The 207610-nt window shown below is 50.5% G+C and overlaps 11 protein-coding genes across 19 annotated transcripts; 5 read left to right on the top strand and 6 right to left on the bottom strand.

Annotated features, from left to right (window-relative positions):
* Window positions 1-2298: 2298 nt before the first annotated feature.
* Window positions 2299-21917, bottom strand: UBE3B (ubiquitin protein ligase E3B). 3 transcript variants are annotated; one of them, XM_066331555.1, is made up of 26 exons: window positions 21717-21917; window positions 21228-21348; window positions 20417-20476; window positions 19967-20071; window positions 19787-19883; window positions 19065-19150; window positions 18332-18414; window positions 17687-17792; window positions 16922-17042; window positions 16137-16314; window positions 15691-15860; window positions 14719-14886; window positions 13794-13965; window positions 13103-13221; window positions 12381-12495; window positions 11929-12028; window positions 11370-11489; window positions 10873-11049; window positions 10682-10792; window positions 9769-9906; window positions 9564-9629; window positions 8153-8211; window positions 6462-6644; window positions 5891-6002; window positions 5512-5604; window positions 2299-4884 (listed from the first exon to the last, which is right to left on the bottom strand). In XM_066331555.1, the coding sequence occupies exons 1-26, from the start codon at window positions 21875-21877 to the stop codon at window positions 4693-4695; spliced, it is 3213 nt and encodes a 1070-aa protein (XP_066187652.1). In that variant the 5' UTR covers window positions 21878-21917; the 3' UTR covers window positions 2299-4692. The 3 variants fall into 3 exon arrangements, 2 of the variants coding, with proteins under 2 accessions (XP_066187652.1, XP_066187653.1); XR_010744935.1 differs by lacking the exons at window positions 2299-4884; window positions 8153-8211; XM_066331556.1 differs by lacking the exons at window positions 2299-4884; window positions 5512-5604; window positions 5891-6002; window positions 6462-6644 and adding an exon at window positions 7521-7944.
* A 1351-nt stretch (window positions 21918-23268) lies between these two features.
* On the top strand, window positions 23269-36090 carry KCTD10 (potassium channel tetramerization domain containing 10). Its single transcript, XM_066331557.1, has 7 exons — window positions 23269-23350; window positions 24915-25128; window positions 29828-29997; window positions 30488-30574; window positions 31161-31213; window positions 31978-32173; window positions 32798-36090. Exons 1-7 carry the CDS (start codon window positions 23348-23350, stop codon window positions 33014-33016), a joined length of 942 nt encoding a protein of 313 aa, XP_066187654.1. The 5' UTR covers window positions 23269-23347; the 3' UTR covers window positions 33017-36090.
* MYO1H (myosin IH) lies at window positions 36080-54162 on the bottom strand. Its single transcript, XM_066331558.1, has 31 exons — window positions 54007-54162; window positions 53300-53415; window positions 52744-52942; window positions 52238-52318; window positions 51652-51831; window positions 51208-51306; window positions 50501-50614; window positions 50129-50200; window positions 49318-49437; window positions 48953-49020; window positions 48478-48583; window positions 47884-47964; window positions 47489-47580; window positions 46067-46161; window positions 45818-45864; window positions 45541-45621; window positions 44801-44906; window positions 44439-44556; window positions 44068-44181; window positions 43698-43774; window positions 43158-43226; window positions 42541-42625; window positions 41876-42035; window positions 41419-41502; window positions 40822-40915; window positions 40237-40292; window positions 39662-39797; window positions 38814-38881; window positions 38238-38335; window positions 37246-37345; window positions 36080-36687 (listed from the first exon to the last, which is right to left on the bottom strand). Exons 1-31 carry the CDS (start codon window positions 54130-54132, stop codon window positions 36664-36666), a joined length of 3066 nt encoding a protein of 1021 aa, XP_066187655.1. The 5' UTR covers window positions 54133-54162; the 3' UTR covers window positions 36080-36663.
* Window positions 54163-81366: 27204 nt separating this feature from the next.
* On the top strand, window positions 81367-95959 carry FOXN4 (forkhead box N4). Its single transcript, XM_066331565.1, has 9 exons — window positions 81367-81449; window positions 90977-91140; window positions 91963-92072; window positions 92161-92310; window positions 92459-92586; window positions 93310-93406; window positions 93748-93955; window positions 94688-95047; window positions 95653-95959. The coding sequence occupies exons 1-9, from the start codon at window positions 81367-81369 to the stop codon at window positions 95901-95903; spliced, it is 1551 nt and encodes a 516-aa protein (XP_066187662.1). The 3' UTR covers window positions 95904-95959.
* Window positions 95960-98772: 2813 nt separating this feature from the next.
* On the bottom strand, window positions 98773-119179 carry ACACB (acetyl-CoA carboxylase beta). 2 transcript variants are annotated; one of them, XM_066331561.1, is made up of 52 exons: window positions 118795-119179; window positions 117991-118117; window positions 117462-117600; window positions 117116-117225; window positions 116875-116956; window positions 116359-116457; window positions 115997-116106; window positions 115636-115746; window positions 115269-115478; window positions 114789-114959; window positions 114378-114539; window positions 114037-114200; window positions 113376-113526; window positions 113193-113296; window positions 112532-112613; window positions 111815-111960; window positions 111582-111732; window positions 111319-111453; window positions 110752-110898; window positions 110486-110674; window positions 110066-110166; window positions 109898-109986; window positions 109695-109819; window positions 109270-109383; window positions 109074-109187; window positions 108618-108707; window positions 108406-108524; window positions 108044-108181; window positions 107507-107606; window positions 107307-107414; window positions 107071-107127; window positions 106464-106505; window positions 106180-106395; window positions 105941-106096; window positions 105448-105651; window positions 104874-105029; window positions 104491-104613; window positions 103897-104166; window positions 103510-103607; window positions 103245-103365; window positions 102952-103062; window positions 102585-102728; window positions 102385-102505; window positions 102143-102239; window positions 101880-101976; window positions 101545-101680; window positions 101067-101244; window positions 100753-100865; window positions 100108-100262; window positions 99797-99967; window positions 99166-99302; window positions 98773-99044 (listed from the first exon to the last, which is right to left on the bottom strand). In XM_066331561.1, the coding sequence occupies exons 1-52, from the start codon at window positions 119175-119177 to the stop codon at window positions 98918-98920; spliced, it is 7101 nt and encodes a 2366-aa protein (XP_066187658.1). In that variant the 5' UTR covers window positions 119178-119179; the 3' UTR covers window positions 98773-98917. The 2 variants fall into 2 exon arrangements, with proteins under 2 accessions (XP_066187658.1, XP_066187657.1); XM_066331560.1 differs by having other exon boundaries at window positions 109695-109986.
* Window positions 119180-120327: 1148 nt separating this feature from the next.
* Window positions 120328-125012, bottom strand: UNG (uracil DNA glycosylase). Of its 2 annotated transcripts, XM_066331567.1 has the most exons (7): window positions 124870-125012; window positions 124082-124276; window positions 123899-123994; window positions 123052-123149; window positions 122612-122700; window positions 122103-122281; window positions 120328-121601 (listed from the first exon to the last, which is right to left on the bottom strand). In XM_066331567.1, exons 1-7 carry the CDS (start codon window positions 124957-124959, stop codon window positions 121461-121463), a joined length of 888 nt encoding a protein of 295 aa, XP_066187664.1. In that variant the 5' UTR covers window positions 124960-125012; the 3' UTR covers window positions 120328-121460. The 2 variants fall into 2 exon arrangements, with proteins under 2 accessions (XP_066187664.1, XP_066187663.1); XM_066331566.1 differs by lacking the exon at window positions 124870-125012 and having other exon boundaries at window positions 124082-124381.
* A 106-nt stretch (window positions 125013-125118) lies between these two features.
* On the top strand, window positions 125119-127546 carry ALKBH2 (alkB homolog 2, alpha-ketoglutarate dependent dioxygenase). The gene is made up of 3 exons (XM_066331568.1): window positions 125119-125424; window positions 126050-126248; window positions 126787-127546. Exons 1-3 carry the CDS (start codon window positions 125211-125213, stop codon window positions 127133-127135), a joined length of 762 nt encoding a protein of 253 aa, XP_066187665.1. The 5' UTR covers window positions 125119-125210; the 3' UTR covers window positions 127136-127546.
* Window positions 127547-128378: 832 nt separating this feature from the next.
* On the bottom strand, window positions 128379-140871 carry USP30 (ubiquitin specific peptidase 30). Of its 2 annotated transcripts, none has more exons than XM_066331563.1 (13): window positions 140735-140871; window positions 140175-140284; window positions 139475-139660; window positions 138820-138923; window positions 137641-137739; window positions 136911-136953; window positions 136562-136656; window positions 135444-135503; window positions 134339-134425; window positions 133774-133854; window positions 133099-133318; window positions 132396-132513; window positions 128379-131333 (listed from the first exon to the last, which is right to left on the bottom strand). In XM_066331563.1, exons 1-13 carry the CDS (start codon window positions 140785-140787, stop codon window positions 131096-131098), a joined length of 1494 nt encoding a protein of 497 aa, XP_066187660.1. In that variant the 5' UTR covers window positions 140788-140871; the 3' UTR covers window positions 128379-131095. The 2 variants fall into 2 exon arrangements, with proteins under 2 accessions (XP_066187660.1, XP_066187661.1); XM_066331564.1 differs by having other exon boundaries at window positions 140770-140868.
* Window positions 140872-140972: 101 nt separating this feature from the next.
* SVOP (SV2 related protein) lies at window positions 140973-160298 on the top strand. 2 transcript variants are annotated; one of them, XR_010744936.1, is made up of 17 exons: window positions 140973-141953; window positions 144190-144350; window positions 146175-146260; window positions 147202-147300; window positions 147843-147914; window positions 148259-148383; window positions 150111-150174; window positions 150718-150843; window positions 151816-151944; window positions 152287-152360; window positions 152652-152728; window positions 153942-154049; window positions 155336-155447; window positions 155675-155756; window positions 155987-156076; window positions 156512-156935; window positions 159274-160298. XR_010744936.1 is itself a non-coding variant. In XM_066331562.1 (16 exons), exons 1-16 carry the CDS (start codon window positions 141919-141921, stop codon window positions 156698-156700), a joined length of 1629 nt encoding a protein of 542 aa, XP_066187659.1. In that variant the 5' UTR covers window positions 140973-141918; the 3' UTR covers window positions 156701-160298. The 2 variants fall into 2 exon arrangements, 1 of the variants encoding a protein (XP_066187659.1); XM_066331562.1 differs by having other exon boundaries at window positions 156512-160298.
* A 1475-nt stretch (window positions 160299-161773) lies between these two features.
* Window positions 161774-170622, bottom strand: DAO (D-amino acid oxidase). The gene is made up of 11 exons (XM_066331569.1): window positions 170615-170622; window positions 168800-169004; window positions 168549-168663; window positions 168159-168235; window positions 167693-167758; window positions 167295-167349; window positions 166749-166853; window positions 166194-166276; window positions 164612-164729; window positions 163966-164064; window positions 161774-163655 (listed from the first exon to the last, which is right to left on the bottom strand). The coding sequence occupies exons 2-11, from the start codon at window positions 168991-168993 to the stop codon at window positions 163521-163523; spliced, it is 1047 nt and encodes a 348-aa protein (XP_066187666.1). The 5' UTR covers window positions 168994-169004; window positions 170615-170622; the 3' UTR covers window positions 161774-163520.
* Window positions 170623-171576: 954 nt separating this feature from the next.
* Window positions 171577-202189, top strand: SSH1 (slingshot protein phosphatase 1). Of its 3 annotated transcripts, XM_066331570.1 has the most exons (15): window positions 171577-171696; window positions 176100-176140; window positions 188754-188857; window positions 190578-190642; window positions 191366-191487; window positions 192811-192879; window positions 193269-193334; window positions 194387-194581; window positions 194880-194973; window positions 196023-196151; window positions 196783-196829; window positions 198017-198163; window positions 198743-198943; window positions 199682-200285; window positions 200717-202189. In XM_066331570.1, exons 1-15 carry the CDS (start codon window positions 171631-171633, stop codon window positions 201986-201988), a joined length of 3222 nt encoding a protein of 1073 aa, XP_066187667.1. In that variant the 5' UTR covers window positions 171577-171630; the 3' UTR covers window positions 201989-202189. The 3 variants fall into 3 exon arrangements, with proteins under 3 accessions (XP_066187667.1, XP_066187668.1, XP_066187669.1); XM_066331571.1 differs by lacking the exons at window positions 171577-171696; window positions 176100-176140 and adding an exon at window positions 185816-186317; XM_066331572.1 differs by lacking the exons at window positions 171577-171696; window positions 176100-176140 and adding an exon at window positions 185817-186212.
* The last annotated feature ends 5421 nt before the right edge of the window (window positions 202190-207610 follow it).

Here is a 207610-nt window from a genome sequence, read left to right on the forward strand (position 1 = left end):
GTATGGCTGCTCCCAGCTCCCACACTGTCAAAACGAGAAGAACTGGCCCCAAAATCTCTTGCTGCATGATTGGATCAGACGCCCGTACATCTGTTAACGCTGTAGGAGCTGTAAAATGGAATAAGTTGGGCTATAACTCAAGTACCTCGATTACCACCACGATGTGGGAGCAGCTGAGCGGCTGCTGCTCCGCCAGCAATGACACAAACATCCATTGTGCCAAGTCAGATGTAAATTTAGACAAGGCAGCATTTCCTGGGCCAGGGCTCAGAAGGGAGGAGAGCCCCCACCTTGACAGGATGTGCTGGAGCCCCGGCCCGGTGAGTTTTGGGGTGCACAGCCCTGGCAGTGAGGAGCAAACAGCTTCACTGGAGCTGCAGGAGCAGAGAGGGCCCCAGGTCCTGCAGCAGGGCAAGTGCTGTGGTCTCACAAGCTCCTGAAATCCTCATTTAGCCTGGGAATGGGCAAGGAAAACCCTCCCCATCCTGGAGCAGCCCAGGGCAGGAGCCATCAGCGCTGTGCCTGACAGGAGCAGGTTGAGCCTGTCTGTGGAGAAAGGGGCTGTCTGGACCCTCAGCCCAAAGTGCCCACTCCAGTGACCCGTCCCAGCCTTGGCAGGGCAGGCACAGAGAGGCAGAGTGACACAGCAGGGCTCAAACCACCCCAGGGAAACTGCAGAGGGTCAGAATTGAAGAACTTGACCTCAGAAGCAGCCACAAAAGCAGATTGCGAGCACCAGTTCAGTGTCACTTACCCAGGTGGTGACGGTGTCAAGTGCCACCACTCCAGCTGCAGGAGCTGCTGCACCTCTTGGTAAAGGTGAGCAAACACAAAAGTGAGCTGCAGAGACATCAGACCTCGCTCTGCTCAGGGATGTGGAGACTGGAGCACAGCACAGCCTCCTCTTCATCCTAAGCTGGAATCTAGCACGGGGCACAGGTGAAGAACAGAGGGATCAGAGGGAATACCAGCCTGGGTGTGAGACAGCCTGCAGGAGCAGGAGAGGGGCAGCAGGAGCTGCTGTTTGTTCCTGAACATCCCTCACCTGCAGCAGGATGGGACACCCAGCTCTGCTCTGTGCCAGCACTGAGTGAGCACCAGGCTCCAGGGAACTCTCCCAGCTCCTCACCTCTGCAGTGCCCAGTTTTATGGTCCCAAGGCCTTGGACAGCCACGGCCATCCCTCACCTCAGTGGCCCCGAGCGGTGCCGTGCCCAGATCCCAGCTGATCTGCCAGGGAAGCAGAGGCTGTGCAGGCCTGGCTGCTGCCAGCTCTGCCTTGGCAGCAGCTGCTCTGGGCTTGCTTTTTGCTGTTCCTGACAGTGCCAGATGCCTCCGTGTCAAAACAATGGCACTTGCACACTGACTGGGAGCCTCTCCCTCGCTCCCACCGTGCTCCCGCTCCCGCAGAGCCAGACAACGCTGGGAATGGCCAGGGGGGGCAGGAGGGATCCAGGCAGGGATGGAGGGGCAGTGAAGGGCTCCACACCCGGACTAGGAGTGAAGCTGGAGCAGCAGGCACAGCTCTGACTCCTCCAAGGAGCTTCCAGCATCAGGCCCAAGCAGAAACACACAATATTATAATATTGTTATTAATATCAAACTCCACGTCAGCTCCTCAGGGCTGCCCCCACTCCTGCACTGGGGGATCCCGCTTGGATTTCCAGCCCATTTCCCTCTCCACCAGTGGTTCCAGTCACCATTCCCAGAAGTGCACTGAGCATTGCAGATCCCAGAACCTGCCCCCGCATCTGAGGAGAACCAACACCCTCAGGAAGGACCAAAGCCACTCTGCAGGACCAGGCAGAGATTCCAACATGAGCAAATCCTGCTTCAAACAATGCTGCCAGGCCCCTTTGGGTTCAGCAGGCCTCATATCCCCCCCCCATCTGGAGCACCCCACAGATCCCAGTTCTCAGGGGCACCAGGAACCAACCTGGCAACAGGAATTCCCATGGGAGCAGCAGGTTTCATGACCAGCCTGGCAGACTCACAGAATCTCAGACTGGTTTAGCTTGGAAGGAACCTCAAAGGTCATCCCCTTCTACCCACTGCCACAGGCAGGGACATCTTCCACTATCCCAGGTTGCTCCAAGTCTTGCCCAGCCTGGCCTTGGACACTTCCAGGGACCCAGGGGCAGCCACAGCTCCTCTGGGCACCCCGAGCCAGGGTCTCCTCACCCTTGGAATAAAGGCAGGTCTCTCTGAGAGGTGCCAGGGCCCCAGTGCCCTGCTTTGCTCTGCCAAGAGCATCCCACCAGCACATTCCTTGCCATAGGAAAGGACCAGGAGACACCCAACCACCTGAACTCATCCCAGCTTTATTTTCTCTGCAGGTCAGATCCACAGGGATGGAACCAAAGTCTCCACACCAGAGTCTTGGATAGAACAGATCCTCGTGAATCTCCCGTAGCAAAGCCATCCCTGGGCAGGATCCATGGAGCAGGCAGGAACTGACACAGCCTCCCTGGGACACAGGAATCAGCCCCTCCACAGGAACCCTTGCCTGCATCCACTGGGAATTTCCCAGACATTTATCACATTTTCCACACTAGCTCCAGCACAGGAGCAGTGTCTGTAGTGCAACATCTCCAGGTTTGGAGGGACCAAGCTAAGTCTGCAGTAAGATTTTTTTTCTAGGAATTGTACTCCTGAGGAACAAAGGGAAAAGGGGAGCAAGGATTTTATCTCAGTGTTCAACAACTCATTTCACTAAATGCTCATTGTGCTCTAGTCAGACACACTGCGCTTCCTAGAAGGATGAAGATGATTTTGGGTGATATTTAAACTCTGAGAGGTTCAAGACAGTGCCTAAACCTTCCAACTATGCAGTCACCAACTGGTTAATGCCAAAACATTCTATGTATAAAAAGAAAATAAATAAATTTACTATCATCTATAATTTCTCTGACTCACAGCACAGTGTCCTGAACCCTCTGGATGCAGACATTCCTGTCCGCACCAACACTTCCCATCACTCCTGTTTAATCTCACTGATTTGACAGAGAAAAAAGATCCTGACATTGCTTTCCAGATGCATTTCCAGGCATTGGTTCTAAAAAAAGGATTATTTCTCTGAAATCCATCTGAAGCATGACAGGAGGAGGATGAAGCCAAGGCCATCTCACTGCTCAGTGCTGAGACTTTTCAGACTCCTTGGACATGTGAAATATTGTGGTTAAGGGGACTCCTCCAGAGCCCAGGGTGTGGACACCTGTGCTCTGCTGAGCTCACCTGGGCACAAGAGTCCCATGGGATGGACCAGGCAAGGCAGCAGGAGAGGTGGGATATGGCCAGGGAGAGGAATGAGGATCCCCAGTGCCACAGGGAACGAAAGAGAGAAAGAAAACCCTGGGCAGAGCTTGTTTTACCAGTGGGATGAAGGGGAGGAGGTGACTGGCTTTTAATTTTAACCCTGTCCCCAAGAGGGCAATGCCATGGCTCTCCTCTGTGCCAGAATCCCAGCAGGGCCAGGACAGCCCAGAAGCAGCCCAAGCTCTCCTCTCTCCAGCCTGGCCCAGGGCAGGACTCGCAGCAGCTCAAGGAACCAAAGATGGGAAGCTGCAGAGACACTTTATGAGTGTCTCAGAACTGGAAGGATGGATCCACACCTTCCCAAGTCACCCCCTGCAAAAGCTGCCTGCTCCAGGCAAACACCAGCTCACAGAAATAAGGCCAGAAAGAGACAAAGCGACTGAAATAAAGAGTTTGGCAAAAAAGCAAATGTGGCTCTTACACAGAGACCCTGCCCTGGGTCCAAACAACTCCCTAAGAAAGTGCCTGCAAGCAAAGGGAAACTTCCACCCCAGAGGGATTTTACCAATGGGGGTTTCCAGAGGATTTGATACATTCCTCTGGTTCCAGAGAGGAACCTGCCCCACCTGAGCACTGTGCTGGGGAGCCTGAGTACGTGCCAGCTCCTGTCCTCTGGAAACCAAAGAAAATGAAACCTTTCCTGCTCCTGAGAAATTGAGACATGACCCTTTCTGTCCCAAGGCCGGGGTCTGGCAGGAGCCTGGCAGAGACACAGCTGGCTGAGCCCACTCCTGCTGCTCCAGCCCTTAACCTCCGGCATTCCAAAGCCTTCCCAAGAGAGCCACAGAGTCCATCTGCTCCTGTTTAAGTCGCTGCTTCCCTGTGATTCCTTCTCCAAGACACACCCGGGACCCTGCAGGGGCAGGGACACCTGGAATCCCCCGTCCTGAGTGAGCAGTGCCCGTCCAGGCACTTCCAACGCCGACATCTCCTCGAGGGCTCTGCCATCCCTCTGCCTTTGTGCAGCTTCCCAGACTCACTTCCAGCCAGCCCAGCTCCTGGGAAAGGAAAAAGCAGCACTCCCATGGCAGCAGCTGCCCAGGCTGCTGGGGGTGGTCTCACTGTCACTAATCTGAGTGGCACTTGGAACGTTTCTTCCGCGCTCCCCCGGGGTTTGCTTTTAAGGATGATTTCCGTGGGTGTCAAGCGAAGGGCTTTGGGTCAGGCCCATCCCCTCCTCCAGCCTGGAGCCGTGCCTAAGAAAATCCAGCCCTGAGCCCAGCAGCTCTTCCCTGGATCCCTGTGAACCTCCACTACCAGCTGCCTCTCCAGGCCTCCAGCGAGCAGTCGGCTCCCGCGGAGCTGCTCCGGGCTCCACGTTGGGAAGGGCTCCCCTTCCAGCAGCAGCTCCAAGCCCCATCCCGAGTCCAGGCCGTGCCTAGGACAGCTCGAAGCCGGTGTTCATGCTGATGGCGTAGCGCAGCTTCTCCCGCAGGATGCTCTTCTTGCTGTAGTTGGGGAGCTTGAGGAGGTTGAAACACGTGGAGGAGGTCGGCAGGCGCCCGCCCGGCTCCTTCTTGCGGATGGTGAAGAAGCCACGCAAAACACTGCCCAGGGTGTCCCCCGTGTCCTGCAAGGGCACAGAGCTGTCACCTCCCCTCTGCACTCCTGGCACAGAGGTGTCAACGACACAAAACCTGGCACTGGGAACAGGGAGAGCCAAAGCCCAAAGCTCAGTTTCCCACCCCTGTCCAAGGAGCTCCGCTTGTAACTCAATGCCTGACGTGGGCAGGGTGTGCCAGGAGACAGGTGGGACACAGGGAGATCCCAAGGAGAAAACACAACCCTGGAGGAACCCAGGAAATCCAGGCAGGAAGAGTCTGGAGCTGCTGTGTGTGTGTGTGCAGCCATGTGCATGGGGTAGGGCTGTTTTCAGGTACAGAATCCCAGAAGGGTTTGGGTTGGAAGGGACCTTAAAGCTCATCCCATTCCATCCTCTTGGCACGGGCAGGAAACACCTTCCACTATCCCAGGTTGCTCCAAGTCCCATCCAGTCTGGCTTGAGACCCTTCCAGGGATGGGGCAGCCACAGCTTCTCTGGGCACCATGTACCAGGGCCTCAGCAGCCTCACAGGGAAGAATTTCTCCCTGGTATCTAATCCTAAGATCTCATCTTCCCACATTAAGGGTTTCCAGGTCAGATGGAGAGGAAGAAGCTGGGCAGGGAATTTCCAAGCACTGAGAGTAGGATGCCTACCTGGTCATCAGACACTTCCACACAGCGGATGGAGAAAGGAGGCTTGAGGTAGGCAAAGCCCAGAAGTGGAGGCCTGGAGCAGCTGGTGACAAACTGGAAAGGGCCACATGGTGATGATAGGAGCAGCAAAGGCAGAACAGCCACACAGTGACAGCCCCAGCACTGCTAGGACTGGCACTGAGCACCCCTCAGTGTGTGTCTGACAGCCTTTGGGAAGTGCCACCTCTGCAGGGCCATCCATGGTGACACCAGAGCATCCACAGAGCTCTGCTGGGCACTTCCAGGTGTCAGGAACTCTGGTGCCCCTTCAGAGAGCACCCAGGTAACTGGAGAACAGCCACCCCCAATCCCAGCTGGGCAGAGATGGCTCCTCACTCACCTTGAGGAACATGGCTCTCTCCTCAGGGCTGAAGTCGTTGGCCAGGATGTCCCAGAGCCAGATGATGACACGGTGACTACCATGGAAGCCCCCGTAGTACACTGTGTGTTTCCTGGGGAGGGAAAGTCTCTGACAGGCCTGGCACTGCAGCAGGATGGGCACAAGTGCTGGAAGGATCACTTGGATGGGATGGTTTGGGTTGGAAGGGACCTTAAAGCTCATCTCTGTCCCAAGGACAGGGACAAATTCAAGTAGATCAGGGTGCCCCAAGCCCTGTCCAACACCTGCCACGGTGTCAGGGTTCACTTCTGACACTGAGCCCCCAGCAATTCCTTGGGCACTTGATCAGAGGAAAAAGAAAAGCAGGGAGGAATTCTGCTCCCAGGAACCAATGGAAGACAGGACCCATCCCAAATCAGCCTTAAGGAACACATCCCAAAGCTCTGCTCCTCACGTTCCAAGTAGGAGCAATAAAAGTTGCCAACAAATCATTGTCCTGTCACCTCCCAGGAGCTCTGCAGAGGCAGAGCTCAGCTCCCAGGCCGGATGAGGGACCCCAGCAGTCACTTACTTCAGGTCCTCGAGGTCGATCTCGGCGTTGTCTCCGGAGATGAGGCGCTGCAGCTCCGGTGCGGAGAACATCCGGATCCACTCGGGCTTGATGATGGACCTGAAGCCGCTGATGAGAGCAGCAGTCTGACTCTTGATCTGGGTGTGCATCCGGAAATGCGCCATCAGGTGGATGTAGCTGATCCTGTGGGACAGCCAGGGGGACATGGAGCTGCCAGGGGTACTCACCACCCACCCCTGAGTTGTCCCTGATGTGTTTTCCTAGTCCCAAAAGGACTGGGACAGCCTGGACAGGGTTATACTTCCCCCTCTAGGCCCTGCTTTTTATTTAAGTAGATGAAAATGTTTTTCTGCCCAGATTTTGTCCCTTTCCCCCCTCTGGGACTCTCTCAGAGCTCCTGCCCAGCTCAGGGACTAATTTGCTTCGATAACCCCTTGATCAACCTTGGCTGGACACAGTTCCAAATCCTTTTAACAGCTCAGCTCTCCAGGCAGACTGCTCCAGGTCTGACCAACAGCACACTGGGCTCTGCTGCCCCATGCCTGGAGAAACACCACACCAAAACCAGGAAGCAGATTCCCACCTTCCTGCAGGATGTGGGAAAGGTGAACTGTTTATTAGAGGGAGGCTCGTCCTCTTCTAATCTCCAGGCAAAACACCTCAACTTGCTGATTCTTGTTCAGCAGCTCCCACAAAGACCCCCACCACAATTCCACTGCCTGGGTATTTGGCAAGGTCACCCCAGAGCTGCTTCCAGGTTGCTGCCATTCTCAACACTTCTGCTCCCTCCCAACTCCCAGTTTCCCTGCAAAAGCTTCAAATTTCTGCTTTAAATTACTAGAGCAGCGTCCTGGACTTTCAGCTTTTTTCTCTGAGCTGACTTATGACAAGCCAGAGGAAGATCCTTTCAAATGCAAACTCCCTGGTCAGAGCTGGAGAAGGGGAAAGCCTGGAAACATCAGACTGCAGAGCACAGATCCAGGTGGGATCCAGCTTCCATTTGTCAGGAAAAAGATAACAACCCCCAGATCACCAGTTCAAACACACATTTGCTTAATAGATATTTCATTCTGCTTTTATGAGCACTGAAGGGGATAGGGAAAGGAGAAAAAAAAAGAAAAAGGAACAAAAGGTGGGGTTGGTTTGCAGGCTCCGGAGTTGACATTTCTGATAACGATCTAAAAGCCGGTTATCTGTGAAAACAGCCCCGGGGCTCGGTGTCTCCTCTGATTTCCTGGCTCTAAAGAACGACTGTCGAGTACATTTGAATTCAGCACTGTCTGCTCAGAACACGGTGCTTTATACAACTGCCACATGTTATCATTCTGAGGAGATCTGTCTGCTCCAAGGTGTCTTTGAGCATCTGTGCCCTCTGTGTTCACGACTGTGTGCCTGAATTGCTTTGAATCCATCTGTCTGTATCCATCACCATCATTAAATCCTGCAGAATCTCCCTGACTGGGTGCCTTTGACCTCAGAAGTGCTGTTTCAAGAAGTAAATTGTCAATTTTTATTTTGCAAATCAAATTTAATACAATTTCTGCCAATGAACTGTAACCAGCAAATTCTATTAAGATATTTATGTGCTCCTTCTCCTCCAATCTATCTCAATTCATTCCAGATGCAAGCCCAAGGAACCAGAATAAAGTATTGTGCAGTGGTGACCTTAAAAATCTAATTGCTATACTTACTTATTTTCATTGGTAACGGGAATGGTCTTCCCTCCAGGAACAAGTTCATGGCAAACCAGCTGAGGGAAGAAATGATTGGATTGCTAATTACTGCCTGGAACCACAATGGAAGGAAATGCCATGCTAAGCTGTTACCTCTCCATAAAACATTTATTTTTACAATAAAACAGCAGGATTTAAAATTTAAGTAATAATCCTGCTTTCTGCCTTGAACCAGCTTCACTTAACTATTAACAGAGTAATTGAACAGTAGGAACTCCAGCTCTCCCACCAGTGGAGCCAGCCCTTCTCCAAGGAAGCCTCCTCTGCAGTCTGATCCATCACTGCTGAACCACACACAAATCAATTCCAAGAGCCCCGGGGGACTGTCACAATCCCAGAATCCAGAGGCTGAGCAAGCTCAGAGAGCTCAGTCTGCACAACCCAAAGCTGGCTGAGCCACAGGTCTCATGCAGGAGCTGCTGGAGCTCTGTCCCTCCAGCTGGGCACTCCAGGCAGGAAGGCCAGGAGGGATCTACCAGTGCCTGGTGATCTCTTCCAGCTCAGGGTCAGTGCAGGACTCTCCAGGTGCTGCCTGCAGAGTCATCTTTGCCCAAGCTGAGGCAGCACATCCTCGTTCCCACTTTACAGAGGCCTCTGTGCCTCAGCTCCAGGTGAATTCCAAGGTCAGATTGAAGCCCAGACAGGGAATGAGCTCAGCTGTGACATGGCTGTGACATGGCTGTGGTTACAGGGACACAGAGTTCATTCAGGGTGACCCCACCTGGCTCCTTCAGCACGACCAAAGCACTGGGGAAACAGGAGTGCCTGGGTTATTTTTAACCTCAGTGAACCACAGCCTTCGTTGCTGGGCTCCACATCCTGCTCCTACCTTCATTTTTCACATGGAAGAACCCTCCAAGCTGAAACATCAGCAATTCTGAGGCAGCAGCAGGTGTCCTCCATGGCTCCCCATGGAATTTACAGCACAACACTGCCAGTAAAAGGCATTTTTATCTTATCTCTTCAGATTTTCCACCTCTGCAAACAAAACTTCACAGGGCTCAAGTGCAACCAAGTACCTCCAAGCTTTCCTAAGGGACTGCCAAACAGCTTTTCCTTCTCTAGGCCAAGACACTTGGAGTTTCCCTGACAGCAACAACTATGTGGGAAGAAAAGGAATTTCTCCCTATTCTTCTTTTAAGAGGGAACACCAGTTATGCAGGGGAAGCATTAAATACTTTTTCAAGCCTGGCAGCAGAAAAATTAAGGGTCAGAGAGGAACCTTTTCTTGTGGAAAAAGCTGTTCTCTGCCCACAGGTAAATATTAAATCCCATGGCTGAGTTCAGAGAGGCTGAGCCAACCTTCCATGGCAACATGAAGAGGACAAAGCAGAGGTAAGGTCCAACAAATCACTGAATAAAAACCTACCTGACCCATCACATCTTCATCATAGGACAGTGTCAAGCCCAGGTCACTGATATCACCATCATAACGCTGGAGAACAACAGGGAGAAGAGGAAAAAAAAAAGAGAAAAAAATGTCAGGGTTCAGCAGCAGAACCACCAGTTACTCCCAGTTTCTAACAACAGGCAGCAATCAGGGAGGTGAATGACAAGAAAATTATTGCTCCAACCTTAATTGAAGTGAGATTTTTATAGAACTCTGAGTCCAGGGAGGGCAGTTCATCCACGGAGCTGTAGAAGACACTGTGGTGGTGCCCAAGGAGCTGACTCAAAAAGAAGGAAGCAAATGGTACATCTACAACAATTCCCTGTGGACAAGAAGAACGCACAGGTAAGATCCTGCCACACACCTGTGGTTGTGGCATCTTTGGTTACCTGCAAGGCAGATCTTGTGATGTGGAACAAGTGCAGACTTTGCAAGGCACCAAAATCAGCTACAAACCCCAAATCTTCTTAAAATCCATTAGCAAGGGAGGTGCAAAAAGGCACCTAGGCAATTTCATGTGTTCTTTAAAAGAACTGCCTTACATAGTTTGAACTGAAAGAGGGGAAATTTAGTGAAATACATGGAAAAATCCTTCCCTGTGAGGGAGATGAGGCCCTGGCAGAGGCTGCCCAGAGAAGCTGTGGCTGCCCCTGGATCTCTGGGAAGTGTCCAAGGCCAGGTTGGACAGAGCTTGGAGCAACGTGGGATAGTGGAAGGTGTCCCTGCCCATGGGAAGGGGATTGGACTAGAAAGTTCCATTTTAACCCAAATCATTCTATCAGATCATTCTGTCATTTCACCCTCCTTTTTGCCTCATGTCCCTCTGAAGTATCCACAAATGGATGTTTGTAAGGTGTAACACCAAAAAAACAGGCTGGTGTCCCAGCACCATGAGGAACAATCAAGGCATGACCCAGATTTTACCTCTAAGACTATTTTTAATTCATGCCTGAAGAAATTCCAGCCTGTTCCACTATGAGGATCTTTAGTCAAGCCATTTTTCCAAACTCCTCTCTTCAATAACACCCCCCCAAGCAGGAGAGATGCCCTCAAAAGCACCATCACTGACAAGATCCCAAGCTGGAGTTCTGGCTCACCTCATACACAGCCTTCCCAAGCATTTTCCCCACAAACTCGAAGAGCTGCAGGTAGTTCTCATGGATGTAGGATGTTGGGGATGGATACAGCCTCTCATCACCACTGGTGGTCTGCACAAAGAGGTAAGAGCCCAGTGAGCCAGAATGGCTCTGCCTGCACCAGGTCACCTCAGGTGGCACCTATGTCCTACCTTGAACAGGTTCAGTGCAGGGTCAAACACCTTTTTAATGATCTCTTCCAGGAACTCTTTGAAGACTCCATCTTGATCAATACCAGCCTCATCGACCCCCAGGTCATTCACAAACTTCACCCTGATCACTCCCTTCATGGCGTTCTGGGAAAGCTGCCGGAGCTGCTCGTATCCATCCTGCACAGAGCAGAAAATCCAGAGGACAATCCCAGACAGAGACACGTGAAACACCCACCCAGAGATGCAGCAGAGACAGGACACGGGCCCACCACAGAAACCTGCATTTGTCATTGAGTCTTAAGCTCAAAACCCCAGCATTTTCCAAGTCAAAATTCCAGGTTTGCAGCAGCCTGAGCTGAATGAGGGCCCAGAATTCTCCTGTAATATCAGTTCTGGGAGTGGGTCTCTCAGCAGCCACAGAGAAGGTAAAACACCCCCTCCAGGCCCATTTTTGTCAGGCCAGGTGGCTGCCCTGGGGGCTGGCTGGTGCCCCTCACCTCGAGCATGCGGGAGCGGCGGATGGTGATGTGGGTGACGTGAGGGGACGCCGAGCTCGTCTCCACCAGCCCCAGCTTCTCCTTCTCCTTCGTGACCATGTTCCGGAAAAGCAGCACCCTCTGCAAAAGAGAAAACAAATGAAAGTCTCCATCCATGGGGATCCTGCAGTGCAGCAGGGATTTGGGAGGTTCCTGACACACAGAACTGCTGCTGGTTGTTCTCATCCCAGCTATTCCCAGTGGTGCCACTGTCATCCCCTGACTCCGTGCAGGTGCACAACACACAGATCAGTTCTGTCTCAACACAGAGATCAAGACATTTGAAGGAAATGCACAAGGAAGGGGTAAGGACACAGATCAGTCCTCTCTCAGTGACAGAAATTAAGACATTTGGAGGAAATCTATTGGGGAAGGTGAGGATGAAGAAGACTTTTATTCAGCTGACATTCTGGAAGAAGCTCCATGTCACAAAACGCTCCAGACACGTGTCCCTCCCACCTCAATGGCCACCCACGACACTGATTCCCAACCTCCACCATCTGCCCCCCATCCCACTCACGTTCTTGTGGGGAATGACATGTGGGATGTACTGCAGGAGCAGCTGGGCTCGTTTCTTGTCCTTGTCCAGCTCCTGGAAGAGCACACTGGGTTTGAGGTCCCTTGACAAAAAAAGGCAGAGATTCAGAGATCCCTGAGAAACACCCAGGTGTAGGAGAGAGGGAACTGGTACTGATTCCAGAAATGACTGAAGTGCTCAGAGTACACACTAAGAAGGTAAAAAGGACCAGGGACACCCCAGCTCTTGGGTGCTGAGTTAGTTCCCAAAACACCACCTAAACCTCCCACCACAGAGAAACGAGGGGCATCCTTAACTGAAAACACAGGCAGCAGTTCCCACCTCAATCCCACAGGCAGAATGTCAATAAGGAATCCCAAACCAAGCTCCACAGAGGATGTGGAGCAGTGAGACAAGCCTGGAGCTGCCCAGGATCCCTGCCCTGGGCCACTCACTTGCGCAGCCAGTGATCCTCGGGAGCGAAGCGCCGGCGACAATCCCGCTCATACAGCACCATCAGCCAGCCATGGACAGAATGAAACAGCTCCAGGGTCTCCCCTCGGGCATTCTCTGCACAAAAGGAAAAAGGCAGCACAGTCCAGGCACCCCTGGCACCAGCAAGAGCCACACCTTGATAATCCTCCCCACAGGAACAGCACTGGGGTGTTTTCCTGACCCACACGGCCTCTGGAGGGAAGGATTTTGCACCTCTGGGAAGAGAGATGGTCTCTTCTTTAAACAGAGCTAATCAAAGCCATCTCATCTCACACCAGAACTGGACTATCTCAGCTAATTACGAGGGAGTTGAGCTGTACCCAAATTATACCAGCAGAGAGATCCATAGCAGATTCTACAGAGACTCAAGCAAGCTGCTCTGCCTGGTCACAGCACTGCCCTGCTCTTGTCCAACACATGGCCCAGCCTTGCTAAACCTCATCTCTGCCAAAAATCAACATGCCCATCATGTCTGTTACACAAATCCTTACTGGAAATAGGGAAGTGCTCTGGATTTGGCACAAAGCATGATTGTGGCATCTGGACATCAAAAGGCTGGGACATGTTCCCACATTGAAGTGCTTTTTGTGCCAAGGAATGATTAACAGAAGCTTCAAATTCCAAAATTAATGCCATTTGTGTTCTAACAGGAACATCAACTCAAGCTACTAAAAGCACTCACCTACAATTCCATCCCAGATCATCTTAAACACAAAGGAATTCAGGAAAGAGGAGATGGTCACCAGCTCTTCCAGTTTGAATGAAATCTGCTCTTCGTAAACCTCGATGTCATCCAGAATCCTGTCAGAGCAAACAAATGCAAATGCACAAGTGTAAATTTAATTCCCTGTTGAAATTTTCATAAAGGCACATTATCCTTTAGCAGCAGCTCTTATTTCTATGACAACTGACACCCATGAGGATCTAAAGTCATAAACAACCAAACCTTATTTATGGATTTTGATTGATAGCAGATCCTAACAGAAGATGCTATGAGAGGCTGAGATAAAAGCCAAGTCAGTGTTTCAGGCTTAAAAGGACCTTTTCCATTCCCAAGAAAATTTTTGCCTCATTCAAGAGGAGAGATTTGTGTCTAGTGACCAACAAGGGCAATTTTCCACCCCCTTTCCCATTTTTTGTGTTGTTTCTTTCCCCCTCCCTGCCCGTTTTTGTTACCAGCTGGAAGCAGCTGAGGGGGAAAAGACCTTTTGAAGCCCTTTATTCCTCAGGACTCAATCCCAAAAGCTTGCTGCTTTTACCCTGCCTACTCATCTTCATGAAAAGACATAAAACCTCAGATGTTTCTCTTGAACCTGAAGTGACACAACAATCCATGTCACAAATCCAGGGATCCCCATGCATGTGCTACCTACGTGATGAGGTGACGGGAGCAGTCACAGAAGAGCATCAACATGGCCAGCAGCCTCTTGGATTCCTCTGTGTCGTTGTTCAAACACTCCAGAAAGAGTTTTAACCCCCCCTGTGGTCCCAGCTCACAAATGAAAGCCCATAATTTGGGCAGCAGATCATCCAGGTAAGTGAGACCTATGGAAATATAAAGTGCACCCAGTAAAGCTCATTCTGCTGCTTGTGAAAGCTCAGAGAGGTGAGACTTGAAGCTGAAAGAGCCTTTTGCAAAGCAGAAGAGGAATATGAGCATCCCATTTGCCTCCCAGGCCTGTCTGCATTAACAGGAGATGGACAATCACTAGGAAAACACACACAAAAAAGCTTTTAATGAGGCATTGTTTGCACATTTGAACCTTTTCCCCCTAAATCATCTGCAACTTCAGAAAATAATGAATTCCTGTGATTCCACGTCCACCTTAGGGATGAGAACACGACAAGGCTGCACCCATGGTCACCACAAAGCACCAAAGCCCTGAATTCACTCCCTGCTCTACCCACCAGACCAAAACAGTGCTGATCTCCTCCTCCACCCCTTCCCCAAGACAGGCAATTTGTTCTCAAGATGTATGAAAGCCTTCAATGTTCCCACCAAAGATTAATATTGCCAGGCTCCTCAAAAACCCTGACTCAGGCAGAAGGTTGAGAGGGAGTAAGCAAGGTTTCATGAGAGGAAAACTTGCTTTAATTTGTATTCTTGAGACTTTGTGCTTGATCAAGTGGTGCTGAATGTTATTGATCCCACAGATGATTGAGGATGGAACAAGCCTTCCCCAGCCAGTCAATAACCTGTTGGCAGTGATAAAACTCCCAACGAATCAACAGAAATAAGAAAATCTCCTTTTTCTCTCTCCACTGGAAAGGATTTGAGCAGCAGGGAGGTGGCCTGACCTGTGAGGATCTGCAGGCGGATCTGGGTGAGGGTGGTCAGGGTGGTTTGGTACAGGACACAGATGCTGCAAACCTTCTGCACCTCAGCAGAGTCCACGCGCTTCCCTCCCACCGGCTTCAGGATGTTCCGGACCGAGGCCGACTTCTGGAAAGCTCTCTTGAACAGATCTGGGGGCAGAAACACAGGAGGAGGGCCAGAGGGCAGGATTAGATGGGATTTTGGGAAGGAATCCTTGCCTGTGAGGGTGGGGAAGCCCTGGCACAGGTTTCCCAGAGAAGCTGTGGCTGCCCCTGGATCCCTCTAAGTGTCCAAGGCCAGGTTGGACAGAGCTCAGAGTAACCTGAGATAGTGCAAGCTGACCCTGCCTCTGTCCTCAAACCTCTACTAATTCAAACTGTTCCACACATAGTTCCATCCATGCTCTACAGGACAAGGTGAAAACAGAATGAGCTGTAAGTGCCCTTCCAACCCAAACCACTTGTGATCCACGGTCCTGGCTGCAGCAAATAACAACCACAGGATCCAGTGTTACAGGCAACATCTAGAAAATATCCGATTTACAGTTATCTTATCCCAAAGCCTTTTCTGCAGGACCACTACAGCTCACAGGTGCAGAATCCAGAATCCAGCTTCAACCTTGCTTTCCACATGGGAAGCTGAGCTTCCATCTTCCCTTGGAAATCTTAAGTTTTGCCAAAAGCACTTCAGCTACTTGAGAAAATGATGAAAGAAACTGCTAAAATAAGCAAATATTTTCCCAGCACCAAAGAAACAGAGTTGCCCCAGGTCACAGAAGCATTCCAAGGAGGAATCACAAATAAGAGGGATCACATTCCCACCTAAGCAGCAGCAGCTGCTGCAAGTAATTATTCAAAGCTTTTGGCGTAAGTGGAAAAGTCAAAGCCTTGCGAGTTTGGGAGAGAGATCCACACATACAGAGACAAAAAACCCCAAACCCCTCCAAAACTGACTTTTCATAGGAAGGCTGTTCTGAGGGGAGATTGGCTGTGCTGGCAGCTGAGCTATCTCCTGATTTTCCAGCAGCTTCTTGCTGAGCACATCACTGAAGAGGATCCGGATCATGTGGACTCCCCAGAGGTGCTGCAGCTGCTTGGTCAGCAGGGGCATGGACTCGTTCAGCCTGGAAGACAGAGCAGGGGGACAGGTTAGAAGGCAGCTTGGAATAAAACATCAGTCAGTGATACTGATCCATTTAGCTCCTAACCCAAACTGGAATACGCACCCACCCACAGAACAGTCTGTGCAGGAATGCTGCAGTTTATTGTGAACCTGCAATAGCTGAGAAATTCTTCTCACTGTTCATCTCAAAACATAAAAACACTTTGCAACATATACAAAAATTCAAAATAAATGGAGAGGCTTCATCATCTCTCCCTGTGAGGTCCTTCCCACTCACCCATAATCCACAGTCTGTGAGAACCAGCCCAGCACGGGGTGCCAGTGGGTGAGGTTGGATTTCTTCTGGGACACGTACTTCTGGCAGTAGGAGAGCATGTGGATGAGCACCCCCACAAAATGAGCTGTCTCCTCCTCCAGCACCTGGTCATTCAGGGAGCCCAGGAACACCAGATTGCCTGGAGGAAGGACCAGTACAGCAAGGCTTAAAGAGGAACAGATGCTGTGGGACAGGGGTTACAGGTGAAGTGAATCCTTTCCCAATCCCAGGAGAGGATTTGTGTCAGTAATGATCTCAGAAGCCACCTTGCAGGAAGCCATTTCCAGCACACATCAACCCCTGAGATGACACATCCCTTCGGCCACCTTCCCACCAACACCTTCTACAAACTACTAGAAACTACAATCCATGGTTTTCCCAGAGTCCAAACTGGTACTCTTGTGGCTTTTGCAGAAATGTGAATTTAAATATGCAGCAGCATTTAGGGCCATTTAGGGGAAGGGGATCCAATTCTGCCACACTCCAAGACTTGCTCAGAGTCCAAGTGAAAAGCTGACAGAGACGATGCCTGACATGGATACAAGAGCAAATCACTGGCCCTTCTTCCCTTTGGAAGGTCTTTAAACCTTGTTTGTAACATCCCAAAATACACCTCAGTTACTATTTAGAGAAAGTTATCAAAATAACAATTAAAAATGATGAGCTGGAGGCAGCTCTGCCATGCAAAGAGAAGATTTGAATCAAGACTCTTTTTCAGGCCCAATAAAAGTGTTGGAGGTGCTCACCCAGCAAGCAGAGAGTGTGACTGCCCTCCAGGCACACACAGACATCCCGGCACTGCGATTCCCGGCTCAGGAACAGGATGAACTTCCGGAAGAGATCGTGGGATTCAATCACTGCCAGGCGCTGCAAGACAGCATGGAAGTGTCACTGAGGCTGGGAAGCAGCACATTCCCACACCTGATCTGCCAGCAGCACTTGGCACTGGCTTTTCTTCCCAAATAAAGCAGCAAGTCGGGGCTTTTGCCCCACAGAGTGTTTGACACAGAGATGGGCTGGGAAATAAAACCCCTGGCAGGTGAATAGGTGATGTTGGAGTTGGAGCCAGACCTTTGTAATGATCTGTCTGCAAGAACACAGGAATTGCTCATCTGGCACAAAACCTGCCTGTCTGCACCAAGCAGATTGAATTGGATTAGTGGGCAGCCCACTGGTCACCCCCACAGAGCCTCTGCCACCCAACAGGGTGATTTAGGCTTTGGCTCTGTCTGTGGTTATGGAAAAGGAAGAGCAAGGATGTGAAAAATTCAAGCTGTGGCTCATATGTGCCTTTATTATTTATTTATGTAGGTATTTTAGGGCAGTTCAGCCCATCATCCCACTGGTGTTAATAGTCTCTGCATTAGAAATCCAGAGTACTTGCAAGGCTTTCACAAGAGAGAACTGAAATTGGAAAAGAGAGAAATGCCAAAGCTCTGTTCCAAGGGTTGATAAAATGGAATAGCAAGTGGCCTGGTGTGATAATCAGTCCTCTGAGATCACCCACTTACCTCAGGGGTGAGAGTAGCAAGGTGAGTCATTATAGCAGGCACAGACATGACATGGATCAGGAAGGACCTCAGCAGATTGTCTGAGAACTGTGCAGCAACCACAGGGCTATGGAGAGAGAGAGAGAGAGAGATATTCCAGAGCTCAACCCCACCTGAGAAAGCAACACAGCCTCCAACTGAGCCATCCAGAACTGGATCCTGGGAATTCCCTCAGCAAGAATCCCAGACACAGAGAATGGGTTGGGTTTGAAGGGAATTTAAAGCTCAGCCCATCCCACACCCCTGCCATGGGCAGAGGCACCTTCCACTATCCCAGGCTGCTGCAAGCCCTTTCCAACCTGGCTTTGAGGCATCCCAGGGAAAAGATCATTCACCCACACTTCTGTTCTCAGAGCAGGCTCACCCTGAAGTGAACTGCACCCTCAAGTTTAGGCTCACACTAACTCCTGACCTAAAGCCACTCCAATCTGAAAAATGATGACAGCAAAGTAAGCCATTTGCCTAAAGCAACTCCTTTCCTCAGGGTGATATTCTCAATGGCACAAAAACACTGAAGGAATGAGAAGCCTTAAAAAAAAAAACCCAAAACCACAAAAAAGGACAAGTTTGGCTGCAAATCCCCCCAGGCAGCTCCAGCTGACTCACCGCAAGGCAAGGGAGAAGATGGCAGTTAAAGAACCTTTGGACAGGGAAGGTCTGGATCTTGCCAAGCCATTAGTTAGCAAAATCTGGAATGAAAAAAGAAATCAAAATATAAAAACCTTGTAATAATCAGGAAAAAAATACTATTACTCCTGAGAGATATTAAGTTTATTTAATGCAGAGAAAAAGAACATCAGAGCAGCCTAAAATCCAGTTCTTACAAGTTACTTGGCAGAACTAGAAGGGCTTCAGGTTAATAACGGAAGAAGAAAGAAACTGCAATGAAATCAGACACTCTGCAGGACTTATTTCCCTAGAACCTGCACTCACAGGCTTTAAAAATTAACAGGCAAGGCTCAGAGTTTGGTAATGTAATTCTTACTTAAAAGATTCATTGCATCGGTTCCTTTGCCCAGCAGAGCAGCAAACAAACCCAACCAATACAATGTGGCAGCTCCAAAGTTTGGCAAAATTATGTCCCTGTCCATCTCATGATGAAGTGATTAAGCAGGATTTGGGCTCAGCAGCAGTGACAGAAGGGCAAGGGTAGATTTGGTTTCAAATGGAGACACTCTGCTTTACTTGAGAGACTTTTGAAAAAATATAATCATGCACAAATCACCACCAGCTCCTCCCTGAGACCCCAGCACAGAGCCGAAGAGCTCCTCAGGAGAGGGGCACAGGCAGGGCTGGGGCTGGTTTGGGTACAGCTGGGACTGTGGCAGCTCACACTGACCTGCAGCACGGAGTAGAAGCCCTTCTGGTTCAGGTGGCCCATGATGTTGGCACAGATGTGGTTCATGGCAGGTCTCAGGGTCTCACCTTCGGGTTAAAGCACTGACATCACTCCAACAGCACCACAGCCCCACTCTGAGGCCCCCACACAGAAGTTTGTCACTGCCCAAGCCCTCCTGGCACAAAGTCCTTGTCCTTCTACACAAACCCATCATTCTGGCAGCATTTCACACTGCATTGTTTATGTTGTAAGAGCTTCATTTCCTCCCACTACTTGTCTGCCTTTTCTACGTTTATTTCCTACAAAACTCCAGAGCTAAGGGCACATTCCCTTATCCTCTGAACACTTCTTGTGTGTGTGGGGGGGTTGGAATATTATAAAAATGCTGTAACAACTGTTGGTGTCCTAATGGAAACAGCCTAATCCCAAGGGAATCCTTGTTTTCTGCAAACACAGAATGAATCTTTGTGGCAACCAAGGTGCAGAAACAGGATCCCAGAATGGTTTGGGTTGGAAGGAATATTAAGGATCATCCCATTCCACCCCTGCCAGGGGCAGGGACACTTCCCACTATCCCAGGTTGCTCCAAACCCTCTCCAACCCAGCCTTGGACACTTCCAGGGATGGGGCAGCCACAGCTCCTCTGGAAGTTGTGCCAGAGCATTCAGTAGATTTGAACACCAAGTCCCAAACCAGTGGCTTAAAGACTGAGATGCACCAACCTTTTCCCCGCAGGATTTTCCAGGTGGAAGTGTCTGTGAAGGTGACCAGCATTGTGAGGTGCAAGTTCACCAGTCTGGAGTCCTGCAGGATGTCAGGCTGGGATAACAAACAGCAGAGTTAACAAATCCACTGAGCCACCTGCCAAATGCAGGGAGAGAAAACATAAGAACAGTCGTTACCTTGAGCTGCTTGAGGAATTCACAGCAAAACCAGAGGATGTCTTTGATCTGTTTGATCCAGAGCAGTGTGAGGTCCTTGGAGAGTGCCAGTGACACATACCACACCTGAGCAAGGGGGGATGCACGGAGGGATCAGGGTTTGTGCTTCTGCAGGGCAGAGTTTGGGGACTGAACCCAGCAGTGGGACCAAGATGTTCCTCTCCCCAAATTCCCTGGCCAAAGCACATCACCCACCCCAGAAAACAAGTGTCCTTTAACTCCCGTGGCTGCACAGAGTAAAAACATCCCAGGAATACTAAAGGACTTGTCCAGGCTTTCCCTGTGCACTCTCCACAGTGCTCAAGGGCTTCTGAGAGCTAAAAATTACATATTACTCATGTAAATCCACACACAGAGAGTTAAAAACACCAACCAACCCCTCCCCACTCCAAACCAACCCCCCCTGCTGACCTTGGGCTCGTTCTCCACATCCATGCTGTTCAGGATACAACGGCACAGCTTTTCAAACCTCTGGGAAAATCCAAAGGTGGGATTAGCTCTAACTACAGGAAGGGCTATTCTGGAAAAGCACAAGGAACAGCTCAGCAGAGGGAGGAAGATCTCTCTGTCTCAAATCAGCAAATGTTCCCAGCATATTCTCTACAGGAATCCTGATGGCTCCTTCCTTGGGAGCACACACATCATGTTGCTGTTATGCAGAATTCCCTCCTCTTTATTTGGATGCTGTCCCTACAGAAAACTGCATTTGAGCACAGATTTCCATGGGACAGAGATTAAAAAAATCCCTCACTGCTGCTGCCATTGGAACACAGCTTTCCATTTTCCAACTGGTTTCCTTCCAGTCAGCCCTCACAGCTTCCTGGGGCAAAGATGATCATTTCAGGGCTTCACCCTGAGTTCATAAGTTCAGGGCATGGTAAGAAAAGCTGCTGGGACACAAACAGCCTTCCTGTGCTAGCACAGATCTCTGGGAACTGGCCCAATGTACCTGCCTGGGGAACTGGGCTGTGCCAAAACACACCTCCTGCAGCTGGCACAGTCACCAGGAAAAACATCCACTGGATGCCCTGAACATAGAACCACTGCTGAAAAATTCAAGGCTTCTGTTTCAATCCTACAGGCAGATCCCTTCAGGAAGAGCCAAGAGAACATTGCTGAAGGCAAAATATATTGCAAGGAACTCCAAGATCACTGGGTAAGGAATTAAACATATTTTAGCTGTCCCCAAAAGTACAGCAGGATGTCAGGGCAGTATCCTCACCTCCTTGTCCTCCTTGGGATTGAACACAAACAGCAGCTTCCTGGCAATCCTGAACACAGACAGGGCACTTCTTTTACTTGAGCCACATTCATTTGTCCCAAAAAAATCCTCCACCTCTTTCCTACCACAGGGAGAAAAACGAGGAGTTAAAAAGCAATCACAGAGCAAAGAATTCCTTCCCTGAAGGGGTCCACAAGGAAGATGGAGAGAGATTTTGCACAAAGGTCTGGAATGACAAGAAAAAGGGGAATGGACTCAAAATGACATGGAATGGGGTTAGATGGGATATTGGGAAGAAATCCTTCCCTGTGAGGTTGGAAGAAGCTGTAAGAAGCTGTGGCTGCCTCATCCCTGGAAGCGTCCAAGGCCAGGTTGGAGCAGCCTGGGCTAGTGGAAAGCGTCCCTGCCCATGGCAGGGGTTTGGAATGAGATGAGCTTTAAGACCCCTTCCAAGCCAACCAATTCCATGACCCCCCGAATCCCACACACCTGATCTCCCTCTGCAGGCGGCAGCGACACAGAAACCTCCTGACCAGAGCCTGGAGCTGCACTGCAGCTCTCTCCCTTTCCTTCAGCTCCCGCCGCTCCTCCCGCGCCTGCCGGGCCTTGTCCAGGAACTGGGCCCTGGAGGACTGGCTGGCACTGAACATGGCTGGAACCTCTCAGGGAGCAAAGGATCCTCACAGCAAACACCTGGAAAACCAGAGCAGCGTGGAAAAAAACAGCCACAGAAGGGCAGTGCTCGGCTCCCTGCAGGGGAGGGGAGAATCTGACAGCAGAGGGAAAAGTGGGAATAAAAAAAAAAACAAACCCAGTGACTGTCACAGGGCTGCAGCAGGGACACAAAAACACTGGCAGAGAATCTTTCCAGCACAGCCCACAGCCTGCTGCAGGCTGGGAGATTTTAAGTGGAAAAATAAACAAATCAGTGTTTTTGACACTGTGCTCTACTCCCTGAGCTCCGCCTCCCCTCTCCAGCCTCTGTTCTTTCCTTGTCAATCAATGCAAAACCAGCACAGTAACAGATAAGAGCAACTCCCAGGCCAGGGACAGGGGGAAAAGGGCACAAGGAACACTGATTTATTGCCATTCACCAGATAAAACATCCAGAGTCAACCAGAGCTTTATAAACAGCACCAAGGAGCTCACCTGAGGGGGTCACTTCTTCAAGGGAATTGTGCGATGCTTATTTACACACGCACATGATTCCCATCCAGAGCCTTCGGGCAGCTCCTGCATGGACAAGCACATTCCCTGCGGCTGATTTGGGGATTCGGACTTTTTCTCTGCAGCTCCGAGTGCTTTAGACCCGATTTACCTCTCGCTGCACCCGCAAGGAAAACGGTGAGTGGGAGGAGAAGCAGCCCCGCGGCTCGGCGGCGGTCACCAGCACAGGCAGCTGGGGAGGAGGGACAACTCCATGTGCGACAGAAAGGACAAAGCGACCCGGGCCGCCGGGGACCGGAGCAGGTGCCATCCCCGAGCAGGACCCGAAAGCCACCCACAACCCTCGAGCTGGGCTGCAGCTCCCAGGGCCGGCCCAAGGCACGAACGGAGCAGCCGCTGAGCCCCCTCAGCCCCTCTCCCAGCCCCCGCAGCCCTCCCGCACACCCCCGGCCCCTCAGGGCCCAGGCTCGCACCGCACTGCTCACCCCGCCGGGCCCCGGCAGCCTCCCCACAGCCCCCCGGCGCTCACCCTCGTCCCGGCGGACACCGGGCCGGGCGGGCCGGGCCCAGCGGCCCCGGAACCCCCCGGTCCCTCCCGGTTCCCCCGCCCAGGCCGCGGCCGCAGCCCCCTTCTCACACCCGTGTCCGCGCTCCCCGTCCGGCCGCCAACCCGCCCCGTCGCTGCCGTTCCGCCAGCCCGCTCACCGGCTCTGCGCAGGGAGAACAGCCGGCCTGGTGTCCCGCTGATACCGGGAAGGTCGGGCCGAGCCGGGCCGGGCCAAACCGGGCCGGGCCAAGGCGGTGAGGCGGCAGCGGCCGGGGCGAGCAGCCGCCGGGGCGGGCCATCGGACGGCTTTGGGAGCGCACCCGGGCGGGGCCGGAAGGAGGCGAGGGGCGGAAGTTCCCCGCCCGGCGCTCCCGCTCGCTCGGTCCGAGGGGCTGCGGCGCTGTTCATGGTGAGGGGGGAAAGGGCGGCTTAGGGCCGCGGGGGATGAGCCCTGCAGGGCGGGGATGGGCTCCGGCCTTGGGGGGGAGGAGGAGCGGGAGGCTGAGGGGGGACGAGGGAACGGGGAGGGGACTGAGAGGGGCTTGGGGGCTCCGGGCCTCAGCGAGGCTGAGGGGGTTTAGATGGGGCTCCGGCCCTCGGGGGGAGCTGAGAGACTCTGGGTTGGGGTCTCAGTGGGCCTTTGGGCCGTGGGAGGGGGCTGAGGGAGGCGGAGGGGCCGGGGCCTGCGGGTAGCGGTCCTGCCCGGGGTTGCGGCCGGGGGAGGGGTTGGGCTGAGAATTTGGGGGTCCGGCCCCCGAGAGCGGTGTGAGTGTCGAGCAGTGGCCGTCCCCAGGGCTGGGCTGGGGACGTGGTCCAGCCCCAAGGTTAGATAGAGGGGTCCAGGGGGTTGTCTGAGCCCCGGGAGTCGCGGGGTCACGGGCCGGTTTGCCTGGGGCCGGTGCCCAGCGGGCCCCTTGGCCTGGGGCCGGTGGTTTGGGGAGGGCAGGGCTGAGGTTTGGGGAGCAGAGTCGTGGTGCACGGTTGGATCGATCCCCTCGGGAACCCCGGGCCCATCCCTGCCTAAGCTGGGGTGTTCCAGTGCCGGAGGGAGCTGGAATATGAGCTGAGGCTGCATCCCAGAGATGCTGGGATCATCTTTAGGCCATCCCTGCTCCTGCTGATCCCTCTCCTGTGCCACACAGCTCGGGCTCCGTTGGGAGTTTCATGGCAGTGAAGCAAAAATCCTTCAGTTCAGCTCATCCCGGAGCCGTGGGAGCTGGAGGAGCAGGGATAGAAGGGATTAATTATCCCACCGTCCCATCCTGAGGGAAAACAGAACCACGGAGGCTCCATTTAGCAGCTCTGGGGGAATTTGTGGTGCTGAGCCGCCGTGTGCTTGTGTGACCTCGGTGACAGGAATGTGGCTGGAGGCTGCTCTGTCCGCCTCTGAGCAGTGTGGGAGGGCAGGGAAAAGCGAGGAAAAAGCCCGTGTGTGCTCTCCCTGTTTGCTCCAAGAGAAAAAGCCTAGAAAACCTGTGGGTAGTCTGCATTTTGGTACTTGGGGATCTGTTGATTTCTGCATTTGGACTCACAGGAATCATCTGCTCCACTTGTGTGTGTTGGGAATTGCCCAATTCCATCCCAGATTATTGATGGAGTAAGAGCTTTAAGGGAGTTGTGTAAGAAATGAAAGCAGCTGTTGTGGGAAGGCATTGGCTTTGCAGTGCAAAACCCGGCTCAGCATTCCCAGGCGTTTTTTCCCCAGGGAAAAAAAAAATGGGGGCTGTGTCCACGAACATCCTTCACTTCCTGACAGTGAAACATTTAAAACACTTGAGAATTTCACACAAACAGCAGCGGGAGCAGCCGAGGTGTGAAACACCCAGTGGGAACAGGAGTGTCACTGCCAGGCTGGGAACTCCTTCTCTGGGCTGGGAACTGCTCTTTTGGGCTGGGAATTCCTTCCTTGAGCTGGGAGCTGCTCTCCTGAGCTGGCAGCTCCTTCCTAGAGCTGGGAACCCCTGTCCTTGCAGGAAGAGATGTCGGGAGAGAGCGTGGTGAGCTCAGCGGTGCCGGCGGCCACGACGCGCACGACGTCCTTCAAGGGGAGCAGCCCCAGCTCCAAGTACGTGAAGCTGAACGTGGGGGGAGCCCTGTACTACACCACCATGCAGACCCTGACCAAGCAGGACACCATGCTCAAGGCCATGTTCAGCGGGCGCATGGAAGTGCTGACGGACAGCGAAGGTAAGGATCGGGATCATCCCAGTGCTCTCCACATCCTTCCTGGGCAGGGAAAGTCACAGGGGTGGTGGAAAGGTCAGAGGAAATTCTGTTTGTAAGGTTGGAGGGATGGAGGATCTCTCCTACAAGGGAAGGTTGGGAGAGTTGGGGTTGTTCAGCCTGGACAAAAGGCAGGTTTGGGGTGACGTAATTGTGGCCTTCCAATGCCCGAAGGAGCCACAAAAAAAACGGAGAGAATATTTATAAGGCTCTGGAATGGCAGAACAAGAGAATAGGTTTGGATTAGATACTGAGAAGAAATCTTGCTGTGTGAGGGTGCTGAGGCCTTGGCACAGCCCAGAGAAACTGTGGCTGCCTCATCCCTGGAAGTGTCCAAGGCCAGGCTGGACAGAGCTTGGAGCAGCCTGGGATAGTGGAAGATGTCCCTGCGTGTGGCAAGGAGTGGACTAAATAATCTTCACGATCCCTCCCAACCCAAACCATGCTGTTGCTCCATGATTCCATGATTATACAGCTGAGGAAAATGTGGAACAAAAGACAAGGATGACTTGAAAGGACACAGAAGTCCTGTCAGGCCCAGGTGGCACCTGGAGCACCTTTTCAGAATACTGACACTAAAGCTCTGAAGCCCATGGAAAAAGGTGGGGATAGAGATTAGGAATCCTTGAGTTGGGACTTGTGTGTTCTCTTTGAAGCTCAGAATGCCATTCTTTCTTCTTGTTTCCTTGTTTATAAATAAAGTATAAAACATGCTCTGAGCATAGGTATTAATGAGTTAAAAAGCTGATTTTTTTTTTAAATGAAGCAATTTTCTTGTGGGAGTATTGACAGCTGATTTCCCTAAAACAGAGCCAGCTGCAGAATTTTCAAAAAATTTGGAATTTTATCTCCACATTCCTGTGTTGTGGGTGTGCCAGAATTTAATTAGAAGCTCAGCCTTATTTTCTGATGTTTTACCCATAACAATATTAAAGGACCTTTTCCTTCAACAAGAGCCTCTGCAAAGCTGAGCCTGGAGGTTCAAACACCTCTCTTGGGATTAGTTAATTATTATTTGGAAATTTTGTTTGAATTTGCTAAAAATAGAGAAAATATAGTGCAGGATGAGGTTGATTGGACTAAGTTGTGAGTGCTTTAAAATAGGCTGTTTAGAGGTTTATGATAAGCTTTCCTGAGGTAAGAGGAAGTGGATTTGAAGGAAAAAAAGTAAAAATACAGCCTGATTAGCTGAATATTCCTGTTGTAGCCAGAAGTCTTTATATTTAAGCTGGGGAAAACAAAGCTGTGTTGTTCCAGGTGTAATCCCAGGCCACAATAAAGCAGGAATGTGGATGCTGGGATTTGGGGCTCTGGGTCAAGGGGTCTCTGGGATATTTTTCCTGGATACAGACGATGGAGGTTGCATTAAAAAAAGTCAATCTGTGGGTCAAATTTGGAAAAAAATTGTCAAATGGGAATCAATACTGGGTCGAATTTGGGAAAAAAGCCTGTCAAATGGGAATCAACACCTTGATTTGGAACACTGGAGGAGTGGAAATGTTGTGGAGCCCCTCCCTTTGCTAAACTTGAGGTGGATCTTCCTGTCCCTCCGTGAGGCTGCTTCGCTGAATTTGGTAATTCCAGACTTCCCATGGCTGGAAATGGATTGGAAAGTCCAAATCCATTTTAGAAACTCACCTTGGCATGATCCCAGTGTCCTGGGCAGATGCAGAAGGGCTGGGACATCCCAGGGCTCAGAGGCTCTGGAAGTGCAGGTGCTGTTTGAACCCCAAATTTGAGGATAACTGGAGTTTCTCCCTCTAAAAATATGTTTGGGACATAAAATCCCAAATTTGTTTTGCTGTGACTCCCACAGTGTCTGTGTGGGATTGTTCCATGGAACCAGTTTGTGTTTGAAGAGGAATTTGATACTTCCTGTATGTTGTAACACAAACACTCCCATTGCAGCAGTTCTTGCTTTATCTCCTCTTGCCTGGAAACTGGGACAATAGCACTGGGGCTGCTAAAGGAAACACTTTTTATCTGGAATTCTTCAAAATCCTCCTAATTGGTCACACCCAAAACCTGGCAGCAAATGAAACTGTTTCTTAGGAAAAGAAGCCAGGCTTGGGGAGCAACTGGAAGGAGTTGGGTTTAACCAGTCTGGAATGTGGCACACGGTGTCCTGCTCTGTGTCTGGGATTCAGATCCCAGCATCTCCTCCCAGCTGAACAATTCCAACCTGCTGCTCCTCAGCTGGAGGAGAAAAACCTGGGTTTCTCTGGCTGTGGGTGGTGGCAGATGATTGTTTTCAGCTTAGAAATTATTGATGAACTGTAGCAAATCAGCACATTTGGATCATTTTTTTGGATGGTCATGAGCAGGGAGAGGGATGTGAGTTTTCCAGGTGCATCCACCTGTTTCCAATTCTCTTTTTTTTCCCCTGACTCCCTGCTGTTGTTGATGGGGAAGCTGTTCCTGATCCAGCTGCTGATAAGAGAGTGCAGTGTCCAGTGTCAGGCTCCTGTTTCACGTGCCAGGGCTGGGTTGGAAAAATGTCTGGTTGTAGCTGGAGCGTTTGGATCCTGTCCCTGAGAATTCCTGTGAGACAAAGATGAATTTCCTAAAGGTGTTATGTGTCCATGGACAAAGGCAGTGAGGGGAGGGGGAGCTCTGCCCCTCTGCCCAGATGAAATCTCACCTGCAGAGCTGCCCCAGCCCTGGAGCTGCTGGAGAGAGATGATCAGAGGGATGGAGCAGCTCTGCTGGGAGGAAAGACTGGGAGAACTGGGATTGTTCAACCTTAGGAATGACCCAAGTGTGGCTTCCAGGGTCTGAAAGAGCTGGCAAAAAGATGGGAAAGGATTATTTGCAAGGGTCTGGTATGACAGGATGAGTGGGGATGGCTTCAAATTGCCAGAGGGCAGAGTTAGATGGGATATTGGGAAGAAATGCACCCTGTGAGGGTGAGGAGGGGCTGGGATGGAATTCCCAGAGAAGCTGCCCCATCCCTGGAACTGTCCAAGGCCAGGCTGAACACGGCTTGGACCAACCTGGGACAGTGGAAGGTGGCCCTGCCCATGGCAGGGGGTTGGAACTGGATAAACTTCAAGTTCCCTTCCACACCTAACCATTCCATGATTCTATGTTCCCATGGATTCCGTGTCCCTTCCTAAATGGATCACAGGATGTTTTTGGGACACTACAATTAAAAAATAACTCGAAAATACTTCAGCCCACTTGTTGGCTCTGCTGTGGTCGAGTGGCAGCAGGGTCACTTCCCTGTGACTCATCTCCTTTGGGCTGTTTGGGGGGAAACAGAAGAGTTTTTAAAGCTCTTTTAGTGGTCACTCAGATTTTGCAATGCTACTAGAAGTGTTTTCTCATCCCCACATGAAAATGAGCAATTCTGCTTCAGTTTCACCATCTGTAAACACAAAATTGCAGCAGATTTTTGCAGCCTGCGAGGAATCACAGAGGAGTTTTGGGATGGTAATTCTGCTTTCAGCTGGACTTTTACTTTTCTGTGTGCTCCAGTGAGCTTGGCAAGCAGCTGCATTTGTGGAATATGGAAGTCCTAGTTTACTATCATGGCTTGTGCTTCCTCTTTATCACAGAATCCCGGAATGGTTTGGATCAGAAAGGAGTTTAAAGCTCACCTTGTTCCACCCCTGCCATGGGCAGAGACACCTTCCACTGAATCTCCCACTAAGATGGGATTTCTCTGGACTGCCCAATGGGCTTTTTTCTGCTCATGTGGGATGAGCCATTAGCCTGGATCAGTCCTTTGTTCCGTGATTTCTGTCTCTAGTTTGTTGTTCCAGCCTGTAAAATGACACTTGGAGCACTCTTTGTGCTGTCTGTGGACAGCAGGAATGAGGGAGCTGGGAAGCCTGGAGTGAGCTGCTGCAGAGTGTCTCCTCTGCCCTCAGAAAGGGCCGTGTTCCCTTTCCAGATTGAACCAAATGTTCAGACTTTTCCTTGTAATTCCATTCATGCAGAACACACAGGGGCTGCTTTAACCTACTTTCCTTATTTGTCCAAAAAATGACTCCTTCCCCACAAGCGTTTCCTCGCTGCATTCCTGAGCCTCAGCCTGTGAGAGTGGCCATCTGTTCACCCAGGGAAACTCCAGCCTCGGCACTGCCTGACTTTTCCAGGGTCCAGCCTGATCCCAGCAGGGAGAGGTGAAATGTGGATCCTGCACCCACAGCTTTGGTTGTAGCTCTTTTCTTCCCTGGTGAAGGCTCCAGGAAGACCTTGGAGCGCTTTGCAGTGCCTAGAGGGACTCCAGGAGAGCTGGAAGAGGGACTTTGGACAAGGGCAGGGAGGGACAAGACAAGAGAGAATGGCTTCCCACTGCCAGAGTCAGGGTTAGATGGGATATGGAGAAGAAATTCTTCCCTGTGAGGGTGGGGAGGCCCTGGGTGCCTTGGAAGTGTCCAAGGCCAGGTTTGATGGGGCTTGGAGCAACCTGGGATAGTGGAAGGTGTCCCTGCCCATTGGAGGGGAGTGGGACTTTATGATCTTTTAAATTCCCTTCCAACCCAAACCATTCCATAATTTTCTTCCCACCATGGCCCTAAGCTCCACTCTTTGCTCACATTCCCCGTTCCATCCTCACACTCCCAGTTCCATCATGTCCTTCACCAGTTTGCTCCGTCAAGGCCTTTTGCCACATTCCTCTCAGCTTATCCTTACTGTGGCCTTCCTGTGTCCCCAGGCTGGATCCTGATCGACCGCTGTGGGAAGCACTTTGGGACAATCCTGAACTACCTGCGGGACGGGGCCGTGCCGCTCCCGGAGAGCCGCCGGGAGATCGAGGAGCTGCTGGCTGAGGCCAAGTACTACCTGGTGCAGGGGCTGGTGGATGAATGCCAGGCAGCCCTGCAGGTGGGCACGGGGCTCAGGGGACACCAGGGGCAGCTGGGGGTGGGCAGCAGCATCTGGGCAGAGCAGGGTTTTCTCCTGGTCTTTGTGTGGTGGTTTTGGAGGTTGGGATGGAAATTGGAATAGTTCATGTTGCCATCTGCTGGAGTCTGGGCACATATAGGAAAACCAGCTTCTTCTCAGAGCTGCTGGGAGTCCTCTTGTGTTCTTTGTTGTGAGGTTCCCATCTTGAGTTAGATGCCACTGTCACTGATGTGCTGTCTGAGAGAAGCCACATTCCAGATCCTGCTGTTTAGCTGGGCACAGGACATTCAGTGGTGGAGAGCAGGAATGGACACCTCAGGTGCTCCCAGAAGAATGGTGCCTGGCCAGCCACAGCCCAGAAACCACCACAGGGACAGACTGACCCCTCAGCAGAGATCGTTCCCAGGAAATGTGGGTGTTTTCTGGGATCTGCTGTCACTCAGCTGCTGTTTGGTTCTTGTTCCCACAGAACAAAGATGCGTATGAGCCCTTCTGCAAGGTCCCAGTGATCACCTCCTCCAAGGAAGAGCAGAAGCTGATTGCAACCTCCAACAAGGTGAGAGGGAATGGGATGTGCCATGGGGAGAGCTGGGGGTGTCCAGCCTGGAGAGGAGAAGGCTTTGGGGAGAACTCAGAGCACCTTCTAGTACCCAAAGGGGCTGCAAGAGAACTGGAGAGCTGGACAGGGAGGGAGTGACAGGATGATGGGTGGTGCCTTTAAGCTGAAGGAGGGCAGGGTTAAATGGAATATAAGGAAAAAATTCTTCTCTGTCAGGCCCTGGCACAGGTTGCCCAGAGAAGCTGTGGCTGCCCCAGGATCCCTGGAAGTGTCCAAGGCCAGGTTGGACAGGGCTTGGAGCAGCCTGGGATAGTGGAAGGTGTCCCTGCCCATGGCAGGGGGTGCTGATAAGACAGAGGGAAGATAAGAATACACGAGGATCCAGTCCCAGAAGGGGTCAGGAGGGATTGCAGCCCCATTGCCAACCTGTGTGTTACAGGTTTGCAGCAACAGCAGTAACACCACCGAAATCCCATTGGGAATTTGCCATTGCAGCTTCTCTTTGGGGTCTTGGGCTGGCTGAGCTGAGGTTTCCAGCTCTGGCTGTGCTCCCTGGAACTCATCTGTGCTTTGTTTCTTACAGCCAGCAGTGAAGCTGCTCTATAACAGAAGCAACAACAAATATTCCTACACCAGGTAAGTGACTTCAACTGGAATTGTTGAAAGTTTTCACAGACTGAAATCCACTATAAAGGTTTCCTTTCTCTTCCCTCAGACCCGATGACAGATTGGTGTTGGCAGGCACTCCATTTTTTCCCAATTAATTTCAAACTGGAGTCAGAAGGGAGTCTGCTGCCATCCATGGAAGGCTGAGCCTGTGCTATTTCTGTGCCAGAGGAGTTCCTCTAATCCTTAGGTGCAGCTGGCAGAGGCTCCTGGCCAAGTGCTGTCTGCATTCCCATGGATTGCAGTGTGGTAGTTGAACACAGAGAGCTCAGTGAGTGGGGAAATCATCAAACTGGGGGCCTTGTCCTCTTTCCCTTATACATTTCATGACATAACAGTGCCTATCCAGGCTGCTGAGCTCGGGAATGGTTTGATTTGGCTGATAGGATCGTGCACCTGGGTGAAATGGCCTTGGATGGTTGTTCATGGGGCTGTTGCTGTTGTATTGCTGCTGCTTAACGTTTTCCTGCCTTTAGTAGTGAAATAATAAGAATTGATTTCTTGGGGTTGTCCTATCCCTGGAAGCATCCAAGGCCAGGTTGGATGGGGCTTGGAGCAACCTGTGCTGGTGAAAGGCATCCCTGCCCATGGCACAGGGGTGGCGCTGGATGGGCTTTAAGGTCCCTCCAACCCAAACCATCCCAGGAATCTGGGATCTCAGGGCTGTCAGTGCTCGCTGTTCCCACTCTTTCCTTGTGCTCTGTAAATTCCTGCTGCTGCCTCCATTCCCACAGCAACTCTGATGACAACATGCTGAAGAACATTGAGCTCTTTGACAAGCTGTCCCTGAGGTTCAACGGGAGGGTGCTGTTCATCAAGGATGTCATTGGGGATGAGATCTGCTGCTGGTCCTTCTACGGGCAGGGCCGCAAGATCGCCGAGGTCTGCTGCACCTCCATCGTTTATGCCACTGAGAAAAAGCAGACAAAGGTACAGGAAAACTGGGAATGCTCCAGCCTGGCACCCTGACAGCTCAACAGGCTGGCACTTTGTCTTTGTTCAGATTATCTGGAGGATAATCAATGCATTGAGAGTGGGGCAGCACCTGGAGCTCATCCTGGGGGTACAGCAGGAGCTGCCTGCTCAGGGCATATTGGTATATTCCATAAAGCCCTGTGGTATTCCATAATGCATGGTGATATTCCATAATGTTCAGTCTAGCTCTGTCTTCAGACAAAATTGTGCATTTAACCACGTTTGGGTTTGGGGGTTGCAAGTAGATGATCTAGGGTTGGAACTAAATGATCTTTAAGGTCCCTCCCAACCCAAACCATTCCATGGTTCTACACCCCCGTGTAAGGAGGGATCCAGCAATGGCACACCTTCCCTGTATTCTTCCCTTTCCCAGGAGAAATCTATCTGCTTCTGGTAAAAACTCAACTGGTTGTTGGTCTCAAAAACTGGAAGCAAATAATGAAATAGAAAGGATTTCTGTGCCTGGAAGGATTTCTGTGGCTGGGGTGCAATTCAGGAATTGCAACACCAGGTGTGAGGAATCCAAACCGAGGTAACCTGCTGCCTGCAGCGAGTGACCTTCTCTTCCCTGCCTGCCAGGTGGAGTTCCCAGAAGCCCGAATTTATGAGGAGACCCTGAACATCCTGCTGTACGAGTCCCAGGATGGGAGGGGGCCGGACAATGCCCTCCTGGAAGCCACGGGAGGGGCTGCAGGGCGCTCCCACCACCTGGAGGAGGACGAGGAGCGGGATCGCATCGAGCGCGTGCGGAGGATCCACATCAAGCGCCCCGATGACAGGGCCCACCTGCACCAGTGAGCCTGGGGGACCCCCACAGCTCTGGGCAAGGGGCTGCCCTGCAGCAGGACTAGGCAGAGCAACTCCTGTCCAGCACAGTCTGTAAATTGTGATTTGTAACAAAGTCTAGGTTATATTTGGGGTATTTAAATGCGGTAGTTGTAGGGCGAGGATCGAGGAGGTTACTGGGCAGCCTGGAAGGGCCTGTTGAGCAGCTGGAGAAATGCCCAGAATTTTTAGCACTCTTGTCGTTGCTGTTTCGTGCTGGAGAGGAGGAGGACTGGCTTCCTGTGGCTTTGGTAATGATCCTGCACTTTAAAAACCAAAACAACAAACAAAAGGTCAGCCAGCCAACCCTCCTTCCCTCCAGGCACTCCCTGACCCTCCTGGGCTGGGGGACAGGCAGGGACCTGGACCCAGGGCTGCTGCACAGCTCCTTGGCTCTTGGGGGAGAGTTTGGGAGTGCCTTGAGTGACTCCCCAGAGAACAAATGGCACAGGCTGATGAGATTCCTGCAGTGCTGGGGAGAGAGGGACCCCTCAGAGCAGTGGGAGGGAGCAGGGGCTGCTCCCTCAGGTTCCCCACAGCTCTCAGGATCTGCTCCTCCAAGGGTTCAGTGGAGCTCCTGCAGCGCTGAGCTGGGGACACCCATCCCTGTTTTATCCCAATGGTTCAAGGTTAAAGTTCCTCCCAAAGGAGGAGAATCACGAGCAAATTGTCCACGGTTGCTTTCCCTAGGAGTGGTGTTGGTACTGGTCAGTGCTTAGAGCTTCTGCCTGAGCCTGGATCTCAGCTGGGGTCACAGCAGGTTCAATCCTCTCATGCTGGGGGGTGTTGGTGGGGGGCAGCAGTCCTGGTTCCCTTCTGGAACTGATCCAGGAGCGTTGCCTTGCTCTGAGCGAGGGGAAATAGAAGCAGGCAGTGACCCAGAGGCAGATATTCCCTGTTTGACTTTGTCCTGAGGGTATTCCAAGTCTTCCCAGCCATAGCAGCTGTGTGTGGAAGGGCAGAGTGTGAAGGCCACTGCACTGTGGTTTTCTATGAGTGCTTTTCTCTTGTCAATGAATATTTTATCTACCTCCTTGTCTCCTGTTGCCTGTTGTGGAGTCAAGTGACAGCGATGGTGGGAGGTGGGGTGTCATTCCATAGGGCTGGCAGCAGAGCCACAGCTGTGACAGTTCAGGTCACCAGCCCTGGGAGGGAGAGAAACCTGAGGTAGGAAGTGTTAAACTTGCACTGCAACAGCACCCATGAGTGACACCAGAGCACTCTGCCCTGGGCTAGAGTTTCTTTTGACCCTTTCTGTGGAATATTTAGCACTGGCTTTAACAGCCACACTCCTCTGGAGCAGCAGCTCTGTGTTCCTGCTCCAAGGATCCCTGCTCCTGGCTCAGGGCTGCTGAGGACATGGGAACAGGGTAAAAACCAAAGGTGCTGCAGCAGCACCAGCCACGTTCTTCTGTTCCACAGAGCTCCTTGGTAGAGGCTGAAACACACCTTGAAGTGGCTGCACAGTTTTGGATCATCAAGTAAAGCTCAAAGATTTCAAATTTAATCTAAGGCCATCTTTCTAGTAACCAAAGACTTCTCCACATTGCAGGCAGCTGCTGGCTGTGGCAGGTTTTGTACCTGTCTCCTCTCCTCTTTCTTCTGCAGCTGCTGCTTGTTCACTGAGAGCTCCACAGTCTCCTTGGGGTTCAGCAGCCTCAGCTCTGTCCTGACACCTCAGGGCTTCCAGTTTGAGTTGTACTTAAACCTGTTTGCAACACCCTCTGGGTGCAGAGGGGGAAGGAGCCAGTGCCTCTCCCCTCAGGGCTGGCACAAGCTGAGGGCAAGGCAGGGAAGTCCTGGATTGCTGTTTCTCCAGCACTGTGTACTTTGACACTTACTGGTGATTACTGGGCTGCTGCTGGGCATCATCAGGAACAGCCCTGCTGCCCTTGGTGGGGAGGCTGTGTCTCAACAGAGGGTGAACAGGGACCAGCACCAGTCCTGCAGCAAACCCTGCTCACTCCAGCTGGGAGCTCCTCTCCAGCAGGCTCAGGGCAGCTCATCCCTGGCTGTGCTGACCTGCAGAGCCCAGACCAAATCCAGTCCTGGGGGGCAGAGCAGCTTCATCCCCAGGAGGTGACACCAGTACTAAGCACCTGACAGGTCACAGCTACGTGATTAACTTCTCTGTAAATAGATCCTTAACTGGCTTCAGGCTTTCCCCTTTCGTTCTTAAAAACCAGGGGAAGGCTGTTTTTAATCTTTGTACAGTGCTTTGTAGAGTTGTTGGTTTAGCAAAGTCACTCCAGGAGAGTTAAAGCTGCAATTTCAGTTTTGTTACTGCATTTGTGGGCAGACTCTGCCTTAACTCACTCCTGAGCTCACCCTTGGGGTGCTGGAGTAGTGCAGCCAAGCTGTGCTGTCCTGGGGACTGTCCTTTACCTGCTGCCCCTGTCCTTGCTCTGGGCACACCCTGCTCATGCCCTTGCACAAATGCTCTCAGTCCTGAGCCTCGTTACTCTAAGTGGTTTTACTCTGAGCTCTCAGGTGCAGCTGGGGATCAGGGCAGGTGTCCTGGGCACAAGCAGCTCTTCAGATTATCCTCCCCTGCCTCCCAGTGCCAGGGAGAGCAGAGCTGGCTGCTCCCATTCTCCAGCACCAGCAGTGACAGCCCAGGGGAGCTGAGCAAAGTCCCCCTGGGGAAGGGATTTTGTCCCCTCCCAGCTCCTGACACGGGTGGGGCTGCAGGAGGAGGGGACAGGGACCAGCCCTGGTGCCCCCTTCCCACCTCTCTCCCTGTAGCACCAAAGCAGCTGCTCCTGCACTTCCCCAAGGCAGGTTTGGATCCCCTGAGCCACAGCACCTGGGCAAGGCTCCAAGCTCCCATCCTACCTTAGAGCAAAGCGTAGGTAGAACCTTTTAGTCTTAATGGAATTGTTTCATGGACAACAGCAAATTCCTGTTCTGTACAATCATTCCCACCCGTCCAGACTTCTGCACAGAACAAGCTTCAGCTGGATTTCAGTGTATGGTTGATGTTTGCAATATGTATTTTTTGTTTTTTTTTAATATAACACAATAAATTAGAAGATATTTCATATTTACATGCGAGTCACTTTATTGCTTGCTTGGAGCTCGATGTCCTCATGGGCTGTGTGGCTGGAGGAGCTTTTGGGATGAAATATCAGATCTCCATCTTAATTAATGTCAGTTTGACCTCCCAGCCCTCCCTATGGGAGAGGCTCCAGCTGTTGGGATTCTCTCAGGTCTTTCCTTTTTGAGAAAAGTTGTTTTTAGACCAGGGTTAACACTGCTCTGCACTTCTTGCAATGCCCCTGAGTAGTGACTCCAAGTACAGCTAGAGAAGCCTTTTGGCTTCTGTCCTAATCCTTCTTGACCTCTCAGAGATGGAGATTGTACCTTGGAACTTTGGGGATAAATGTCCCTGTGACCATGTAACGAGCGTCTCCTTCTGGGAACGTTACAGCAACATCAGGGATTTTATTTATCTATAGTTGAGTAGTTTTAAGCTATAAAAAAAGAGCCTAAAACATGCAAACAAACTTTCAAATCACAGCAGCCCTGTGGCATCAAAGATTCCAGGGGAGATGTGAAGGCTGGTCCCATCCTGCAGGCTCCTTTCTGTTCCCAGCCAAGGGAACAGGAACTAGTTCTCATCAAGACTTTTTTGGGGTTGACACCTGGGAGGAGAAGAGGAAGGAGCCATTAAATCAGGAATCCTCACGGTGCCTGGGAAGGGAGGTGGTGGTGGAGTTCCTATTTGCCCATTGGTACGTAGAGACAATTCCCTCCATCTCATCTGCAGGATGGAGAACTCCACCTGGAATTCTTCCTTGGAGCTGTCAGCTCCTCAGAAGACCTGCCTGAGTGACAAGAAGTGCCTTTCCTCCATCCCCCAACCCATTGCAGGCACAACTTGGTTGAGGGAGTAGAAAACATCCCCTGAGGCCTCATTTACTGGTGCACATTGACTTTGGGTCAGACTAAATTCTCTAAATGCCCACACCAGGAACCAGCCTTGCTCCCCAATCCCTGGGCCACTTCCTGCACAATCCCTGGAGCTGCAGCTCCCAGCACTGGATCACCTCATGCAGGTGACAGTGACAGGGTGGTCACTTCCTGCTTTGGGACTTTGGGAGGGGACTCAGTCCCTCCTGGACTCCCAGGAAGGGAGGGCTGTGCTCTCTTCAGGTGGAGATCCAAAGGAGGAAGCACCAGGTGCTCAGCTGGGGCCTTACCACTGTGAGCTGTCCAGTTTTGTCCTTGAAGACCTGAGGCTCTGGCCCCACAGTGAACACCATGGTCCCCTCCTTCCCGGAGCCGACACGGAACCGGAGGCTGGAAGCACAGAATGCCCCTGGAGAGCTCTCCCCACAAGAGGCTTTACTCTAAACCCCCTTGATTTCTGTTCCCTGGGCAAATCTCGTTAGAGGAGCAGATCAGAGCCTCCAGCTTAGGTGAATTTCCTAAACAATTGCATTATCCCAGCGAGCCCAAGGGGTTGATGAATGGAACAAGGCTGCCCAGCCCAGGCTTTTGAGTGTTCCTGGTGCAATTAAGCACTGGAAGCTAAGCAGATCTGACCTGGAGGAAAGCACTGAGCACACCAAATCTAATTAGAGCTGAAACGCAAAGGCCAGGCTGAAAAGCTGGAGCAGAAGTGCAGGTTTCACCTGCCAGCTCCAATTCCCAGGGAGGTTGGAGACATGGACTGCATCCACCTGCCAGGAGCTCGGGGCTGCCACTGGGAGGAATCACATTTTGGGCCTCCTCAATCCTTCTGGGAGAGAAGCATTTGTCCTGAGGTGACCCACAGCTTCCCAGCTGGCTTTCCTGAGGCTAATGGGATCCCCTGTGGAACCACTAGAGCCACGACCTTATGCCCAGGTCACAGCAGAGAGCTGAAAGAAAAAGTGGGTTTAAAGTACAATAAGTTGGGTTTAGGCAGGTGGGGCATGGGCAGCTGTCAGAGCAGAGCAGGATTCGTTAGCCTGGGAAAAGCCTGGGAAAAAGGTTGGAAAGATTTTTTTATACATTTCCTCTCAGTGCATCCCATCCCATCTCATCTCCCTGTGCCTCTGGAAGTCAGGAAAACAGAGATGCTGCTGCACCAGACCTGTCCAGCTTTGGGCACTGTTTGCTGGGCTGATGTCAACAGTCTTGACCTAAAAGGTTTTCCAATAAAACTGAGCCTGCCCAGTGCTACCCATCCACCTCCTGCCTTCCTTACCTTCCCTTCACCACTTTAACGACGCTTTGCTTGTTGGCCAATATGCAGAGCTTGGTCACTGTCTCAAAGATGTGCTCACACTGCAGTATCACATCTCCCTGGAAACAAAAAAAAGGGGATAAAGTCACTTGGCATCACCCCAGCACGTGATAGTGCCGAGGAACACCTTTGGAATGCCAGAGCAGTGACTACCAGGCAGAAGTGACCAATTTAAACACCCTCTCCAGGGATTATTTAGGATTTATTTGGTCTAAAAAAAAGGCAGGAGTGGGTCCAGAGAAGGGGATGGAGCTAGGAAAGGCGTGGAGAATCAGGCACAGCAGGAGGGGCTGAGAGAGCTGGGGGAGCTCAGCCTGGAGAAAAGGAGGCTCAGGGGGGATCTTCTCATTTTCCACCACTCCCTGAAAGGTTGGGATTCCAAGTGAAAGTTTTCATGTTGAAACAGCAAGAACGTAAAGGCCTGGCTGATTACACACAGAATAAACATCGGGAATTGTGTCATTCCAGGAGTTTAGAGGATGATATCAGAAGCATCAGCTCCATGACCTCATTTTAACCACCATCCCAATTTCCCACCTTCTGCTTGTTGTCCTCAGGAACATGAATGACCACGATCCCATCGCTCAGGTTACTGGTGGAGATCCCTTCAAAAAGAACCCCAGAATTAGAGGGAAACCTACCAAACCCAGCTCCACACCACCCTCAGCTCCTTCCCCCAGGAGCCCCACATGGTTACAGGGGAAGTCACATTCCTGAAGGAGGGTTCTGTCCTTTCTAAGAGTAAAGAATATTCCCATCCTCAGAGCAAAACACACAAAGCTCCTACTTTGATTAATTAATCTGAATTTTCAAAATACTTTCTGAAGGGCCCTTTATGTCACCTGTTGTCCATATCAGAATTCCAACAGTGCTGATTTCAACCCCTGCATGAGCTGTTTGTCCCCAAACCTTTCCCTGATGCCTTGGGTTTTGGTAACATAAAAGGGAGAAGAATCCATTCTACCCCTGAACTGTAGTTCCAGCAGTGCCAGGATTAAAAAATACCCACAAACCAGGGTAGGAAAGGTTTGAGTTATTTTTTCTCCTCTCTATCTCAGTAGAAAGTGATGTCCTCCTGCATTTAAACATTTCAAGGAGCTCTTACTCATAAAATCATCCTTCAAGGCTTTGTCCAGCTGCCAGGAAAAGAGGGACAGATCATTCCAATATCTTTGCAAGACAAAGTGTCATAATTTCATCCTTCCTAAAGGATGTCTGGCAGGACAGGACGCCCCACAACAACTCGTGGAATCATCATGGAACGGTTTGGGTTGGAAGGAATGTTAAGGACCATCTCATTCCACCTATCCCATGGGCAGGGACATCCTACTAGTCCAGCTTGCTCCTAGTGCCACCCAGCCCTGGAGAATGACTCCCACTGGTACCTTTCAGCGTGGAATACTCGATTTTCTGTTTGATCTTGGCCATCTCCACCACGTAGGCCGAGCTCTGGGTCAGCACCAGGAGCCGCTCCCGCGCCTTGAACCCGTTCCTGTCATATTTTATCACGGGGGTCACATACTGAAAACAACGAGTTGGAATCAGCATTTCCACTACTGCAAGCTCCTGCTCCAGGGGTTTGGATTTTCCTGACTGGAAGCAGCTCGGCGAGGAGCAGATCTGCCCGTGGAGCTGCAGGTCTCAGCTCACAAGGATCTGGATTCCCCACACTAGGAAATTCAGGAGGCAGAATCCTGGGAATGATGGGGCCTGTGTGCCATAACCATGGGAAGTGCAGGGAAACTCCAGCTCTGTTCCTGCCCTGGACAGGGCTAGGAATGTTCTTTAAGCTTTCATCAAAAGCAATCTTAAATAACTTTTAATTGGGTGTATTTTGATACCTGTCTCCAATTTAAAAGCAAGTCAATGGTGGCTCTGCTGCTCTTCATCAGCCCCTGAGTGAGCAAACAGCTCCAGGACTCCAGTGAAGGTAATTCCAAGAGTTCTGTCCTTCTCTTACCTTGATGTTCTCCCCACGGATGAGCTGCAGCACTTTGGGGTTTAGGTCATTCTCTTCTGAGGAGCAAACCAGAAAGAGAAACTGGGTGTGAGTGTCAGAGCCACAGCCCCAAACAGTCACTGCCCACCCCCCAGCAAACACCAGAGAGCTGGTTTAGTCTTCATTTCAACTGCCCTTTTCCCCTTGGAATGCTCCTTTCCAACCTGAGGGTGGTCACCTCCAGCTGCTCCCAAACCCATTGTGGTGATTTTTCCTGCCCTGACAAGCCAGTTCACAGCAGGAGTTTCTGCCAGTTCTTGAGTCTGCTGTTGGTTCTCACCCTGGTCCATCCCAGCCCCCAGGGAATCCTGCTCAGGTTTATGGCTTTCTGTCCCAGAAGGATCCAGGTGTCCCCAGTCTGGGAACAATCCTGCAGATCCATCACTGCTTTCATGTCGCCCGATGTGACAGGGAGGAACTCCAACGGCAGGGGATGCTGCCTCCGCCAGGAGGGAATTTCTCTTGGGAAAGAGTCTCTTTGGTCAGGCAGGAGTTTACAGAGCCAGGAGCACGAGGCTGAGGCCACCGGGGGTTTGCTGCACTCACTCAGGCGGGTCTCCAGGAAGGGCTGGCTGAGGCTCTCCAGGTAGCCCTCCTTCTTGCCACTGAAAACAGCGCTGGTCACCACCTTCTGCTGCAGCTGATGGGAGAAGGAACAGCTCCAATCACCCTTGGAATTCTTCCACTGTCCCACATTGTCCCACATCAGCAGGGAAAATGCAAATACTGCAACTCCACAGCCTCCTTCTGCTCACACACTGCCCACCCAACTCATTGGAATCTTGGAATTGTGCTGCATTTCTTCCAGCAGCTTTGGGTTGTTCCTGTCTTACACCAAATGAAGGGGCAGCAGGGAAAATCCTACCGATTTTTGGTGTTCATGGACCTTTTCCAATTATATGGAGAGCAGATTTCACCCCATAAATTAAGCCCCACTTCAATGCTCTGTCCATTATGAGGGAGAGTGGAGGAAATCCCTGGCTCCAGGAGTTTCCTCTCCTCTGATGAGAAGTTTGCTCTTATCCCTGAGGGACTGATTGGAGCAGCAGGATCAGAAGGTGCTGCCTGTGTCCCAGGTGATTCTCAGGGAGCAGAGATCCCACCTGTTTGAACTCCCACATTTGCATTCCAGGTGTTGGTTACCTGCACTTTCCTCTCAGCAGTGAGGCCTCGGCAGTATTTCCTCACCAGGTTCCTTATGCAGATTTTCCGGAGCATCTCGGATGTCTGCATTAAAAAACCCAGGGAAAAAATCAACTAGGGAAGTTGTACAAACAGCTCTGTCTGTGCCATGAGCCTAAAACCCTGTGGGATTCATTTTGTCTTTATTAGGACTCGTGAGTTCACTTTTCTGTCAATGAGTTTTCCCTTTTTTTATCGCTTAAACCAACAGGGAGTTTCCTCATTGCTCTTGGAAAGCCCCGCCACTGGGCTATTCCTCCCATTCCCACCCAAACACAGCAGATCTTGGGGTTTTCCAAGGGCTCTGAACAGAGCATGAGCCAACAGCAGATCATTTTCTCCCACCTGGGACGTGCACACACATTGCCACCAAACAGGGGCCGCCTCCACCTCTCCCAAAGCCTCCAGAAACCCTCACCTCCTCCAGGATCGAGGGAGGCTGGAGCCAGCTCTGGTCCAAGACGTTTTTTGGGAGGTGGTCTCGCAGCTTCATCAGGTAGTAGTACTGTGAAAGCCTCACAAAGTCCCTGTTCTCCGGGCAAAGGGGTTTCTTCCGATTGATGAAGCCATTTATGAACCTACAGAAAATATCCCATGACCTCCAGAAATCCGTGGAAACGAGGGGAGGGACAGATGAACACAACAGGCTAAGGATTACTGGTGTTACATCAGGTGCACTGTGGGTCAGCCATGGAAACCTCAAGCTTTAGAATACCCTAAATATTAGCAGGTTTTTACCAAGTTCTGTTGGCCAAACCACAGCACTTTGGAGTTCAGAAAGAATCAGCTCTACTTCAGGAGCTGGGGTTAGGGGAGTGGAGAGGGAGGATGAAGGGAATGGAGGGGCATGACAAAAATTAGGGGGGAAAATCTTCCCTGTGAGGGTGGGGAAGGCCTGGCACAAGGTGCCCAGAGAAGCTGTGGCTGCCCCTGGATCCCTGGAAGTGCCCAAGGCCAGGTTGGACAGGGCTTGGAGCAGCCTGGGATAGTGGGAGGTGCCCCCTTGGCAGGTGGTGGGACTGGATGGGCCCTAAGATCCCTTCCAACCCAAACCATTGTGGGATTCTGTGGCTGGGAAATTACTTCCTGATGGTCTGCACTGCCCACGTCCTCTTCTTGGCTGCCCTTCGTGCCAGGGCTCCTCTCCAACAGGCCTCCAACTTGATTGCTGCAAGAGGCAACCAGCAGAAGTTAAAACTGATTATTTTGCAGCTCTAAAAATCAGCTGGTGGGAACAACGAGTTTGGGATATTTTCTTCTCCGTGGTGGACCCAGTTCCACCTGTGCTGTGGGGCTCAGCATCAAGGCCAGGCATTGTTCCTTCTCTGTCTCCTGCTGTCCCTGCCCACAGCCCAGAAAGCTGCTTTGAACCTGCATTTTATACCAGCCTGTTGTGATAAGAGCAGCTAAAGATCAACCCCCAGGTACCCCGGAATGTCCCCTGTGTGTGACAGAAGCTGCTGCTGCTGCTCAGAGCTGCGCCCACAGCTGAGGGCAAGAGCAGCTTATGGTGTGAGGATCCAAACAGAACTAAAGGAACCTCTGGAAAAGCTCTGGGAATGCTTTGGGGGCAGCTGCCCCCTCCTCTGACCACAACAGCCCCAAGTGCTGCCCACAGCAGCACAGATTTGGGACCTCCCAAGGCTCCAGCTCCCGTGGAAACCCAGCCCTGAGAGAATCCCCCATTCCAGAGCCTGTACCTGCTTTCCTCTTCTTCTGGTACGCTCTTTTCCCAAGGAATCCTTTGTATTTGGCCTGGAGTCTTGAGACTGGAAAGAAGGCAGAGGCATCACTGGCACCTGCAGGGTCAGGGCTGAGGAGCTCAGTTCCTGCACTCCAGGGGACAGAGGGGCCAAACACCAGTGGGACCAGAAGCAGCCCCTGTAGGTACCATGCCCTTCAGTAAAGCTTTTCAAGGAGCAGGTCTCCCTAGGATGAGACAGAAGGGATCCCAATCCCAAGGGAAAGGCACTTGGTCCCTCTGGGAATGGACAGGGAGGTACTCAAAGGACCGAGGAGCTCCAAAGCAGCCACATATCCACCACTGAAGCAGGGATTTCCCCCCAGACTGGAGCAACTTTACTGAGTTTTCCGTGGATTCTGAGAGCTATGCAAACCACGGCTGGGAGGGACCTTAAAGCCCATCCCATTCCACCCCCTGCCATGGGCTGGGACACCTCCCACCATCCCAGGCTGCTCCAAGCCCTGCCCAACCCAGACCAAGGGAACTGGAACCTTACTCAGTAAGTGCTTTCTGTACTCAAAGGCATCTTCTGTGGCAAACAGGGTCTTGGGGAAACGGATGAATATTTTGGTTCTGAAAAAGACACCAGGAGCAGGTTATCCATGGTGAGCCATCCTTCCAGCTGCCCTGAGCAGGCTCAGAGCCCCAAAACAGCTGTAATTTACCCAAGCCTGAGCTGCCTTGGGCTGCTGGAGCCCTAACCCAGAGATGGAAAAAACAAGGCTGCATTCAAGTTCCCATGGAAACAGGTAAAAATAACGAGGAAATTTGTGCAACTGGGGTTTTATCTCTCTCCTTACTCCTGTCACAGATAAGACACAGGGTCCAGAACACCAAACACTGATCAGCCAGAGCAAGGAATTTACCTTCCTAGCTTGTACTCCTCAGGCTTGTAACCAATGTGTTTGATGAGCCTCTCCACACCCTCTGCTGCTGGCCCGTGCCAGTGTGGCCAGGTAGCTGGACAGAGACATTTGTATCTGAAAGATCAGCAGGAGATCAATGCAAACCACTTGAAGTTTGAGGAACTCCTTCCTGAAACTCCTCCTCAAATTCCTTCTGCTTTACTCAAGGCAGGAGATCCGCCAACGCAGATCAAAATGATGCAGACAAGACACATGCAAAGAGTATTTTTGAAGCAGAAGGCGTTCTGCTGACAGCAAAACTCGAGTGTTGCTCCCTCTGCAGCCCTCAGGAGGGCAGGATTACCTGGGCAGAGGGGAAGCAGCTGCCTCACCTCTGCAGGAAGAGCTCGTACTTGCGCCGGTACGCGAAGCCGGCTCGTCTCACCCGCAGGTGCTCCATCAGCCCCAGGTACTTCACCTGGTGTCGGATCAGGAAATCATCAAACTTCCCTGCAGCAAGAGCACACCTTCACTGGCCAGTTGTGTCTGGGGAAGCTCACCCACACGCCCATGTGGTGGAGGAAATTGGGAAGGAACCAAATCCCCAGTTATCCACAGGGACATATTTGCCGCCAGCTTAACCGAGCTGTTTCTATATAAACACAAATATGTGTACACAACGTGTCCACCCTGCTCCAAACCAATCCCTCTGTCCCTTCCTTGGACTCAGCAGAGCCCTCAGCCCCAGCCTCACCAGGCTCCTTGTTCTCATTGGGTTTGATGCAGCGGATGTACGAGGGCTCCTTGGACATCAGGATTTCGATCAGACTCGTCAAACTGTTCTTGAACTGGGTTGCAACCTAAGACAGCATCGAAAGGACCTCCTGAGCTCTGGAACTCTTTCCTGCAGAGCACGAAATGGACTCCCTGCATCCAGCTTAAACTTGGAAGCAAAAGCTGGTGGAGCATCAGTAGCCTGGAGTTTTTGGAGCATTGTGTGAGTTGTGTCAGTGCTGAGCTGGAGCATTTGAGCCCTGGCCATGCAGCTGGACACACCAGGCAGCCCTCCAGCCCTCCCTGCTCCTTCTGGGATGTGGCACGGGATGTCACTTTGCTGGCTGCTGTCTCAGCAGCACCACTGTTCCTCTGCCAGGGAGCTCTCAGGGGTAAATGGTGGCAAAAAACATCCACTAAGTGCAGGAATCACAGAATTCCACGATTTAATAGGGTGGGAAGGGCCCTCTGGAGATCACCCAGTCCAACGCCCTACCAAGGCAGGTCACCCAAAGCAGGTGATCCAGGAATGTGCCCAGGTGGATCTGGAATGACTCCAGGCTGTCCCAGGGCTCTGCCACCCTCCGTGGAAAGTTCTTCCTCAGGCTGAGGCAGAACTTGTTGTGTTTTAGTTTATGACCACCAGGACTGAGGAAGGGATCAGTGATTAAACCACGGCCTGAGCTGATATTCAGAATTAAGACTAAAGACAGAACTCACAGTCTCTGGTCTCCTCCTGTTGTCCAGTTCTGACAGGAGGAAGCAATCCCTGATGATGTAGTTCTTGGAGTTGCACAGCACCTGAAACAAGAGGAGACAAAGGTTGCCCTGTTGAGCAGCCCTTCTACTCCTCCTGGGAGCAGCACAGCCCTGAGAAATGCACAGAGGTGCCTAAAGATCAGTGCTAAAGAGAAAAGGATGTTTTTGTTTGCTAGAGTAAATAAATCTGCACCAAGCAGGTGATGGAAAAAGAACAGCATCCCTCTCTTTAGCTTACCTCCTTCAGGTTTCTGTACAGTAGATCATTATTCTTCTCCAGAAATCCTGAAAAAAAACCCATTGAATTAAAAGAAATTAAAAAAGAAAATTGGAACATTCAACCCCAAATTCTCACTGGAGCCACATTTAAGACTTCCGGGTCAGTGCCTGCAGAGAGCAGGTATTTTGTAACCCTCTTCCCACCAGGTCATCGTGACCCACAGCAGTTCAGGAGCTCAGGAGCTGCAGCCTGGCCGTTGTCACTCACCCACAGCACAGTAGGTGACCTCTCCTGCGTAGTGGAGGAGGCGGAAATCCACCCAGTCGATGGATTTCCGCGTTTTCTGATCCGCCAGCTTGCGCCTGCCGGGGGAAAATCCAACAAAACACCAGGGGAAAGAGCAGCAAAGAGATTCCCTCAGCTGGGGGACAGCTGGAAGTGTGGTGTTTGACCCTACTGATGTGGGTCTGACTGTGGAGTTATGCCCCGTGATCAAAACATCATCTCTCCCTGCTGGCAGCTCCCATAAACTCCTCAGGAGACCTGGGATCTACTCACTGTCATTTGGCAGTGATCACTCATTCCAGGAATAATCAGATTTCTTCCCATGACATCCGTTTAAATACATTTTTGCTGCTTATGTGGGAAAAAAAACCAACAGCTTCCTCAACCCCAAAGCAAACCCAGGGGCAAGGTGAAAGGATTTCAGACATTTTGCCCTAGAGCACCAACCCAAATACAAAGGAGGAATCCAAATGTTTGAGAGGAACAGGAATATTTTAGAAAGCAAGGATTCCTGAAGGGAAAAAAATAAAAGAGCCAAACAAGAAAAAAAGAGCAACTTCACAGTTGAAGTTTCAGCTTTGTAAGCAGTCACAAACAGCAGAGCTGAGTGTCACAACAGCACGTTCATGTATCAAAGCTCCTTCCAAGAGCAGATCCCGTGGAAGTAGCTCCAGCACTTCTATTTAAAGCTTTTAATCAGGCAGAACAGCATTAAGGCACATTGTGGTGACAAGGAAGTTGGCTACAAATTTTCCACTTGGCTGTGGTGGAGTTCAGAGCCGCAGGAGCAGTGACAGCTCAGCACCGTGACTCTCAATTGATGACTTGTCACAGCCCTTCAGCAGCTTCTGCGGGGAAGTGCCAGCACAGCCCTGCGCCAACGCCTTCAGCTGCCGCCAAAATGGGATCCAAAACCCCTCCAAATGGAGTATGAACCAAAATGTCACTCATCTGGGGGAGAGGAGCACATGCGTTTTCTCTCCTCTTCGTACTCCAAGCTCACACAGAACAAGATGGGTGTAAATATTTACACATCCCCCCTCAGCCTCAGGTTTGGGTCCTTGTCACAACATCTTCAGCTTTCCCTGGAGTCCATGGGGACCAAAGCCATCTGTGGCCAAAGCCATTTAACCTTCCTGGGCTAAAATCCTGGGCCAAATCCCAGGAATCCCTAATTTTGGTGTAAAATGAGAGATCCAAAGCTCAGCATCAGAGCAGTGAAGACACAGAGCCCTGCTCTCACCTCCCAGTACCCCAGATCCACCAGGGGAGTTTTCCAGCATCAGAGACTGGATGGGCTGTTTGATTCCCTCTGGGACAAGGCAGAGATTGTTCCCTCCCCAGCCCTGCCATGGATGTGGGATGGGAAGGCTCTGGGATAGGATACAGAGGGTAAATGCATACGTCACGAAGTGGGCATGATCTCCTACTTTCTCTTCCAGCTTTTCCAAGAAGCTCAAATCAGTCGCTTCCCCAGGCCGTAAGCATTCCTCATCCTGGAACAGCAGGCACTGGATCAGAGCTGCTCTGAGCTCAAATTCCCTCCTCAACAACATTTAGGACAGCTTTGTCCCACAGACACAAAGCTCCACTGCAGGGGAAGCAGAACATCCCCATATCTTTAACTCCCCCCCAAAACCAGATCCTCTGCCTCATCCTCTTGGTGTGTGTTACAGGAATCCGTGCTTATGTTCCAGATTACTCAGACCCATCCCATAATTAGAGGGAAAAATGTGATTAAGAGCCATTAGATCAAGGCACAGGCCTGCATTTTAATTTGGTACAAACTCTGATCTTACCAGGATGGAGATTATTCCTTTGTGCTTCTGCTCAACCAAGTCACAGATGATTTTGTTGTTGAAATACGGGATTGGTTCCCACTGGAAAAGGGAAAAAGGAAGAATGATTTTAGATGAAGACCTTTTCTCTGCAATTTTTTAAGTTCTTTGGAACTTAAGTAAGACACTGCCTCAGATTCCATTGAAATGAGTGGTGTGGATTAGGATCAGCGGAGGGAAAAGGTGATCCATGATCCCACTCCAGAGTTCTCCTCCTTCCAGCAGCCCACACCACACACCATCCTCTTGTTCTCTACATAAATCCTCTCCACTTTCCCATGTTTTACACTGCTGGAATCCCTCATTCTCCTGGGACATTGTCACTGCTGAGCATCTGAGTTTTGGGGAAGGTCCTACTTCCTCCTTAAACGATGTCAATTAAGTCTGGGCTAAATTACACTTCAAAACAGCTACAGAAAGAGACTCCTGCAAATCCCATTCTTCCCATGGGAACAATAACAAAGTAAAAAAGCAGGATGACTTTCACATTAGTAATCAAAAGCATTCAGTGTAATGGCAGTTCAAAGGGAAAAGGGAGGGGGAAGTGTCATTTACCTCAATGCCTTCCAGTTCATATTCCTCCTGCTCTGCTTTCAGGGTCATCTCAATCAGCAGCTGCTGCAGCTTCTCGTTGCAGTAATTAATGCAGAACTGCTCAAAGCTTCAGGGAGGTTAAATGAGCAGCAGGTTTGATGTGTTCCAGGGGCAGTTTTGCTTCTTCCTCCACGGACTAAACCACCCATTCCCATAGAGATCAAACCCCCATTTCCACAGGGAGCAAATTCCCCAATTTCACATGGACCAAGCCCCCCATTCCCACACAAACAAACCCAACCCTTGTTCCCACCCTGTTGCACCACAGCCCAAACCAGACTTGCAGGCCAATGTAAAGCTTTTCCTGGGGCCCAGCAAACCCCTGCACCCAGGTTTTAGTGCCCTTACCCTCCTGGGCTGAGGGCACAGTCAAAAATTCCTGTAGGAATGTCCTGTACCCCCCCAGGTCACCCCAAATCCCAGGAACAGCCTGTACCTGTTTGTGTCCAGCACTTCAAAGCCATAAATATCCAGCAGGCCAATAACTGTTTTTGGAGTCGGATCCTGTCAAAAACACCTCTGCTCTGCCATTGCTCCTTCCCTGCAGCTGCCTGCTTTCACCTGAATTTCAAACTGTCTCTTTGAGAGAATTTTCAGTGGAGAAGCCACTTTAAAGCAGGTAATGAACTGCTAGAACTCTTTAACGGAGGGTAACTAAAGGGTTTTCTAGCTCAGGGCTGGGGGATGTCCCAGCAGCAATTATCCAACATCCCAGATAATTGGTGATGAGGGTTCTGGGGACTCTCCGGAGAAACTGCTCAGCGTTTTAGGAGCATTCAGGGTCCCAGACAAGAAACCAACCTTGTTGGCAAGAGAGCCATTGATTTTGTTGACGAGCCAAGTGAAAGTCCTTCCATAAATTGCCTTTGCCACGGCGTCCCGGGCATAGAATGCCAGATCCACATTCAGCGGGCTGAGCACCTGGAAATAAAGATATCCCAGAGAGGATAAACACCACGGGGGATCAGAGCAAACTTCTGCACAGCCAGGTGACATCTGTGGCTTTGAGAAGCAGCCACACTGTCCTCCAGCACAGCACAGCCACCCCTGGACTGCAGCTATTCCTGCAGGGGGTTAGAATGGGATCATCTTAAAGGTCCTTTCCAACCCAAACCACTCTGCAATTCCCTGGTTCTCCTTACAGCTTTATTTTCCATCAGTGTTCCTCCAGTCTGGTGTATCCCCACCTGCCAGCAAGCTTGAGGCACTACATTTTGGTGAGTATTAATTTAGAACGAAGTGGGAAAATATTCTGACCTCCTTTTACTTACATATTATTAAAATGAAAATATAAAATGTTCAAAGAGTGGTTTTTACCAGTGTTTTCCTCTGTTTGTGCAGCCCAGTTTCCCAGGAAGAACCATGGGCTGGGCAAGGGGAAATTGTTTGGCTCATACACAAGTCCCAGTTCCAGCTTTTTGACAGCTCCTGCCTTGTTCAGCAATAAAACTCGAATATATTTTAATTTAATGTCTCAGGCTGGAAGAAGGGGACGTGGAGGAAGAGAGGGTCAGTCAGAGGGATCTGGGTTACACTCAGAACTGGGTCTTCATCCATCCCCCAGCTGGGAGTCTACCAGATTAATCTGGGACCACACACAACTCCCCAGTACCTCCTCGGATCTGGCTTCGATCTTCCTGTGGGTGAGGGCTTCCTGCAGGATGGACAGGTGAGCACCCAGAAGCTGCAGGGAGAGAAATAGCTGCACTCAGAGCACAGCCACAGGCCCCTGTTTAAACAAGCAGCACTGTGTGATCAGTGGGACACAACCCCCAGCCCCTCCCCAGTCACCCTCAGCCTGGAGCTACAGGAAAAGGAAACCTCAGGGAGAAACCTCAAGATGATTTACAACAAGAGCTGGGTATTTTTAGAGTTACTCTCATGCTTTTTGGGAATAAATATTTTGTGCCAATAAGAAAATCACAGCAGGGTGAAGGTTTTCCTCCTAGCACTGGGAATTCTGACCCAATGTGGGCAGAGGCACCTTGGAAATCCACTTGATCTGGGTCCCGTCGCGGATGATGGCGTGGCCATTGCTGTCCTCCTCAAACTGGATGTTCCCAAGGTGCAGGACACTGGCAACGATTCCAAAGAGATGCTGATAATGGGAGATATTCCATTAGAACACAGGTTCCCACAGCCCTGGTGGGACGGTGATGATCTTTCCTATCGTTAATTAACAGAATTTTGGCTGGGCTGAAGGAGGTGAACCAGAGAATCCACCACTGGCATCGTGCTCTTCCCCACCCACTCCCTCAATCCTGCACAACCATGGAATCCCAGAATGGTTTGGGGTGGGAAGGAACTTAAGAGATCATCTAGTTCCACCCCTGCCAGGACAGGGACACCTTCCACCATCCCAGTTGCTCCAAGCCCCATCCATCCATGGACACTTCCAGGGATGGGGCAGTCACAGCTTCTCTGGGCAACCTCTGCCAATTTCTTCCCAATATCAAATCCAAACCTACTCTCTGGCAGTGAGAAGCCATTCCCCTCTGTCTGTTACTCCAGGCCCTTGTCCAAGTCCCTCTCCACGTTTCTTGTCAGCCTCTCCAGGTTCTGACCCCTCAAAGTGTGTTCTATTCCACCCTTCACCCCTCTCCCAGGCATGGCTGCTTCCATCACTTCAGGAAAAGAGCAGTGCCCTCCTCTCTGAAATCCCTTTGCTCAGTCCCTTTTAACAAGCAGCACCTCGATATCTTTTTCAGTGAAGTCAATGATGGAAAAAGCTTTCCGGACTATTTTCCAGTCATTCTTGTCATTGATAGAAAACACTTTGGCACATCGACCCTAGGCAGTAGAAGAAAGATTAATTAATGCAATTCATTGGTAAGGAACGTTTATTATCAGCAAACACAGATGCTTCTGGGCACACTGCTTTCGTTTCCAGTTCCCTCAGTGATTTTTTCACTGTTACTAATACTGAGCATGACTCCTTTGATAAAATCTTTCAGTTTATACCGGAAACCTCCAATAAACCAAACCCCTGAGTGTGGAGATGGGCTGAAGAGCTGCACAGAACTTGATCTTCCAACTACCCTTTATTTTTGGGGTACGAATATCTTCTGCCCAAGGTGCATTTTCCATCCCTACAATTCCTGATGGAGCCACGGAGCAGTTCAGGCTCCCACTGACCTGGATGAGGTACGTGTACTTCTGGGGGTTGCGCTCCAGCCCGAGCCAGCAGAGCAGATCCTTGTCTCCTCCCTCCAGCAGCTGGTAGAAAATATGGAAATTCCTCTCTCCATGGTTTTGGTGGACAACTCGGGATTTCTCAATCAGGTAGCTGAGGATGTGTCCCCCCACTGGAGCTCCCTGGCAGAGCAAAGCAGGCAGATCAACACCAAAAATACCAATAATCCCTGTGATTGCTGTTTCTTTAAACCCAGGAAGGAGGAACAGGCTCAGGAAAAGCCAAATTCTGCTGTCATTTATCTGCCACCTTTCGTTTGAGAGTGTCCAGCAACAGTATAAGGATTTGCTGTCCTTTAAAAATAACTTGAGCTTTAAAACTCTCTATCAGCTTTCCATGGAGCACTGCCAGGATTGCAGTTTCCAGGATGGATAACCAGTGACCTCACCTGCAAAATGCAAGGTCTGTAAAAACAGGGTCAGAAATGTGCAGAGTAAGAATTCATAAATCCTGGGCTGCCTGCTCAGCATCCAGGAGGTTTCTCAGCTACAGCTCCTTTTCCCAGCGCTCCACTGAGTTTGTTCTCACCTTAAAATCAAACTGGATATCCATGTACTTCCCAAATCTGCTGGAGTTGTCGTTGCGCAGGGTTTTTGCATTCCCAAAAGCCTGGGGATAAAACACAGAGGGAAAGTCACTTCTCACCTCACTGGGAGCCTCACACCCAGTTCCAGGACCAAGATTTGCTGCTTCAGCCAAGTCCCACCGACTTCTTTGGATTAGAGAAATACAAAGCAATGCATTTCCATAGCTTTAAAGTGGAAGTCAGCTAAACCAATTCAGCTTTTTCTAATCTAACCTCTAACTGAGGAACTGCTCTGTGTGCTGCAGTTTTCTTGTATTTTCTTTCAGCCATACTCAAATTAAACCCTCAAATTTAAATTTCCAGCCATTAAATGCTACTAAATCCCAAATATTCTTCCAGAGGCTGTGCCAATACTGGCCATTCTTGCTAAGGGCTGCAGGGAATCCTCGAGCAGTGAAGCCACCAACTCCAACCCCTCAGCATTTTGGGCCTTCCTTTAATTTCTCACCTCGAGGACAGGGTTGGAGAGCAGGAGCCGGTCCCGGACAGTCTGGAGCTGCTCCGTGGTGGGACAGGTGACTGCATAGTACTGCAGGATCTTCTTGGATGCCTCTGTCTTCCCAGCCCCGCTCTCCCCAGAGATGAGGATGAAGTGGTTGTTGTACTCACTGCACATCACCCTGTAGGCGTTGTCAGCTATGGCATAGCTGGGACGGGCACAGGAGGCATTCAGAGGGGAAATATCCATTAGGAATGGCACAGGAGGAGGAATAGCAAAGAGTTCCCAGGAGTTTTTACTCCTGGTTTAGTGTCACAAGTGTTGGACAGGGTGATGGAATCTTGAAATGGGTTGGAAGGGATCACAGAGATCATCTCATTCCAAGCCCCTGCCATAGGCAGGGACACCCACCGCAAAAGCTGGGCTCAAAAGCTGAGCCTGACTGAGGCCAGAGAGTGAAAACCAGCCCTAGTGACTGTGGACACCCCTCCCCAAGGTGCCAGTGCAACATTACAGGGAAATCCCAAATGAGGAACACCCCCCGAGATCCCATGGGAACACTCACAGGTGTGGGGGCAGCTCAAAGAAGTTCACACCCCGATAAAGCTTCATCTGAGTCACTGTGTAAATGTCCAGCTCCTGGTAGGGGTTCACAGACACGAGGAGAGAACCAATGTAGGTCTGCAGGGAGAGAGAGAGCCTGATGGAACAGCTCCTCCACAACAAAATCCCAAAGGAGGAGCCAGGTACCTCAGGACATTATCCACAAACTGATGACAAAGCTGGTACAGAGCTTGTTATGAGAGAACCAAACCAACCAACCAAAACTCTCCCCAAACCAATACCAAACTTCTTCCAAAATCCCCTTGGTTAGGGGTAAAGCTGAACCATGAGAGCAAGCTGGCAATTTAAATCCAGGGATCTGGGATTTATTGGCGCTTCCAGGAGCCTTTTCCTACTAAAATTAACACAACACAAAATAAAATCCTCAACCCTTCCCAAACCTTTTCCTGCCTTCCTTCATTTACAGCATTCCTTTTCCCATTTACTGCACATCCTTTAGAGCTTTGCCAGGCAACTCAGAGCAAGCTGAGATTTACTCTCATGAGTTAGAGTAGATAAATTACTCCTGGGTGATCTCTCTGCTGGGCACTACCAACACCTTGTTAGACACACAGAGGACACTCAGCTCTTCCTCCTGCACCTGACCTGACCAGCAAGGCCACCTCGGGCTCATTCCAGCAGCCACAGACCCACAGCAGCAGCACTCACGTAGATGAGGTTCTCCTGGTAGCGTTTCCTCAGGTTGTTGAGGAAAGCAGCCTCGCTGGTGTGGGAATCCAGAAGGACAAAATCCTGCACCCCGACCTTGTCCCGGGCTATCAGAGCCCCTTCCATGTTGGCGTCACCGTTCTCATCAACTTCTTCCTTCTGCAACACAAAGGTTGTGGGGTGCAGAGTTAAGAGGGCCCTTCCCCCAGGGACAAAAACCAGCCTTGCACAGGTCATGCCAGGAGAGCATTATTCCAGCTTGTCCAAGGATGGCAATTCCATCCAAGCTCTTCCCAGTCCAGACTCGCTGCTGTGAGCAGCCAGGAGGATCCTGGTTTCCATAAAAAACTCAGACAAACGCAGCCCTGGGGCTGCAGTCAGGATCTGAACTCAGTAACTCAGTCTAGACAGAATTTTTCAGGCACAGAGTTGGAATATACAGTGGGAGACACCAGAAAAATCCTTCGTTTTTCCCCTTTATACAGATCTAGGCATGAAAATGGAGAATCCCTGGAAAAGCCTGCAAGGGGCTTGACTTGCAGGCAAAAAGGATCAATCCCACAGCATCACTCTGCAGAAGAATGTTATTCCCAGCGCTTCCCAGCAGCAGCTCCCAGTCAGCTTTCAGTGCTGGCAGCAGATGTCCCCACACGCCAGCGAGAGACATGGCCACTGCTGATAAAACTGATCAGAGAGCGACCTGGGGATGGTGAAACCCTGCCCAAGCATCCCCCATCCTTCTCCAAAGGCTGAGAGACGTAAAAAAGACTGTCCCTGACAGAACCAAACCCTCTTGTACCCTCCACTTCTGATTCTTTATGGTAGAAGTTGACTTTCTCTGGGAAATTCTCACTGCTGAGGGTCAAGCTCGATTCCCAGGCCACAAGAATAAACTGTGCTTTATATTTACTTAAACCAAACTGCTAATTTCATACTAGCAAATAAAAAAATAATAAATTGTCTGCATATTTCATATGGATTTGTCTACATCACACATATTTTATGGCAGTCCTGTATGAAAGTTGGGTTTTCAGGGTATCCTTTTTAGTTTGTTTTTTCACAGACACCAGGATTACTCAGTCCAGAGACAAATTCCTATCCTAAGTCATAAATGGACATGAAATGAATTCAGTACAGTTGGAGCATCTTACCTTGGAGTGAATTGCCTTGGAGTGAGCTCCCTTGGAGGGTTCCAGGACAATTTGGGGAGGAATGTGGCTGAGCAGCTGGAGCAGCTCCGGAGGCTGTGGGCTGTGCTCACCAGCCCAGCACCTCTGCTGTTCTCCTCCTGCCCTTGGGGACATTGGCTTGTCCCATTTTGCTGCTCCACTGCTCAAGGGCACGTTGTGGTTGTGTGTAAGGTTTTCCACAAGCACTTAAAGGACACTGAGGCTCTGTTTGTGTAGGGCCACGTCAGGCTCTGCCCCCTTTTTTAAATTTAATTTCGATTTTTTTTACAAAAGCAGAAGCTTTGCCAATTGGAAATAGGTACAAAATAAAATGTTCCTGCTGAGCTCTGGCAAACCCTGACCCTGAGGGAGGTTTTTGGGATGAGCTTGCAGGCACTGGTGAACTTTGGGGCTCGGTGGATTTGGGAACAGAGTTGCATAAAATGAAGAGCAAAGAACCCAACCACACAATACTCTTTATGAGGCAAACGTAGAAAAAATAGCTCTTAAACAGGAATTTTAAGGTTATTCTCATTTTAGTCCAGCCTGTTCTTTGCGTTTATCTCTGTGAGAGTGAAATGAGTTTTGAGATTTGTGTTCAGCAGCAACAAGACAACAACACTCTAGAGAGAGAGATCCCCTGAAAGCAGGTTATTTAAATAAAAAATAAATAAATCAGACCTACACTCACTTCACACACAAGGAAAGCCATTTTTTTTGCTTTGCTGACTGTCCCCAACCTCAGGCTGGCAGGATACAGAATTCCTCATTTTTCCTCAGCCAGGACATGACCTGACTGTGATCACTTCTCTTTTCTGTCAGAAAATTCCCTACTTTTTCCTTTTAATATTAATATCCTTTTTTTTCCCCTCTCCCCTGCAGTGACAACTCTCATCCATTTGTTGTGCTTGTCCTTCGCTCAGGGTCCTTTGGTTTGGAAGACAAACTAAAGGATGATTTTTGCTTCTCAAACCAACACCTGGACAGATCTCCCTGCCAGTGCAGAGAGGAACATGGAAGGGGGAGAGAGAAAAATAATAATAATAATAATAATAATAATAATAATAATAATAATAATACCAATGATAGGAATTGTCTTCTGACAGAGCTCTCAGGACAAGCCACTTTTCCTTTCTCTCCCAGCTGGGAAGCAGGAAAGGATGAGCCTGACACTCCCTTGGCATTTGCCTGCTCAGGTTTCCATAACCCACTTCTCTCACGTGTATGTTAATGGGTAAATGACGCTGCTCCCCACCAGACAAAACTCCTGCACTCTTTTCTGGGCTATTTTGTGCCCAGATTTTCTCCGTGTTTTGCTGGTGCTGATAATTTTATGATCCCAGCACCCTTTAGTGCCCTGTCCCCATCATTTCTGGAAGTTCAGGTCCAGTTTTGTGCTTCCCTGGATAAGAGATGCCCCAGGACTCATCAGTGCACATGACCCCAGCAAGACACTGCTCTTTTAAAGGATTATTTTCCTTCCCTCATCACTCAGGAGCCAGGAGATTTCTTTCTTGCCTAAAGACACGAGCTTTATCAGAAAACCTCTCCCTCGCTACAATGAAGGGTTTTGCTTTTTTCCCACAGGGATTTGTCTGTCAACAGGGAAACTCCAAGGAGCTCTGTGGGATCACAGCACAAATTCCTGAGCTCTGCAACTCCTGAGAAAGTGTCAGAGAACACAGGCCAGTTTCTTTGATGAAGTTTGTACCAGTTCAAAGCAAAAAAACCACTTTAAAAAACAGGAAGAAAGAAACTTTGCAAAATAATTACTTATCTTCACCAGAAGATCAAAACTTAATTTTTCAATCGATGCTCCAGTGATGTTTCTTTGGTTTAATGTCACAGAAGAGAGGAGATGAAGGTACAGGGAGGAGGAGGATCACTTATAAGACCACAGTTATTTTGGAAGCCAAAATAAAAACTCCAAACCCTGTATGAGCTCACACAGAAAACTGCACCAAACCGTTCAACCCAGCAGACTCAGGTTTATTTGGGCCATCAATTCCACCCACAACAGCAGAAAATCTCCTCAAGGATCCTCCACTCCCCCAAAACCATCCCGGAGCTGCCAGATTTCCCTTCCAGCAAATCTCGAGGTGGTTTTATGTCCCACCTGAGTCCTGCTTTACCTGCACCTCCCTGTGCACCCCGTGCTGCTTCCAGAGAATTCCCGTGGGATTGAAGCCCACGGACACTCTGGACCATGTGTCGGGCTGTTTGCAGCTCTGTCCTGGGGCAGGGATGCTCCATCCTCCCGCTTTAATGAATTATCCAAGACCTGTCAGCGCCCGAGCCCCGGGAGGTTCTGCCTCTGGGGATGAACCGATGGGCTCTGACCTTCCTGATGGGCAATTTGGGCAAATCTGGGCACAAAATACATCCCATCGCTCCTGGCCAGGGCTCCTCAGCCCCTTCCCGCAGCTCCCGGGTCGGCTCCCACTAGAGGTCACTGCAAAACCCAGTTTAAGTCGCCGTCTCCATGGATTTTCCTCTTTTTTTTGTCTTTTTTTCTTCTTTTTCTTTTATTTTCTTCTTCTTTTTTTTTTTTTTTTTTTTTTTTTTTTTTTTTTTTTTTTTTCCTTTTTTAAATTTTCTCTTTATTTTTTCTTTTTTTTCATATGTAACAGGCAGTTTTCTCCCCTCAAATCCGATTTTCACTCCTGGACACCAAACTCCTACTTAGTGCCAGCTCTTCCTGCCTCTGCCCAGCTGTAAAATACAACAGCAACAGAGATTTTCCCCCAACAATTTCCAACAGGATAAAACCCATCCGTTTGGGAAACCAGCGATCCACGAGCAGCAACCTCTCAGTTCTCCAGATGATGATTCCATGAATTAGGAACTCTGTATTTCAGGAGCTTCCCACCCAAGTCCCACCTCGCTGGATGACAAACTCCTAAAGGGACTCGGGGCAGGATCAGGTTCTCCAGAGATGGAAGAGCCCTTCCTGTGCCACAGGATACCTTGGTCTTACAGCAGCATCCAGGAATTGGATCTCGTGCTTCAGTGCATGAGGCAGGCAAAGGCATTTCTGACTTATCCTTAGCTAATAAATATCGGTGATGAACAAAACCATCCAAAAGATAAAATGAAACAGCCCCTCAATAAGGCACATTTTCACAGAGAAGCGGAAAAAGCACCTGTTTATCAGCAGGTTGTTTAGACCACTCTGTTTCCCAACAGAATCAGGGTTTGGTAACAAAAAGTTAATTCTTTCCACCGCCCAGAGTTACAGCCCTGAGACAAAAGCATATTAAAATGGTGCCAGGGGAAGGTGCAGTAAGTGACCATCCCTGGAGTCATCTGGTTCAAAAAAGACGCGAGATTTAAAAAATAGACATGAGATTTAAAGTAAACACAAGATTTAAAATAGATGCAAGATTTAAAGTAGACACAAGATTGAAAGCAGACACAAGATTTTATAGTGTCAGGCTTGCCCAGCACAGCTGAGCTGGGAGCAGCACTCTTAGCACACATTCCCTGGGGAACGTGGGAGCTCTGTTTTGGAAATACTCATTTACTGCGAGTGGCAGCAGCTCCCTGACCCATCCTGCTCCCTTCGTGTGCTCCAGGAATTCGCTCATTAACAGTCCTGGGATGAGGGGATCACAACAAGGAACCTCTGGGACTCTGCTCCACCCTCGGCTCTCTGGAGGAATTGGCCCGAAGGGGCCCGTGACCACGGAGAATGGAAAAGGAAGATGTTCTGCCAGAGGCACTTGGCAGGGTCAGCGGGGGAGCACGGCCACGTCCCGGCAATCCTGGATCTTCCTAGGGCACTGACCTCGAGGTCAGGACTCCAGCGCTCCGTAGGGATGCCCCGTGTCTGCTCCAGGAGCAGTCAGGACTCATCCGATCGTCCCCAAAGGAAATTCAAAGTGTCACATCTTGGCAGCAGGACTTGGGGTGACACATCCCCACCCAGGAAGAATAGCCAGCTCAGGGAGATGGGAACATTTTCCCCCTCCTGAGGGAACCTTGGTGTGGCTCCTGAGAATTCATCAGCTCGGCTTCGTTTGCAGATAAACGAGAACCCCATCAAAAAGGGGATTAAAGCAGAGCAGATTCCACCACAGGACCGAGTTACACTTGTCCCATCGCAGCAAAGGCAACAAAACAAGATGATTTTTAGATATTTCACAAAGACTTTTCACAGCTCTCTGGAAACCTCGTTCAGATTTCTATCAGAACTGGGATGCTGGACATGGACCATGCTTGGGAATGCAGCAGCCATGGAAAAAGGGATATTTTGTGTGTGCAGGGAGGCACTTGGACTGTCTGGCACTACTGTACACGCTCCTCGAGGCAGGAGAATTCATAAATACAATTATACTGTGGAAAAATTTACACATTGTAACCTAATTTCTTTTCAAAAGAATACAGAATAAGAGGGTTTTAAGGTTAATCAACAGCCCAGGGAAACGCCAAGAGTTCTTAAGGCCTCTTGTCTGTCTCCAGGGCATGGTCTGCTATAGACTTGTTAAAGGGTGACTGTCTGTCTTTCTCAATAGAGGAGAGGTCGAGGTGAACCACTTCACTTTCATAAATCAAAAGAAAGAAAAAAAGTGAGAAAATCTCCCGAGTTCAAACATTTCTTTAAACCCCAAACTTTAAATACTAAATGGGCTTCATGGCTGCCATTTTGAAAAACATTAGTTTGCCAAAGGACCCTTTTGATTCCTATTGGAAAAGCGAGCGCTCACAGATAATCCATTGAGAATCCAAACCCCCACAAAAGGCTCCCTGAAACAATCGCGGCGCTGCTGAAGGACAACATTTTTGTGCCCAAAAGAAAACATTTTTTAACGCGCTACAATCCATGACACATATATTCCTCCATTTCCTTTCAGTAATTATTCATTAGAAAACATTTAACGTCACTGCGGATTTCACACTGGGCAGTCTGCACACAAAGGAGAAGAGTTGGCCCATTTAGAAGGGGCTGAGGCCGCCTTTTCTCATCCCAGGAGCTCCAAGGCGGAGGGAGCTGCCGGACACAAGGGGCCGGCTAAATTGTGCGGTTAACGGTCAAAGCCCCCCTGCCTACTTTGACACTCATTTAAAGATGACGGGGAACAATAGAGATTTGTTCTTAGCAACTCTTTCTTGTGCCACGGGGTCCCCCATCGCCGGGCTCTCTGAGGTCTGCGGAGTGGGGCTGGGGTTTTGGGCCCACCTGCTCTCCGTTGGAACACAACGAGACAGGTAAAGGATATCGGCTCAAAAATAAAAAAATAATAATAATAATAATAAAAAAGAGATCCTCATTCACCACATCAGCTTCGATAAAACAATTAACCTGTCGGGTTAATGTGAGCGGGATTTTGGGTCGGGGCCAACCAGCCCGGCCCAGGTTAGGTGGAACGCTTTCCCCCAGCCCCAGAATTCCTGGTTTGCACCACTGCTCCTGGGTTACAGCAGGCACCCAAGCGTCCAGGCACCTGACTCAGAGCATAAAACACTTCTTTAAAGGTTTTTCACTAGTAGGAAGGGCGCTTTTGCTGTCTCAGCTTGTTTCACACGCACAGAGATGCTGCCCAAAACTCCGTGCTCATCGCTGCACCCTCTAAACCACACACGCTGGATGAGCGAGGAGAGTGGCAGCAATTCCACCTCCCTTGGGAAATTTAGGACCAGGTAAAACCCAGCTCAAACCCTGTCAGGCCAGAGAACACACACACTGAAGGGCTCATTCTCTCAGTTGCTGGCTTTTAGATCTTAATTTCAGAGTTTTCTTCATGCTTAGATTTACTGCCACTGCTGGACCAGAGACAGCTCCTTAATGAATCCTGAATCCTTATTAATTGGAGAACAGGGTGGTTTATGAGAAAACATCAATTACTGATAAACTCCATAGCTAATGTCTGTATGCTCCAGAGCATTCTCCAGCTGACAGAGCACAGGATTTCCAGCTGAAAAAACTGCAATTCAGAGTTAAATATCCTGGGAATATGGCAAGGCAGATTTATTCAATTTCTAGGAAAGAGAAGGATGGTCCTGGAGTATCTGACAGTGCCTAAGGTACAGGGACAGGAGCATTTAACCATAGTAAATTCATGTATTCCAAGTTGAACACACCTCCAGGCTGTTTACAAGCCTTCAAAACAGAGGAAAGAACCAGAGGAAAACAGTCCCAAAATCACATTTATGGACACACACTGATAAAGCAGAGATTGGGATCACATTTCCCATAGGAAGGTTCCAACACCCCCCAAAGACCAAACGCTTTGGGCACCAGGCAGCAGAAAGGAGCTGCCTCTGTGAGTCAGCATCAGAACTGAGAGCAGATGAAACACATGATACCTGGGACAACAAATCCCAGTCCAAACCAAGATTACAACTCCAGCTCCCACAGCAAAACCTGTTTTTTAGCACTCCATAAGAGCTCCCCAAAAGTCAGGGGCTGCTTCCACAGCATCCACACACCAGAGACTTGCAGAGGCTGCAACACGGGGGCTGATTCAGGAGCTGCAGCCAAGGTCACCCAAAGCTCTCTGTGATTTAGGACAGGCCTTGCTCTGGCTCTGCTCTGTCAGGGTTGAAGGGACAGCAGTGCCAGGGCTGCAGTTTTGGGTGGGAGGAGCTGAAGGGGCACAAAAGAGGCTGGATGGGCTCATGGTGTGGCTGAGGATTTACTGGCAGGGCAGGATTTCAGCCAAGCCTAGAGATGCTGCCACGATGGGAATAAAGAGCAAAAACCTCCTCCAAACTCCTCCAGAAAACATCTTCATCTGCCTTTCCCTGGCTCAGGTTTCCTGGACCCCTCACACACAAAGCACTTCAGGAACAAGCTTTTAAATTCAGGAGTCAGGCGTGGAGACTTTATCAGAGGCCACATCAGTGTTTCATTCCGGGAACTGCCACCTGGAGCTACACAAGAGCCCCTGGTCCCCACCTGGGAGAGGGGCACCAGACCAGACCTGCAGCTTAGGCCAGCAAAGAGTCTCAATACAAGAGCATCTGTAAAGGAAATAATTTATCTTCTCTTCAAAAACATCCATTTCCTACCCCTCAAGGTACCTTGCAGTGCACCAGAACTATTTTTGAGAGTGGGAAAAGTGCCTGGTTGTTGGTTCTCTGATCATCCATCACAGCTCTGAAGCCAAGAGAAGGGAAAGGGAATTCTGCTCTTGGCTTATTACAGCCACAGGGACAGAGGAGAGAAATAAAGAGCCACAGTGGCCCCCTCTGAGAGCACCAACGTTGGTTCTACTCCACAGCAGGAACAGAAGGTGGGGGACATCTCCAGCATTCCAAGTGTACCAGGACCCACCCATCAGGGTCACCCAAGAGCAGCTCCTCTGGGGTTGGGTTTAAGTAAGGATCAAGATTCCTCAGGCAGCCACAGGTTTCAGGCTCTGGTGTTGCCAGCCCCTTTCTCCACTGATCAGAAAAAAAAAATCCCCATTTTTTATGCATGTGAGGGTCAGCTCCTTTCCTCCTTTGCTCCCACCAAAATACCCCAAAACTTCTTCTGCCTCTGTTCCATGGAGAAGGATGACAACCACTGCTCCCAATCACATCCCAGAGCGCCATTATCCAGAAATTCCCAGTTTAAACTACTCATTAGGACAAAACCTTAGGAAGAGCTCTGAACTTACCCCATTGTTCCCCATTGGTACAAAAAGGCAGCTTAAGGCAAGGCAAGAAGGAAAGAGGGGGAAAATTAATCCCCTACACACCTTCTGAATCTCAAAACAACTATTTCCATGTGGGATGGAGGGCAGGGCAGAGCAGGTGGAGGCAGAGGGGACTCAGCTGATCCCTAAATGGCTTCTGGGTGGCTGACAGAGAGAAAGGTCTGAAACAGGGAAAACCTGTTAAAATGGGTCAAAATAGACACATTTTATTGGCTTTAGGTGAATGTTTGGATCAGAAAGCGTTGCTATTCCTTGAAATATAAATGTACCTAAAATTAACAAGTTCCTTTCAAAGAGCCTTGTAATTCATTATTAATTATTTATCTGGATTTTTTTTAATACTTAGAGCTCAATGTTATTTGAGGAAGTACAAATAACTGCAGTGATTTTGATGGAAACCTTTTACATATTAAAAATAACACAGGAGCGCTTTGGAGGAAAGGGATGTGTCACCTTTATGAGACTTCCCTGGAAGAATTCCTCACTGAGGGATATTTACAGGGAATGGAAATTATCCTGGCAGTCAGACTGAGAATTTCCCTGCTGCTGGATGAGGAGCAAAGAGAGGACGTGGGAGAAAAGCAGGGAAGTGGGGAGAAAGGAGATCCTGCAGCCAGTGCTGTGTCCACGTCCCGGCTCCGCAGCGGAACTATTATCCCAGTAATTATCCCAGTAATGAATGTGCTCGTCCTGTTTGCTGGAATTCTGCCTCGTGTCATTAATACAGTAAATAGCCAGATGGGGAGTGCCATCTGAGGGGGAAAAAGGCCCCTCCAAACCCAAGCCTTCCTGAGGAGGAATTATTTTCGAGCCTCCTGCAACCATTAGTGAAAAGAAATTCCCTCTTTCCTCTCTCAGCTCCAAGCCTCAGTGGCAAAGTCCTTATCCCAATGGATGGAGCATTCTCCTGCTGAATTTTGGATCATTGAGCAGGGGGATCCACCACCTCTGACCCAGCCAGACCATGCACAGAGCAGCACCACACGCAGAGTAAAAATCCCATCCGTGCTGCAACAAGGAAATCTCCAAGGGATTTCCCAGGATTGTCCCCCAGCCAGACACCCCCAGCAGCTCCAAGTTCAGCCCTCAGGATTTCAGCTCCCTGAGAGACCCCTCTGCCTCCCTCTCTGATGGGACCCACCAAAGCAAACCCTCCGTTACCTCCTTTCACTCCGTGCTCTCGCCAGACTTCAGATGTGGAAGGAATTCATTGTGGCTAATTAAAAATTAAATCCTCCCTCGCCTTCGGTCACTGTATTTCTCTCTCTGCCTCAGCCTGTCACGCTCTGCCTGTGCCACCTTCTCTCTGGGAATAATTTCCTTCCTTCTCCTTGGCCTCTGCATCCAGCTCTGCCATCTGCCCTGAGGAGCCTGGCTCCTGCTCTGCTCCCAGCTGACCACCTTGGCTGCAGCTCCTCTCCCAGTGCCTCAGAGTCACTCCTTCCTTCCCTCCAGCCCCCCCAGCCGCAGAGCCTCCCCTCCTCCTGCCTCTCTGCAGCCCAGTCCCTCCAGGGAGCAGCTCCCTGGGAAGTTTTTCCAGCACACTTGGAGCTGCTGCAGGACTGACCCACCTGGGCTGAGCGTGGGCTCCGTGTCCCTCCCCAGCACGGCTTTCCACGGGAAAAGGAGGACAGGAGATGCTCAGGGAGCCTCTTGCCTCTGAGCAGGTCTCACCACACCGGTGCTCAATAAATAAGCCAAGGATTAACCCGGTTCTTTTATGGCAGGTGAAAGGTTTGCTGAGGAGACCACAGGAATTTCACCCTCATCCAGTTCCTCGGGCGGCAGCTCTGGACTGAGAATGTCAAGGTTACCTGGATGTCTGTCCTGCAAAAGCCATGCCCGGGTTTGGTGATGGGATTTGATGGAGATTGCAGAGCACCACACCAAGACTGTGATCTCTGTCCAAAGAGCCCAGCTCCAGAAACTTGGAAGCATTTAGGAAAACTAAACTGGACTGTTTAAGAAATCAGCCTGCACCAGTGTTAGTGGTGCAGTACTGCAGAATTTTCCCTGGAAGTTTTCCTAAAGTCTATGACAAGAGAAAGCCATCAGCAGACACCAAGAAACCTGAACCTTAATTATAATTTGTTATAAACCTTCCCATTTAAGTAACTTGTTGAGGGGAAAAAAAAAAAAAGTAGCTGGATTGATGCTGGAGTTCCATCTGTCATCTCCTCTGTCAAGACTTCATTACCATGCAAGTGAGATGTCATCCCAGCCCCAGCTTCCAAGATATTTCTGTGTTGAAGTCCAAAAATGCCATTAGCCAGCAGAGAAGGAAAGAGAGCCTTTAGGAGCACACAGGAATGGAGGAGAAAAGTCACTCTAACCCCACATTGTCCAGGATGAACTCAATATATATTTCTGCAGCAGCAAGTTTGGGAAATGAGTCCTGATATTTGTGACTGAATTGCATCAGTTGTGTGCATTATAAAAAAACCGTAATTTTCAGATCATTATCCCATCATTTCACCTATAGAAATGCACCACTCAAATACATACTAATACAGATAACAGAAATCCTAAAATCCCAGCGTGATTGCGTTGGAAAGGACCTTAAAAACCCCTCCGGTTCCAACCCCCTGCAGGAAATGCCCCATGGAATAAACCTCTCTGTTAACACATCTCCCACTACAGCCATGATAATTTAAGTTACCTGGGTGTCCATCCTGGCTGCTGTTACCAATTATTCCAGGGAAACCATCCACCAGGGGCTTTGAACCTGGGTAAGGTCCCTCAGAACTCTGGGCAGCCGGGCAGGGACGACGTCCTCACCCGAATTGAGCACCTTAAATAATTTACTGGGACCAGGGACTTGGGCCTATGGCACTTGCATCCACTTAGTGGCCACTTTTCCAAGATAAGAACTAGAAACTGTATCTTCCTCGAGATTAGGTTGCACCCGGGATCCTTGAGGAGTCTTTGTGAGCGTTCTGTGTTAATTACAAACTGCCCAAATTAGGGAGGGCGTCCTTTGGGTGGATTGAGCTGGAGACATCCCAGTTTGATGCCACCACGGAGCAGGTGGTGGGTGCTCAGCTGCTCCTTCAGAACCCAGAGTGGCCGAGCTGCAGGAGCTGCCTGGAGCTGGGAGCTTTAAGGTTAATAATGTATATTCCCTTGGTTATAGGATCTCCCTTCCCCGGGCTAAGACGTGCTTAAAAATTAACGGTGCAGATATCCCACAAAGGAGGAGCAGGTGCTAAGACTCCACATGAATCTTTCATGTGGTTCCAACTCACTGAGGCAATTTTTGCGGCTTCCCTGCATTGCTGCAGCCTTTGGGATCTCTCCACCTCACTGGGGCAGGGCCCAGGGTGGGCACAGACTTACCCTGGAAAAATTGGAATAAAGCTCTTGTGGAGGATGAGGGCTCTGCTCTCAAATGCACATATTGAATTGTGCATTTTTTTCTCCCCGGGGTCCTGACGTGGTGTAACCAGATCTGGGGAGAGGCTGTTCCACCTGCACCTCGCCAGCCTCACTCAGCATCGGCTGGTGAAAAACTACACTCCGAGCTCTGAGCGATTCCTACAGCTGCTTCAACAGGGAAAATATCCATTAAATTCCTTCAGGGTTCAGCCCATTCATTCTCTGGTGGCTCTGAAGCGTGGGGGTACACTGCTGTGGGTGTTTGAACTCAGAACAGAGGGCAGGGAGCACCTGCAGGATTGAGCAGCACCAAAATTTGAGGGTAAAAATCCCAGGGATGAACTTCTGGGAAATGCAGGCCAGCACTGCCAAGCCACTCAGCGTAGAGCCTGGGCACCTTCCAGGAAAGGGAGAGGAAAATAGAGAAATTAATATAATATGAGATGGTGTAATACAGAGATGAAAATCATATAAATGTGTGTTATTGACTTTGGGGCAGAAACACTGAGGAAAACTCATTAATTCATTTAGGGATGTGTCAGAGCAGAGCTGAGGATGGAAAGAGATGGAAAACAAAAGGTGTTCATGGCCACTCAGGCTCTCCAGGTAAGTCCATTTTTTCCCTCCCAATCGCTTCTTTTGCTGACAGAAAATCCCAAAGTCTCTGTCTGGTTACTTGGACAAGGAGGATCTTTTCAGTGAGCTGGCCTGGACTGCTGGATGTGCCATGGACATCCCTTGTCCACCTGGACTGTTGGACAGGCCAAGAAGGTGTTACCCTGCCCACCAGAACAGATCTGCTCTCTCTCACACAATTACAACTGGAAGTTGCCACCAGCTAAAATAAAATCCCAAAGAGATCTTTCCATGCCATCAGTGGAAAGGGGATTACTCTGGGAATGCTGAGGAACTGGTTTGCACAGAGTGGGAATTGTAGAATCATTTGGGTTGGGGAAGACATCCAAGATTGAGTCCAAGCTGGTCCTGACCTTGTCACCAGCCCAGAGCACTGAGTGCCACATCCAGTCCTCCCTTGGACACCTCCAGGGATGGGGACTCCAAACCCACCTGGGCAGCCCCTTCCAATCCCTGACCACATGGAGAAAGCACAGAAAAAACAAGCATGGAATTAAAACAGAGACAGAAATGTTGTTCCCTGCTGACAAATGCCAAGTGACAAGTCTGCAGATGGAGCCAGGGTGTTGTGATGGACACATGGAACTCTTCAAACCCTCCTTGCAACTCAGGCTTGAGACTTGAACCCAGAATCTGCTTTCCTCCAGCAAAACCAGGGAGCTCATTTCTATGGACAGACCATGGGATGGCTCCCAGGAAATCATTTCCCTGTGTCCTGCTCTCCCTTCAGACCAGCACAGCCCCAGCTCCTGGCCTGCTGTCAGAGGGACATTTCAGCAGCTGGCACTGGCTCCCTGTCACAGCTCCTTTGTGCACAGAGATCACCTTCAGCGATTATTTATTGCAGGAGTTCAGATTCCTGCCTTCCTGTGGCATGATGAATGACTTTTAAGTAACATAATATCTGGTTTCCTCCTCTTTCACACACCCATTTCATTGCCAGGTGTCTTCAGTGACCAGATCCACAGGGATTGGTTGCAGTCAAAAGGGAAAGAGAAATCCTTTGCCACGTGTCCAGCCTCCTCTTGTTCATATTTAATGGAATTCTTGATTGGGTTAAAATGATTATCAATTATTCACCCCCGATCTCAGTAATCCCAAACATCCCAAGAAATAAATAGCTCTCTTCTATTGCTGTTAAAAATTCCTAAATATTTTTGCTTTCATTTTTTAAGCTCTTCTCCAGGATTTTTGCAAGTTGGCCAGCGAATTATATGATATAAATGTATACATTATAATTAAAGGATAAAGCAGGTTAGCAGGCCAGGAGTGTCAGGAGGCAGCACAGGGCAGATCCATCAGCTCAGGATCTGAGTGTCTCCCATCACTGCTGGGAACAGCACTGGGAACAAAGTCCTGTCCTTTCAAACCAGCCCTCAGACCTCTCTTTCAGCCTGTTTTAACATTTGAAAAGAGTATTTTTTGTCTGGCTAAATTAAATCCTTGACATCTTTTGTTTCTATCCCACATTCTTTCTCAAGCTGGTTGAGAGGAAACAAAAACAAACCCTCCAAAAAAAAAACCAAAAAAAAAAAGCATAAAAAAAAAAAAAAGAACCAAAAAACCACCCCAAAACAACACAGAGGGAACAGGAGATAATTTGATCCTGGTAAAATACATGAAAACCACAACCTGCTCCCCATGAGCCTCTCGAAGCCCTGCTGCACCTCTGGAACAGAACAGTCACACACGAGGAAATCCTGTCATTGTAAGGTTGCAATTTGAGATTTTTATGTTGCATTTCAAGCCCAAACAAGGTGGGAATCGGTCAGAGGTTGGACTGGATGGTTTGGGAGGTTTTTTCCACCCCCAGTGATTCTGGGATCAATCCAGCACAGCCATGATAACCCATGAGCCTCAGGCAGCACCAAGGTGGTGTGGCACAGCCATCAGATGATGAGTTTATCCCGTTAAAAGTTCACATTCACAAGGCAAACGAGGAATCAGGGAAATGTGAACTTCTCTTAAAATGAACAAATCCATCTGCCTGCACTTGAAGTTGGGGTGAATTTCTCAGGATGAGGATTTAAAGTTTCTTCCTAACAGGAAAACATCCAGACAGAACTTGATGGAGCCAGCAATGCTGTGCCCTGACTGGGTAGCTGGAACTTAGAGAAGTTAATGTCTACAACGAATACAGGAGTAATATTTTTGTTAACTCTGTTCTTCTGGCAGAAACAGAAGGGGGGACACTGAAACCCTTTAACCCTGGTGTGAATTTTCCCAAAAAGTGCTGGGAAATGCACAAAACCCAGCATCCCAACCACTCCAGTGTCCCTCACCACAATCTTCAGCTCCACATCCACGACGTGGCTGACAATCCTTCCTCTCCCTTGCGTGGCTGCAGGGAATATTCCCACCAAGGCCCAAAGGCTGATGGGCAAGAGCCATAAAAATCCCAAATTCAGACACATGGGATTCATGGAAAGCCGTCATAAATCCCAGATACTGATGTACAGAGGTGTGGGAAGCTGTAATGAATCCCTTTCAGTCACACTGCTCACACAGGTCACTAAATCTGGGCTGTAATTTTGGGAGTGTGCTGCTCACTGGGCACAGGCTGGACAAAGGCCTTTTCTCTCTAAGTTCAGTCAAAAGGACAACAGCACATGACAGAGCTCTTGTATCTCCTGGGATTTTCGGCAGTCACAGCAGGGAAGGGCCAGGGAAGGAGGAGGGGGGTTCTGCCAACAAAAACACCTAATGAGTGGAAAAGCTGGGAACTTCATGCAGTTGGTGCTGTCTGGCTGGAGTAGCATTTTCAGGCTGGCTGTGGGCATGGAAAATCATCCCAGAGGTGCCATCACATCAGCTTCCAAGTGAGTGGTTGGGCTGAGAAAACCAGCACTATTTTGGTGCTTTTTTTGGAGTTATTTTTGCTTTCCCAGCAGAATGAGAACCTCTGTGTCCAGCAAAAGCAGTGCCAGGAGAAAAGCTGGAGATCCAGCATGAACAGGGAGCAAAGGGCTCATCCAGGAGCTTCTCCGGGCTGCAGGAATTCCCTGCTCCAGAAAAGATGCCAGAAGCAGCAGGAGAAGTGAGGCATGACTGACTTTAGGCTGGGAAGGGTGGCTGACACCAAGGAGAGCAGTTAGGAAGGAGCAAGGACTGTACAAACATTGGCTAATCCTTGCTCATTTTCTCCAGGACAATCCCAGCCTCCAGGCCTGATGTCATAGAATTTCCATGATTAAGTGTCTGTTAATTAAACGCACAGTGCATAATTACTGATGCAAACTGCCCAGACTCTTAAGAAGAGTAGAGGTCCTGCTGTTCCAAACTGAAGGTTCCTTGTCTTGGATTCCTCAAGACACATTGGATGTGTTTCTTCTCATGGGACAAGTGCTGTAGGTTGTTCATTTGACCTTCAAGCAAAGCTGAAGAGGAAAGTACAGAAAATACAAATACATCAAAGGAAATGTCCTTTAAAATGAATGTTTAAGCTCACCTGTGCAAAGGAAAATCCAATATTTAATCAAAGCCTTCTGTAATTAGGAATCTTGGTTCCATGAGTAATCCAAAGAGTTTTGTGATGGATTTACTGCTTTGAGAACTTTGGCAAAGTTAAAGATTCAGCAACAAATAACTTGGTCTGACTCAAAGAAAGAGCACATGGAATCATTTACTAAACTGATTTTCCAAATCCTGTGTGGCTGAAAACCACCAGAAGGGTGAGACAGCTCCTTCCTCAGCATGGACTGGAATGTTCCTTCCCTAAGAAAACCCAAGACATGAACATTTATAATATTTACAGCAACAGGATGGTTCAATTCCTTCTTTGCTCAGAGATGTCTTCACACAAATGCCCCACTGATAGTGATAAAGATGTTCCTTCATGGCAGGGAAAAGCTCTGAATGGAGTAATAAAAACGTCCATCTTGAGGCATTGAGAGCTATCTTCCCTTTAAATTCTGAATAAAACTTCCCTCAGGAATTTGGGGAAAACTTTCAGCAGTTTCTCTGTTGGCGTGACACCCCTGCAAATCTGTTTAAAACTACCTGAACCATATGAAGCTCTCAGAGGCACTCTGGGCTGATGAAAGCCTCGTTCATCAGCACCCTGGGCCCACGTTTGGATTTTTGATATAAAAGCGTAGAGAAAAGGTCCAACAGGTGCAGGGCCAGGTCAGGTTCTAATTAACAGACGTGTCCTCACACCCCAGGCAGGTTTTACACAACAGAGAGCTCAAAGCAGCAACACTCTGCAAAAGCAAAGGCGGCAAACAAACCCCGTCCTTCCATTAAACTTAAAATGCAATTTGACTCTGTCATAGCCATGTAGATGAGCTATCTGCATTAAATTGTGTTTAATTTAACTCTAGAACTATAGGGCCCAATTAAAAATAATGAGGCCTGTCTCCAACTGTCAGGCTCAATTAGAGATAATGGGAAGTGATAGCTCCTGGAATAGATTCATTTTTGTCTGATAGACGAACTGGGGCAGGGGTCTTGGCAGGGGTCAGTGGAATAGACCCGCCAACAAAACACGGGTCAGTCAAGCTTAAGGAGTCTTAAGGAACCTAGTTATTAAATAAGGAAGTAGGAAGTAAATCAAATCCAAAAGCACATGAATAACCCCAACAGATTCTTTTTTTTCTGTTTTGTTTTGTTTTTTTTTTCCTGTTACGTCCCCATATATCAAAATTCATCTGAGCATTAAACTGCCCGTTCCAAATGTAGAACAAATAAAGGCTAAACCTGTTTGGCAGGGCTAAAGAGGAACTTGAAAAAGAAGGGCCCAACTTTATATTCTAAGGAGTTTAGCAGGATCAATATTCTCCTGAGGTTAAAAAAAAAAAAAATTGTAGCAAAACCACTGAGCTTTTATTTATAAAAAAATAACGATCAGCAACGATGATTTGAATGCAGAAACCAAGGTGTTGAAGTAAGAATGCAATAAGAAACCAAGCAAGGCGTTCTGTGTGATCGACTGATTTCTTGGGGCAACAAAAACTGGAAAAATGTGCCAAGTTTCCCTTCCAAAACCACAGCAGAGCAGTCAGACCAGCTCAGAAGTAAAACCACTCGCCCTTGAGGAAGCACAAACGGGTGACAACTCTTGGTCAGCAGACAGTGGCTGTCATTTTGGATGAGTAATTGATCCTGAGTGGGGAGGGACGAGGCAAAGCCCAGGGCTCGTGTGGGACATTCTGTGTGTGTCCACGGGCACTGCAGGGACAGGACCCTGTCCTTGCCTGCCCAGCTGCTGTCCCAGCAGTGCCTCTGGAGCTGGCGTTGGGCAATCCTGACGTTCCCACCCGGCCTCTCCTTTTGTTTGTGTGGGAAGACACTTTTTTTTTAATCTAATGATATCTCTCTCCATGTCCAAGGCTGCTCGTGCACCCGCGCCCACGGCTCCTCATCCCTGCTCCCCTCCCCCTGGGGCAGCCCAGCCTGCAAAGTCATGCTTTGAATTTAAATCTCTGCTCTGGGGGCTTCTGAGGAGGGGAAAAACAGGGTCAGGGTCTAGGCTTCTCCCCAGATGTTCTGAAAAAAAATGGGCAAATTTCTGATGAGAGCCGTTGTTCCTCTTCGCCATTCCTTTTCTCGCTCACCAAGAACCTCGTGAGGGGACACAGAAGGACAAATGTGTCACTGCTGAAATACAGCAAAGGGTCACTGGCAATACAGAGGATCAACGTTATTCCCTTCCCGCAGGGTTTTATCAGGTTTGAAGGTTCTGACAGACCCTCCTCTGCCCAGGTGTGGGGGAAAACCTTCCTGACATGTCCCGATGGATGTGCTCAGATGGGAATGACCACAGGGAGGAAGAGCTTTGGAGCCTGAGCCACGACTCTCAGCTGTGTAAAACTCAGTAAAACAGGGAGGGAGCTTCAATTGCCATCCTTAGGTGTGATCTAGCTTTAAAAAATCCCTATAAAGATGTCCCCATTTCCTCTGAAGGATATCCAGCTCCTGTCATGCAGCACTCGGGATTTGGAGAACTCTGATATTTGAACTCAGTGTAAAAACTGCTCCTAGGATTCACAGCTGAGTGCTCCTGGTGGGAATTCAGGGGTGTGACTACAATTCCTCACCCCTGGAAGTGTCCAAGGCCAGGCTGGACAAGGTTTGGAGCAACCTGGGACAGTGAAGGTGTCCCTGCCCATGGCAGGGGCTGGAATTGAATGAGATTTAAGCTCCCTTCCAACCCAAACCATTCCATGATTCTCTAAGTACAAGGATGTGTGTCCTTAAGAAAACCCTCCTGATTACTTCATATCTTAAAATCTTGATTTTGGAGCACCAGACAGAATCAACTGAAATGTTTTAAACTGTACTAGAGACAGCTCCAGCCATGGAGCAACGACCCTGACCTTGTGTGTCATGGGTGTGGCATAATGAGAAAAGTCAGAAAAATCAGATTTGATGCAGGGATTTGTAAGGTTGGCCAAGAAAAATGTTTTGATGACGAGTAGAGGAAAATAAAATCAATTTTTCCATGCAGCTTCTGAAACTGTAGTAAACCCCTGTGTTTACAGAGCACTAAAGCAAAAGCAAAGCCAAAGAATCGAATTTCCACGTGTCAGATCCTACATAGAAAATAATTTTATTTATGGCTAATTCTGCCTCCCTCACGAAGCCAGAGATTGTTTTTTACCTTCAATGGCCAGGAGCAGACTCTTGTTTCCTTTGGAAGCTCACAATAAACTCAACTCCATGGTGAGACCTCTCGGGGAGGCTCAGGACAGGTTCCTCCAGCAGGTGCATCCCCGAATCAATCCCCACTGCTCCACAGAAAGCCCTTTAATTTCCTATAAAGGCTGAGATGTTGCTATCACTTAAATCTGAAGACTGTCACCAGGGCAGTAATCAGACGTTTATCTTACGCTGCCGTTTTGCAGAGAATTCCCAACACAAAGAATCCCAGCAGGCAGCCGAGGAATCCCCGCCCCGGGGGCTCCTCTGATTAAAAAAGAACCTTATGGGAGGAAGAGAGAGAGACACATAATTCATCCTGAAGATACCAGGCGGGTTTTTCCTGCTGAGTGGCCCTGGTTTTGCCCAAGGAAGCACCAGGGTTCGTCCCAGTCGCCCTTTGGTCACTTGTTACTGTAGCAGAAAAATCAGTTTATTCTCTTGTGACAGTAACCCAGGGAACAAATCCATGATGACACCGTTCCATGCATTCGTGAACTTCGTGGCCTTGTAGGTCACTGGACAAATCTCTCTAAACTGAACTGTTGACAGTTCTTTGCAGGGTTCCCCCCAGGAAACTGAAGGTTAATTGACCATTCTTTCAAACCATGAAATGCTTTTGAAAATGTTAGTTTTAAGTCTCGTAGCCTTAAAAGCTGATGAAGCAGCGTGTTCTGTACTGGGGTGTCTTCTAATTACTGGAATGAAGAGTTATGGCCGGGGGAAGGTGCAGAAATGGTTTAATTAGACTTGTGTGTCGTGGAAGCAGGAAACAATATTCACTAAATGATGGGGCTGGTGAGGGCAGAGCTGCTGAGGGAGCAGGAGAAGCTGCTCAGAACGGAGCTGGCGATTTCTTGGGTTTTGTTAATGTGGTGACGGCCTTATTAAGAGAAGGGATCTTAACTTTTCATTCTTAAAAACCTCAGAAAAATACTCACAGGCTTCTCTTTGCTCACTGAAGGAATGGTCACTGCTGGATTCTGATGGATGCTTCCACCCAGGAATAGTTACACGAATCCTCAGAACCAGGAACCCCTGAAAACACCCAACACTCTGGAACACCTGGAAAATAGGGGTAATTTCCTTCTTTTAGGGGGGATGACGGATGGGTAGAACCAATATTCACCAGAGATTCGCAGCAACCAGGCAGAAAATGGAAATCAAACCTTCTGTCCCTTCTGAAAGGACTTATCAGACTGAATTTGGGCTGTACACGTTTGGATGTTACTCAGATATCCTGTGGGTGGTGGTTTTTAGTTGAGGTAAAATGTGTCTGTGATGTGCTGAACATATTGCAAAAATAAAAACCAAGAAAAAATTGTGTTTGCTATTAACACTCTTCTCCACAAACCTTGAAAAATGTTCTACTTGAGCATCTCCAGCTGTGGTTGATAACCCTGATGCCATCAGGAGTTTATGAGTTCTGCAACATTTCCAGTCCCAAACCAGATTTTGGCCTTCTCTGTCATCTCCGTGTTTTTGTGTAAGAAATATCAGTTTAAACACGGCCAGACTGGGATCCTCAGACCATCCCTGTCCCTGTGCCAATGGAATTCTCTGGGCTGGGAGGCAGAATGGGCTCTTTAAAACTTGTGCTCCAGCTCTGGGTGCAGCAGCTCATTGGATTTTTCATGAGCTGTGCCTCCAGCTGTGCCCTCAGGGATGAACTTCCCAAAATATTTCCATAGTCACTCAACATTCATTGCTCCTACAACAAGAAGTTGTGCATCTGCCCAAGGATGGAAGCAAAGAGCTCCAAAATCTCCTTTTTGTTTTTTTCTTCTTTCCTTTTCACCTTCAGGGAGAAAAAAAACTTCGTTGAGCACAGAGAGAGAAAAAAAATTGATTGTCATTATCTGCATGACACAATCCACGGGGATTTGCTGAAACAATGAGGGACATTAATTAAGGAAAATCTCATTACTATGATGAAGGAATAGGTGAGATCCACACAGGATTCTCTGCACAGTTCCTCAGCTGTAAATAAACCACAGGCTACAAAAGAGCAATAAAGAGATCAGAAGTGACAATTTTGTGTGCTCTGGGGCTGAAGTTGTCTCTTCCAGTGACAAACTAAATTAGGAATTACATCCATCAGCCAACACCATATTGATATCCCTCTGTTTTTTGGGGAAAAATAATTTCAGAAGAATTTATTTCATCCCCTAAATGCAAAATAAAAGTATTAATTCTATGCTGACATAATACACACATTTGTTCTAAGTTCATTGCTTCATATTACTGTACAGAATAACCATTGCACAATTATAGCACCTTTAAACTCCTTTTGCCCCAGACTAGACATAAATCAAGGCAAAATATCATTGCAGTTCACTCACAGAGGTAAAAGTTGTGCTCAGCTTAGGTTTAACTGGCTAAATAACAAATATATGGTCAGGCTTTGTGTGTCTTTGTGGGTTGGGTTTGGGGTTCTGCCAGCTCTTAAAGCACAAACACTCCTGGCTCTGCAGGATTTCTGTTGCAGGGGCATTTAGAAGCCACAGGCCCATTTTTCCTCCAGGCAAATCATGGAACTCCAGAATGGTTTGGACTGGAAGAGATTTAAATCTCCTCTTGTTCCACTCCTGCCATGGGCAGGGACACCTTCCACTATCCCAGGTTACTCCAAGCCTTGTCCAGCCTGGCCTTGGACAGTTCCAGGGATGGGGCATTGTACTCAGACTTGAATTCCCACCAGGAACAAGCAGCACAGAGGATTCTGTTCCTAAGTAAGAACAATTTCACATTAAAATCAGAGAGCAGCTCAGCTGGCAGTTGGAATTTCAGGGCTGTGCAGGGCAGCAACGTCATTTCACAAGGATAAAGATTAATTTCTCCCAGGCCAGACTTCCAGAACTCCATGAGCAGGACAACATTTCCCCTGTGGCATAGACAGAATTAATTTTGGGAACAAGAAGCTGCCAGACTCCAAAAGGAATCCCCATTTGTTGGCGTTTGCCACCTAAAGATGCAATACAACAAAAAAACAAGAAAAAAAAAAGAATAGGAGTAACGGCCTTAGGAAGCAAAAATGGGATTTTAAAAGGAGTTAGAGCAGGTTTCCCTTTGTTTGGGAGACACTACAAAACTTTTCCAGAGCAGATTTTCCAGGACAGCTCTCCCAGCAGGAGCCAGGCTCTAGGACCTCCGGTGTTTTCCTCACCTTGGCCACGAGGAAAAGCTTTCTGTCCGTTACATCCATGCATGTAATCAGGGATTGTGCCTTTTGTCACACTCCCAGCCACCATCTGTGTGCTCCCGAGTGGCCAGACGAGGGCTAAACCCCCATCCCGGTGGGATTAATCTGCAATTTCACACCAAATGATTTTTAAGGATAATTTGTTAGGATACAGTATCCCGAAATAAAACAAACGGTCGGTGCTTTTGCAGGGGGATAAAAGGAGGGAGATTGTAGAGTTTCCTGTGTTTCCAGTGGCTTGGACAGAATCCATTTGCACATTTTCATTCCCATATGAATGCACAAATCCTGGGAAAAGAGCCTGTGGACAAGAGGAAGAGCTGCTTTTTATTTCTGGGGGTGAGGATACAACCCCAAATCCAGGCACTGGGAAGGGGATAAAGTGTAACCAAATTCCCAGTTCCATCTGAGAGGAATGCATCTGAGGGACTGAGAATCCGAGTGGTGAAGCTGCAGTTTGAAATGTGAATAGAATATTTCACTTCTGCAGGGAGGGGACTGGAGGGATAAATTAAACTGGGTAAATAACAGAGAAGCTCAAAAATCCAATCTTTCCCATAAAACAAAGCTGGCTTGAGGTGTGAAAGGAAATTATTCCTCTCCAATAAGCACTAAATGCTTTGAGTGAATTCATGTCAGTATTTTCCCCACATGTTTTAGATACTCAGGAGGAGAGGGATGAAAACCATAATTAGAAAAAAAAAGCCAAGTGAGGAGCAGGAAGATCCAGGGTCAGGACACACCGATGTCCTCTCACAAAAAGCAAAGATGAATAAACATGAAGCTGCTTTTCAGCCGTTCTGGGTTCACCACAAAAAACACAGTCCAAACTGCCTGAGGTGGGGGAAATATTTTGATTTTCCAGCCTGACACAGAGGTCACCAAAATCTTCACGGAGTTCTCATCAATCTCTGCTTTTGAAGTTTTCTCAACTCTCTCTTGCTTTTTCTTTTTTCCTGCTTTTCCCCTAAAGCAGTGGAGAATGTGGAAAATAAACCAAACTTGTTTTATGATGACCTCAGCTGGTAGTAAAATGAATTCAGTTTGTCATCCAAAAGAAATTCCTACCGTTTAAAAGAAAATCCATAGGAATTAAAGACATTTTAGAAGAAATTCACACACATGGAAGTGAATGCCTTTGAAAAATAAATCCCTGTTTTACCTCTATTGTTGTATTGCGTTATTTGTTCACTACAGAGTTGTTTATCCAAAGAAAGGAAGAAGTTCATTGCTGAACAATTTAAAGGCTTGATGTGGGTTTTCATGCCACCAAATAAATCAGACAAAGGCTGGATCAACAGAAATACCTAATGCACATTTTTCTGCTAATTTTTACTGTTAAGATAACTTCACTTGTGACAAGTGAATTTGAACTCTTCCTTAACTGAGATAAGGATAACTACAAATACAACCAGAAACTGGCCATATCTTGTGCTGTATTTGAAATCACAGAAAGAAACAGAGCTGATGGACACCAGGAGAAAATACACCCCAATATTCCTTTCCACGCCATTCCCATGGACAGCATCATTTCTCCAGCCTGACAGGAACTGGTGAGAAAACACCAAAAACAAGGAAAAAATAAAAACTATTTCTTTTTTTTAAAATCCAACCATCAGCCTGCAGTTCTCCTGCAGCTCCAGCTTGAAGCTGACCTGATGGAACACTGAGCACCTGGAGCACCCTGAGCTATGGAAGGAGCTGAAACAAGATGAGCTTTAAGCTCCCTTCCAACCCAAACCCATTCTGTGCCTCCACGAATTCCTCAGAGCTCTGTCCTGTCCAATTCCAACACCTCCAAGGGCAGGGACACAAAACCTCCTGTGCCCGTTGCAGGGTTGGACTTCCCCCATTGTGAAAACGCTCCTTGCACCAATTAACTGGAATTTTCCTTGTTGGAACTTGCTCCTGCAGGTGTTTGGAGAACCAAGCCCTTTATCCCTCCCCGTTGCAGGTTAAGCTCCCCCAGTGAGCAAACGGGGCAGGAGCCACCCTCTGCTCCTCGCCTGGTGCAATCCTGCCCTTCCAAGGTTTGCAAATCACCTGAGAGGGGAAACCAGCCCGTGCCTGGAATGTGTTCCTGCAAGGAAAGCAGCCAGGGGAAAAGCTTGGCACAATATCTTGAACGGGCTCCAAGGAGATCTGGAAGGAACGTTGTGTTTCATCCTCACCCCTCCTGCAAATATTCCCCCACAGGAGCGCATTTTTTAAAGTGTTTTTTTTTTAAGTTACAGGGTAAGGATGTGACGACTCTGAGATGACCTTTTAATAAGTTACAGGCCAACGTTAATTAATGCAGCCTGTAATTAAGGGAAGACTTGCGACTGTGCAAACTCCGTGCCTGAGGCTCTGCCAGTGCTGAGACTTTTGCTCTTATTTCAGCTCTCCAGAGGTGCCTGATAAAGGCATTGATTCATAGAAGTATTGATTAATCTCCACTTCTATTGACAGCAATTAACAGAGAGAGATTTGATGCTCATCAAAGTGAACAGATTCTCATTAAGAGCAGAAAAAAAAATAAATCTGTCTTCACATTTCATCCCCTCCATACTCTGTGGTAAACTGGCAAGCACGAGGAAATACATTTATCATGGATCTTGTGGGCTTTCGTTGTGCAAGGATATTGGGAGAATTTCCACATTTCAGCTTTGCTGTGCAGAGCTCAAAGGACCCAGTGACATCACTGACTTCAAATTGCCTCTGCTTAAAGGCCACTTTCCTGACAGAGAAGGTTGAGCCCTGTTTTGGTGATGGGCTTACAGGAAATTAAACCTAGTCTCAAGAAAAGACCTGGATAGTCCAAGCCAGTATTTTCTGGGGCTGGATCTCTGCTGACGTGGGATTTGACCTTGACTCAGAGGTTTGATCCACGTCTCTCTGGTGGATCTCTTACTTTTAGGCAACACTGTCCCAAATTCGTGTCATGATCACCAGACCTCACTCTCTGATGGCTGAAGCGCGCTTTTAAAGCCTCTGGTGAAAGAGGAGACAGAATTCTTGTGCTCAGAATTAATGATTCTCTTTCTTCTACCAGATTGCTCCAAGCCCCGTCCAGCCTGGCCTTGGACACTTCCAGGGATCCAGGGACAGCCAGTTTCTCTGGGCACCCTGTGCCGGGGCCTCAGCACCGTTCCATCCTCATCCCTCTCATCCTCATCCCTCACCTCCCGGAGCGGTGATGCTCAGAACGGGCGCTGCCTGCCCGGGGCTGTCCCGGCTCCGTTCCCGCTCCCGCGTCCCTTCCCGGTACCGGCAGCGGCCGGGGACAGCCGGGGACAGCCGGGGACAGCCGGGAACAGGCGGGAACAGCCGGGGACAGCCGAGGACAGCCGGGAACAGGCGGCTCCGGTCACTGCCTTCGCTCCGCTTCCCGCAGCACCGAGCGGGACACCGAGCACCCGGCCCCGACCGCGGAGCATCGGGCACTGAGCACCGGTACCGGGCATCGCGTACCGGGCACCGAGCACCGGCACCGGGCACCGGGCGTTGGGCACCGTCTCCCCCGAGCTCCGCTCTCCTCCCTCCGGTGCCCGTTTGAACGGGCGGATCCCTCCTCCCTCCTCCCCGCGGAAAGTTGCACAAAGTTGGGTTAATCTGGAGCGGAGCGGTGGTTGGTTTTTTTTTTATTTTTCCCCTTCCCCGCCCTTTTTCTCGGCCGCTCTCCGCTGGGACGCGCCGCCCGCGCTGCCCGTGCCGGGGCGGCGGGGCGGGGGCACCGGGGGCGGGGGCGGCCCTGCCCGGCCCTGCCCCGGCGCTGACCCCGGGCCGGGCCGCGCATGCTCGGGGCTGGACAGCTCCGGAGAGGGAAATTTAAACCGGGGCCGGAGCGCGGCCCCGCCGCCGGCCCCGCGCACCGAGCGCCCGCCGAGCTCCGGGCGGCCCCGGGGCCCCGGCCGACAGGTTGGTGCGAGGAGCGGCGGCAGCGCCGGGTGGGGGGGTCGGGGATGGGGATCTCCGGGTTCCCTTCATCCATCCATCCATCCGTTCATCCATCCATCAATCCATCCATCCCCGGGGCAGCGCGGCTGTGATTCTTCCCAGGGCTCGCTCCATCCTGGGGATCCCCGGACTCTTCCATCCCCGGGGTCCCGATCTCCCCCTGAACCCCCGAGGCAGCAGGTGTTGGGTCTTTCCCCTCAGCTCCATCCCCGCTGAGGTTCTCTCTGGCTCCCTCCATCCCTGGGGCAACGCTTTGGGGATTATCCCGGACTTCCCTTCCATCCACGGGGCTGGGAACCGCCAGGCTCCTTCCATCCGTGGGGCAGCGGTTCTGGGATTCTCCCGGGTTCCCTTTTCCATCTCTGGGTGTCCAGGGCTGGGATCTCCCGGTTCCCCCCATCCCCGGGCAGCGCGGACAGCTGCAGCTCCCGCAGCTTTATCGTCCAAAACGCGACGGACGCTGTTCGGGGGACAAGAGCAGCCCGAGGCGGGAGCGCTCCCCCTGCTCGGTGCTCCCGGTGCCCTCAGCCCCTGGCCGTAGCTGTCCCTCCCTCAGGGGTCCCTGTCTGGGATGGGATTGTCCCCTGTGAAGTGTTTTCCTGCCTTTCCCGGTGTCCCCAGCGCACCTGGCAGTGCCGGTGCCGGGCTGTGCCGTGCCCCGGGGCCGGGGCTCGGGCGGGGTCGGTGGCTCCCGCCGCTGCTGAAGTGCTGGATAGCTACTGCTGCTGACCGCTGCCTTCTGCTGCTTCCCCAGGAGATGATAGAGAGCGATATCCCGTCCATAATGTCAGGAATCATTAGGAATTCAGGGCAAAACCACCACCCCTCGCAGGAGTACAGGTGAGGTTTGATCCGTTTCAAAAACGTGCACTGCACTTGGCACAGCTGCCAGCTCCTGTTGCTTCCTCCTTGTTCCCTAAAAAAAATCCTTTTAGCATGTAGAAATCCACTTTTCTTCTTCTTCTTCTTCTTCTTTTTAAGCTATCTGAATTATTTCTCCACTCTAAATAGATTTTTAAGGCTGATGACCAGTTACAATGCATTCCTTGTTTAGAAACATTCCTGTTTGAAGTATTCACAGTGGTGGCATTTGGATGAAGGCTGGGCTGGATAATCTTGGAGGTCTTTTACATCCCTAATCATTCTATAATTCCACGATTGTCTGATTTTGATACTAACCAATATTTGATAAATACACCTGCAAAACCTTGGGCTGACCTCTCTCTAAACCCTCTGTCCCGTGCGAGCGTTGCCACGGAAAGATGTTCTTGTTAAAATGCAATAATTTAAAAGTTCCCTTGCAGATCAGTTTTTGCATTGTTGTGGAGCAGTCATGGAGAGACTAAACAAGTGCAAGAGACACTGGAGGAGTTTTTAATTAAAACAAGCACTTGTGTAGCCCTCCAAAGCACTGACACGTCAAAGGGCTTTTAATATGGGTGGGAACAAACCTGCCTTTGCCAAGAGCCTTTCATAATTTAAATTACCTGCAGCACCGTGCTTCCATTTATCATTTCAGAGCATTGTTAGAGGCTACAGGAGGGTTCTGCATGAGTTACAGAGGCCTGGGTTATGTTAGGTTACATTTTGTCACATGACGCCGAGCTCCAAGAAATACAGAACGCACACAACACGTCCCAGCTCTCACAACAAAACACAAAGCAAACCAGAAGAAAATTTCTTTTTTTTTTATATATATATATATATAACTCCTTTCCTCCCCAGCCTGAAGAGGTTTGCAACCTTTCCTGGGGCTGCTGCAGGTATTCATCTCCTGGCCTCTCTCTATTCAAAATGCAAACGCTGCAGCGCAGCCTCTTGCAGCTCAACAAGGGATTTGTTTTAGTCCCTGCAGCCTCTGGGGAAAAGGTTTGTGGCTCTGGTTTTTTTTTTTTTTTTTTTTTTTTTTTTTTGCTGTTTACCGAGGCACTGTTTGCTCTGGGCATTTTTCTCGGCTACGTAAATATTGGTGAAGAAATTATTTGGGATTTAAGGAAGGGTGTGGGTGAGAGGGACTTCTGGGGATGTGGATTTAAGGCTGGATGTTCAGTGCCCTGCAGAACTCACCACCTTAACAAAGCCCCCTTTTTAGGGAGAGAACTATTCTTTAACTCAGAGCTGCAGGGGGAAAAAAAGGCTTTTTTTGGGGGAGAAAGATAGGATTTCTCTTACCGAAGTAAAAAAAAAAAAATCATAACTTTCTTCTTTTCCACTTTTTAAAAGCCAGCTTTGGGTCCTCTGTGAAACATTTCGAACTCAGTTCTCTAAAGTTTTTCACCCACTTGCAATTTCTTTACCGCGGCTTTAAAAAAAAAATATTATTTGACCTCGTTTAATAGTGGCAAATTCTGATAAAAATGCATAAAATCTGAACTGCACCATAAATGCAGAGCAGTATTTGTCCTACTTCATGAGAAAACACTTTGGATTATGTAAAAGAAAATCTTTTAGACTGAATGATTTTAAGAAAAGAATAGACCTGTCAAATTCTATCAGCTCTGTTTACTCTCCTGCTGTCACCACAGTCCAAGACTGGAACCCACAGTCCCGAGTTCTCCATGGGGGAGCATCAAGGCTCCACAAAATGGGGAATGGCCTCCAATTAGCGAGTGGGAGGCTGGGGCTGTGCTGAGAATACTCTTCTGTCTCATTTGGAATCTTTCAATGGGACAGTTGGACTTGGAGGAGCCCCGGCTTTGCTGCGAGGAGGAAAGGCTGGGAAGGGAGGGGATCAAACCCATCAGTTTGCAGGCAGATTATGCTTACAGCTGGAAAACTTGAGATTTTGGATTTCTTCCTTTCTTTTTTTTTTTTTTTTTTTTTACTTTTTTCTCTTTTTTTGGTGAAAGGAATGTGGGGAAAAAAAAAATCTGATCTTAGCAGACCTTTGAATTGTGCAGCTCCGAAGCATCTGCAGGAAATTTGCCGTGGCTCGGGGTGGTGATGATGAGGCTTGGGCTGCTCTTGGCTGCTGTGTGAAATCCCAGGAGTTTTTTGCACCCCAGTAAAATGATTTTAGGCAAATACCTCTCCCACCAGTGAAGCTTTGGGATATAAAACAGCACAGGGACGACTAAGGGTCATCAGATCTTCTCCACTGCCTGTTTTTATGGTGCTTTCGCTGCCTGGCTGCAGTGCAAAGTAATTCTTTATTTTAGCAGCTGCCTTTATTAATTTCCTATAGAATATACCACCATATTCAATATATTTATCCTTATAGGGCTGACAAATATTTCTAGTGATTCCATATCGCATTTAAGGGAATGAAAGTGGAGAATTGTAACACAATGGGATTTTTTAACCCTCAGCGCTTCATCCTCGTTAATCATAGTTAATAATTTAACGTCTTTTAGTGCCAGTATTTTGATTTGAAATCACAGCACAGGCAAACCACAAGGTTTTTTGTGCACTGATGGCTCAGGGTTGTTCCAGCACAGAGCTGTGCAAGTTACAGGAGCCAGCCTCAGGCTTTTCCCATGGAATTTATGGGCTGACTCCTGGGAGTCCAGGTCCTTCAGTTCCTGGGCACTGTGGCCTTCCAGCAATATTTTGAATTGAAATATGGAATCTGTCATTTTGATTTTAAGATCTGTTTCAACAATATTTGGTGTAAGGACCACATTTCTGTATTTTTTTTGGTGTTATTATGCATTTTCAGTCGACAGAAACCTTGTCAGGAGCATTTTGAAGGCCTTGAAATGCATTTTCTATATGTTAAACAGGAATTAAGCTTTAAATAGACCTATTTTTGATCAAAAAGGTGTTAATCATTAATAATTCAATATATTAGTGAATTATTTTAATTATCTCTTTGATTCTTAAAAAAAAATGCCTATATTCATTAGCTCATTAGTCTAATCAATTTTTTGCCATAATTACTTTATGTTGCCATAATTCAGTGTAAAATCAGATATTGGAAGCACAGGACTGCTGTACTCCATAAATTCTAGATATGACAGCATTCCAGTGGGGAAAAAAGATGACAAATCTCTAATTTGAGCACGTTTTATCTCTAAGTTTTGCTCTCATATCTGGGTTTTTTTTTTTTTTTTTTTTGCACTGGGGCTTCTGGAGAGGAAGTGACACCTCTGTCCTCCAGGATGGATGGATGGATGGATGGATGGGAGTGTGCACACAAAAGGTTACAAATGCATCACTAACAACACCCTAATTGTTCCTGGAGAAAATGCCAGTGTCCATTCCCGTGACATTCCCGTGCGTGTCTGACAGGGAGTGAGATAATGACTCCGAGTGCCGCAGGAATTCCAGCACAGGAGTTGCTTCATTCTTTAAAAAAAAAAAAAAAAAAAAAAAAAAAAAGAAGTGAGAAACCTCCAAGGAATCAGTCAAACTGGATTGATTTAAGTGGATTAGCACAACTGTTTCCTCGGCACTCCTGAAATGTGCTGATCTGGAGGAATAAAAGTTTGTGGCTTTCTGCTTCTCCCCAAGTCCTGCAGTGATGGTGGAGCTGGGAGGGGCTCGTTTGGGGCAGCACCTCGGGGTCCTGTGAGACCAGAACAGGTTCTGTTACCTCAGAAACGGAGCTTGGCCAAAACAGGGAAAGAGAAAGGGAATTGGGACTTTTCCAGCTTTCCTGGGGGATCTCACTGCACCCCCTGACACGTGCAGGAAGAGGAGCTGCTGCCAGCCCAGTGACTGAGAGGGTTCTGAGAACCCTGCCCGGGGACAGGTTGTGGAGCTGATATTCCCTTTACCCTGCACTGACACCTACACAAGGCTCCAGGGCTGATGAACAGCAAATTCCAAGGGAAAGTTGGAAAAACAGCAATTTGCAAGGAAAAAGTAGCTTCCCAATCAGACCATGGTCCTGTTTTTAATATAAACCACTCCTGCAGTGCCCGGTGCTTCAACGTGTTTTCCTTACTCTGACATCAGTCAAAGGGCTGATTTTTCAATTGTTTGGCTTGGGATTTTTTACCAAACCGGTTCCAGAGTCAAATCCCAGCTGCATTTGGTGAATCCCAGGCTAGGGATGGTCGGAGCAGAGCAGGGAATGAGCGGCTGGTGCAGTGCTGCCATCACGTCTCGTTTCCTCTCGGGTTTAAGCATTACACATTTCACTGTAATCCAGTTTCCACTGATCCCACAGCAAACTGGTGTAACGGGGGTTGTGAAATGTGCACCTGGGATGGATAAAAGTCAGCTGTAACCTGTTCTTAGTGCCAAGTACCTTTGTAGGAGATTTTCAGAGAGTCCAGCATGGTGCAAGGAAAGGAGACCATCACCACCAGCCAGGTCAATGATACTATTTGCTTTTTCCTCACTAGTTTTGGTTCTACTAATGCAATATTTCTTGAGTTATAGATAAGGAGGGAGTCCTTTTGTCCTTGGAAAGCTGTTTAATTTCTGTTCTGGCTTCCAGCAAGGACAGAAATAACTCAGAGATCTTGAAATGGGGAGAGGGGTGGGATGATGATTTGGGACTGGGTGTGTGTTGTGCCTTCAGGGAGGAATCACAGACCAAAAAGTCTGGGAGCTGCTGGGTAAAGCAGGAGAGGAGCTGGGGCAGGAACAACCTGAAAGGGGGAGCTGGTTGTGAATGTGGAAACCAGAAAATAGTGGGGGGAAAAGCACCTGGGAGGCAGGAAAATGGGAGGGGAAAGGCATAAAGGGAAGGAGCAGAGCAGGTGGAATGAGGAGCTAAAGGAGATGGGGAAGTTGAATCCTTCAGTAAAACAGAGAACACTTCTCACCATGGATACAGCTGGGGAGTCACAACACAAATCTTTTCCTTGTCTTGTGTATAAGAACTCTCTGTGCTTGTCCTGATGATTTTGTGTAATCCCAGACAAAGGAAAACATTACTTTTCTCTAGAAGAGGTTTTCTTCAGACTCTTCCTGTCCATTTGTCTCTCACTGGATAAACCATTGCAAACAGCTAATTAAGAACCTATCACCCAATTGCTCCTGCCTGTTGGGCAGTTGTGTGACCTAAGCCTGAGCTAAAAAACTCAGGTGGCAGTGCTGGAAATGGGAAAAAAACCCTGTCCATTGAGTAAGACTTAAAACTGTGGAATATCCTAAATGCAGCTGCAGGGGTTTGGCCTGGCTTTGTTTCAGGTGGAGGTGATGGGGTGCTGAGGAGAGGGTCCTTACAGCCTCCAGGCATGAGTCCACAATCCCAATCAATGCGGAGGTGAATAATTAATGAATGCTTCCCCTGGCAGTGATTCCCGGGGTGAGGGACCACCTTAGATCCAGCTGCCTCCAACAGCTCAGGGGGAAGGTGGCAAAGTCCCACTGGAGACTCTGATCCAGCCCTGGTGTTAAATTCATACAAGGGCAGGCCAGGAATGACTCCAATTCCATGTTGTGCCAGCAGGATGCTCTTGATGGAGGGGAGAAAAAGGTAAAAATACCTTTAGGTAGCTGTGAGTGAGGATTTTGTGCTGCTCTCAGGCTCTAGTGAATTCTGCCAGGTGAGCCCAGCATCAGATCTGGAAAGGCACCTCATTCCAAGGTGTTCCTGAGCCAACATTACCCTGATGGGATAAATATTTTGGGCAGATGACTCCAGAGCAGACTGTAAAGACTAACAGTGCCATGGAGCATTTCTGTGTCACATCCAGTTTTCCAGGCACTTTTCACAGGAGGATCTATGGATCAGCATCCTGGGATCCACAGCAGAACTGGGGTTTAAATCCTCAGCACCCTCTGGATTCTCATCCTTGCAGGTGCCTTTCTAGGAGAGAAACAGAGGCAGGGGGTGTTTTCCTGCAGAGAGCTGAAGGCAGAGGGGTAAAAGTGGAGTTGCATCGTTTCACCACACCTTGAAAAATAACACCACGTTTTTGGTGGGACTGCATCTCCCCTTCCCGGGGTTCAGTGGCTCCGTGGCTGTTCCAGGAGCCCTGGGAATGAGCAGGGGAGGCTCGGCAGTGCATTAATTACAGCCTATCACTATTTATCTCATTTACATGCACTGAAAGGCTGCTTTTACCACAGTGCCCCATTGTGCCAGGGGCTGTGAACACCCAGCCAAAGGCAGGAGCTCTGACTCCTGGAGTTTATCCTCCTGGAGTTTATCCTCCAGGGTGAGATGAGCAGGGTGGTGGTGGGGAGCAGGATCCAATCCCACCTGGAATTCCAACGTGTACTTATGGATCTGTTGCTGTCTTGGCACAGGCAATTTTCAGGTGAGGAAGACTGAACCCCCAGGAGATGATGATGTTGGTTATTCCCATGCTTGGCTGTCTCCTTTTTTTGCAGTTAAATTAGGATTTCTTCACTGAAAGCACACATGAGCCTGTGGCCAGGGAGATGTGCTGGCTTTATGCTCCAGAATATCCCTGGGCAGCAATGGGAATTCTTTAAAATTCCACCTTCTTTAAGACATGAGAGATCTCAGTTGAGATAATGAGAGAAACCATGACAGGTTGGTTTTGAAGGCAGCCTCAAAAATAATCCTTAAACTTGAAATCATGGAATCCTAGAATCCTCAAATCATGGAATCCCAGAATGGTTTGGGTTGGAAGGGACCTTAAATACCTTGTTTCAACCCTCTGCCACGGGCAGGGACATAATTCTGATTGAATTTGCTTTCTCCCCCATTTTCAACAGCATGTTAATCTGATAGGTAGGAATAGAAAAAGAAAAAGAAAAAAGAAAAGAAAAAAAAGCATAGTGAACAGGCTGAGGTAGTTTTAAAATAACTGTAAACAGGGAAGGGAAGGGAAGGGAAGGGAAGGGAAGGGAAGGGAAGGGAAGGGAAGGGAAGGGAAGGGAAGGGAAGGGAAGGGAAGGGAAGGGAAGGGAAGGGAAGGGAAGGGAAGGGAAGGGAAGGGAAGGGAAGGGAAGGGAAGGGAAGGGAAGGGAAGGGAAGGGAAGGGAAGGGAAGGGAAGGGAAGGGAAGGGAAGGGAAGGGAAGGGAAGGAAGGGAAGGAGGAAGGGAAGGGAAGGGAAGGGAACACCACACCACTGACTCAGAGAAAAAGCCACCTTGCACACTTGTCTAGTTATCAAACATCACCGCATCCTCCTATCTGTTTAAAACAACGCCTCACGACAACTACATCATTTTTTTCCGTCAACACCGGACCCTTTCCTCGCCCTTATCTGCGTCCCTCGAGCGGACGCCGAGGCGGGACACCCAGTTCCACCTTCCCAGGGCCTCTCCCGCTGCGGGGCCGCCAGGGGCCGGGTGTACCCGGGGTGAGGATGAGGAAGGAGCCGGGCCGGGTCTGTGCCCGGCGGCGTGCGCGGAGCTGACCCCGTTCTAGCAGCGCTGGCAGGGGCGCGGCGGTAGCCAGATGGCGATCCGGGAGGGGGACGTGTGTTGTGTGTCGCCTGTCAGGCGGGCAGATTAATGGGAGGTTTGTAAAAAGGAGAAGGGTGGCGCTGGGAGGGGGGGCGCAGGACAATTAAGCGGGGTCCCCAAAGACAATGGGGGCCACGTGCCGGGGGCGGCGGGCGTTGGGCGCACAAAGCGCCGGCGGCTCCCCATCAATGCAACCAACTGTTGCAAACGACCCCCCCCCCCCCCCCCTCCTCGAGCCTGCCTTAGTTTTTCAAATCATTTCATGCCCCTTGTTTTCTTCCAATCCAGCCAATCTCCGAGCCGGGAGAGTCGTCACCTGATGGGCTTTTTTTTTTCTTTTTTTTTTTTTTTTCCCCTTTTATTTTTTTTTTTTAATGGATTGAAGTCCCCCAGATCCTCGCGAAATAACTGAAGGGCGTAACCATGGCAATGCTAATTATTGCCCTATAACTACAGTAGGAGAGAGAGCACGGGCTAGGCTGCGAGGGAGATTTGAAGAGGGTTTTTTGGGGAATTTTTTGGGTTTTTGGTTGGGGTTTTGTTGTTTTTTTGGTTTTGTTTGGGGGGGGGGGGGCTTTTGGTTGGTTTTGGATTTTGTTTTTTTGGTCAGGGTATGAGCTTTTGGCTCTCGGTCCTGTGTTGGTTTGTTGGTGTTTTGTTTTTTGGTTTTTCCTTTGTTTTTTTTTTTTTTTTTTTTTTTTTTTTTTTTTCCCTTTTCTTCTTTACAAAATCTTTTTGCAAACAAATGGCATTTTGCTCTAAAGATCCTCCCCGACAGTGGTTCAGGGAGCTTTGATAGGTGTTTCTGGAATTCCTGAATAGAGGAGCTGAAAGCTCCAGGGCAGGCAGACACTGGAGTTCTGCCTTGTTCTTTTAAGCTGATTTAGAGTCGTGTAAAACATAAAAGATGCTTCAGCACGAGAACAGATTTATTTAAGGTTTCTGCAGCATCAGTTGGCAGCAAACACACATCAGCAGCAGACACCACTTTAACACATCTCTGAGAGCTCTTGAAAGCAAAAGGGTTTGAAAGCAAAATCAACTGCATCCAACTAAATTACGTTCTTCTGAGAGATAAAGATGTTTTCCTGCATCTGAATCCCTTTAGGTTTACCCTGGGTGTCAAATGACAACTTCCTGACATGTCCTAATTACTGCTTTACTCCACAAGGTACCAGTGACTCCTGTAATACTGTTTCACATAAATTAATTAATTTCATTTGCCAGAGTTCCTTTAGTGACTTTAACAGGGAGTTTTGGACCACACAGGAATTTTTGAGTACCGTAAATATATTCCAATCTTCTCGTTTTGTACCACATGCTCTAAGAGAAACAAAGCAAAACAGGTGATCTGGAGCACGTAAAAGGTGTCAAAAGCAGAGCTTTAAACCAAAAGCAGCCTGTCGCAGCTGTGCCTGGCAGATACAGTGCCTCCAGTCCCAAATCTTTCATTCTGCTCCTTTATTCTGTCAAACACTGCCTGAAAATTGGTTTTTTAAGTATCAATATCTTCATGTATCTGAATGGAAGATATCAGCAGTTTAGTCTGTGAAGTTCTTTTTATGCAGCTGCTGATTTGTCACCACTGACAGGATCCAGTGGCTGGGAAAAGCTTTTCCAGGTGTTCCAGCAGCAGCACACACATTCCCCAGGAGCTGGGCACAGAGCTCCCTCCAAGGCTCTGGATTGCAGGGTTATACAGAATAATCAGGTTTGAAGTCCTGGTTTCTCCCCCATCAAAGCCAAACAAGTAGAAATTTCTGACAGATGTGAAAATAAGGAATCAGTTTGGGTTCATTTCCAGGCAGTTTCTCCGCTGGGTTCCTGGGCCCTCTTCCCCTACAAATGCTCCACAAGAGGTTTTCTTAACCAAAAGGTTTCAAACTGGACAAAGGAACACAAGACCAGCTAAAGGGTGTCAGTAACCAGCTGTGAAACTGCAGGGCACATCTGGATTTGGAGACAGAATTCCAGCCTGGTGGTTTTTCCTACTGACCTACAGGAGCTTTGGCATCCCAGCCTTCTCTTCCCAGGGATAATGCAGCCCCATCCCTGCTCCCTGTTAACTTTCCCTGCTGTTTTGCAGACTCCTGGCTTCGGACCCGTCTCAGCTGAGTGAGGATGAGCTCCCAGGGGATTTGCAGTCCCTGTCCTGGCTGACATCCGTGGATGTGCCTCGGCTCCAACAGATGGCCAGTGGGAGAATGGATTTCAGCCTGGGGGCCCAGAATGCCATGCTCCAGCAGACAGGTACTGTTGGGAAGGGAAATGGGAAATGGGAATAGGGAATAACTGCTCCTCAAACAGCACAGCCTGCCCCCACCACTCCCTCTCAAGCTCCCTCTTCCTATCCTTTTACATTTTGCTTCCTGTCCAAAAAACCTGGAGCCTGTTGGCTTCTCATATGGGCTCTCCAGGTGCCTTCTCCTCATTCCAAGACGGAGAATTGCTCCAGCACTGGCAACACTCAGATCCCATGGGACTTTCTGCTCAGTGCAGCAGCTGGTGCCTCGTTGGGCTGAGGTATTTTAAGTCCTGAGGTTTCAGAGGTTTTTCAACAGCTCTGAAATTAGGAAATGAGACAATTAATCTTTCTGCGTTGTTTCAACACCCATAAAACGAAGGGCACCTCATTTACCTCACACCTCTCTGCTCCCTGCAGCCTTGCAGCGTGTGCTGGTTGAACTCCTTTCTTTCCTTTGTGAACATCCTTTGGGTAAACACACATCGTTCCCTGTGGCATTCCACAGGGAGAGCTCAGCGTGCCACCCCGCCTGCCTGAGAGCACAAATCCAGCTAATGCTGAATGTGTTGGTTCTCTTTTGTAAGACCCCGTGCCTGTGTCACCGCCGTGGGCTGGTGAGCAGCTGCAGCCTCTCATTCCCTGCCTAACGAGTTTTGGGAGCAACTGATGTCACCCGGGCAAGCCGTGAAATGCTCTGGGGATGGGAAGCCAGAGAGGGTTGGATTCTTCACTGCAGAGCTTCCCTGTGTTCAGCTGCCTCTATTAACCCCCTTTCCCTGAACTGTGCTTCCACGGGAGCATTCCTTGCCTTCCTCTCTCCACACCAGGTCCTGTGGGGAGCGCGATGCACTCGACACCCGGAGCGATGATCCACGTCCAGGCCAGCCTGCCACAGGGAATCCTGGGCCTCAATTCCCTTTCAACACATGGAGCCAATGTAAGAGCAGGCCTTGATGGCTCATTCTTGCCCCAGATCCTGGGAGGAGCTGTTGGTAATTCCTTGACTGTTGTGTTTCTCTCAGCAGATGAGCCCCTACGGCGTGGGTGGTCAGCTGTCCCCTGGTTTGCAAACACAGCAACAGCTCTTCCCTCCTCCTCCTCCTCCTCCTCCCCACCCTCCTCCTCCTCCTCCTCACTCCCAGCAGGTGTTTGCCCTGGCCCAGAACCCCCAGCAGGTACTGGTATGTGCTTGTTGTCTGTCTTGAAGTACCTGCCAAGATCAAATCTAGATGTCTTTTAGAAGAAGACCAAAATATCCCCTAAACCCACACACCCACGGACATTTCGCATCCAACATTCCCCTTCTTTTCCCTCTGCACACAGTGTAACCCGGCAGCAATCTACAACACATCCTATGGGACACAGCCACACTATTCCCAACCACGCCTGGCTCCCCACTCTGCCCAGGAACTGCATCCAAAGCATTATCCCAAGCCCATCTATTCCTACAGGTGAGTGGGGAGCAGGAAGCACATTGCCTACAGCCTGTCCTGGGATGGCTGTGACACTGCAGGGGTGTCAGAGTCCTTTGGAAGGGAACAAAAATCCCCTCATCCATGCAGGAGTTCTGTGGAAGCTGCCCTTGAGGGGTAGCAGGAGTGAACAAGCAAAGTAATTCCTGGAGAGCAGCGTAGTGGGGGAGTAGCAGCACAGAGCAGTAAAATCTGAGGGTCACAGGGAAGTGGTCGCAGCACCAGGCCTGGCAGAGCCCAGAATGAAGGGTTTGGGTTTGAGAATGTGGTGTGATTCATGGGGATGGTGCAGGGCCAGGAGTTGGACTCAATGATCTTTGTGGGTCCCCTCTAAATCAGCTTATCCTGTGATCCTGTGACTCCTGAGCCCCTGGGAACAGAAATCCCAGGATCTCAGCTGTTTGTGTCTGAAGAGGTGGGTCCAAGGTTGCTAGACCAGAGGAAGGTATGGAGTGCCAGGACAAGAGGAGTGAGTTCCCACTTCCAGATTCAGGGTTAGATGGGATATTGGGAAGGAATTCCTCCCTGGGAGGGTGGTGAGGCCCTGGCACAGGGTGCCCAGAGAAAGCTGTGGAAATATCCAAGAGCAGGTTGGACGTGGCTTGGAGCAACCTGGGATAGTGGAAGGTGGCAGGGGATGGAACTGGCTCCAGCTGAGTCACTCCGTGATTCCAAGCCATTCCTGGGTTTCCCTGCCTGCAGCTGTTTGATCGCCATGGCGCTGAAGAACAGCAAGACCGGGAGCCTGCCTGTGAGTGAGATCTACAGCTTCATGAAGGAGCACTTCCCCTACTTCAAGGTACCTGAGCACTGCGGGGCCAGGCACCAGGGGGGCGGCTGTATTTGTAAACACTGTGGCTGTGTTTATCACTGAATATCCAAGCAGGAGCCTCAGTGGGATGTTCTGGGATGAGCTAAGAGCTGGTGCTGGGTGTTGGCATCTGATTTCCTGGGTCACTCCCAGTGGATTTTGTCCCTGTGCCATGTGGGACAGCGAAGAACCTTCCTGGCCCCTTGCAGGCACTGCAGGGGGTGGGAGCAGGGAGGTCCAAGCAGCTGGAGCTGGGACCCCACATGGAAGTGCCACATTCCAGCCTTTTCTCCCTTTTCCCATGAACCCCTTTGGTGCCCCTTTTGCAGACAGCCCCTGACGGGTGGAAGAATTCCGTGCGCCACAACCTGTCCCTGAACAAGTGCTTTGAGAAGGTGGAGAACAAACTGAGCGGGACGTCCCGCAAGGGCTGCCTCTGGGCCCTCAACCCCGCCAAGATTGACAAGATGGAGGAGGAGATGCAGAAGTGGAAGAGGAAGGATTTGGCTGCTATTCACAGGAGCATGGCTAACCCTGGTAGGGCTGGTGGCCCACATCCCCATCCCTCATATCCATGGCATTCCCTGCCTCCGGGGTTACTGTGTGTAGGAATATTTTAATATCCCACTTTTCACAGAGCAGCATTTTAATGCTGGTTCTTGCGCGGTCTTCTGCAAAACTCTCCCTTTCCTAAGATGTTTTCTTACTTACAAAATGGAATTTATTATTATTATTTATACGATCTTATTATCATTATTATGTATGTGATATATTTGTATTTATATCGTATCTATATATAATTTCCCCCCCCCTTATTTGTAAAATATCTTATTTATAAAGAAACATGTTTTTTAAGCTTTCAGGAACTCGGTATTGACAAAAGCAGCTGGAGTTTTTTTGCTACAAAATCAGTGATAAATTACATATTATTTGTTTAAAAGCAAAGGGCCCACCAAAACAGTCAGGAGTTTTTGTATTTGTTTGAGAGATAAGCAGAATTCTGAGTGTTCCTCTGAGCAGAGTTTTGTAGCTGGGGGTGAGCTGCCAGCAGAGGTGGCTGGGCTGCTCTGCAGTTTCATGATCATTTCTTTAGCTCAGCCAGGGATTGTATTTGGAGGAGAATTTTCGTGGCATTTCTTTGCTCCCTGCACGGTCACAGCCTGTGCAGGGTCACACACGATGACAGTTCATAAACGTGATTGCGCTTTGGGTAGTCCTTGCTTGAACAAGTATGTTAAAAGAGTCTCTCTTCCTCCTTGGAATGGGCAGAAGAGCTGGACAAGCTGATCACTGACAGACCCGAGAGCTGCCGGCGGCCCAACAAGCAGGCAGAGCCCGAGGGGCCGGCCCTAGGCCGGATCTCCGTGTCCCAGCTCCAGCCCCAGCCCATCATGACTCTGTCCCTGCAGTCCCTTCCCCTGCACCACCAGCTCCAGACCCAGGCTCGCCTCGCCCCCAACTCTCCAGCACCCGCACAGACGCCTCCTCTGCACACCCTGCCGGACATGAGCCACAGCCCCCTGCCCCACCATCCCATGGGACGCGCCCCGGACTTCCCGAACGTGGCGGTGGACATGAGCACGGAGGTGGATGCTCTGGATCCGAGCATCATGGATTTCGCGCTGCAAGGTATACGGGGGAGGCGCTGGGGGAGGGCGGGGCTGGGGGTTGTGGCTGTGTTTATCGCTGAATATCCAAGCAGGAGCCTCAGCGGGATGTTCTGGGATGCTGCTGAGCTAAGGACTGGTGCTGCGTGTTGGCATTTGCAGGGTGGCTTCCTGGGTCACCCTCAGTGGAATTTTGTCCCTGTGCCAGGTGGGACAGCAAAGAACCTTCCTGGCCCCAGTGCAGGCACGGCAGGGGGTGGAAGCAGGGTGCACAAGCAGCTGGAGCTGGGACACCACATCTGTGTGCCCCTGGGAAAACAGAGCTCTGCTCATGCTTTGGGGCTTTCCTGCTGTGCAAGCAGGACTTCCCTGTTTTGTGCTGTGCCTGATATGGTCCTGGCTAGAGCACAGGTAGAGTGGTGCTGTATGGAAAGGTCTAGAAGCAGAGGACTTGGGAGATCAGGCACATTTTCTGCCCAGAAAGGTCTGGACTCACAGGATTTGGGGGTCAGATTTGCTGGCCCTTGCACCACCCTCGAGCAGCGAATGAATCCCTTTAGTCCTGTTCCTGGGGGCTGAGGATGTGCTGCTGTGAGCTGGATTCCATCTTTTTTTTTTTTTTTCCAGGGAACATTTGGGAGGAGATGAAAGACGACAGCTTCAGCCTGGACACCCTGGGTGCCTTCAGCAACTCCCCCCTGCATCTCTCCGACTGCGAGCTGGGCACACCCGGCCTCACGCCCGTGTCCAGCGGCAGCGACCGCTCCTTCTCCGACCTGCAGGTCACTGGCCTTTACACCACCTACACCACCCTGGACAATGTGGCAGCTGCTCAGTACATGAACCCCCAAGGCAACAAACCCATCCCTCTGCTCTGAGCTTGGCGCCGTTCCACGGATCCCGAGGGACGGTTCTTCCCCGTGGTTAAAATCCAACCGGGAAGCTCCAAGAGCTCGTCCCGCTTTGGGATGTGTTGGCTGCTTCCAGCACGTGAGGCCAAAATAAATCAAGCTGGGACTTGGTAGAACCACTTTCCCCACATGGCAAGGGCAATGGACATACTTGTGGGACTGGGGAGCTCTCCAGAAGGACCTGAAAGGCAGCAGGAACTTTTCACTGGAATGTAACTGAGCTAAAAGTCACCCAGTTAAGGGAATTAAATTTATTCCATGCTGTAGTGGAGCTGCTGTGTCACCACTGTCACAGAAGCCACCACAAGCCAAGGGGCTGGCCAGCCCCAAGTTGGTTGATTGTGCCCCTGGTGTGTCATTTTTCCTGAATTTGCCAAATCGGACAAAGACCTCCCCCAGTTCCTGGAGACATTTGCACCACTAACACTTTTCTGATGTAACTGTTGTTAATTTATTGTTAGGAGGTAGGAAAAAAGGAGCAAAACCACTAAAAAAGGAAAACTCACCTCCCTAGCAGATCACTGTTGTATCTAGATTTGTAAAAGTCCTCACCCCTGAAGGAAGTGGTACTACTGAACTATTAAACTGATCACTGGCTAGAGGATTTTAGGAATTATTCCAAGTTTTAGGATTTTTTTTAAAAAATAGAGTTGTTTATAGTCTTGTGTATTGTGCTTCTGTCTATTCTTGTGCTAGGCAGTATTACTATTTGTAAATTTATTTATATTTATTGTTATGAAAAGAAATTATGTGAACCGAGCACTGTTCAATTTGTATAATGCTGCAGTAACCTGTTTTACAGCCACTAAATTATTCCTCAGCAGAACCACAACCATCTTATCACAGTTTTTACACTACATTTCTTTAATAAGCACTTTTGATACTGTGAAACTCATGCTTTTTTAAAAATTCAGAGACCAAATATCGCTACTGTACCTTTCATAATAGTTTTTGCTAATTAACTAAAAAAAACCCTGATTCTAATGTAGCTTTTAAAAATATTTTTTCAAACCCTGCTTTGTACTTGTTAACATACATTGCAAATGATGTGATGAAACATCTGAAATATGTTGGAACTTAGCATTTAGTCTAGTTGTACCTCTGTGAGCAAAAAGTGATATTTATATCTTGGGTTTTGTCTGTTCCTGTGCATTCAGAGAATTTCCCGGTGCCGTATCCAGGTGCTCCCAGGATTTTCTCTCCCACACCCATCCATGGATTAAAGCTGGAGGGTGCAGGAGGCTGAAGTGGCCCCAAAGGGCACTTTCTTGCTTGAAAATATGAAGATCAGGGGCTTGGAAACATCTGTGCCTGTATCCTCCCAGCGCATCCCTCCATGGCAACCTCTTCCAAAGGGCACCATGATGCTCCACATGATAATTTATTGTCCAAGGACAAATGTGATGAATGATCCTTTGCTGTGACTGGTGTCACCTACAATGTCTTTGCTTTTTTTTTAAATAAACATTTCTTAGCACTACGCCTGGGGCAGTCTGGATGTGCTGTGTGGTGCCTGCTCTGGTGTCACTGTGCCTGCTCTGGTGTCCTGCTTGGCTTCCCCAGGCTTCACTCCCTTTACAGACCCTATGGCCAAGTTCAAGGTGGATCCTTGCCTCAAATCCTCCACGAGAATAGGAGTTTACCGGTATTTACAGTAAGAGTTTAACAGTATTTACTGTAAGAATTTACAGGTATTTACTGTAAGAGTTCCTCCTCTGTGGTGTCACCCTGTCCCTGAAATCCTCAGAAATGCCTGGAAAAGCTCTGCAGTGAGACAGGGGCTGGCAGGAGGGATGCTCTGAGCTTTCCCAGCCCAAACAAGTCCTGTGCCACAGGGAAGGGGCTGCCCAGTGCCACAGACACCAGGCCCTGCTCAGGACAATGACAGAAGACACAGAGGTCAGGGAGTTCCCTGGAGCTGAGCTCACTTTATTGCCTGTCAGCAAGTGACACCTTCCAGCCAGGAGGCGACTCACAAGACCCTTCCCATCCCCATCCCAGGACAGGGAGACCTTCCACAGACTCTGTGGGATCCCCCAGCCCAGTCCCAGGAGGTGTCCAACACCTTCACCCCAGGGCAATACCAGCACTGCACTTGAGTCAGGTGTCCCACCTTCCACCCATCCCACCTCCTCCTTTTGAGCCCAAGGTAAATCTGTGCTGGGGAAATTACACAGCCAGAGGCACTGGAGAACTTTGAATTTTCCCTCCATGACCAAGATGATCAAAGGCTACCTGAGCAGTAGGGTACAGGTCCTAGCAGGTGACAGCTTCCCTTGGCTCTGTTGCTTCCAAGGTGGAATCAGATGACTGGAGCCAGAAAGGAGGAGATGGGGGAGAAGAACAGTCAGGTCATCCAAACCCTGCTGGATCCTTGGACATTCCCACAGGAGCAGCTCCCAGATTAGCTCCTTTAGGTCTTTTCTGGGCCATCAGCTACTCATGGCCATGTCAACTCTTTGCCCTCCAGTGAGGGGAAGGACGACAGAAACTGCTCCTCACAGTTTATAAAGCATCACTTGGAAACTGCTTCTCATTTCCTGTTCTTGGTGCTTGGTCTTGGTCAGTTTGAACCCAGGCAGACAGACACTGGCCCTGGCCAGAGCATCTGTCCAGTCTCATGAGATGTGTCTGACCTGGTGCTTGTTTGAAAGGCCAAGGCCAGGGCTGGCAACTAAAACAGGAAAATATTTTGGACTCTTTTTAAAACCCAGTTCTGCATCAGGTCCAGCTTCCAGGCTTGGCTTGGGACAAGTTCATCTTCTGTCAAGCTGTCCCTCTGGCAGCACCCTCAGTGCTAGAGGGGACTCTGCATGGACAGCAAGATCTCCATGGCTTAAAATACTTAAAAGCATTGGTTTCCTTTATTTAGGCACATGAGCAAGAGTCCAAGTCTTCAGCTCAAGTGCTGAAGAACCAGGTGGGCAGGTGAGGTCTGGTCATGTCCTGGTGTTTCTCCTACCCTGTGGTGACTGCCCAGCTCAGGAGGGGTCATCAGTGTCCACCCTGGACAGGAGATGGGCAACCTGGGCCTTCTGTGGCCCGGTGATGTGCTGGGCCATCTGCACCATGCAGTCCATGGTCAGCTCAGGGTTGGCCTGGAGCAAGCTGCAAGGCAAAGGAAATTTCCTGAGAGGCCGAAGTGAGAACTGCCTGGTGTTCACCACCTGCTGTTCCCATCCCAGGGATCAGCATCCCCCTTCTCATCCCAGCTCCCACAGGCACTGACCTCCGGATGTGCTTGAGGATGTAGTCCCGCTTCAGGTACTTGATGTTCTCCCTGATGGCTGACTGGGTGCCGTCCTCCTCCTGCATGTGCTTCTCCAGCCACTCCACCACCACCTGGTTGTTGTCCCAGAGGTAGCCCTGCAGAAAGCAGCACTGTGGGCAGGGGGTCCTGCTGCCTGCACAGCCTGAGTCCCTCCTTCCTCCTGGAACCCAAGCTGTGGGATTTTTCTTCCCTGTCCTGCACCTGTGTGCAAACCATTTTAGAAAGCAAAAAGGTAAAACGTGGTTCCTTTGCAGGACCTGCTTCCTGAGGCAGGCACAGCAACGTGTGTGTCATTGAGCTCAAATGCTAAAACCCCCACTTTTGCCCTGGGAAGCCTTATCATGGCAGAAAATGTTTATCTAGGGACCACTCTGCCATCGCTGAGCACCAGCACCCAACTGGAGTCACCTGTCTTGAAGAGCCAGCCCCAGCTCAGAGCTGCTTCTCCATCCATCTTCACACATTCCCATCACACACTGAAACCCTCAGAGAGACAGCACTGAAACCTCTGAATGATGGCAGAGTGAGGTGAGAACCCCCGGGATGCCCTGGCTGTGGAGGTGCCTCAGGAAGCCGGGGCTGGGGGTACCTTCTCAGCTCCTTCCGTTTCCATGAACCAGCGCCGCAGCATGGACTGGATGTGGATGTGGCTGAGCTCACTGTTGGCCTTCAGCACCTCCGCCTTCACCATCTCCTCCAGCAGCAGCCGCCGCAGCCGCCAGTAGAGGAAGGAGCGGGCGCTCTTCCACTCCAGGATGTCCTGGGGAAACCAGAGCACAGCCCAGGTTTGCCGGCGGCTGCCCGCTCCCAGCTCCGGCAGGATGACGGGCAGAGAGCAGTCCCGGGGTGGGATGTCACAGGGAAGGGATTTTCCTGTCACCTCCCCTGTGCACGGCTCACCGTGATGACCCCTTTTTCCTGCATGCGGCCCGGGGTGTCGTGCAGGTCCGCGAAGCGCACGGCCACCTGGTGGTACACGGGCAGCAGCAGCTCCTCCCGCGCCTTCAGCTGCTTCTCCAGCTGCTTGCGCTGCGCCTCTGACAGCTCGGGGACCCCTGTGGGACACACCGGGCTGAGCAGCCCTCCGGTGATGACCCCTCTGTGCTCCCACATCAGCCACCATGCCCAGTGCCACAGCTCTTTCCTTGGCACATTGACACCGGAGCCACACAAGCCATGGCCACGAAGAGGTCACACCACACTCAGTGCCCGCCACGTGAGAGGGGAGGTGGCATTTGCAAGGACTTTGTGGGACATGGGGGCAAGGAGCTCCCAATGCATCAGGAGCCAGTTCAATGTGGCCATGGCCATCCTTCATCTCAAAGCATGGGAGAAGACCCCAGCCTCATTTAACCCATTGACAGGGTCCCCAAGAGATACAAGTGTTCTAAAGCACCACCACATCCTCTCAGCTCCACCAACAGAAAAGACATAAAGAGTTTTCCCAGAAGGACAGCAAAGGACTCCTGGTGGTTGCCACCAGCTTGAGCCTCATGTTTAACTTACCACCACTGATGTCCATAACCCAAAACTCCCTTTCCTTACCCAGCTGTTCAACGAGTTTGGCATAAACTGTATCAATCCTTCTCATTGTCTTCACCAAATCCTTCTTTCTGAACTTAATCTCCACTGTTCCTCCAGGCTCCAAAATGCCTCCCCTGGAAGGGAAGTTTGGTAAAGCAAGGACTGGTCTGCACGGGAGAATAAATCCTAGGACAAGATTTCCATGTAGCTGACACACACAGGTGTTTTGGGTGGCACACAGAGGTATTCTGGGTGAAACACACAGGTGTTTTGGGTGACACACACAGGTGTCACAGGTGTTCTGGGTGACACACACAGATGTCCTGGGTGCTGACCTGCTCTCCTTGTCAGCATAGAGCTCCACGTGCAGGGGGTTGATGGTGGAGTCGATGACCACCCAGGAGCCGCCGCGCAGCTCTGCCTGAGGGGGGATATACACCAGCACAGGCTGCTTGAAGTCCCGCAGGCTGTCCACGATGAAGGCGCCAAACTTCAGCATCTGGTCGTACATGTCTGAAAGCCAAAGAGACTCGGGGGTTGGGTGCCCCAATTGCCACTGCCTCTACCACCTCCCAGCTGCCCAAAGCTGTCTTCTCTACTGGAGAAATAAAGCACTCTGCAAAATCAGCCAGCAGGAAGCCACCAAGCCCTGGGACCTCTGCCCTGTGATGCCCCATGACCTCCCCAACCCAACCCCACATCCCAGACTGGTGCATACCCTGGTAGGCTGGGCCATCCCAGGATCCTGTGGGGTGGCAGGGGTGACAGAGATTTGTCACACTATGGGAATACGGGCATCCCAAGCACAGGTACCTTTCATGCCACTGGAGAAGCCTCTCCAGTTGGCAAAGATCATCAGAGGGAGGTGTTCCCGGTTGAAGTCCCGAATGGCTTGGGCTGTTTTAAAAGCAGAGTCTGGGAACCAGACCTGTCCAGCCTGCTGGATTATCTGGAAAAGACAGTGAGCAGCTGAGACTGTGCCAGTTCTTCCTGGCACGCTGCATGAAACAGCTGGAAGAAAACAGACTGCCCCAGCACCTTTGATGTCACCTGAATTAAGGAAAATTGAGACACGCCCAAGGATCACACTGAGTTATTCCTCCAGCCTCCTCTCAGATGCCACCTGGCCCCAGCTGTACCCCACTCACCTTTGCCTCTGAGTCCAGGTTGGCAGGGTCAGCAGGTATTGTCACCTCCACAGTACGGGTCTCAACAGCAATGACGCCCACAGGGAGACCTCCCAGCCTATGGCAGGGCAGGGTGGGCTCAGCAAGGCCAGCTCCCCCCTACCCCAGCCCCATCAGAGAGCTGTTCCCTCTCCACCATCCCAAAAGCAGTGCCACAGCTGGGGCTTGAAGGTGAGGGGCCACAGGTGCAGGATCCCAGCTCCATCCCCTGCTCCAGGCAGTACCTCGCTCTGCCAACCACAACGGTCTGAGCCCATGGCTTCATGATCTCCATGAAGCTGCCCTGGTCGAAGAAGCCACTCTGCCAGGTTCCTTTGAGAGCTGTGGAGCACAGGAAAACATGGAATGGTGCAAGGGCAAGCAATGAAGGGTTCCTGAGCACCAACCCACAGCCAAGAGCATCTTCTGCACCTACAGGATGCATTTGGCAGCAGTGCGGCAGAGGCCTTGAGCTGTTCTCACTTACCTGGATGGGGTCTCCCTGCCAGCATCCACCTGGGGTCATAGGGGACTTTGGAAGGGATAAAATCAATTTCTCTTTCAACTGGGTCACTTATGGCAATGACAGGCACCGGGCTCTGGTTATCCTGCAAGGGAGGCCCCAAGGGTGGGTCACCAGCCAGGTATGGGTGACAACCCCACCTCCACACTGCAGATTCCTCGTACCTTGGGTATGTATGAGAGCCACTGCAGGATGGTGTAGACCCCCTCAAAGTCATCTGGGACAGTGACATGGGAAACGCCATTGTTGTGCATGATCTGCACTCCTCCCAGCTGGTTGTTGGATGTGTAAACTTCCCGTCCCAGCACCTAGACAGAGTTCCCAAGGGAAACACATGGGGCTCTGCTGACACACGAGCTGTTCCCTTGCTCTGTTTGTCAGCCCAAACCTCTGCACAGGCAGATTTTCCCTGGGCTGAGGCCATATTTCCTCCTCTGTCCAGGCTGATGTTCCATGGGACAGGGAAGGAGGCCACACAGGTAGAGGTGGGAAGAACAGTGCCATGGAGGACATGCAGCCAGAGCTTGGTACCTTGTTGAGAGCCGTGACACCCGTGAGGATGATGTGGGAGTTCTCCACCTGGATGACACGCTGGCCCAGCCTCACCAGGTAGGCACCAATCCCGATGGCACGACAGGTCACCTGGGCACACACAAAGGGACACCTGGGGTCACAGGGGCTGCAGCACAGACCATGAGCACCTGGAGATGATGCTGTGAAGGGTTCAACCTCCTTGTTGCATCCTGTTACCCCTCCCACAGTGACTTTAAAGAGCCCAGTGGGAGAGAGGGGAGGAGCAGAGAGGGGAAGGGCCCCAGCTGTACCATGCTGATGGTCACTATTTCATCGTAGGCACGTGAGGACTCCCCAGCAATGGTACCAGCAGCTCTCAGGTTTTCCACCCCAAATCCATTGTCCTTGCCAATGATGTCCAGCAGGACATACCTGCAGGGAAAGTGGAGCCATGGTGTGGGAAGCACTCACCTGCATGATGTGCCTGGCAGGATGCTGATGTAGCAGCTGCATCCTGGTGGGATGTAGGGCAGAGTTTGGGGTGGCTCCGTGTGTCTCATGGGATATGGGACTCACCTGGACTCGCCGCCTTCCTCCACGTGCTCACAGCGCACCGAGTTCATGGCGCTGATCTTTGCGTAGTCCTGGGGAGTCAGGTATAGGTACCTGAATCCCTGCAAGGAAAGAGGAGAAGGATGAATTGTGGAGCCCCCCACACACATGCTCCCTTTCCCAAACCACAGCATGGTGGGGGCCAGAGCTGCACAGAGCAGCCATGCCAGCACTGGCACCTCCACCTCCACCATCTGGGAGAAGCCAAAGGAACGCCCACTACGGTGCTGGGTGCAGGTGTGGCCTCACCCCCAGCTCTGATCCCACAATTTGACATCCCAGTTTAGCTCCGGTCATCCCTTCGCCTGCTAAACCCTCTGTCTTCTCCTGTGCTGGGAGGTGCCCACACACCTTGTGGGGCTCGGCTGGGTCCACCCAGGCCACCTGGAACATGTGCTTGATCTCATCAGCGAAGCCGATGCGGGCGCCGCTGTTGGCGGCGATGTAGACGCGGGGGATGCCCTCGGCCCGCGCCAGCTCCGAGGCCCTCAGGAACACCAGGTCCTCCTCAGGCCCAAAGGAGCCGATCTTGTGCGTGATGTCATTGCAGATGAGCACAATGTCCCGGCCTTTGGGGTACTCGGGGGTCTTCAGCTTCATTTTGAAAGCGACCATCCCCACCTGGCTCGAAACAGCACAAGGTTACAGGGCAGAATCGCCCAGAGAATCACAGAGTCCCAGAATCATTTACAGCATCACAGAATTAACCGGGTTGGAAAGGACCTCCAAGATAATTGAGTCCAATGATGGACCGATCACCACCTTGCCAATTACACCACAGCACTGAGTGCCTCGTCCAAGAGACACAAGAGCTGAGCTGCAGGTGGCATTAACCAACAGGCAAAATGGTTGAGCAGCATCTCCCAAGCTTTAAACACAGCCAAACTAAGCCACCAGCCATTCCCACCTGCTTCCCCTGCCCAATTCCAAATCATTCCCTGCTACCTCATTTCCTCCAGGGACCCTGTTCATCTGCACGAGGTGCCCCTGTGAGTCCAGGACCAGCTCAGTGTAGGTCAAGATGTCCTTAGGATACAGGTCCAAGGAGCCCCACAGCTTGAAGAGAGCCTGTGGAGACAGCACATGGCTTGGAATGGTTTGGCTTGGAAGGGACCTTAAAGACCATCTAGTTTCAGGAATTCCAAGAGCTAGGAATTGGTTTAGAAATGTTTCATATAAACAAAAATGTTGGGGCTTGGGCTGTTTTTGTTTTCTCATTTGACAGCCAGAGGAGAGGGACATTTCCCCCAAGTGGGAATATTCGGGGAGGGTGAGGATGAAGAGCAAACTCAGTAATTCAGAGCCTCTTTCTGCTCAGCCAGACTCACCTGCCTGATCATCTCTGGGAAGTCATACACGTAGGTGGTGCCCAAGGACTGTGCCTGGAACCTCTTGGCTTGAAGCAGGTCCTTGGTGACATAGGGGGTGTTGATGAGCATCCCATGCTGTGGCCCCTGCTTGTCCCCATACGACTGGAACATGATCTGGAGAGGAGAGCAGAGCATTAGTTGCCTTCCCTGGATGTCAAGGTGACTCCACTTCTGGAGCACTGCTGAGCCCTGCTTGGTCAAGGTGATTTTCCACCCATATTTTGCTACTGAGGGGACTGTCACACTGATGTGCTGCCAGTACTAGTGACACCCTAACAGTGACCTTCACCTCCAGCACCCAAAACTGCCCAGCTCCACACCAGCACCACCCCAAGGAACCCAACAGGATACAGACAGATAGGATGAAACCAATCCAGCTGTGGCAATGCTGTTGGAATTCTGGGGGCTCTGGGCAGACCAGCACTGCAAGTGAACAGGGAGTTCTGCAGAAGTCCCCCCAAAGCTCTGCCAGAGCTGGCAGCACTCGGGCAGCCATGGCTGGGTTCCGGCAGTCACGGCTGGGGTTACTCACACTGCCAGTGCTGGGGTCCCTCACTTCCTTGTAGAGGCTGATGTCCAGGTAATACCCGGACTCGTTGGTGAGGAAGAGGCGGATGGGGATGGCGGTGGCAGTGGGCGTCAGGCGGATGTTGATCTTCACCTCGGCCTGCAGCACCCGCAGCTTCCAGAGGCGGCTGCCATAGCGCATCACCATGGAGCGCACCGACTCCTCGATCTGCACAGGGAAGGCTGGTGACCTCAGGGACAACACCTGAGCACACGATGCCAAGGCTGGAGCAGCCCTGTGGTATGTCCACCCCAAACAGCCATTTCGGATTTGTTTTGGGTGAGCCCCTTCTGTCTCTCCAAGCCTCCTGGTTGGGCTTGGTGCTGATATCCACCCTCTCCACTGGGGACAGGGAGGGATGGTGGGGGGTGGCTGCCCATCTGTGCAGTGGTCCTGAACACAGGGCATGACAAGGAACTTTTCCAGGACAGAGGAAGCAGGACCCCAAGAAACACACCTTGGACGGGTCCATGATGACAGTGGGCACGAAGTTGAGGAAGATGTGGTTGCAGTCGGTGCGCACTATGGTGTTGTTGAAGGCCACCTCCAGCTCATCCATGGCTTCCAGGATCATCCGCTCACCCTCGTTCTGCAGGTACTCGAAGGAAGCCTCCTGTGATGGAACAGCTGGCTCAGCAGGGGCCAGGCCACCCCTGCACCCTCACCGTGACCCCGTGGGTCCCCGTGCCACCCTGCCTTGGTGATGAGGTCGGAGTGGCGCACGATGGCGCGGATGAAGAAGCGGTAGTCGGTGGCCTCGGCGCCCGCCTGCACCCTGGCAGCCCCCAGGTAAAGGTGCATCCTGTGGTTGGCACAGGGGATGGCCGTCAGGTCGAAGTTGCGCATGCGGCTCAGCTCCAGCTGGAAGGCGAGCGCCGGCTCCAGGTGCCGGTAGATCCGATCCTCTGCGAACTGCCAGGAACAGCCGTCAGCCAGGGCGGGGCCGGCACCGCGCCGGCACCGCCCTCACCAGACCTTACCTCGTCCCTGGCTCTGAACGTGAAGAACTTGGGGAATTCTCTCTGCAGAAGAAGGGAGAGAGAAGATAGAGTGAATAGGCCTGGCCCGCAGAGATTGTTGTGATTCTCCATTTAAAAGAAAAAAAACAACCTTGCTGGATTTGTTCTCTCCCAAAGGGAAAAGGGCTGGGAGGGATTGATTAGATTGGATTTTAGGAAGAAATTGTTCTCTGTGAGGGAGGTCACCCCTTGGCACAGGGTGCTCAGAGAAACTGTGGCTGCCCCATCTCTGGAAGTGTCCAAGGCCAGATTGGAAGGGGCTTATAGCAACCTGGCATAGTGGAGAGTTCCACCCCACGGCAGGCAGTGGAACAGGATGAACTTTAAGGTCCCTTCCGACCCAAACCACTCTGTGATGGCTTCTAAACACAGCTTAAAGCTATGGAGCAGCTCTGCAGGAACCACGTTACTGGAAACATGAGCAGGATAAAGGATGATACAGGAGATTAATAATTCAATTAATTGCTCATTAATTAATTCCCAGCTCCTGAAGCACAGTGGGTCCATTCATCACTCAGTGCAGTGTCTATAAGGTATTTATAGATGTCAGAGGCTCAGTTGCACCAACCTGCTGGGCAATGAGGAACGTGATTCTCCGGAGACCACATTCAACAAGGATATTTTTCTACACAGAAATAGAAGATGCCATTGGTCATGAGAGCCTAAACATCTCCACCGAGGGAGCAAACAAAACCTAAACTGCAGCATTTTGGGGTGCACTGCACGGAGAGGAGGCAGTGCCTTGGGGTACAGTGTTCTGGCTTGCAGGGTTTACAAAAAGAGGGTCCAGCCCCAGCAACAGACCTTGGACTGGGCAAAGGCTCTGAAGATGGGCACCAGCTTCTCATCTTCCACGTGGTCAGCTGAACAGAGCGCGACATTGAGGATGTGGATTGGCTCCTCACGGATGTTCTGGCAACAAAATCCCACAGTCAGTCCTGGCCAGCAGCATCAGTGCTGTCTCCAGCAACACCTGGGGGTATCAGCAGCAGCTTCATGCCCACCTTGGTGTCCTCCTCATCGTAGGTGGTGGCCTGTGCCTCACTGAGGAGCCCGCTGTTCGACGGGGAGTTAGCAAAGCACGAGATCACCTCATCAAAGTTCCTGCCCAAACAGCAGGGATGGGGTCACAAGCCAGCACATTATGCTCACCCCCTGCCTGAAGTGACAGCACCAGGGACCCACTGTGACAGTGTGACAGGGACACAGCACAGCACAACGGCCTCACCATCCCACGACAAATCCACAGCTCATGAGATGCAGCTCTGAGCTCTGCTGTGTTAATGTGCAGGAGTTTAACCTGGACCATGTAAGCTTTCCCCATGCTTCACATGTCCCCAAAAGCCATCTCATGTCCCCACAAGGTAAGTGCTGTACTGAGAATACCCAGTCTGCAGCTATGGTGGGAAATGGAGCTGCCTCTAGCACTGCCCAGCTGCCCCCAAATGTGGCTCTTCCATTCCATTTTGCTCTCCAATGACTGCAGTGGCACCCAAAATACACAAACACATGCCTGGCCAGGAATGTCCCTTCTCCCCCACCTTGTGAAGTCCTCAAATCTGCGGAACGCCACCATGACTCCCATCCGCTGGCTCGTGGGGGAAAAGCCACTGTCCATGAAGAGCTCAGTGCTGTGCCGGGCCAGGTCAGGGTTGGAGATGCTGATAGGGACGGACACCCTGCCATAGGGAGCACGTGTCAGCTCTGGGAGAGGCACTGTGTGAGACAACACAGCTCCCACAGGGGACCCTGACCCAGAGAGGGCTCATCCTGCTCCACTGGCAACAGGACAGCACGTTGGCAGCTCCTGCTTTGCACAGAGGGGATGATACAAACCCCACAGCTCTGTGAAAAGCACCATGTCCAGGGAAGCAGGACAGGTGTGTGGGAGGGACCCCTGTACCTGTTGGGGTGGGAGGAGGGCAGCATGAACTGGAACTCCACGAGGCAGGTGCCATCAGAGAGCTGCTGGTGCTGCAGGCTGTGCAGCTCGTAGGCGATGTACCCCCGCCGCACGTACACCTGTAAGGGGACACGGGAGGTGTCACCATGTCCCTGCCACCCCTGGGCCCCCCATGCCACTCTCAGGCCCCCTCTGTGCCCCCCAGGCCTCACCTCCAGGGCTGCCATGCGCACCACCTCATTGGTGTGGTAGAAGAACACGGGAAGCACGTCAAAGATGGAGGTTTCTGACAGGATCAGTTTCTGCAGGAAGAAAGCAACATTTAGGGCAAGGATGAAGTGAGACCTCCGAGCTCTATTTAGGGGGTCCCTCAATGTGGAGCTGTGCAGGACAGGTCACTAGGGTGCCCTGGAACACCCAGCATCCAACATCCATGAGGAAACCACTAGAGCCAGACATGGATCCCCACATCTGTTCCCTGCCAAATGGAGCATGGAGCAACAGATGGGGGCTACCAGCAATGAGATGCAGCCCCTCCTCTGCTCCACACAGCCACTGCAGCAAGGCTTTGAGTGATTTTTAGCTGTTTTTAAGACTAAACTGCTTGCAGCAAGACCTCTTCCCCGAAGCCACCCAAATTCCCTCTGGAAAAACACACAATTCCTGACCTTCAGGTTCTCAGGGCAGTACTCATGTCCGTACATGTCGATAGCAGAGATGAAGATGGACTCAACCTGGTTGTGCCGCAGCTCGTAGGAGGGCATGTGAGAGGCAATGAGCACCTGCCAGGGGAGAGAGGAGCTGGGAGCATGGGGGACAGGGGTGGGGACAGGAATGGGATGGCACTGCATGGTGCTGGCTGACCTGCCGGGCTCGCAGTGCCACTTTGGAGTGCTCGGCCTTGCTGAGCTGTGTCAGCTCGTGGAGGATGGTCGTCAGCTCGTCTGTCAGCGTGGGGTCACGGCCACACAACTGGTCCTGCAATGTCACAGCCACCATGGCTCAGCTCAGGCTCTTCACTGTGTGGGATGGCATCATCCCAAACCCCACAGGGGATGGCGTCATCCTGTACCCCCAGCCCCATGCAGCCAAAAGGAACAAGACCAAAGGCACTAAAATGGGCTCTCTTTGACCCAAGCATAGTCACACAACACCACAGAGAGGAGATAATTAAAAAAAAAAAAGCAATAATGAGGTAGGAATGGACACTACAAGCAACGCAGAGCTGCCTTGGCTCTTCCCTGCCACCAGCCTTTGCTTCTGGAGTCTCAGGCATGGGCTGTACTCACTATTAACATGATCACCAGCTGGTTCTTCTTGGCCACCTGGGCATGAGAGAAGATGCTCTCCAGCACGGGGGTCATGTTGGGTTTGCATTGCTCCCTCAGGCTGATGACACACTTGTCATAGTGAGCTGTGAGGCAGGATCTAGTGAGCCCTGCAGCTTCCTCAGAGAGCACTGCAGCTCCCCCAGAGAGCCCCAAGCCCTCACCATGCTGGAACTGTGTCTCCACTTGCAGGTAGCGCCTGAGCAGGTCCAGCACCACTGTCTTCATGTAGCCCCGGATGCCGCTGCGGTACCTGGGGAGCAAAGGGCCCATCTTGCAGTGAGGAGGTGGCTGTGGGGGGACAGGGGGGTCACACACAGCACAGGACTCACCTCTGCACCAGCTGCACCAGGCTCTGTGTGTTCATGAAGAAGACCTCCCGCTCAGCCTTCCTCTGCAGCGTGGCTGCGTGGGTGTCCAGCACATTGGCGATCTGTGGGGAGAGGAGACAGGGTCCAGAGTGGCTTAGGGGCACGAGGCTGCCAGCTTCTCCTTTCTTTTCTCCACCTAAAGCCTTTCCCTTGAGGGTTTTTTTCCCCAAAGTGAAAAATGCAAAGTGACAAATGAATATAAAAAGAAACGCACGCGTAGAAGCAAATACAGCAGATAAAACCAAACACGCATAGAAAATGTAAACCTCCACAGATTTCCCTCAGTCATTTAATTTGTTATAAAATCTTGGCAGCACAAATTCAGGCAGGAGCTCCCAACTGGCTGCAGTTAAGAGGATGTGAGGCCCCTCTGGCACTCACCTGCTGGCTGGGGAAGCGGCAGAGCACGGAGGTGATGTTGCTGGCGTATTGTGCCATCACTTTCCGGATGGACTTCTCCACAGCCAGTGGGATTCTTCCCGAAATGCTTGTCATGATCTCCTGCAGCTCCAGCAGGGGCAGGGCAGGATCCCTCAGGGTCTTCATCAGCTGGGCCACCCATTCCTTTATCTGCAGGAGCACAAGCTGGAGCTGCTGGACTTGCTCTCATGGCAGGTGGGTGAAGCACCTGGGTGTGGGGCACCCACCTTGGTCTTGAAGTAGGGCTCGGGCAGGCAGTAGCCGCTCATGACGTTGGTCAGATTGTCCAGCACATTGCGGAGAACCTGGTGCTGCTTCTCACCAGTGATGGGGAGGGTCTGCTGGGCTGGGAGCCCCCCTGTGAATGGCTGTGCCTGGAGAGGGCACAGGGAGGTGGGCTGGACTGTCCTTGTTGACAGGCACAGAGCTCCCGAGAGCTGCAGCTGCCCCAGAGGAACCAGCACAACCCCTGCTTTGGGTTAGATACAGAGGAAGCAGCTGACATTCAGCATGGTGGAGCTGCCAGTGTCTCATCATGAAAATAACGTCGAAAAAGTGGATATTTTAGTGCTGTAAATGCACGTTTTTAGTGCATGGGAGCCTCTGCACAACGAGGAAGCAGAGCAATCCATGTGGAGCAGCACTTGAGCCCAAAAACAACCCAAAGGCATGGCACGACATCAGTTTGATGCCCCATGAGGGCAGCTCCTTCCTCCATTTAGCCCCCTAGAGAGCATTCCCAATATGCGAACTGGCAGCTGGCAGGAGGAGATGGCAGCCCCCAGGAGACTCACAGGCTTCACTTTGGAGGGATCATCGAGCTGGAGGCGGGCGATGACACAGCCGGCCTCCAGCAGCGCTCCCGGCCGCTTGATGTACTGCAGCCGCCCCGCCTCCTCCACCGCCAGCGTCATGATGATCTTCATCACCTGGGGAGGAGGACACCGTCACCGAGCCAGCAGCACCCGCGGGCTGCACATCCCACGACCATCGCAGCAGTGCTGGGAGGCTCCTCCTTTGCCGAACGTTGTTCCTGCAGTTCTTCCACAAAGCTCACCTCGATCTCCGCATAAACCTTCCCCTCGTCCACGTGGCCGCCGTCCTCCACCGTGTACTGCAGCAGCTTCCCCGCGCAGGGCGAGCGCAGCACCGTCGGGTCCTTCTCCTTCTCGAAGGTGCAGGTTTTGTTGCCGATGGTGATCCGGTACCTGCGGGAGAGGGAAAGGTGTCACCAAGCTGGCTGCTGGCCATCGGAGTGAGGAGATGGGGGCCCTGGCAGGGGATGGATACCTGTCGATCTCCTCTTTCATGTAGGTGGTGTAGCTGCAGCCGTCGTAGGAGAGCAGCAGCCCGCCGTCGTTGAGCCGGTGCACGTCGATCTCGATGTGGGTGCGGTTCATGATGACCACGTAGGTGGTGAGCGACTGGCGGGCGACCTGCGGGCAGGGGACGGCCTCAGTGCAACCCCAAAACACACTGAACAGTGAGGCTGGGGCTGGGGGGGCACCTCTCCGTGCTCAGCGCAACAGCTGCTGCCACAGGATGGGGCTGTGCTGGGAAGGCACAACCTCATCCTGCACCGAGGAGCTGCCAACTCTGCCCAGAGCTGGTTTAACTCACAGCCCAGAACTCAACTCACAGCCCAGAGCTAGTTTAACTCACAACCCAGAGCTGGTTTAACTTAACTCACAGCCCAGAGCAGGTGCCAACACATGGCTCACCTGCCACTTTCATTGTGAGTAAGGAGTTTTGCATGACATTCAACTAATTTGGTTTAAAAGCAAGAAAATTAAGTCCCTTAATAAACTCAGGGCAACAGAGTGTATGAAAATATCAGGCTAAAATGAGGTTATTAAGGTTATGAGATTATTAACCTCATTTTTATGTTGACGATTTTTAAAGGACAACCTTGTATTTATTTCACTTTTCTCCCTTGGGAGAGGAGCATGTCCCTGACCCCTTGAGAAGCACTGTGGCTGGTTTGGGGGAGCACAGCCCTGCCCTCACCTGCAGAACGTACTTCACACCTTCATAGATGAGCTCCACATCCACGATGTTCAGCAGGGAGGCTGCTGGCAGCACCTGGCCCCTGAAACACAATGGAGGATCAGGCCCCATGGCATTCCCAGCCTCTGCAAGCATGTGGGATGTCAGCAGTGCTCCCAGTCCTGGTGGGAGGCACAATGGTGACCAGAGGGGACAAGTGTCAGCTTTAAGTGACCCACATGAGCACCATGTACAGCCAGATCTGGAGGGAGGCCAGGCACTGGGAAAACAATCAGATAAGGTGCACGGGAAAGCCCTGGGAGGCCTCCAAGGCTGGAGGAATAACCTCGATATTCAACAACAAAGCCAATTCCCCTTGAAAGCTGTTTTCCCAACCATGGGAAGCCTTTCCTACTGTCCAGACAAAGTGATAGCTGAGGAACCAGAGCTGTGAGCCACAGCAGATACCCCTGTGCCTGCTGTCACAGCGTTACTGTCACTAAATCTGCAAAGCAAAAATGGAAGGAAGATGTCCCAGAAGAACAACACTCAGGTCTCCACTGTGGCTGCCCAAACCCTGGAATTGCTCAAGGCCAGGTTGGATGGGGCTTGGAGCAACCCAGCCTGGTGGAAGATGTCTCCCCACATGACTGAGTCCCCCCGGGCAGCCCCCACTCCACACCTCTCCAGCGTGTGCAGGAAGTCAGTCATGCACGTCCTGAAAGCTGCATCTGCCACGTTCAGGGCACCACAGACAACTCCCAGCATCGTGTCTGGCTTCTCTGCCTGTGGGGGCAAAAACAACAGGGTTTGGGTCTTGCCCCAAGGAAGGGGAGTGGTGGTGACCCCAGGGCAGCATCCCCACCTGCACTTTCTCAGCAATGAGGTGGTCCAGCCAGCCCGTGTGTATGTCATTGTTCTGGAAGCTCTCTGTCTCCAGCAGCTTGATCAGGTATTCCACTGTGGTCCGGAAGTCCCCACGGATAGACAGCTCCTTCAGGGCCACCACCATGTTCCTTTTAGGAAGAAAAGCCCTTCATTAGTGACTGAGAAGGTGGCACTTGGCTCCCAGCAGAGGAGACTGGGGAGTTTCAGGGCCTAGGGCAATGAGGTGATGAGCTCCTGAGCCCCCAGGACTTTCACATTGTTTGAGTTGAAAGGGACCTTTAAAATTCTCTTGTTCCACCCTCTGCCATGAGAAGGGACACGTTCCACTAAACCAGGTTACTGGCCATGAAACAGCCCTGAATGAAACTGCTGCTCAGTTCCTGAATGGACACTGCTGCTCATGGGCACTAAGCAATGTTCAGCAGATGAATTCAACATGTCCTTGAGGATCAGGTGGATGAACTAGGGCTATAGCAACACCACAATCCAAAAAATTCTGGCTTTGGCTGAACAGCCAGGTGATTAGCACAGCAGCACCATTCTGGTCCTGTCAGATAAAAACCACTTTTCCCAGCTCACACACCAATTATGACTCTTCCCAAGGACACACACCCTCCAACTCATCCTGTCACACTCACGAGATGGCCTCCTCCCGGTTTTCTCCCCATGAGAAGCAGTGTCCAAACTGGGAATCAGCAAATTCATGCAGCCCCCCGGCTGCTGCCACGCTGAAATACCCCCAGACATTCTTGCTGCTGCGGAAGTTCAGCTCCTGCACTGTCCCTGAGCTGGGCTTGAAACCCTGAGACAAAATAGAGCAGAGATGGAGGAACCAGGATTGAGACTCTTGCAGCCACGAGAGGGAAGGGGAACCCTCATGGATTGCACCGATCCCATAAACATTGGCTGGGGAGGACCATGCCCAGCTCAACCCCACAGGTGGCAGTGTCCCCTTGTCCCCACCCGGCCCCCAGCTCACCTCCTCGGGGTTCTCGCTGGTAATCCGGGCAGCAATGACGTGGCCCCTGGGCACAGGGGGGTTGGAGGGGCTGTGGAAGGAGATGAGAGTGTCCCCCCAGGGGCTCTCCCCGTACAGCACCCGGATGTCTTTTATCCTGTGCAAGGGGATGCCCATTGCAATCTGCAGGAGAGAACAAAGGCCTGAGCTGCCAGGGAGACACCGACAGAGAGTCCGAATGTAGAGTTCTGAGTGGGAAGGCAGAGTAGAAGGGAAGCTGCCACACTGCTTTCACCTGCACCCTCCACGCTGGGCTATGGGGCAGCTTCCCTCTGCCAGACTCCATCCCAGTGCTCTTCCCTAAATGCCCAAACTCTAACACCCTCTAATGCCTCCTCTAACACCCCTGGAGTGACCCGTGTGTGCAGGTACCTGCAGCTGGGCAGCCGGGAGGTTCACATCCGCCACCATCTCCGTGCACGGGTGCTCCACCTGCAGCCGAGGGTTCAGCTCCAGGAAGTGGAAGCTCCCGTCCTCTCCGTACAGATACTCCACGGTGCCTGCACTGACGTAGCCTACCATCTGGGCCAGGCGGACAGCGCACTGCAGGAGAGGGAAATCCCTGGATCATGGAATCGTGAGGTATCTTGGCTTGGAAGGGATCTGCAGGAGCAGCATCTAGCTCCTGGTTGCGCAGAGGACACCCCCAAAACCCCACCATGTGCCTGAAATTCCAAATGCTCCCTGGACTCTGGAGGGCTTTGGGCTGTGGTCGCTTCCCTGGGGAGGCTGTTGCTGTGCCCAAACACCCTGGATAGGGAGCACTGCTCAGCTCAGGGCTCCCTCCCTTCCTGAAAACCCAGCCCAGTTTCCCAGTAAAACCTCGTGCTGCCCCTAGATCAGGTCACCCACCTTCTCCATGAGCTCGGTGACAGCGGGGGCAGCGATGGTGGCCGGCGCCTCCTCGATGATCTTCTGGTGGCGGCGCTGGATGGAGCAGTCGCGGCTGAAGAGGGAGATGGCATTGCCGTACTCATCTGCCAGGACCTGCACCTCCAGGTGCCGAGCGTGCTGCGCCAGCTGCATCAGGAAAATGGGGGATCCGGGCGCCTCTGCCTGCACCTGCGGCAGGGGAAAGGGTCGTGTTCCAACATCAGCCCCCAAAATTCACCCCAGGATGGAGGCAGAGTGCGGTAGGAAGTGGGAGGTGTCCCAGGTGGGAGGAGGACCCTGCTGGGATGGGTCGGGAACAGGGATCAGGGCTGCAGGCACCTCTCACCTGCCGGAAGCAGGCACTAAATTCCTCTGCTGCCTCCACTTTTCGGATGCCTTTGCCGCCGCCACCTTCTGCTGCCTTGATCATCAGGGGATAGCCGATCCTCATGGCCACCTGAGAGGGTCAAGGGCTGGGGTGACTGTAGTGTTCTGGATCCCAACTCACCACCCTGGCAGCCCACACAACTCCAGGCATCCCTCAGCAGGATTAACCTGAGCAACATTCATTCAGTGGCACAAACGGCTCCTGGCACAGCCTTGTGTCACTGTGGTGGGAGGCCAGAAGAGCCAGGGCAGGCAGGCTGGCTCTGAGGAGGAATCATGGTGGGCAAGAGATGAACAGCTGCCTACAGGTTCAGCTTTACCTCCAGGCCTTGCTCCACGTCCTTCACGCAGCCCTGTGCATATGTCTCCAGGGGGATGCTGATGGCCTGCTGATGCTGCTGGTCCTCCTCGGACCACTGGGCCACCAGACCTGCAGATATGGCCAAGGCTATGGTCACCACCACAGGATGGCACAGGGGGGTGTGCCCAGGGAGCTGTGGATTCCATCATTTCCCTTGTTTCCACACATCTCCAAAATCCCCCTGCCCAAATCAGCTGCTGCAATGGGGTCCCCAGTATGTGTGGCCAGCTGGGCCAATCCTGGTGCTTGTTTTGGGGGGAAGGAGAGGCAGAGAGGAGGGAAGGGGGGAGCAGGGTTTGGGGGCTGTGAGGAGGCACTTACCACTCCCACTCCACGGCAGTGTGGGGATCTCCAAGGTCTGAGCCACAATGGTGGAGGCGACTTTGTCTCCCAGTGCCCACATGGCATCACTGGGAGGACCTTTGGAGAGGAAGAGAAGGGCTGAGGGGGTGCCCAACCCACCAGCCCATCCCTACATCACTGAGCCAGCTTCACCAGCCTTCTGCAAGGACTGGGGATGCATGAAACACCCCCAGACCCACTGCCCAACTCAGGACAAAGCTCAATCATTCTCCAAGGAGAGCTCAGGCTGGGAATCCCAAGGTCTGCTCCCACAAGTCCTCTGTGAACACTGCATCAACCTGAACATTACAGGGAAAACCCAGAAAACAGCAGGATTCCTGGGAATGCCCCAGGAAACCTGCCTGAGGACTGCCACTCCATGGGTTGGGCATGCCAGAGGCACCAAAGGGGTATTCCCAGTGCAGTGTCCCTGGCAGTGACTCTGAGTGCACCTACCAGCCCAACACCCAGCACAGAGGAGCGGTGAGACCTTACCTAGGAAAGCTATCCCGTTTTTCTGCAGCAGCTCTGGCAGCTTGTGGTTCTCCGAGGCGTGTCCCCAGCCAGCCCACACCGCCTGGCACAAGGAGGAGCAGCAGTGGGAGTGTCACCCCTGTGCTGGCATCTCCCACTGTGCCCAGCTCCTCAGCACAGGGACATCACTCCCTCTTGGGGTGTCCCCTCTGCTCAGCAACGGTCCTTGGCAAAGAGGTGGAGACAGAGAAATTGCCACTACCTGGACTGGGATCCGTTTGGAAATGTCCACTATCAGCTCCACATTGGCGTAATTGTTGTTGTTGGTCCCTCCAGGGACGGGCACATAGTGATCTGCCATCTTGATGTACTCTGCAAGAGAGCACAGGGAGTGGTGGGAGCCACATCCCTGAGTGGCACCCCTTCCCAAATCCTCTATCCCAGGGAGGCTGGAGCAGGGAAAAATTATTTACTCCTGGATTTGACTGCGCAGGAGGAAAGTGTGTGACTCCTGGCTGAGCAGAGCCCTCACATGCCAGGCAGCAAAGGGCTGACCCAGCTCAACCCCAAGTAGGGAACTTCCTTTTCGGGGTATTTTCAGGAATTACCTGCGTTGGCCTTGAGGTCCTCGGGGGTGACCATGACCACGAAGCGAATGGCGCGCTCGTTGCGGAACATCTCGTAGGCCCAGCGGCGGATGGAGCGCATGCACTTCACAGCAGCAATGCCATTGTTGGCGATGAGCACCTGGGGGGACAGGGACAGGGGGTGGCAGGGTGAACCCCGTCCTTGCTACCCCAAGGGATGGCAGCGCAGGGGCAAAAGGTGGGTGTGGAGCAAAGCAGCGGGGATGTGTTAAGCAGGAGCTTTCCAACAGCTGGTTGTACATCCCAGCAGAGCATGAGACTCCTCAAGAATATCTCTGATGTTTGGCACTGGGGATGACCAAAGATGGGACTTTGGGCATCGTTTGTGCAAAGCTGCTGCATGGGGTTCCCTCTCCCAGCCCGTGAGAGTGAGTGAAGCCATGGAATGAACAGCTTTGGGACACAGGACATTCGGGCAGTGCTCAAAGATGTCCCTGCAAAAAGCAGGGACCCCCTACCCAGGCACAAGAAAGGACATGTGGGCACAGACCTTCTCAATGACACGGTTACCCCCAAAGCGGGTGACGAACTCAGCTGGGGAGGCAACGGAAAAATCTCGCTGCAGGTCCATCTTTCTGTGGCTCTTCTTCGCCAGGTTCAGCCCCGACATGCTGGGCCTGTGGTGGGATGTGGTGGCTGTCACTGAGCCCAGGGCCACCCCAGAGAACCCAGAGCCACGCCAGTGAGCCCTCTCCCAGCCCCAAACCCTCTGCAAAGCCTGTCCTGCAAAGGTCACCAACCACATCTACAACAGGACTCAGGCAGGACATAAGGAAATTCCTTATTTGTGAAAGGATGGAAGAGCAGCATGGATACTGCTGGCAGCACCACCTCAAACCCAGAGTGGCAAGAGGCACCGTTGGGCTGTCAAGTGTCACAGCATGTCCCTGCAGCCAAAGGTTTGTTATTTTTAGCCTGAGCAGAGCAGGGGGAGGAGGCAGGCAGCAGCATTTGGCTTTCAGTTCTTTCTTCTGGATGTCAGCTGCACTCCCATGGGAGCTGCCCGGTGCAGCAAGCAGAGAGTGAGCTGCCCCACATCCAAACTAGAGATTTTGTGGTGACACCCCTTGTCCTGGTCCTTGCCACACTCATGCAGGTGGCACTGCTGTCACAGAGCCAAGGACACTGGCTCTTCTCCCACAAAGGGGACATCACCTTGGGGTTCCGAGGAGCACCAGCAACGTATGCACCCCGATTTTACCAACAGCAATGCACCCACCACAAGCATTCATCCTCCCTAACCAGGATCTCCCTGCCCGGTCACACTCCTGCCATCGGGGTTTGCCATCCGTACCTGATGCCGGCGCTGGGCTCCACAAGGGAGCTCACGGTGGGGGGCTCGGGGACGGTACCCACCACCCCGGCCAGGCTGCTGCGCCGCCGGCCCACCCTGAATGCGGTGGCCATCAGCTCATCATCGGAGGAGTTGTCGTCGAAGGAGCCCAGCACGAACTTGGCGAGGGCCGGGCGGCGCAGCGCCGCGGGGTTGTACACGGCGAGCTGCTCGTGCTCCGCGCTCGGCCGCCTGGCCCGCGGCTGCTGCCGGCCCGGGGGGCTCGGCCCGGCTGCGGGGGGCGGCCCCTCCTCCGGCTCCTTCTTCTGCTCGCACCGAGAGTTGGACATCTTGGCCCAAATGAGCAGCAGCACAGCGATCAGGAGCAGCACAGCCGACAGCATTCACGCGCCCTGGAGAGAGAGAACGAACCGCGGTAATTAATGACTGCGCCGCCGAAATTACGGCCCCCGTCTCCTCGGAGCTCCAGCACCGCGGCCCCCGGTGCCGGCCGCCCTCAGGCGGAGCTGTTTTCGCTGTCCGGAGCAGGAGCTCCGTGAGGAGCCGGGTGCGGGGTGACACGGCCTCGCCCGCCCGGCCCTCACAGGATGGCGGCCCCCAGCCCGGCCCTCACACCGCGGGTGTGAACGGGACCCCCAAATCCGGCAAGTGCGGTCGGGTATCGCCGTCAGAGCCGGGCACGGGGGTGAGGGAAAAGCGCCACGGGGCTCCTCAGCCCCTCGTCCTCTCCTCAGCCCCTCGCTCTCCCCTCAGCCCCTCGTCCTCTCCTCAGCCCCTCGCTCTGTCCTCAGCCCCTCGTCCTCTCCTCAGCCCCTCGCTCTCCCCTCAGCCCCTCGTCCTCTCCTCAGCCCCTCGCTCTCCCCTCAGCCCCTCGCCCTGCTCTCAGCCCCTCGCCCTGCTCTCAGCCCCTCGCCCTGTCCTCAGCCCCTCGCTCTGCCCTCAGCCCCTCGCCCTCTCCTCAGCCCTTCGCCCTGCCCTCAGCCCCTCGCTCTCCCCTCAGCCCCTCGCTCTCTCCTCAGCCCCTCGCCCCCTCACCATGGCTGCCAGCCCCATGCCCCCGCCGGTCCCCGGCGGTCACTCCGGTGTCACCGGTCACTCGGCGTGTCCATCTGTCCCCCCTCGCTGTCCCTGCCGGAGCCCAGGCGGTGCCAGGGCCGCCCCCCAAGGGAAGCACGGTCTCCCCCCGCCGGGCTGGCCCCAGTTGGGTTTCACACGTGACGGTCACGTCAAGCAGAAATATTTCCCTGCTAACGTGTCTGGAAAACTTTCTGCGGGAGATGAGGGTGGAAGGAGGGAGGGGGACACCCGATCCTTGGGGGACAAAGGTGCCCTGGCCCTGTGCCTGGTCACGGGGACGAGGACAAGGACATGCTCCCGGGTTTGGCTCCCTGGGGGGAACAGGGACTCCCCATTCCACCCATTCCTCCCTCCCTGTGGTAAAGGACCCATGCAACATCACGTAAACAAAGTGACTTTTATTTAAAAAAACAAACCACACCGAGGGGAAAAAAAAAAAACAACCCAAACCAAAACAAACAACCCCCCAAGCAAACATATACAGCAAGGCCACAGACAGTGTCAACGTCATTGGTAATAGTGTTACCTCAGAGAGAACACCAGAGGAAGGGTTAAAAGGATATTCTATAAAAATTGGCATAATTTAAAAAAAAAAAAAAAAAAAAAAAAAAAAAAAAAAAAAGGGCTCCCATTAAAGGAATTACAAAGTCAACGATGGCCTGGAAACCCAGGAATATTAAGTCAACACCTCTTCCTCCTGGAAGTCCTAACAGTTATTACCAACAGTAGGTGGAAACTTTAATTTGCTCCCAAGGTGGCAAAGCACTAAGTTTCCTCTTTTAAGATCTTAAAAAGATCTGAACTAATTTGCAACTACCAGTCCATTAACTGGGAGATATTGATGAAAAAACCTTTGCTGCTGCCATCAGCAAGTACCCCCAGGTCCTTGGTCAGCACAGCTCACCTGTCATCCAGGTGATTACACACACAGGAAGAACCTAAAACCTTTTTATTTCCTTGTCTAAATGCCAAAAAAAATTTCAAAAGCATTACCAAGGATCTTGGTCACAGCCTCCCTGTGACTGTTGGGAGGATTTATCCCAAAATCTTGAGATCATGGATACACCGATCAACACTCCTGACCATGTATTTTCTTTACAGCCTCGAGAAGTCACTTTTGTAAGAAATCTGTGGCAAAAAGCTAAAACCAAAAGCCTTTTCCCCTCCCATGGAGTCATCTCCCTTCCCCCTAAACAGGAAAACTGGATTTGCATGAGGAGGCAGCAGGGCATGTACAAAAGCTGAGCAGCTCAGTAAGAACTGACATCCTTTCACCAGAATCTGAAATAAATTCCCATTGCCACAATGACCACAAATCAATACAAAACTCTGGTGTTTGGGGTCTTTTTTTTTTTTTTTTGCTTCAAACCAAGCTAAGATCTGTTCCAGCAGCAGAGCTGTCCATCAGACACTCCAACATGCTCTTGGAAAATCAACATTTAAAACAAAAAAATAACCATCTCTGAAAGTTTGGTCATTGATCAATACCCAAAGAACAATCCTCAGGTCAGCAGGAATTTGAAATGAAGTTTGAATCACAAGTGCCCCAACCCCTGACCCAGGGGCTGCTCCCAGGCCTCAGCCCCAGCTCAGAGTGCTTTCCAGTCTATGGGCTTCTTCCCAGATTTCTTGAGGAGTTCGTTTGTCTTGGAGAAGTGCCGGCAGCCAAAAAACCCTCTGTTGACAGAGAGGGGTGAGGGATGAACCGTCTGCAGGACGTGGTGACGCTTCTGGGAACGGCAGAGGAAAGCACTTGTTAGATTGGCAGGGTTGTGGCTGTTCCTGCTCCAGGGCAGGTGATTTACCCCCCATTCCTCCTCCTCCTGCTCCAGGGCAGCTGTGATCTCCCCTTACACCTGGCTCCTGCTCCAGCCTGAGACCCAAAGAACCAGCCACAAGGATCAAGACTTCTGTCCCACTAAGCAAAGACATAAATGCCCTGGCATTTCCCAACTGCTGTCATCCCCCCAGCAGATTTCATATTGATTCATGAGCCCTTAACTAGGAAAAACAGCTCTGTCCTTGTGAGACACTGCTGACAACAGGAGCTTACACTTGCTCCACTTCTCTTGCTTAATTCTGGCAAAGGCTAAGCTGGAGCAGAAGCAAAACTCGATTTGAGAGTTCAGGCAGAGAAAATTCCCAGTTCCGTAAGGGAAGTGCCCTCTAGTGTCCACCAAACTGAGGGAAAACCCACGGCAGAGGGAAGGGCTGAGGAAAAGGAGGTGTACCCTGTCGATGGAGCTGCCTTTCCTCTGGGCATAGGCTCCCCAGAGCATGAAGACAACCCCGTGCAGGTTCTTGTTGAGCCAGGACACCACAGCATCCGTGAACTGCTCCCAGCCCCTCTCCTTGTGGGATGTGGCCTGGTGAGCCCGAACCGTGAGCACCGCGTTGAGCAGGAGCACTCCTGGCAAACAAAGCACATCCAGAGGCTGAAACAAGGGTTAATCCATCCCTGCACTGCCCCAAGGCCAGGCTGGATGGAGCTCAGAGCAACCTGGACCTAGTGGAAGGTGTCCCTTGGATAAACTTCACGCTTCTTTCCAACCCAAACCATTCTGGGATTCTGGGATTCAACCTGCATTTTTTCCTGTTGCTGAAGTAAAATTTAATTTTAAGGTGCTCAGAAGTGATTTGCTCTCCCACATGTGGATTATTTCCAGCCACAGGGCTGTTTTTCAGATAAGATTCTTCTCTGCTCCACAGAGGGCACGTCACTGAGCGTCTCTGAGCTCACCTTGCTTGGCCCAGCCCGTCAGGTCCCCATGCCCAGGGTGGGTGAAGCCCTCAATGTCCTCAGACAGCTCCTTGTAAATATTTTCCAAACTGCAAACCAAACCAGAAGCAGATTATTAATACGACAAGAGCAAGCAACACCACTTATTGCTCTAAGCAGGCAAGAAAAGCATTGGTTTTAATCTTATTATTGAAGCTAATAAGCCATTTGCAGAGGCAGGGCAGCAAGGACTCTGTGTGTCTGCCTGGAAGCTTTAATGAGACTGGAAATGAAAATTTACATCCAGAATATCACCAAAAATACACAGAATTACCCTTCCAGGTGATGCACAATCCAAATATAAATAGTTGCAAGCCACATAAGTTTTCTGGCTCCTAGTCCTGAGCACCACAGAGCTGCAAATAATTAAAGAACAAAAGGGATTTTGCAAATTTTCATACCTGGGGGGAGGTGGAACAGGCTTCTGGACACTGAAACAGAGCCCATGAGCTTGCTTAGGTCCATGGTATGGATCTTGTCCCAAAATGACAACTTTTACCTGAAAGCAGACTTTGGTTAACACTGAATTGTAATCAGTATTATTACCCAGAGAGTGGGGGGGGGAGGAAAGGCTTATAAATAAGCTTTATTGTAAAACAGAGACAAAAATGTGCCACACACCAACCCCTCCAAGAAACTGAAGTTAAATCTCAGATATCTCATTGCTAAAGAGCACAGACCCCACCTAACACTAAGGATTATCATCCCTACAGCTTTGCTGCCAAAATAATGAATATAACCAATAGAATTTAGTGCAGAAGACCAACATTTTCACAGTCACAAAAAAAAACCTTGTTATTTTCCAAGTAGGTTTCATCCCGTTTCAGCTTTATGCTACACCTGCTGTGATATTTTTGACAGGTTTTATTGCAAATTACATTACCTTAGTCTGTCTTTTTTCCCTTTCATTATAGTCCTTTACTGGTTCATTAAAAGAACAAGAGACAGACGTTCAAGATCAAAAAACTATGAACTAGGTTAAGCTGATAACACCAGAAAAAAGATCAAAAGGATCAGAGGAAGCTCTGTGGTTTGTGAGGGTAATAAAACAATAAAATCACGGTTTGGTATCAGACATGAAAGGGAAGGCTGGATTTATGAGGCAGGTGAGCCAAACAACATCATCCACATCCCAGGGGATCCACGTTTAAGGGACCAAACACTGCGGGAACGTGTCTGTGCACCCGCCCTGCACCTTCACTGTGTTAAACTCCCCGGAGCAGCTGAGAGACGCCCACATCTACTCACATCCCAGATGTCGCACATCTGCGTCCAGGTGAAGACCTGCTCGGGGGGCGGATACACCGTGTAGCGCTTCCTCTCCTCGGCCACGAACGCCATCAGCTGCGGGGACAGTGAGGCCTCAGCGGGGGCTGCGGGGCCGCAGCGGCCGCTCGGGGCGGGGTGGGGGGATCGGGGAATGCTGCTCACCTCCACGAAGTAGGGCTTGGAGAACTCCCCGGCCAGCTGCCGCTGCCAGCTCTCGCCGAAGCCCGGGGGCACGTTCCGCTCCGCCAGCCGCTGCCGCGCCGCCTCCTTGTTCTTGCGGATGCGCTCCTGCTGCTCCGCGCTCAGCGCCAGGCTCGCCTCATCGCCGGCTCCCTTCGCCTTCTTGGCGGCGCTGACCTGCAAACAGCGGGCTGGGGAGCGGCAGGCGCGGAGGATGCGGGAGCGCAGCCCGAGGGCGGGGAGCAGCGCGGCCACGGCGGGACGGGCCATGGCGGAACGAACTCCGGCCGCGGCGGAACGGGTCAGGCCCCGCCCGAGGGGCGGCCCCGCCGCACGCGGCGGTTTCGCGGCAAAACACAACGCGCGCCCCCATTGGTCGCTGCGCCGCGCGGGCCCCGCCCACGGACGCGGGCACAAAAAGCCCGCTCGCTATTGGACAGCGGGAAAAACGCACGCTTCTCCCCATTGGCTCGCCGCGGCATGCGGGGAGGATTCCACCTAGCAACAGTGACATACCGGAGGGTCTCAGCGCCCATTGGGCGGCAGCGGAGCGTGGCCGCTCGATTGGCAGCTCAGCGACGCGTGGAGCCGCGCGGGAGTTTGGCGACAGTGCCCCCCCCCCAATTCCCCTCAGAAAAAGGCGCCAGTGTCCCCAGGCCCCATCCCGCACACACAGAAGGATACAAGCCCGTGCTGCCACCAGACCCCTCTCCTCCCTCCCCTCTCCCCTTCCCCAGAGCCGCGGGCTCCCTCAGCCCCCCGATCGCTACCTCGGAATCGCCGCCCGGCTCCGGGGAGCGGCTGCGCTTCTTGGCCGGCACGGGGCTGAAGAAGGAGTGCAGCGTCCTCTGCCCGATCATGGCTGCGGCGGAGCGGGGCAGGCAGCGAGTGAAGCCGGGGCGAGTGAGAGGCTGCAGCAGAGCAGAACGGGCGAGAGATGGGGGGCGGGACTGGTATTTTGCGCCAAAACCGCGCGCGTGCGCTGCGGGGCGTGGCCAGCCGGGGAGGGGGCGGGGCTCCGTGCGCCGCCATCCCCGACGCGCGCTCCCGTTTCCCGCGGGATCGCGCCTCCCGCTCCGCCCGGGCCTCGCTCCCGGCGCCGGGTGCGCCCATGGACGCGTTCGTGGTTAAAGTGCCCCGCGGGCAGGCGGGGGATGGCGGCGGCGGCGGGAAGAGGCCGCGGCTGGAGGAGCCCGGCCCGGGGCGGCCGCCGCCGCGGGAGATCCGCGCCGAGGGGCTCAACTGTGATTACCGCATCCTCTTCGGCAAGGCCGAGGCGGACGAGATCTTCCAGGAGCTGGAGAAGGAGGTGGAGTATTTCGAAGGTATATTCCTGCCCTCTGAGGGTGCCGGAGCACGGGCTGTTCAGGGAGGCTCCGGAGGCCTCCCAAAGGCCTGGAGAGTGCCCTTGGAGACCCTGCTTGGGCAGGAGAGTGGCCTGGATGACCCCCACTGGTCCCTTCCAACCTCAGCCCTTCTATGTCCAGCTCTGTTCCGCTCCATATCCCCGTTACCCCTTCCCAGTGAAGCATTTCCCAGCCCAGCCCACCCGGGCTGTTCCCAGAGCTATTCCCAGTGCTTGCAGGCGCTGGGAGATGTCTGCAGCCGCCTGGTGTTTGCACAGCGCGGCCCTGAGCAGCCAGGAACACAGGTCTGACCCCGCAGGGCCGGTTTGCTGAGCTGGAAGTGTTTGTCGAGGGATAATCCTGGAGTGGTGACTGAAATTGATGGGGCTGCTGCTCCTGTTTGTCCCATTCGGTGGGGGGAACAAGAGAGTGTCCAGCTTTGCTGGGACACAAACCCTGGGAACAGGGATGACAGCTTTTGGGTTGACATGAGCACCCTCATTCCCGTTTGGAGATTCCCAGAAGCTGCAGATCCAGGAGAATATTGGATGTGCAGAGACAATACAGACCCAGGTTTGATCCTTCCCCTGTGTTGTTTAAACAGAAGACTTGACAAAACTGCACGTCTTTGGCACGTGGCACAAGATTCCCAGGAGGAAGGTCACCTACGGAGACCCTGGCTTGTCCTACACTTACTCGGGTGTCACATTCCACCCTAAGCCGTGGATCCCGGTGCTGACCCGGATCCGGGAGCGTGTCACCGCAGAGACAGGGCACACCTTTAACCTTGTCCTCATCAACAGGTACAGCCCCTGCACCAGCAGCTTTTTCTTCCAAATGAAACCAGAAAAACCACCCACAAAAGCTTGTGCAGCATTTGAGTTGATTCGGTTTAATTGGGAAATAAATACATCATATCATATCATATATCATATCATATATCATATCATGTCGTAGTATATTGTAGTATATTATATTATATTGTAGTATATTATGTTGTAGTGTAGTATAGTATATTGTAATATAGTATATATTATATTATATTGTAGTATAGTATATGTTATTGTTATTGTTATTATAGTATAGTATGTTATATATGTTATTATGTTATATATTATCTGTTGTGTTAGTATATGTTATAGTATGTTATATATAATATTATATATTATATATTATATATATTATATATACTATATGTCATATAGTATGTTATATATATTGTTATGTTACATTACATTATATTATCTATTACATTCCATTATATATATATTACACTACATTAATTACATTCTATTACATGTAAGTAATTGATGGCAGCAATTAAGAGAGCTGTGTGCCCAGGTACAAGGACGGCCTGGATCACATCGGGGAGCACCGGGACGACGAGAAGGAGCTGGTTCCCCACAGCCCCATCGCCTCCGTGTCCTTCGGAGCCTGCCGGGATTTCGTGTTCCGGCACCGGGATCACCGGGGGAAAGGAGGGCTGCCAGGCACGGGCAGGATCACCCTGCAGCTGGCCCACGGCAGCCTGCTCCTCATGAAACACCCCACCAACCTCTACTGGTACCACAGCCTGCCCCCACGCAGGAGGGTGCTGGCCCCCAGGGTCAACCTCACCTTCAGGAAAATCCTGCCCAGGGCCAAGCAGGGAAACGTTCAGCCATCGGGGCCTTTGGGATCTGAGAAATGAAGTTTCAGTTCCTGCTGGAACTGTGTGGATTCCCCTGTGGTGATCCAAGGGATTGGAGGAGGAAATGGACACGAGAGGTTTGGTAATTTTGCTGCTAAAGCCTGTGGCCACTGATCTCCATGGCAAGGTTTTTTTCCTCTGGGAATTGTTGCTCTGGGCCTGTTGGTCCCTGTTTTTGCTGGTTGTTACCCTTATTTTGCTCAAGAAGTTTGTTCTGAGGTGATCTTTATCTAAGCAGTGTTCCAAGAAGATGAAAACGCTGCATACCCTGGAGGCAGCAGTTTATAAACACTGTGAGCCACAAGCTGTGATCGGTTAAAGCTGATACTCTACGGGTGACACTTTTCTGAGCTCTGGTTTGCTTGGTTTTTTGGGTTTTTTTTAATTAAAATAAAGCAAAGATGAGCCTGACATGAGGTGTGAGGACAGGAGTGCAGTGTGGCTGGATAAGTGATTCACTGTGACTCCTGTCTGCTTGAATTCCTCTGCTCCTGGGGGAAGCTGCTCTTGCAGGAGGAAGCACAAGATTTTTCCTCCCTCAGGTCCTTTGTACAAAATAACAGGCAGCAAAAAATGCCCTTTTTTTGTCCCATTTCCACTGGGTTGTCCCATTTCCACTGGAAGGCTGTCACTCTGAGAGTGTGTTTTCCTAAATAATTATCCCTAGGAATCCCATCCTGAAAATCCATCCCTGAAAGCCATCACCTCCCACGCCCACAGGAAATCCTGCTGAAAATGAGGGAATCCTGTCCAGTCCCCAAGAGATCTTGAGACATCAAAAAATGGTGAGTTCTGAGTGAGAATGGGAACTAAATCCTGTGTAACCTGGTTACAGCCCCTGGAATTAATGCTGGGCTCTGGCCTTCAGTGGTGGATCCATTATTCCTGTGGAATTAAGGGCTGTGCAGACAACTGGGAGTTGGTACTTCCCACCCTCTGCCACTCTGCGATGCTCTGTGGAGCCTGAAGAGCTGCAGAAAATCCTTCTTATGCAGAGCTTGTGAAGTGCTGTTTCAACCCCTTTTGGCTCCCAGCTTGCTGTTTGTTTCAAGACATCCCCACACTGATTTTTCTACCAAGTTTGTTCTTTTATTGCTACTGTACAGTTACAAAAATACCCTGAAGTGAAAAAAAAAAAAAAAAAAGCAACTTCAAACAGCAGTGCAGTGCTTGGACTGGAACAAACATTTTTAAATTAACACACAAAATAAGACAAGAATAATCCAAACACAGAGATGTCATCTTGGAGCTCTTAATTCTTTACAATTTATTAACATCATCTCCGCCATGGCAGCTTGGGAGGGATGAGTGCCAGCATTTGAGCCTTGTGGCTGCACAGAGGGGAGGTTTGGCTGGAAAACACAGAGCTCTGTGACCTCTGGAAAGACAGATCCCAGTGACCTCCAAAGGGGAGGTTTGGCTGGCAAACACACAGCCCTGGGACCTCCAAAGGGGAGGGTTGGCTCCCAAACACCTGCACAAATTCCAATGATCTCCACAGGTGTGACTGGCTGGAAAACAAATCCCAGGGACCTCCAAAGGGGAGGATGAGCTCCCAAAGCCCTGCACAGATCTGATGCTCACAGGGGGCTGGGAGGATCTGGCACAGCTCAGGGCCAGGACTGAGGTGCTGGGATTTGTTCCCTTCCTCACCTAAGGGTTAAGCCAAGCCCATCCACTCCTCCCCACCAGGCAAAGCCAGGAAAAAAGGCTCAACCCTCCCCTTGATAGCCCTTGAGGGAGATCCAGAGTCAATCCACAGCCCAGGGAAAACAGCTCTTGGCAAAAGAAAACCTGCTGGCTGTGCAGGAAGAGGTGACTTTGTCCCAGCTGCCAGATTTCACATTTCAGTCCATAGTGTGCGTGTCCCCTGCCCCTCCTCCAGCACAACGAAGCCAAGGGGCTGCTCAGCTGAACTCCCAAATCCAGGAAAAAAACCCCCAAGCAGAGCACTGAGCATGGATAATGCAGGACAGCCACTGCTGGCACTGGAAATGGTTTCAGTTCTGAGGTGCAGGGGCAGATCTGCTGGAGGGAGATGTTGGGGTGATGGTTTTAGATGGCTCCCAGTGGGGAGGGCTGGCTCCTTCTCCAGCTCTGTCAGCTCTCCCTTCAACGGCCAGGGCAAATTTTTGGCATTTTGCATCCTTCAAGGTATTTTTTTTTTGCTTGTTTTCTTGGTTTTCTATAACTTTAAAACAGGTTAAAACCAAGCTACTGTGCGTGCAGCACAGCCAGGATCCAAGTCCCAGCCCAGCAGTGGATTTATCAATATTTATGCATTATGAGCATTACCTGGGCCAGGAATTGTGCTCCAGACTCTGGAATGATGAGTTGTGTAAAGAATTTTGCATATCCACCCATGTTACCACTCCTGCTTTGGCTGGTTTGGAGCCTCTCCTGAGGAAGTGTGAACACCCCCGAGCTTTGGGCAGCACTATGAATTCATGAGGTACAAAGTTGCCCTAAAAAAACCTATTTAAGACAGCTGTTATTTGAAAACTTCACACTGAAAAACAAAAAAGCTTGTTTGATGAGGGATTTTTCTCCTCCAAGCTTACAAGGACAGAAGAAAGCTAAAAACAATCTACATATTGTATTCCTGGTCATTTAAAAGCAGGTTTTTAAAGGAGGATTTTTGCTGCTTCTCCTTCTGTATTTTGGGATTTTTTCTTTTTATTTTTTTTTTCACATCAAACAATCCAGAGCAGCAGAAATCCCCTTATTTCTATTTACAGGGCAGCCTGGAGCTGATGCAGGATTCCCAGATTTCTTCATGGGACCAGTAAGTGCCCATCAATCCTGCTCTGTTGTTTGTATTTAATTTTACAAGGCCAGGAGCTGCTCTACAGCTCAGCTGCAAGCCAGGAGCATGGATCCCAATGCTGGGAACAGCAGATTCCAGCAATAAAATGGGAAGGGCAAGTCTAGAATAGTTACAGCAGCTTGGAAATCACAGCATTAAAAGTTAAAATTTTTGATGCTACAAAACCACTGGATTCAACAGTGCTGAAGGAAATGACAACACTGAGCACTAGCAAACACCTCCATGTGCTGATTCCAGCTATATTCCAAAGGTATGGAGCAATAAATTAAGGTTTCAGCTCTTAATAGATACAAAATTATCTCCTGGATAAAGCGATTTAAATCAGGAGAAGGAGTTTATAAAGAAGTAAAGCAGGAGGAAAATCGTGTGAACGGGGAAATCTTTTGGACCAGGGCTGTTTGTGGAGATGCCTTTAGTTGACAGGTCAGGAGAAATGTGATTCCATGGGTTCATCCCGTGGTTGTGAGGCATTCCCAGGATACAAGTGGGCATGCAGAGGGCTGGGCCAGTGGCAATGCAGCTGTTCAGGGAAGCTCAAGGCACTTTGTGTCTTAAATCATTGCCTTTGCCAACAGCAGCTTCCCATCGCCCCCTCCCAGGGCTCCCCACTGGGAAACACTGGGAATAGAGCCTTGGGACAAATCCGTGCCTGACAGACAAAGGCCTCTCAACACATCGGGGCTGGGTGTTGGAACAGCTCCGGGAAGTTTGGTACAAAACACAATTCCCAGGCATTGCCATGGGGAAAGGAACCTGGAGGGGCTGGTGCATAATGGAGAGGTGCCAGGGGAGGGATTGGGATGGGCTCTTCAACAGCAGCTTGACATCAACCCTTTCCAGAGCTCCCCCTTGGGGAATGAAACGTGTGGGATAAAAGCATCTCCCTGGGGAAAAGTGCCGTGTCAGGACATGGGACAGAGCCTCGGGACAAGGCAGGAAAACGCTTCTCAACACACACCCGGGGCTGGGGATGATCCGAGGGCTCCAGGGATTCTGCAGGGATGCTCCGAGGGGGCTCAGGATGATCCACGGGCTCCAGGAATGCTCCAAGGGATGCTCCGAGGGAGCTCTAGGGACGCTCCAGGGGCAGGGGATGCTCCGAGGGCTCCGGGGATGATCCCAGCACTCCCAGCTCAGTGCTGGGCCGGGCTCTGGGGCTGGGCCCGGCCGTGCACTCTCTCATAGAACAGCAGGTAGGCACTGGCAGCCAGCACCTCGTGCAGGCTGGCCCTGCGCACGGATTCATCCGAGATCCAGAGCCACTGGCTGCCGCGGGCGCCCGGAGCGCGCCGGAAGGTGACAAAGTGTCCCGAGTGCATGTCCCCGTGGTGAACCACCACGGCCATCAGGCGGTACAGGTACAGCGGGGCCCTGCAGGGACACACAGACCCAACAGAGCAGCTACAGTTCCTGCCTGCAGCAAGGGTGTGGCTCCCTGGGACACAAAGACACCAGAGCAGCCACAATTCCTGCCTGGAGCAAGGCTGTGTGTCCCTGGGATACACACAGACACCAGAGCAGCCACAGTTCCCACCTGGAGCAAGGGTGTGACTCCCTGGGACACAAAGACACCAGAGCAGCCACAATTCGTGCCTGGAGCAAGGCTGTGGCTCCCTGGGATACACACAGACACACCAGAGCAGCCACAATTCCTGCCTGGAGCAAGGCTGTGGCTCCCTGAGGGGAATTGAGGTGGAGGGTTGTGTGGAGTGGTCCTGATCTAGTGGAAGGTGTGTCCCTTGCCCATGGCGAGTGGTGGGATGGGATGATCTCCAAGTTGCCTTCCAAGCCAAACCATTCTGTGATCCAAATCCCTTTTTCCTGCTGCTCCATCAGGAATTTGAGGGGATTTGGGGGAGTCTCTGGAGGAGTTGGGGGTGTCTGATGGGAGTTTGGAGGGTCCTGGGGAGGCTCTGAGAGGGGTCTCAGGACCGTTTTGGGAAGACACCAAAGGCACACGAGGGGATTTGGGGGAGTCCTAAGGGGCTTTCTAAGTTCCCTACCAACCCAAACCATTCTGGAATTCTATGGAAAAGGATTATCAGCAGAAGCCCCAAGGGTGATTTACCAAGTGGAATCATGGCAGGTGCAACTTGAAATCAAAGACATCTTGAGAAAAAAAAAATCTATGGATTTCTTACAACCATTTGGAAAAGAAGGAAAAGAAGGGCTAGAGGAAACCAGCAGCAATGGGATTATGGCTGTTCATGAGGATTTTACTGCTCCATGAACCAGAAGAAGGAGATTTTGAGTTTTGCTTGTAACTTGCCCTACTACTCCTTTTCCCAGGATTAAAAATCACCCAAGAGACAAGGACAGGAGCTGGGACAAAGGTTACCTGCTGTGACTGGGCAGCCTCAGGACAAGGACAGAAGAAAGGGAAAGAATTTGAAGGACAGAAATGAAGAGAGAGGGTAAAAATCTCAAACTTACCTGCACTCAGGGAATGCAGCAAGTGGGAAAGTTCCTGGGGACATTAAAAATGAGGAAGAGGAGGAAGAGGAGGCACCATTCATGAAGAGAGGTCTGGTACCAGCTGGTTGTTCTGCATCTGTCAGAGGAAGGAAAAATTCAGGGATTTAACTTTAACGCTGTTGCTGAGAACAGCAGCCCTGCTCCTGCATCATGGGATATGAAGGTATTGGATTGATTTTAATATCCAAAGGCAATGGATATTTTATTCAAATTCATTTCACATGACAAATATGGAAATGCCCATGTGTCCAAAATCCCAATTAAAGGAATATTGAGCTGCCTAAGGACAGACCTCCTACAGCTGGATTTTCCAAGTGTTTTGGAAGAATTCACCATTCCCAGCTTTCCTTCTCTGCTTTTCCTGAAGCCCTGGAAGAGATCCCTAACAAGGAAAACCTTTGGACATCCCAAGCTCAACACACCTTTGGATATAAAATATGTGAATTCAGTGCTATGTTTTGTAATTATTTTTTTTAAATATATTTAGTAGGCTCAAAATGAAATGATCCAAACTGAACTGCAAATTTGGGAATGGCAAAGGGATTTCTGTCCTCTTTGCAGACCCCCACATCAAGATACTGTTCATGGCTTGATCCTGCAGAGAAAGTTTGATCCCTGAAATGCAGAAAGAGCAGAACTGTTTTATTGGCAAAGGAGGTACCTGAAGGTTTCCCTGCTCTCCCATCCTTTACTCCAGGGGTTGTCTCCTCAGAGCTTTCCTGGCTGAGCTGCTCCTGGTTGGATTTGGGGCCAGGAACTCGATATTTGTAGATGTCCATGACCAGGAACTCATTGAACTGGACGTGTTCGTGTCTCTTCAGGGGAGTGCCTTGGTTTGACCAGCTCAGCCTCTGCAGGTGGATGCACAAACACTGGGGCAGCTTCAGGAACGAGTTCAGGAAAGGAGAATCCACGTTTTTCATGGAAAAAAACACAGGTGGTAAGTCCAGGGAATAAGGAAATATATTTCCCTTATCTCTGTGTAAGCTCAGTGGCAACAGTGTCCCCCAAAATGTGACGATTATTCTTGTGAGATTCCTGACATTGCCTAATCCCCAATAATTAATGGCTTTGCACAGGGGAAAAACCAAAACCATTAGGAGTTATAAAGAGCTGAAATTGCTGAATAGCAGAACATTCACATCCTTTAAGTGTTTAATGTTTGATGTTTTGCTGAGTTGAGGCCTCAGTGCCCACAAATATTTGCCAGTTGAGTTTACTTTGAAAAGTAAAATATTTGTGGTCTAATAGCAAGAAATGGACACAACCAGCTCAAAGAGAGAAGTCACTGTGGGACAGGATTTAGGAGTTTTTGAGGGGTTTTTTTTTACCTCACCTTTCCTAATTTTAGTTGCTTAACAAACGTAGTTCTCTGGTTTTCTATGCTCTGTCCATTCAGAATTCCTTCTGCCTGGATCTGGAATGAAAAGGGGAAAAAAAATGAAGGCACCTGCAGATAGGAGCAATTAATTGTCTGGTTTATGCTCAGTGCATTAATCACACCTAGGAATGTGATTAATCACTTTAAAATCACCAGAATTCCTAAAGGATCCAAATTCTAAACCAAATTCAAGCAGAAATGAGCATTTAGAGAACTCCATTCACTCAGAACTGCCTCCCTTCTGTTGATTTTTAAACAATTCCAGAGCAACAATACCCAGGTGATACCTGGCAACTACAGAATAAAACATTTGTAGATTTTTAACAGCAGTACTAAGTGAAACCTCAAATATTCTGTGAGGTAAGAACTCCTTGTTAAATATCTGAAATCCCCCAAATCCTGAAGAAAAAGGAGGTGGCAAGTGAAGCCAGGATTGTGTCAGCAGGCTCAAAACTGAGTGGGGAGGTGACAGGAATAAAAGTGACAGGAATTAAAGTGACAGGAATCAAAGGGGACCTACTTTGGTGCAGTTGTCACACACAACATCCTTCACAGACTCTGAGGAGATGAAGTGATGGAGGCAGTGGTCCAATGTCATGGGACGACCCTGAGTGCCAAGAAAAGCCAAAATTATTTGCAGGAATTTTAGGGTGCATTCAACTAGGTTTTGGGAAAGGATTTTTAATGATTTCTTCCACAGAAAAACTACAGAACTGCAGATTTATTTAATGAAAGAACTGACTAAATGACTTTGGGTGATCAGGTAACTGTGGGGATTCTCCTTTAGCCTGGATTAAACATGGAAAATTTTGCAGCCTTTTGATAACAGCAGCAGTGACTCCCTGTGTGAGCCCTTCAGTGGGGCTTTAAACCACACATTCCTGTCCTGCTCCTATTTATCTCTCATTCCAGCACTTCAGGGGTCACTTTATGCTCTCTGCCCCCATCCATAGGAGAAATCCAGCTTTTAATTGAATTTAAGCTTCCTTCCTACCCTTCCTCACATCCTGCCCTGCCAAGGAGTGGATAAAACAAAACACAAGGAGCAGAAGATGTGTCCAAACGCCAATCCTGGCTGTCCAGGAGGGCACTCTGCAAGTAGGAATCACAATTTCCAGGAGTAGCAGTGGAAAGAAATCACTACCAGACATGAAATAACAAACTCTTACAGTCCAAAAAGAGCCTACAGATGTTGCCCCAAAAATCCAAAATGTTCTGTCACTGGAAATTTGTCAGAAGCAGAAAGAAATAAAAACAATTCCCAGTTGAAATCAGCTGCTGGAAAAGGATGGATGGGGTAAGGTGTGAGGGGAATCCCAGCTGAAGGTCATCTTCCCAGGATGGGAAGCAGCCCTTGGGATATGATCTGGGCTCTTCAAATTCCACAGGAAAGACCAAATTCTCCAAATTCCACCAGGAGAAACAGAAAGCTCTGGTGGCATCACCAAGTTCTGTTTGCTGGACTCATGAGAACCTCGCACCACCCGTTGGGGAGAAGGTCCTGCAGCAGCACAGGATTGTAAAAGGGCAGGAAAATCAAACCCTAAAGTAGCTCTGAATGTCCTGTGCAGCTGAGAAAGGCCCTGGGAAGGGCAGGATGGGTCAGGGAGCAGTGGGATACTCACCCACACAGCTGCTGGAATGCTCAGGGAGAGGCTGTCGAAGGTGTCGAACCTCACAGGGCTCTGCAAGAGAACATTCCAGAGCCAGGACTGATCTCAGTGATGCCTTAAGTTTCAGTTTTTGTATTTTCCAGATTCTGTACTGCATTGGTATATAACTCTGAACTTCATTCAGAGTGTTAGCAAGATCTCCTCACAGTTTGGTTAAACAAAACTTTTCCAGCCCCAGAACCAAGGACACTGCTGCAGCTTCAGGCCCAAAAAGTACAAACAGCAAATTGAGGAGAGCAAGCTGGAAGGATGGGACTTCATTACCTGAAGCTATAATTGGACAACTAATTAACCCAAATATGTAAACTGACCACAATTTATAGAAATGTGAAAACTCATGAGCCCTGGTCCATCTTGGGTGTAGCCTTGGCCAGGCTCTTGTACTGCCCAAGACCTTTTTTAATAAATACCCACTTTATTCCTTTAACACTGGCTACCCTCTGTTCTGGGCAGCCTCTCAGGGCATCATCAGTCCCCAAAAAATCCAACCCAACTCTCCCAAGATGACCTGTGCCCCGTGCTGTCCATAATTCCCTGGTGGAACAGGATCCAAACCCCCTCAGTTTCCTAATTGTGCCAAGGAACACCAGGAATGTTCTGCTCAGTCTTCTCCTGCTCTTTCCAGTTTGTTTCCAATGTTTTGAGAAATGAAATACAAATGTTCTCTTGGTTTGAGCTATAAATGAGGTTTATTTTTTGGTTTTGGGTTTGGTTTTTTTCCCTTTATCCAGGTTATCTTCATTTCCATACTTGAGATAACTGGACTTTAAAGTGCCTTTGCAAAATGTGCTGAATGAGCAGCGAGTCCTGAACTCACCCATGTGAGTGGATTTTCAGGCAGTATTGTTAATTAATTAATTGTTCATTCAAAAATAGAATAAAACATCCATTATTCTGTTTGGTGAGGCAGCTGTTACCCCCAAAAGGTGCATCACATGAATTTTTTTTTTAGTCTGTTCAGGGATAAATCCTTGTTCATCACCAAGAGATCAGCACTCTGAGTGTTGGATATCCCTTCTCACATGACACAGATATTAATAATAATAATAAAAACATCTCTATTTCCACACCTGGTGCTCACAGTGTTTGCAGACCATGTTGCTGGTCAGCCTTCCATGGAAAGGGTGCTGAGATTTCCAGTGGTTGGACACAGGGGGAAGAGATCCTGCAACACAAAACTTGTCCATGGATTTTCCATCCATCCATCCATCACTCCAATCCCACCCTTTTGCCCTGCAGTAACAAAATTAATGCCTCCAAAGCACATTTTTGTCCCAGTGATTAATAATTAATGGAGGTTTATTTATATTTTTTTTGATTTCTATTTCAGTTCAGTACAAAGATCAGTTAATATGATCCCCTTAATAAACAAAACTACCCTATGAATATTCAGAATATCCAGGAGGAATAAAATCCTACCTCTTGTCCTGCAGCTTATTTGCTTTTGGGTTATTTCTGGTTGCTACAGAAAGAGATAAAAACACTTGATTAACAACAACAGCAACATAGAAAAGATGTAGCAATTTAATACATGAAGAATTGAATGTGTCCCTATTTCATCCCTAACTGGCTTTTCTGGCATTAGAAAAATTGTGGGAGTCTCAGAGGCTCTTTATATTTGTAAAACAACAACAACAAAAAAAAAAACTGGTACAAAACAAATTTATGATTGACAATTGCTTGTAAAAGGAGCCATTAATCTGCAGAACTCTGTCTCAGAACACTAAAACAGAAGATTTTGTCTCTTTTTTCAGTCTATATTTTAGGCAAACCTTTTTTTTTTTCCATCTGCATCAAGTTTATCAGCAAGCTGGAGGATAAGATCAATTTTACCTCCAGAAAACTCTTCCAGAAATGCCCTTTTGGCAGTTTTCAACCCTTTTTCAGGTAGGAACTACAGATCAGAGTTAACTAACTTAAATCCCTACATCCCATTGATTCAGGGATGCAAAAGCCCTCAGCCAAGCAGGAGCACTGGAAATTCAAAGGTATTTTCTTTGAAAAACCTGAGAATTCTTTAAATTTAACTTATTGACGAGTTCCTACCAAAGGATTAAAGAACAGCTTCCAAATATCCTAAACAGACACTTTCTACTTGGGAATCTGGGCAGATTCCAGGAATCTGTGCTAAGGGAAAAAGTGGGATCACCTCCAGGGAATGCACATCAAAGAGATGGGTCACACGGGGCTGCCGATCCCGTTCGTCCTCCAGGGAAGAGGTCAGGACATGGAACAGCTCATGGGCATCCTGAAAATGGAGACAGAACCAACAGACATCAAAATAACCCTCCAGGAGGGCTGGAATCCCACAGGGATGTGAGCAAAAATTACAGCTCAGAGCCCAGATTTATATTATATTTTTTATATTTGTATTTATGTTCGTATTTGTATTTACACTTATAAATATTCAAACATTACTATTAAATGTATATAGAAATAGATACTTATATAAACATTTCTATTTATACTTTAACATTTATCTTAAATTTATATATAAATATATAAATTTTATATATTTATATATAGTTTGTATATAATTTATATATATAATTTATATATATAATTTATATATTTATATAAATTATATATATTTATATGTTTATATAAGTAAACATTTCTATTTATACTTTAACATTCTATTAAATTTATATATAAATATATATTTATATTTATATATAAATAAACATTTCTATTTATACTTTAACATAAATACACAGCAAATATAAACATAATATACAATCAAACAGCTAAATAACTGTATTAAATATTTTATTATAGTAATAGTTGTGTCAATATTGAATATATTTTGTTGGGCCCAAAAGCTTCCTAACAGTACTCAAGGCATTCTGGGCCATATAAACTCACAAGGAACTAAAACACTTGGGAGAAAAAAAAAAACCAAAAAAACTGCCAAGTGAATTCCCAGCTCCCTGTTTTCCCCAATTTCGAGGGAAGCATAATTGACATCTATCCCTGGAAATCAGGAATATATTTTAGGAGTGGGATAATTGATGGAGTGCACTGGAAATACTGACAAGAATTGCAAATAATTCAGATTTCTGGAAAGATTGGAAATCTGGAGTGCATCCCTGGGAGCAGAGCACAGATCCTTTATCCATAGGGAAATCAGGGCTGGATCTGTTCTGGTTTAATATTCCTGGCCCTGTTGGTAATGACAAGGTTTGGAAGCAGCCAGGAATTCCCTGAAAGCTCCATTCTCAACCTGTGGATGTTTTCCAGCACTTTTTTGGAAGCAGAATTCAGGTCTGACAGCTCCAGCTCTGGGAAATCCCAGTCCAAGGGGATTTTCCCAGATTCCTGCACTCACCTGCTCCTCAAAGGAGGAGATCTGCCACCTGTTCATCCTCAGCACGTCCAGCAGGCAGCTGGCATCCAGGACATCATCCTCTGTCACCTCCTGGCAGGATAAAGCTGGAGAAGGGAATGCAGGAGTGTCAGGAGGAGCCAAAAATGGGTAAAAATCAGTGTTTGACAGGGTTAAAGCACCACCAGCCTCACACCACTGCCACAGGAACAACCCCAGGCAAAACTTCCAAGGGAATTCCTTTAAAAACAACCCTGGGAGGGAAGCCAGGACATCACTTGAGGGTGTCAGAGATGAATTTAGCCCAGAAATTAATCACCTTAAATCTTTAATATTTTTATCTGAAACCTCGCAAAGTGTGGTTGAATAGTCCCAGATTTTTGGGAAAATAGTAAGCTTGGGTAAAAACAAACAAACCTTAAATAATTTGCTACTAATTTTTTTAATAGAATTCTAGATTTCTTGAATTCTATGGAATTCAACCCTTTTGTGAAAGGTGGTTGAGCTTTGGTCATGGAGTTGAAAATCAGAGAGCGAAATAAAACAGGGAATTCAAACCCCATGAGCTTCCTTCCTTGGGTAAAGAGGCTAAAAACAAACACATTTCTCCTCAAATATTTTATCTTTGGTTTGCCACAACAGGAAAACATCTCAGTACCTCTGAGGAGCTGCAGCAAAGTCATTGACAGGCATTGCTGATGGTCCTGGGATTTCCCCTGCTCTGTCCTGTACTGTGCCGTGAACTCCTCCAGCCACCTGATGAAGGAGGGGCAGGAGGACAAGCCCTGGAGCAGGGAATTCATGAAACACGTGTTCCCCAGGTTCAGGAGACCCGGGACAAGCCCTGCAAAGAGAATTGCAAGAGTTTACACCACGAAATCCAGGGGAAACATCCCGGTTTTCAGTAGGAATGCTGTGTGAGATGGTGTAATTACAGAAAAAAAACGGAGCTCAGCTTTCATTTTGGGGTATTTCAGTTGATTTTTTGCTCTTTCACAGAATCCCAGGTTTGGAAGGGATCTTGGAAATCACCCCTAGCCATGGGCAGGGACACCTTCCACTATCCAAAGCTGCCCCAAGCCCTGTCCAACCTGGCTTTGGACACTTCCAGGGATGTGGCAGACCCCAAGATGCTGTTGCCAGAGCCTCCCCACCCTCCCAGCGAAGAATTCCTCCCCAAAATCCCACCCAACCCTCCCACAGGTGCTTTCGCAGCTGTTTAGGCCAGCTGGAAAACCGGGATAAAGCCCATGCCGGGGTTAAATAAAGCCCATGCCGGGGTTAAATAAAGCCCATGCCGGGGTTAAATAAAGCCCATGCCCGTTAAATAAAGCCCATGCTGGGCTTGTTGCCGGTACCTCTCCGGCGCCGTTTCCTGCCGGTGATGGGGCCCCACAGCACGTAAATCCCGGCCGCCAGCGCCGCCGCCGCTCCCCCCAGCACCCCCCAGCTCCGCATGGCTCGGTGCCTGCAACGGGAAAAGCGGGAACCGAGGGAAGGAGCTGCGGGAACCGAGGGAAGGAGCTGCGGGAACCGAGGGAAGGAGCTGCGGGAACCGAGGGAAGGAGCTGCGGCGAGAGGCAGAGCCCGCAGCCCGCCGGCCTTCCCCGGCAGCGCAGAGGGAAAGGGAGAAAGGGGACGGGGATATGGGAAAAGGGGGAAATGGAGGAGGAAAACGGCAAGGGGAAAGGGGTGAAGGGGAGAAGGGAAAGGAGGAAACGAAGAGGAAAGGGGAAATGAAGAAAGTGAGGGAAGAAGGGAAAGGAAGAAAGGAAGCGCTCGGCCGAGGGTTCGCCCCGACCTACGCGAGCCCCCACACCCGCCCTCCCCTCAGATCCGGCCTCCTCCCGGCTCGTCCCGAGCCTCTTCCCGCTCCATCCCGACCCTGTCCCGTCACAGCCGAGCCCTCCCCTCGGACCTGGCCCCCTCCCCCGCCCGCAGCAGCCGCCGCACCGGCCCGTCCGCCAGCATAGCCGCGCCGGAACGCGGGCGCGCGGCCGGGCTGCGCCGGGGGGACGGCAAGAGCGCGCGGACCGGCCGGGATACGGCACCGGAAGTGGCGCGGGGGGACCGGTTATCGCGGGGACCGGGCACGGCGGCGGGCGGAGCGGGGGCGGCACCGGGGCGGTACCGGGGGCGGGCCCGTGCCGGTGCGAGCGGCCTGTAACGGGGTAACGGGCCTGTTCCGGGTGTGACGCCGGCTGTGGTGGTGATCCCCTGGGGGCACAGGCCGGTCCCGGTGTGACGGGCCAGTCCCCGCCCCTCACAGCCCGCCCGTGGTGTCGCCGGCCCGCGGCTCAGAGCTGCGGGAAAACAGTGGGATATTCCAGTCCCGCCCGCTCCAGGGGCGGTTTAGTTGGAATATTGAGGGCAAATCCACCTGGAAAGGTTGTCCAACCCTGGCACCGCTGCCCGGGGCAGGGGCGGGTCCCGTCCCGTCCCGGGGATTCCCCGTCCCAGTGGATGTGACGCTCGGGGACACGGCCCGTGGTGGCCTCGGCAGTGCTGGGCGTGCCTGGGCTCCGCGGGATTGTCCCGGCGCAGCCCGATCCGAGCCCACGGGGCGGGAGCAGCTGCGGCCCCCTCGGGGCAATGGGGGAACGGCGAGTGAGCCGAGCTCAGCCAAACCGAGCTCAGCCAAACCCGCCGAGCCGAGCCGAGCTGAGCTGAGCCGAGCCCAGGCGTGCCAGACCCAGCCCAGCCGAGCCAAACCCCACTGAGCTGAACTGAGCCAGGCCCAGCCATGGCCAATCCGGGTGAACTGAGCCGAGCCGTGCTGAGCTGAGCCAAGCCCAACCCAGCTGAGCCATGCTGAGCTGAGCCGAGCCCAGCCGTGCTGAGCTGAGCTGAGCCGAGCCAAGGCGAGCCCGGCTGAGCCAAACCATGCCGAGCTGAGCTGAGCTGTGCCAAAGCAGCTGAGCCGAGCTGTGCCGTGCCAGGCTGAGCCCAGCCGAGCCGAGCGGGTGCGCGCGTTCCTGCGGAGCTGTCCAGCCTCACCAGCCTTTCCAGCCTCTCCAGCCTTCCCAGCCGCTCCATCCCGCATCCCGAGCCCGCATCCCGAGCCCGCCATGCGGGAGCGATGAGCGCAGCCGCCGCCCGGCCATGGAGGAGGATTTGTTCCAGCTGAAGCAGCTGCCGTGAGTAGCTCCGGGGGGGCTCCTGCCCCTCCGGCCGCGGGAATCCCGGCGGGAGCCAGGGAATTCTGCCGGGAAGCGGCTCAGGCCCCGGGAAGCAAGGCCATTTTCCCGGTGGAGCTGCCCGGGTGCAGCATCCCGAGGGATGCAGGAGCCGTTCGTTACATAAATTCACTCCTCTCGTTTGGTTGGTTTTTTGTTTGTTTGGTTTTTGGTTTGGGTTGTTGTTTTTTCTTTTTCTCGGCGTGGATTTGACGGTGGTAAAAAAAAAATCAGCAGGGGTTGGGATAAAATCGTGGAAGCGGCAGGAGATTTTTTGGGAGAGGATCGCCTTTGCAGGGGGGGGTTATCTGTAAATAACGTTGTGCTGGGGAGGCTCTTCCTCGCCATCCTCCTCCTCCTCGCCAGGGAGGAATCGAAGAGCAGAACCTGCCCTACCAAGGTGGCTTTGGGGGGACCATCGGCATTCCCAGCGTTTCTGGAAAGCCAGACGCTGCTGCACAAGGAAAACGCTGATTTTTGCCAGGAACTCTCTGCCTTTGGGATGTGGTTGCTGGATCTGTGCAAAAAAACCCACAAAACAACAACCAAAAACAACCCACCAAAAAACAAACAAACAACCCCCCTCCCCCCCCCCCCCAAAAAAAACCCCTAAACTAAACTCCCTCCCCTAAAAAAAAACCAAAAACAAAAAACCCCACCAACCAAACAGAAAAAAAAACCCCTCAACCCCAAACCTGATAACATCTTCGGTGCCTTTAACCCCAGGAATTCCTTCCTTTTTTTTTCCTTTCCCCTCAATTCCAAATGCTTCCTTTAAAACCGACCCCGTTTTTCCTAATGCTCCATTCTCAGGTGTTTTGCAACATATTCCTATTTATAAATCATGGGCTCCGCCAGGCTCGGAAGGAATGTTTCAAGTTGGTGTTAAATATTCATGAGCTCGTGTCAATGACAGAGCGCCCTGTCCCATAACATTCCTGATAAGTTGGGGAAACGACACGAACTCCAGCTCTTTTCCAGTCCTCAGTTAGGATGCCTCCAGCTTGTCAAGGAAAAGAATCAGAGGTTATTTAATCAACCTTTTTATCCTCATTTTTAAGAGCAAAACCTGGGAATACGTTCCAAAGTACCTTCCAGTGCAGGTGTTTCAGTGCTGTGAGATTTTGCAAATAAATGCAGCAACTCCCTGAGGTGTCCCAGATGTGAAATAATTTGGCAAGTGTGGAAGAGAAATTGTCCTTGTGGAGTTTTTTTTGTTTGTTTGTTTCATATATCTCTAAATTATACACCTATATTTCTATTTTCTGTGCTGACGAGTGTGGCAATCCCTGCCTGGATTTGTGATTCCCAGATTTTGGAGGATCCATCACCTCCAAAGCTGGAATGATCTTAAAGGTCCCTCCCTGTGATTCTGTGATAATTTAATCTGTTTCCAAAACTTAAATCCAAGGGATTTTCACTTTCCAAGGGGAAAAATTCCCTTGTGTTGCAGATAAAGTGAAGGAAGTTTGAGGGATCTGCTCCATTAAGTGGTGGATCTGTTCCCAAATCGTTGGCCACAAAAAACTTCATAGATGGGAAAAGAACCTTCACTGTGGGAAGGGAGCAAATCCCTCTGACCAAAACATCAAAGCCGTGTCAATTTAGCAACTTCTGGTCTTAAAATACAGATACTCCATTAATGACATGATATTAAATAATTCTGTTTAAGATGAAAGCACAGTCACAGAATCAGCATCCTGATGGAAAAAAAAAAAATCCATCCATTCCCTGAATGAGCTCAGTAATTGCGTTTCATTAAATAATATTTCAGATTCTGGTGCATTTCAAGAGTTTCTAATCACAAAAACAACTCAGAAAATGGAATTTGGGCTCTTCCTGCCAGGAAAAAAAACCCTGAAATTCAATGACACAGCAATGCCTAATTCCAATTAAATCCAGGCACACAAAACATGGATCTCATTAAATATACATCATTCCATCATATTTTTATGACCCCTGTAGCTTTATAACTTTGTAGATAGCACAATAACGGCCAAGACCAAGGATTCTATCCCATCCCAATGTAGCATCCCTGAACCCAGATCCAAACACAAATCCCAGCACTCCCAGTGGAGAACGGAGATAATGAGGAGAAACCTTAATGTGAAACAGAGCTTCGAGACTCCCCACGCCCAGCTCCCAGCTGGAAAACACTCCTGGAAGGATCCTTCCATCCCCATTTCTGTGCTTTCAGGGTGGTGAAGTTCCGCCGCACGGGGGAGAGCTCGAGGTCGGACGAGGATGGAATTTCGGGAGAGCACGAGGTGCAGATCGAGGGGGTGAGGACAGAGCTGGAGCCCGTGGAGCTGGGGGATGGAGCTGCGGTGCCCAAGGAATTCGCCAACCCCACGGATGGTGAGAAGGGCCCTTGGTTTGTTTTGTTTTGGGTTTTTTTCCTGCAAGGAGAAGGTCGTGGATGTGAAAAACGAGTTGCACTTTCTTAGAAAAAAAATTTTTAAGTTTAATAAAAAAATTAAAATAGACAATTGGGAGACAGAAGAGCAAAGTTCCAGCTGGGGTGCCTCTCCAGAAAGCACGCACTTCTCTTTCAATTACTGTGTTTTAAGGATTGCTGGTTTACATATGCAATAGATATTAATGCATTCTTTTCTAGTTTTTACCTGTTTCAAGTATCCCCAATTATCTTATCTGATAGATTTATTTGTGGGTGGCTCCACTCTGTCTGGTAACATGGGTCTTATAAATCTTTCTCTTTGAGGTTTTTGGTTGTTTTCATTTTGATTAAAAAACCCTAGAAAGTTAGCAGAGTTACAAGGTGATTTTTTTCCCCTCATAACTTCTGGCTTGGTCAGTTTAGATGTTACAAAGAAGAAAAACCTAGCCTTTTTTACTGCTTACATTATGTCACAATCAGAAAATACATTCATCACTTTTCTAAACTCCATTAACAAAACATAATACAGTACAATTATACATACAGTATTCATTCTAGTATTTGAGAAAAGCCAACATTCTAATATGCATTTATAACATGGACAAAGGTGGGATCTCTTCATCCCCATCAGGCTGGGTACAGGGGGGTTTGGAGAAGTTAAGGAGCCCCAGATAAAAATAATAACTCAGGGGAATTCTGTCAGACCTGAAAATCTGGTTTGATCAGCCCATTCCCCGTGGGATGCTCTCTGTGTTCCTTTTTGTGTCCCCGGTGCTGGATGCTCCTGTTAGGGAGTTGTGGGTCCAGCTGCCATCCCCTGTTCCACGCTGGAATTTGCCTGAGTTCCCTCTGGAGCTGCTCAGAGCTCCTGGAGCAGCTACACCTGGCTCTCCTTCAAGGCTGAGATGAATCTGCAGAGTTCCTGGCTCCTCTTTTCCTAGAGGACAACAGGAATGTCCAACTCAGCCTCTGGAGGCATCACTGCTTTAGGAGGGATGAGAAATGTTGAATTTGTCTTAGCACAGTGTGAAAATTTGGTATTAATCTTGTTTCTGAACTTCTCTGCTGTGGTTTAGCCCTTGGATTTTGTTTGATTTCCTCCTGGTTTTTGTTGTTGTGGGGATCTCTGAGCCAAAGCTTTTCTGAGGAATGTCCTTTTCAAACTGATGCAAGTGTCAGAACTGTGAGACTTAAATTGATTTAAACAACTCGAATATCAAAATGTGCTTTTTTTGGCCGTTTCATTTTGCATTTGAGCAAAGGAATTTGAGACATCTCAGCACCTTCAGCTGGAACAAACTGGAGAGGTCATGGCAGCGGGTGGGAAACAACCAGCAGCATTTTTAACAGAAGCAGGGCTTAAGATTTGTGTCTTTTGGAGAAATTCTTGATTGAAATAATGAGAGGTTGCACTGAAATATTCCCTGCAGCTCCCAGCACTGCTGTGAGCTGGGGCAGAGCTGTTTCTCCCCACTGAAAGCTGCATTTCAGTGTCTGGAGGAGTCACTCCCAGGAGGAAGAGGCTGAACATGGGCTGGATTTGTGGGTGCCACACTGATTTACCTCCACATGATTAAAATAGTCTAGGAATAATTCGAATTATTTTGGCTTTGGAAGAACACAGAGATTTTCCTGAGTAGGAACTGTATAATGACTAAGTAGCTCTGTTACATATCTGAGATCTCAGCAGATTAGCCAATTAATCAGTAATTAAACCAGAAAATTCTCTCTCAAGGGCTGGCTTTTCTAAGGAAGGAATCCACTGGAATTGTTTCTTTTTCCAGATACTTTCATGGTGGAAGATGCGGTGGAAGCCATTGGATTTGGGAAGTTCCAGTGGAAGCTCTCTGTCATTACTGGATTGGCCTGGGCAAGTAATTGGCATCAGGATCAGCTCATGATCATCACTTAGAGAATCTCAGGGATTTCAAATAATGGGGGCAGAGAGTCTCCAAGCAGATAAATGTACAATAAAGCAGGAATTTTACTGGAAATTAAAATAACAGCAGCACCCAGCCTTGTTGTGAGGGGTAATGGTGGATTTCTTTGTCTCTGAAATTCTTATAAATCAGGGTTTCGAAAACCATTTCGATTCTCCACTTCCCTTTGGTTTCAAATGATGTTTCAGGCTGTTCCTGCAGAACCTGAGGCTTCCTGCAGTGATTTTGCCACATTCCTCCCATCAGGTGCCACCTCAGTTGTCTGTATCAGTCAGGATTTCTGTAATCTCAGTTTCAGAGCAACAGCAACCCAGCACTTCCACTTTTAACCCTGATATCAACAGCAACAAAAAAGTCTTGTTTTCCATTTTTCTGCTCTTTCTGAAGCTCTGTGCTGCACCTCCTGTGGTGTATTTTAGGATCCTGATACCTGGAGCTGTATTTACTGGCTTTTATCCATGTAAAAAGCTGGAATCTGCCATGGCTTAGATCCTAAATCAGCTGTGGGATTTGGTTTCCAGGTGATCTATGCAAACCCAGGAGTGCTGAAGGAAATAAGTTACAAGTTGTTAAACAGTCCTGACTGAATCTGTGTGTGGAGGGGCTGAAAGCTGGAATTTGCACTTTGGAAGCATCTGAACCTGTGTCACTGACCAGCCAAACCTCCTCAAAATCTTTGCATTTAGCTCTTTGGATCCTCTCTGCCAGAGTTTCTAAATGTGCTGACAACCAAAAACGAGTTTAAATGTTAAATATTTCGTTCAACCACAAGGTGGGAATGGCACAGAAATGTCACCAAGGCCTATTATTGACTCCTAAATCCACCTGACTTGCAGGCAGTTGTTGATTTTGCTTTCTCTTCCCCCTGCAGATGGCAGATGCCATGGAAATGATGATTTTAAGTATCCTTGCTCCTCAGCTGCACTGTGAGTGGCGCTTACCCAGCTGGAAGGTTGCATTGCTCACCTCGGTAGGAGAAATACCTGAAAGCTCCTGTCTTCCCTGAGGTTTTGCCATCATTGTTATCCAGATATTTTGCTTTGTATCCCCAAAATTAAAGCTCTTAGTGGCCTTTGCAGATTGCCTTCAGCTTGGAAGTTTATAGGAGTTTTTTTAAAAAAAGATTTATAGTTTTTTTAAAGATTGAAGGAATGAAATTCAGTGAGAACTGAGGGCATTTTGCAGGTTTCAGGCTTGAAGTTCCATGTAATTTTCAGGAAAACCTGTGAATTCACTCAGTTTCATCCCAAAATTCAAACAATTTAATTAATTTAAAAAAATTCGGTAAATTTTGATTATCTTCCTTGCAAGTCTTTCTCTCTCCCCACATTTAAGCTCTCTCACAGACTAAGAGCCCTGAGAGAGAACAAACAGTTGATTTTTGAGATAGTTCTCAATGATATCAGGAGTCTTCTCCAGCTTAAATAATTCTGGGATTATCCAGTGATCTTGGGAAGCAGAGATCTTACAACACCACCTCCAAGATTGGTTTTTTTTCTTACTGTTCCACAGGTGGTGTTTGTGGGAATGATGTCCAGCTCCACGCTCTGGGGAAACATTTCAGACCAATATGGGAGGAAAACAGTAAGTCTGCAGCTCCTGCTGGGATATATCCCAATATTTCTGCAGTGTGGACATTTCAGTGGAAGAAGCTGCGGCTGCTTCATCCCTGGAAGTGTCTGAGGCAGGCTACAGCAGCCTGGGAGAGTGGAAGGTGTCCCTGCACATGGCAAAGGGTGGAAGGGGATGAATTTTAAGGTCTCTTCCAACCCAAACCATTCCAGAATTCCACGTTCCCAAATGTCCATGTGTACAAAGCAGCATTGAGCACATCCAGAACTGAGCTCCTGTGAAATAGAAGGCATTTGAAGCTCTGTTTTACACTTTAATTTGTTGTTACAGTGACTTTTAACTCTTGCTGAACACAGGGCCTAAAGATCAGCGTGTTGTGGACACTCTACTATGGGATCCTCAGTGGATTTGCTCCCATTTACAGCTGGATCCTGGTGCTGAGGGGCCTGGTGGGCTTTGGGATTGGAGGAGTGCCTCAGTCGTAAGTAAATATTCACAAGTCCAAAATTCCTCATTTCTCTTTCTTACTCATGTCAGATTGAAGTCTTGTTTCTGTTCAGCCACCCCAAACCTTGGTCTTGTTGCAAGGCAGATCTGATTGTAAAACCCCAGATTATTGTTCAGTCAGAGCCTGAACTTCCCCATCTCACCCTGAGCTGGAATTTCAAACCCACACAGCCCAGACCTGGAGATGCTGGGATGGCTCAGAAGGAAAAGGAAGTGTCAGGTTATTTCTCTGTCATTGTGTGGTTCCTTTCACTGAAGAGAGGGATCCATAAATTTTCCACTTGTAATAAATAACCCTGCTCTAGGCTTTTAATTATAAATGTAAAGGGAATGGTACAGCCAATCTCTCTCTCTGTAGTCTTTTATCCTTACCAATAATTAATATTTTTGCCTCCTAGAGGTGCTATTTTGGAGCAGGCAGAGCCTGGCTTGGATTGATGGCTCACAGAATCCTTCTCAAGGCAAGGCAGTGGCTTTTCTGTGGCCACTTCCAGATAAAAAATCCAGAGCTGGAGGTGCTGCCCAGCCAGGGCCACTCAGCTCACTGAGGTTCTCTGGCTTCCTGAGAGAAAAACCAGAGCCAGTTACAGATCTCGAGTCTGTGTCCCATCTAACTATAACAGGGATTCATTTGACAGAGGGGTAAACATGGCTGAAGCAGGGAAAGTAGCTCCTTTCTAATATCCTTAAGCTCAGTGTGATTTTGGAGGTGAGTGCCTGGATCTCCATGGAATGAGTGTCATTTCCTCCTCTGGATTGGCTCCAACAATTCCATGTCCTTCTTTTGTTGGGGTCATTCACCAGCTCCTGTTTTCTCTGCACTACAGAGGGACTTGAGCTACACTTTAAGATGTGGTTTGAGTTGTCTAAATCTCTGCTTAAATGAAATATTGTGTGAAACTTTATACTTTCTATGAACTGGGCAGCTCCTCAGAGATCAGTCCACTCTTTAAGTTAGCAGGAATTTTGTCCCAAACCTCAAAGGAAGCCTGAGGAGTTTGAAGGCAGGAACAGACTGAGTCAATGGAATGCAAACAGAGCAAAGCCAAACCTTACCAGTTTGCAGATGACAATGCCTGGACTGGCTGCTGCCTAAATTCCTCCTCAGGAATTCCTCCTGGAGAAGCTTTGCCATCACTCCTCAGCGCAGGCATGAAACAAAGCCTCAGTGGTTGCTCTTTGAATCCCACAATAAAAGAATGCAAATTATTTTATACCAGTGACATGAAAGTATTCCCCTCTTGGAGAGTTGAACTCTGGCACAGGAGACAGTTGGGAATTCTCTGAGCCGGTTGTAAAGCCCTGAAGGAATTCTTTATCCAGCAGGAGTTTGTGTTGAATTTTGATGGACCACGCTGAAAATACCAGATAAAATGGTGTTTCCAATGGTGCTCTGGCTCAGAGCAGGGCTATGAGAACATAAGCATCAAGATCTGCATTTAACTGATGACTGTGGGGTCTCAAAACCACACAAAAAGAGCAAATTGTGTCCTCTCTGGCAATGTTGAAGGGTTTGTTGTGGGGTAGAAGGGGAGTGTGACCCAGTGTCACAGCCTGGCTGGCTCTGGGGACAGGGAGAACTTTGAGTTGTTGCTCTGGGTTTGGCAGTTTTATTAAAAGGCAAAAGGGATGTTTGAACCTCTGTCTGCTGTGGCATTTCCCTCTCTGTGCTGACATTTTCCTCTCTGTTCCCTCTTTCAGGGTAACTTTATACGCTGAGTTCCTTCCAATGAAAGCCAGAGCAAAATGCATTTTATTAATAGAGGTGAGTGGGTGCATTCTGATCCTCCAGGGACAGATCTCCTGGTGGTCACAATCCCTTCCATTTCCTCCTGGAAATCCCCTCAGAGCTGCAGCCAGAACTGGCCTGTCCACTTTGGTGTGGAGCTGAGTCACTCCTGAGCTCTGGTACCAGCCCACCTCCAAAAGCAGCAGGAATTTTCCTGTCACACTCCACTCTTCGTGTTGAATTTGCCTTTTTCCAAATTATTTTGCACCCAGGGCTGCAGAGTGAGCACAAGAGGGGCATTGGGGGTCTCTCATTCATTTGTGGTGAAATGCATCTCAGTGATGGATTTGGAGAGCTGACAGCTCCACAAATTCAGTACTAAATTCAGCTCCACATCTTCATCCAAACACGTCAAAGCCACACAGGGACTTTTTGTCCTTGGAAGATTTCAAGGCAGAATTTGTACCCCTGGAATTTCTCTCTCCAGCCATCCCTAGTGAGCACAGCCTGGAATGTTCCAAAGAAGAGCCCTTGGGAGCACACCATTGCTCATTTTTCTGTTGGTTTTCCCTCTTCCAGGTGTTCTGGGCCCTTGGGACTGTGTTTGAAGTGCTCCTGGCAGTGGTGGTGATGCCCACGCTCGGCTGGCGCTGGCTCCTCATCCTCTCTGCCCTCCCACTCCTGCTCTTTGCTGTCCTGTGTTTTGTAGGTATTCCTCAAAGATTCATGTGCATTTCTGCAATTCCCACTCTTCTACCCCATTCTGTGACACAGCTGAAGGAAATCAGGACAGATTTGAGCTCTCTGGTGCTGTCTTCTGTGAAATAAGTAAAATAATGACCAAAAAATGCAGTTTCAACAGGGTGCTGAGAAAAATATTCCAGGGAGAGTTGTGTTGATGTGACTGTAATTGCTGGAGGACAATGTAGGGCTGGAATTTGGTGAAATCAGGCCTGGAACCCTCTCCAATTTAATGGCTTTGTTTCAACTAAACTCAGTGGAATCAACATTTTTCCAAAAGCTGTTGCTATTTCCCTAAATTCTCCTTCGATTTTGTCACTTATATAATCAATTTCCACTTAAAAATCCTCTCAAATCAGGGATAGAATCTGCAGAGTGAAAGTCAGATTCCAAAACAATTTAAACCTGACCTTCAGTGATGTATTTTATTATTTATCACCTAATTATTTATTATTAGGTGATACCTTTGCCAATCACTCAGTCTCCTCATAGATGAATATCTTTGTCAGGTGGTTTAGCAGCCCTTTTTATTCCTTAGTTGTTCAGGAATATCTCCAGTCATCCAGGTGTTCACAAGCTTGTTCTGAATTAAAAGGAGCTTAAACTCATAAATTTTGGAGGATCTTGTTATCTGCCCTGGATGCTTTGCCATTCCTTCACGGAAGGGATAATGTAAAAAACCTGTAAAAATTCCCAACAGTTCTCAAAGATAAACCCAAAGGAATGGAAGGGAAAAGGTTTTGAGTTCATGGGGAAAATGGGGCTTTACAATTTTTAAAGCCTGATGAGATGATTCTTGGAATTGTTCAAGCTTAGTTCTGTAATCCTTTGTTATGTGAGAATCTGCTGGAATCACTGAGATTTCCCCCAAAGGAAAAACCCCAGAGTTTATTGCTGATTGTGACACTCTCCTGTGTGTGTGTGTGTGACCCTTAGTGGCTGCCAGAAAGTGCCAGGTACGATGTGTTGTCTGGGAACCAGGAGAAAGCTCTGGCCACTTTGAAGAGGATTGCCACAGAAAATGGAGCTCCAATGCCCTTGGGAAAACTGGTGGTTTCCAGGCAGGTATGTACAGGTCACAGGCACCTCCAGAACAATGAAACTGAGGGGGTTTGTAAGCAAATCATCAATGTTCTGTTCAATTTGAATGTCTCAGCTAGGCAGGAAAAAAATGAAGTTTCATAATTTAAGCCTCTTTCCCACTGAGGAAGAGTTAATTTCTCACTTGGAAGTGAAAAGCAGCTTTAAAACAGGCATTAATGTTATTTATCCTCATTGTTAAGAAAACCAAACCTTGAGGTTGTTGAAGAGCTCAGGTCAGAATTCCTGGATCTGAATTCATGAGACAAGATGAAATTTGACACTTTAGCTGTTCCTCATCATCCAACTTCTGCTTGTTCCCAACAGGAGGACCGAGGCAAAATGAGGGATCTTTTCACCCCCCATTTCCGCTGGACCACGTTGTTGCTCTGGTTTATTTGGTAAGAGAAAACTTAAAGGTTCAGTGCCAGCACAGCTCTAAATGGGTTTTATTGAAGGAATTTTACTCAATACAGCAACTTCCTCCTCAGAAAAAAAAAAAAAACAACCAACCAAAAAAACCACCCCAACCTGTATTGATTTGTAATTAATCCAAGCACCCAAGCATTCCCAATCAAATTGCCCTTTAATTTTCTGAATGCTGAAATACCTTCGAGGTAGGACTTTTGATTGGTGGTGTTTCTTTTAAGTTGGACCAGCTGAAACTTCCTCTCTCATTTGCTTCCTTTCAGGTTTTCCAATGCTTTTTCATATTATGGGTTAGTTTTATTAACTACAGAGTTCTTCCAAGCAGGAGATGTTTGCAGCAGTGAGTATTGCTCCATCTTTTCTTTTTAAATATGTCCTGTTAAAACTGCTGGAATATCTTTTATTAGATCACCTCCTGCTGGTGGTTTGGAAAAGGAATGTGGCTGAGTTTTAAGTTGACTTTATTTTAAGTGTTTTCTCATGTCTGCCCAGTGCAGAGAGGCCTTGCACAGTGGTTTTGAGCCCAAAATGTCAAACAGCAAGACAGCCTTCAAGGCAGACCTGTTATCTGTTCTTCTTGATTAGAAAAAAAACAAAACAAAACAAAAAACAAACAAAAAAAGTAATTGAATAAATACAAGTTTGCAGATTTGACAGGTCTAATTAGTTCTGAGAGACAGAAACTGCTGCTGTGGAGCTCCTGGGTTCTCAGGATGGGAAAACCTGCTGGGAAAAAAGATAATGGTGGGAAATCAACATCCTTTGTGTTGCAGAATTTTTTTGGGGAAAAAAAATGGTGCTTTGACTGAGTTAAGAAGAGGCTTGAACAGTTTGATTTCCCCAGGGGAGGAATGATTGCATTCAGAACACTTGTAATTAGGGAAAACTGCCTGGAAGTTGGGAAATTATAAAGGGTGGATGGGGAGTGATGGAGCAGCCCCAGATTCCAGGGTTGAACAGCAGTGATGAGCTCTGAGAGTTCTGACACAGGTTTGCCTCCCCAGAGGAGGAGGAACCTTAAAACCCCTTGTTTTTATAAGGACGTGGGGTTGTTCAGTATTCTCAGAGTGTAGAAAGTGTTGGGATCCCAATTTGTGTTGGGAGAAACTGAATTATTGGAGTTAATTCTGTCCTGAGCCCTGGACTGGAAAATAATTCAGGCTGTACAGCTGATAAGGAGGTGGAATTTTCACTGAGCTGAGACATCCTGTCACAGAAAACATGATAAATGTTCAGTGTTTCCAGGCAGAATCACCAAGCATTGCTCTTCAGTGCCCCTCTGACTCTGAATTTCATCCCAGCAGCACATCAGGCATTCAGAAGAGGAATAATAATTAAATCAAAGAGGCAGAATCACTTGAATTTCTATCCCCAAAGAACTTTCTAGAAGTATTTTAAAGGATGGTGGGTGCAGTGAATCCATACCATTCCTTTCAGTCCATCCTTCCTAAATTTTAGCAGTAAAAGTGAGAGACCCAGCAGGAAAGTAAACAGGGAAGAGTTTGCTTAAAATATATTAAATATTTTTGCTTTTTTTTTTTTTTCCCCTGCAGTATCCAGCAGAAGGCAGGAAGTAAAAGCCAAGTGCAGCCTGACCTGTGAGTACCTGACAGAGGAGGATTACACTGACCTGCTGTGGACAACCCTGTCAGAATTCCCTGGTAAGGAGCGATGAGAAGCACCAGTTTTCCCTTGGAATGGCTCAGGGTGTGGGAATGGGCTCTGGCAGCAGCAATGGGGCTGGGATGTCTGGCCTGATGCTTCCCACAGTATTTAGAGCTCCTTGCTGTAGTTGTGGATCCTCCCTGCCCTGGGATCACTCCAGAAAAAAATCAGTCATTGCTCTGGAATGGCCCCTCTGCCTGTTCCCACCCAGCAGCACTTCAGGAAGAGGGAAACCAGCTCAATCCAAGGGGCAGAAATACTGGAATTTCTATCCATGAGTGACTGTCAAAGGATGATGGGTACAGTGAATCCATGGAGAACTTGCTCCTTAAATCTCTGTGCCCAGCCCCAGACCTGATCCTGTGATTTTCAGGCAATTCCAGCAAATTTCAATGGACAGTCTGGCACAGGACAAGCAAAATAGTGTGAAACAGCCATTGATCCTTCAGATGGAGGGGATCTCCTGTTAATCTGATTGAAACAACTCCAGATACATGGATCAGAATATTTTCACTCTTCTGGATCATAATTTCAGGGCTAAAAGCTCAAGGAGAAGCCATTTAATGAATGATAATTTGCAAGTATGTCTGAGAAATATGCACCGTCATTCCTAAGAGGTACTGCCAAACAATCATTTTGAGAATACCCAGAAAAAAGAGTGGGTACCCTGGAGTGGTGCTGTGGCTGAAGGGTCTGGTTTGATCCTCACACACACTGAGCTGGGTGTGAGAAATATTGACAGGGTATCTCTGGATGTGACACTGATGCTGGAATAATCCCCACTCCTGCTGTGCAGCAGCTTTCAAAAGGATCTGGGAAAATTGCATTGGAGGGAAGAATTAATAGTGAGGTTTACTGAGCTTGATCTATTTCCTGTCAAAAAGCAGAGGAGAAATAATTTGGTGAAATGTCTAGATAACAGAACAGAAAGAAAAGACCATATTGTGAAGAACCCTTCAATCCAGCAGGGAGCAATGGCCAGAAGAAGTTTCACAGAAGTTCTTCCAGTGAGCCATGAGCAGGTGTCTCAGGCATTCACATCAGTAATCCCAGGATGGGGGTGTGGATTTGTGGATCTGGGAGCATGTAGCATGACCCAGCAGCTGGGACACAGAATTCCTGTTTTCACATGACACCAGTAGCAATCCACCCCACAGCCTGGGGCCAGCAAAGGATTGGAGAGAGAGGCCAAAATTCCCAATCTAACCCCCTCAGGCTGTGTTAAATCTGCTGCAGCCCCTCTTTGCTCCATTCCCAAGGGTCTCCTGGCCTCTTCCCACAGGTGTGTTGGTGACCCTGTGGATCATCGACCGCATCGGCCGCAAGAAAACCATGGCCCTGTCCTTCCTTGTCTTCTCCTTTTGCAGCCTCCTGCTCTTTCTCTGTGTTGGAAGGTGAGTCCAGCACAGGGAACAACTGGAGTAAAGGATTTATCCATGGTTATGGTGGGAGAACTGGGAGTGAAAAGCTGTGGGATGGTTGTGCTCAGCTGGAGAAAGATTTAAGGCTGAGGTTGGCTTTTCTCAGCAGAGTTTGGGAGGGAAGTAAAAGTGAATTCCAAGTGAAGCCAGCAGATTGTACTTAACATTCCCAAACTCTGCTCTGCTCTTTCTTCTCACAGAAATGTTCTTACTGTGCTGCTCTTCATTGCAAGAGCTTTTATTTCAGGAGGATTTCAGGCTGCCTATGTTTACACTCCTGAGGTAAGGGGGTTGTTGTGGTGGTGGGAATATTCAAGGGGAATGAGAACAGGGTGGGAAAGTCATTTTAATGACCCGTTCCAAATGGACCTCACTCCAGACTGGAGCTGTAGATCTCCTATTCATTATGTGAACAGAATATGCTGTGGCACCACTTATTAATTCCTATTGATTCAGGAGTAGAAGGAGGAAAACTTCCCACTGGGATTGATGGGCTGATGTTTTTTCCTCAGGTTTATCCCACAGCCACACGTGCTTTGGGCCTGGGAACGTGCAGTGGAATGGCCAGAGTGGGAGCCCTCATAACCCCGTTCATTGCACAGGTAAATCCCTTTTCCTCTGAGACTGGAGGCACAGGAGGTTTGGATTGATGGTCTTGGAGGTCTTTTCCAGCTTTAGCAATTCCATGATTCTATGAAGGTGATGTAGAACCTGCTTTTCTTCCCCTATCGCAGGTTGCTCCAAGCTCCATCCTTGGACATTTCCAGGGATGGAGCAGCCACAGCTTCTCTGAGCAACATGTGCCAGGACCTCCCATCCTCACAGGGAAGATTTCCTTCCTAAACTCCAGTTTAATCCTGCCCTCTGAGAGTTTAAAACCCCTGGCCCTTGTCCTGGCACGGGTCCCTCTCCCTCCTTTCCAGAAGCTTCAAGCTAAACTTTATTCCCAATACTACGATTAAAATTTCTGTTGCTCCACCAGTGTCTGTATTTCCATTGTGAGGTGCTGTTTCACATTCCCTGCCTTTTTCCTGCAGGTGATGTTGGAATCTTCAGTCTATCTGACTCTGCTGGTTTACAGTGGCTGCTGCCTGCTGGCTGCTCTGGCTTCCTGCTTCCTGCCCATCGAGACCAAGGGCCGTGGCCTCCAGGAGTCCAGCCACAAGGAATGGGGCCAGGAGATGGTGGGCAAAGGATCTCATTCCCCAGGGGAATCGCAGGAGTGATGGGACATGGAAACCTGCTGGAAGAACAAAGGATAGGAGCAAGATGTCTCACAAAACCTCCGAGCCTGAAGCATGGAAAGCTGACCACCATCACTGCCAACGTCACGTGTCAAACTGCAGGAGTTTGGGGTCGAACCTCAGCAAATTGTGTTTCTGCTGCTCTTTGCTCACACTCATAAAAACTTTCTGGATGGAGAGGCCTTTGATACAGACATCCTTGGAAGTTTAGCAGGAGGTATTTCTCTTCAGTCTGTCGTGCTTGCATGGTCAGCTCTTCAGCTTAAAATGTCCCGTGCCAAGCAAATGCCAAGTGACTGCAGCCCAGCATAAGCTGTCATTGAAACACTGAGCTCTTGATGCCTAAAACCAAGAGGTTCATCTTTAGTGTGGCCCTGGCCTGGCACAGGGTGGATTCCATCCCCTACACTATGGATTAAATGCCTGCCTTGCACTTTTAGCCATCAAAATCACCACCAAAATGTGGTTCTGGCAAACCAACCTGGGCTTTCCAGCTGGGTTCTGTTCCTGGAGAGTGGTTTGCTTGGATTCCTGACTGTTTCTCCCGTCCCTGGTGGGTAGTTGGAGTAGGGAGGGTGGTGTTTGCTGCAGAGCTGGGACCCTTGTAGCAGAAATGTAAATCACAGAGTCATTAAGGTTGGAAAAGACCTCCAAGCTCATCAAGTCCAATGTGTAAATCTTCCCGTTTTGGAGCAGAATTGGACTTCTCTGGCATTGCCAGGGACCTTGAGCTCTCTGTCTGTTGCTTGGAGTGTGGATCCAGGTGTGTCCCTGCTCTGTTTCCTGGGCACATCCTCACGGTGGGGTATCCCCAAGCAGAGTTGGGATGGAGCCACTCCCTGACAGCTGGGCAGGACCTTTCCTGCTGATTGTACATTGACTGGTGACAAAGGAATGTAGCTGGAATAAATGAACAAAACCATGAGAAGAGCCCATCTGCAGTGACCTTGGATGAGGGACATCCCTCCTTCAGGTGTGGCTCCTCAGGGGATGATCCTTCTGTTGTCAGGGAGCTCAGGTGAGGACAAGCTCATCAGGTTTGTCACAGAGCTGTCCCTGGGCACAAGTCAGGTGGCAGAGTCTGTGGGAATGTGTAGGGATCTGAGCTGTGCCTCCTCCAGGTCTCAATGGATTTTCAGGATTCCAGACCTTGGGACACACAACCAAATGTGGGTGAGATGGACTTGGTGAGGCTGTGGGAGCAGTGAGGGTTTATTGTCTGTCTGAGCAGGTGTCTCACCTGGACAAAGGTAAATGTGCAACACATTTTTACAGATGAACATTTTAAGTATGCTGGGAAGCAGGTCACATTCCTGAGGTCAGGAATAGGTCTCCAAGTCCATGTTTGGTGCAGTTCAAGAGAGCACTGAGGGTCACAGCTGTCACTGAGGGTCACAGCTCTGAGTCACTGCCATGCTCCACCATGTGCCAGGCTGCTCCTTTGGAGACTGAAGGGAAAACAGGAATGGATAATTCCTTAAAGAATGCCAGGAAACTGAGGCTGATGGAAAAGGCCAGAGGTTGTTGAAGTTGTGTGAGGGGGGATGTTCTGCTGAGAACAGAGTTTGCCATGGCACTGAGTGTCCATCCAGTCCCACTGGAGGATGGTGACTCAGTGAAGGATTCCAAAAATGGTAGGTGGAACAGGCAAATCTGGCTTTTCCCAGCGAGATGAAAATGAATTCAGCTCCCAAGGGATCCCTGAGCTCAGCTGTGGGTGATTGCACAGAACCCTCTCTCCAATTCAGCTGGGTCGGTTCCCTTTGTGTCCCCTGTCCTCATGCTCCAGAAAGATCAAGCTCCAGCTGATCCCAGTAAACAGACAGGGCTCTCATGGCACTGACAGCAACCACAGCTCATTTGTTCACCTCCTTCTGCCAGGCTGGAGTTGGGTCATTCTCCCTGTGTGCCTGGGGCAGCCTGGAGCAGAGCCACAGGGGCTTGTTCCATGGAATACCAGAATTCCAAAGTGATTTGGGTCGGGAGGGACCTTAAAGCTCATCCAGTCCCACCCCTGCCATGGGTCTACTTTCCACTAGACCAGGTTGCTCCAAGCCCCATCCAAACCTGACCTTGAACACTTCCAGGGATGGGGAATCTCTCTGCTTTCACTTGGACTGGCCTCTCATATGCTGGATATGGGACAGAGCAGTGAGGAAGGAGATCTTGGATGGGTTTAATCAGATATTACCCCACATGTGTGGCCAGTGAGCTGGAAAACCTGCTGGGCTGGCATCTGCTGGAGCTGGGTTTGCCTTTGCACAGTCAGGCTGTTCACCCCTCAGTGACAGCTCTGACATTCCATCCTCTTCCTCCTGCTGGTGGAGGCCCTCGAGGCCATTCCAGTCCCCCAGCTGCTTCCATGCTTCCTTCCTTGAGCTTTCCATGAGCTGTGTTTGCATCCCAAAACTCTGGAATTGAGCCTGGATAGAGGTGACAGAGGTGACAAAGTGCAGGACAGGCCCGGCCTCCATGGCCCAGTTTGTTACTTGATGCCTTGAGTTAAAATTCTGCTTTCCCAGGGTTAATGTTCACATCTCACTTCGTTTTTTCAGGTGAATATTCAGCAGTTTTAAAGAATTGCATTCAACGGCCTTTAGAGAGTTTTAGTGAAGTTTATCTGTTCATGCACACCTGGATCCTACAGATAAGCTGCTTCCCAGGTAAAGATTTCTAGGGAATACAACATTTTCCATGTTGTTGAATAGATCAGTTTTAAACTGTGACCTTTACAGTGAGAACCAAAACATGGAAGGCATTTTTGCTTTTCACTTTTTACGAATTCTGCACTAAAAAAGATCTATTTAATGATAGAAATACCGAGATTGGTGTTGCTGGGTCTTTGATTTTGTTCAAGCTTGGTCCAAAGCTCACTGAAATCTGGGAAAAATCTCCTGTAGATATCCATGGGCTTTGGATCTGAATGAAAGGGAGAGGTAGGAGCCCACCACAGCTCATCCCACCTGGCTGAATCCAGCAGGGGCCTCTTGGGCACTGGAGAAACGGAGCAGGAATTCAGGATTTGTAGGAATTTGCATATAATTAATAAGAGAAGGCCATTTTAGCTTGTTCACTTAGAACACTGGGGTTGACACACACCAGTTATAGATCACCACAAATAGATTTTATCAGTAGGGCAGCACCATTGAGGTACAAAATAAACTTCCAAAGAATCCTTTTCCACACTGAGTCATTTTCACTGGTAAAGGAATTACTGCAACTGCTTCATTTCAAACTGGAAAGTGAGATCCTTTGGAATTCAAACAGAATTGTGGGATTCAGTTTTGCCAAGTGTCCAAGACATCAACATGCCAAGCTGGCGTGGGAATGTAATTCCCCAAGTGTGCTTGGGTGGAATGATTTGTTATTCCCAAATACATGCCAAAAGAGCAGAGAATGTTTCCATGTCTGAATGTACAGTTTCTAAGCTGGATTTACATTTTAATGTTGAAAAATTTGGTGTATCTCAAGCTTGTTGTAAAATACTCCTCTGGTTCCTGTTCCCAACACGGCATTGGAGAGTTGAAGTCCACATTAGATATTTTATGTTAAACAAATAAATAGTTTTTTCAGGAAAGAAGTTGTTGGCTTTTCTGGGGGGATGTTTAGGAGGGGTAATAACTTTGCATATTTTTTTTTGTCTTGGTGTTCAGAGGTTTGAGCAGGGTTCAGCATTCTGCAGGCCTGATTAATTTTCTGTCTGTTTTGTGTATTTAGATTTAAAGAAAAGTCACAGGATTCCTGTTCCCATTGTAAGTAACCTCATTACAGCCAAATATTGTGGATGCTCCATCCCTGGAAGTGTTCCAGACAAGGTTGGACAGGGCTTGGAGCTACTTGGGATAGTGGAAGTTGTCCCTGCCCATGGACAACTAAAATTCTCTTAAATCTTTAATTGATTTTCATGTTGAATTCAGTTTGGACACTAAACCCCAGCCAGTTTGGTCTCTTCCCTGGGTGTGTTGGCATCAGGTGGCTCCACATGTGTCTGGACTTCGGGGCAGGGAGGGTTCCTTCTGCTAATTTACATTTTAATATAAACCCTTAATTTTCCCTATCGTTTTTCTAAAACCGTAATTAAGTGCCCAACCCTATTTTCCTGTGCCCTGTCACTGATATTCTTATTTTGATGCCAAATAATTTACAGGCAGGAGGTGGTTGGAGGATGAGTCAAAATGACTAACGAGCTGCAAATCCTTCTCATGCTAATGCAGGGTGTTCTCATCCCAGAGTGCATCCATCGTCCTGGATGCACAGCCTCGTTCCTGGGAGTGGAAATCGTTGGGAATTAGAAGGGTTTGTGTGGCTGAAGCAATGCTCAGGGGAATATTCTTTCCTCTGTGATAACTCTCTGGCATCCTCAGGTATTTTTAAAGCTCATTCTCAGGATCATGGAGTATCCTGAGCTGGAAGGGACCCGCAGGGATCATCCAGTCCAAGTCCTGGCCCTGCACAGACTCCCCAACAATCCCACCCTGTGCCTGAGAGCATTGTCCAAACATTCCTGGAGCTCTGGCAGGAGGTCTCCCAAGTGCCAGAGCTGCTGTTTGCTGACTTCCCTGATACTTGATGTGCTTCCAATATTGTTCTGGGTCACAGGAGATCCTTGTGGAGAACTGGGAGCTCCTAAAATGACTGGACATGGGAGGTGGTGTTTTGTGTATGTCAGAGGACATGCAGGAATTGTCCAGATCCCATTCCTTGACTCCCTGACCGCTCCTTGGCTTCAGGAATGAACTTCAATCCCCCAGCGGGGATTTTGCCCAGGGAAGGTGTGGCTGCCCTGTCCCTGGAAGTGTCCAAGGCCAGGTTGGATGGGGCTTGGAGAAACCTGGGATAGTGAAAGGTCTCTCTGCCCTGACAGAGTGGTGGGACTGGATAATCTTCAAGGTCCCTTCCATCCAAATCCACAATTCTGTGATTTCTATGAGTTCTTCATGCCCTGGGGACTGTCAGCACCCACAGGCCTTCACATGGTGATATTCCATGTTCTCTGGTCTGCTCAGAATCTCAGTGATGACTCCTACTGCTCCAGGATGAAATGTTTAGGAAAAATGTATGTGGAGACCTGGAATGATAATCTCCTGGGACATTTCTATGGAATCAGCATTTGAGGCCCTTCCTGTGCCATCACTAAGAGGAAGAAGCATCATGCAGGAGAGATTTAAACATTCCTTTTATTGGTCACACGGATTACATTGAGGCCTTTAGAAAACAAACAGAATTAACCTGCAAATGAAATTACAGATCAGCCCAGTCCTGTTTGCCAAGAGGCCACATGAGATCACAGGGCAGTGGCTCCTGCAGGCCCTGAGATCACAAGAATCAGCTGCCTGTTGCCAGGTGTACAATGATTTCCTACACCTCTGTTTGTCTAGCAGAATTTTCTCAAAATCACCAAAGTGGGGCTGGATTTACAGCAGAGAACACGCTCCTGGCTGTCTCATATTTGGAATAAGTGAAACCAAGGGGATCCAGTTCCCCTGAAAGGCTTTTCCTGAGGTAGGATCACAGAGTTCAGCATTAATCAGCAGGGAATTTTCTCCAGCCTTTTGGTTTTCCTTTTCCCTACCCTTCTCCTGACTTTACCCAGGCACTGCACCATTTGTAGAGAAGCTGGGAATTCTTTGGACAGACAGGGCATGGCAGTGGCTCCCAGTTTCCCCTGCCCAGCTGTGTTTGCTAAGCCCAGCCTGGGGATGCACTCGGGCATCCCCCATTGGCGAGGCACAGCCCACGCTGCTGAGCTATTCCTGGCACACAGAGTCATCAGGAGACAGGAGCTGCATCACGGATGAGTAAGGAACACTTGGATTATCCACACAGAAGGGTGAGCCAGGCACTTTGCTGGGCTCAGAACAGCCTTTGGATTTGAGGCTTCCTGAGCATCCAGTCAAACAAACCTGTCTGGGATGGTTTGTAAAGCAGGAAGGACACGCTCCACGGGAAAATCAGCCAGGCTGTATCTTCAGAACAGTGTGTTGGGTCCCCAGCTGCATCCCTGAACACCCTAAAAAGTCCTGCTCCTCCTCTGAGAGGCACAAACTTTCCCAAGCCAGGCCTTTTCTCTGAGCTGTGTCCCACAGCTGGGAGAAATGGGAAGCTGAGGGGCCCGTGGGAGTTTTAGGGACAAGAAGAGCTATTTTCTTATGCTCTCTGCTATATATAGAGTCTGGCAAGCCCCCAGGGCTGGAACAAGTTGCTTTTGTTGCTAAAACATCATTTGGAAAGGCCATTTTAGGCAAGTGCTGCTGTCTGGTGCCAGCTACACTAAGCAGGTGCTGCGTTGCCCGAGCTTTGTCCTGGCAGGAACGTGAGGAAAACTGGTGGAACACAGGCACGTGCTCCCAGAACTGCTGTTACTTCCCTGGGAGCCTCAGAGCTTCTTCCTACTAAGGAGCTTTTGCCTCCTGGGGGGGAGCCTGTAAATCTAATTACACACTGGGTGTCGGAGCAGCCAGCAGAGACCTCAGGTGTCCCCGGCTCCGTTTCAGATCCTGTCCCCTGGTGCAGATGAACTGCAGGACTGTCCAGGGTTCAGCTGAACCCGGCCTGCCCTTTGCAGCTTGATCCCAGACAGCACTTGGCGCACTTTGCCATGGATAATTAGTCCATATCTGAAAGTCCTTCCTCCAGGCAGGTTGTGAAGGGAGTGGAGTCATTTGGAAAACAAGAAAGCAAGCTGGAAATGAGATGCTGAGAGCCAGAGCTGGAGCAGGGTCGAGCAGCCCGTGTGTTTATCCCTGTGTTGTCCCTGTGATCCCTAAACCACTGTTGTCACATATTCCAGGGGAGCAGATTCTCACAAGCGGGAGCCCGGGGGAGTGGCCAGCTGCTGCTTCTCCTGCAGGATGTTCCCGAAGAGCCGCGCTGCGGCCATGGCACAGCCCCAGTGGATGGTGATCCCGAACCCGCCGTGGCCGTAGTTGTGAATCACCTGGGGGAGAGAGCCACAGAATCCCAGGATGAGCTGGGGGGAATCTCCAAGCCCGTGTTTCGGACATTTCCTACTCGCCCGGATTGCTCCAAGCCTTGTCCAACCAATCCCTGAGCACTTAAAAGGGATGGGGCAGCCACATCAATAATTGTTTCAAAATCTCTGACATTTATCCCTGGGGTCAAAGATTCCCTTGTTGTTGGTGAGGAGGTGAAGAGAGGGACAATCACGTGTCAGCAGGGCCTCCCGGTGACGGGGCACAATTAACACAGCCATTAATTACAGTCCGCCCCCGGGGCTCTGCGGGTACCTCTCCCTGGAGGTTCCCGAGGCGGATGCTCTCCCGCTCCAGGCGGACCGAGGGCCGTGCTGGTCTCAGGCCGCTCCACTCATCTACGATCTTCGCCTTCTGCAGGTAAAAGCACATCAGCGCTGCACAGCATTCCCCGGAATGCCACCAGCCAAACCTCACAGCACCAGGTGAGCCCCGAGATGAGCTGGGACAGGGGTTTCCCCATCCTGCAGCAGCTCCAGGCAGAACAGTTTGGGATGGCAGTGCCAGCCTGGAGCTGAGGCTAATCGCTGTGCCAAAGCCCCACTCCACTTTTCCTGCTAATCCAAGGAAGAACAGCAGCACTGGGAGTGGACACAACCCAGCCTCACCCCACACAACCCTTCTCTAAAGGTGTGGGGACACCATAACCAAAGGGCTGGAACCTCCCAAAGCTCTGGTTCTATTTTTTACCAGCTACACGAGTAATTATTATCCTTACAAACCTTGTCTCAGTGCCAGCCCCGGCCCTGCCTGTCCCTCGGGCAGGAGGAAGAGCCCCGACTGTCTGTGATGGACACACAGAAACCCTGACTCACGGCAACATGGAGGTCCTGTGGTTTGTCCAGCACCCATTCCTGCATCCCAGCTCCCTGTGCCCCATGCTGGCAGTCAGGTCACCCACCTGGAGAGCCGGGAGCAGCCGGCAGCAGCTGTCCCAGACGGATTTGTGATCCTTGGCACTGTTCTCCTCACTCCAGTTTCCATGCTGGTAAATCCCTCCCAGGACTGTGAACTCGGTCCTGCAGCAAGAGCCAAAGGAGACACACGGTGGTGACTTGTCCCCAGCTGTCCCCTGTGGGGCCACCACATGGAGGGACACTGCTGAGTGTGATGTTGGATCCTGCTACACCCTGAGCCTGCCAAATATTCCAGTGGGAGAAACTCCCACACGGAGCAGGCGGAGAGTGGTGACTGCTCGTGAGCAAGTCACTCATTAAATCCTGTCAGCCCTTCCTTGTCTGGGTAAAGCAGACAGACAATTCCATCCTTATCCAACAGGTCTGCTCCTGCCTGGCTCAGGAAGAGCTGGGAGAAACGGGATGGCTCTGGAAGGGAACACAGAGAACAGATTGCTGCTGCTGCTGCCCCAAACTCCTGTGGATTAACACAGGACAAGGGACAGGTTAAGGCTGAGGGGGGCCTGGAGGGGGCTGTATTGGCTGGACCATTCCAGAACCTTGCTTGATCATGGGGAAGCACAAAAGCAAAAGGAGGGACCCTCCAGGGCTGAGCTCTCCAGCAAGGAAGGGGTGTCCTCCCTGTGAGTACTGGATCCAGCTCTTCCTTTGGGATCAGCCTGGTGCCCAGCCCTGACAGCTCGAGCTAAAACAAGCACAGGCAGAGGAATTAATCTGTGGCTGGGACCGTGATCAGGAATCACTCAGAATATGCTGCATGGGGGCTGTGAGCCTGCAGAGCTCCTGTTTACATCTTGGCTTACTGCCTAAGCCTGAAATATTAGGACAATAGGAAGTGCCAGAGATGCAGCATTCAAATTCCAGCTTAAAGACCCCTCTCCATTGCCAGAGCAGGGTCACTTGGGATGAAGCAGAGCTGGGATGAACAGCAGATGGATTTATTTATCCCATGGTGTAGCTCCCCAGGCAGGGCCAGGAGTTAGACTCAATCCTTGTGGTCCCTTCCAGCTCAGGACTTTCCATGATAACCCAAATGAGATGCCCCCAGGCTCACCAGCAGCTCAGGGGACAGTGAGGGGAAGGCTGAGCTTTCCCAGGGAGGTTTGGCTGAAGTAAAAGAATTCCCATCCTGTTTTTATGGGAGCATGGATCAGCAGTGCCTTTCCCCACCCTGAGCTGCTGCAGTTTGGTCCACACCATTGATAATAAAAATGCCTATAGATGTGAAAACAAAAGATCTCCCCCAAAATATCCACTCCACTGTTAGTGTTTGGCTGTTTTGGGGACTTGGCCAGGACTGAGTTTGCTTTGCTGGGATTTGGTCCTTGGAAAGGGACAGGGCACGGAAGCACTGTGGTGCAGGGTGCTCTCTGTGCCAACTGGGAGCTCCCTCACTTTGCTGCCCACATCCTTCTGCTCTCTTCCCACACAGCCAAGAAAAGCACCAGGGATGAAGCCAGGCCTGGCAGACATCAGCAGGAGCCAGGTCCCAGATGAGGATTTGGGGACACTGACAGAGGAATGTCACTGGTGCCAACCAGCCCTGCCACATTCATGGTCACCTACCCTGGGATGATGTAGGGTGAGTTGTAGATCCCGGATTTCAAGTTGTGAGTTATGATGAAATGCTTCACCCACGGGGCCAGGACCTGGGAGACGAAGGGGAGGAAGTCAGAGCTGGAGAGTGGGTGCCAGGTTTAGGGGGCAGTGGGAGGGACACAAGGGCCCAGATATGGGACCCTCCCTTAGCTCTGTGTTCTCTGTGCTGGCTTCCCTGGGAGGGCAGGAGTGCAGGTAGGGAGAAGCTTCCTACTCCCTGTGTTTCTCCAGATAATCACCATCTTCTCCCAAAGATTTTATGTCTTTTTATTATCAGCATTGTGATTCTGACCTCCCACAGCCCTCACCCTGTGGAGAAACAGGCTGCAGACTGAGGGTATTCCCATAGCTGAACCTGGAATGGGATCCTGGTTGGTTTCACATGAACATTGTTTGCTAAGAGTCAGGACCTGATCCCACTGTGGATCCAGCCACAAGCCCATGGTTTTCCCCCGAGGGCACAGCCACTCCTCGTGGTAACAGATGGGTTTTTAGGAAGCCCCCAGGCCTGCCCCAGCTCACCTTGATGATCTGGCCCCGGCCAGGCTGCAGCTCTGGGTCGGGCTGCAGGTCCCCCGAGCGCATCCCGCTGCAGTTTAGCACCACATCCACACCCTGGGAAAACAGCTGAGGAGAGAGGGACACGGCTGGGAGCAGCACACAGGGATGTTGTCACAGAAGCACAACATTCCTGCTTCCAAATGAGCCGAGTGCTCTTTCCACCAGTCAGGAAATGGATAAACCATAAGGGCCAGATCCAGGGCACAGCTTGCCCAGCCAGCTCCTGCTGACACCCCATGTGTGCCACCAAACCATTCCAGGGAAAGCTGCCAATCCATGCTGGATAAATGCTCTACTCTGTCCTCTGTCAACCATCCCTCGATACCCAGGACCCTTTATCTTTCCTCGTAGAATTTATTTCCTGGATCTTGGTATATTCTTGCTGCTGTCCCCTGGCCCATCACTCATGCCGAGGAATATCCCAGAGCAGCACCTGCCTGCTGGATGCTGCTTCTCCACTCTGGGATGGGGTTGTGCCCTCTGCCCTGGCTCCACATCCCCACTCACCTCCTGGAAAGACTCAACCTTCTTGTGGAAAAACTTCACTCCCCTCTGTGTCAGCCTGGGAAGCACAAGTTCATTTGTTAGTGGCAAATTAAAAGCAAATGTTCAATACCAGGACACCAGCTCAGCATTAGAAATTACAGGAATAAAATCAAGCTCCAAATTCATCCAAAGCCAAAAGCGCTTGGATGCAGTTCCAACTATCCCAATACTTTCATTTTTGTCATGCAAAAAATACACTCCTGGGCTCACTGTTAAAGTGTTACCCCGCTGGGGCAATGAACAGGAATTCCAGACCCTCCTCCCTGCTTCCCAGGGTTGCATCTCTGCCTACCCTATCCTGATGTGCAGGATGAAAATCCACACCTGCAGCCAGAGGAAACAGGAACAGCTGCACTCACCTGTTGGTGAGCCAGGGCAGGTAACTCCTGCCCTCCAGCATCAGCGCCGTGTTGAACCAGCCATAGCTGAAACAGGAGGAGAAGAGGCTGTAAGGACCTACAGGAGCCTTCTGCACCAACATTCCTGCCAGCCACTGTGGATCTGGGACCCCAATTCCCCCTAGGACCCTCCTCACATGAGTGCATGATTTTTCCTCTCTTTTTACAGCATAAAACACCTTCTGGTTTCCACCCCCATTTTGATACTGGCGAGGTAAGAGAGGAGCTGAAATGGTTTCTGTGCTGGGTTGCTGCTTTTTTGGCCACTTGAGCTGTTTTCTACTTATTTTAAGGGAAGCAGTTTTAAAGAAGTGAGGACATTTCTATGCCTGCAGTTCCTTGTCCCACTGCCCCATGCCAGGGCTGTATTCAGGAGGCGTCCAGGACCGTTCTACCTGAGTCTCCAAAAAAACAGACTGAACAACACCTGTAACCAGGGAAGAGTTCGAGTTCTTTTGGCGTCAAGTTCCTGAATCCCAGGACAATGTTCTTCCAGGATGGGTCCTACAGCAGAGAAAGAGTTCTGAGATCATTGATGAACCGGGATCACCATGGGACAGAAGTCGTGGGGGGAATCACAGCCCATCCCAAAGGGACACAGGTGGGTGTGCAGCTGCCAGCACAGCTGGAGAGGCTCTGTGACTCCCATTCTCCCACCAGTATTGCCTCAGGAGCACAGAAAACACCATGTCCCAGGCACTGGCACAAAGGCAAACTTGGAAATATTGGGAAGCATTGGCTGGGAAGAGGCACAGCCCACAGCAGGCAGCCGCTGAGCTGGAGCCTTTCCCAGCCCTGGCTGTGACCTGCTCCTTACCGGCACCGGCTCCGTGAACAGGTTGTAGCCAGAAATGAGGAAAAGTCCCATTTCCTTGGCTGCTGCAGAGTGCATGTGCCCGAGGAGGTAATCAAAGGTCTCTTTATTCCAGAGCCTGTGATAAGAATGGGAGAGAGTGGTGGCTCTGCCAGCCCCACGGAGCTGTGCCAGGGCAGCTCATGGCACACGACACCATCCTCCTCCTCCTCCTCCTCCTCCTCCTCCTCCTCCTCCTCCTCGTCCTGCCTTACGTCTCCTGCAGGTTGCCGTGGTCACTCAGGTAGGGCTGCCACAGCCCGGCCGCCCCGTCGCTGGTGGTGTGGGGGGTGAAGTGGTCAGCGTAGACCTCCAGCTCCAGGGAAGGCACCAGCCCGTGGAACTGCTCATGGATGCACAGGGCACTGGAGAGCCCGATCACCCCGGCCCCGATGACGGCTACACGCATGGCTCCGGCTCCTGGAAGGGATGAGGGATCCAAGGGCAGTACCGGGGCTGCTGGACAAGCTGGGAACACCACAGGAGAACCTCAGCTCCACTGCCAGAGCAGCAGGGAAGGGCTGAGGTCCTCATGGTGTGTCTGTGTGCTTTTCTTGTAAAGCCTCCCAGGTCCCCCTCAAGCTCTACCAGGCGCTGGAATCATGGATGGGGGGTTGTGGTTTTTCACAGCAGCTGGGGAATGTGTCTCCACCCCTGGCTGTGCCAGCAGAAAAGCTGCAGGTCTGTCACAGCTGCATTCCTCACCTGGCACAAGGAGCTCCAGGTGTGTCCTGCCCCGGGACAGGGTGGCACAGCCTCGGGATCCTCCTCTGCATCCCAGCAGCCACAGGCTGAGCAGCCAGGGAGATGCTGGAGCACCCAGCACAGCTCCTACTCCCCGGGGCACACTCTGAACCCTCCATTCCCAGTGACCCCACTCTGCTCTGAGCAGCTCACAATCCTTCCCAGGCACTGGCATGGGGTGGAGGCAAGAGGTGGGTATGGATAAAAACGATGGGAAGCAGCAGGAATTTTCCAGGGAGCAATGCCAGGTGTGATGAGGGCAAGGTTGGATCTTCACACTATTGTCACCCTCAGGGCTGCATGTGAGGGTGGCTGTGCCACCGCCCCAAACCCTTCCGGGCACAGCTGGGAGAATGGGTGTGGTTAAATTCTGGCTGCAAATCACAGAATCACAAAGTTGGAAGAGACCTTCAAGATCATCGAGTCCAAACTAACCCTAACACCTCAACTAAACCACGGCACCGAGTGCCACATCCAGTCTTTCTTTAACCACATCCAGGGATGGTGACCCACCACCTCCCCCAACAGAAATTCCAGTACTTTAACACTCTTTCTGTAAAAAACTTTTTCCTAATATCCAACCTGTATTTCACTTGACGCAGCTTGAGACTGTGTCCTGTTGTTCTGTCAGTTGCTGCCTGGAGAAAGAGACCGACCCCAGCTGAGCACAGCCACCTTTCAGGGGGTTGTAGAGAGTGATAAGGTCACCCCTGAGTCTCCTTTTCTCCAGGCTAAACAACTCCAGCTCCCTCAGCCCTTCCTCACAGGGTTTGTGTTCCCAGCCCCTCCCCAGCCTCGGTGCCTCCTCTGGATGTGCTCAAGCATCTCAACGTCCTTCCTAAACTGAGGGGCCAGAACTGGACAGAGCTGCAGCCCCTCTCCATCCTCTGGTTCCCTGCTGACAGCTCTTTCCTGCCTTGGAAAAGCCCTGTGCTCACTGCCTGTGCAGGGAGTGGGCAAAAACCAGTTTGGGGAAGGGCCGGGGGGTGCAGATCCTTGGCTGGTTCTGGGAGCAGGAATAAATTCCAGCCCCCAGGTTTTTTTGGACAAGGTGAAGTCCAGCATCTCTGCTGTGACAACAGCGGGACTGACATTTGCCGGGATGGAGGGATGAGTCATTGGAACGGCGCAGCAGGAGCTGCTTCCCATCTGCCACAGTTTTCTAACCCTCAGAAACCAGCCACCTCCTCCTCCAGGGACAGGGACTCGCCCCAGCTGCCCCTGCAGCACCAGCGGAAGAGGATCTGCCAAAAAGTAATGGGAATACCCGGTTTTTACCAGTTTACCTATGGAGTGTGGGGTCGGAGCAGTCACTCCCGTGTCCAGAGGCTTCAGAGTCAGAGTTGTTACAGCCCAGCAGGGCAAGGTCTGAATGTCCAGGGCAGGCCAAAGTCTGCTCTCACCCCAGGGAAGTGGAGTTCTCACGTGATGCCACTGGCAGGGGTCCCGGAGTCATGGAAAACGGGGTCACCACCATCGGTGGCAAAATGCCATCCCTGCCACTTGTCTCCATGGTGAGCACTGGCAGACCAGGACACAGGAATGGGTTTAGTGGGCATGGTCTTGGAGGTCTTTTCCAACAGCAATGATTCTATGACTTCCTGGCATCTGAATTTGCAAAATCACTTAGATTGGAAAAGACCACTGAGGTCAACCTTTGACTGATCTTGCCAACTAGACCAGTGCACTAATGTCACATCCAGTTGCATCCTGAACACAAGATTCCTGTGAGATCTGGAAAAATCGAGTGCCTCTGGCTCAGTTTTTGCATAGGAGGAGGGGCTGAGGGAATCAGGATTGTTCAGCCTGGAAAAGAGGCGGCTTTGGAGGGACCTAATTGTGACCTTCCGGTACCTGAAGGCAGCCAGATGGAAAAATTAAGAATGACTATTTACAAGGGCCTGGAGTGACAGGACAAGGGGAGTATGACTTCACACTGACAGAGAGCAGGGTTAGATTGGATACTGGGAAGAAATTCCTCCCTGGGAGCTCGGGGAGGCTCTGGCACAGAGAAGCTGTGGCTGCCCCATCCCTGGAAGTGTCCCAGGCCAGGTCGGACGGGGTTTGGAGCAATCTGGGCTAATGAAAGATGCCTCTGCCATTGAATGGGATATTGTGGGATAATGGGGCGGGACGCGTTCGGGGGTGGGAGGGGCCGGGAAGCCCCGCCCACCAGTTCAAACCACGCCCACACGGCGGAACCACGCCCTTTGAGTCCCCGCCCTTTCCCTCGCAGGCCCCGCCCCGGCCCCGCCCCTTCCCGGCGTGAGGGGGAGGCGGCCGCGGCCCCGCAGCTGCAGCCATGGCGCTGGTCACCCTGCAGCGCTCGCCGACCCCCAGCGCCGCCTCCTCGGCCAGCACGAGCGAGGTGAGCGGGAGCGCGGTGGGCAGGGGCGGAGGGGGAAGGGGACAGCGAGCCCCGGGGGCGGCGGCGGTGGACGGGGAGCGGGGAGGGGCGGGGTGAGGCCCCGCTTGGGGACAGGCCCCTACGGCCCCCCCAGCACCCCGCAACCCAAAGCTTCTGGCTTCATCACCCTCACAGACCAAGGTGCTTCATGGTCGCGGCCTCACGGCTCTGGCCCTTCACTGCTTTCCCCCTCCAGCCCCTGGTTCAATTCTCTCGCGGCCCCTCGGCCCTCCACACCCGCTTGTCCCCTGTCTTTATCCCCTCGCAGTCCCCATGGCCTGACTTGCGACAGCCCCCTGGCACCAGCTCAGCCCCTCACAGTCTCCCCTGCCCCCGGTTTCATGCCCTTCGCAGGCGCTGGTCCCTCATGGCTCTCAGTCCTACAGCCTCCTGATCCCTCAGAGCCACTCACCCCCAGCCTTCCTCCCACTGCAGCCCCCATGGCCCTGAGCCTCACAACCCGCACCACTCCCTGGCCCAGCTCAGCCCCCTCACAGCCTCCAGCCATCCCAGTTCCTTCTTCTCATAGCCCCCGATGCTGCCCAGCCGCAGCCTTTTGATGCTGCCGGGCTGAGCCAGGCCTGGGTCTGCCCTGCCATCCCTCACACACACAGCCCCATTCCAGCCCTCTGCTGGCAGGGAGCCTGAGCTCCCTAGACCGTGGGGCAGCCTGCTTCACCCCTCTCTTGCCAGGTAAATCTCTGGGCAGAGCTCTGGGCATGTCTTCATGGAGCAGCTGTGCTGGCCCTAAACCTTGTCCCTGCTTGGCATCCCAGAGCTGTCACCACCTCCTCCCCCAGGGATGCTCTGCTTTGCCCTGTGTTATCCCTCTGTCCCTGCCATGGCACCACATTTACCCACATCTGCAGCTCCTGCCCCTCAGGGGGCTCACGCCAGCCCTTCCCCAAGGTGACCATTGTCAGTTCTCCAGGAGCAGCTCCCATCCTGCTCCACCCCATACCTGTGCCACTCCTCACTGTGGCACAGCCTTCACTGTGCTGCTTCCCTCTCCTTCTGCTCTGCTGCTCCAGGACCTGTACCTGCCACTTCACCTGCCCCATGGTGCCATCCATGTCCTACTGGCCTGGCACTCTGCATGTCCCAGCTCTGCTGCACACCCCCTCTACTCCTGTGCCCCTGAAATGCCCTCTCCTGCCTCTGCCCGGCCTTGGGCTTCTGCTTCCCCACCACAGCTCCCATCTAAACACAGCTGCACCTCCAATTTCTCTTTTTTCTTGCTTTTTTCTCTCCTAACCCATATATTTTGTGACCCTCAAAGACAGGCCTGGCGTTTCTCAGCACATCCTCCCCGTGCATCCCTCTCCCCCCACACTTCTTTCCTTTGATGTTCACTGCCCTTGGCTTCGCTCTGTCCCCACTCCTGCCAGGTAAACAATCCTATTTGTCACCTGTCAGGTCCCTGTGACTCCCCCGATTAGCTGGTCTGAGGGGGGAGCAGGAGGGGGAGCCACAAAGCTCCCAGGTTCTCCCTGGCCCCAGGGGCTGCAGAGGGTCCCTGGCTGCAGGGTCCCAGTTTGGGCCACGCTGTGCCAGTTGAGGAACTTGGAGGTATGAGCTGCACTTTTCGAAGGAGTTTTCAGAAGGAATTTTGTGGCATCTGGTCTAGACAGAGTCTTAAACAAGACCTAGTGGCCACCCAATCTGGGGAGGTGAAAATGAGCTGTAACCCCCGAGCAGGCAGTGGAATTAGACTGGATTTAACTGGTGCAGGTGGGAGAGGAGTCAAAGCAGGCCTTGCCATGTACATCTGTCTTAGGCATTGCTTTGTGTCAGAGCTGCTGCTAATGATTGTATTTTCTGGGGGGTGAGCATACAATTCTCCTTTTTCCCCAAAAAAAAACTTCCCCAAATTTGCTGCCAGGTGTTGTCCATGGCAGGGCACTTCTGCCACCAGCACCCACAGCTCAGGTGTGCTGGGGTGGCTCCCAGAGGAAGACACTGAATCTTGTTAGAATGGTCTCTTCTGGCACGAAAGACCATAAAATTATTTCCACATTTTTTTTTCCAGATTCAGCATGTTGTTTTTGCAAAGTTAATTTAAAGAAAAATCCCATCAGAAAGTGCCAGCCTGCTCCTGTTCTTTTAGGATCTTTCTTGCAAGGAAAATCAGGGTTCATTGGGTCTTTTAGCTGAATAATTACTAGAAGATGTTTTATTGGGAAATTATGACCTTGCTGACTGTGGCTGTGCTGCACTGGCCTCTCCTAACTCACGAGCCCAAAGGAATTTATAAAATGGATGCTGCTGCCTTGACATAGTGGGCCATAAATTCTTAGGAGAGAGTGGTTCACACACACTCACAAACTTTCACTGTTTGTGCATCTCCACTGCCTGTGGTCCTTCAGAGTGGCCACACTCAGCACGGTCCCCAGGGAGGGACGTGGCAGTGGCTGGTGGGGTCTGGCTGTGGTGGGATGAGCAGCTGCAGCTCCTCAGTGTCACCACAGTGTTTGGTGCACCCCAAACCCTGGCAGCTCTGAGGGCTGCTCTGAGCAGGACTGGGCAGGAGGGCTTGGTGTGGGTTTCCTGCAGTTTTTAGTAGAAAATGCAGGGAAAGTCAGCTTTGGGAACAGCTCAGCTCCTGCAGGAGAGGAGCCCATAGCAGCTCCAGGGCCAGCCCTGCTGCTGAGCCTCAGCTGACGACATCCAAGAGTCATCATCCTCGCAGTCACGTTTGTTTAAAAAGGGGAGAAAAACTTCTTTCCTTTGTTGCTACGTGACAGCCCCAAACAAACAGGAGGGTGACCCTGCCAAGGTCCCAAACCTGCCAGACCTTCCCAGGGCTGGGGGATCTGCCAGTGGGGGCACTGGGACTTGGGGGGCTCTGGGGCCCTGCCTGCAGCCCGGCTCTGCACTGTAAACAGACTAAAAATAGCCATGGTATGCTCCTCACCCTCTGCTGGGTCAGTCAGGACAGCCTTGTGCATCTCCCTTCCTCCAAATGGCCACAGTTCCAATATCCGGCCTCTGCTCTTGCATTTGTGGGATTTTTTCCTCTGGCTTTACCCTGTTCTCACAGGCTGTCAGCAGAGCAGCTGCTGTGCCCTCCAGCCTCCCAAGTTCTAACTTGGAAGGAATGGGGAGCAATCCAGGTGCCCTCACCCCCCCAAAGCTCCAGTCCTGAACATTTAAAATTATACAGTTTGCTTATTTTTAACTGGCACAAAACCACCTGGGAACAACTCTTAAGGGGACCCTTATTTGATGTGGGTTCTGAGCAATGCTGTAGGAAATATCAGGATGTTCCCCAAGTGTCAGCGCTGAAGGAACCTGATTCCTTCAAGGCTTGTGTCCCTCCAGCTGTCAGGATCTGGTGTGCTGAGAGTGTGAAGGATTTCCTATAAGGTCCCTGCTTTGCTTTTTGGGTCCAAATCTTCTCCCCAGCACAGCCCTGCTCTCCAAGGGGACGCTCCCAGCCCTTTCTCTGTGTACTCACGTAGGACCAAAGCAGAACTACCTTAGAGCCTGTTGGTTTGGTGAAGTTGTTGGTTGTTTTGTTTTGTTTTGTTTTGTTGTGTGGTTTGTTTTTTTTTTTTTTTTTTGACAGCTCTGGATGCAATTAGCCCCAACTCCACTTTCTTTAATAAGAAATTCTGTCTCGAAGCTCCTAGGGAAGTTGAAGGGGATGGCTGGAAAGCAGAACTGTGTGAAAATGCTTGGTTTTGGAAGCAGGCTGAGATCACACTTCTCTTTAATGAAGTGTAGTGTCACCTGAGCAGCCAGATACGCTTCCAGGGGGATTCTCCACCAGTGCCTGGTGCAGAAGTGCCGTTTTAATCCATGCCTGCCACCACAGCAGCGTGTTCCCAGGAAGGCAGCAGGCAGAGGACGTGCATTGTCCCTGGAGACACGTGTGCCAGCGCCCAGGTGCAGGCGGCCTCCTCGTCCTGCCGCTGTGAGCCCCGGAGCTGCACATCAGGAGCTGGAGCCGGGACAGTCCCAGGGAGCACTTTGGGCTGTGTCCTTGTGCTTGGGACACCCCGAATCCCAGTTATTTGTGCCCAGCCGTGGCTGCCGCCCTCACGTGTGTGCGCGGTGGGAGCGAGGTGTGCGCTCCGGTGACGTCGGGGTTGGCGCTCTTCAAAGCGCTCTGCGCTCCAGGACCAGCTTGCAGGATTAGGACCTAAGAGCTTTAAAAAATCCCCGTGAGCCCCTCCCTTTGTCACCCGGCGCCGGCTGCTGGTGGCATCCGGGACTAGGGAGTCTCATTTATCCCTGGCCTGGGGAAGAAAAACCCCGCGGAAAACAGCCCCTCACACCCTGTTTGGTGGCAGGATTTTATTTAAAGTTCTAATGTAGAAACAACCAACATGTAACTCTCTTGTATCCTTTTCTCCCCTCAGGCGGAGGTCGGCAGTGATGAAGAGCGTAGACTTAATGTGAGGTAAGCAGAGCTTTTGGGCTCTAAACGCGTTTCCACTGTTAATTGTCTGCCAAGCATCCAAGTCGTGATCCCACAAAGATCTCCGAGCCTGTGCCTTGCCTGGGATGGTGTGGTCTGCAGAGAGCTGAACCTGGGGGTGCTCTCTGCCTCATCAGTTTTGAGATGAGCATTTAACCAGCTGAAAGAATAAAAGAGAGTTTGTGATCCTTTTTCCCCTGGTGGAAAATTACTGGTCAGCGCTAGCCACAGCACTTTAATGTTATCACAGCATCTCTGGCTTTGCTGCTGCTCCCTGAGGCTGGGGCTCCACTCAGGAAGGGATTTCTGCTCCCAGGGTGGGGAGGAGAGAGCTCTGCTCATTCCTGGGTATTAACTACCAGGAATTTGCCTCCTTGGGGTCATGCAGAGCCACTGTGTTCATGTGAGGGAAGAAAGGGCTGAGCTGTCCTGCCAGAGAAGAGAGGCACCTCTTGCTGACACTGTGCAGATCCAAAGTGGTGACACAAGCTCATGTGCTGAGGCCCTGGCTAATGGGGCTCTGAGTAATGCTGTGGATGGCTCACTCAAGCCTGGCTCTTGCAGGCAGCTCTTACCCTCTAACCTGTAAACCACAGCCCAGAGGAGAAGTGGTTCAGCACTCAGTCTCTTCTCCTGGTCCCTGCTTCCTGCTTTCGTCATCCTGGGTTCAGGAAAAGCAAAGCTGCTCGTGCTGCTGCTTGGGCTGTGTTTGCCCTGCAAGTGAAGTCAGAGACCAGAAAGCAGGGCTGCTCATGGACAGAGATGGACCTTTTTGTTTCTGTGTTCTGGGGTGGTGTCTCCTGGCTGCACCCTGCCTAGGAGGCCTGGAATTCCATGGCTGTCCTGTCTGCACACACATGGGTTGCAGACAGAAGTGCTGTGTGTCTGCTCTGTGTGCCCTCCTGTGTATGGGCATTTCATGGCTGTCTCTAATGCCATTTGAGAGCTGACTTTGTGGGGAATGGATTTTGTATTGATTAAATAATATTTCAGGATTCCTTGTTCTGTTCCTTGTACAATGCAAAGCCCCAGGAAGAAACTGCTGAAGCCATGAGCAGCCACAGACCGCTAATTCTTATGCTTTTCCCCATGTGGTATTAAACAGTAACGTGTAACCAAGCAGGATGGCAGCCTCCTCTTTTGGATATACAGTTCTGTGCTGAAAGATAACAAACAGCTTTATCCTCTTCACTGCAAATGTTCTCACTCTACAAATAAATCCTGGTGAGATCCTTGGATTTGTGACCACCTTTAGTCTGTCTGGCCTCTTGGCAAGCCAGGCATGTGCATCCACCACTGACCAGGGCCACCAGCAGTGTAGAAGCACTTAGAGGAGGCTTAAAAGCTGATGCTTTTCTCCTGGCTGTTGAAAAATGCTGCAGCACTGACGTTGGACACTGAGATCCCATGAGCTTCCTCCGTCCTTCAGTCTCCTGGGGCTGCTCTTCCGTATACGATTGTCAGGATAAGAATCTGGTAATTAAATAGCCAGACAGACCTCGAGAATCAGATGCCTCTCATGCACAGCCTCTGCTGTCCTCAGGGGGAAACACTGCCAAGAGCTGGAGAAAACGTGCAGACACCACACAGATGATAAATGGAGCTCCTGTTTGGTGGGTTGATCCTGTCCCCTTCCCTGCTCTGGATCAATCTGCTGAGACTCTGCCCGGTGCCCAGGGGGTGGCAGAATTGTTCAACTTCATTGCACTGCTTCTCCTCTGAAAAAGCCCTGCTGGACGGCCTGTGCTGGTGTTTGTGCCTTGTTCAAGCCTGGTCTAGCCTTGGTGACAGCTGGGCTTTGTCCCACGTGCCCTGAGCACAGGGGTCAGCAGTCCAGGCCCTGGCTCTGCAGACCTTGGAGATCTAATGGTGAGGGAAAGGAAGGATTGTTGGAAATGTGTCCCCAGTGTGCTGCCAGCTCAGGCTGTGTTTCATCAATACAGGATGGCTGTGCTAGTACACATTTATGACATAATGTATTCATCTGCCTGGTGAACAGATTATTTTTGTTCGTTCCAAAACATTCCGTTTTGGAATTTTCGTTTGAGGTTGCATAATTGGATCTGCTTCCATGAGCCATCTGATTATTGTCTTGGAGGAACAGGTCTGTATCATGGTTTTGCACCCAGCCACGTCCTGCTGCTCTCTGGTCATCCTTCCTTATGGTTTCTGTCATTCCAAAATGCTTTTCTTTCTCCCTGGAACAGCTTCAACCCCAGCATAGACCAAGGAGACATTCTCTAGGTTCAGCTTTGCTTTCAAAGATAATGCTATCTGCATTTTCTTAGATGTTAATCTGCTTTAAGTCATCTTTTCCTCTGTTACCAAAAATGTTGTGGAAGCTTCAACCATGTAACGTCCACACTGTTCCCAGCAGACAGCCAGGAGTCTGTGTTGCTCCCTGAGGGTAGAGACTCGGAGGAGAAGGAAAAGTGAAGAGATCTGAGAGCTGTGTTGGGCTCAGTGCAGGCAGAAGCTGCACGTCTGCGCTGTGTTATCAGTGTTCGCTCAAACCTTCCCTCCTGGATAACCATCAGGGAGATGCTGTGGCTTGATCCCTTTTTCCCCTAATGGTGCAGTGCACCCACAGCTCACCCAAACCTTTGTAAAACTGCTGCCAGGGCTAGGCCAAGCCCCTGGGAGGACGTGTTAGCCTAGACTTGAGCACAGCCTTAAGTTCTCTGAGATCGAGTTCCGTGCGAGCCTCGTGCGTGCGGTGCCTGTGCCTTATCTCAGCCCCAGATCCTGCTGCTCCAGCTCCCAGCAAACTCCAGGGAGATGCTATCAAGGAGGAAGCAGAGCAGAGCCCAGCTCTTTCCCAGCTGCCTGCTCTGGCACAGGGCTGGATGTGCAGTTTTACCTTTTTGGTGTGACCCAGTTGATTCTCAGTCTTGGCTGTGTGCTGGCTCTGTCACACCGAGGCAGAGGAGATGTTGTAACAACCCAAATCGCTCTGTGAGTGTTGGCTGTTTCTCAGATGTGGTTGGCAAACACAGCAAGATAATCACTGGTTTTAATTACAAATATAAATAGGTTTGTTTAGCCAGTCATTTTGTAATCTTTGCATTATTGGCTTTCCAATCACAGCCTGAACGCGGGGCCGAGTGAATGTTTTCAGGCACCTTCTGCAGAGAGATAGAGGTTGAAGCACTGCAGAAGGGCCTGGAAGTTGGTTATCTCCAGGCTCTGACCAAGCATGAAGATGGTTATGGAAAGAATTGTTCTTGTTTGGCACCTCTAAACCAATTTTTAAGAGCTGACAAAGAGCAGGTGTGAGAGGTAGAGGTTATAAGGGTTGGGCTTGTGTACATTTGCTTATCAGTGATCAACAGGAGAGTCACTGGTGCAGACAAACTCTTAACAGAGCAACAGCAGGTCTAGATTGGATATCAGGGAAAATTCCTTCATGGAAAGAGTTGTCAAGCATTGGAGCAGGTTTCCCAGGGCAGTGGTGGAGATCTCATCCCTGAAGGAATTGAAAAGCTGTGTGGATGTGGCACTTGGGGACATGGTTTAGTTGTGGCCTTGGCAGAGCTGCAAGAACAGCAGGACTTGATCTTGGAAGTCTTTTCCAACCTAAATAATTCCATTATCATCCCTCTGGCACACACCACAGGACACCATTGTATCTTACATCACATATATATATATATTTTATACACTGAATATATATTTAATGTGTATTATATTTTAGTGCAGCAAAATTATCTTTTCACACCTTGTTGCTGAATTTCTTTAGGGATTTAGGAGCATGTTTTGCTGGAGCAGCACTGAGTGAACACACTGTACCCACAGCCATGTTCAGGGTGCCAGGCCGGTGTCACGGCAGGGGGAACACAGGGGCAGCTGCCTCGAGGATTTATTTGTGAGGACAGCAGCTCATTGCAGCCTTGACAAGTCCTGCTGGCTGCAGATTGATTGTGTCCCGGGGAGCTGGTGGGAGATCTCGGGGCAGAAGTTGCTGAGTTCATGAAGTGTTCAAAACAGGACGTTGAATCACATCCTGGCCGGCGGCGGCATCCTGCCTTTAGCGTGCTCCGTACAATGGGGAGGCACCGGCCCAGCCCCCGGCCCTCGGGAGCTCTCAGCCTGGAGGTGTGGCCCTGGAACCTCAGCAAGGTCTAGTTAGACCTTTACGTTTTGTGGTGGGCTGTGTGTGGATGTTCCAAGGCCACAGAGCTGAGGGAACGTTCACTTACTTGACACTCGTTTAAGATCTGGCCTTTCCAGGAAACTGTTGCTGACTCGAAGTTGAGCAATATGAGGAGTTTACTTGGATGTAGGTAAAGCAACAGCAGGAGAGCTGCCAATTTGAAGAGGTGATGATCAGACTCTTTTGGAATTGCATCTGAATTTTTTGGTTTTTTTTTTCTTCCGTGAAACCTCAGCAGTTTGGCAGAACCCAAACCATGAGGCCCTATTATCAGAGGTGCTGGCTGTGCACTGAGCACTTGTTCCTGTAAAAGGCCAGTGTGGTCACTGTTTATTTAGGTGTTAGAGCTGGGTCAGAACAATATTTTGGTTTCAAATGCCTCTTGATTTTAAATATCTTAATCTTTGATAATTGTCTGCCAAGATCTGTGAGTCAGGGATTTCTCATACAAACCAGAGCTGTGCTCTGCCTGGAAAGTGCTCCTAAGATGTTTTTGGAATGGAGAATGGACAGAACACCTTCCTAGGCCTGGTGTTACTTCTAATGAAGAGTGTTGAGATTATTTCCTGAGGGCACTGAGGTTTTTTTGCAGACATTTACACATCCCTTTGCAGCATTTAAATCCTTGATGCAGAATCACTTCACCACTGCACAAAAATAAGCCAAAATAAGCCCAGATTCAGACAGATTAGGGTACACACCACATCCATCAGTTGTTTAGGTTTATCTGGGATCAGGACTCTCTTCTGCAGGGTTTGTCTTCCCTCTCTGAAAATTGTGGTTTCTTGAAGAAATCCTTGCTGCAAGAACTGCTGGTGAAGGAAACCTTCATATCAGGGACCAAGTCAGCTAGAAATACAGGGAGTGGGACAAAATGTCCCATTCAGATTCCCCAGAAAGCTGCCAGGTTCCTTGTTTGTTCTGTCTGCCATCCAAATGGTCACATCCAACCGTGTCCAACACTCACATCCCAGTGGAGACGGCTGCCCATGGCTTGGCATCTCCCTCCCAGCCCTGCAAACCATCCTGAGCTCCAGCTGTCTGCTTCCCTCTGCAACACCATCTCCTGATCTTGGGAATGCTGGCTGTGCACCCTCAGGGCATTGGGAAGGCAGGCTGCAGTCTAGTTCAACACTCGAGGTGTCAGGGCTGAGCCAGAACTTTTCTCACTCTGCTCTTACCCCGCGTGATCCGCCTGGATTTATTTTATTTTGTTTTTCCACGTTACCAATGTGTGAAGTACTGCCTGGTCTCCACTGCCTTTTTTGGAGCCGTTCTGAAACCCAGCAGCTCAGCTGGTTTTTGGGTTGCTGTGCCACCAAGATTCCCAGCCGCGCTTCCGATGCCATTGTCTGTGTCCTGGCTGACCTTCGCTCACACCGCTTGGAAGCTGCTCCCTTAATCCTTCAAGCTGTTATTCACCTTCCTTTTCTTTTCCTCTGGCGCCATTGGAGAGTTGCCCCTTGTTTCCCTGGGAGACACTGCTGAGTGGGTGAAGTGGGGTGGCTTAATAACATAGTTGTAAGGATTAAAACAATGGGCTGACAGGAGGAATGCAGGAGGATGGGCCCGTGTGCTGACAGCTGGGCTGGGGAGGAGGACAGGAGCAGGATCAGCTCCTGCGGGCCGAGGCTCTGCCTTTGGTGTGCCCTCCATGGTGAGCATTATCCCACCTCTCCTTCGGCTTGGACACTGCTCTGGGACAGCTCCAGGGCTTGTGGCCTGGCTCTCCCCTTACCTGTGGTAAGGGGAATGGCAGGAACACAGCAACATCTAGAACAGTGACTTGCAGGAAAGCACAGGCAGCCAGTGTTTTGGGAATAGCCAGCTTTCCTCAGAGCACCAGGGAAATCCATGTTGTTGCTGATGCTGGGATCTGTGTGTGTGCCTCCGCTCTTCCCCTGTGCCAGCTTGTTTTCCCAAGCCTTGTCCTCCAAGCCCATGAGTCCAGGTGAGTGTGAGCTGCTGTGTGGAGCAGCTCTGCTCAGCCCCCACAGCAGGGTGGGTGGCCCTGGGGTTGGCACAGCCAGCTGGGGACAATTCAGGGCATTGCACCAGGGACACCAGTGCTGGGGGCTCTGTAGGGTTAATTCTCCTTTTCCTAGCAGCTCATGCAGGCTGAGGTTTGGAGAGGATCCGGCCTGGCCTCCTGAGACAACGACTGTCACCAAAATGACATCGTGTTTCAGTGGGAATCTCAGAAATGCTCCATGCAATTCAGAGTTCCAAGCCCGTGGCGTAGCTGGGTGATGCCGGGATCAACCTTGTGCCTTTTTGAACTCTGCAATTAATGGGATGAGCAGAAAGGATTTCTTTTTCCTTTTGAAACAATCTCTTCTTTTATTTGGCTTTTCACCATCCAAGTACTCGGGATTCCTAGAATTTTCTGATTCCTGGCTGTTTGGGAGCAGTTCTGTCAATTTACTTTGCGCAAGTCTCTGCTGGAATGGGGAATGATCCTGCTGGTTTGTTTGTTTCCCTCTTCCTGCCCTTTCCTTTGGAGGGTTTATCCCAGCTGCTCCTGGGTTGTGTGCAGGCACAGCCTGGCTCCTGGGGCTGCTCCCAGGGTGGGAGCTGAGCTGGTTCTGCTCTGTGCAGATCCGTGCTGATCCCTGCCCCAGCCCGGTGCATCCCAGGAGTGGCTGGAGAGACATCATCAGCAGTCTATTTCTGTTGGGAAATTGGCTTTTGTGGGCTTCATGATTGATTTCATTTTTCTCTTTTTGCCTTTTGTGCCAGAGGAGCATTTGTGTTGAATGGCCTGCAGTGTCTGCAGCCCTCTCAGCATTCCTGCTGGGATGTGGCCCACGATCCCCACGCCTCCGAGCCCAACAATGCACACTCACACTCCCCTTGGTCCCTGCTTTGCTGAGAACAGCAAATCCTGTTGAGTTTTTTTTGTCTCCCCAATATCTCACTCACTTCAAAATAGATGGGAGAGATGTTTGCTCCTGCAGGGAGGTTTTACAAACCTCTCCCACAGCTGGAGCTGCTGCCTGGCCCCTTCCTGGCACAGTGTCCTGGCTGTGTCCAAGGAAGGGGAGATACTCTCCTTGTGAACCTGCAGCCCACATTTTCTTTTCTTCTGGGGGTGACTTGTCTTCAGCTCAGGAGATCTTGGAATGATTCCACTTTGGGTGTGGAAATCCTGAGTATAGAAAGAACTTTCTTGCCTTGCCTTTCTGGTAGTAAAACATCTCAATCCAAGTGGTTCTGAGCAGATCTCTCTGACCTTGCCTGGTGTTTTGGGCTCCTACAGTCCTGACCAAAGGTCAGTTTGTGGGCATATCCCAAATACTACACAAGTGCAATAGCACTTTGTTCTAAACCATCATTGCATGTGTTGTAACTGGGCTTTTCCAGGTGCTGCTCCATGGGGAGCACACAGCTCTGATGGCAGCCCTGCCCCATGTGGGGCTGAGCTGGGATGGCTGTGGTGAGATTCCCACCTGTATTTGTCCAGGTGATTCCCTTTAATCTTTGTGTGGCACAGAGCAAAGGCCACTTGGACACACTTCATTAAGAGCAGGAGAAGGGATTTGCTGCTGCTGCTGGAGTCCCTGGGGCTGTGCAGTGCCATGGGAAGGAGCAGCTTTGAAGTCTCTTTTTCCCTGGTGCTGTTTTGTGTTGCTCAGGCCCCTTCCAAGGCCCCTCTCGTGGTCAGGAAGTGTTATCAGATGTGCCTCTATCAGGCCAAAGCAAGCAGTGCCTCCGCCTTAACCTTCAGCTTTTTGGGGAGCAGGAGCCACACAGCTGCTCTCAACTCTTCCTGTTTCTCTCCTTCTATCTTCCTTTCTGTTTGATGAGCTTCTTCCCAGCTTGGGTTGTGTTGCTGTTGGTGTGGCTGTGGGACACTGGGAGTCCCCTCTGCTCACTGCAGCAGTGTCCTGCCTAAAATCCACCCTCTGGAATACTGAGGGTCTAACTGGGCTGTGGGAGCATCCAGCAGGGCTGACTCAGCCCCTCTCTAGGGCTGTTTTGTGTTCTTTCTCAGTTGCCTTGAGCAGCAAAGTGGGGAAGAAAAGGGGGAAAAAATCAGTTCTCTTCCTCCTTATCAACAGGGCTATAGAAAAGGGAAATGTGTTCATTCTGTGGCACTCAGGAGCCCTGTTTTTCCCTCTCCTTATCAGCCTGGAAATGTTTTGAGTAGACGATGCCATCAAACCCAAGGAACTTGGAGGCATTACCAGGTTTGCCTTTGTAAAATCATGACCAACTTTGAGAGAAGGGAACACTCCTTTTCTTCTGGGAGTTTGGGGTTTTTTTTTCTTCTTTAAACACACCCGTGGTTGCAGGAGGCAGCAGGAGGCTGCTCACTCACCTCAGGCTTGCCTGGGTCTTCCCGGGAAGAGTGGTTTTCTCTCTCCTGGCTCTGTCTGTGGATTTTTATTTTGAGATGAGTTCCTTTACTGTAAGATGTGTTAATGAAGTGTTTTCTTGTGTCCTGCAAGATGATTATGGCTTATGTGAGATTCCCCATTAAAACATGAAACTCAAGCACCCGAGGCATGCAAGGATTCCTCCTGGGACACCCCACAGCTGGAGCCACCATGGCAAACAAATTGCCTGGGGAAAACTGTCGTGGGACTGGCATCTGGCTGTCCAGGAGCACGAGCAGCTCTGTCTCCTTTCCCAAAATCCAGTGGTTTTGAGGGATTACTTACTGGCATTCCCAGCCCCGGGGGTGGCAGTTTGCACCACAGAGGAGGCTCTGCCCTATTGTGTTCTTCAGCGACTCGAAATGGGGTTGATGTGTGTTGCAGCCACGGTGCTCTGGAGCTTTCCCAAAGGGGAAGAAATATTTCCTTTTCAAGTTGAGCAGCACGGAGCCAAAGGATGGAGCAACAGGCTCTGGAGCCGGCTCTCAGCAGGGCTGTGGCCATGAGCACCCTCTCCTTGCCAGCCTCTGGGGGCAGGAGGGACTGTCACTGTGTGTGGCTGACACTCCTGGCATTTCCCAGGTGCTGGAAGTGTTGGTTTTTCCATCTCTTGGGGTGATCATTTCCTGTGTTTGGTAAGCTGAGGTCAGGGAGTGGGAGGAGAACTGGCCTGCAGCTGTATTGGAGCATCAGGGTCCTGGGGCTGTGACAAAACCCGTGGGCTCTGTGTTTATTTGAGAGCCTGAAGAGACTCCTTGTAGAGAAGTTGTGCTGGTCAGGATTCCTGGAAGGGCATGCAGGGATTGGGTGGTTTCTGTGGTGTGTGCCAGTCCAACTGGGTGAAAACTGGCTGACAACTGCACAGAGAGCTCCTTCTCCCCATGGTCAAGCTGGTGGGACCAGCGTGGCCTTATGGTGTGTGCCTGCAGAAAGAATTGGGGTTTGTAAGGAACAAACCTTCAGGGAATTCAGTGCCAGCCAACCCCTAACACACCTGAGAGACTCCTTGTCCAGCAGGAGCTCAGGAATTTAGGAATGGCTCTGCAAATCCAACGGGGGAGCTGTACAGCGAGGGAAAGACCATTTTAATTTCATCTACCTATATCCAAGCATTGCTTCAGCTGTAAAGGAATGAACAGGCATCAGTCCGTGGGATGCTTTTCCTCTAGTCTCATCCCTCCCAGGGAATATGGGCTTCCCGCAGCCAGGGGCTGTGTGGGTGCCGATAGGAGCCTCCAGAGCACGAGGGGGGAAGCAAACAAACAAACAAGTCTGGAGGAGGGAAACGATCAGCCGAGCCTCAGCTGGTTGTTTCCCCTCTTGAATGGCCCTCTTTCATCAGGATGTGGTGGGACAAGTGCTTTTTCAAGCCAGGATATCAGTGGAAGACACAGTGTTCCCTAAAAGCCATCCAGTTCCCGGGGAGCATCAGCAGCCGCGATTCCTCTGCTCCGCACAGAAAATACGCTTGACCTTTTCTTTGCCTTCTGGTGTTTTTTATGGGTTTAGAAGCAAAAAGGATGTGAGTTTTCCAGCTGGTTATGAATCTTTTCGAATTCCCTGACTTCTGTCTGACGCTGGGGCCACCACGATGCTGCCGCTGTGCAAAGAAAAGCAGCTTGAATTAGTATGTATGAGCCACGGGGTTGTGCTTGGGGCATCTGTCACCCTGCCGAGGGGCAGAGGTTGGGGACGTTCTTTGATGCCAGGATTTGGGTGTTCATTAGGAGAGATTTAAAAAAGAAAAAGTTCCGAGTTTTAGTTGTTTACAGGACTTGCAGGATTTAAAAGGAGTTGTGCCTTGCCTTTGTCACTCAGCTGTGTCCAGAGCAGTTGTGTGAAGTGGCAGAGCTGCAGAGAGTTCCCAGAGCGGAGATAAGCGCTGAGGTTGGGTAATGTTGTTGTTACAACGTGGTGTAAACTATGAGCAGAGAGGCGTTTGGGTGTGTTCCGTGTCCTGAACCACGCTGGGCACATGGAAACTGGAGCTGGTGTGGGGATGGGGAATGCTGGAGGTGCAGGAGGGTTTGTGCAGGGTAGGAACAGGCATTTCAGTGGAAATGGAAACCTTGCTCTCAGCAGGCTCCTGGCTTTGCTTTCCGGTTCATTTCCATGCACGTGGATACACGGGAACAAAAATTTTGCTATGTGAGTTGTACTTTTCCTGGACCACTTGCTGCTCCAGCAGCGCAGCTTTCCCTTTTGCCTCCAACTGGGAATATTCTGCTTTATTGTCACAGATTGCCTGACTGCAGGAGAGGAGAACATCTGTCAGGATGTATCATCAGAGCAGATCCTGATAACTTTGGGAAGGAGCTCTAGTTTTTCCTGCTGTAGAAATCCTAGTCAGTACTCTGAGATTAAAGATCCTTTGGGGTGAAAAACTGAAGTTAAATATCCTATTTTTTTTGCTTTCCAAAGACATTTTCCCACAAATTCTCGGGATGGGAATGCTGTGAATTATCTCCTTGTACATGATCTAAGCAATTCCCTGCCTCTTGTGAGTGCTGAATATCCCATACATTGTGTGGGGGTCGCTGCCTTTGTGTCACTTCTGGCCTTTTTTAACGCTTTCCTGTGAGGTCTGGGGTGAGAAGGAAACACAAGGCTCTTCCTGGCTGGCTCCTGGAAGGAGCCACATTCCCGTTTGCAGCCGTGGGTGCCGTTATCCCGAGCCAGGCTGAGCTCGGATCCTGCTCACACACAGCCAGTGAGGTGAGAGGGGGAGTGCTGGAATCCTGTGGGAATGCAAGTGGAGAATTGTTGGAATTAGAGTGTGTTTCTCCTGTTTTATTGATCTTGTGGAGCCTGGAATTCAGGCAAAAAAATTTAGTTGACTTTTTAAAAGCAAGTGAAATCTTGAATTTAAACCTGATCCAGATTTTTCTGGGGAATTTTTGAAATTCAGTTGAAAGAGGAGGAAGCTTTGCCTGGGAACTTGGGCTGTATTCTTTAGAGATCAGAAAATCTGAAATGACATGAATTTCATGTCTTTCCTCACAAAAATGCTGAGGTGGAGAAGAGCATTGGGAGCATTAACACTCACTCCTGCCCCAAGGCAAAGACCATGGATAAAATATGGAACAGATGAGTTCTGGGAGTAGTAACTCCAGTGGGATCACTTGCTGGAGCATAAGTAACTCCTGTGTAGCTCAGTCTCATAATGGAGCATTTCTGTTTAGTAGATGCAGACAGTAATTAATGGTGATCTATGGCTGCGAGCGTGGGGCGGCGGAAAATTGGGCTTTGGAACAGCAAATGGCTCTTGTGCTGTTTGGGGAGTGGAGGAAACACATCCCAAGCAATTCCTGTGCAGCTGAAAGGTACCTCAGGAGACAGGGATTTCCAGCCACGTGGGAAATGCAGCTTCACTGCTTCTGGCCAGAGCTGCTTCTCAACAATTTCCGAGATTGTCGTGTGTGGCCGGGAGTGGGGAAATCCGGCCGTGCCTGTGCTGTTCTGCCTTCTCCTCTCTTCTGTTCCAGCCTTGGGTGTCATTTCCCTCTGGGAATGTCACTGTTTGCCCAGACTCTGTATCCCTTGATGCTGATCCAGCCACAGCAGAGTCAAACCTCTGCTCTTGTGCTGGTTGTTTTTTTCCTGAGGGTTCAGAGCTGTGTCTTTTCCCTTGGGATATGCAGGTTCCATCTCCCTTTCTCTTTAAATCTACCCAGTTGCAGGTTCTTGTTTTTGCATTCCAAAGAAATGTCAAGAGCTGCAATCAGCAGGAAGCGATGGGCTTGGAACCTGCTCTCCAATCATTGCAGGTCTCAGCCTGTAAAAAGTCCAACCCTTTGCTTCTTTTAAGTTGCAGATTCCATAATCAAGTGATAAAGTCATTTCTAGCCCATGACAGCTCATGCAAGTATCTCCTGTAGGGGCCAAGTAATAAAACAGTGATGGAAAATGACAGATGAATAATCCATGAATAATCTCAGAGTCATGCTGTGCAAGTGGCTGTGGCAAAATCCTACTACTTTAGTGAGGAAAAGATTCCTTTCCCAGATGTGCACATTTTGCTGTCTTTCCTTGCAGCTGACTCCTGTGTGGTTTTATTTTCCAGCCTCAGCGAGAGCTTTTTCATGGTGAAAGGTGCAGCCCTTTTCTTACAACAAGGAAACAGCTCCCAGGGCCAGCGAAGCCTCCAGCATCCCCACAAACATGCAGGTAATGGATTCAATCCCCTCTGGAGATCCTTTTTCCCTCCCATCCAAAGGGACAGGCTGATGGCACAGGTGGGTGACTCCCCGGGTTGTGCTGGTGAGCCTTGTACAACCTGCTGAACAAACCTAGGTTTCAGCCCACATTCCAATTACTGAGGGTTTTTTTGGGGATCATTGAATTTTGCTTTAAATTTTACCATTCTCTTGGAACTGTGACTGGAGTAGAAACTTACTCTCTGTGAAAATCATGGCATTTTGCATGGCTCTCTTTAGGCAGGGAAACCTGTGCAGCCAGAAGGGCTGTGTGGAATATCTCTCCCTGTTTTCCCCAGCCACAGAGGAGGAAATGTCACTTGTGCTTCAGTGAGTTAATCTTTGCCTCCCTTTGGCCTGTGGAGAGGAAAAGTGGCAGGGCTGAGTCACAGAGCTCAGCACCCCTTGGACAACTGGGGATGTCCTGGACTTTTCTCCAGGGGCTCTCCCAGCCACCAGTAATCTGAAGTTTGGGACTTTTTGCTTTGAAACTTCCTGTTGTTTGGATGTTGCTGGTCAGAGTAAGGGATGTTTTATCAGCATTCGGATGTCTGGAGAGATGTACATTTGTTAGCTCCTCATATCCTGGTTTCAGGAAAACCCCCTTTCCTATCAGCTCACCACAATCTGTTAGAGTTTATCATGATTTAAGAGCACACTGCCCTGCTTGCTCCAGTCCCTTCCAGTTGCCAGCTGGTGGGAAGAAATGGCAGGGAGTGGTGTGGTGAGTGTACATACAGATTTGGATGCAGATAAGGGCACCCAGGGAAGTTGATTCTGCTTTCACGGTGTTTATGCCCTCTGCCTTTGGCAGTTTGGGAATAGGTGGGTACTGGGTGAGAGGAACTAGGATTTTGGGGCATTTTGAGAGCAGGAGCCTGTGGGAAAGGCAGAGTGTGGTACTGTGTGGTGCTGCTTAGCAAACACTCCAGCACAAAGGGGGTGTTTGAATGCCAAGCTTGGCTTTGGGTTTCTTTAACTGTCAGCAATTCCATATACCCAGCAAACAGCCTACGGAAGGAATTTTATCTCACATGGAAAGTTATGAGTGCATTTCTGAGTTATTAGATGGGAACTTGGTTTGTTTTCCTGTGGATTGCTTGTTCCTTTCATCTGCTTTCCCCAAACAGAAATACACCCACAGGCCTGGAGCTGAAGGGACTTTAGTGCATGAGCAGAACTTGGAGACAGAAGGGCTCCATCACCCAAACCATTCCTGCAGCCCTTCCCTCTGGAGGTCACTCATGCTCATCACACCCTCTGGAGGGCTGGGGGGGCTGATCCCACCATGCTGGGAGTGATTCACAGCTCAAAGTTGTTCTTTCTTCCTTTGTTCTGTTTTTTAATCAGAGTTTTTCCTCCTCTTCCTCACTTGTTCTCATGGCCAAAAACCTTTCTGTCCTCTCTACAGTGCTGTGACAGGGAGAGAATCCTCACTTGTGCCAGTCACAGGTGGTTTCAGTTGATTTGGTGGCTTCCAAATACTGTAAGGTTGGGTTCTCACCCATCCAGGGAATGCCTGTCCAAGAATCTCATTGCTCTTAGTGCTCTCTGGGACAGCAAAGTCAATTCACCTCCCTTAATTAGTATTTTTTGACTTAGAAACATCCAATTTCTTTAAAGGTCAAGACTTTGTTGATTTCTAGTGCAGCAAGAGCCTCTTTCTGATGATTGCTCTGCTTTCTGTGCAGGTGACTTGCCCCAGCACCTCCAGGTGATGATCAACCTCCTGCGCTGTGAGGACAGGATCAAACTGGTAAGGACAGGTGCATTTTCCTGCTCTCATTTCTGTTGAATTTCAGACCTGGAGGAGCAGGAAAAGCATTGGCAAATCCTGGATTTCAGAGCTGCCTTAACTCTGTGCTGGTTTCCAGCCCTACCCCATTTTCCTCACTACTCCTTTTGCCTTGGTCCTGGTGTCCAGGTGTGAGTTGGGTCAGGGAACTGCTCTGTCTGAAATGTGTTGTTTTGTTAGATTTCATTTTCCATCCAGCTGACAAACACTAATACAGGAGGAGAGAAAGGACCTTACTGATTCTCTTGGACACTTTTAAGTCAGCCTTGAAATTGCATCAGCTGGGCTGGGCTATCTTTTGAAGAAATCTGCAGATAAAAATCTGCTGTAAAAGTCACTTCTCTGCAGAGAAGTCGATGCCAGTTGTGCCTCCTGCAGGACTGAGCTATTTCAGTGAAGGTTTGGGAGTGGGAGAATCCTCTGAGCCTGCCTGTTTTCAGTTCAGTGCATAACCAATATTTTTACACTTCCTGCTTGAAACTTCAGAACAAACCTTTGGGTTACATTTTGTAGCATTTCCCCAAATCGGAGCGGGTAATCTCAGCTAATCTCCCCCTCACCGAAACAGCAACAAGCCTTGCTGTACCTTCTGTAGTGCACTAAATAAAGCTTTGGGGCATCAGCAGAGCTTTGAAAGGGCTTGTGCAGCAGTGGCAGCACTAACGAGGCAGAGGTGGTTTGCAGGCCGTGCGTTTGGAGAGCGTGTGGACCGACCGCGTGCGCTACATGGTGGTGGTGTACAGCAACGGGCGGCAGGACACCGAGGAGAACATCCTGCTGGGAGTGGACTTCTCCAGCAAGGAGAGGTAGGTCTGAGCTGGCAATCAGGCAGGATGGGCTCTCTGCCAGCACCAAACTGTCCCCGAGCAGTTTGGGCTACCTGCATCTGCAGATTCCAGCAAAAGGAAGGACACGGGGCTGAGTTTTCTGACATTTTTTTTCAAGAAAGTTTTCAGTCTCTGTGGAATCAAAGGCCGTGGCATCCACCTCACCAGTGGGAGTTTGCTGCCTGCTCCCTGTAAAATGTTCTTGCAGGCACAGTTACAAAACTGGAACTCATTCTCTCCCCCAGACTCCAGTGTGTTGATGGAATGATGCAATGGAGCTGCTATTGGGGAGTAGCATTGTTGCCAAATAATGTCAAAAAACAATACTGCAGAAGTAGCTCCAAAACCAACAAACAACTGTGTCAGCAACGAACTGTTCCTTTTGTCTGACTGATAAGAGCACACAGTATTTGGAAAAGCAAGTGAAATATTTTGTTATCGCAGCCCCTCTCAGATTATTCCAGTTCTGGTGAGTAAACTAAGGCAGACAAGCTCTTGGCTCAGGGAGAAGGGGCTGGTTTGGCAGAGCTGGAGTCAGAGGCTGGAGCTGCCAGGCTCTTGTGTGTGTTCTCCCAGGATTTAACCAACTGCCCTGTCCTTGTGGTGCAGCTCTGTGAGTTTTGTTTAATTCTGGAAGACCTTAGTGGTGGCTTCCCGTGGAAAGTGAGAAGGAGAAGTTTTTGCACAGCAGAGGATCTGTATGGAAGCTCCCAGCTGTGCCTTCCTCATCAGATTATTGTCATTGGCTTTGATGCTGTCTCTGTTCTGCTCTGAAATTCCCATGTGGCATTCCCTTGGTGTGCCACAGCAGGGGAAATTTGCCATGTCACCTCCACTCTGAAACAACCTTGCATTAATTTGCTTCTGGTGATTATTGATGTGAGGCAAGGGGAAGGATGGATTTCTGTTGCTGTCTGCATCCCAATTTCCTTTAAAACCTGAATATCTCAGTAGCTTAATTATTTACAACTGGATGTTCCTGGCCTTCATTATAGCAAGGTTTTCTTGCCAGATTGTCTGTCTGAACTGAAAGTGTTCTTTTGGGTCAGATAAACCCCTAAAATCCATTTTCATCTGTTCCACCTGTTAGAGTGATCCCAGGGAGCAATCACCACAAGTTATCACCTTGTCAGACCTTCAGGCTCCAGCTTCCAGTTTTATTTGATGGCCTAAAATATTACGAGGGATTACTAGAGCAAGGCTTGAGGATTTTAAAAATTAAAGAGTATTAATAATTTAAGCTATTGGCATGACCACATCGTGGCCTATATTTAACTTCCTGTCTCACCATCTCTCTTCCAGTAAAAGCTGCACAATAGGAATGGTTCTTCGCCTGTGGAGTGATACTAAAATCCATCTGGATGGGGATGGGTAAGAAACCACATTAAAAGGATAAATGTGAATGTCCTTCCCTACCTGGGGGCTGCTCTAGCAGAGATTCTCCATCACCTTGCAAATGAAGTGCCCGTTTTGGATTCATGGCTGCAGAGTCCTCTTATTCAAACAGTGAGTTCTTGTCTTGCTGCCCTCACACTGCTCCCATGGTTCCAGGGAATGCTCTGAAACCCCACTGAGGACTGGAGCTCTCATTCCTGGCAGCCTCTTGCCATTCTTACTTGGGAGGTTGGAAAATCAGTGAGAGAAATTCTCATCCTGATTCTTTTGGCCTATGAATGCCCCGGTGCAGTAGCTGTTTGTAGAGAGCAGGTTGGGGTGCAGAGAAAAGCAGTTTTTGACTGGATTTTTCCTCTCTCCATCAGTGGCTTCAGCGTGAGCACTGCAGGGAGGATGCACATCTTCAAACCCGTGTCGGTGCAAGCCATGTGGTACGTGAGGGCTGGATTCAGGGAGAGACTCTGCTTTCTGTCAGTAAATTAAAAAAAATCAGCTGCATTTTAGCCTTCTCCACGGTGGGTACTTAGTTCAGAGCAGCTCCGTGTCCTTCAGCATGGGGGAAGTGGCACCAGGGAGATGAATAAATAAGAAAGATGAGCTTGAATTCCTGGAGCTGCAAACCAAGAATTTTCTCTCTCTGCATATTTCTCTGACTGGCTGACAGAGGAGATTCAGGCCCATTGCCAGCCTGTGGCATTCCCTGTGTCCTGCCCCATTCCTGGGGTTCCTGCAGCCCCAGGTGCCCATTCACCTTCCAGCTCCTGCCACCCCTCCCCTGTGCAGGGATTCCAAACCCCTGAAGCAGAGGTGGCTGAGCCAGCAAATTCCTCCCTGAAGAGGCTGCTCCACATGGAACTGCATCTCTTAGGGAAAATATACAGATGTGGTGAAGGATGGTTGTGCTAGGGATGGCTTGGTACAGAAGCAAACAGAACTCCTGTTCCTGTCAGTTTTGAATTTGGCCCCTCCTGTTGCCAGCCTTGGATGTGGTTGATGGGTTCAGTGCAACAACTTCAGAGTAGGGCCTTAAAGAAAGGAAAAAATGAGGAGGGAAGGAAGGAAAAAGTAATGTTAGGATTTGCAAAAACAAATGACCCAATCTGGGCCTTGTCCCTGGAGCCCGTCAGGGGCCAGGAATGCTGGTAAATATGCATCAGGCTCCTTGCTGGAGGTGGTTGGAAAATTGTCCCTGTTCTTTATCTTCTTTTGGCTGTACAAGTTGGTTAATGATTAGATCCCAGAGCAACTTTTGCCTCCTTCTTCCCTATTAATTAGGAGAAGATTCCAGCCCCAGCCGCAGCCCTGCTGTGAGAAGCCCCCAAGGTGCAGTTTGTGCCTCTTTGAGCCCTGACACCATAAATTTCCTGCTTTCAAAGAGCAAACTGCAACAGCTAACATTGAAAATCACTTTTCCTCTGTGAAATTCTCTCAGCTCCTGCTTTGTCTGCTCACAGCTGCCCAAATCTGTTCTCCAACCCTGCAGGTCTGCTTTACAGATCCTCCACAAAGCCTGTGAAGTTGCCAGAAGATACAACTACTTCCCAGGGGGGGTGGCCCTGGTGTGGGCCACCTACTACGAGAGCTGCATCAGCTCGGACCAGAGCTGCATCAATGAGTGGAACGCGATGCAGGACCTGGAGTCCACCCGCCCCGACTCCCCAGCCCTCTTTGTTGACAAGTCAGTGCAGCATTTTATTGGGAAAAGTTTGTGTGGCTCGTGAAGGGAATCTCCCCTTCTCCCTGTTCTTCCTGGCCTGGTTCACTTCTGGGGTTGCAGAAGAGAATTTGTGTGGAATAGTCAGACCTGAAACTTTGGCTTGTGATGTGGTGTATGAGCACCAACAAGCTGCTTTTTTGGTTTTTTCCCATTATTCTGATAAAAATTCCCTTTAACACCAGCCTTTCCCCTCACTCCTCAGTGCTGTGCACGTGCTGCCAGCCTGGAATCATCCTCTCCTGTTCCTGTTCCTTCCCAGGCCGACGGAAAGGGAACGAACCGAGCGGCTCATTAAAGCCAAGCTCCGGAGCATCATGACCAGCAAAGACCTGGAAAATGTGACTTCCAAGGAGGTAAATATAAAAAATTCTCACCTTTATCCTTCCTGCCAGACTCTCTCTCTAGAGAGTGGTGAGCAGGCACCATATGCCTGGGTGTCCCTGGCTTTGGAATGTGTATTTCAACCGTTCTGTAAAGGCTCTGCTCTGGCTTTGCTGCACCTCCCTCCTGAGAAATCAGGATAATCCCACCATCAGAACTGTCTTTCAGGGCCTCAATAACAACTGTGTGACTTTCAAGTTAAATGTTAAGGTTTTATTTCCTTTTTTCCCCTGGGCAAATGTCAGAGGACCTTGCAGACAGTATTTTGCTCCTGAGTTTATGGATGGAAAATCACGAATCAAGGCTAGAGCTCATTTGGATCCTTCCCCCAGGCTGGTGTAATCCATCCACCCACAGTGGAGACGTGATCAGAGTGGGAATGGTTCTTTTTGGGGTGGGTTTTTGGTTTTTAAGGGAGGTTATTAACATGCAAGTGGTAGGAGGAAGCTGAGAATGTGTCTGTCTGTGGATGTGTTCCTCACTCCTGCTGCAGACAAGTTCTTGTTTTTTATCTCTCAAATTATTATTTTTAAGGAACAGGTACCCCAAAATACTTTTTTTTCCCCTCAGATGTTATCTGAAGCTTTATTTACAGCTTCTTAGTTTGGGGATTTAGGATACCAGGATACCAGGGCAAGGAACAGTGGTTTTAAACTGCCAGAGGGCAGGGATAGATGGGATATTGGGAAGGAATCCTTCCTAGTGAGGAGCTGGGATGGATTTCGCAGAGAAGCTGGAATCCTTGGAAGTATCCAAGGCCAGGTTGGACAGGGCTTGGAGCAACCTTGGGATAGTGGAAGGTGTGGAACAAGATGAGCTTTAAGGTCCCTTCCCACACAAACCATTCTGGGATAATTGGGGAGATGCCACATACAGAAATTCCTGGTCTCCAGAAGGACTCTCCTGAGTCCCTGTTGCTGTTTTTAATGAAGAAGTGAAAAAGTGTTCTGCCTGGAAGTGCCCACAAATGTTCCTGTTGGACACCAGGATTCCAGTGCCATCCTTTGCATTTGCTCTGCAGATCCGAAACGAGCTGGAGAAACACATGAACTGCAACTTGAAGGAATTCAAGGAATTTATAGACAATGAAATGCTGCTGATCCTGGGTCAGATGGACAAACCATCGCTGATTTTTGATCATTTGTACCTGGTGAGTGTCAGGAGCTCCGGGAGAGCTCTGCTGTGCTGTGTCCAATCCTTTGCCACTAGATGGTACTCCAGGCAAAACCAGGCTCTGCCTCTGGAACAAAGACTTCCCAGAGATGAACAGTTCGTGTCCGTTGGGTCTTGCTGTTGTTGTTGTGAAGAGAGTCAGAGGAAGTGCTCGTGTTTCAGGGCAAAACCTGCATTTTAACAGTTTAAAGCTTTCTCCTGTGAAGATTTGGGGGGAATCCAAGGTGTAACCACCCCCAGAGCTTTTAGGATTTGCCTCACTTCTCACATGTGGCATGTCTGGGGTCACAGGTGTATTCATTTTGTTTCCCTGAACTATTTCTCCCTGTGTTTAAAAATCCAGAGTGGCCAAGGGCAGTGATTTGGGATGAGCTCAGTCACACCCTGGCCTAGAACTAACTCTGTGGGTGAGTTGTGCCCTGGTCCCTCCTTCAGCAGGTGCCTGCCTGCCCAGGACACGACATCAATGCCCCATTCCTGTCTCAGAGGCTGTTCCTCAGAGGCCTGACATTCCAGTCAGCTCAGGAGGATGGCTGGGGGACTGCAGAACCTTGGGGAAAAGGGCTCTTTTGGGGCCCCTTGGAAACCTGTGTTTGTGGCTGTTGCAGGGCTCTGAGTGGAACGCTTCCAACCTGGAGGAGCTGCAGGGCTCGGGGTGAGTACTTCTCCTTCCAGGCTCCAAACCCTCCCCTGTGTGCCTGCAATTCCCCCAGGACTCTGGGGAGGACATTTGTGGGCTCTGGGGATGATTTTGGGCCCATTCTCAGCCGTAGGGTAACTTCTCACCAGCAGCTCTGTGGAGAAATCTCTATTTTCACAAAGTGAAAATAACAAAAACCTGTCATTCATGAGGTCCATCAGGATCTCCATCCCCCAGTCTTCCCAGTGCTGTGCCAGGTGTGAATTCCTGCAGGCTGTAGAGAAGCAAAGGTTGCAGCACTAAGGAAAAATCTCCATTCATATGGAGCAGAGTTGCCTGTGGATGAGTAAACTCCTCCTCACCCGACTGGACAGGCAGCTCCAGGTGTCTCTCCCATGCCCATGGTGCTGCTTGGCTCCATTCCCTGCCACATTTTTTTGGATCAGGGAGAATTCTGCCTATAAATATTTGTTGCTCACTCAAGGCCTGCACCAATCTTGGTGTGAGGAACTGAAATTCTTCACAATTTCAGCACAGCTGAAAACGTTTCATTTGGAGTCCTTGGGAGCAGATGTCTGCACATCTTGGGACAAGGAAATCAAGGAGAGTGTTAATGATTTTGTCTTGCATTGGGATGTGCAATGTCCAAAGGCAAAGCTGGACAAATTCTGAGACAAATATCCTGTGTCCTTGATTTTTCTCAGTGATAGGAGGTGATAAATCAATCTGGATATTCATTCTCGGGTACATTGTTGTCCCTGCTGTGATATTTGGCAGGAATCAAGAGTTAACATGTGACTCTCATGGTTTTGGTCAGAAAGAGGGGGAAGGGATGGAATTGCAGCTAAAACCTGCAGCTGGTGATGGTGATTCCTGAGTTATGTTCCCAGATGATTCACTTCTTTCTGCATCCCCAGAGCTATGTGGCACAGCAAGGAGTTCCTCAGAGACAATAAATGGGATAAAACAAACTTCTCCCTCCTGTGCTCAGGCTGTTTGGACACTTGGGATGTGCTGGCAGTGAGAGGTGCCAGAACAGCCTCCTGCGTGCCCCGTGTCACCGGCTGTACCAGGGGGTTTAGGATTAGGGCTGTAGGTAAAGCCTTACAGCTCCTGTTGGGTTGGATTCCATGGATTCTCAGTGTCCCTCAGTGCCTTTTGATGGCCATGGCAGCTCAGGGTGTCTCTCCTGGTGCCCACAGCATTGACTACATCCTGAACGTCACCCGGGAGATTGACAACTTCTTCCCGGGGCTGTTCGCCTATCACAACATCCGGGTGTACGACGAGGAGACCACGGACCTGCTGGCACACTGGAACGAGGCTTATCACTTCATCAACAAGGCCAAGTGAGTGCTGGGACACCTGGCCCTGGGGGAGGGCACAGCCCAGCTCTCTCTGACTCTCATCCTGGGCCCTCATGAAGCCACACAAACCTTGGCATCATCATTCCGTGTTCTTGGAGCTCCCTCGTGCCCTGTCCCTTCCTGGACTGGCATTAACCTGTTCCTAGCCCAGCAGTTTTATTACTACTTTGTTTTGCTTCCAAAAGGAAATGAGGATATTTCCTCTTCTGGAGAAGTTCTGGAGCTGCTCCAGCTGTGTCTGTGTTGGACCTGCTCCAGCTGTCTCTGCAGACAGAGCCTGTCAAATCCTGCCTGGCCTCTACACTCAGCCTTTTCCCATTCATCCCAGTATGCAAAGATGGAGGCAGGAGGCTTCATGGTGGTCTCTGAAATGAATGAGGCTGCTCATCTCTAACTCCCAGCTTTTCTGGAGAGGGATTCTTCTTCCGGCCCTCATAATCCCAAGCATTCCACCCCTCCTGAGCCATGATGCGGGGTGGGCAGAGCAGGGAGCCACCGTCCCTCCTCCGGTGAAGCCGTAACAGATCCATAAACGGTGACATGGGATTTGTCCTCCTGCAGGAAGAACCACTCCAAGTGCCTGGTGCACTGCAAGATGGGCGTGAGCCGCTCGGCGTCCACCGTCATCGCCTATGCCATGAAGGAATTCGGCTGGTCCCTGGAAAAGGCCTACAACTACGTGAAGCAGAAGCGCAGCATCACACGGCCCAACGCCGGCTTCATGCGGCAGCTGCTGGAGTACGAGGGCATTTTGGATGCCAGGTAAGGCTCGGGATGAGTGGGAAGGGAAGGAACTGATTGTGGATAATATCACAAAGGATTGCTGAATCTCCATGGGGCTCTGTCAGTGTCATGACCATAGATGTGTGAGGGGTGTAGCCTGAGGGGTCCCTTTAGAAAGGCACAGGCAGAATCCTGGGTCACTTGTGCTTTTCCTGAACCTTCCCTGTGCCAAGCACCCTGCATGGAAATTAGCTGGGAGAGCTGCTCTGGTGTAATTCAGTGAAGGTTTCTCCGTGCTTGGGAACCACGTTTGGATTTCTCAGCAGCCAGTGCTGCTCAGCACAGCATTGTTCTTGTTTTATGAGGCAGAACTGAGCTCGGGCCATTCCGGAGGCAAAGCGTTCATGGTTCTGTGCCAACCCCAGCACTCCAAGGGCTGTAGGATTTATCTTCTAAGGATAGAGGAGAGAATTCTGTCCCCTGGTTCAGCAGGAGCTGTGCCACGGGACATGTAGAGGGGTCAGCTTGGGGTGTTGTGCTCTGAGGGGACTTCTGTGCCCTGAGAGATCTCTTAAGGTCTGATCCCACCATGGCTGCACTCAGGGTACTGCTCTGAAATGGGCAGGTGAGAGGACAAAGTCCCAATGCTGAAGGTAGATTGTCCAAGTGGGATCTCAGGTCTGGGCCCAGCCCTTGGATTCTGGGCTGTGGAGACAGAAGGAAGCTCCTGGCACTGGGCATCCTGCAGGGCAGTCACTCATGTCCTTCTCTCCCCAGCAAGCAGCGCCACAATAAACTGTGGAAGCAGCAGGCAGAGAGCAACCTGCCGCAGAACACCGACGGCACCACGGGGTCGGGAGACTTCCTTCTGGAGAGCTTGGACATCGACCTGGAGAACCGCCTGGCTGACCTGGACATGCCTTCCCAGTCAGCCTACCTGGACAACCGCGCCGGCTCCGACGGCTCCGTGGGCTTCCATTACTGCTTCCGCCGCCTCTCGGACACGCTGCTGGAGAACAAGATTCCCGGCGACAGGGAGGGCTTCTTCCACATGGAGCAGCTGGAGCGGGATGCCCTGGTGGGACAGCCTGCATCTGCACCATCCCAGGGGAGGCTGCTGGAGGTGGGAAAAAGCCCGGAGAGAGCGGAGCCACTGGCAGAGCTGGGCGGCCTCTGTGAGAAAGAGGCAAAGAAGAAACTGGACTTCAGCCCCAGGAAGGGAAGGATGGTCCTTGGGGAGCCAGGGGAGGACGGTGTCAGGGAGGAACATCCCATGGAAAAGTGGAAGAGGCGTTTGTCCATGCACAAGGAGGAGAGCAGGCTCAATAGGGAGAACTTGAATAACAACAACAGCAAAAGGAGTTGCCCAGAGGATTTTGAGGTGCGTATGGAGGTGAGATGGAGGGGATTGGCATGGCTGACTCTGCTGCAAGTGAAACTGCTCTTCTCATCCTCATAGCCCAGTTTCATTTGACTTGGATAAGGCCTTTCATTCCATGATGAGCTTCTCCCCTTTCGAGGCGCTTCTGACCAGGGCTTTGCTTGCCCAAGCTGTGGATGTAGATGCCAGAGAGTGCCCAGTGAGTGCCCTGTAAAGTGCTGTGGGCAGCTCGCTTGCATGACCCTCGCTTGGCACGGTAGGTATTCCTTGGAGACACTGTCTGCTGGGAAAGCACGTGGCTTTAGCTCCTGCTGCAGGTCCTGAGGTGGAAATGGGCTTCGTTCCAGATCTCTTTGGCTGTCCCACACCTTCTGGGCTGTGCTGGTGTCTGTTCCGTGCTCGTTGATCTGTCCCTGTTTTCTCTCCTGCAGCACGACGCCGTGTTTGGGATCCTCAGCAAGGTGAAGCCCTCCTACCAGTCCTGTGCTGACTGCATGTATTCCTCAGCGGGATTGGCCCCCGACTCCTTCGGGGAGCAGTGCGAGAGGCTCGGCGCCGGCACCACACGGCGCAGCAGCACCATCTGCACCCAGCCTCCCCTCCTGTCCCACCTGCACTCCCACCTGATGGAACACCTGCCCAGCAGGGCACCCCCCGAGGAGCCAGGCAGAACTAAACATAACGAGGCTCCACTCCCTCTGGCGCCAGGAGCCGGGACTGTGGAGGTTGGCACGTGCAGGTCACTGGATCAGCACTGCGGCCTTTTGGAGAGAGGGAAAGATGCGCCAAAAACCCCCGAGAAAACTCTGCTGCCCAGGAGAAACTCCCACTGTGACAGGAGCATTCTCCACACAGAGGTGGTGAGGGAAGAGTCTCTGGCCAGAAAGGACCCCAGACCTACCAAGGACCTGAAGTACCTGTTATTCAGCAAAGACTTGGAAAAGCCGAGTGCCAACAGTTACTTGATGCAGCACCAGGAGTCTCTGCTCCAGCTGCAGAAAGCAGGATTGGTCAGGAAGCACACCAAAGAGCTGGAGCGCCTCAAGAGCCTGCCCTCAGAAGCCTCGGCGCTGCTCCGGGACAGCCCCTTGGGCAGGGTCGACTCCAGCATCGTGGAGGAAAGTGAGGACTTGATGTCCCATCCCGGCCTTGTGCCTCTCCTGGCACCGGCCCCGCTGGTGCCCGGAGACGCCGAGAACGACGTGGAGAAGCTGGGGGTGAAGCGACTCCTGGAGGGGATCTCCCAGAAAACCTCCACTCCGGCCGGGTGCCGCCTGGAGCACACGAGCAGCTTCACCAAGGACTTCCTGAAGACCATCTGCTACACGCCCTCCTCCTCCCGCAGCTCCAACCTGACGCGGAGCTCCAGCAGCGACAGCATCCACAGCGTGCGGGGCAAGCCCGGGCTGGTGAAGCAGCGCACGCAGGAGATCGAGACCAGGCTGCGCCTGGCCGGCCTCACCGTGTCCTCGCCCCTGAAAAGGTCCAATTCCCTCGCCAAGCTGGGCTGTCTTAACCTGTCCTCCGAGGACTTGTCGAGTGACGTCGACGTGTCCACCATCACGGACTCCAAGGAGGCCGTGTCCAGCGAGTGCTCCGTGCTCTGTGAGCCCCAGCTGAGGAGCACGGACGGCCCCTCCAAACCAGGAGTGAAACCTCTGCCTGGGAACTTGAAGAGCACGCTTTGGATGGGCAAAAGTTGATGCCTTGCAGAGGGAGGAGGGGACTGGATTTGGGGGGGTTGCAGCATTTATTCATTGCACCAGTGCTGTTTTATCATCTGACTTGCAGCAGCTCATCTGGTGCCACCTCCTTGTCCCCTCCTTGTGCTTCAGGAGAGGAGGAAAGAACCACAATGGGTGAAGGGAACAAGGGAAATAAAATGTGTTGCATGGTTTAGAGGAGGACTTGGTGTGTGACTTGCCTGTTGTCCTGCAGGATGCTCTTCCTAGTACTGTTTGCCAAGTGTAATAACGTGGATTTGTGTGTGGTTATGGATAGATATTTGTATCTCTATCTATCTATATCTAAAATGCTGAAATACTCTGTTTCAAAGACTCAAAATAATTATTCATGACTTTTTTTTACAGAACAAACACAAGTCGCGATTTAAACAGAGCACTTGTGGAAAATCCTTAAAATGGTGACCCGCACACTACCTCTGTTCTCGCTAGCTTTTCGTCCTGGTTCGTTGTTTGGGGCTTTTATCCAAAAGGTTTTTCCCAGAATTCTTGTTGTTTGAAGGAATTCCCTTAGCTGTAAAGGCCTGGAGGAGTGTGGACACAGAGGCTTCCCCAGGCCGTGGCTGGGAGGTGACAGAGTGCTGAGCTGTGTCCGTGGGGATGCTGTGACCCAATGTCACCCTGGCTGTGTGGCTGTCACAGGTGTTGTGTTCTTGGGGTGTTTTGCTGTCGTGGTCGGTGTTGTCCCAGTGCTGACAGAGCCTGGCCAGTGGTTGCCTGTGGACCCTCGTGATGTGAAGCTGTGTCAGTGTCGTGGGTGCTCTGGGGACCCTCTGTCTGTCACTGGGCTGGAGGTGACGTGAGGTGGCCGAGGAGAGGTGGCTCTCCTGGAGCCCCGGTAGGTGACAGAGTGTCTTTTGTGGTTGTGCTGTCGGTTTTGTAGGACGGTCCCTGTGCCCGGGGAGCTGCTGGGGGAATCCTGGGCGTTGTTTATGGCGGGTGTCAGGAGCCTGGGTGGCCCCAGAGCTGGAGCCAGGCTGGGGCTGTCACAGACCTCACAGGGCTGTGTGTGAGAGCCGCCCGAGTCCTGCGGGGAGGAGCCGAGGGGCAGAAATGTGGGCACACTCTAGGAGAGGGGTGTCGGAGGAAAGGTGGGCAGCCGGGGCTGTCTGTGCTCTCAATCCAGTGTCTGCCAGTGCTGGTGCTTGGATCACAGCAGTGCACACATTCCATAGGGAATGCACGTTTTCTGTGAATATTTTTGGCAACTAACCTGGTCCAGAGCTGCTCCATGTGAGCCCTTGCTGAGCCCAGAGGGAAGAGCTTGGGAAGTGAGCAGGGGATGTGCTCCAAACCTCGGTGCCCCCAATCCCATCTGAGGCCTTGTGCCTTTGGGTGATGTTTTGAAGTAGATTTTGGGGGTCACAAGGTGGATTTGCTCACCCTGGCTGTGAGTGTGAGTATTCCCACATTTTAAAATCTCCATGGAAAGGTTTTCTTGCAATCCCCTCTTTGAGGTGGGGCAGAGCCAGGCTGCAGCAGCTGCTGTGAACTGTATTGATTGAAAATCCAGTGTCAGGAAGGGAGCTGTGTGTTTTCTTGCCCTAAATGCCTGGAGTTCCCTTTTCCCCCCTTAAACATAAGATCCTGCATGTTTCATTTGTGTGAGGAATTGTAGGGACAGGCAATCAGTGAATAATTGTCCCTCCCGAAAGAGTCTGGATTTGATTTGCACTTGTTCCACCCAGGAGAGCTGATGTGGAGCAAAAGCTGCTCTGGGAGAGAAGTTTTGTAGGAGCTGTGAGTCGTGCTTAGGGCAGGATGAAACCCCTCGAGCCACGACTGGATCCATTCCCTATGTTTGGATCATCTTTATCCTCCTTTGCACCCAGATTCGGATTTGGGAAGAGGCAAACAGGAGGCCCCGGGGCTGCACCTGGGAAACCTCCGTGTGCCTTGCCCGGGACAATTCCACCGTCACCCTCGGCTCGCCAGGGCCACCCACAGGTTACTGCTCTCGGTGTGCGGCCCGACCCTTCCTTCCCATCACCGCCTGGCTGAGGGAAGAGGTCCTGGGGACGGTTTCGAATGAATTTCGAAAATTCTGTGAACTGATACAAGCGAACATCTGCTCTCCTTGCTGTTTCTCGAGTGCCTGCCGAGTTCTGCCGCGTCCAGCCCGCCGCGTTCCGGGGCTCAGCTCGGCACCCTCCGCCTTCCCCTGCTGCTGCTCCCGCCCGGCTCTGGCTGGATCAGCCCCAGGCTTCGCTCGGGGCTCGGGGCTCCCTCCCTGCGTGGTCGGGATACAGACCCGGCTTGGTGGGAGCTGCTCCGGGAGCTCCGCTGTGCCATTCCCGGGGAGCTGTAGCCAAACCTCCCCCGTCCCGTCGGGTTTGTTGCATGACAAGGTTGATGTGCTCGTCCTCCCCACGTGTCGTACGTGTCCTTACGATGGAGTGCCTTACTCATAGTTTACAAACACTGTGTATCTGCTGAGCTGTTGGACTCTGCTGTTTGCTGTTCTCTGGGGAGTTTTTGGTGCTTTTGGTGTTTCCGGTGGCAGTGAGGCCGTCCCTCCTCCTGTCCTGTCCTCCTGTCCCCGCCGAGCTCGGCGCTGCTCACCTGCTACCGCTTCCCTGTGCTCTGGGCATGGCAGAGCCGAAGGGCTCCGTGACAGCCGCGGTGGCTGCTGCCGGTGTCCCCATTTATCCCATTTATCTATGCATCGCTGCCGGAACGCGGGCGGGGTGTGCAGGGACACATCCCATCACCGACCACACTTTGCTCGGCACGCCCAAACCCTGTCCCGTCCTGCCAGAAATCCTGAAATGCACCAAGCGGCACCTTATTCCGGGGCCGGGTGGTGGGGACAGTCCCGGTCAGTCCCTGAGGAGGGAGGTGAGTGACGTGTAGCTGTTCCTGTGCATTGCTGTACTCAAAACAACGTTCCTTTATTCCATGGTATTTCTTATCCCAGTTTTATATGGAAATCTGCAGGATTTTTGTACTGTATGTCTGCGGGAGGGATGCATCATGCACTTTTTTTTTTTTTTTTACTTTTGTTTGTAAAAAATGTCCTGGATATTTTATGTGCTTCTTGTGAGGAAATAAAATAAACTTTTTTTTTTCCTTTTCAAATGGTTTTGCAGCTTTGTTTGGAGGTGGGGAAGGAACAGGTACGGAAGGGGTGGAAAGAAAAGGAGGGAGTGGGACATATCCCAGGAGCCACTGCCTGCCTCCTGTTATCATTCCCCATCTATCCTGGCTCTGCTTCCCTCACTTTTGGATCCTGGCTGTTTTCTGATGCTCCTGAAGGCTGGATCCAGAGGAACAGGATGGAAATCAGTCCTTTTCCACCTGATTTCTTCACAGACCCCAGAGTGAGTTCAGGAGAAGCCGCTCACCTTCCAGAAAGGATGCCAGCATTGGAGCAGTGGCACATGAAAATGTGACACCTGCACCTTGCCAAGCCTGGAAAATCCCACCTGGGAGAGGAGGGATGTCCCAGCTGTCACAGCAACGTGGGCTGTGGAATTCCCACAGGCCTGTGCTGATCTCCTCAGCAGAGCCACATCCCCAGAGTGGAAGCCCAGGAGTTCCCACAGGGAGCAGGGACAGCAGCTCCCTGAGGAAATCACCTGCCAGTGACCGAGGGCACTGCCCTGGGCTGCCAGGGGTGAGGTTGGAGCATTGGGGTCTCATTCACCTGAGGATATCCCCAGGGGAGAGATGGATCCCCAGGTGTGGGAGCAGCCTGGGCAGGTGCTGCTGAAGGAGCTGAGGCACTGGGAGCTGGAAGTGGATCTGTCCCTGCCCTGATCCAGGACCCCAACATGGAGCACTTGGCAGAGGGACAAGGCCTCACTGGAGTTTCCTGGATGTGCTGACACGATGGCACAGGAGGGACAACAGCGGGAGCAGGGGCTGTGTGGGGTTTGTACCCCCAGGGTTAGCTCTCTCCAAAGCTAGGAAGCTTGCGCTGAGTTTGGAGCCCCAGAGCTCTGGGGTGGGAAGAGCAGCTTCCCACTGTTGTTTGAGACCCTGGAGCACAGCCTGTCCCACAGCCAACACCGTTTTGGGGTCAATATTTCCTGTTGGCTCATTTAATTCACACATCCCTTGACTGGGTTAATGGAGACCCAGCTCCCTGCTCAGTTCAGCTTCCCAAAGATGGAGCCTCCCCACGGAGCCGTTCCCAGCTCCAGAGGTGGCTGGGAGTTGGATATGGGGAACCACAAGACAGGACTGTGGGATGGGTGGAGCATGCCCAGGCTGCTGGTGAGCCCCTGGCTGTTTTTTTTGTTCTTGTTAGGATTGGAAATTGGTCCTTTTCGGAGCTGTTCCTCACGGCCGAATGTTACATCCTGTTGTGATGTTGCCATGGCAAAACCAGGCAACATCTGGAGCAACACAAATTCTCTCTGGCGACCGGGGAGGGTTTATTTATAGCCTCGTTGACCAGAGGAGATGCCTGAGCCTGGAGCTGCTGTGGGCAGGGGCAGCCTGGCACAGGGTGCCCTCCTGGCTGGGAACTGGGGTGGTGGGAAGGTGCAGGGTCCAGCTGTGCCTCCATGGAGGAGCTGCAGGTGCTCCAAGGCTCATCTCCTCAAGGACCCTCCGATGGGAGGATGGTTCCCTGCCGGCATTTCCCAGTTCCATGCGGAGTTGGGGTGGTGAGCAGGCACTTCAGTGGCGGTTTTGGCTAAGAAGATGATGTTTGGCAGGAGGGTGGGGCTGATTGTAGCACACAGAGAAGCCACAGGAAGGACCCTGGGGGCTGTGGCTGCATTGCCACACTGGCGAAGGAGAACCTGCTGTCTGGCAGTGGTTCTCTAGCTGCCTGCACCCTCAGGAGGATGCCTCTGTGTCCATTCCTGCTGGGCCGTGGCTGAACAACCACTCTGGCCTCTGGAAAGGTGGAAATGTAAATATTTTTCTCAGCAGAAGCTGTGAATTGGTGCTGCCAAGGCCAGAGGAGCCAGTTCCTGCAGCGGGCACAGGCCGAGCTGTGCTGCCGGTCAGGTTTGCTCCAGTCTCGGTGCGTATTCCCTAAAAGACTCTTCCTCCCTGTGTTTGAAGGACAGGGAGCAGCAATGCTGCAGCAGCTGCCATTTCCTTTTATGCAGAGGGCTCAGGAGCAGAACCACGTTGGTGCTGTGTCAGAGTTCTGAGCAGCTCCCCGGAACATGGGACACAATGCCCAGGGCAGGTGCCAGGACGTGGCTGAGCCCATTCCACACCAACCCTGAGCTCTGCAGTCCCCACACAGGACAAGCCCAAACCACCACCATATCCCCAAATCATGAGGGTTTCTGAGAAGCCCAAAAGGAATTTGGCTTTGCCATGAGGGCTCAAGGGGAACACACAGAATTATTGATCGGGTTACAGTGCCAGGGTTGAGTGAGTTCATCCCGTGGGAGAGGTGACTTGGCTGTGAAATTCCTCACTCCTGCACCTGCCAGCACACCTTGCTCAGCATTTCTCTACCTGTCAGGACTGCTGCTGCCAGGTTCTCCTGCTGCTGCTGTTGGCAGGAGCCCGGCCACCAGCCCTGATCCCGCTGGGAATTGGTTGTGTTTGCTCTGGGCAGCCTCGGCAGGGATTTAAGACTTCCAGTGGAAACAAACGGGGGTTTGTCTGCGC

Source organism: Sylvia atricapilla, chromosome 17 (genome assembly GCF_009819655.1).
Source record: "Sylvia atricapilla isolate bSylAtr1 chromosome 17, bSylAtr1.pri, whole genome shotgun sequence".
NCBI lineage: Eukaryota > Metazoa > Chordata > Aves > Passeriformes > Sylviidae > Sylvia > Sylvia atricapilla.

Coding starts and splice junctions, on each gene's coding strand:
- USP30 (XM_066331563.1), bottom strand. CDS start 140,787: ATGCTGGCGGACGGGCCGGTGCGGCGGCTGCTGCGGGCGGGGGAGGGG. Junction 137,740..138,819: donor TCTCCTCCTTTGAGGAGCAG/GTGAGTGCAGGA, acceptor CTCCATTTTCAG/GATGCCCATGAGCTGTTCCA. Junction 132,514..133,098: donor GAGAGCAGGGAAACCTTCAG/GTACCTCCTTTG, acceptor TTCCTCTGACAG/ATGCAGAACAACCAGCTGGT.
- ALKBH2 (XM_066331568.1), top strand. CDS start 125,211: ATGGACGCGTTCGTGGTTAAAGTGCCCCGCGGGCAGGCGGGGGATGGC. Junction 125,425..126,049: donor GGAGGTGGAGTATTTCGAAG/GTATATTCCTGC, acceptor TTGTTTAAACAG/AAGACTTGACAAAACTGCAC. Junction 126,249..126,786: donor AACCTTGTCCTCATCAACAG/GTACAGCCCCTG, acceptor CTGTGTGCCCAG/GTACAAGGACGGCCTGGATC.
- SVOP (XM_066331562.1), top strand. CDS start 141,919: ATGGAGGAGGATTTGTTCCAGCTGAAGCAGCTGCC. Junction 154,050..155,335: donor AACCCTGTCAGAATTCCCTG/GTAAGGAGCGAT, acceptor CTCTTCCCACAG/GTGTGTTGGTGACCCTGTGG. Junction 155,757..155,986: donor CCTATGTTTACACTCCTGAG/GTAAGGGGGTTG, acceptor TTTTTTCCTCAG/GTTTATCCCACAGCCACACG.
- KCTD10 (XM_066331557.1), top strand. Junction 30,575..31,160: donor TGATTGCAACCTCCAACAAG/GTGAGAGGGAAT, acceptor TGTTTCTTACAG/CCAGCAGTGAAGCTGCTCTA. Junction 31,214..31,977: donor AACAAATATTCCTACACCAG/GTAAGTGACTTC, acceptor CCATTCCCACAG/CAACTCTGATGACAACATGC.
- MYO1H (XM_066331558.1), bottom strand. CDS start 54,132: ATGGAAGGGGCTCTGATAGCCCGGGACAAGGTCGGGGTGCAGGATTTT. Junction 49,438..50,128: donor TCGAAGCCAGATCCGAGGAG/GTACTGGGGAGT, acceptor CTTTATTTCCAG/GTGCTCAGCCCGCTGAATGT. Junction 46,162..47,488: donor GATCATGCCCACTTCGTGAC/GTATGCATTTAC, acceptor TTCCCCCGGCAG/GCGCAAGCTGGCGGATCAGA.
- UNG (XM_066331566.1), bottom strand. CDS start 124,369: ATGGCCCGTCCCGCCGTGGCCGCGCTGCTCCCCGCCCTCGGGCTGCGC. Junction 123,995..124,081: donor CCAAGCCCTACTTCGTGGAG/GTGAGCAGCATT, acceptor CTGTCCCCGCAG/CTGATGGCGTTCGTGGCCGA. Junction 121,602..122,102: donor AAGGCAGCTCCATCGACAGG/GTACACCTCCTT, acceptor TGCCGTTCCCAG/AAGCGTCACCACGTCCTGCA.
- DAO (XM_066331569.1), bottom strand. CDS start 168,993: ATGCGTGTAGCCGTCATCGGGGCCGGGGTGATCGGGCTCTCCAGTGCC. Junction 168,236..168,548: donor TGTTCACGGAGCCGGTGCCG/GTAAGGAGCAGG, acceptor TCTCTGCTGTAG/GACCCATCCTGGAAGAACAT. Junction 167,350..167,692: donor CTGCCCTGGCTCACCAACAG/GTGAGTGCAGCT, acceptor TGTGCTTCCCAG/GCTGACACAGAGGGGAGTGA.
- SSH1 (XM_066331570.1), top strand. CDS start 171,631: ATGGCGCTGGTCACCCTGCAGCGCTCGCCGACCCCCAGCGCCGCCTCC. Junction 198,944..199,681: donor GAGGGCATTTTGGATGCCAG/GTAAGGCTCGGG, acceptor TTCTCTCCCCAG/CAAGCAGCGCCACAATAAAC. Junction 200,286..200,716: donor GTTGCCCAGAGGATTTTGAG/GTGCGTATGGAG, acceptor TCTCTCCTGCAG/CACGACGCCGTGTTTGGGAT.
- ACACB (XM_066331560.1), bottom strand. CDS start 119,177: ATGCTGTCGGCTGTGCTGCTCCTGATCGCTGTGCTGCTGCTCATTTGG. Junction 109,384..109,694: donor AGCTGGTGATCATGTTAATA/GTGAGTACAGCC, acceptor GTGACATTGCAG/GACCAGTTGTGTGGCCGTGA. Junction 100,263..100,752: donor CAAACTCGTTGAACAGCTGG/GTAAGGAAAGGG, acceptor TGTGTCCCACAG/GGGTCCCCGAGCTGTCAGAG.
- UBE3B (XM_066331555.1), bottom strand. CDS start 21,877: ATGTTCAGTGCCAGCCAGTCCTCCAGGGCCCAGTTCCTGGACAAGGCC. Junction 13,966..14,718: donor CCGCCTGCAGATCCTCACAG/GTCAGGCCACCT, acceptor ATATTTCCATAG/GTCTCACTTACCTGGATGAT. Junction 9,907..10,681: donor TTGGGAAGGCTGTGTATGAG/GTGAGCCAGAAC, acceptor TCTTGTCCACAG/GGAATTGTTGTAGATGTACC.
- FOXN4 (XM_066331565.1), top strand. CDS start 81,367: ATGATAGAGAGCGATATCCCGTCCATAATGTCAGGAATCATTAGGAAT. Junction 81,450..90,976: donor CACCCCTCGCAGGAGTACAG/GTGAGGTTTGAT, acceptor GCTGTTTTGCAG/ACTCCTGGCTTCGGACCCGT. Junction 95,048..95,652: donor CATGGATTTCGCGCTGCAAG/GTATACGGGGGA, acceptor TTTTTTTTCCAG/GGAACATTTGGGAGGAGATG.